We start from the raw sequence: 254589 nt of genomic DNA, 5'->3' as shown, positions 1-254589 counted from the left end.
CCAGCACAACAGGAAGCGAGACAAAGGCAGGAGACCTTATCTCAGCTGCCCAGCTTCCCTGGCTTGGCCTTTCCACCCATGAAAGCATTCCAACGGAGAGGAAGGGAGCCACGTTTGCAAGTCTCCTCCGCCCCCCCCCCTGTTCCTAAGTGAGACGTTGAGCAGGAGGCGCAGTGGCTAAAGAAGCCGCTTCTGAGCCTTCACTGGCGGCGATCCTTCCAATTTGGCTTTATTTTACGGTGCTCAATGCGCAACCCTTCCTTTGGAGGTCCCCCTAAGATCACCGGGATCTGCTCTAATTCAGATGTAACCGTGGCATTTTCAACTTATTTCATTTGTACTTTTTTTTTTTTTTTTGGCAACCCAAACAATTTCAGTGTGGATAAAAACCAGACCTATCTGGATTTTTTCTTTCCCTTCCTTCGCAGCCAAAGTAAATGTACCCTTGCATTCCGCTGCTGTTTGCTCTAAGGAGCCCTTACGTGATGGGAAAACTAGAAACTTGGTATCCTCATCACAAATTTATCGGGCTGCTGCGGGACGAGCAAACTATGAACAAAATGCCAATTTCCCTACAGCAAAGCTCTGTTTAAGTCTCCCACTTTCACTCCCTTCCTACTTTTTATTTACACCAGGTGGCAGCACTAAGTCAAAGCAGATGGAACCCCAAGCAGGGAGACCAGCAAGGAATTGTACAAACTCTTCAAAAGTTTGCAAAGCAGCCTAAAAGGAGGCCAGGGCAAAGCATATCTCAATTACCAGGAAATTTCACCAGGAACCTGCCCACTCCGTAGGGGCTTTATCCAGAGGTGGGTTGCTACCGGTTCGACCCGGATCAGGTGAACCGGTAGTGGCGGTGGCGGGAGGCTCCGCCCACCAGCCCTGATGCTTCTGCGCATGCAAGCGCGTGCACACAAGTGAATGGGTAGTAAAAAAAATAATGGAAACCCACCACTGGCTTTATCTTTCATTGTATCCATGATCTATAACAAGTCAGGATCTCTCTCTCCCCCCTCATCTATCATCTACCATATCTATCTGTCATCTTTCTCATTCTCATCTATCTATCTATCTATCTATCTATCTATCTATCTATCTATCTATCTATCTATCTATCTATCTATCTATCTATCATCTATCATCTATCCTATCATTATCTCATCTATTTAATTTTCTCATCTTTCTTGCTATATATCATCTCTATATTTCCTTGTCTGTCTGTCTCTCTGGGTGTCTCCCTGTCTGTCTGCCTATCATCTATCTAACCTATCATTGTCATCTATTTAACTTTCTCATCTTTCTTGCCATATATCATCTCATTTCTATATTTCTTTGTCTGTCTGTCTGTCTGTCTGTCTGTCTGTCTGTCTGTCTGTCTGTCTGTCTAGCTAGCTAGCTAGCTAGCTTATCTTTATTATCTATCTCCCTTTCTCTCTTTTAACATTTCTATTTCTTCTACCTAATGCTCATCTATATCCATCACATTTTCAGGCTTTAATGCCCTTGTGAAAATTCAGTAGTTCTTCATGGAGAAAAGGGGGGGGGGAAACCTCTCTACAAATAACTTTCGCAGCTCATCAACTACTAATTCTACAAGCTTAAAAAAAAATAGCCTAATCATCACATTTAATTCAGGAAGGGACCAGGATAAAACTTAGCTGGGTATCTAGGACAGGGCTGATAAACTAATCACACACAATTCCTGCCAGCATCTTTGCTGCACTTTATTCACAAGAAACAAACACACAAAAGCAAAATAATAAATACTGAAATTGAGCTGCAGATGATTCATGTTTAGTAGCTGTATTTTTCTTTTCCAGGAATAAAGATTTTTTACCTGATAAGAGAATATATGTGTGTGTGTGTGTGTGTGTGTGTGTTGTATTTGTGCTGATAAATAAATAAAGGGAGACTAGTATAGATCTATTTCAAGCTATTTAGCTCCCATCAGCTAGCCATACCCTTACTGGGATTCGAACCTGGGCTGTATTACATATTAGGCAGATGTATTAGCCACTAAGCCACAGGCTCTCCTCCTTATCAGCTGAGCCAGGGAAATAGGTATGTATTTTGTTATATTTGGGCATACCAGGGGTTGTAACACATATACATATACATATACATATACATATACATATACATATACATATACATATACATATACATATACATATAATGACATTTAGCACCTGGAAACTTTGGAAGAGAATATTGGAGTTTTGCTTATTCACTCAGGTATCAACTTTGATTATGGAACGGGAAGTTTCAGAAGTTAAGTGAGGTTAGTCCTAGGAAGATGTGAGATTTCTAAAACATTCCAGGGGTGCAGAGTGCAGGCTGAGACTGGGAAGTTGAAAAGAAATCTGAAACAGGTTAATTATCAACGACCTCCATAACGTACCAAGGAAACTGCCCAGGTACATCCTAAGGGTCACATCAGAGCTCAACTGAAAGGAGAGTTTACCCTTTGGACACAAATCTGGATCTTAACTTCTAGCACACTTACCCTAAGCCACTGGTGGTGAACCTTTTGGGTACTGAGTGCCAAAAAACAGAGCACATGGGTGCATGTGCTCATCTGACCCGCAACCCAGAAGAGGAGCTGCCCTGAACTTCCAGTTTCCGGCGCATGCATGGCTGCCTGTCAACTAGTCTTCCGGTTACTGGCATGTATGCACGCGCAACGATCAGCTGGCTGATGCTCATGCTCACACCAAGAAACGGAAGGCCAGCTCTTCCAGTTTCCTGCACTGCTACAGGCATGAAGGCCAGCTGACCGTCACACGAGTGCCAGAAACCCGGAAGAGGAATGGGCAAAGCTGCAGGTGCCAATCGACATGGTTCCACGCGGCACTTTGGGCATGCGTGTCATAGGTTCGCCATCCCAGCCCTAAGCAATGGATAGAATCAACAGATAGGCTTGCATGGAGGTGGTTAGTCCTTGCCAAACCGAGTGGCTGCAAAACCTAATCTAAAATGGAATTACGGCTGCCTGTGGATGGTGGTTGCATTCGTACAGCCCTGTTTCCGTTCACCTGAAGGAAATTCATCTTGGCTTGGCCTGGATTGCCAAATGAAGGCCAATTAGACCAAATAATGATATATGTATATTTTTAAATAGCCATAAAAACACCCCTCACCGAGAAAGCTTACTGGAACAGGACAGATTTGAGCCCGGCCTGAAAAGCTAGCTTCCTCAGATCTATTACAAATCTAGCAGCTACGTTTAGGGACCATGCTTCTTTGCATTGGTTTTCATTTGATTTTTGTCCTTTGGAAGCTTAGCGTCCGGTACAAGTCCAGCTTGTGGACTTTCCACCAATTGTTCCAATCCATAAAATGGGTGTTTTCAGTAACCAAGTTGAAAGCATCAAGGGAAGTTCCTCTTCTTTCAAATGCACGCAGCTAAGCAGCCCATTAGACCAGCTTCTAATTGCAGCCTGAAGGCTAACCTTGATTTGTCCCCGTCCCGTTCCCCCTCCCCACCAGGACAACTAGGCCAAGATTCCCCTAATCTCTGCTTTGATCAGGTATTAGGAGAGGAAGCTCCACTTTCTCCCTTCATCCTCACATAAAAGAGTTTTCCGGCTCCATGGAAGGACTGCTGGCACAGGCACTTCTTCCAAAGCTCCCTGCCTCGCTCATGCGTGAACACGCGCCATTTAATGCGCTTTTTTTCCGCTTCTTTCACACCAATGGCAGCCGCCCGGTGTTTATACTGGCTCTCGCAAAGCTTGCAGAATGGGACACAAAACCAACCTGCCTGGCTGGCTGAAGGCCTCCCCTTTTCAACAGCCTTAAGTTCTCAACAAAGGGCCGCTAAGCCAAGGGAGGCTTAGCCGCGAGAGACTCTCACGCCAGCACGGAAGGTGCAGAGACGGACATCAAAAGCCAAAAGAGGAAAAAAGAAAAAGAAAGAAAAAGAGGAAAGGCAGCGGGGTAACCTGAGAGTGGCTTTAGGCAGAAGCATAAAAGTTTTCACTAGGGGTCAGAGCCATGGCGCACCAAGTCATCGGACTCAGCAAAAGTTGGGGTTTGGCTATGCGGCAGGGAAATGGGGAAAAAAAAACCCAAAACCCATGGGAACTGAAACCAGGCAGAGGAGACAGGAGGAGTAGAATTTCCTCCTATTTTTCCAGTTTAGATGGACCTATAACAGATGGCCTGGGGGTGGATTTCAGCTTGGGCTTGGAAAGTCAAGCGAAGGACTTTGGCAAAGCACTCAGCTGCTGGAGCTGGGGAGGAATTGCATTGTCTTTGGAGCAGCCCTACCTCATGGTGGGCTGAACAAGGAAGCTCAAGAAACACAGGAAGAAACTCCTTCCATTGTGATGGACACACAAGGCAGCTTGACCTCATCCTGGGGCTCTCTAGAGATTTGTGCCTTGATGCCCATAGATGGCCATGTTGGAAATGATGGGGCTCGGAAGTCCAACCTAGCTGAGAAGGACTGTTGGAGAAAGGCTGATGTTGTCTAAAGGGTATCAGAGATACTTACTTCGCTTTGATTACTGCCTTGAGTAGGGGTTAAATTAGGAGACCTCTAAGGTCTCTTCTCAGCCCTGTGATTCCACATTCTAAGATAGGATGGGCAAGAAAGAACTTGTTCGGTGTTGACAGAGAGTCAAGGCTAAGCCAGCCTCCCTCAATCTGGCCTCTCTCCAAATGGGTTGATTTCATCCTTGAAAATCTTAGGACATGTTGCAGACACATAAAACGAGGCAAGGTTTCTTTCATCTAGTTCATCTGCCATTTTGGAATCAGTGGCCATAGCTACAGACATCCCTGCTAGGACTAAAAATCCACTCATCCACAGATGTACCACCTGAGATGCTTGAAAATTTGGCCCAAGAGGATGACAACTCTTTATTTTACCATGGTTGCCTCTGGAGAAGGTCAACCAGAGACGTCATCGTTTTCAAGAAGATTCTGTAAGGTAGATCACAGAAAGGACTACAAAAAAAATATGTTGGTTGGTCTCCCAGTCAGCAGGCTTCTTCAGATTATCTACAACTTTCCATCCTTGGTAGGGAATCCTGGCAAGGTTTGCTTCTGATATCTCCAGGTCCCTTTGGTTGTGGGTATGTGAGCTATACATAACAAAATGTCATACTGGATATCTTCTCTTGGTCCTTTTCAAGAAACTTTAGCATTTTGGTAGCCGTTTCAGAAGTTCTCAGGTTTCTTTCCCCCACCATCTGAGGAAGGATCCCCCAAAGCGCTTCCAGGTCCAAAATCCACATGATAGTTCTAGGCTTCAGCCAAAACAGAGACAAAGGCTGCTGTTTTTGGAGGCCAAGCCCATAGTAGTCATGTCCTGTGACTGTCCTAGATGCCAGATGCTTTGAGGAGAAGAAAACATAGGGCCAACAGAAGGAAAGAAGTTCTTCCTGTTATCACAATGCAAGGCTGAAGGGTCCAATCTGCTCATTTCTTGTGGTGCATATCTTCCATACCAACCCGGCCCCAGACGCCCACCACAAAGGATTCAATCTCGCACTCATTGGTCCCCCTGGCTATGCGGAAGTAGCCATGTTCACCCCACGCCTTGCCCCAGGAGTTGGCTGCAATCTGAAGACAGAGATAGAATAGGCTGTGAAAGGGGTTTCCAACAGAAGAGCATTGACATTTGTCCAACACTGGAGTTTCACATGTGTATACTTTTAAAAATGCTTACAACAACCCTCAAGCATAGGTCAATAGGGAACTATCTATCAATAGTGAGAGCCAGTTTGATAACTAATAATCTCTCTCCACACATCATCCCTAGTGAAGTGTGTAAACCAACGTCTGCATTTCCTGTGTCGGATGAGGAGAGCACATCTTTCTCCTTCTGTCCTGGCCACTTTCTACAGAGGCACAATTGAGAGCATTTTAACAAACTGCATCCCTGTTTGGTTTGATGGCTGCGGTGCCTCAGATAGAAAGTCCATCCAGAGAGTGGTAAGGACAGTGGAGAAGATTATAGGAAGCTTGTTTCCTGTTACTCAGGATACTGCTTATAAGCGCTATGTGCTTAGAGCTCAAAGCATTGGTAGAGACCCCCTCACACCCACTTCACGGTCTGTTTCTGTCACTCTCCTCTGGGAGGAGGTTTCAAAGTATTTCACAATATTTGTTTCTCTTGCCATGTACATGCATACATCCGGACTAGACTGTGTTGTTTCTCTGTGTCATATAAGATATGTGGGTATATGCATATTGATTGATCGAGTCATGTTTATGTAATGTATATTGGAGGTGGTGACCCTCTGAGAGCTGCATGCAAGGAAATTTCATTTTAATGTATGCCGATTAGTGTACATTCAAAGTGACAATAACGTTATTCTAAGTCTAGTGGTTAAGGAAGCAGGATAGAAAGCAGAGGCCTGTGAGTTCTAGGCCCACCTTAGCTATGGAGTTCAGTTGGGTGTCTTTGGGCCAGTCCCCCTCTTTCTTAGCTCAACTCACCTCCCAAGGTTGTTGTGTGGAAAGTCAGAAGAGAAAGATGTGTTGGATGGGTTTGCCGTCTTGAGTTATTTGTAAAAATAATAAAGGCAGGATATAAATGAAATTAATAAATAAATTTGTGTAGCCCTGTGTCTATGAACATGAATCTGGGCCACTCCAGGAGACAGGAAAGGACAGGGGAGCCTGACATGCTATGGTCCATGGGATCACACTGAGTTGGACATGCCTTACTGACTGAACAGAAACAAGAATTATGTTGAAGGCGCTGGACGACACCTCAACTGGGGGGGGGTCTTGAGTAAGAGGAGGAAGGAAGAAATGAATAATAGCATCCGTGTGATCACATCTTCATCACCTTGATTTGTAGGCCCTGGGACCAATGGTGACATTTCATGATGATGTCACTACACATCTGAATTGTTTGACAATACTGTAATTTGTTACAGGAATTGTTTTGTGGGAGCTTCCTTATAGAGATTTTTATCCTATATGATATGTATTATAGGTAGTCTTTGATTTACAACTGCAATGGAGCGGCCCATCATGTTTGCAAGCTATGATTGGGTCTGGTGACTGACCCAATTTTATGACCTTTTTTGCAGCGGTCATTAAGTAAACACTGTGGTCATTAAGCAAACCATGGGCTTGCTATGGGCTGGTTTTTGGCACAACTGTGGTAAAATGTTGTCACATGACCATGGGATACTACAAGCAGCTGTAAATGCAGGAGGGTTGCTGAGCACCCAAAATGCATTCATGTGGTTGTCTGTGGGGGGGCAGGCCCAGATGTTGGAACTTCAGAACTGGGTCATAAATAGCCACAGGGAGGTCCATAGTATCCTTGAACAGTCACTAAGTTGAGAATAAGGATATGTTCTGGTCACTAAAGGAATCCAGGTAGGATAATAGGCTAGAATTTTTCAGAAGTGTAGTAATTTCCAGATGTATGACCCTCAACTCCAGAACTCTTTGCATTGTCTGTGCTGGCTCAGGATTCTGGGAATTGAAGTCCACGTGGCTTAAAGTTACCAAGATTGAGAAACACTGATCTAGAGGGAAACCTCTGGCTGACCTGGTTAAGTGAACTTTGTTGAATCATGATATTGTGAACTTATTGACAGAAGGAATACATTTACTATCGTCCTTGTTGGTGGCACTCACCCAATATTTCCATTTTGACCCATCCGGCTTCCGTTCTTCTCCCCATCTGTGGTTTAAAAAAAAAGAGTTTGTTCAACATCTAACACATCTGTAGAGTTGCAAGATGAAGAAAACCAGAGGTGGGTTCCTACCAGTGTGGTACAGTTCAGCTGAATAGGTAGTAACTGTACCGGTTCTATCCTCGGCAGCGCCATCTTGATTTTCTGTTCTGCACATGCGCAGAACAATCCTCACTGAAAAAATGGATCCTCCCCCCTTTTTTATGTTGTGTGCATGTGCAGACTGTTTTAAGTGCACATGCGCACATGCGCTGAACACACTTTTTTGGGCACTGAACCGGTAGTAATGGCAGCAGGAACCCACCCCTGGAAAAGACAACCATGGGAAAAGAAGAAGCAGGCAATCTCTTCTTCTCAAGATGGATATTAGGATTTTTGAAAACTATACATGAAAATATGGAAAAGAAACTAGAATGAACACAGAATAGAAAAATTAAAAAGAAATGCAGACTCAGTGGGCAAGACTGACAACGTGCCATCATCACAGCTTCAAATTTTACCAGCTACACGGGTTTTCTTCAAGGCAATCTGTCCCAGAGGAGGTATTCAGCAGGTTCTGACCAGTTCTGAAGAACCGGTAGTGGAAATCTTGAGTAGTTCGGGGAAATAACACCAGCAAATACCACCTCTGGCTGGCCCCACCCCCATCTATTCTCTGCCTCCCGAGTCCCAGTTGATCAGGAGGAAATGGGGATTTTGCAGTGACCTTCCCCTGCCATGCCACCAAGCCACAGAACCAGTAGTAAAAAAAATTGAATCCCACCACTGATCTGTCCCTAATTTTGTCCTTCAGACCTTCCATCACCCCTGTAATAAAGTCCATACAACTTGCTGCCGATCATCAATTTTCTCCTCTTTCCTTCTACCTTCCCCAGAATGACTGACTTCTTCAGAGAGCTAGAACTTTTCCCATCATGTGTTCAAAGAAGGAAAATTTGAGCCTCAAGTGAGAATTCTGGAATAATTTATGATCATAGGCCCAACCATTTTACTGTGTCCCTTTAAAATGTAGTCATTTTCAGCAGTTCGGCTACATAGAAATTCTACTAATAAACACACAGGTAAAGGTGAAGGTTCCCCTCGCACATATGTGCTAGTCATTCCCGACTCTAGGGGGCAGTGCTCATCTCCATTTCAAAGCCGAAGAGCCAGCAATGTCCGAAGACGTCTCTGTGGTCATGTGGCCGGCATGACTCAATGCCAAAGGTGCACGGAATGCTGTTACCTTCCCATCAAAGGTGGTTCCTCTTTTTCTACTTGCATTTTTACATGCTTTCAAACTGCTAGGTTGGCAGAAGCTGGGACAAGTAAGGGGAGCTCATTCTGTTACATGGCACTAGGGATTCAAACCGCTGAACTGCCGACCTTTCTGATTGACAAGCTCAGGGTCTTAGCCACTGTTAAAACACAGGAAGTCTTTAGCTTAAGGTGGATGGTTAAGAATAGGAAAAATAAATACATAAATAAAATGATTGGTCGCTTAGCAACCATTCAAAGTTCTGACAGATCTACTCGAGGGGTACTTACAACCCCGATTTGAAGTTGCAATAGTCATCCCCCCCCCCCGCCCGAGTGATGTGATTGCATTTTGGGTGCCTAGTAACTAGCCTGCATTGATGGTTATTTTGCTGAAAACCGTTTTGCTGAAAATCAACATTCACTTCCAGCTTTCAGCCAAACTGTGCCCATAGCAAACTTTCACTTATGAGTGAAATGATGAATAATTTTAATGAGTAATTTGCTTAACAACAGTGTGATTCATTTCATGATTATCTCAAAAAGATTATAAAACCGGGTGAGTCACATGACTCGCCTGCTTTAGAACTGCCACGAGGTACAATCGTGACGGGCAGGCTCCATTACGGTTGTAACTCAAGGACCACCTGTACACCCAAAATAAATATGATTCCCACAGGTAGTCTCCTCCTCCACAATTCACCCTGACTTCTGGCTCTACAAGTGGTCTGTTGCAAACCAGAGTTGGTCAGGAACCTTTGGGGAAAATGCACAATGCAGACACACGCGACTTATTTCTTCTCTTCAGAAACGAAGAGAAGCCAAAGCGAAGACTTGGCACTCGATCGAGGGATTTCCCATTCCATTCCTGGCTGATAAGCTCAAAGAAGAGCCTGATTTTCCTTTAGCAATCAGCACAAGGCAATAAGGTCAAATGGAAAATACAGCACGGACTTTCTGGCTGAAAGCCACAGTTCTCCCTGTGCTTCAATTTTTCCTGCATTCCAACAAAAAGGAGAGGAGCATAGCAGCACGTTGATACTCTTGCTGAAATGAGTAACCGGAGCAATCCTGCAGCTCAGAAATCAGGATAAAATGAAGCACAGGGGCTGCCTGAAGCTAAGGTTTCCTCAGAGCACTGCATTTCATGCGTGACTGGGGAATTCTAGAAGTTGAAGTCCACCGTCTACAAGTGGCCAAGTTTGGGAAACACTGCCTTAAACTCGTCCAAGTAGCGTGGTGGTACAAGGGACTCAAGTTCTCCAGATTAGAACACAGAGTCATAGGGGGAGGGGGGAATCTCTTTTTATCGCTTTGCAGCTTTCCTGATCTGCCCCAATCCAGTTCAAATTCTCCCTCAAGTCGTGCCCAAATGGTTCAGAAGCTGAGATGCAAAGATTGCCTTTAAAAGGCAACTGTGGTGTGTGTGTGTGTGTGTGTGTGTGTGTGTGTGTGTGTGTAGGAGGCATCACTGGAGGAATCCAGCTGCCAAGACCGTAGGACTCTTGGCACAGATCCAGAAGGTTTAATCATCTGCATTTCACAGCACAAAAGATTCGAAAAATTTTCCACGACGCAGATAGAAACAGGCTAACTCTTTCATCTGTGCCCAACACCAAAAACAGCTAATACCAGCTTTGGGACCATCCTGCCTGCTTCATTTTCATGACCAAGTTTGATCTAGTTCTAGACAGAGAAATTCTCATTTGTGTGGGGTTTTTTCCCCCTAATGCTCCTTGAAGAGCAATTCCTATCAATTAATAATATTTATTCAGGAAATGACCAGCAAAATTTAAAAGAACAAAACAAACGAAATCAGAGTGAAGCAAATAAATATAATAAATTAGCAGCTAGCAAAGACCAATTATATCTTGCTTTCATTGAGGCAATAGAACATTTAGCTACTGCACATGTAATCCAATGGTTTTAGATCCTAAAGGAGAAAGTTCATCTCAAATTGATCTGGCCACCCAGGTTATTTATCTATTAAGGGTATAAAGTAGATTGACCTAATGTCTCTGTAAAAAGTACAATGTTGTAATACGTGTGAGTACTGCATCCAGTTTTGGTCACCACACTACAAAAAAGATGTTGAGACTCTGGAAAAAGTGCAGAGAAGAGCAACCAGGATGATTGGGGGACTGGAGACTAAAACATATGAAGAACGGTTGCAGGAACTGGGCATGGCTAGTCTAGGGAAGAGAAGGACCAGGGGAGACATGATAGCAGTCTTCCAATATTTGAGGGGCTGCCACAGAGAGGAGGGGGTCAAGCTATTTTCCAAGGCACCTGAAGGCCAGACAAGGAATAACGGATGGAAACTGACCAAGGAGAGATTCAACCTAGAAATGAGGAGGAACTTTCTGACAGTGAGAACAATCAACCAATGGAACAGAGATTGATTTCAAAAGTTGTGGGGGCTTTCAAGAAGATATTGGACTGCCATTTGTCAGAAATAATGTAAGGTCTCCTGCTTGAGTGGGGGGGGGGGGTTGGACTAGATGATCTATAAGGTCTCTTCCAACTCTGTTAATCTTTTATCTAATCTGGTATCTGTCTTAGACTTCACCTGTCTTGATGAAGTGCAGAGGGAAGAATGTTAAATCTAACTTTAAAGAATGTGATTCTCAGCTTAGGGAAGGTTAGATTTAGCAAATAAATTTCTGCTCCCAGGAGCTCCTGTTGATCATATGGAAGGAGCCTATTAACTTCAATCTGAAATCCCACATCATTTCTTCTTTAAATAAACCTAAATGAACCTAATGATTTTAAGAATGGTGGCGAAAAGCCCATATGAAGCCTTATGCGCTACCACCTATTTCCAGGATGAGGTAAAATTATATTAGAAGTAAAGGTAAAAGTAAAGTTTCCCCTCGCACATATGTGCTAGTCATTCCCGACTCTAGGGGGCAGTGCTCATCTCCGTTTCAAAGGCGAAGAGCAAGCGCTGTCCGAAGACGTCTGCGCTGTTACCTTCCCACCAAAGGTGGTTCCTCTTTTTCTACTTGCATTTTTTACATGTTTTCATTGCTAGGTTGACAGAAGCTGGGACAAGTAACGGGAGCTCACTCTGTTATGCGGTGCAAGGGATTCAAACCACTGAACTGTCAAACTTTCTGATCGACAAGCTCAGCGTCTTAGCCACTGAGCCACCACGTCCCTATGTTAGAACTACAAGGGGTCAAATCCACTGGCAAAAATTGCATTTTCATCCCTTGAAGAAACGTGCAAGCTTGGTGATAGCATTTGTTTCTTATAGGGACCAGCCAGATGCCTCTAGGGCCCTTACACATATTTTCTCAGTATTGATGCTCTGCAAATGGGATTTGGAGACTACTGTCCCTGAACCAGAGGTAGCTTTGAGTCTTCAAGAGTGTTACACCTTGACAATGCTGTCCATCATGAACTGGACCTGGTTATCTTCTCTCTTAGCTTCTTCCTGCAAGTTGGAAGAGTTGGCATGCTCTGAGAGTTATCAATTACCATATTTTTCGGAGTATAAGATGTGTCAAGGTTTTGAAGAGGCAAATTAAAAAAAGGTTTTTGCACTCTGCAAACCTCCCCAAAACGGCCCATTTTTCATGAAAACTGGCCCTTTTAAAAAAGTGGGGGGCATGAATAGCCTTTAGGAGGCTTGTAGAGTGCTCCTGGGGGCTGGGGGGGGGGGGAAATTGAGCAAAAAACCCGGCCCATTTGTCGCTCGTTTCTGCCCTCCCCAGCCCTTAGGAGCACTCTGGAAGCCTCCTAAAGGCTATGCACGGCCATTTTTGCAAAGGGGGGGGGGTGATTTCAGGAGGCATAAAATGCTGTATTCAGTGTATAAGATACACCCAGATTGTCAGCCTCTTTTTTGAGGGAAAAAGGTGTGTCTTATACTCCGAAAAATACGGTATATAGTGCCGCCTGATGGGATTCAAGAAGTAAGCCTTCTCCGCTGTAGGGCTTCCCCCTTGGAGTGATATCTACCTTGCTCTTCTTCAAATGAGCCCTTAAAACCTGCCTCTTTCCCCAAGCTTACACCACGCCAGTTTGGTGTAGTGGTTTAATTTAATTTAATTTAATTAGCACTTCTAGACCGCCCCCTCTCCCAAAAGGGACTCGGGGCGGTGTACAGTCCATATCAAAAACATCATACATAATAACAATTAAAAATTATTAAATGGATAAATACATAAATAAGAGGAGGATAAAATAGACAGAACTGTAATTGCTAAATAAATAATTTAAAATATACAAAGTTTAAAACCCCAGTGTCTTATAAAATTAAGTCCCCTAAAAAACCAGTAGGAAATATATATGCCAGGAGGTGAAGCTGATGGCCTAGAAACCAGGAGTTGGTGAGTTCTAGTCCCACCTTAAGTATGAAAGTTGCCTGGTTGACTTTGACCAATCACCAAGAAAGGTGGACTTTGGAGCACTCACCAAAATGATGGTGAGTTCTTAGGTACAAAAATTGGCTGGAAGACTTTGGCCTAATCACCAGGAGATGGTGAATTCTAGTTCCCTCTTACAGTAGTCCCCTTTTGGCCAATCTCCCTCTCTGAGCCCAACCTACCTCACAGTGGGAAAAAATAGGAGGAAGAAGGAATATTAGATATATTTGCTGCAAATTTTTTTAAAATTGATAAATAAATAAAGTAAAGTAAATGGCAGGTTTTTGCAGAGTGATTGTAATAATTTTGTGTTATTTTTATATTTTATATTTTCTGTATTCTATGGTTTTCCATTCATATTGTATGTTGCCTAGACTAAAGATGGAGTTGGGCAATCTATGAATTTAATAAATAAATAGTTAAGCTAATTAACTAACTGGTCTGTTTTTAAATCGTCCAAGCAAATAGTAATCATCATTCCATCTTGGGATAATACCTTTTAAAGATAAAATAATGCAAAGGTATTGCGAGAAAAGAACATAAATCTGGAGGGTAAAAATAAACCAAATATTTGAACACCAGTAGTGTAAACCTATCCAAAAAACTATTTAAAAAAAATCAATTTGAAATCACCTGTTACCAAACTGCTATCAGTAAATGGCGGGTGTGAATGGCTGCAGGACTCTGCCTGGCAATTGTGTGGGTGTCAGTAGCTGTTTAAAATGAACAGGTTGAGATAAATTCATCCCGGTGACCAGGAACACAGAAGAGCGAGGGAGAAATAGGTGGCTTTATTTTCAGCTGTCGTACAGAAGGGGCAATAGAGGAAGAAATCTCACAGGTTAATGGTGTGCAATGTGAGAGGAAGTCATTCATTTCGCCTGTCTGAAATCTTTTACTCAGCTGACTCTGAGTTTGGTTGCTGAGAAAAAGGGATGAAAACTTCACCCTGTGTTTTTACTCCATGCCGCTCATGATACACCTTGTATATGAATCAATATTGGCTATTTGCTTTTATTATGAATTGCTTATGTTACTATATAATTGTTACTGATTAAACCGATATTCACTGTTTGCTTCTGATATGATATACTGCTAGAAATCATTTATTGAGAATTAAACTTTGTTATTGGCTTCTGCTTATATTATTGTATAGTCAAAAACTAGTTGTTTTCTAGCCTAGCAAATTGTAACCTTAATTCTGGATGGCATTACTGCAAATGTTATTTCACTGCTGCATCTCGCTTGGCTTCAAAGCTAGGCACATTCTTGAAAACATAGAAGAAATTCTTACACAGGAATATCAGACCCCATAGATAAAGGAACCAAACTAGGGAGTTTACCTGACTTATAAATCCTTAAAGCACTCTGCCGAAAAAGAATTTGGCAAAGGGGGGCTTCCACTCCCTACCTAAGACTATAGGAATCCTCCATAGATAAGGTAGACAGAGACAGGAGCTTGAACAAAAGAATGCAGTAAAGATCACGTTGGTAACAAATCTTCGTCTCTGATTGGATAAACTTTGCTTCTATCTGCCTAAAATGTATATAATACTCTGAGCCCCTCTTGCAGGGGGTGGCTATTCCCTACATGCATTTCTTTGTAGTTTTGTCACCCAGCTTTTGCTATGGCCATAAATAAAAGCCAATATTTTTTGCAAGCCTCGTCTGGAGTCTCCACTCTCTTTGGTATTTCAATGGCTCTGGGAAACTGCTGGGACCTTACAATGACTTGATCCACTTCAATCTTCAGTTGACTTTTTTTCCTAAGTGGAAGGATCCCAAACTTGCTAACCTTTTCTTAACTGAAAATGTTCCAGTTGCTCTTTTCCAGTCACTTTCCATTGACACTTTAGTCCTTTTTTCAACCAGAATGGTACAGAGTAAGTTTTGCAGCTCTTTCTACGTGATTTACAGAGTTAGCCTATTGCCCCAACAATCTGGGTCCTCATTTTACCGACTTCAGAAAGATGGAAAGCTGAGTCAACCTTCAGCTGGTCAGAATCGAACTCCTGGCAATCAGCAGAGTCCGCCAGCAATACTGCATTCTAACCACTGTGCCCTCATGACTCTTTATAGGTGACACTAAGTATGTATGAGACAGAGTATGTGTGTTTGTGTGTATGCATATTCTTGTTAACACTATCACTTTGCAAAATTTCTACCTGCATTTGGAGTTGCGTTACCTTTTGTTTCCTCATCGAAAATGGGGTAGTATAAAGTTATAGATCACTTAGGACTGACACCTGGAAATTTAACAAATACTAAATAGTAAAGGGTTATAGTGTATTAAAAATACTGATAAGAGTGCAAACAGAGTTCTGGCTGGTTCTGAAAAACTGGATTGGGGTAGACAGAGAGCAAAATATACTGCTTCAGAACAGGAAAATAATGAATTTCTAACACATTTCAGGGGCCAATAAATAATGGGTAGGATGATGAATTTGAGCAAAATTCTGGACGCCACCAGATGTAAATAAAGCTACAGCCCTCCAGAGAAGGCCCATCATTTAATATATGCAGGTAGTACTCAACTTACAACGGTAATAGAGCCTGCCCAGGGGACTGACCTGATTTTGTGACTTTTTTGTCGTGGTCATTAAGCAAACACCATGGTTGTTAATGCTATGAGCCTAAAATCTTTACAGTAAACTTTATTCTCAGTTTTAACATGAATAATATCATCATGCTTAAATCTTTTTTCAGTTCCATCCCATTGTCATTATGAGGCATTTTTGCCGAAAACTGGAAATAAATGCTGGTTTTCAGCAAAAAAAAAGTCATAAATCAAGTCAAAAACTAACTGTAGCTTTGAGTTTTCCTGGCACTGTTATCTACTGCTTGGAACCGCAGTGCCAAAGCAAACAGAACTTTGACATTTCTCATTAGACAAAGTATTCACTCGCAAAGGGACACCTTGGATTTGAGTTTCTCGTTGATTTCCCTGATCTCACTCACCCAGTAATTTTGACAGAATGGGTTCCATGTCGTCGGTATTGTTCTGGCTTCCCGGCTGCTACAGGAGTATGCTGATAAATCCCACTTTGATACACAAAGAAGTCTTCATGCACTTCCATGATGGCTGCAGAGGAATGGAAAAGGAGGTAAATTATGGATTTAGGCTAGAAAAGGATCTGACATGAACACTCTATTCTTCACAACTCAAATGCCAATATTTCTGGGCTTATCCACACTACAAAAGTTAGGGAACTGGGCAGAAGTTTAGAGCTTATCGAATTCTCCAACCAGTTTCTATACTTCTTGCATCAAAGAGGACCAGGCATAGAGACATGACATATGGAAGACTTTGTTGCTTGCATAGAAGGTGGAAGCAGGAAGGACCTTGTTATGGTCAAGAAATTTGGCCTGTTGGTGGCAGTTGTCTCTTGCCTTCCCAATCAAGCTAGTCAAGCTTAATGATACTTGACCAGACATAACATTTTACATCCTTTGCTCATGCAGTTGTAGAAAGCCGAAGAGCAGAGTTTAGCTCTCTCAAGATGACCCACAAACAAGCTTCTAAAGATCAGTCATAACTGCACCTTAGGGTGTCTTCTACTCCAATTTCCAAGATGTCTGGTTTTCTCCAGTTCAACTCATAAGAACCCAACCTTAGAAAGTTAAGGACGCCCACTTAATGAGGTGGGACGGAGGGCAGGAGTAGGAGGGTCACAGGAATATTATGGACTGTTCTAACCAAAAAGCATTAAAATTGCATGCAAGGAACAGCTTCGGGCATCCAGCAGGTTTGAAAGTTTGTTTCCTCAGCTTGCTGATATTTAACCCTGAGAGGTTTTGGAAGCAGGGCTGGACTGTTTCCTGATTCATTATTGGCCCAGATGACTAAGGCTGAAAATTACTGTCCGGAGAGTGTGTTGCTCATTTTCCTTTTCCTGGTGACCTCTTGGGCAAATCCACACAGGTTTTTAACATTATGGAAAAGTTTTCTTATTACTTTCTTCCTGAAGTTTTTGTTCTTTTGGCTTCCTTGGTATTTCCTTCGTAGACAGCCCTGGTATTTTCCATTTCCCACTGAAACCAGTTAATTCAGTGGGGAAGGCACTGGATCATTTAATAGTCATAAAGGCTATGTTCACACAAGTTGCTAAACTGGATCAAGCTGACCAAGATGAAAGCTACTCACACTTGAATGAAACTGTTAGATTAACCTTGTCTGGTTAAATGTGGAGAGGGCAGCACCACCAGTTCCTGCCAGTTTTTGTAATAATTGTGCTGTGAAAGCTATAGTGGGAACTTTGCTGTGTTTCTGACCCTCCTCATGGCTTCCAGCAATGTTTGACTTTTCAGCCAAAATACTTTATTCCTTTGCATTGGAAAGAAAATTTACATTCCTGCAACCAGCTAGGTAAAGGTAAAGATGCTTTTCATGCATATATGCTAGTCATTCCTGATTCTAGGGGGTGAAGCTCATCTCCGTTTCAAAGCCAAAGAGCCAACACTGTCTGAAGACGTCTCCGTGGTCATGTGGCCGGCATGACTAAATGCCGAAGGCACATAGAACGCTATTACCTTCCCACCAAAGGTGGTTCCTATTTTTCTACTTGCATTTTTACATGCTTTTGAACTGCTAGGTTGGCAGAAGCTGGGACGACTAACGGGAGCTCATTCCATTATGTGGCGCTAGGGATTCGAACTGCCGAACTGCCGACCTTTCTGATCAACAAGCTCAGTGACTTAGCCACTGAAAAATTTGTCGTTGAATGAATTGCGAGAAGCAGCCTTGTATTTTAACTTGCTGTATGAACTAGATCCTCGTGTTAAGTCACTGCATGAATCATTTTCTTTGGTCACTGCATATTCTATGAACACAACTATTGTTCACAGTGCAACAACACTGCCTTTGTTCACTAAGGTTCAGGCTTCAACATGTTGTGGGAATCCAATGATAGTCAATTATCTGTGGCTAAGAATGGCTCCTTTTTTAAAAAAAACAACACCACACAGATTTGCTTTGGCTCCTTCGTTTATTTTATATGATGTTGTCTTTTTGGTTTTCTGTTATAGAACAATTCAAGGATATTTCCTTTTGCCTTCTGGAGAACAGAAAAGTGGATTGTTGCTTCCTAAACAGCTTAAGATTTGAGGGACCGTTGCGTAAATAGCTAGTTGCAAACTTCTCCATTATAAGCGAGCATAACTTCACCAAATTATAAGCAAATTAGAATGTCTGTATGGGAATAAATAGGTTAAATACAAAAAAAAATATGTTGCTGGAATTTGCTTTCTTAGATTCTTTCCATGCATAATTCTCACAGAGTTCTCTTTAGCAAGATTTATTGAGACGAAGTCAATAGGTTGTAAGAATTCCAGCCACTGAACTATTTCCAATTTAAGAGCATTACCTCCCTGTGAACATTAGGGCAGAGACTTTCTGGCCTTCTTCCTGGCAACTTTCCTACGTTCTCGTGAGGGAGATGGTCTGCTCACTGACGTTGGAGGAGCTTGCAATGGATTATTTACATAACGATCTCTTGATTCTTAGTAGTCTTGAAATAAATCATTTTTTTTAAAAAAACACAGGCATTGGATACTAAGAAAGGGGTAACTCAGCCACCACTTTCGAGTACAAATCATTTCTCTTTTGTGTGGCTTTCCACCCTGATGTGTATTTCAGAGAGCCCACCTCACCTTGCACAGGTCCATTTTCCATTAACTCCTTCATGATCTCCTTCTCCTACAAGCAAATGACAGGTGCTAAATCAACAGGTAATCAAAAGCAATTATTCATTTCTCATGGCTTCACTCTAGATGAGTAGCTTATGTTCTGATCAACTTAAGGGCCAAGTTTATCCTCGTAACATATTTTTCTGTCTTGGTGCTCCCCAGTGTCCATCATCACCAACCCCTATGGTTAGAGTCAGAGGATTGATGTGTGCTATAATACTGGCATTTAGGGAGTGCCTGGAGAATAGAATAGGATGGGATGGGATGGGATGGGATGGAATGGAATAGAATAGAATAGAATAGAATAGAATAGAATAGAATAGAATAGAATAGAATAGAATAGAATAGAATAGAATAGAATAGAATAGAATAGAATAGAATAGAATAGAATAGAATAGAATAGAATTCTTTATTAGCCAAGTGTGATTGGACACACAAGGAATTTGTCTTTGGTGCATATGCTCTCAGTGTACATAATGAAAAATAAAATACATTCATCAAGAATAAAAAGATACAACACTTAGTGATAGTCAAGGTTACCAACAAGCTATCAAATTGTTCTAGTAAACAAATAAAACAATGTAAATTGAAAGATACAAGCAACATGGTTATAGTTATAAGTGGGAAGAGATAGATACTAGGAAGGAAGAGAAGAATAATAGTAATACAGTCTTAATAAATTATTTGATTGTGTTGGGAATTAATTAAGCAGAGTGATGGCATTTGGGAAAAAAAACCTCTCCTTGTGGCTAGTTGTTCTGGTGTGCAGTGTCCTATAGTGTCGTTTTGAGGGGATAAGTTGAAACCATTTTTGTCCATGATGTGAGGGGTCTAGATATTTTCACAGCCCTCTTTAACTCATGCAGTATACAGGTCAAACTGTATACAGGTCAAACTGAAAATCAATATATAATCATGCTGATATTATTTAATAATGGAGACCACCAAGGACTCCCTTAACTTTCTTCACTTTTCTCCCAAGAATTTCAACACAAGTTTTCAGAGATGCAAGGTAGCCCATTGTCCTACCAAAATAGAGCCTGGTGCATCCAGTCTTGACATGCTGTACCAAAATGGGTGACCATATTCTCCCAGTCTTAGTGGAGTTAAGCCACTGACTACAGATAATCCTCAACATATGACCATAAGGAATGGTGGTGGTGCAGTGCTTAGAATGCAGTACTGAAGACTACTTCTGTTGACTACCACTGCCAGCAGTTCACAGTTCGACCCTGACATGGCTCATGTGACCTATCCATTTTGCTATCTTTTTTGAAGCAGTCATTAAGCAAACACCATGGTTGTAAAGCAACCATTGTGGTTGTTAAGTGACAATTGCAGTTGTTAAGTGAGTATTGCGTTTGTTAAGTGAATCAACTAGTCACTATGGGCCAGTTTTGCTAAAGACCAGAAATAAATGCTGTTGCTTTGGCAAAAGTTTTAATTAGAGATGCTGTTTTATTGTCCTATTAATTTTTTTCCCTTCCCCAATAGCAAATTGTTGCTGTAAAGCAGTTCACTTTTTTATTCTACCCTTTTATTGTAAATATTGGTCAAAGGCTATAATAAAGGAATTTGATTTGCTGACCACTGCTCTACTTAAACCGAATCGCAATGTCTGGTCTCATTTGCATATAATCCTGACCCCTCCTCACAAATTTTACCAGCATGCTAAGAAGAAGAAAAGGAAGAGCTTACATTTGAGGAGAGACGATATGCAGGTGTGGATTGGTAGATCTCATTGGAATCCGTTTGTGAGTTGGGGCAACGTGCTGTGGCTTGCCTCTTCCCCCTGCCAGTGGACCGGGTGTGCATCATGCAAGGTGGACTGGCGAGCGAGCTCTCCTTTTCCTGGCTGGTAAAGGGGTAGCATCCATCGGTCACCACCCTAGAAGACCCAAGGGAGAAAAGAGAACGGCATGGAGGTTGTCTTGGAACTCAGGACTCACATCCAGGCTCACTTCCAAAGATCAAACTGTTCACGAATTAGCTTAGCAGTGCTTGAAGATTGTGGTGATAAATAGCAACCTAGAGAAATGTGGCCCAGACTGTTGAGTAACACAAAGCCACTGAGCCATAGAATCATATGCTGTCACACCCTCCACCCTATGTTCTCTAAACATCTTTCTCCTGAACTTCTGCAGGAAACCAAGGGTTGTCATGCGGAATACAGAACAACAGAGTTGGAATGAACGTTGTAGGTCTTCTACTCCAACCCCCTGCCCAAGGTGTAAAAAGGCACTGGTGCCTTTTTACACCAGTGATGGCGAACCTTTTCGGCACTGAGTGCCTAAACCAGAATGTGCGTGCATGTGGGCGTGCCAGAGCACCCGAAACTGAAGACCAGCTGGCCAGTACATGCATGCCTGTTTTTTGGCCATTTTCGGGTGACTTTTTAGGCTGTTTTTGGACAGTTTTTCAAGCCAAAAATGGCCTAAAAACAGCCCCAAAATGCCCCTGAAAACAACCCCAAAACAGCTTGAAAAGGGTCTAAAAACGGTCGGAAAACAGCCTGGAAAAACAGTTCAAAAAGCAGCCTGTTTGGGGGGCATTTTTCAGGCCTTTTTCCAGTGCTCTGGTGCCTGCAAAGACCAGCTGGCGACAGTGCACATGCCCAGAGAGAGGGCTCTGCGTGCCACTTCTGGCACCGTGCCATAGGTTCACCATCATGGCCTTACACCATCCTGGATAAATGACTGCCCAATCTTTTTTGAAGACCTCCAGTGATGGAGCATCCAAAACTCTGGAGAGTTAAGCTTTCCATGGATTAATTGTTGTCACTGTCAGGAAAGTTCTCCTTAGTTCCAGTCATAGCCAAGTTGAATATCATAGTAGGTTGTACTCTTGGAAATGAATGTCCCTTTCACTATTCCCATGTTGCTGGCCTCTTGGGAAAATCCAAATTGCCCGAAGCTCATTTGCAGAAAAGGCCCATCGGCCACTCACCCCCTCCTGCGCAGGAACCACCAGGCCCCGTCCACGCGGCCTCCGTTGCAACCTTGTTGGTGGCGAGTGTTGCAAGATAGCAGGTTCTGGGGGGACAAGGCGGGTGTCATGTGTCCCATGGAGTGGATCGAGATCCGGTCAGAGGCCACCGCTGGAGAGAGAAAAGAAACTTGTGGTTAGAAACCTGTTGCGTTTCTTGCATCCAACTCTCCAGCTGCAGATCCAGAATCGAAGGACAGGAAAAGGGGAACTGAGGGCCAGTGAAGAGAGGGACAAAAAATATTGAATCGCTGCAATTGTTAAGTGAAGCACGGGCTCGTTATGTGAATCTGACGTTCTTCGTCGGGAGCCGGCTCTGAAGGTCATCAATGGAGATCCCCTGACCCCAGAATGCTGCAATTGTTGCAAATACATGCCAGTTGCCTACCATCCCAATTTTGATCATGTGACCGTGAGGTTATTGCAAGGGTCAAAGGTGCCAGGACCAGCTGTAAATCTCATTTTTCAGTGTCATTGGAACTTCAAATGGTCACTAAGTAAGTCAAGGACTATCTCATAAGTCTGTGTCTTTTAATGTACAAAGACAGAACTGGCAACCTTTTGAAGGCCAGTAACTCATGCCTTAAAGAGCTACATGCCACCAAGCAGGTGGGGGCAGTAGTGAGTTCCTACCGGTTCGGATCAGTTCAGCCGAACGGGTAGTGGTTTGGCAGCCTGGGTTGCTGGAAGCGGCAGTGACCCAGGCCTGCCACACCCCTGAACCGGTTCTCCATTCTGGGGTCATCTTGTTTTTTGCTTCTGCACATGTGCAGAACATTTTTATTGTATTGAGCATGCATGTGCGGTGCACATCAAGCACATGAGCAGCATGCCCACAAGCAAACCAGCAGTAGTGCCTGCTGTAACCCACCCCTGGGTGGGGGCCATATCACCTATGAAGTTGGAATAGGTTTGGAGGATGTATTTTTTTTTAAAGAAATGCTTTGAGAGTACCCAAAGGGCATAAGAAGCAGGCAACAGTTTGCACACCACAGGGGAGGACAACTTACCCTACTTACCCCAGACAGTCATTTGTCCAAATGGTATAAGGACTGCTGCCTTGGGTAAGGGTGGGCTAGAAGACCTCTAAGGTTCCTTCTAGTCCTAGGGTTCTATGATTCTATGCTCTGGCTGTCACATTTGCATCCAAGGATTGCTACCTGCTGTGGAAAAGGCCCATGATCCCGCACAGTTGCCTTGATCGAGAGGCTCATGGATCATCCCGGACCACTTATCGGCAGCGTTGAAATGGGGAGGGAGCACTTCATTGGTGGCCATGTTGATCTGCAGAAAACAGAGGAAAGCAGAAAGAGAATGAATCACTCAACTGTCAGGCCTCCAGCCATCTTTTCTTTTGGATCTTTGGCCTGCCACACTTTCTATTATTCTACTATGCATTTTCTATTGTGGGAAAATGGGAGGGGGGATTGTACGGAGTTACATACTATGTAGCCATAACAAAATTCTTTCTACAAAGCCAAGGTCATCCTTTGTCTCTGCACCTCTGCACCTCTCTGGAACTGGATGGGTGGAACTGCCAGCATGGCAGTGGAAGATTGGACCAAGTGATGGACTTTGTGGGTGTGGGGGCAAGATCTTGAACTTTCAACTGGGTGAGGAAAACCAGGAAGCTTTCAGATTCAGGTTTTCCCAGATGTGCCAACATGGCTCTCTTAATAAATTGGAACTTTGAGCAGTACTTTGCCTTGGATTCTGATTTACTTTTGGATGCTCTTTGGAACCCTGACAACAACAATTTTGCCAGGAGGCATGGGAAAAGAGTGATTGGGGGAGAAGGGCTACGAACATTCTGAGATCCCAACCAGATCCCCCAGAGCAGGAACTGCTATTGCATAAATCTTTCCGTAAAATGGTTGTTCTCCTGTATGGCAACTTGGAATGGAGACACTCAACCTTTGTCATGTTGGAAGAAATGTCCATCTGGGTTCAGTTCCAAGACACTGGAAACATGGAGGCTGCTTGGAAAGATGGTTTTAATGATGGACAGGATCACATGGCTTGAGGTCCTGGGGAAAGGGGGATCACATGCCTCAAAGATATTGAAGAAGAAGAAAAAGGACTGGCTTGCTGAGAGTCTCTGGGTTTTATGTCCTCTGTTGGGCCCCACCTTGGGGCCTTCCGCTCCAAGAAATGCACTATGATTGGCTTTCAGACCCCCATGGGGCCATGCAGGGGCAACTATGCTTTGAGTCCAACTTTGGTTGAGCCTTGCTGGGCGGTGATGCAATGAAAGAGCTTTGGGATTCCCATTATGGCTCTGCCTGTAGATCTTTGTTATGTAGAATAGACAGGCCTTAATGGCCCATTGACAAAGGTGGGGGGATGAGTTTCTTCCTCCCTTTTAGGGGCAAATATTCTGCCCTTTAATATTTCCTAAGATATTTCATTTTCTAGGAGAGAGGTGGGTGTTAACTTCCTAAGGTCGATAACAGGAAGAAGAGGAGTGGTACAAGGAGGGTGAAAAGTTTAAGATGAGCAGCCACAACAGTATGATTGGAGCTCCACTTTTGGGGATATGTTGTGAAAGACACATTTTTAAAAAAGAGGTTGAACTTACATTGCAGTGTCAAATCTACCATTTTTCTATTTTGAACCCGACCCCGCAGAGTATCTACTCCAATGTTTATCAACGTGCCAACTTTAAGCTGTGTGGACTTCAACTCCCAGAATTCCCCAACCGGCATGCCAGTTCAGGAATTCTTGGAGTTGAAGTTCGCACAGCTTAAAGTTGCCAAGGTTGAGAAATACCTATCTATTCGACCAACGGTATCCTTTTCTCTTTGTCCATTTCTCAAAGCAACAACAATTTTCAGAATAGATTTAGGATTTAGCAGGAACACGAGCAAGTTTTGCAATTCTTTTATTGGTGAAAATGCAGGCTGCAATAGGACAAGCGGTGGAGCCTACAGACATTTCCATGCCCCTGGGCAGCAGCAGGGGTGGCTGCAGATCCCCAAGGCTGTATCTTACAAAACATCTCAATGTTCAAAGCATTTTTCTCTTTCATGGGACAGATTCCAAAACATGATATTTTTGTTCCAGACCTTCTTGCCACTCCTGTTATTGATTCAAGAGATTACAACCAGCATTCCAAGTTTTGTAGAGATGCCAAAGCTGAAGGGTGTGTTTGTGTATGTATATCCGTGTGTGTTCCCTTCAATTTGTACAATGCAACAGTCTGGCCATTCTACTGTGTCAAATGCCAGAAGTCAACATAACGGAACAACACACGTCCTAGTCCTTGGATGTCACTGCTACAAATGTTGTGTTAAATATTTACTATATTCTGCTTAGATTTGACTTTTCCTCCAAGGATTTTGAAACACTGAAGACCTCTCTTGGTACAACTGAACCTGGATTTACTGGATGGACCCAGTTCCTTCAATTCCTACAAAAATCACAGCCATAAAGATGTGGCCCTCAAGTGCTGTGTGAATGAACCAATGTCTGTCTCCTCTCCTTCTTGTTTTATTCGGATAATTTCAAGATAGATCCTAATATTTCCACACAATTCACTTACCAAGATGATTTCACTAACCCAGTTTCTGGACTAACGTACTACACCGAATCTTTACAAACCAAAAGCAAAGCAAAGCCATGCTGCATTCATAGGTCTCATAGACCATATCAACCAATCTAAAAGACACAACATGGTAGACTAAGTTTGCAGCTTGGTCCTCATAACACAGAGGATCTAATTATGAATTACCGTCAAGAGCGTTTGCAACAAAGGTGGCATTCAGCCAGTACTGACAGGTTCTAGAGAACCGGTAGCAGAAATTTTGAGTAATTCGGAGAACCAGCAAATAGGCTGACCCTGCCCCCTCTGCCTCCCAGCTGATCTTCTTTTGTTGCCTGAACAGGAGAACGGAGCTGGAAAGGAAGTTAGTGAGGTGGGGAGGGAATGGGGATTTTGCAGTATCCTTCCCCTACCATGCCCACAAAGCCACACCGATAGAACCGTTAGTAAAAAATGTTGAATCCCACCACTGGTTTGCAGTGTTACTACTATTAGGAAACAACCCAGGAGCAAAACACAGCACACAGTGACTTAGACATTTAACAGTGGTTTATATACAACATATACAGAAATATACGTGATAACAAATGCCTGACAAGAAATCAGTCTTCTTCTTAACTCTACATGGAGAACTTAGCAATGGATAGCGGACACAAGGAGAGAGAGCCTTCTCCTGACTGCCTTATATAAACACTTCTTAAAGTGGTAAAGGCTTTTGTGGACCTTTTCATAGTCTTCAACTGGCTATACCAATGCTGATTCATCTTCATTGCATCAGCCTTACCTTACCTTTCATCAGCTTTACAGTTGCATCAGCTTTACAACTGATTTAGCTCTTCAATCTCAATACCTTTACAATTATGGTAACCCATTTTCTGGATTTGTGTAATGCCCGAAACCACAAACTAACCAAACAAACACCCATCTACTCTCCCTTCCAAAAGCCTTAACTAAAGTTTAAAAGAACCAATGGGTTGTGTGAATGAAACTACTAGCCCTTCAAAGAAGGTGTTGTGTAAACACACCATCCCAATCTACGTGAAGGTATAGCTGTAGGGATGAAACTAGAGGATGAAAACTGCACCCCAGGTGATGTTCCTGCCAGAAAAGCAAAATAAATCTAACAAATACGTGAGAAAACCACTTACATGAAGCTCATTCATATTCATGACAGATGTGGGAGGCTTGATAGTGCCAAGGCGATACCGAATGCCCTCCTCCAGTGTCATCCCCCAGAACTGGCTGTAGTTGGAAGCTCTCCAGCTAAAAAAAGACAGGAGACAATCTGCTAAAAAGACAAAGCTTGGCTCTGCCAAGGGAGAATGCTTAGAATGGGCCATAGTAATATTGTTAGGTTGCAACATCTGGATCCATTGTAGGATGAATTTAGTTTCCTCTTTTCAGAAAACATGAGCCTTAATTCCCAGTGATGGCTTCACAAATGCCCATAGTTTTTATTTTGAATTGATCCACAAAAGCATCTGGATGCGACCTAAATTCTTCCGTTCAGCCCATGCGCCATCAATTCAAAGAACAGAATTTTTGTTCTTACCCATAATCCCCTCTGTTGATGGCATCGATCATATCCCCATTGATAAGACAGACGTGGTTTTCACACTCCCATGCGCCATGCCCATTGCAAGTACTGTGGAGGAAAGACACAGAAAGGATAGTTAAGGACTCAAAAATCACAAAACCAAATCTGAGATCGGCAATTATAGGTAATCCTCAGTTTATGACCAAAATTGGGACCAGAATTTCCATTGCTCAGCAAGGCAGCTGTTACATCAGTCATACCTCATTTTATAATCTTTTCCGGCACATCTATAAGCAAATCACTGCTGCCATTAAATGAACCATCTGTGGTTAAGCAAAGGATGTGTCCTGACCTAGGTTTCCAAAAAGAAGGAAGCAGACTCCTTGTCCCAATAAAACCCCTTTTATTTAGCTTAAAGTGAATTCCTCTCCAGCAAAGTCCCGGCCAACAGTCTTTCATGAGATTTCACAACTACAGGCCTTTATCAGGCTTGGAGAGCTGCCAGGCCGATATCTTCCAAACTCCAAGCTGTAGCAACAATTACTTGGCAAGAAGCCAGGAACAGATGTTCACCCTAATGAATTGAACTAATTATCTCCTGCAAATTCCCCTCCCCTTTCGCTCCTCTTTATTCCCAAAGGGAGGGGCCATTCACTGTCCACCTGTGCCTTTACTCCCGAGTCGGCCCTTGTTCCTTAGCTGTTCCCTTCTCCTGGCAGCTCTGTGCATGCGCACACTGGGAACAGACTCCAGCTGTTCTTCTGCCCCACTAATGTCTGACTCCAAAAGCAGCTGATAACTGGCATACGGCTCTGGCTCCCTCTCTGCCTCTGACACAGAGCCCCCATCAGAGCCTTCCCCAGACTCCAGGACTGGCCCAAGTTCCTCCCCAACCTCCTCACTGTCTGAATCTGCTACCAGCTCCACTGGCCACTGGCAGGCCACAAAAGGATGATCATGTGATGCTGCAACCATCATAAATACAGATTGTCAAGCATCTGAATTTTGATAACATAACTGGGTGGAATGCTACGATGGTTGTAAGTGCAAGGATCAGTCGTAAATCACAATCAGATTACAGGATTAACCCATTCCCTGGCTTTGCACACACCATGTTGAGAAGGAGGGTGATTGGGGTGAAAACAGCTTTATCTAATAAACTCTTCAAGATTAAAACCAACCAAGCAAATCTAGCTTCTTGTGCCAAGCAGCTGAATGGGTTGGCACCAATCTTCTTAAGGGGGTTGAGTGAAACCAAGAGTTCTTTAAACACAGCACCTTTATGACACTCAGTTCCCAGCATTCCCCAGCCAGCATGCTGAGGAACATTGATTTAAACTAATAATACAAAGGTAACATCTCAGGGACCATGGGTGATCTGGCAAGTATCCAGAATGCCTCAACATTCCTAGACGTCACAGATTCCTGCACCATTTAGTGCACCATCTAGCAAAGATCAAATAACCTCCCGCTGTTTGTTTCCAGGAAACGGAACCAAGACGGATGAAGGGGGTGTGGGGAGCGCGGGGAAGGCTCAGCCAGAATTAATTGTTTCTGACCTTTGGTGGAGGAAACAAACTTTAACAATAAATGGATATTTTTAAAAAGCCCTTTCCTCTTGGATCTCAGCTCCACCACCTTTTCAAGGGCAGACGCAATAGACCTTGACTTGCTGTGCAAGAGGCAAAGTCCTAATTAAAAATTGCCCTTAAAAAAACTCATTTGTGTGTTTGTTTCTTGAGCGACTCTGTCCAAGGGCTCAGTTGGCAAACATACTGCAGAAAAACTCCTGGGTCTAGAACGGGAGGGCAAAGGTTGAACAGCAGGAGAAGTAAATGGAGTTTGAAAGGAAGGCTGCGTTCAGCTTCCAGTGGCTGCTGTTTCCCTTCAGGCCAATGGTCAGACATGCATAAGGACACACACAAGCCGCAACATTCCTCTTTTACTCCTGTCCATTTGATGTAAGTTACTAAAAAAGGAAAAACATGACATCAGTCCTTTCCTGCCCATCAATAATCTCTTGAGAGAAATGGAGACAGGGGCAGCTTCCCCCCCTTCCCACTTCTCCTTTACGTGTTGCCCATTCAAAGTCTCCTTCAAGTCAAGTACAGTTCCTGGTGACATCATGGATGGAGTGAGGTGCTTTTCTTGGCAGCTATGCAGAAAAGATCCGAGTGTGGCTTTATCTCAGGAAGTGTTTTGACTTCCAGCTTGCAGCCTTAACAATCCTTGAAAGGCTTCCATTCACCTCCTTCCTGGGTCTTTCAACCCACCTTGGGTTTTAGGGATCTACCAAACTCAACTAATTGGGCATCTACTAGACCTGTGATGGCTAACCCATGTCATGCGTGCCAGAGGTGGCACACAGAGCCCTCTCTGTGGACACACACACTGTGGCCAGGTGGTCTTTGTGGGTGCTAAAGCGCTTAAAAATGGCCCGAAAACAGCCAAAACCGGCCAAAAAACCAGGCCGTTTTTAGACTGTTTTGGGGGCATTTTCAGGGCCATTTTTGGGCCATTTTCAGGCTGTTTTTGACCTCCAGAATGGCCAAAAATAGCCTGAAAAACAGTTCAGAAAATGCCCTGAAAACAGATTGAAAAACTTCCTGAAAAATGGCCTGAAAATGCCCTGAGAGGCAGCCCAAAATGCTCCCAAAACAGCCGTGCACGCACCGGCCAGCTGATCTTCGGGTTTCTGGCACTCCGGTGCACACACATGCATGGGCATTCCAGTTTTGGCACTCGGTGCCGAAAAGGTTCGCCATCACTGCACTAGACCTTAGATAGCACAATGGGATCTAGTCGATTTCATAATTCTTTCATCAGATTCATCATGCCTAAGTTAAAATTACCACGGTTGGTGTTCCCATTTGATGCTTTGGTGTACTTTCTCCTAGTAGCTTCCTAGCAGGAGTAAACCCAATCGTTTCATTCTGTATTTATTTGTATCCCACCTTTATTCTTTTGATAAAGCGCCTACAAATATTCTCCTTTATTGGTGCAGAAATGAATGTTACAGAATAACGGCATGGAAATTCTGACGTGATATAAATATCATCCTCTACGCCTGCCTTCCTTTGAATGGCGCTGTCCAAATTTGGCTTAGCTGTCTGTCTGGGAAAGGGAGTCCTGGTCCAGCACATCTGGCAGGGCGCAGGTTGGGGGTGATAACTGTGCAGGCTGCATTTGGGGGATGGAGCTGCATTTAAGCAGCAACCTCGGCCGTGTGGAATACAACCCTCCCTTTCATAGAAGATTAAGAAACACCGATTAAGAACTTTTTGCCTCTTTGACGTGGAGCCCCAAGCAGTATTAGCTACTCTTGATGCAATGCTTGGCATTCTTGTTTGGTCCAAAAATCCACCACCACCCCTTTCCCCCCCCCTCCCTCTAAGCCTCCAGTGACAGAAAATGTTTCTCCTTTTATGGACTGGGTTAGCAAAAGCAGCTCCTACATTTCTGAGAGAGGGTGCTGAGAGAGGCCGGTTTCTGGAAGCATCCCAAAGTGGGCAGTCCTTTAAGGAAATGCCAGCTTGAAATCAGATTTTCCGAAGGGGCTTCCCAGGTCAAGTGAGGCCCAGCTTGGCTAGTTGGTAGCTACAATTCTGGCTTGCAGATCAGAACTCTCCTGATCTGACACCTGCTTCTAAGGGCAGACCCAGATTCAGCAGGGAAGAAATCCTCTCCCATCCTTTTGAAAGAATAATCCCACCTTTTCTGAAGCGATTGCTGACAAAATAAGATTGTTGTTTCAATTTCCTCCACTTTAGCCTGTGGCTGAATTCTCATAACTCTCTGAACTGGGGCAGTGAACAATCTAGCTGTGATCTCAGTTTCCGAAACCTAGTTGGTTTTCATGTGGATTTTTTTTAAAAAATACCGTATTTTTCGGAGTATAAAATGCACCAACATTCTGAAGAGGCAAATTAAAAAAAAGTTTTGCACTCTGCAGACCTCCCCAAAACGGCCCGTTTTTTGCTCATTTCTGCCCTCCCCAGCCCCCAGGAGCACTCCACAAGCCTCCTAAAGGCTATGCATGGCCATTTTGGTGAAGGAGGCAAAAAAATGCTGTATTCAGTGTATAAGATGCACCGAGGGGGGCGTTCCACCAGGTTCGCCTGGTGCGCCAATTGCGATCCCTTTTGGACCGGGAGGCCTTGCGCACAGTCACTCACGCGCTGGTGACATCTCGCCTGGACTACTGTAATGCTCTCTACATGGGGCTCCCCTTGAGGTGCACCCGGAGACTGCAGTTGGTCCAGAATGCAGCCGCGCGGGTAATTATGGGGAGATCGAGGTTCTCCCATATAACACCTCTCCTGCGCGAGCTGCACTGGCTTCCTGTGGCCTACCGGGTGCGCTTCAAGGTGTTAGTCACCAACTTCAAAGCGCTCCATGGCACAGGGCCTAGTTATCCGCGGGATCGTGTCCTGGCCCATACATCCCTGCGACCCATTCGCTCACACAGAGAGGGACTCCTCCGGGTGCCGTCCTCCAGAGAGTGTCAGGGGGCGGTGCCCAGGAGTAGGGCCTTCTCTGTGGTGGGCCCTACCCTTTGGAATGACCTCCCCCCAGACATTAGGACAACAACCGACCTCCGCTCCTTCCATATGAAACTGAAGACCTACCTGTTTCGACTAGCCGGCCTGGCATAACTCTACAGCTTCTCCACCCCTTGGTCATTTTTTAACTGTTAATTTTAGTTTTTAAATTTTTAATGTTATTGGGGTTTTAACTTTTTCTAAGCACTGTAATTTATTTATTTATTTTTACCTCCTGTATATGATACTGTTTTGATTGTTGCTTTTGTACGTCGCCCCGAGTCCCTGTGGGGAGAGGGGGCGACTAACAAGTTCAAATAAATAAATATTAAATAAATAATAAATACCGAGATTTTCAGCCTCTTTTTTGAGGGAAACGGTGCATCTTATACTCCCAAAAATATGGTAGTTTTTATTGAACAGTTTTCTTCCATTTTTGTAACACAATTGTCATCTTTGCAACATTTCCACATCGATATACATCCATTGTACCTCCATTTTCCCCTCTATATCCATACCTGTATACATATACGTAATTCTTTTATACATATGAATCTACAAGTGTACTAATTTATATACGATACATCTTACATTTTGTATCATGTCTATTTACGGTATACAGCTTTGTAACCATTTTCTAACTTCTTCATCTTTCTTCCCTTGATGCTTTCCTAATCTTTACATCTATCCTCTAACCATTTGTACCATATACAGTCCAAACCAAGTTGTATTCAGATTCTTCTTTATCTTTTATTTCTTTTGTAAGTCTATCCATTTCGGCGCACTCTTAACACTTTTCTTATCCACATTTTCCTCTGGTGGTATATTTTTGTTTTTTTCCAATTTTGTGCATAAATGATTCTAGCTGCAGTTATGACACATAATATTCAATATTGAAATTTTTCTCATAATTCCCTGTAATTATCAGGGAAAATAAAAAATAGTTCTGGTTTTAATTCACTTGGATCTTTTTTTTTAAATGCAGCTGATTGGTGGTGCGAATCCTAGGCTGCTCCTTGATTTAGGACACAGCATCTTGGCTAAACCCAGAAATGGGTTCCTCAAAGAAACTGTATGGAGCAGTTTGTATGAAGGCAGTCAGTGGGAATGAGAGGGACGGCTGCTGAAACTTTGGTTTCAATACTGACATGCTCAGTTCTGTTCTGTGTAGTCAGGAGCCCCAGGCACTTGGGAACACACATAATTCAAATTCCTCTCCATTCCAAAGTTTCTCCCCTTTGCTCCCAACCATAAACAGGCCCACAAGCCCTACTTGGAAGAACGCCTCAACCTAGGCCTTTAAGGCAGTCCTTAGCCTCTTGGCCTTCATTCCTTTTATAGGACCTGTAAGCTCATTTCGGCGGGGTGGGAGTGGGGAGGCACAGGAAACCAGGGTGGGGTGAGAGATGGAGAAAAGGAAGAATGAAAAGAATGGAAGAAGAGATTAATACAATACAATACAATAGTAGAGTTGGAAGGGACCTTGGAGGTCTTCTAGTCCAACCCCCTGCCTAGGCAGGAAACCCTATACCGTTTCAGACAGATGGCTATCCAACATCTTCTTAAAGACTTCCAGTGTTGGGGCATTCACAACTTCTGTTCCACTGATAATATCCACTGTAATAGATGTGCCTTGCCTTCATTTTGTCTTTTTTTACTGTGTTTCCCCCAAAATAAGACAGAGTTTTATTTTCTTTCGACCCCCAAAATAAGCGCTTGGCCTTATTTTTGGGGAGGTCTTATTATTTTTGAGGTGCAGGAGGCGGCGAGTGTGGTCACCTCATGGCTGCTGCTGTGTTGTAATATTTTCAGGGAGGGCTTATTTTAGCACATGCGCTCAAAAGCCCGATTGGGCTTATTATCTGGGGAGGTCTTATTTTCAGGGAAACAGGGTAATACCATGGAACTACAACACCCAGAGACCCCAGCATCCAGCATCACATAACTCCAAGGCATGATAGGAGGTGAAGAACGGGAACATTTCAATTAAGGGTGTCTAACCTTGGCAACTTTAAGACATGTGGACTTCAGCTCCCAGAATTCTATACTGGCTGGGGAATTCTGGGAGTTGAAGTCCACAAATTGTTTTGACCTAGGCTTTCTGACCCTTTTTTTTGTGAAAAACAGACCATTTTTGGGAGGTCTGCAGAGTGCAAAAACTTTTTTTAAAAATTTGCCTCTTCAAAATCTTGGGGCGTCTTATACTTTGAAAAATATGGTCGTCCTTGACTTAGTAATATTTGTTTAACAACCATCCAAAGTTACAATAGCACTGGAAAAAGTGACTTATAACCAGTCCTCAGGCTTACAACCATCACAGCATCCCTGCAATCACTGATCAAAATTCAGCACTTGGCAACCAGTGTGTATTCACAACAGGGGCAGCATCCTGTCTGACACAGCAAAACGGAGAGAAGGAACAGACTGAGCTCCCAAAACCCAAGACTTACCAGAGGTTGCAATTATCACGGTAAGTTGCTCCAGCATGGAACTTGACACCATTGCGAATGCAGCCTGGGGGGGGGGGAAAAGATGCCAGAACAAAGAGAGTTATTCTTCAGAGCTCTATATTTTGTAAGATGGCTCAGCATTTAGACCAGGACTGCCCAACCTTGGCAACTTGAAGACTAATGGACTTCAACTCCCAGAATCCCCCAACAAGCCATGCTGGCTAGGGAATTCTGTGGGTTGAGGTCCACAAGTCTTAAAGTGCTGGAGACTCTGATTCAGATTAATTTTTTGAAGAGGCAGCAAAGTCCTTGTTCTGTTATTAGTCAAAACCATGGCTTTGTGCCAAGAGGGAAAGCCCGTGGCATCACATACATCATGTAATGGCACAAATGGCATGAATTGTGTTGTTGACATCAGCTGCAAGGCAAATTGCACCATCTGGATGACTATTGCAATAGCATCACAATGTGAGTGAGGCCGCCAGAGTTTGTCCTGAATGCCTGTGATACAATGGCTTGCAGAAAACTTGGCTTATGGGGTGATCTTTCATTCAGGGGAACTAGTGGTTGGAGACTTTCCCCTTTGGCAGGCAATCTCTCCCCTCCTACATCTGGAATGCAGCTTTCCTTAGAACAGTATCCACGCAGGGGGTGGTAGCCTTTGGGCTATCACTTCCAGGATCCCCAATCACAGGCCCTGGACATTCCAGAGGTTGAAATTCTACACATCTGGATTGGGAAATCCAGGTTGGGAAAGCCTGCGAAAGAGGTGAAAGGTGAAATGAAGCAACATCAAAACCATTAGAATTACAACCATTCAGCTTGAATTTTTAAGAATACGCTACAGGAGAGAGAGAAGAGAGAATGTTGTGGCCCGCCAGAGGCCAGTGGAACTGGCAGCAAATTCAGAGAGTGAGGAGTTTGGGGAGGAACCTGGGCCAGTCCTGGAGTCTGGGGAAGGCTCTGATGAGGGCTCTGTGTCGGAGGCAGAGAGGGGGCCAGAGCCGTCCGACAGTTATCAGCTGCCTTCAGAGTCAGACATCAGTGAGGCAGACAAACAGCTGGAGCCAGTGTGTGCATGCACAGAGTTGCCAGACGAAGGGAACAGCTAAAGAACAGGGGTCGACTTGGGAGTAAGGCCACAAGTGGATGATGAATGGCCCCTCCCAGAGGGAATAAAAGAGGAGTGAAAGGGGAGTGGAGTTTGCAGGAGACAATTAGTTCGCTTCATTGGCTCGTGACTCTCAGAGGCTCCTTGCCAAGTTTTGCAGATATCGCCCTGGCAGCTCTCCAAGCCAGATAAGGTCTGTGATTGTAAATCCTCCTTTAAAAGACTGCTGGATGTGAATGAGAAGAATTCACAGTGAATTAATAAAAGGGGTTTTTGTCTTGGGAAGCCTCGGTCTGAACAGAGAAGAAGGAAGAGAGGAAAATTGAGGTTGATAAGATTGAGCTCCAGTTGCTCTTTTGAGGAGTGCAAAAAGAAAGGTGCAATTATTTTTACTGCACTACCATATTTTTTGGACTATAAGACACACCGGAGTATAAGACATAGCATGATTTTGAGGAGGTAAACTTTAAAAAAAAAGGTTTTGCATTCTGCAGGCCTCCCAAACCTCTGCACACCTCATTTTTTGCACACACAAAAAAGGGCATGCAGAGTTTTGGGAGGCTTGCAGAGTGCTCCTGGGGGCTGGGGGAGCAAAAAATGGCTTGTTTTTGCCTTCCCCCAGCTCCCAGGAGCACTTTGCAAGCATCCCAAATCCTTTGCACGTGCATTTTTGCAAAGGGGGCAGGGTTTCGATAGGCCAAAAATGCTGTATTCAGTTTATAAGACGCACCCAGATTTTCACCCTCTGTTTGGGGGGGGGGAAAAGGTGTGTCTTATACTTTGAAAAATACGGTATTTATTTTATTAATCAAATTTATATGGCCGCCCTCTCATGGAAAGTGATTCTAGGCAGTGTACAACATTATTATGCTTTGCTTGTGCATTTTTTTTCAATAAATCAGATGCTACAAACCCAGTAACATCATCCCTGGAAATATTTTGTTGTTCTATTTGCAGGCAGTTAAAGCATCGTTACGTTTTGACACTTGCAAGAGAACACAACGCATTCACAACTATGCACCCTGGAGTGGTTCTCTCCCACTCTCTTCTTCATCTAAACAATTACTTATAGTTTCAGGACTCCACTCCCTTATAAATATACATGGATCAGAAAAAATGCCTGGCTTCTAACCTATCCAAAGGGGGCGGGGGGTGAAAGCTTGTAAAAGTTAAACTGTATTTAAAACCCCACCATTATTCAACAGGGTTGGGTGGAAATGGATCCAAAGAGGTCAAAGTTTGATTTTATCCAAGTCTTCAACCCAGAACACATTTTGAAGGCAAACCTTCAGATCCTGAAAATGTAAAGGGTTGTACTGAGGCCTCAGCTGCATGGAACAGGGCATCGTTCAATCAGAAAATGTTCAAATCCAATTTGATTTTTAAATTCCCTGGCTTAACTTTTGGAAAATATTTCTCTACAGCTCTCAGAAGAGGCAGTGATGGACCAGACAGGCATTTTCTCACCTGCAGGATTTCCTTGCCTAATAACTTATTACAGTTTGCATAATCAGTCACATGTTTAGATTGGGTTACACTTTGTTATCCACCTACTGACCCAAAGACCTGGGTTAGACAGATGTTGTTTGATGGTGTTAAAGGGAACAGTGATAGGCTGTTCTAAGTAAAGTTAGGGGCTGTCAGACTCTTAAACACAACCACAATCACTCCACGCACACCAGTTATGTGTGCGTGGCTTGGTGGGCGTGCCATGGCATGGCTTGGTGGGCGTGGCCTGGTGGGCGTGGCGGGGGAAGGTTACTGCAAAATCCCCATTTCCTCCTGATCACCTGGGACTTGGGAGGCAGAGAATAGATGGGGGCAGGGCCAGTCCAGTGATGTGGTTTTACGATCTTTCTTACCACAGTTGTGAAGCGAATCACGACAGTTGTTAAATTAGTAACACGGTTAGTAAATGAATCTGGTTCTCCCCCGTTGACTTTGCTTGTGGGAAGTTTGCAAAAGGTGATCAGGTGATCCTGGGACACAGCAACCACAGGGGTGAAATTCAGCAGGTTCTGAGCGGTTCTGGAGAACCGGAAGTGGAAATTTTGAGTAGTTCAGAGAAACGGCAAGTACCACCTCTGGCTGGCCCCAGGAGTGGGGAGGAAATGGGGATTTTGCAGTATCCTTCCCCTATCGTGCCCACCAAGCCACGCCCACTGAACCAGTAGTAAAAAAAATTGAATTTCACCACTGAGCAACCGTCATAAATACATGCCAGTTGCCAAGCATCCAAATTTTTAACGCATGACCAAGGGGATGCTGCAACAGTTATAAGTGTAAAAATGGTCATAAGTCATTTTTCCCAGTGCCATTGTAATTTTGAATGGTCACTTAATGAAAGATTGGAAAGTGAGGATGTCCTGTATAGAATTCAGCTTTTTTCCTCCTACCTCTTCCTCCTTTTTTGAATCCCAACACCATAAAAACATCTCAGAAGGAGACTTAAAGCAGCATTTGGGTTAACAGCCTGGATTTAGAGCAGGGGTGGGCAACCTTAAGCCCTCAAAAAGCCATTTGGACCCATTTCCCACAGAAAAGAAAACTCCGGGAACCACAAAAACCTTCCCGTGCCTGACTGTTTCTTGAGCGGCCACCAAACTAGCGTATGTAGTTGAATTAAACGTTCTGTTTTCTCCTGAAACTTTTCTTTTCTTGGATCTGTCCATGGTTGGCCTACCAGGGGTTGAAAAGCTCAATAAATTGTGTGCCGGCAGGTATCACATATTGGCGGTTGTGATGCATATTTTGAGCGACAGGGAGCCGCAGCAGAGGGACGAAAGACCCACATGCAGCTCCTGGGCCACGGGTTGCTGACCCCTAGGTGAGAGAAATGGCAGATTGCTGAGAGCAGGGGTGTCCAAACTTGGGAACTTTAAGACTTGTGGACTTCAACTCTGGCTGGGGAATTCTGGGAGTTGAAGTCCACAAGTCTTAAAGTTCCCAAGTTTGGACACCCCTGGCTGAGAGCATCACTTCTAGCCTCTCCATCAGGAATCCAGTAGAAAGAGAGCTATTGTACCAAAGCAAAAAAATAAATAAATCAGATTTTCCTTATTGGGGGCCAAGGAAAGAGATGAGGTTGCTGCAGAAGTGACTTGTATCCATGGTGGGACTGATTGTAGTTGTTTGAAAGGCTGTTTCATAAACCCAGGAATGACTTCTGAAATGTGGGTGGGTGGAAACCCTTTTGGATTTAGCAAGCAACAATACAACTATACATCCACACTGCTCAATTTTTGAACCTATTTATAAAGGCTTATAAATCCTAACACTTTTTAAACAAAAACGAGTGACTAGTTTGCAATATTATATATCAATTAAATAATAGTTGTGATGCTCCTCCCCTCCACAACATGTCAGTTTCTCTCATTGTCTTTTAACGGATGTATGATTTATTTTTAATCCTGAGTGAGCCACCAGCGTTGTTCACAGGTCTGTGGCCTTAAAAATTGAAATAATAAATGAATACAAAGCTATGTTACTGTATTACTATTGCAGAAAAGAACACTATGAATCCTTAAAAAAAGAAAAGCAAAGTAAAAAAGGCAAAAAGAAAAAATATATAAAACAAAACTTCTTTTAAAAAGTACATTCACATACAGAGGGGAGGGGGGGGGCAAAAAATATATTGAATTGCAAATGTGGAATTCTTTCCAAGTTTCTTCTTGGTAGACACTACCAAGAAGAAAACCCCACTCCCACCAATGCTGAAAGGGCAAATCTGTAATATATAAACAGACAGCAAATCTCACTCCCTTCTAGCACTGATGATATTACCTAGTTGGGTAATGAAACGTCTGCAAGCACACAGTCAAGCTCAGAGGATACCATTGGCACCACAGTTCAACCCAGAGCTACAAATGCTGCATTCTCTTTTATTGAATTGCAAATATAAACTGGGGGGGGGGGGGGAATTAGCAGTCCAGGATGAAACTGGTGGTAAGAGACGGTGGAAGACTGCAAGATTCACAGACCTTCTTCTCCGTTCTGATCAGCCCTGCACTCACCATTAGAATAAGGATGTGCTTAGGGTACCAAGGGAAAGGGAAACCATTGAGTTCCCCCTCCCCACGCCACCGTTATGCCTTTAATTCTTCCACTGTTTTGAGCCCTGAATGAATTTTTGCACCTTGCCACTTAACCCGTGGAAGGGCCAAGGGGAATTGTTCAAAAATGTTAGCAAACAGATTCTCTGCCCGGTTGCTGGGTGGGCGTGGCCATGGTGAGTGTGGTCTAGTTGGCCTCCTGCACCATGGCGGCGGGGGGGTCATTTTCACCCTCCCTGTGCTCCAGAGGCTTTTCTCAAGCATCCGGGAGGGTGAAAAGGGCCTCTTCTGGGCTCCGGTAGCCATTTCCGGCCTTCTGGAAGTTCCGTGAGGCCCGTTTTTCACCCTCCTTGAGTTTCCGCATGGGCCCTGTCCTTACCTGGCATCCAAAACCTGCCGCGTGGAGATTTCTGGGAAGGGAGGAGCGTGGTGGGCAGGGCCAGCCAGAGGTAGGATTTGCAGGTTTACCAAACTGGATAGGTTCTTAGCTAGAGGATCGCCCGAACCCGTGCAAACCTGTCGCAGCCCACCCCTGAAACCATTGTTGGGCTGGGCTTAGGGTATCCATCCGTTGGCCTTAATCCAGCCCTTATTCCTATTCAGCAGGAAATCTCTGCCGTACTTTCAAATCAGGTGCAACTTCAGATCCACTGCTTACCTTTCTGCACTGGATAAGGTGGTTCGATGCCCAAGCAGTATTCCCAAAAATCAGGACAACAATCGGATATGGTTCGGTTGCAGAAGAGGTCACAGTAGCAAAGGGTATCGAAGTAGGAGACAGTGCAGGCATCATCTCTCCCGTGGCAACAAGCATCCTGCCGGCCACAGTACGAGCCTTCCGCATCCCGTATCCCCTGTTCGTGCAATCCAGGTGCCAGTTCCCTCCGCGTGCGATGCACCCGAGCAGGAAGGGTCTCACCCATCAACAGTAAGGTGCACAGAAGAATCCAGCTTTTCATGGTGCCTTCTGAGTTACTGAATCCCAGATGTTCTGGAGAGAGGAGACAAATAAATCTGGAATCACGTAGCACAACTTCCACCTAGCCCAGTCTGCTAAGAACAGAGCCCTTGGAAAGATATGAATTGCCCACAGGTGAACTGGAAAGCACTGGGAGAGGCTTTGATTCTTTTGCAAGGATGTTTCCTAAACTGGGTCATTGGGAAGCAGAGGGAGAATATTCTCCTAATGAATTTTGCTCACTATAATCACATACCACCTGAGGTAAATCCTTCAAGATAGACCAGACCAGGAATTCGGTATCACACAGGCCAATTATTTTTGTTGTAAAGCTGTAGGAGCAGAACCTTTCTGTCTGAATATGTTTCCCCTTCCCTCCCTTTATTTTTGTGAGAAGTAGGGAAGGTCTTGCGTGAGATGCTTCCTCAGGTTACATTCCTCTTCAAACTCAAGTTTCTTTTATCACCACAATGACTTGGTAGTGATTTTTCCTCCTGTCCCTCAAGGCCATTTCTTCTTTCTCCTACCCCCCATTTTTGCCTTGATCAGAAATTCCAGGACAATAGGGGAACCAACTACGTGGAAGGTAGGACTAACCCATCCCTTGTGCTATTACAGCCATCAAAACTACATGAAGGCATCCCTGTCAGGTGCAAGCAACCAGATCCATATATGGGGGGGGGGGGTGTGTGTTCAAGTTTATTGTAAAAGGTAAGGGTTCCCCTTGCACATATGTGCTCATTCTCGACTCTAGGAGGCGGTGCTCATCTCCATTTCAGAGCCACCACTGTCTCCAAGGTCATATGGCCAGTATGACTAAACACCCAAGGGACACGGAATGCTGTTACCTTCCCACCAAGGTGGTTCCTATTTTTCTACTTGCATTTTTACATGCTTTCAAACTGCTAGGTTGACAGAAGCTGGGACAAGTAATGGGAGCTCACTCTGTTATGCAGTGCTAGGGATTCAAACCACCAAACTGCCGACCTTTCTGGTCGACAAGCTTAGCGTCTTAGCCACTCAGCCACTGCATCCCATGTTTATTGTACTCTACCTGTAATACGAGAATCTCCCCAGGCTTGGGAATTAACAGATAAGGACCCATGGAACTTAGGGAGTGTCAATCCTTAGTCTCTTGCTGCTGTGCAACAACTCAAGGCTAACTCCTCACTTGATCCCTCCTCCTTGCCTGGCTGGGAGTTTCCCAACAGTCCAGGAGTTGAGGTCAAGAATATGTTCTTTGCTTCTAACCAAAGATTCTACATGTCCCCCTTGGAGTCTATTGTCCCGCCCTTTCTAACATCCTTAGCATGGGTACGTTTTGGGTGAGCGTTTTACCTATAAAATGCCAAATCTGGCTTGAATCATTTCTGTTACATCGTCATGTCCATTGCTGGCCCCACCATGTCCCTTGAGCTCAGGCTTCCTAACCAGCTCTCAGAAGGAGAGATTACATTCAGGACATTGTCCTGCTTCCACAGTCATCCAGAATGGAAAAAAAAGCAAGCAAAAAGTTTGAACTCTTGACCTGAAAGAGCTCACTTGAACTAGGAGGGGAGGGAACAACCATCCCACATGAGCCTGTTTTGGTGGAGACTCAGAAGCTGGTATGTCACAGCCAGTTAATTCCATGACTCTTCGCTTCCTTCCTCTTCTCACTTTAGCCTCACCCACAAGTTGTGAAGTAGATTTGACTAAGGACCATCACATGCCCTACAAGAAATAGCCCATTATCCTTTCTGAGGGACATGACTGCACAACCTTGCCTTCAACACACCTACTGTCTATAGCCATGATGGCGAACCTGTGGCACGCAGAGTCATTTGTTAGGGCACACGAGGTGTTGCCCTGTCAGTTCTGGCACGCCAGCTGACTTTGGTCATCTCTTGAGGCCGTTTTTCACACTCCGGAGCCTTCAGGGAAGCCTTCTGAAGGCCCTAGAGGGCAAAAAACAGCCCTACGGACAAACCAGAAGTCACCATTCCCAAACTTCCAGGTTCCCTGCAGTTCAGTTTTTCACCCTCCGGAGGCTTCAGGGAAGCTCCTGGAGCCTCTGGAGGGTCTCCGGGGTGGCTGTTTCAGGGGAGGCTTTCTAGGAGCCTGGGGAGGGTGAAAAAACCACAGCAAAAGTGTGTGTGGGGGGGGTTGGCGCTGGTCACGCACACATGCGTGCGGGGGGCGTGCATAGCATTATGGGTGTGTCATGCCCATGCATGACCCCCCCTGCGTTCCCCCCGCTTTTGGCACGGGAGCCAGAAAAGGTTAGCCATCACTGGTCTATAGCAAAAGAGCACATCGCCAGTAGCCACAGACACATCTCTCCGTGCTGCACTTCACAAGTGCCATTTGTCCACTTTGGCTGGTCCAAAGCTCAGCCAGGCAGTCATTCTGCAGTGGATTATTTCAGGGTAAGCTTAAAGTCAGGGATGGGGTGAGGTTTGGGGATTGGGGATTGGTTCAGGGGTGAAATGCTACCGGTTTGCACCAGTTCGTGCAAACCGCTAGGGACGATTGTTGTTAGTTCCGCGAACCAGTAGTAAAAAAAAAAAACTTCCAACGATCGTGCATCTCAGTTATGAGTCACGCTTTCCCCCCACTTTTTAAAGCATTTTTTTTTCCTGTCTGTTTGTCCAAACTGGCAGGAAAAAAAATGCTTTAAAAAAATGAAAAAAAGCTTCGAACAATCGCACAGATCAGCTGTGAGCCGCACGATCCTCGGAAGCTTTTATTTCACTTTTTAAAGCATGTTTTTCCTCCCTATTCGCCCAAATCGACAGGAAAAAAATGCTTTAAAAAGTGGGCGGGGGGGAAGGTGCCCACAATCGTATGGCACAGCTAAACTCCCCCCCACACACACTTCTTAAAGCATTTTTTACTACCAGTTCCGGCAAATAGGTAGTAAAAAATGCTTTAAAAATTAAAAAAAGTTGACCATGCCCACCCAGTCACATGGCCACACCCACCAAGCCACGCCCACCAAGCCATACCCAGAGAACCGGTGGCAAATTCTTTTACATTTCACCACTGGATTGGATGCTCTGCTTCTATTGCCCCACAGTGCTGACAGGCCCCAACTCTGATCCTTTGCTAAGTGGGGATGAAAAGAATCCTAGGATACTAGGATGACTTCTTCAACTATGTCAGGACTGAGATTGAAGGGAGCCTAGCAACTCATTTATCTGGTCTATGTACAAAGATGGTCTGGTTCACAAATGTTGTGTGAAATAAAGCCAGGGACGTCTCACAATACATTGAGCCCGAGATTACCCAATCCTATTTTCCCTTGGTCTTACGAGTTGTGGGAACCCAGCCAATGTATGCACACATACAGATTAACAGAGTTGGAAGGGACCTTATAGGTCATCTAGTCCAACCCCCCACTCAAGCAGGAGACCCTACACCATTTCTAACAAATGGCAGTCCAGTCTCTTCTTGAAAGCTTCCAGTGATGAAGCTCCAACAACTTCCAAAGGCAACTTCTTTTCCATTTGGTTGATTGTTCTCACTATCAGAAAGTTCCTCCTTATTTCTAGGTTGAATCTCTCCTTGGTCAGTTTCCATCCGTTATTCCTTGTCCAGCCTTCAGGTGCTCAAGCAGGAGACCCTACACCATTTCTGACAAATGGCAGTCCAGTCGCTTCTTGAATTGGACTGCCATGTGAATGGCTTTCCCTTTCTCTTCCCAGGGAACTGGACACTTACACCTATTTGGTTTATTCCCTGGATCGTTTTTCTCTTGTGCATATGAACTAATCAAAAAGCAAAAAACGACAAACCTAGAATGCCCAAATTAACCTGCTTGGGGGAAAGGTGTTCCTACAGAAGAAAATCTGGGCTATATCCCCTATCCCCTGTTTTGTTAGCCATGGACCCGGTAGCCACCTTCTCCACCCCTTTGCAAGGGAATCCTCTCCTGCCCTTCCCACTCCCCCAAACCTTCCCCTCGTAAGGAATGAAGACCTCCTGGATGATCTCAGCTGGCAGCAATGCAGTAGGGCCACCATTCCCAAAAGCAGAGGCAGCAGCGGTGGCCACCAACTCCGGAGGAAGAAGCCGAAAGTCAAAAGCCAAGGAAGGAATTTCCTCTGCCTTTCCTGTCCACCGTTCCCTTGGACTTCCGGGATGCAGAGGCCATCCCAGCAAGCTTCAGGTTTCATGTTGATTAACTTTGCTCCCTGACCTCTTTCAACAAAGTCCAAAGCAACCAAAGGTTTGTTTTATGTGCCTTATCTGCCCCGACCAGCAGTGTGAACTGTGGGCTTCAGAGATACGTTCAAGCTCAGAAGGGATTCGTTTCTTGCTTTTGTTTCATTTCAGAAGCATTTTGACAGGGGCAGCAGGAACATGCAATGATCCCAGAAGACCAGATTGCTCTACTAGAGATCTACTGATCCACCAGGTCCTTCTGAGGGGAGGTCTCTAATAGCAGAAGGTTTATAGAGTTATTAAAAGCTGCACTGGTGACCGTCTAGTCCAGTGATAGCTAACCTTTTTGTCATCACATGCCAAATTGCGTGCTAGGGGTGTCATGCTTGTACACATGTCCACACCCATAATGCAATGTGTGTGCAACACACACATCCCCCATGCATACGCATCCGCCACCCACCCACCCACCCACCACAGTCCATTTTGGGCTTAGCAGGCCTCCCTGAAGCCTCCCGGGACCAAAAACAGGGTGCAGGGAGTGGCAGCCCTTGCATTCTCCTCTTACACTGTGCATGTGTGTGCCTCCCCCATGCATGCACACGTACCTTCCACATGTGCCCCCCCCCCACACATGCATGGCAGAGACCCGAAAATCAGCGGGCCCGGGGGAGGCGCACGCACATGCGTGGTGGAGCTGTGGGGCAACAGCCCGCGTGCCTGCTGAGAGGGCTCCACGTGTCACCTGCGATACGCGTGCCATAGGCTCCCCATCACGGATCTAGTCAAAAGGTCTGTTGCTGCCCCATCCAGCTGCACCGGATGAAGGAAATCTATGCCTGGCCAGGCACTCAAATGCAAACATCAGCTGCATGTTTTAAACTGAATCCATGTCAATCTGCCTAAGTGCTCAGAGTCCACCTCTGCTTGAATGCTTAACTAATATGGATTTAAAAAAACAAAACAATTCTGAAATTTTAGAATAGCACTGGAAAAATTGTTTACAAAATGGGGAAATGCCCTTCTAAAATGCTTTGCATGCCACTTCTGTCACCTTGGGAGAAAGGTAAGCGTTTTCTTTCCAAAATGATTTTCCTAGCCTTTTTTTAGACCTTGATGAGATTCCTCTGGCAGAAAAAGGGATAAAAATCAAGGACCTCATCATTGAGGGCTGATGAGCAGAATGATCAATCAATCCATTCTTTCGTTTCAGGACTCCGGAGTCTTAAAAGAAATCCATGGAGTATTTTTATTCAATAAAGGAGAATATTTTGTAGCTCAAGGTTGAAATGAGGGGGTCCTTGGTGCTCTCGGAGCTGGATTGTTTTCTTCCAGGTGTTTCATGACCCAAGCCAGGTAACAACACTCACTGGTGATATTACCTAGTTTGGTAATGAAACATCTGCAAAAAAACAACCACAATCCAGCTCAGAGAGCACTAAGTACCCCTCATTTCAGAAATGCCTTTTTCCACTATTGTACTGGCAAGTAGCATTGCATTCTTTCTTGCCTGTTCTGCATTTTAATCACCTGCTGTGCCCATTTAAGCCAGTTCCGCTTGATCAAACACCAGGGTTGCGTTCACACACTGCCCTTCACCTGCTTTCAGAATTAACCCATTTTCTGGAAGGAGAATCACCCAGTGCACTATTCCTGAAATGATCCAAATTGCTTGAGTTCAGACAAGGCGCTCAGCTATCTCAACCCCCCCCCCCCCAACTGTTCACATTCACTCAGCTTGGCATATAGCAGAAAGAGCAAAGGCAGGGTTTCTTTCCTAAGCAGGGGGTTGGACTAGAAGACCTTCAAGGTCCCTTCTAGGGGAAGTAAAGAAGGGAACGGAGAGGAGGAAATAAGAATGGAGAGAAGGAGAGAAGAAGGGAGGGAAGAAAGGAAGGAAGTAGAAGTAGGGTTGTAAAATAAGATAGGTGTATGGGATGGTAGATAAGCAATCTCGATTGTATTTTTAACTTTAGGGAGAGGAAAAAACTGTTATAAATGTCAAAGGATAACACATATTATCAATAATAGTTATGAGACTGTATATTTATGAGTGTATGTATGAGAAATAAAAATGAAAAACTTTTTTTTTTTAAAAAAAGGTCCCTTCCAACTCTGTTATTCTATTTTGAGGTGGTTTTGTGTGTATGTGTGTGTGTTGCAGTTAGGCATGATTGACTCCAGCCACAAGACCACACCTTCAAAGCTCCAGAAGGAGCAGAGATTTCGGCTTTGAGGGTCCAAACCGGAAAACTTTGCCATGGAAAATCAGGAGTTTTCTTTATTTTGTTAAAAGGCACCAGCGCTCTCTGCTCACTTCATCTGATGCCTCTGTGAGGGGCAGCTCCTCAAAGTTTGTGCCTTTTAATAAAAATTTGCCTGCGGGGGTAGGGGTGGGGGTAGGGGGCGGAACGGTGCTATTAGACATCCTCAGATGCTAAGACACTGAGCTTGTCGATCAGAAAGGTCGGCAGTTCGGCGGTTCGAATCCCTACTACAGGTCTTCTGCGTGAGCAGGGAGTTGGACTAGATGACCTCCAAGGTCCCTTCCAACTCTGTTACTGTTTCTTGCCAGGTGAATTAACACCGCTCTCCTTGCCACGGAGTTCTCCTTTCAGATTCGGAAGTGGATAGGAAGATGCAGACCCAAAGAACGACTTAGCATCTCCTGAAGGGGATGACCTTTTCCCCTTTCGAAGCGGGGAGCATCAGCGGACCCAACCCTGTTCTAGCCACTGCCCAAATCTCGGCCGCCCTGCTTTCCGCTTCCTCCCGGCTCCTGAGACTGCATTCCCCATCATCCCCGCCCTCTCCCGGTGCCCTAACCTGCCTGTAAGCATCAGAGGAAGGAAGCGAGGTGGAGAAGGCGAAAGAAAAGAAAGTGAAGTGGGAAAAGGGAGGGAGAGAGAATTTTGCCCCACCAAAACTCTCGTACCTGGCGCGCCTCTGCGCAAACGGAGCGGTCGGTCTCTCCGCCTCTGCCTGAGCGCAAAGTCAGGCGTTGCAGGCGCACGTCCCTCTCTCCCTGGCTGTCCTGGCCCTCACCCTTATATGGAGTCGGGGACTCCCAGCCCACCTCCCCTCCCTTGGGCCCTCCCTTCCTGCCCACTCCGCAGCCACGAGAGAGCCAGGCAGGTAGGGCTGGCTGGCTGATGGGTAGACGGACTGGACTCGCTCCTGAGACCCGGTGGAAGACTTCGAGGCTCAGTCGGAGCGCGCCTCGGTGCCAACTTCGCCCGCTGGCCTCGAAGCAGCCGCCCTCCAACTTCGCCTTCCCCTTGAAACCGCTGCAGCTGCGATAAGCTACCGAGGATACGGTCAAAAAAGTCAGGATGGCGACCGCAGCGGGGTTTTTTTTTCAACGCATCGCATATCTTGTGGACATCCGACAATAGGAAGGAGCATCGCTTGAGCCTCCGCAATGGGTCGTCGTAGACCACTAGGCGCATCCAAAGCACCCGAGGGCAGGACGAGAAAGAATGGTTGGAAATTAATCAAAGAGAGAAGCGACCTGGAATTAAGGAGAAACTTCCTAACAGTGAGGACAATTAACCAGTGGAACAGCTGGCCTCTAGAAATCGTGGGCGCTTCTGGGTGCTTTAAAAAAAAAGAATCTAGACAGTCACTTGTCTGAAATGGTATAGAATTCTCCTGTTTGAGCAGAGGGCTGGACTAGAAGACCTCCAAAGTTCCTTCCAGCTCTATTCTATTCTATTCTATTCTATTCTATTCTATTCTATTCTATTCTATTCTATTCTATTCTATTCTATTCTATTCTATTCTATTCTATTCCATTCCATTCCATTCTATTCTATTCTATTCTATTCTGCATTCCCATTCTACATTCCTATTCTATTCTATTCTATTCTATTCTATTCTATTCTATTCTATTCTATTCTATTCTATTCTATTCTATTCTACATTCCCATTCTATATTCCCATTCTATTCTATTCTATTCCATTCTTTCCCTGTTCTATTCTATTCTATTCTATTCTATTCTTCTTTGGAGACCCACCTCACTGCACTGATAATGAGCCCCCTCCTGGCTCATTATGGGCCAAACTGGCTTACCTTCCCAAGTCGGGTGATCGTGGAAGGAGAGTGGGGTGGGAGGGAGAGGCAAGGAACCCCCTCCAGGAGCATAATGCTCCATGGGTCTGTGGGATAGGGTTCAGGAACCCCTGTGGGTTAAGAACATAATAATGCATTTGCTTGCCATACCAGGCTTGACTATGGCTAAGGAATAGAAGACTCCTCCTCCCTATTTTCTTCACAACAACAACCCTGTGAGGTGGCTTGGACTGAGAATGACTGGCCCAAAATCACCTAGCTGACTTTATGCCTAAGGAAGGACTAGAACTCACCATCTCCTGGCGATTGGCCCAAAGACACCCAGTCAGTTTTCATAACTAAGGTGTGTGTGACGGTCGGGAGGGGGGCGGTGGCAGGGGATGGTTTTGTGCAAGGAGCAGGCATGTGAGCTCACACGCACAGCTCTATTTGCACAAGTGGAGACCACCACTTGTGCGGTCCAGTTCCGAACAGCCATGGCCCAGTAGTTGGCCGTACTCCAGCAATTGGGGATCCCTGGACTAGACAAACAGGAATATAGCCTATATACTGGTCAACTCCTAATGACTCTGGACAGCTCACAATAATCAAAATAAAGAAAGGTATTTATTTAAGAAAATGTGCATGGCCACCCAACTCACACTCCGTGACTCCAGGCACTTCAACAGTAATAAATTGCAACAAAACCAGTAGAAAATTACAAGGGCAATGAAGCAAAAGGTCTCTCTCTCTCTCTCTCTCTCTCTCTCTCTCTCTCTCTCTCTCTCTCTCTCTCTCTCTCTCTCTCTCTCTCTCTCTCTCTCTCTCTCTCTCTCTCTCTCTCTCTCCCCCTCCCTCCCTCCCTCCCTCCCTCTCTCTCTCTCTCTCTCTCTCTCTCTTTCTTTCTCTCTCTCTCTCTCTCTCCCTCTCTCTCCCTCCCTCCCTCCCCTCTCTCTCTCCCCCACCAAGTCAGCCTGGGTGAAGAGCCAGGTCTTCAAGGTACTTGTAAATAATGGCAAGGAGAGTGGGGAAACCTTGTTCCAGAGCTCTGTCACCACACTATAAAAAAGATGTTGAGATGCTAGAAAAAGTGCAGAGGAGAGCAATCAGGATGATTAGGGGACTGGAGACTAAAACATATGAAGAACTGTTGCAGGAACTGGGCATGGCTAGTCTAGGGAAGAGAAGGACCAGGGAAGACATGATAGCAGTCTTCCAATATTGGAGGGACTGCCACAGAGAGGAGGGGGTCAAGTTATTTTTCAAGGCACCTGAAGGCCAGATAATGGATGGAAACTGAACAAGGAGAGATTCAACCTGGAAATAAGGAGACATTTTCTAACAGTGAGAACAATCAACCGATGGAACAGTTTGCTGCCAGAAGTTGTGGAAGCTTCATCACTTGAAACTTTCAAGAAGAGATTGGACTGTCATCTGTCAAAAATGGTGTAAGGTCTCTTGCTTGAGTGGTGGGTTGGACTAGATGACCTATAAGATCCCTTCCAACTCTGTTAATCTGTTTGGAACTGATATTCTTCATGCTGGGCAGAACCAGGCATGGCTTGTCTAGTGAAGAGAAAGACCAGGGGAGACAACCTGGAAATAAGGAGGAACTTTCTGACAGTGAGAACAATCAACCCCTGGAACAGAAGTTGCCCTTGGAGGTTGTGGGAGCTCCATCACTTGAGACTTTCAAGAAGAGATTGGACTGCCATTTGTCAGAAATGGTGTAAGGTCTTTCTGCTTGAGCTGGGGGGTTGGACTAGATGACCTAGAGGGCCCTTCCAACTCTGTTAATCTGTAGGTCAGAGTGCAAGGGCTGCTGCAGAGAAGGCGTCCTTCTGGGCTTTGGAGGAACAATAGGGTGTAAGGAATACAGGAAGCCAGAGTGTTCTGTGGGAAACAGGCCATCCTGCAAGGAAAACCGGGCTCCATGTTGTGTAGGGCAGTGGTCTCCAATCCCCAGCTTGTGGACTGGTACCAGTCTGTCACCCATTGGGAACCAGGCTGTGCAAGCAGCGGGTGAGTGCGTGAAGCTTCATTTGGGTAGGCTGCGCATGTGAAATTATCCCCTTCCCCCTACCAAAATTGTGCTGTTCCCCCTTGCTGCCATCACCTCTGCTGGTCCATGGAGCCAGAAAGGTTGGAGATCACTGCAGTAGGGCTTTCTAAGTACAGGTAGTCCTCGACTTACAACAGTTCATTTAGTGACCATTCAAAATTACAACGGCGCTGAAAAAGATGTGTTTGCGACCGTTTTTCACACTTACGACTATCCCCAGCATCCCCATGGTTATGTGATCAAAATTCAGCCGCTTGGCAACTGACTCATACTTATGACCGTTGAAGTGTTCCGGGGTCACGCGATCCCCTTTTGCGATCTTCTGACAAGCAAAATCTGTGGAGATGCTAAATTCACTTAACAACCGTGTTACTAGCTTCATGACGGCAGTAATTCACTTAAGAACGGTGGGGGGAAAAGTGGGGAAATGGGACAAAACTCACTTGGCAACTGACATTTTGAGCTTAATTGTGGTCGTAACTCGAGGACTAGCTGTAATGAATGGCACCCAGAAGAAAGCTGTGGTGTTTCAGGGGCATCCTGGGGCAAGCCCATAACTGCCTTTGGTGCTGCATTCCACACGATGGACCAGCTGAGCAAATGAAATATTTCCTGGGCAGGGTTGAGGCTACAATGAGTGGTAAACAGGGAGCAAAGGAAACACCTATTTGCTCCTGGCAGACCGAACTCTCACTTCCACCCAGCGAATTCTTTCCACGGGCATTTTTGCTTCATTCAACAAACTTTCCCTTTTGTTAAGAGACCACACAGAGCTCCTCCTACCCATTTCTGCCAACGTTTCCACCTCTTGAAACTTTCCCCCTTCTTTCAATCCATTCTCCCTTCCTGCAAAGTGGTGAATTCAGTAACTCGATTAAATAGATTAAGGGATGAGTTTCTCTTCTCCACCTGGTAAGTAACTCTTTAGATCCAGCCTTAAATGTTTGCGAGAAGAGCTCTTCCCCTAGAGAGGAAGATATGTTTTAAGGTAGGGTGGTAAGGGGATTAGGAAGCAGACAGACATTCGTTCCTGGAGATGTAACAGATGAATAGACATTAGTTGCACGAGTCAAATACAACCTCCACGTTTTTTTCCTGCTTCATTGAATGGACCAAGTGGATTCTCAGGTGGAAAAGTGGAAAAGAAATGCAGGTGGGGTGAGGTTTGTAGGACAGTGTTCTCAAATTTAGCAATTTTAAGCTGCAACTCCCTTTCTGAGAATTCTGGTTGACTGGCTGTACAACTTAAAATTGCCAAGGTTGAGAAACACTGTAATAGGGTAATACAATGTACAGTGAAAGAAGACTCATCTTTACTTAGCGCACAAGCACACACACACACACACACACACACACACTCACACACCAGTGGTGGAATTCAAATTTTTTTACTACCGGTTCTGTGGCCGTGGCTTGGTGGGCGTGGCATGGCTTGGTAGGTGTGGCTTGGTGGGCACGGCAGGAGAAGGGTACTGCAAAATCCCCATTCCCTCCCGATCAGCTGGGACTCGGGAGGCAGAGAATAGATGAGGGCGGGGCCAGCCAGAGGTGGCATTTGCCGATTCTCCAAACTACTCAAAGTTTCTGCTACCATTTCTCCAAAATTGGTCAGAACCTGCTGAATACACACCTCTGAACAGAGGGGAGGGAGGGAGGGAGGGAGGGAGGGGGAGGGAGAGAGAGGGAGGGAGGGGGAGGGAGAGAGAGGGAGGGAGGGAGGGAGGGAGAGAGAGAGAGAGAGAGAGAGAGAGAGAGAGAGAGAGAGAGAGAGAGAGAGAGAGAGAGAGACTCTAATTTCATAGGAAGGAACAGGCTGAATTGAAGTTATCCCTCACCTGTTGGGGGGGGGGGACACTGATAATCCAATTCTGCTCAAACTTCCATTGCCAACTTACTGTCCTCCCTCCCCAGCAGAATTCAGAAGCAATATCTGTGCTTCAAGGCCAGATTTCTGAGTAGAGCTATTTTAGCAAAGGATACTTTCGAAGGAAGGATTCCCTAGCCTGGTAGCCACACCCTCATTTTGCTGAAAAGCGCCAGACCGCGTGCCATCCCAGACGACACTCTGTGCCAAGCCGGAATGACACAATGCCTGGCGGTGTGAATGCGAGTGCAAGCCTTGCGCACGGAGAACGGGCATTTGTGTGATTTAAAATTAAAATCTCCAGGCAGGCTGCCAACGGTGACCTCAGGAAGCTGAAGGGAAGTCAGGCAGGCTGGTGGTTGCAGGTTCAGGCTGGTTGGGAGAGGAAAAGAAAGGGTGGATTTAGCTAGATTCAGAACTGGCCAGAGCTTGGCCTTTTATTATTATTATTTAATCCAAAGTTTAGATAGCAGAGGAACACTTTTCTGAATGCCAAAGGAAAACATGCTTCGTCTGGAATGGGTGATTTGGGGCAACCTGTACAGGCAAGTTCAAAGCCCAGAAAACCTTATCCTAAGTCTCCAGGAATCTCTTTTCTGGAACTATTTCTTCCTGAAAAGAGAGAAGCCAAACTACAATAAAGATTTGTGGAGGCAGCCGATAAACCTGAATTTAAAATGTTGTTTTAAAGCTCTTTTGAATTGTGCAAGAATTGAACACTCTTGGATAAAATGTCTGTCATGCCCACAAGCAATGTGGAGATTATGAGATGGCATTCGGAGCGTGATCTGGCTGCCGTTTTGCAGTAGAATATTAATACTTGTTTTCTTCTTCCTGATTCATGAAGTATCTCTCATTTGAGAGGGCGGTTGAGTAAGGCTGTCCGACCAATGCACATTGTTGTTGTTAGTTGTGAAGTTGTGTCCGACCCATCGCGACCCCATGGACAACATTCCTCCAGGACATCCTGTCCTCTACCATCCTCTGGAGTCCATTGAAGTTCAATCTGACTGCTTTGGTGACTCCATCTAGCCACCTCATTCTCTGCCGTCCTCTTCTTCTTTTGCCCTCCATCGTTCCCAGCATGAGGCTCTTCTCCAGGGAGTCCTTCCTTCTCATTAGGTGGCCAAAGTACTTGAGTTTCCTCTTCAGGATCTGGCCTTCTAAAGAGCAGTCAGGGTTGATCTCCTCTAGGAATGACCGGTTGGATTGCCTTGCAGTCCAAGGGACTCACAGGAGTCTTCTCCAGCACCAGACTTCAAAGGCCTCCTTAGTCTTTCTTATGGTCCAAGAGAAACTTTTATCCTCAGTTTTTTAGATAAATGGCCAGCAGCAGCAATACTAATGGGTGGGAATTTGGGTCCAAATGATCATCAATTCAATATTTTTTTGTGAAGTGAATATCTTAGAGGAGCCCTTGCATACAAGATAATTTAAGGATTCAAAATATAACTGGGCAGTTTTGCTGGCCGAGGGATTCTGAGAGTTGAAGTCCACAGGTCTTCACCCCTGAGATAGATGACTGCTCGCTTGGGGCTATATCTACTGAATGACTCTGTGGAAAGAGGCCACCTGCAGAATGAACTTTTGGGGGGACAGGAAGGAAATCCAAAATTGGTCATTGGATTGGATCGTGCAATCTTCTGAAAGCCCTGCAGTGGCTGGAGATAGATTTGGGATTAGGAAATGACCCATCCACCCCTTGAGATTAACTCTCATACCTCCTTGGAAATATGCAAGAGTGGAAACACTATACCCTTCTATTCTTAATAATAATTCTAAGATGCACATTAAAGGGAGTGGTGTTAATGCAATAGAACTTATTAACTGGATGGGAGCCACAGAAACCATAGAAATTCATGCGCACTTAATGCCATGTCTACAGGATACAGAATAACAGGAAGGGAACTTGGAACTTGGAGGAACTTGGAAGGGAACTAGCCCTGCTTGAGCTAGTAGTAGTCATGTAAATACTAGAGTAGTCCCCTCTCTAGTATTTCTCATTGTACAGGGGGGTTGAGAAAGACACTGGCTTGGCTACTGTTGCCTATCAATGACCACTTTAGCATTTGGATCAAGAATTTTCTGATTCCTTGGTTGGTTTCAATGGCATTTACTTCTGGTTTTCAGCAAAAATGCAGTGGTGGGTTCCTACCAGTTCGGACCAGTTTGGCCAAACTGGTAGTGGTTTGGCAGCCTGGGTCGCTGAACCAGCAGTGACCCAGGCCTGCCACACCCCCAAACCAGTCCTCCGGGTGGTGCCATAGGCGTCTCCATCTTGCTTTTCACTTCTGCGCATGTGCAGAACAATTTTTATCGCCCTGTGCATGCGTGTCAAGTGCCTGCCAGAACCCATCCCTGCCAAAACGGCATACGGCAAACAATGGGTTCAACTTTACAAGCATGGTGTTTGCTTAATGGCCTCCACAGAAAAATATTTTAAAATTGGGTTGGTCACATGGGTGATCTGCTTTACAACTGTCATGACTTATGACTGTAATGGGCAGTCTCTACTATGGTCATAAGTCGAGTATGTCCTACTGTTCATCTGCCCGCCTCACTCTTTGTCCAGGGTTGCCCTATCTTGACAGTTTTAAGATTTGTGGACTATAACTCCCAGAATGCCTAGCATGGCTGGCTGGGGAATTCTCGGAATTGAAGTCCACGAGTCTTAAAGTTGCCAAGGTTAGACACTCCTGTTCTAGTCTCTTTGGAAGATAACAGCGGTTTCCTCTGCGTGGCCTAGAATGGACCTGCCAATGCCCCGTTGCACAATTAACAATGTGAAGTTCCTATTTCAGCAATGTTCTCATTGCACAAGAGCACAACTGTCACTTTTGCATTACGAAGGAGAAATTAAGGAGAACTGAAAGCTAGCTTTCGTAAAGAGCTGGGGGAACCGTCTTCTAAGAAAAGGGCAAAGGAAGCCATGCCTTCTGAGTAAATCGTGACTGCCCAGCCTTACCCGTGCAGACGAGTCTGAGAAAATGCAAAACAGCCTCCCTGAGTCAACCCTTGAGGTCAGGTCCAAACAAATGCTACTGAAGCAGGACCTGCCTGTCCTCTTCTGCTTCCGTAGCATCACTTCCCTTCGTCTCTCCCTCTCTTGCCAGATAAAGAAAGAAAATGCAGAACACAAAAGTCAGAAGTGGCTGAAAAAATGCCAGTCAGGTGAACCTTTGACATTTTCCACTGACTGAGTGTGCTGAATTTGCTTACAGAACTAACCCACTTTCTGGGTTCCCCAATACGTGGGATGGTAAAATAATCAGTCACACTGGCTCCATGCCCTGAGGCCACAATTACCCAAAACGGATGAAAATGGATGTTGTTTAAAATTCACTCTAAACTATAATGTAAAAGAACAATGTTTATAAGATGATGTATCATTTGTATTAAGCACTGGATAAGTTATCTAGAATGTACAAAGGAATTTCAAATGAATGTTGGAAATATAAATGCAAAGAAGGGACCTTTGATCCTTTATGATGGACATGTGATAAAGCAAAGAAATATTGGAGTAGAATCAGGGGTGGGTTCCTGCCAATTCTAAAATCTACAGTGCCGTTTGTTCCAGCTCTCACCCACCCACCCACCCACCCACACATCATCAAGATGAAGAGCGAGAGGAGGAATTCTGGGAGTTGAAGTCCACAAGTCTTAAAGCTGTCAAGTTTTTTTTTTAAAGGGTCCCACTCGGTCACATGGCCAGCAAGCCACTCCCACCTGGTCACATGGCCAGCAAGCCATTCCCACCCGGTCACATGGCCGACAAGCCACTCCCACCCAGTCACATGGCCGACAAGCCACTCCCACAAAGCAGGCCACACCTACAGAAGAGGTTTTAAAAAGTTTTGAAACCCACCACTGAGTAGAATTCATATTTTAACACAGAAAATTCTTACAGCGAAAATAAAGATGAAACCAGAAACTTTTCTTCTGGGTTTAATGGTAATAAGACTTGGGTGGTGGAGGGTGGTGGTGGAACTGGAACTTTGATCTTATACATGTTGACAGCAGCAAGAATACCATATGCAAACAAATGTAAGGACATTTCGATTCCCACCATGGATGAAAGGCTACAGAAGTTGATGGAGTTGTCAGAGATGGCTAAATTCATCATTTGATCAAAGAAAAGAATCTAAGTACTTTCGTTTCTACTTGGAAACCACTTCTGGACTTCGTGCTTGAAAAAAAATGAAACTTTGACTTTGGGTTTTACTGATTAGATAGATTTGTTGTTATAGAAATGGTTAGTTTATATTATTATGGAAAAGTTTGATATTAATGCTTTATTCTACTGCGACAGAGAGAGACGGAAGTCAGAACTTTCTATTTCTTTTCCCCTTCCCCTTCCCACTGTGTCCTACTATTTGCTTTTCTATTTTTGTATTTTATTCTATAATCTAAGAAAATGTTATTTTAAAAAATGTAAAAAGGAAGAAAATGGATGTGGTGACATTGCAAGCCACGCCCAGCCCAATGTACTTGCATGGGATATCACAGTTTGCCCTCATTGTACACTTGGTCCACGTCTACCGTTTGTCGTCCAACGCATCTTTCTCTTGGGCTTCTGCAGGAAACCAAGGATCGTCATACAGAATAACCAAGTGGAAGGGACATTCAAAGTCTTGAGTCCAACCCTCTGCCCAAGCAGAAAATCCTATGCAATTCTGGACAAATGGCTGTCCAATCTCTTCTTGAAAACCTCCAGTGATGGAGCACTCACGACTTCTGAAAGTAAATCATTCTACTGATTAATTGTTCTCACCATCCTTGGTTCTAGGTGGGATCCCTTTTTAATGGTCTTCTCTACCCATTACCTCTTGCCCTGGGGTGTTTTAGAGAACTGGTTGAATCCCTCTTTTTTGGGACAGCCCCTTAGATATTGGAAGACTGCTATCACCATCACTCTATCATCATTCTCATCGCTAGTCTAAATAGTCCCAGTTCTTTGTATGTTTTAACCTCTAGACCAGGGATGGCTAACCTTTTCGTTGCCGTGTGCCGAAAGCACGCAGGTGCCTGCACCCATAATGCAATGTGCACGCGATAGCCCCACCCCCCTGCACATGCACATGTCACCCCCTCCCCACACTTCCCATGTACATGTACGTGCGCCCCCCCCTGCACTCCCCGCACAACACCCCCCCTCGCACCTCATTTTGGGCCTAGTAGGCCTCCCTGCAGCTTCCTGGGACCAAAAATGGGCCGCAGGGGGCACCACACCCCTCCCCCATGCTTCCCCACCCCTGCACATGGACACGTGACCCCCCCCCCACCCCCTGCACATGCAACCCAAAAACCAGCTGGCCAATGGGAGGCGCCTGCACATGCAGGGTGGAGCTGAGCTGGGGCAACAGCTCACTTTCCCACAAAGAGGGCTCTGCGCGCCATAAGTTCGCCATCATGGCTGTGGACACTTAATCATTTTTGTTGCTTAGTGCAAGATTGTGTGAATATATTCTCTATAGCTCCCAAGGGCAGAACTAGGTGACGTCATCAATGTTACAAGGAAACAACCAAGCTTAGAAAGCTCCCAGGATCCCACAGAAGGTATCCAATATTCCCATTGACAAGTTAGGCTTCCGTCCCTTGGCCGAGAGAGATTCTCCTTGGATCTGCACATTGCAAAGGGTGGCTGGTTGCGCACATGAATTGTGAAGGGCACCAGCTCTCGTTTTTGACTGTCATTTTAACGGACCGTCAGTATGGATCGCTTCCAAGCGCTATTCGCCTTCATCTTTGTGTTTCTGTTTATTTAACCAGCTACACTCTTTGCTGGAGCCCCGTCTGTCTTTCACGCTACGGGGAGGATGCTTAGCAAAACATTTTGAGAGCGCCTAAACGAAAGCTTCTAAAGCAGCAGAAAACTGGCTTAGTTGCTTTCTCAGCAAGATGGCATGGGTGGTAGGTACCCTCCTTATTTTCTTTTCTTGCCAGGCAAAATACACTCCCCCCCCCTCTTCATTGTTTCAGACCCCGGCTCAATTTGCATCAGACCAGAAGGCAGTATCCATTGTATGGTTTCCCCCCTTCCAGCCCAAAACTATTTATTAATTGCTTGATATTTTTATTTTATACTTATTTTCTTCCATTAAAAAAAATCCAGACCTGCCATGATTCCAAAAGAATTTACCTACTGGGTAGTTTAAAAAGATAATCAGGCATTCTGTCACTGATGCACAAACTTGCTTTTGAAATATTTAAAAAATTATTTAGCATAAAATAGAGGTCTAATGCAGTGCACCTTCAGCATTGAGTCATGCCGGCCACATGACCCCGGAGACATCTTCAGACAGTGCTGGCTCTTTGGCTTTGAAACGGAGATGAGCATTGCCCCCTAGAGTCAGGAACAACTAGCACATATGTGCGAGGGGAACCTTTAACTTTAATGCAGGATATCCGATCTGTGCACTCCTAGCTAACTAAGCTTCCTCTGCTCTACCTGACTTATTTGTTTAGAAGATATTTTTAAAAGAAAAAAAAGGTATTAAAACTTCAGCTTCTAGCTCTGTTTTTATTTACACAGATGTTCTCCAGATGCCCCATGGACGTCTTAGGAAATGAAACAGCTGGATGGTGGGAGGCTAGAGCTTTTCTGGGGAGGGAATCACTTGTCCTCAAAGGATGAGGACAAAATGGGGGAGGAGAAACATCATGAGATGTTGCTAGATGGAGAGCATCTACACCAGCTTGGCTTCTTGCCTTCTGCAGGTGTCCCGTTTTACTAATCTTGTAGAAATAGAGGAGTCCTCGACCTACCTCAATGTTTTTAGTGACCATTCAAAGTTAAACAGTATTGGTAAAAATGACTTATGACTGTTTTTCACACTTCCAACCATTACAGCATTCCCTGTGGTCACATGGTCAAAATTAAAAGGCCTGGCAATTGGCATGTATTTATGACAGTTGTAATGTTCTGGGGTCATGTGATTACTTTTTGTGACAAGCACAGTCAATGGGGAAGCCAGGTTCACTTAACACAGTGATTCACTTAATAACTGTGCCAAGAAAGGTCGTAAAAGCAGTGCAAAACTCACTTAACAACTGTCTTGCTTAGCAGTGCGAAATTTGGACTCAGTTGTGGTCATAAGTCGAGGACTACCTGTAGAAGATTCCTCTCCAAGTGGTCCATTTTCAAAAAACTCCAATAGGTTGTTCTTCACATCTGCTTACAAGCAATTACTTCTTCCTATAATAGAATAAAGGGAAGTGGTGGCTCAGTGGCTAAGACTATGAGCTTGTCGATCAGTAAGGTCGGCAGTTTGGCGGTTTGAATCCCTAGTGCCGTATAACGGTGTGAGCTCTGGTTACTTGTCCCAGCTTCTGCCAACCTAGGAGTTTGAAAGCATGTAAAAAATGCAAGTAGAAAAATAGGAACCACCTTTGGTGGGAAGGTAACAGCATTCCTTGCATCTTCAGCATTTAGTCATGCCAGCCACATGACCACAGAGACATCTTCCGGCAGTGCTGGCTCTTCAGCTTTGAAATGGATATGAGCACCGCCCCCTAGAGTCAGAAACAACTAGCACATATGTGCGAGGGGAACCTTTACCTTCTTTATAATAGAATAATTCCTCTCCTTCCACCCACTTCCCCCAGCTTTGAAATAATTTCAGCCATTGTTTCCTGAAAACAGGAAAGTTATACAGAAGACCGTTCTTTTAACCCAGAAAGTGCCGATCCAAGTGGGGAATCTCCCTGAGCTTAACTGTTTTTCAGGACCAATTGGAAATCTCTGACAATGGACCAATTGGGGTGCAAGACCTGGACTGGGTTTCAATCTTTGCTTTTGCTATCAAAGAACTCTTGATCTTAATTTCCAACGGAGAATTCCAGGAGAGTTAAATATTCACCAGATTGACTTGTTAGAGAGGGGAAAAAATTATGTACAGAATGCTAGGAAATATGACTCATGGGTAAGTGCCTCTTAGACATGCTTATCTGCAAGACCACAGAGGATGGGGTGGGGTGAAGAAACGGAGATATCAAAGAAGGTCCTTGGTTTCTTTCTCCCATGTTCTCTATGCCATGTCTGTGCCATGTGAATAATTAACCTCTGTAACTCAGTCATAATGTTTAGCTATTATTCCTTCCAAACCTTCTCAAGGCGTCTTTCTAGTTGCTTGAAGAATGACAAGTCCAATCAAAAAATCGCCTTCCTGGCGTTCAGCATTACTTCGATACCTCATCATTTCCTCCATATTTACTCGATTGAAGAAGCACTTTTTACATTCATTTTTGACCTATGAACCCATGGTAGCAGTGCTGAGCCCAGAGTTCCTGGAAAGCTTGAATAGTCAGCCACAAATTCACGTGAGCCATCTCAAACTATTTAGAAAGACAATGCAGGACAATCCTGCCTTCCTGTCACGCATATGTGAGCATCAAATATGGGTCAAAAGGGAGGGGTGTGATCTTTGAAATCTGAGCACATGTTGAAATTTGACAAAGTTCAGAGGAATCTCTAAATGGGGTTCCCCATTTTTGGACACCTTCTAGGTGCAGTGATTTCAAGGCCTAGGGCTGTGATGGCGAATCTATGGCACATGTGCCCAAAGTGGCATGTGGAGCCATGTCGCCTGGCATCGCCTGTCCATCTTCCAGGGGTTCTGGCGCGCATGTGCATGCAACAATCAGCTGGCCTTCATGCATGCAGCAGTGCCAGAAACGGAAAGAGCTGGTCTTCCATTTTCCTGAGTAAGAATGCACGCCAGCCAGCTGATTGTCACATGCACATGCACACCAGAAACCCGGAAGACTCGCTGGCTGGTGTGCATGCACACGCCAGAAACCGGTTGAAGCCCAGATGAGTGAGCACGCTCCCTTTTCGGCACTGAGGATGCAAATTGGGACTGCTTTGATATAAAGGTTTTGCCGTGCAGTCGTGTCCAATTCTCGGGTATGGTGCTCATCCCCATTTCTTTAGCTGAGGAGCCAGGGTTGTCCAAAGGCATTTTCCTTGGTCATCTGGGCAGCGTGACTGTACTCCAAAGGATGGAACACCGTAGTCTTCCCACCGAAGTGGTACCTATTTATCCACTCACATTTTCATGTTTTCAAACTGTTAAGATGGACAGGAGCTGGGGTGAGGACAGGAGCTCACCCCATTATGTGATGCTCAGGTCTTGAACCCAGGCTATCAGTTTTCCAGCTGACAAGCTCAGTGTCTTAAACTGCTTTGATACTGTGTTTCCCTAAAACAAGACCAGGTTTTATATTAAATTTTGCTCCAAAAGATAAATTAGGTCTTATTTTTCCAGTTAGGTCTTATTTTTGAGGAAATATGGTACTAAATGCATCTCTCTGGCTGACAATCGTAACTGGGGCTTAAATGGGTAGACCTTATATTATGAGCATCCTGAAAAATCATGCTAGGGCTTATTTTCCAGTTGGGTCTTATTTTCAGGGAAACGCGGTATATATACTACTAAAACATTTGTGTTTGTTTGTAATCTTCAATTAGGTGAAATGGTGTGTCATAGTGCAAACATTTTTGAATCAATGTATCTCAAAGGGGCTAATTTAAAGAAGGCGTTCAAAATCCAGCTTCTGTGGAATTGAAATTTGGCAACGTTGTGGCCGTTACAGTGCTGCCGCAGTCAACCACAGTAACATGATCATCATTTCCAACCCTACTTGCCAGTTTCCTACAAGGAAAGTCAGTGGGGAAGCCAGCAGGAAGTCAGAAGATACTCCTACTCTCATTGCTTTTTTGCCCATCTCTAAAATAAGGAAAGGTTTAGGTAAGGTAAGGAAATATCACTGAAATGCAATGGGTCATGGGTTATCTAGTTGCTTACAAATCTGCAGAAGTCATGTAGAACCGTAAGCCAATCAGCATTTGCCATTCCTAGTCAAAACTGGTGCAGAAATAAGTGCTCAGCTGTTATCTAGGAACTGATATTTTCTCCTTCCTTCTCAGTGTAACACAGAAAGCCTTCTAAATTAATAATAATAATAAAACGGTCAATTGCTAGTATTTCTTCTTGGCATGCTGGGGGCAATACTCCTTATCTTGGTATGATGATTGTCCCTTCTGTAAGCATGCCTGGAGCCCAGGAATGGGGAAGTGAGAGGCCCAGCATCTCCTTCCATAGCTTTGGTCTAGTGAGAGACCCAGAGAGAGCAGTTTGGTCTGGCGGTTAAGTCGCTAAACTGGAAAACAGGAGACTATGAGTTCAAGTCCTGCCTTAGCCATGAAAGCCAGTTGGGTTACTCTTCACTTTCTCTCAGCCCAACTCACCACAGCTTACAGGGTTGTTGTTGCGGGGTAAATCAGAGAAGAAAGGTATATTGGATGTGTTCATCACCTTGTAAAAATAAAGGTTGAATACAAATGTATGTATGTATGTATGTATGTATGTATGTATGTATGTATGTATGTATGTATGTCCACGTGTGTGTGTATGTTCCAGCATAACTCTGAAATGCCTCGAGCAATTTCAACCAAACTTGGTATACAGATGGCTTACTCTCTGGAAACAAATACTGTGGGGGTTAGACACCCTTAAAACCCTCAGTGTGTCTGTTCTGTTAAGATACAGCCTGTTGTGCCTTAAAATGGCTGCTACTGTACTGCCTTAAAATGGCTTCTACTGTACTGCCTTAAAATGACTTCTACTGTGCAGCACAGTGGAGTTTCCATGGTAATGGCTTCACAGTACTCCACAAGATGGGCTCCCTCCGGTAAGGGGGAAAATCCAACATTAGAAATTTGGTCTGAACTCCGAGTTAGCAGCTAGTAAATAAATAAATATGCATTTCAAGCAGCAATATGTTCTAGTTCCTACAGTTGAATTTCCTTTCCAGTACAGTTCCTACTGTTGGTTTCCCTCCTTTGATGATGTCCAGCACAGGGACCCCATGTCAGGAAAAGACTTACAGTACTCAAAACATGATGTGATCAACGCCGGGCTCACTCTAAAGCTTGTTGGTTCTATAACAGTGTTTCGCAACCTTGGCCTCTGTGCTAGCTGGGGAATTCTGGGAGTTGAAGTCCACACATCTTAAAGTGGCCAAGATTAAGAAACACTGATCTATACTAAGAAATCCACCAGCAAGTATGGCAATTGCTGAGAACTTTAGGAGTGGAAGCACACAGATCTGGAGACTGAACAGATTGGGAAAAGATACTCTAAAACAATGGGCTTGGTACTTGAGCGAAGTCTGATGGATTTTTGAAGACTATAACTTTATTTCTGTTTTTACATACCAAATCCAGAGCAACTTAAAACAATGTACTAAAATGCTGCACAATTTTACACAGCTTGGTAACACCAAACAATACACAAGAACTATATCAGTAGTATCTACAATTGTTTGTTTTTGTTGTTAGTTGCAAACTCGTGTCCGATCCATCCCGACCCCATGGACAACATTCCTCCAGGCCTTCCTGTCCTCTACCATCCTCTGGAGTCCTGCTGCTTCGGTGACTCCATCCAGCCACTTCATTCTCTGCCGTCCCCTTCTTCTTCTTCTTTTGCCCTCAATCTTTCCCAGGTATAATTATGCAGTAATAATAAATGTCATCCAAGTAAAAATGGCAAGCTGTCATTCCTTAAGGATCTTCTTTCTGGAAGAGTCTGGTCTAAAAGCTTCTAAAGGATCATCATGGAGGAGACCAGTCTGATTCATCTCTAGATTTGGGTACCAACTGAAATACTCAGACCATTTTAGGTGGGGTGATTCCACTTGGAGCCAGTCATCCTACAAGGATCTGTTATGCCAGGTAGAGCTGGCTTTATCAATCAAAATCATTTGAATTTCATCTTAGACATTTACTGGTAGCAAGTGCAAGTTCTGCAGGAGAGGTATAGACCGCTTAGAGAGAGCTGCAAAAGCACTATGAAGAGGCATATAAGTCTAAGTGTTATTGCTATAGTGTGCTCATAATGACGAATCATAAAGAATCTATATTGGCATCAGGTGGCAAATGTGAGACTAGGCCAAAAATACTCAGATGATGCACAAATATGAACAGGGGTCAGACATGGCTATATTTTGTCTCCGCTGTTGCTTAATATCTACTCTAATTTTCAACGAAGCACTGGAAAATGTTGATGCTGGTCTCAAAGTAAACAGTGTTCAGATCAACAATGTAAGATATGCTGATGATACAGTTCTGCTTGCCAGTAAGCATGAAGACCTTCAGCTCCTCATCAATGGAGTCTCAGAAATATTTGAAAAATACGGCTTGAAGCTTAACACCTCAAAAACAAAGATCATGGTTGTCAGCAAACAACCCATTAATTTACCACTGATAAATTTGGAAGGAATAGCACTAGAAAAATTTGAAAGGATCACGTACCTCAGTTTTAATTTACATGAAAGCTAGGACATGATCAGTAAAGTAAAGACAAGGATAAGGAAAGCTCGAACAGCATTCTTCAAAATGAAAAGGCTCTTCTACAGTCACGACATAAGCCTAAGACTGAAAATCAAGCTTGTCAGATATTACGTCTTTTCTATCCTGTTCTACGGAGTAGAGAATTGGTCTTTGACAGAAAACCACTTGAAGAAACTAGAAGCATTTGAAATGTGGATTTACAGGCGGACGTTACATATAAGCTGGGTTGACAAAATCACAAATGAAGAGGTGATAAGATGCCTGGGAAAGCAAAGGGAAATCGTCAAAGCCATTAAAAAGCGAAAGTTAGAATATTTTGGACATGTGACGTGACACCTGGAAAAATACGTATGTCATCCTTCACTTAATCCTCCAGGGAAAGATTGAAGGTCCAGGCAGATGAAGAACATCATGGCTTCAAAACCTAAGGGACTGGTTTGGATAAAACTCAGAAAGCACATTTTCATGCGGCTGTTGACAAAAATAGGATTGCCAACATGATCGCCAACATCCGAAGAAGAAGGAGAAGCTGATAATGATTAATAAGTGGGCCACCATTTTGAACCAACTCAGAATGCAAGTACTGCAGTCTTCAAAAGCAGACCCATGGAGAGTCCCCTGCTATAGTCTAACAGCTTGGGGACAAGGGCATCAGCCAGTGTAACCTGGTGTCCTTTTCCCCTATATTGCAAGTCAGTCCTCAGAGTCTGAAACACCCTTGTCCTAAACAGTTGAACCTTGGATGGGAAGAACTTCTGAATGTTGGACTGGATTGAGAAAAAAGAGAATGACCAGAGAGACTTTATCTCGCTTGCATGACAACGGCTGAGGCTAATTCCAGGAAGAAATGTCCTGACTGAAAGAGGGGAGTTTTGCTTTTCCCCTGAGGTCCATGAGAAACACACGAGGTAAAGGACTTCCCATCCGCTCTCTGTTACCATCAAAAGTATGTGGGCTGCGGATGTCTCCAAGTGGTTGGACCTTCCTGAGAGACAAGCCAACACCCTGTCTCCTTCCCAGGCAGTGGGATTGCTACTTCTACATTTTCCCCTTTTTCCTGTGAAGAAAAAGGAACCTTGTGGATTAGAGTTCAATCAAAACAGTATAAACATGACTTACTGGTGATGACCTTTTTTAAGGACGAGGTCCCTGGAAAGCTTGCAAGGACACTAAAGCAACAGCAGCAGGGATATCTAATTAAATTCCTTTGTTGATTTCTGCGGTTCCTTTGACAAAGACGATTCTTCCAATGCCATTTTTAGGACTGGCTTTATATAACTGACGTCCAAGAGGAAGAAGTAATCATAACTATCCAACACTCACATAGATTGAGTGATAAAATGGGAAAAAAAACAGTTCTGGGCCAAACATGTGCCCAGAATTGAACCCTAGTCTAAGTTTTTCAGAGGTGTGCAGTGAAAGATTATATTTGAACTAACAAATGGTTGTCTGAGCTCTTATTGCTATCACACACTTTGCACCACTATATTGTTAGGAAGGCACACACCACCACCAGAACACAATTTCTCATTGTCCGACTCTGCTACCAGCTTCGCTGGCTGCTGGTGGGACACAACACTTGACAACTTTAAAATGTGCGGACATCAACTCCTAGAATACCTTAGCCAAGATACTGGGAATTCTGGGAATTAAAAGTCCACACATCTCAAAGTTGTCAAGGCTGAGAAATGTTGGCCTTCTGGAAACTCAGGTGATCTCTAGATGTTCTTCAAATGAACCAGGAAATAGTGATTGAGCAATCTCATTCCAGGTATCAGAGCCTTCTTCTTAATGTGGCTGCTGATCCAATGATATTCTTGGAGTGTGCTCAGGTTGTAAATCCTCACGCAACTTTTGACATAGTTCCCCCTGGCAGAAGAATGAAAATGCAAACAATTTCCACAGAGGTTAACAAAGGTGCTCCTTTGAAAATTCAGAAATATGTCTGTTAAAGACCCACTCTGATCTATCAGCCGTCAAGTGCTGGCCTGGGCATGCTAAATAAAACCCTTGCTTTATGCTTGTCCATTAATAATCTTTATTCTTTGAGGGAAACATTATTATTGTTATTATTGTTCAAAATCTCAGCACTGGGGGCACATTTGGACAGATGTGTGAGTGGCTCTCTATGAGGGAGATGGGCAGTTTCTAAATCTGATAAATAAAGAAACATACATAAATCATCCCAGAGCAAACCATGGCATTTGCTTAATGACCACAGAGGTCACTTTACAACTGTTGCATTCGCTTAATGACCGCTGCAAATAAGTTCATAAAATCAGGTCGGTCACATGACCAATCCAATTTATAATGATCATGCGTTAAAACCATGATGGGCAAACTCCATTACTATCTGCAATGAGGAAGAGAACATAAGTAAATTGCAATGAGAAATGCCCCCCCAAAAAAATGCCCACACAGATGCATTCTGGACAGGTTGCAGCTTCTGTATATATGTGCTAGATGTTCCTGACTCTAGGGGGCAGTACTCATCTCTGTTTCAAAGCCGAAGAGCCAGCGCTCTCCAAAGACGTCTCCGTGGTCATGTGGCCGGCATGACTAAACGCCAAAGGCGCACAGAATGCTGTTTCCTTCCCATCAAAAGTGGTTCCTATTTTTCTACTTGTATTTTTACGTGCTTTCAAACTGCTAGGTTGGCAGAAGCTGGGACAAGTAACAGGAGCTCACTTTGTTACGCGGCGCTAGGGATTTGAACCGCCGAACTGCCAACCTTTCTGATCAACAAGCTCAGCGTCTTAGCCACTGAGCCACCCTTCAGAGTCCTCTTCAAATTAGAGGTTCTTGGTGCTATCTGAGCTCGGCTGTTTTCTTCCAGACATTTCATTGTCCATACTAGGTAACATCATCAGTGCTAGTAAGGAGTGGGGTTTGTGAATTAAAGTACAGCACCGAAACGTCCTCATTTCAACCTTGAGCTACAATTATTGTCTTTTATCAGCTCTTCAAACTACATGAGTTTTGTGTCAAACTGAATAGAACAAATGGTTTCCCCCTCCATGGCATCTATCAACCAAAGATGGACCCGGTGACTGCCCCACACCCTCCTCCCAGATCATTCATGTTCCCAACGACATCCCCAAATAGTTCAGGCATTCAGAGACTGAAACTCTGAACTCTGTCAAACAACTGCCTGTTCTTTGCCTGGCTAACCAGAAGAAACTCACGTCTGCCCAGAGTGGTCACACAAAACCTACATTGTCCTGATGCATCGTTTTCTTGAGATGCTTCTAAAGTCAGAGCCTGTGGAATGAGTGGGTGAATGTGACAAATATGACTATTGGGAAGGGGGGAGAAAAGAGATGTGCGAGAGCGTTGGCACAGGGATGGAGTAATGGCATGTGAGAATGACCTTGGGAAACAAGGGGAGGGGAGGCTGCCTAGGGAACAATTACACAAGAGAGACAAGAGCCCCCAGTGGCTAAAAGGCCAGAGGGATAAATTCAGGAAGGATCTTCCCTAAAGGTAAGGTAAAGGTAAAGGTTCCCCTCCCACATATGTGCTAGTTGTTTCTGACTCTAGGGGGCGCTGCTCATCTCCGTTTCAAAGCCAAAGAGCCAGTGCTGTCTGAAGACGTCTCCGTGGTCATGTGGCCGGCATGACTCAACACCAAAGGCGCATAGAATATAGTTACCTTCCCACCAAAGGTGGTTCCTATTTTTCTACTTGCATTTTTTATGTGCTTTCAAACTGCTAGGTTGGCAGAAGCTGGGACAAGTAACGGGAGCTCACTCTGTTACGCGGCACTAGGGATTTGTACTGCTGAACTGCTGAACTTCTGATTCGCAAGCTCAGCATCTTAGCCTCTGAGCCACCGCGTCCCTAAAGGATCAAGCAATTAAAGGTGCTGGTGGGAGTTTGTACCTTCAGACTTGCAGGGTCTTGTTAATGCAGCCTTACAATAAAGTAGGATTAGCTCATCTAGTGTTGTTTCCTGTTCGATTTACCCAGTAGAGCTGGCATCAATCTTGCAAGTCTAAAAGTGCAAACCTCCCACTGCCACTTTTAACCTTCTGATCCATTGAGGCAGGTCCTGCCAAGAGTGTCTTTCTCTGACTCTTAAGCCACTGGAGGTCCTCCGTTTTTTGTCTGATTGTTTTGTCTGATTGTGAATAAGAGTAAAAAGTAAGCATAATAGGTTTGGTATAGTGGTGAAGTCACCAGCCTAGAAATCAGGAGACTGGGAATTCTAGTCTTGATTTAAGCAAGAAGCCAACTGGGTGACATTGGGCCAGTCCCTCTCTTTCAGCCCTTGGAAGAAGAAAACAGGGGGAATCCACTACCAAAATCTTGCCAAGAAAACTTCAGGGACTGGTAATCACCAGGAGTCAACATTGACTCAAAGGAATTAAACAATAAAATTACATAAATATAAACTTAATATAACAATAATATAAATATTATACTGCATTCAGTTTTGGTCACCATGATGTAAAAAAAGATGTGGAGACTTTAGAAAAAGTGCAGAGAAGAGCAACAAAGATGATTAGGGGACTGGAGGCTAAAACATAGGAAGAACGGTTGCAGGAACTGGGAATAGCTAGTTTGATGAAAAGAAGGACTGGGGGAGACATGAAAGCAGTCTTCCAATATCTCGGGGGCTGCCACAAAGAAGAGGGAGTCAAGCTATTCTCCAAAGCACCTGAAGGGAGGACAAGAAGCAATGGGTGGAAACTAATCAAGGAGAGAAGTAACTTAGAACTAAGGAGAAATTTCCTGACATAGAACAATTAACCATTGGAACAACCTGTCTCCAGAAGTTGTGAATGGTCCAACACTGGAAGTTTTTAAGAAGATGTTGGATAACCATTTGTCTGAAATGGTATAAGGTTTCCTGTTTAGGGAGAGGGTTGGACTAGAAGACCTCCAAGATCCCTTCCAACTCTGTTATTCTATTCTAAATAATAGTGACAATCACTAAGATTAGGTTTTATAATCTGTTATAGATGGGACAAATACTATAGAATGAATGGAGAGAAGCACAAATTTGGACAATGGAAGGATACATAAGAGGCAGCAATACTTGTCATCCAAAATATCTCCAAGAAATATGATTGTAGCTTTCAGTGATTTATTCAGCCATCTATGAAATTGTTCTTATCTGCTTTTTTCCTCCATTGATTTTTAATCTTTTGTTCATGCTGGACCATTCATTGCCTTTTATCTAAACTGTAGGTCATTGCACAATTCTTTGCTCCCAATTAACATCTGTAGAACTTCCATTTTCCCTTTCATGTTTGGTTTGGTTTCACTTTCGCTTTGGAACTTTTACTTGTTCCTTTAAGCAGGGCCAATCCTTTGATAAGTTGTCTTACCTTATTAACGTTATGTCTATTAGTTTTTTTTTAATTATTTCTGTTAGAAACATCCCAATGCTGAATGAGCTTTCATTGACACAGAGTATGAAGGTGCTGTTTCAACTAAATGTTGCCTTTTGAAAAAGCACATTTGGGACAAACATAACCTGAATGACTGAGAATCTCCATAGACAGGGCAGAGTATCGATAATCCTCAACTTCCAACCATTGTAGAAAAAAGGGAGGAAGCCACACTTCGAATATTGTATCCAGTTCTGATCACCATGATGCAGAAAAAAAGCTGAGACCCTAGAAAGAGTGGAGAGAAGTCTGGAGGCTAAATTGTACAATAGACAGTTAAGGGAATGAAGTGCAGTATGTCTAATCTAAAAGAGAGAGAAGGTACACAATAGCTGTCTTGTAATACTTGAGAGGCTGTCACAGAGAGGATGGGAGGTCAACCTATTCTGCAAAGCACTTTAGGGCAGGACAAGAAGAAATGGGCGGAACATCATTAAGGAGAGATCCTAACCGGAACTATGGAGAAATTTCCTGACAGTGAGAGCAATTAATGAATGGACAGGTTACTCTCTAAAATTGTGGGTGCTCCTTCACTCCATCCTCCATTTGTCCAGGATAGTACATGGCAGTCATGGGATTCAGCCAGTTCGCACCTATTCGGGAGAAACGGTTGTTAACTTTCTAAGCAGTTTGGAGAACCGGTTGTTGGAAGAAGTCTCCTTTTGTTTTTTCCCCACTTTCCAGGGCTAATCCTGTAAGGAGGGCAGGAAGGAAACATTCTGCTGTTGTTTCTAGCCTGATCTTTATTGCCCTGCTTACAGAAACTGCCTCTCCAGTTAACCCTTACTACATTGTAACAGCTAAGGCAAAACGCCCAGTGACCTGTGTGATGTTGAGTGGTCTGTGCCCACCCAGTCACATGACCACCGAGTCACACTTACCCAGCTGGTCATTAGGGCAGAGAACCCATTGTTACATTATTTGAATCCCCCCACTGGTACACCCTGGGCAGGGGCTTGGACTAGAAGACTTCCAAGGTTCTTTCCAGTCCTATGATTACAATGCTTATGGCCATTATCTTGACTTCTTTGACTCCCCGTGGACACCCGCAAGGAATTCAGCTCAAATCGATGTTGCAGTACTCAGTCCCATCTTGAGGAAGACATTGAATCAGGCATTGATATAAACAGCTCATGCTCTGTATTTATAGATTGTAATTTGCTTTGCCTGTACATAACATATTCATTATGTTATGATGTGTGATGTGGTGGTCTCTTCATTAGAATGGATGAATGTGACTTTAAAAATATTGCCAGTATTTTGGAATGTGATAAATGGATCCTATGCTATAAACCACACTGACTGATGCAGAGAGGGCATATTAGATGGAAAGCACAGCTATCAAATGTTTGTGTCTGTAAGTCAGTAGAATTTTAGCAAGCCCCATGGTACTTGCAGGTTGCTTTCTTGTCAATTCCACTCTGACTATTTTTAATACAGAGATGTTTTCGGTACAAATTCCTGGAAGACCTTTGTTCTTGCATTTCCTATATTTGCCAGTAAAATCGAAGTAAAAATGCATTACAAGTACATTCTTCATTTTAGTGATGTTTATGTCTTTATTATTCTTTTATAATTCCACTTGTATTTTATCCTGCTTTTCTTATAGGAATGTAAAGAAGAGAGACATATCTCCCCCCCCCTCCCATGTTTTACTGGACAATTTCTTGAGCCAGCAGTGTCCAGCAGCAGCAGCAAAAAAAGCTAATACAATCCTGGCTTGTATAAACAGAGATATAGAATCAAGATCACATGAAGTATTAGTACTGCTTTATAAAAACCCTAGTAAGACCATACCTGGAATACTGCAACCAATTTTGGTCACCATAATACAAAAAAGATGTTGAGACTTTGAGAAGCTCAGAGAAGAGCAGCTAAGATGAGCAACTAAGGCCTGGAGCAGAGTTGAGATTCAACCGGTTCTAGCCTATTCACTAGAACTGGTAGTTAATTTTCTAAGCAGTTTAGATAACTGGTTGTTAGAAGAAATCTGCTTTTGTTTTTTTCCCCACTTTACAGAGTTAATCTTGTAAGGAAGGCAGAAAAGAAACATTCTGGTCTTGTTTCTGGTTTGAGTTGGCCCTGCCCATCCAGTCACATGACTACCAAGCCACACCTAAGCCACACCCATAGAATAGGTAGTAAAAAAAACGGAATTCAACCACTGGTCCTGGAGACTAAAACTTATGAAGAATGGTTGCAGGATTTGGGTTTGGCTAGTCTAGAGAAAAGAAGAATTAAGGGTGACACGATAGCGGTAGTCCAGGATTTGAGGGGCTGCCACAAAGAAAAGAGGGGGGTCAACTTATTTTCCAAAGCATCAGAAAGTAAGACAAGTAGTTTCCAGTGTTTGGAAACTAAACAAAGAGAGAAGCAACCTCGAATTAAGGAGGAACTTCCTAAAAGTGAGGACAATTAACCAGTGGAACAGCTTGCCTGAAGAAATCACGGAAACTCCACCATTGGAGGTTTTTAAAGAAGAGACTAGACCTGTGAAGGTGAACACAGAGCCATATTTGCCAGCACGGCACCCCTCAGCTCTGGTGCGCAGGTGCGCAGGTGCGCACCGGCCAGCTGATTTTCAGCCTTCCGTATGGCCATTTTCATCCTCCCCAGGCTTCAGGAAAGCCTCCGGAGCCTGGGGAGGATGAAAAACAGACCCAACGGGCCAACAGTCTGTTCTTCCGGTTGGGCCATTGGGCTGTTTTTCACCCTCCCCAGGCTTCACAAAAGTCTCTGGAGCCTGGGGAGGGCAAAAACTCCCCCCGCGTGGGGGGTTCGCACGTGCACATGCGCAGGTGGGGAAGGTTGCAGGCACATGTGCAAGTGGGTGGGCACGTGTGCACGCACAATAGCATGTGCATACACAATTTTGGCACACCTTTGGAAAAAAGTTAGCCATCACTGGACTAGAGAGTCACTTATTTGAAATGGTCTAGGTTCTCCTAGAAGACCTCCAAGGTCCCTTCCACCTCTATTCTATTCTACGTGAGACAAAGTGATGAACCCAAAGTAAGTTCCATAGACTAGAAGGGCTGAGAAACTGGTTTCTCTGGTCCAAATACAGGTAGACCTTGACTTAGCGACCCTTCAAAGTTCTGATGGACCCAGAAAAGCTATTTATGACAAGTATTTTTAGTTCTTACAGTGCCCCCACACCCCCAGGTCACGATTGCATTTTGGGTGCTTGGAAAATAAAATAAAACAAAACAATAAAATAAAATAAAATAATAAAATAAAATAATAAAATAAAATAATAAAATGATAAGATAAGATAAGATAAGATAAGATGATAAAATAAAATAAAATTTGTGCTAATCAGCTCTCACCCATTATTTGGGCTTTTGTTGCTGTAGTTGAGCTAAGGGGAAGTCTGTTCTTTTGCTGATAAACTGTTTTATCCCCAATAATCCCCTCTCATTATTTCACCATTCCAGCAGGACTGTCAATAGTTTTATTGCAAATTCTATACCCTTAAAACGTTCCAGAATTAGTAACAGTCATAACCCAAATCCTACCATTTGGTAATCACCGCTTCACCCACCCACAATTTCTGCTCCTGGTTCAGGCGGACCGATCCGAATCGTCTGAATACCACCTCTGACCTTTATGATGCCAACAATATAAACAGTAATTTATATCCTTCCACCAATGGCTTGGGGTTACTATGAAGGTACTATAAGCCCTCAATGAGGAAAGGAACTGAGCTTCTCACAAGGTTAAATGTCTTTTCATACCAATAGGAAATGCACTTCATTTCACCTAGAAAAAGAATGCTCCCATTTGTTTGTTAGAAATCCCTAAATCCAGGAATCTCAAATTGGGATGCCTGAGGTCACGCTTTAGGGAAGAAGAGAAGACATGATAAAGTGTGTGTGTGTGTGTGTGTGTGTGTGTCTGTCTGTCTGTCTGTCTGTCTGTCTGTCTGTCTCTCTCTCTCTCTCTCCCCCTCTCTCTCTGTCTCTCTGTGTCTGTCTCTGTCTGTCTCTCTCTCTCTTCCCCCCTCTCTCTGTCTCTCTCTTTCTCTGTGCTGTCTCTCTGTGTGTCTCTGTCTGACTGACTGTCTCTCTCTCTCCCCTCTCTGTCTCTCTGTCTCTCTGTCTCTGTCTCTGTCTCTCTGTCTCTGTCTCTCTCTGTCTCTCTCTCTCTCTCTCTGTCTGTCTCTGTCTGTGTGTGTGGGGGGGTGTCTTTGACCCATCATGTGTTTAAGAATAGTTTAGAAATGCAATGGCTCCGCTTAGGGGCAAGGAAAAGGAATAACCAGAGGCTTTTTCATTGTTTTATTCATGTTTGCTAAACTAAAGGGAGCCTTTTATTGGCAGGATTCACATAGCAGCTAAGAGAGTGGAGAGGAGAGATGCTCTTAGGAAAACCCAGTGGGAAAACAAATAGTTTATGCATGCCATAGACTGGCATTTTTCAAACTTAGCAACTTTCTGATCTTTAGACTTCACCTCCCAGGATTCCTCAGCCAGTATGGGAGGAGTTTGCTACCTGGGTATTTTGACCAGGGCGGGAAGATGCTCTAGACAGAAGACCATCCCTTGTTAAAGGGTTTTAGGTACTAACCAGCACCTTAAATTACACTGGCAAATGATGTAGCATCCACAATATTGGTAGCCTGCTAAAGTGATTCTCATCCACTAATATGCTAGCCATTCCCCCTCCCCTTTTGTGTGTGTGCACCAGCTGAAGTTTCAAATTAGTCTTCAGGGGCAGCCCCATGTAAAAACCTCTTTGCAGTAGTGCAATAATGTCAAGAAGGAATGAGGGAAGGAGTTACTCTTGATAAAAACCTCCCATTTCCATATATTCAGTTATACTCTGATCCATTTGTACAATGTAAACATAAACCAAATACTGTATTATGTCCAGTTTGGATCTTTGTCAACCAACCCTCTATTTATGTTTGGCTGCTGGGCAGTTTGATCTTCTTGTCAGATCATTGGGAGTAGGAGAAAGGAAGAGAAGATGAGGAGGAAGGGAGGGAGGAGGGGGAGTAGTAGGAAGAGGAGGAGGGGGGAGGAGGAAGAAGAGGAGGAGGAGGAAGAAGAAGAAAAAGAAGGAGACGAAGATGAGAAGGAAGAAAAAGAAAAAGGAGGAGAGGAAGGAGGAGGAGGAGGAAGAAAAAGAAAAAAGAAGGAAGAGAAGATGAGGAGGATGAGAGGAGGAGGAGGAAGAAGAGGAAGAAGAGGAGGAGGAGAAAAAAGAAAAAGGAGGAGGAGAAAGAAGAAAAATGAGAAGAAAATGAGGGTGAGGAAGAAAAAGAAAAGAAGGAGAAGAAGAGGAGGAAGAAGAAGAAAAAGAAAAAGAAGGAAGAGGAGGAGGAGAATACTTTTTGTTCTACTGTTTAACCATAGTGCCTTTCCTTCCCAGACCACTTTCTCAGCTTTGTAACAGCAAGTCAGAGGACACTTGTTCTTCTCCAGCCTTTCACCTCACTCTAGAAAAATCAAAGAACCCTCCTTTTCCAGATATTCATTTCTCCCAACAAAGGTCCCATAGAATCTCCCATGAGCAAAGAAGTAATGAGAGACACACGCAGTCATCTACTGAAAATTTTAATGAAACAAATAAGTTAATAAGTTAATAAAGTGAGGTAACTATGCATTGTCTCAGAAACAAAATTTATTAGGAAAACTACCCCGAGGCCCACCTTATTGTCTTTGGCTGGTCAAAGCCATCCCCTGCTCCCTTCCTCCCCCTCTTGCCCATCACCATGCAGCCCCTCCCCTATTTCTGGAGATGATCATCCTGGATGAAGACTTGGTGTGCTCTCCAAGGAGAGTTTGTTCAGTGCATTGAGAGGAAGAAGTCATAGTTTGATGGGGGAGAAGCTGAGAACAGCTCTCGCCATTTCTTCAAGACACATGCATGGACATGCAAAGTGAAGATGCTGTTGGGCAAGTGGGGGACTTTGGACATGCAGCCTAAAGGAGGTGTGGAATGAAAGCTGGGCGTGTTCAATGGGACAACTCAACCACAATGGTGTTGGTGGAGTGAGCTCTGAGAAGATGGGAAAGTCTTCCAGATTTAATTCTGTTCTCTCCCGGCAAGTTAGAATTCTCCCACCAGATGCCCTCCAGATGTGTTCAATCACCATTCCTATAATGCCCAGCTAGCTGCCATGCGAGCTATAGCTCAATACAATTGGAAAGCCAGTATCTATGCAGCAATCATAAAAGTGAGAATGACAAATGAAGACATTCCATAGAAAAACAGGACTTCTGTTGGTTCTCTTGTTTCAAGTTAACAAGACAACCCACCAAGGAGCAGATTTTGGTAGCTAAGCAGAGATCCAAGCAAAAGGACTAGAAGGAAGGGGCTGTTTGGACTTAGAACTTGTTCTGGGATGGGTCTATGGTTCAAAGAAATCTGAGTGAATGACCATCGGGAAGAAAACTATAACCACAATCTGTACCAGGAGCAAGAGAAGAGACTCAACAAAGAAGCCACAGACAATCCTGGCTGATGATCTGCTCATACATTACATTGTATTCAACATAAACCTAAAACCTAAGAGTTTTTCAAATGATGGGCTCCTAAACACTGCATATCCAAGATGATCTGCTTGTGTTATTGCTCTTTCCCAAGGAAAGCACACTCAAGACCAAAGTCCACTATGAAAGCTGCAGAAGTTAAAACTCATGCAGGTGGGCAAGGAGGAAGGTGACATCTGAAGGGCAGCATCAGAGAGGCAGGTGAAATAATTGGAACAGTGGTGCTTAGTATCCTAAAACACTGTTCCTCAACCTTAGCCGCTTTAAGATGTCTGGACTTCAACTCCCAGAATTCATCTGGGGAATTCTGGGAGTTGAAGTCCCGACATCTTAAATTGGCTAAGATTTGAGGAACATTGTCATAGAAAGACTGCAAAGGGAGAATGCGTCCAGAAAAACCCTGGATGGAAATAGTAATCCAAGGATCTTCTACTAGTAATAGGAAGTATGTGCTCACAGCTGGTAGGAAATGTGAGTTTAAAGCAGAGGTCTTCAAACTTGGCAACTTTAAGGTTTGTGGACTTCAACTCCCAGAAATCCACAAGTCTTAAAGTTGCCAAGTTTGGGGATCCCCAGTCTAAAGCAATGATCCCCCAACTTGTGGACCCCAGATATGTTAAATTTCAAAAGCCCAAGCAGCATCTTCCAACCCAACTGGAGGACCTCAACTTGGGGAGGGCTACTCAAAAGCTACACCAGAGCACTGATAATTCTACAAGTGTATAGTACCTGAGCCAAGCTCTACCTTAATTCACTGCTGTTGAATGAATGGGAAACTCACACACACATATACAAATACACACACACACACAATTCCCTGGGAGAGAGCAATACTCAACTCTCCCTCCAGAGACAGCAAGCTGATGAAATTCCCCCTGAGAACACCAGGACCCATTCTACTCTTGGCTACCTGAATTGGGTTTCCTTCAAGGGTGCACATAGAGACCCCCTACCCCAAATCCCTGATTACTTCCTAGGCAGAGAAGGCACCTTAACCACTGCTAAAGATTGGTTTCAGGTTGCATATTCAAGATAATTGCATATAGCGGTGCCCATCTCCTCCTAAACATGTTTCCATTAAGTGGCAAGATCCACTGTGTGCTCATGAACCGGGGGTGGGGAGGGGAGGAGGGCATAAAGTGATGCCTGCTACCTGGTGGGATGGGGAGCTAAAAGAGAAGTAGAAAGGTGCTTCAAAGGCTGCCAAGAGTAGGGTTAGGCATTGCCAGTCATTAATTGCTTCTAAATGCAAAGACAAGAAACCACATTCAGTCAAGTTGCAATGTCCCTTGTCGAGCACAGCTGAAGGAAAGAGTAACCTAGCTTTTGCATAGCTGAAAAAAAAAGCATCGCCAACCTGGTTTGCCCAGTAAAAGTCAAAGTCTAGAGTCGGTGGCTCTCGTTTCATGGCTGTCACCATTTGCATGGTTTTCCTTGATGGGTTGGCCATCACAATGACTTGAGAGTCCAAAGTGGCCATTTCATCTTGACTGCTCTTTGTCAAAAGAGAATGGAATTCCTCGGTAGCCTGGAGGCACCTGAAAACTCTGGAGTTAACTGGGAACCATGGCAGATGTCTACAGGAGGCCGAGAGGCCCAGAGGCAGATTCCTCTGCCCATTGCTTCAGGCTAACAAGGCTTGCTTCCCAAGAGAGAAAGCTGCTGACTTGAGTTTTACATTCTATCACGACCACTGTGGAAAGCCCAGAAACCCTGGAAAAGTTACGACTGACAGCTGATGGGTTCTGGGACCCACCCTGCTGTTTTGGAGACCTAATCATTTGTCTACATTTGCTCTAAATGCTCTGGTGGCTTTGCCCCCCATTGGAAGACTTCAAGTAAAGTTGAGGTGAACGTTCTGGTGCAAAGGCAGACGAATCTGATGAGGAAACACCAACAGGGTGAGGCTGGAGAAGATTTCGGCTCAGTTGAGCACGGTCCATAAGAGTAGTCAGGAATTATCTCTCAAGCCCTCCTCCGAAGGGAAGGCTCCCTCCCAGCCTCTCCTCCCTGCATGTAGCTGGTGTGTGGCTGTTACATGGCTAGTCTGAAGAGGCCATCTTAGTCAATGTTGGTGCTAGCCGATCGGGAGATGTTCAAGGTCTGAGCAGAGACAGAGATGTCTTCATGGTCCACGGGACTATGATAGTCAGAGGTGATGTCCTGTTCCCCACTGCGAACTGGTATAGCGGTCAAGCTAATGGAGTTGATTGAACCCTTCCGTAGGCACTGGGAGTAAACACCTAGCAACAAGTCCAGCTTGTGCTCGATAGACTCAACCTGGAGAGAGAGAGAGGGAGAGAAAGGGAGGAAGAAATGGCGGGAGGGGGGAGGGAGGGAAGGGGAGGGAGGGAGAGGGAGTGGGGAGAGAGAGGAAGAGGGGGAGAGAGAGGGAGAGAAAGAGGGAGGGAGAGAGGGATGGAGAGGGAGAGAGGGGGGAGGAGGGGAGAGGAAGAGAGAGCGAGGGGGGAGAAGGGGAGATGGAGAGAAGAGGAGTGGGAGGGGGAGAGGGAGAGAGAGAAAGAAACAGAGTGAGAGAAAGAGTGAGAGAGATGAAAAATTCCCCAAGCTCTAAAACATGGATCTAAGTTATGAGGCTGGACATTTATTCTTCAGAATCAGCATCTATAAAACGAAGGTAAAACGAAGGTAATTCAGGTGTATAAACTAGAGGGAGTGGGGGATGTCCAAGAATTTAACAAGCCAATGGTGAAAATGGGGCAAAGCTTCAGCATTCATATAGTCTGAGATTTTCTAGATTTAGGTCAGAAAGTCTTTAATTTTGTTTTCAACTGTGCAAATCCCATTCTTCCATTTTCACTACAGGCCGAGTGCCATATTCCAGGAAAAATACCCAGTTTTTCCAAAAGCATCATCAAAATTGGGCTGTAACCTGGGTTTGGCAACCACAAGGTAGACCCGGAACTATGGGGCAGTCATTAAGCAAGTCACCATGGGACCGGATGGAATTTTATGACTGTTTCAACAATGGTTGCAAAGTGAGTCGCTCTGGTCATTAAGCAGTCCATGTGGTCATTAAGAGAAAACATAGCACATTCAACAGGCTGCCAGAAAACAGCAAAAAAGTTGCTAATTGCATGCTTGGCAGAATCAAAAGTCCTGTGAATGCAGGGGACAGCACAACATTTATGGTGATCAGAACTGCTTTCCAGACCAGGGGTCTCCAACCTTGGCAACTTTAAGGCTTGTGGACTTCAACTCCCAGAATTCATCAGCTAGTCCAAACCCCCACTCAAGCAGGAGACCCTACACCATTTCTGACAAATGGCAGTCCAGTCTCTTCTTGAAAGTCTCAAGTGATGAAGCTCCCACAACTTCCAAAGGCAACTTCTGTTCCATTGGTTGATTGTTCTCACTGTCAGAAAGTTCATCCTTGTTTCTAGGTTGAATCTCTTCTTGTTCAGTTTCCATCCGTTATTCCTTGACTGGCCTTCAGGTCCTTTGGGAAATAGCTTGACCCCCTCCTCTCTGTGGCAGCCCCTCAAATATTGGAACACTGCTATCATGTCTTCCCTGGTCCTTCTCTTCACTAGATTAGTCAGGCCCAGTTCCTGCAACCGTTCATTGTATGTTTTCGCCTCCAGTCCCCTGATCATCCTGGTTGCTCTTCTCTGTAATGTTTCTAGAGTCTCAACATATTTTTTATAGTATGGGGACCAAAACTGGATGCAGTACTCTAGGTGTGGTCTTACTAAGGCTTTATAGAGTGGTATTAGTACCTCCCTTGATCTTGATTGTATCCCTCTGTTAATGCAATTTAGAATTGCATTGGCTTTTTCGGCTGCTGGCTCATATTTAGCTGGTTGTCCACTAAGACTCCAAGATCCCTCTCACAGTCAGGCCTAACAGGCCTAACCAGGTTATTACAGAAGCTGCCTATGCATAGCACATTAAGCTTGGTTACTTTTGAACTTAAATATGATTTTGGGCTTTTCAGGTGTGGTGTAAACTCAGATTCAGGTGGTGTATGGATCAATCTGTTGGACAAACCCATAAAATGAATTAATTCAGCAATCAGGTTGAGCATATTAGATTCATGCGGCCTCTTCATTCCTAAGAAGAGGTTGGCCAGGATCAATTCCTGGCTTGTGAACCAAAGATGATCTAAGAAGATGATCTCCAGTGGAAGCCACAGCAACATCACCTATGATATGAAATCATGATGCACACAATGCAAATTACCCCATTCATGCCATCTGCATGAAAATGTCATCACGCACTTGATGTCACTTGGGGCTTCCTCCACAGATGCTCATGATGATGCTTTAAGGGGCTGAACCAGAATTGGAGAAGTCCAAGTCCATCCTTAGCTATGGAATCTCCCTGAGGAATAAATCACCCACTTTCAGCCCAACTCATTTTAAAGGGAAAAATGAAGGAATGCATGTTGGGAATACCATCAAGAGATCTTAGACAAAAGGGAGGATGGGAATCTAATTATCAGAGAGATGAAAGAAGATCCAAGCAGTGGCCTGATCACATCATGTATGAGGAGCCCACCTCCCTCTACCCATTTTCCTCCCAGGCCCAGCCTTACCTGCTTTTCCACCTTTAGCACTCGGCCCATCATGCTGAGTTCATCCACCAGGTCGGCCTCCAATGGTGCTTTTTCCCCTTTCTCCCGTGTCTTCTTATCCATGGTGATACCTCCCCGGCCCACAATGTGATCCACGCTGGAAAGAGTGAAGCGAGAGATGTTGGGGAGATGACATCAGTGAAACAAAATGAGTCACTTGGGGAATTAGATCAAGGCAAGAACATTAGATCCACCTCTGAGAATTCCACCTGAAAGGGCTTTTTCTGTCTAAAAGGGATCCTGTCACTTTCTAATACCACTTGATTATGCTTTGATGAGGCCACACTTAGAATCCTGCATTCAGTTTTGGTCGCCACAATGTAAAGAGAATGCGGAGACTCTAGAAAGAGTGCAAAGAAGAGCAACAAAGAGGATTAGAGGACTGGAGGATAAAACATAGGAAGAACGGTTGCAGGAACTGGGCATGTCTAGTTTAATGAAAAGAAGGACTAGGGGAGACATGATAGCTGTCTTCCAATATCTCAGGCGCTGCCACAAAGAAGAGGGAGTCAAGCTATTTTCCAAAGCACATGAGGGTAGAACAAGAAGCAATGGTGGAAACTAATCAAGGAGAGAAGCAACTTAGAACTAAAGAGAAATTTCGTGACAGTGAGAACAACTAATCAGTGGAACAACTCGCCTCCAGAAGTTGTAAATGCTCCAACACTGGACATTTTTAAGAAGATGTTGGATATCCATTTGTCTGAAGTGGTGTAGGTTTCCTGCCTATACTTCAGAACTGTATACCCCTCAACATCTCTGCATAAAAATAATTGCAACAGTTGTCCCAAAACCTAAGTCTTTAATAGCAGAAGGTAGGGAAGGACCAACTGCTTTTGCTTCCCTGCCCAAGAGGCTGTGTAGATGTTGACCGTCTTTTTACATTTGTCACCGGGACTCTTCCATTCTCTCACAGTATCTTGCCTGCAGCTGCATCATAAGCCAATGAAAGAAACTCAAGTCTTCTAAGACTCGAATTCCAACTCTGGCCAAATCTGTAGTTGTTTCTGACCCTGCTCTCCAGTTGTAGTCTTGCTACCAGCCCCATCACTAGTTTTGGCTTTCCAAGTTGCTGGGAAAATAACCCTGATCACCACTGAGCCCCAATATTTCTCCTCACCGTGTCTGGAGACTTTTGATTCTGCCAAGCATGTCCAGGTGGCCAGCTGAGTATTGTTCAATCACATCCTTAACATCATATGGTCTCAGGGTCTCCTTGAACTTTCTTTTGGCTACCAGGAATTTAAGAATTCTGCAAGAAAACATGCTTATTTTAAAGTTAAAATGCAAGGCACAAAAACCTGAAGGAGAGATCTAGGTAACCTTTTACTGGTCTGGGTGACCATGCATGGCATACTCCCATTTAGTAAGTGTTTTTCAGAACTGCTGGTGGGGCGGGAACTCCTTAACTACAGATGCCAAAAATGCAACCTGAAAGCAGGAGATGCTGTGGCCCAATCTTCTTCAACCCAGTGTCCCCAATGTTAATCAGATTTAAGCCTGTAGAACAAATAGGATAAAGATAAAGGTTCGCCTCACACATATGTGCTAGTTGTTCCCGACTCTAGGGGGTGGTGCTAATCTCTGTTTCAAAGCCGAAGAGCCAGCACTGTCTGAAGATTTCTCCGTGGTCATGTGGCTGGTATGACTCAATGCCGGAGTTGCATGGAACGCTGTTACCTTCCCACCAAAGGTGGTGCCTATTTTTCTATTTGCATTTTTTACATGATTTCAAACTGCTAGGTTGGCAGAAGCTGGGACAGGTAACGGGGGCTCACTCAGTTACGCGGCGCTAGAGATTCAAACCCCCGAACTGTCGACCTTTCTCATCGACAAGCTCAGTGTCTTAGCCACTGAGCCACCACTTTCCTATATAGAACAAGTAGACTTTCATATTTAGGGGTTTCAGGTCAACCACTTCAACTGAAGTTCAACAAAGACCACAGCAAATTCTAAAATGTTAACTACATGACTCAGTTATAATCACCCAACCACTCTGCTCTCCGTTTTAAAGGCCCAGAAGGCAAAAATCGCATCAGTGTCAAAGAGGATAGAATTGTTGAGCCTACCAAAGACTTTCCTACTTGAACAAAATCAAGCACAGTTTTTAAGATCTATTTTGGGGCTGGCCTGAATACAGTGGCAGTGGCAGTCAGAGCTGCTACTCCATCTATCCTAAGAATAATTCAAGTCTTTAGTTATTGGTGGAGCATTCTCCCAACGGAACCTGATAGACTACCAAAAATGCCTTGAAGGACAGGTGAGCACACACTTTAACCCATCTCATGGATCAATCAACCAAGAGCAAAAGACAGGTCATGAAATTTTTCATCACAGCTTCTAGTTGTGAATTTCACTTTTCTCACTGGTAAGGTACAACTGGAATCTTTCCCTTGGTTTCAGGGATTTCTCCAGGGGAGTCTGCCTAAAGCATATATTCAGCCATGAGACACTTCCCCTTCTTCCTTTCAAGCCAACTCTAGTTGGCTTTAATTTCAATTTCTTTCAACTCAATTTCTCTTGAGAGCAACATCTAGGCTACCAAAAAGTCTATTCTATTTGGCTGTGCAATTCCAAATGCTGAGACTTTGATTTGAGATTTCTCCGGAAGCCACCTTGGCCCGTGGACCCAAACCTGGAGTTCTTAGCTTTGATTCCAGCTTTACAGCACTCACCTGACTGCTCGGATCAAGGTCTTTACAGTAGGCATGATGTCTTCAAAAGTCAAGTCACATTGATGGGTCTTCTCCTCGTTACCTTCCTCTGTAGGACCATCAGCTGTGGATAGAAACAGGACTTGGTGGGAGGACTAGTCCAGAGGTGTATTCCTACTGGTACGGTACGGTTTGGCCAAATAGGTAGTAACTCCGGCGGACACATGGCCATACCAGTTCTATCCTCAGTGCCGCCATCTTTATTTTCTGTTCTGCATATGCGCAGAACAATCTTCATTGAAAACATGTATTTTCCCCCCTTTTTAAATGGTGTGCGCATGCCAGCCCCAGAGATGTCCCAGAGATGGGCCGTTGTTTGCAAAAACGGAGGTGTTTTTGCCTTCCCCCAGCCTTCAGAAGCACTCTGCAGTTTCAGCAGGGCTGGGGGAAGGGAAAAATGCCCCCATTTTGCAAAAAATGGGTCATTTTTCACAAAAACGGGGGCATTTTTCTCTTCCCCCAGCCCTGCTGAAGACTGCAGAGTGTTCCTGGGGGCTGGGGAGGAGAAAAACTTTTTTTTTACTGGGTAATTTGCAGGCGCTCCCTTAACTCTGGAGAGGCTGCCCCCCCCCCCCCCCAGTGAAAACTTTTCACCAGCATTTCGGTGGGCGTCGCTTGGTGAGGGGTGTCATGTGACTGGGTGTGCGTGAGTGACATTGAGTTGGTCACGCCCATTCAGTCACATGCCCTTCCATCTAGCCACGCCCACCAAACCGGTAGTAAAAAAATTTGAAACCCACCTCTATAGTAGTCTCTAGGTCAAGGTTTCCCAACTTTAATCATTTCAAGATATGTGGACTCCAACTCCCAAATTTCTTCAGCCACTACTTTGGCTTTGAAATTCTGAGACTTGGATTCCACACACCTTAAAAGTTGCTGAGGTTGGAACGCACTGCCCTAGGGGAAGCGTGTGGAATATAAACACGAGAAACTATTTAATAAAATATACCAGAGTAAAATCACCACCTTTCGAACATTTCAAAAATACGAGAAGAGGTGGAACAAACACAAATACCATATTTTTCAGAGTATAAGACGCATCTTTTTCCCTCAAAAAAGAGGTTGAAAATCTGGGTGCATCTTATACACTGAATACAGCATTTTTAGCCTCCTGAAACACCGCCCTCTTTGCAAAAATGGCCGTGCATAGCCTTTAGGAGGATTCCAGAGTGCTCCTGGGAGCTGGGGAGGGCAGAAATGAGTGGAAAACAGGCCGTTTTTTGCTTGTTTTTCCCCCTCCAGCCCCCAGAAGCACTCAACAAGCCTCCTAAAAGCTATGCATGCCCCCCCTTTTTTTTTTACAAAAAAAGGGGCCTGTTTTCGCAAAAAAAACAGGCTGTTTTGGGGAGGCCTGCAGAGTGCAAAAACTTTTTTTTTATTTGCCTCTTCAAAATCTTGGTGCGTCTTATGCTCTGGAAAATATGGTAATTCTTAGCAAGCTTGCTTGATTTCCTCTTAAGATCAACAACTACTGCGAATTAAAATCGTATGAAAATTTCCCAACCTCCGGCTTCCAAACTTTACCATCCACAGGTGTCCGGGGTTTCAGCCTCAGTGAGGCCCGGAATTTTGTCCTGTCATTGAAGCTCCAGCTCTTCTGTACTTTGCTGGGGCTGATGCCTTCATTGACGTTCTCTGTGCTGGGGGAGCGGTGGAGTGGGGGCACCAGGTGCTGCTTCCCCCTGCTGCCTTGCTTCTGAGAATTGCTCACTCGGATGCGGTCTTTGAGTCCCATTTTATTGCTGGAAAGGGTTCAGAGTGGCAGTTAACTGGGGGACATATGAATTGGGGAGGATGAAAAGCCACTAGGGGCCCTAGACTCAAATCTGCTGCACTCCTTTTCTTACCCTTTGAACAGGTTACAGTTTTGACAGGTTCATGTGAGCCCAGCAGGCTCATTGGCCCTGAAATCCTATACCATTTAGATAGTCCTCAACTTACAACTGTAACTGATCCCAGAATTGAATTATAAGCCATACTGGTTGTTAAAAGGATCACTACATGACTGGGCCTGATTTTATGACTTTCCGAGGCTGTTGTTAAGTGAATCATGACTGCTATTATATGAGCACCATAGGCACTAATACTAATAGCAATAGCTCTTAGACTTATATACCGCTTCATAGTGCTTTTACAGCCCTCTCTAAGTGGTTTGCAGAGTCAGCATATCGCCCCCAACATTCTGGGTCCTCTTTTTACTGACCTTGGAAGGATGGAAGGCTGAGACAACCTTGAGTCATTCAGAATCGAACTTCTGGAGGGAACAATTGGTTAGCCTGTAGTACTGCATTCTAACCACTAAGTGGTCTATTGTTTACAATGGGCATTTTTTTTTTTGCTGGAAATTTGAAGTATATGCCAGTTTCCAGCAAAAAAACATCATAAATCACAGTCATATGACTGTGGGATCCTGCAAATGGCCATAAATGAGGATGCCAAGTGTCCAAAATGCAATCATATGACTGCAGGGTGGGGGGGTTCTTATTGGGATTTTACATCCAGGTTGTAAGTAGCTCCAAGGGGCTCCTGTCATAACTTTGAATGGTCGTAATTTGAGGTCTTTATGTAGAAACCCCTGAACATGGATGAGAATCAGAAGGAAAGTTTGGTCCCACTTGGAATAAACTAGCTAAGTATTTTAGCAGATCAGCATTCAAACTTGAAATAATACTTTATTCAATGAGAACTTCTACCCTGCAAGATATTTTTTTTCTGAACACACAGTAATGCTGTAGTATGTGTACATCTGCCGCCTTACGCCTGCTTCTGTTTCACTGTGCAGTGACATTCTGCCTTGGACTCCTTGGAGGATTTGAGAGGATAGGGAAAGCAACTTCTGTATCTCCCTGAGATGCTGCTTCAAAGCCAACCAGCTGGGAAAGGAAAGCAGCTGCAAAAAAACCTACACTTGAAGTGACTGCTCTGAAAACATCTTGCTTGAACCTGATTGGTCCTGGTGGGGGGTGGGGTTCAGCAATGGCAGGCAGTTAAAGGAGGGAAATGTTGAACTCAGGGATTTTGGCGCATGATTCTCAGTTCTGGCTATGCATTTTACAGCTGTCCACTTGACTTCTATTAAAAATATACTTTTCTCGAAAAAAGGAGCTAAGGATCATTTTTACTTAGATATTTACCGTATTTTTCAGAGTATAAGATGCACTTTTTCCCCCAAAAAAGAGGGTGAAAATCTGGGTGCATCTTATACACTGAATACAGCATTTTTAACCTCCTGAAACCCTGCCCCCTTTGAAAAATGGCCGTGCATAGCCATTAGGAGGCTTCCAGAGGCCTCCTGGGGGCTGGGGAGGGCAAAACTGAGTGAAAAATGGGCCTCCTCAAGCCTCCTAAAGGCTATGCATGCCTTTTTTTTGACAAAAAAATGGGCCGTTTTGGGGAGGTCTACAGAGTGCAAAAACTTTTTAAAATTTGCCTCTTCAAAATCTTGGTGCGTCTTATACTCCGGTGAGTCTTACACTCGAAAAATATGGTAAGTGTGGCAGGTTTGAGAGTGTGTCAACCTGATCCTCTTGTAGGAACCTTGGTTTTGTTTTTCTGGAGAGGTGCCCAATGATTTCCCCTTCCAATTGAGGGGCCAGGGGCTGTCAAATAACATATATCTCTCCCACTACCACCAACTTGTCTTTGCAGGTAGAAAACAAGCACATAAGGAAGGTAAGGCTTTCCCCGTAGCACTAGTTTTCTGTAAAAGATTAAATAAAAAGTCTCAATAAAAGATTTAAAAATATATATATTTTTTAAAAGTCTCAATGCAAATCCACACCAAGCTCTTTGCAGCAGCCACCTCGTTGTAGAATTTATGACTTTGGGGCCGTGTGCTCACTATCCATTGGTAGGGACTATACAGGTTGGGTCACAAGTCAAGCAGCTGATTTCAGTTAGAGAAAGGATGGAGGAAAAGGTTCCCAAACTATCTCATGCCACAACCCCATTCATAGTCCAGAGCCCTTTCCAAAAAGTACTTACAATTCAGATTGAAAGGAAACAAGCAAACAAATCAAACATGAAGCGTTAGAACAGTTAAAAGATGAAGAGAGACTGAAAGACACAACAAGACCAGGGATGCCTGCAGAGGAGATGTTTGGAAGCTCAGCGAGCTCAAGACAAGATAAGCTGGCTGAGAGTTTTATTTCAGGTCATGTTTTGGCCAATAAACCAAGAACATCTTCCTTGATAGCAAGGGAAGGCCTGCAGCCCAAGCAAAGGTGGCTGTGGAAGGAAGAAGCCATTTTTCCCCCCAGATAACACTTCTCCTCCCTTCCTAACAAGATATTTGACCCAACAGAAGAGAATACAGTGTAACTCTGGGTTGAACTGTGGAGTCCTCAATGCTCTCTCAGCTTGGTTGTTTTCTTGCAGATGTTTCATTACCTGGATAGGCAACCTCATCAGTGCTAGCTTTCTTTTGCCAGAAGAGACTGGGTTTTGCTCTCTATTTATATACAAGTAAGGTGGCTCAGTAGCTAAGACGCTGAGCTTGTTGATCAGAAAAGTCAGCAATTCGGCGGTTAGAACCCCTAGCATTGCATAACGGAGTGAGCTCCAATTACTTGTCCCAGCTTCTGCCAACCTAGCAGTTCGAAAGCATGTAAAAATGCAAGTAGAAAAATAGGAACCACCTTTGGTGGGAAGGTAACAACGTTCCATGCACCTTCAGCGTTTAGTTATGCCGGCCACATGACCACAGAGACATCTTCGGACAGCGCTGGCTCTTTGGCTTTGAAACAGAGATGAACACCGCCCCCTAGAGTTAGGAATGACTAGCACATAGGTGCGAGGGGAAGCTTTACTTTAACCTATATACAAGTGACTTGCTCTGTCCAGAGTTGATGGGAGCGTTCTTGGTGGTTCCTCCTAGGTTATGATCTTATTTAATTGGCTAATGAAATGTCTGTAAGAAAACAACCAAGCTCAGAGGGCACCGAGGATCCTATGCATGTCCCAATTTGCCTATTTGTTCAAAGTACCAGGAGGATTCAAATGGAAATGGGTCTGTGGGGGACAAGAGCTAAATATATATATATATATATCAAGATGGCAGCTACAACCATGGGATTGACGCCCTGTGTCCCTTTTAAACGCACATCACTTGCAACTATTAGGTAAATAAATATTTAGCTTCACACAAGTGCAAAGGAGGATTGTGGGTGGTGATGAAAAATGTCAAGATCACAGCCACATGTACTGACAAACAGAGTCTGAAATGTGAATTCTGAAATGTGTTGCATGTGAAATGAGTGTAAAAAAAAAGGAGGGGCTTTAATCACAGCGTTGTGGATGTATCCTTCCAGAGGAATCTAACCATCGTTAACTCTAATCAAAATTAACATATCTTTCAGTGGCCAACTTTAGCTAACTCAACTGAGGTAGTTTGCATTCTCAAAAACCATCAAAACATTTGCTCCAGCAGAACGTTCAGCTTCAGGTCATTGCTTAACTAACCAAACAACTTGGGTTCTTACCACACAACCCTAAGTCACTGGAAAAACTAACCAAGTTAAGCCTAAACAATTGTAGCATGTTTAGTAGCCACAGCCAAACAGATGAAATAGGACAGCTTTATGATAGGCCATCTCAGACAGGATCTGTTTTGATGTGGGATCCAGAACCAAAATGCCAAACACGGGAAAAGGCCAAATCGCTTCTTCTCCTTTTCAAGGATGTTTGGCCCCTCAGTTCTGCTCAAGGAAGCCAACAGAACCAAAGAGAGAACTCCATGGATCCAAATGGCATTTGGCCTAACACTGTGGTGGCGAACCTATGGCATGCATGCCAGAGATGGCACTCAGAGCCCTCTGCGTGGCCATGCGTGCCATCACCAGCTGCTCTTATGGTTTCCGGTGCGCAAATGTGCATCAGCCAGTTGGTCTTCATGGGTGCTGGAGCTCCAGAAAATGGCCTGAAAACAGCCTGGGAAATGGCCAAAAATGCCCCCAAAACAGGCTGCTTTGGGGGACGTTTTCCAGGGCATTTTGGGGGGGGCATGTTTTGGGTCAAAACTGGCCTGAAAATAGCCTGGAAAAAGGCCAAAAAACAGGCGTGTGTCCACTGGCCAGCTGATCTTTAGGTTTCTTGTGCCCTGGTGTGCACGAAGACCAGCTGTCCGGTGTGCATGCGCATGCCGGAAACCCGAAGGCTAGTTCCCCAGCGTGCACATGTGCACCAGCCAGCTGGTCTTTGGGTTTCCAGCGTTCTGGCGCATGCAGATATGTGCATTCTGGTTTCAGCACTTGATGTCGAAAAGGTTCGCCATCACTGACCTAACAGAGGCAGCAATGGTTTGGCCAAAAATTTGACTTCAATGGGGCAGCTTCTTTTTCCCCCACCCAAGCAGAAAATGTTATTTCTGACCTCACTGTTAAAATTTCTTTGCTAACCATTTTCCAGGTGCCTAAGCTGAACATGAATTACAATCCCTCCCTCGCAACCATTGTCTCTATCCCCCTCAGCTTCAAGCATGCATTGTAAGGCACTTTGGGCTCGTGTCTTGATCAGGGGCATCCACCAGCGGTGATCATGAAAGGTGGCCACAATAGTAAAATCAAAGTTCTGGGTGGGCCATTGCACCTAGAAAACAGACAACAGTCACTGTCATTAACCACCAGGCTGTGCCTTCTTCTTCTTTTTCTTAAGTTGGACAACTCTGCTCCCAGCTGGCAAATGGAAGGTTACAAAAACAAAATCTGGTGACTATCCTCTCCCTCGTTCTGCTTGTTTTTGCTCACCATCATTCCTTTTGGCTGAGAGGGAAGGCACAGCTTTAAAATGCTGATTGGCCACCAAACGGGGAGAGTCAAAAATCTACAGTGGTGGGTTGGTGCAAAGGGATGACACAGTAAAATAGTGTCTTTGTGTGGATGTGTCAGGAATGGGGAAATCCCAGCATGTGAGAAGAAGGAAGGATAGAATTTTATCATCTGTTTAAAAAAAAAAAAACCTCTTCCCTCTAGCTCCAGGAAATTGGCATAATCAGAAGCCTCTGATTTTGTGGACATGAAAAGTTGTGCCATGTCAACTTAGCCCCAATGTAGAATTGTCTGTGACCCCAAGAAGACAAAACAGTCCTTGCTGGATTGAAGAGGCATCCAAAGAAATAGGAAAGGTTGCCTCACCCATGCCTAGCATAAAGAAATCACCACATTATGGATCTCAAGACCACCTATAGCCGAAAGCATAAAGAAATGCTTCCAGATTTATAGGAACTGCAAAGACCAGGAAATTAATTCCTCTTTTCAGCAAGGGTCTGAGATTGGTGGAATGAAAGCAAGGTAAAATTGGCATGCAGAAATGCCAGTTGCCAAACTTGCTTCAGAGAGACAGTTCGGTGTAGCAGTGAAGCATCAAGAAACTAGGAGATCAGGCATAAAGGTGACCTTGAGTCAGACCCACTGTCCATCCTAAGAAAGGATCAAATGGCAACCATCTTGCCAAGAAAATTGCAGGGACTTGTCCGGGCAGCCGGCAAGAGTCAATCTTGGCTCAAAGATACCACCCATATCATAGAAAAACCTTGGTTATCTATCTTAGAGCCATTAATGGACATAATTCTCACTGCACAGCTGGCTAAGCAAGGAATCACAAGTGACTTTTTCTCCAGAAAGCTTGTTCAACAAAATATCCTGTTTGCAATGGGATTTTAAGCTGCAGGTATGACTTGAATTTAGGGAAATAGTTGATATTTCAGAAGTCCCATCCCGTTCCCAAGTAACATCTAAGCAACATTTTCTGACCAATCCTCCATCAAGCACCAGGTTGTTATTGGATACCTTTCATGCATTGTTTCCCCAAGGTGGCTTCATCCAGCTGTGTTGGACTACAGTGGCCCACAAGCAGTAGTTAAGGGATGTAGTACAAGAGATTTGGAGGATGGCAACTTTGGGGAAAATGCCTTAGTATCTCAAAAAGAGAAAATGACAAGAAGAACTGAATTGCTACACTTGCTTTACAGAGGTGACTCTATACCAGATCAAGAGCCGAGGGATTGAATCTTGGGAATTATTTTCCTCATTCCCAAGAAATATTTTTGTCATGTTGCAGCAGCTTTCATAATTCCAGAAGACACATTCCTGCATTCTAAAGCTAGCTTGAGCTGCCACATATCTAGATTGCTTTTGCTACATTATCCCTGTCAACATCTGAGATCTCTACCTGAAGCAAGCTGTGAAGGAATAAGGTAGCCACAACAGCATTGGTCTCTGGTCACAGCCATGGCCCAGCAGGTGCCAAAAAGAGGAGTGAAAACTATTTTTTAAATGAATCATGGGCTGATAGTTTGTCATCTAACTTGCAAGGATGTCTTTGCACAATGACTGGAAGCATTGTGAAAGGGTCACTCTGGGAGGCACCATCAGTGAAAGCAGAGCACTGATCATTGACCTGCTAATTTCTCACCATCTTGCAAGAAGGCGCCATTGAGATCAATCACATTTCCCATGGAGGAAAACTGGCAGCTCTTTTTGGCCTTTCTTGAGAAACTTCAAAGCAACTCTGCATTCCCAGGGGAGTTGCCTTTTTCCAGTAAGGGCAGAGGGCCCTGGTTTTTCCACCGTGAACTGGAGATTGTTCCAATAGCCAGTTTTCAATCTCCAGAATTCCCCGTTCCTTTAGTCTTTCCCCCATGCAGCTCAATTAAGAAAACTGGAATAACTTCAGGGCCAGCCCTAGGGTAAAATTCCCAACAAGGTCAGATTCCTTCTTCAGCTGAATATAGTTTGGGTGTGACTTCTTCCATGACAATCACTAAGTCTTAATGTCATGGATAGAAGAAAAAAGGGCATGGAATTGTACATAATCAAGATTCTTTCAGTATCTTCTATGGCATGGTTCAATCTGACAAGCCAATGGACTATGTCTAACTCTTTCCAGGACTGCTAAGTTATCTAGCCAAAGTGTTCATGGATTACATCCATGTCTCAAATCGAAATCGGCCCATTTGTAAGAAGTGGAATCACGCAGCTAATGGAATGACTACATCTGGAAGGATGAGGGAGATGTTCCTGTCTTCATGCATTCATGTTTCCAGGTGGCTACCACTGGCCCTAAGAGTTATTCCAGACCCAGAATATAATCAGGCAGCTACAAGAAGGTAAATCTCCAGCACAGCTTTATACTTTTTTTTTTGAAAGTAGAACCCGAGGATACCAATCTTTCTGATTTGAGATTGGGGGGGTATGAAAAATCAGAGAGGAACAAAACAAAAAAACCTGAAGTGGCCCACTAGATTACTATCTTGGCCTGAAATGATTAATGACATTCCATATTAGACTGAACCTTCCACCATCAGGTACCATTTTCCTTAGGTTCACCCTCCAAGACTCCAGGAACATAAAACCTTTTTTGAACCATCTCAGAGTTGGTTGCTTTGGGAACCTGGACAAATTCTCCTGCCCTACATTTTAAACATCCTAAGAAATCCATAGCATGTTGAAGTGTTTTGATTTCTTTTCATTAATCTATCTATTCTCTTAGGGTCATCAGAGGTCAGCATAATGTGGCTTGGATGGTTGGGGCAAGGATGGAGAAGAGAAAAGAAGCAGAAGGTTTTAGAAGAAAGGAAGGATTCAGAAGGTAGCAACAGGGGTCCCTGGGTTCTTGATCTCCCATCCCAAGGTGGCCCATGTTGAATCCAAGTGCATTTGTTTTGATTCCTGCTCGAAAGCTGCACTGGAGACATACCATTATTTTTTTTTCAGGAGAGCAAACATATCTCCACCCCAGAAGGGCATCATAACAAATGGGAAGAAAGGACATCCCCATGCACTTCTCCATTGCACATGATTAAAAAGGGAAGGGTTTGAATCAATGGGACAACCATAATGCAAATAGAGTATGAAGATCAAGACAAGTCCCCAAACATCTCCTGGACAGCAGATCCAAAGCCTCGGTACCTCTGTTTCCAGCCGGTGGGAATCCGAAAGAAATTCCTTTTACTACTAAAGATCTGGCTAGAGAGAGGAGAAGGAAAACAAAAACAAAACAAAACAAGAACAAAAAGAAGAGGGGGGAGAGAAGACAAGAAGGAAAAAGAAAGGAAGAGAGGGGAAAAGGTTAGTAAGGGGAAGGGCAGAGAGGAAAGCCATGCTGAGGCCAACAGGACTTCATGAATGTTGTGAGAGCACCATCCACAGAACACCTCACTCAAGACATTTCCAATCCCATCATTGATATGGACAACTCACTTGGCCTCTATGAAACAAGCCAGCATCACCAGAGCTTGCTGGAGGAAGGCTTGGTTTAAAAAATGATCAGCCTAGTTCAGATCTGGAAATGGGCATATTGGCCAAGAAGGTCAGAGGTCACATTACTCATGCTCTTCTTGTCTATTGATAGCTCTTCCCAATACCTCCATTAAAGGGTCCTCCTCTTGGTTGCGAGGAAACCCAAAGTGGAATAGAGCTTGCTGTTCTCACTGTCAATCCCAATTGCTTCTCTTACCGCTTACAACCAGTCCTCAACTCAGAGACCTGGCTGCTTTTTAATATGAGTTTAACAGGTCTTCCGTACAAGCAATAGGCAAATAAGATGCCTCTCTGTTGCTTCACTGGGTAACCTTTCCCTAGACCTGTCATCTTTTCTTTATGCTTCTTTTGAACATAAGTTCATTGCTCTTCTGGAAGACTGCTCAGTAGCCTTAGGACCACAGTTGATAGGTGTTGGGAGAACTATGCTAGAGAGCATCTCTCATTTCTACTTTCTTGTGTGACTTCCACACCACCACTGATGGGCAGATACTATTCAGGTTGCTCTTAAGTTTCTGAGTCATGTATAAGAGGCGATTCTATTTTGAAAGCCAGTTGCCCAAATCAAAATAGACCTGGAAGACTCTTCCCATGGAGAGAAGAGTCAACCTAAAGTGTTCATCTGACTGCACCCACAGAATGCTTGGTGAAATATATCAGCTTGTGCCCGTAGCAAAGCTTGTGAAGGCATTATGGGGGAAATATTGTTTCAACACTGGAACAGCCAAAGATGATTTAACACTAATGTCCTGGGCTAGGGACAGGATGAAGACATGGGGGGGACATGTCTATGGAGATTCGCAATCATCCAGTTCGTGATTGTCCCAAAGGTGCTTTTCCTAAAGGCAACTGGACTTGATTTTTTTTTTCAATTCAGTTCCAAAATCATTAGATTATATGAATTATATTGTTTCTTTCAAATATAATTATAAATCAGAAAAAAATAAATAATGTTTAAACCTTATGAGGGCTTAAGACAACCTTTCACCCTTAAAACCCCTATTCCTTCACCAAAAAACAATGTCATGGACACTTTTTCCTACTTGGAGAAGTGAAGAGAGAAAACACTACCCTTCCTCATGTCCCTGATTCAGATGTTTGGTCCTTCCACTTCTGGTGACACCACAACATGAATTAGAAATACCACTTGAGGCCCTAAGGAATTACTGTAAAAAGTGGACCCTGTTTTCCTGGGAAATTGACCTCCCTTGTCTCTAAGCATCAATGCAGCAAACAATTATCTTGGTCCCCCTTGCGCTATTTCCATTTTCAGTGCTGTTTCTCCTTTCACCCCCCCCCCCAACACGTTATTCCCCCTACCTCAGCAGGAAATGAGATCTTATAGGACAACCTACCGTCCTGCTGCCTCCCTCTCTCTGAGGAGGGAATAAAAGCAGAGACCACCATTTTAAAGGGAAGGGTTACCTTAGACGCAAACACTTGGGTGACGGAGCTTCTTCTTCTATCCAGCTTCCGGAAATGAATAGGGAATGGAGAAGTGATGAGAAGATGGACAGAGAAATAGGAATCAAGGGAGGCAGAGAAGAGGAGAGAGAGAAAAGATGATGAAATGAGGTGGACTGCAAAGGAGACTTGGAAGGTGGAAACCGTCCAGACCCAGCCATACTGACCCTCTTTCTGGAAAGAAACTGGTGCTGAAAACGTTTTGCCACAAGTCCTGCTAGAAAATGAGATTCTGGGTTAGCCATGATGTTGTTGTGTGTTGGGTTAACCTTTTTGGCGACGGCACCTAAATTTTTCCCTTGAAAATGCAACTATGAAAATGATCCCAGGGTGGGGGGGTGTAACGATGGCCTCCGGCCACAAGAGAGAGAGAGATAAAGAATTGTGCATGGTTGTGCCTTTCTTTCAAGGGCCAAGGAGGAACCCAAAGGAAGCCAACTCAACTCGTACCACACGTAGAAACAAACAAAGGAGTAGAACCAGGAGGGAGCAGCAGCACAAGACAGAGTCCACACACCAGAGGAAAAAAAAAGAGAGAGAGAGAGAGAGAAGGGCATGAGACACACCAGGGGCACGAAAACGTGCAAGGAGGTGGCATCTACCCTACCTTTCTCCTGTGCAAAAAGAAGGAGTGGAGGCTTTCAGGCCAGAGGTGAAGGAGTGATACGACGGTGGAGCTCCATCAGGACATTTCCTCACCTCAGAGATCCTAAGCCCTCCGTTGCGAGCTCGGTGCAAGTTTTCAAACATAGGGAGCAGTTCTCTAGGGTTGAGTTCAAATAAAAACATGGAGAAATTAAAAGCTTTCAAATGAGAGAGAAAGGGGGGGGGACAAGCAAGCAGGCAAAAAAAGTAGACTAAGGAAAGTCTTGAAAATAGAAGGGGGTTAAGAGAGGGGGGGGGCAGGAAGGAGAAGCAATGAAAAGCTTAGCAGAAATTTAACAAAATTAAAACAAACACATTTGTGGACCACTGCCCATAAATTCTTTATGGAGACACTTGTTTTTCTTCATAGGAGAAAAGAATAGGAATCACCTAGTTCAGGGGTGTCCAAACTTGGGAACTTTAAGACTTGTGGACTTCAACTCCAGCCTGGCTGGGGAATTCTGGGAGTTGAAGTCCACAAGTCTTAAAGTTCCCAAGTTTGGACACCCCTGACCTAGTTGTTTTGTTTCCTTGATTGACTTATCTGGGTAGACAAAATTGATTGGTATTGCTTATAGAATCAGGGTGCCTGGCCTTTGTTCACACATGCTTTTAATCTAACTCCAAATCGAACTTAGAAATTAATCAATTTCTTAGTTTGTGGAATGTGTGGAACTATAAATCAGCCAAATGGCTTACATTCATAAAATGCACACTAAGCCACAAAAGTGAATGATCACACTGTCTAAGCCTAGCAAATGAAACCAAATTTGTAAGTAATTCGGTTAAGTGTATTGTAGGAACATTAATTGATGAGCATGAGCTCCAATTTGGGGAGGGCAGGTGAAGAGGTTGTCATTAATTATCATCAGAGATGGCATTTAGCTGGTTCGGACCCATTCTGGCTTACCGGTAGCGGAAATTTTGAGTAGATTGGAGAACTGGAAAATATCACCCCTGGTTGGCCCCGCTGCTCCCGTCCCCACCGCTACCACCACTCCCTGTCCTATAGTCCCTTGTTTTTTTAGCTCAGCTGATTTGTGCTACAGAGCGGATTGCCGCACCTCAGCTAAGCTAAAAAACAGCTCAGCTCAGCAGCGCTGACACCGAGAGAGATCTTTGAGTGCCGCGCTCTCATAGAACCGGTAGGAAAAGATTAGGAATCCCACCACTGATTATCATAATTTTGTTCTGAGTGTAATCCAAGCTGCAAACCAGACATTCCTCAGATCTGTAGAATGTTTGATTCAGAACTATCTCAGGCAACAGTACCAATCAATGAATCTTACCATTAATTGAGCTATTCAAGTCTTCAATGCTAAACAATGCCCCATTTCATACTGTTGGGCTGTTCATCATTGATAGAGTTCAGTAATAAACATTATTGAATTCAGGATGGCTACGAAACGTATTCCATACATGTCTCCCAAGGGCAGGCAAGCATACAAGAAATATACATGGCAACTGAAATTGGTCCAAAAGGTTTGCAAAAGGAAGAAGCAAGAAAAAAGGGATGAAAAGCTAGTGCTGGCCAGACTTCCATATTGGACTTTGATTTGAAAAATAACAGCAATTTGACATGGAACCAATCACATAGAACAGGGGTGTCCAAACTTAAAGCTCCCAGGTTTGGACACCCCTGACATAGAAGAACTGTCGATTCTTCCTGATTGGATGTCTTCAAGTAAAAGATGGAGTGCTGGACTGTTCTACCAAGTCAAGATTGTGGGCTCCTTGATACTCTCCAAACTTGGTTGCTTTCTTGCATGTGTTTTATTATTCAACTAGCTAACATCATCAGTGCTAGAAGGGACTGGGGTTTGTTCTGTCTTTATAGACATGCGACTTGCCCTGTTGGTGGGAATATTCTTGGTGGTTCCTTGACCTGGCTGTGGTTTCTTGTTTGACTATTTTTGGAGCTGGTATTTTCTTGATTGTTGGGATATTGTTCACTTCTCCATTGTTGGTCTAGTGTTAATCTTGGTGTTAATATCTGCTTATCTGTGTGTATCTTCTTATCTGTGTGTTGATTGCTGGCAAGGGTTTGTTTTTGTTCTTTTGTTTCCTTTGTAGCTTTTTTATTGTCTTTTTTAAGTGGTTTATCTCAATGAGCCTGTTGATGGTTGATCTGTCTTAAGTGCCAGGTTTTCAGAAATTCTCTAGCAATTTTGGACTTCGCTTGGTTTCGGATGCAGTTTCCCACTTGAAATTATGGTGAAGTCTGTCCATGTGTTGTGTAATTAATCATCATGTATTCATCATGTCTTCTGCCTGCTAGTTGGTGTTTGTCGATGCACTCTGTTAGTCTTCTGCCTATTTGTCCTCTATGTCAGAGAGCACCACGGACTCTACAGTTCAGTGTTGAGCTACAAACATTCTCTTCTGTTAATACAAATCTAGATTCACTATACTCAATAGCAACAAGAGGGCTAATAAGATCTCCTCCACGCTAGAGCCAAGCGGAATCTGAACTTAGGAGTCAGAGTCAAAGAGTACTGGATAGCCAATAGGGCTTGAATATAAGGGTATGGCAAAAAAATGATCTAGGAATCACAACTGGTGGGTAGTGGTCTTTACTTATAAAGTATGTGCTGTTGGTGCTAAGTTGCTAGTATTGACTTTCATATCATTGCTTTTAAAGTCTAAAATTATCTGCATCCACAGGCCAAGTAATTTGAAGCAAATGCTAGGAGGGTCTTCCTCTTTCACCATGATGTTTCTCTACAGAGGACACAAAGAACCTCCAACTCATAAGATTTGGACCAGTGAAACTGGGGTGAAGACCATAGTTCATCATTAAAACATCACTACTCCAGATCAGTGGTTTATCCGTGAAGAAAGAAAATAGGTCTCCATACCATGGCCAGATGCTGTTGGACTATCCTATATTGGGGGGGGCGGGGGGGAGAAAGAAAGAAAGGTGGGGTGCAATTTCATGACCAAACCACTGAATAGGGGAAGATGGGATTTCTATATTATTACTATCAGTCTTCTCATCGTTCCTATCACCCATCTCCTCCCACTTATGACTGCATGACTGTAACTTTGTTGCTTGTATCCTTACGATTTATATTGATTGTTTCCTGATGGTTTATTTGTACCCTGTGACTATCATGAAGTGTTGGACCTTGTGATTCTTGACAAATGTATCTTGTCTTTTTATGTACACTGAGAGCACATGACCAAAGACAAATTCCTTGTGTGTCCAATCACATTTGGCCAATAAAGAATTCTATTCTATTCTATTCTATTCTATTCTATTCTTCTCCCTGATGTTTGGCAAATGTTAATCTTTGGAAGCTTCCACCGAGGCAATACTAACCATCATAAAGAGGGCAGGTTTTGCATAATTTATTCTTTCTCCTTAGTGCAGAAACAGTAGCCTTCCAGGAAAAAATATATATTAACTTTTCTAATGAATTTGGTCAAAACCACCAACATTTGCATTCAGCACTGAATGAGCCTGAGATTCAAAACACTTCACGATGCAGCTTCCAAGCCAGGGTCCTGCACATTCAGACAAACGTCCTTGAGGCAAAGATGTTTGGCATTGTATTTTTTTAAAATGTCTTCCCTCACCTAAAAAATGTCAGATATTTTGAAAGATGGAAAAAAGTGAACTGACAGCACAGGCCTCCTGAATCCTGATTCTTCTATTAAACCATCTTTCCACATAAGGAGAAGGTGTAGCCAGTGGTAATAAAACTACTGTGAATCTTCTCTCCCCTTATTACACTGGTTAATGCAATTTGTAATTCACCAAGCCACACATGGTAGTAGTGTGGCATGGATGTGTATGGAAGTAAACCTTCTTGGTCTCCTTGTTTATTAAAAAGATCCACGGGAAGAGCCGTGTGCCAAAAGTAGCTGATCATGAGCTATAGAAACCTGTCATTTTTGGTCCTTGTTATCACATATCTTCTCACTTACTTTCCCCCCTTCCATCTTTCTTCCTATCTCCTTCTCCTGGTCTTGGAGGAGGATCTAATGTCAAGATGTCTATCGTGCCTGCATGATTCAAGTTCCACCACTTTTTACATGCAGATGCCAACTTGACATTTTGATTTCTCCCCAGGTGAACACTCACACCCTCCAAATACAGGTTTCCCCTTATTATATAAGGGACACAACCACGAGTTTAAGCAATTGTGGTTTCCAGTTCTAGTAGGAATGAGCTGGTTAAGTGGAGTTGAAGTCCCACCTCTGGGGAAGGACATGATGTAGTGTTCTTTTGGTGAGATTATCTTGCACATAATGTTCTCAAAGTCAATTAGTGCTATCTGTCTTGGAGGTGCTGAGCAAACTCCACACTTAAACACAACTGCCAAGACAGGGGTCTGGGCTGTATTACATGTATTACCTAGGGTGGGCCGATAGGGTGGGCTGTATTACATGCATTACCTAGGGTGGGCCGATAGACAGAAAAGAGAAGCAGTATGCTCCCTCACATATTTGGGCATACCAGGGGTTGTGACACAATACATACCTATTTCCCTGGCTTAGCTGATAAAGGAGGAGAACCTGTGACTTAGTGGCTAACACAACTGCCTAATATGTAATACAGCCCAGGTTCAATTCCCAGTAAGGGTATGGCTGGCTGATGAGAGCTAAATAGCTTGAAATAGATCTATACTAGTCTCCCTTTGTTTATTTATCAGCACAAATGCAACACAAATGTAACAAGGCAACATTAAAAAATGGCTTTCTGCCTGGATGGGCCCTAGGGTGGGCCGACAGACAGAAAAGAGAAGCAGTATGCTTCCTCCCATATTTGGGCATACCAGGGGTTGTGACACAATACACACACACACACAAACACACATGCATTATGTTTCATTGTGATGCTGCATCTGTCACTTTACAGATGTTAGCACTCCCCACAGATGCCTCTCAATGCTTCTCAATGAAATTCCTGAGGATGCCCACTCAGCGCCTCTGCTAGTTGCTTTTGGATGTACAATCCACAGCTTTCCCCTTCAAATAATCATTTTTTATCGTTGTTTTGTGCTGCTTCTGCCTGTTTGGTCTTTAGTTTTGATTTGATTTTTGAAGATAGTTGTTTCGATTCCACGGAATTTGTTTCCTTTGTATTTTCATTTTGTTCTATATTAAAGACAACTGAGAACCTTCTTCTGTACTAAATATTGGAAAAGTGGGAGATGCATTTAGAAAAATAAGACACAGAGATCCTTGTGGGCTGCCACAGGCTTCTGCTTAAAACTATGAAAACGTGGTCAAAGTGAGTCTTGCAAGAGGTCAGCTTTTCGATTGAACAAATTATGCTTAACAATAACATTCTACCCTGCATGTATATGCATGTGATCCCATGCATGTCTACATGTATGCAAAGGTCCAGAATCACGCCCCCATTAATAGCTCAAATCCTATCCTCATACCTCTCCATTAGTCTCCATTGCAGCTTACACCACCTACAAGATCCTGGAGCCCAGTTTGAGTGGAGGAAACATCACATGTTATGAAAGATGTGGATGGAATTATGATGCCTTATGAAGAGGGCGTGGAATCTGAACATTCAAAACCCAGCAAACAGGTTCAAAGGAAGGGATCTTCTAAGCATCCGCCTTACTGGTTAGTCCTTTCACCATGGCCAGTCCTGTTCTGCACTGATGCATAATCAATTGACCACCTTCTCCTGATGGATGGGATTTAAACATGGGATTGGATAACTGATTTATCAATGGAGCTCCATGTAAAGCAATGGCCACTTGCAAGGGAGTGCAAGGCCCAATGAAAGGCACTTCTCTATCTGGTAAGCAGGAAACAACATCTCCCTGCCATCAAAAGGTAGTTAGAAAGAAGATCAATGGGATTAAAGAAGCTAAAGGATACATTCATCCAATTTCCACAATTCTGTAACCTAATCCTGCTTTACTTTCTAAAAATTTAATTAATTAGACTCTGAGAGAATCTAGCATTCTTGATTGTGAGCAGATGCTAAGGTTGCCTGATGCTCACCTTGAACCAACACAAGAATATCAGTCACCAAATATCCACTATCTACCATGGGATAGATGCCAGGCCTCCAAGGCCACCATACAATCCCCATTAATTTCTCTGCCCTGTTCTCCTATAAAGTGACTCATATATTTCCCTGGAAATGTGGCAGCAACCAGAGTAGACAAAAGAGACATACTTTTAACCCCAACCCTACCAATTACTCATACAAGTTTGACTCACTCTGATCTATTTTCCCCACTGCGGTCCACCTCGTTGCAACTTCCATCAACTTGCTCTTTCTATTTCCTTGGTCATGATTTCCAAGGAACACCTACCCCCAGCTCTAACTGCCATCCCCCCAAACCCCCAATGTAACTTCACACATACCTAAAAGATGGAAGCATGCTGTCGTAGTAACACCAGGTAGCAGTCAGGTAGGATCGGTTGATGTCTGTGGAGTAGAGGCGCCAAGCAGCCTAAATCAAGAAGGAAGAACAGGAGAAGATAGAGAGAGGTCAGAGCTAGACCAACTTAAGAGGGCTTCCTCTAATGTCTCCACCCAGCCTTAACAAAGCAGGTCAGTGGTAGGATTCAATTTTTTTTACTACCAGTTCTGTGGGCATGGCTTGGTGGGCGTGGTGTGGCTTGGTGGGCATGGCTTGGTGTCAGGGAAAGGATACTGCAAAATTTCCATTCCCTCCCCATTCCTGGGGGAAGGATACTGAAAAATCCCCATTTCCTCCAGATCAACTGGGACTTGGGAGGCAGAGAATAGATGGGGTGGAGCCAGTCAGAGGTGATATTTACTGGTTCTCTGAACAACTCAAAATTTCCACTACCAGTTCTCCAGAACTGGTCAGAACCTGCTGAATGCCACCTCTGAAGCAGGTAAGTAGGTTGCCTTGGATCGTGGACCCCAATCCCAGTCCTTGCGTTCCTGGTTTGATACATTTCCTTGGTGAAAGATCAACAAGGGAAGGCTCAGATGCGCCAAGGAACAAGGTTGTATGCGAGACAATTGTATAGTCAGAACGTGAATGAAGAGATTAAAAAGAATTTAATTAAAAGATTAAAAGCTTCAAATAAAAGCATAATGGCCTCAACTAGCTAAACCCTAACCCTGTCTATAAAATGCAAGCAGTATTTTCCCCAGTGAGCTCCTTCTTGTCATCATCAGTCATCCTTAAACACATCATAAGGGGAGTCTTACCAAGAAGTCAAATAAGTAAAGATGACAAAAATACAACTCGTAACTATGACAAATCTCAAAAGATGCAATAGCTTAAAGCAACGGCAGAATCCAGCTTCATGTCCCTTAGTAAATAGTACTTTAAAAAATCAGCATGAAATATTGCTATTGTTCTCTTTGCTGGTTTTTCTGTCGGTGTAGAGAAGTTAGGAGCAGGAAGAGAGTTGGAGGAAATAGTGAATTGGCACCAAAAGAAACAGAAATGATACAGTGATCATCATATAGACCTAGTGAAGACAGGGCTATCTTCACAAACCAGGATCCTGGTGCCTGGTGCTTTTTTCTCCCATTCTTCTAATCAGCATCCTCCTTATGGTGAATTAACCAGGTTGATCTTCTTCCTAATCTCGTCACTGTAAAACTTAGGCTATGACTTTGGTTAGAAGTGCTCATGAAATCATAGTTAAGAGGGAACGTGGTATCCATTGGCTAGGTTGATTGTCAGTAAGTATGTGAAACCAAATTAAATACTAGGAAGGGAAAGGGAATAAATATTATTGTGACACGTCTTGTAGTGGAGGGTAGAAATATCCACCAGATTGGGTATTTCTAAATCAAAAATCCACAGACTATAGTACACAGGTCAAAAGTGAAGACAAACTTTTTTCCCTTGAGTTTGACAAAATCTACATGACCTTGTTAATTATGGTGTTTTCTGAATTGGACTCAAACAAAACCCCTATTAAGTAGGGGTTATCACAGAGATGGGTGAAGTTGCTGCATCTCCTGAAGCTTTGCCCTACAACTCCCATCTTCCCAACCAACAAGACCAGAAAATCCTGCTTCATTTCATCAACATCACAACACTAGGCGGTCTTCATTTCACACCTCTTGGAGGACACGGGTCAAGACAAAAGCCATGGAGATGATTGGACCTGGGGTGTTCCACATATATAAACTCTATTAAGTTTCTTGGGGGGAGGGAAGCTGAGAGACAGATGTGATAACTAAGACATGTTTAGAAGCTGGAGAACTAAAGGAATCTGTGTCCACAGGTGACATGCCAAGCCATTTGTCAGGGAAGCCTCCTGAAGGTTCCTGAAGGCTCTGGAGGACGAAAAACGGCCCTAAGGACAAACCGGAAGTGACTCTGGTTTGCTCGTAGCAGGGGTGGGTTCCTGCCAGTTCTAACCTCTTCTATTGAAGAGGTTCCACAAATCTACCAAGCCGTTTAGAACCGGTTCCAGCTCCCTCCCCCCGCCCATCCGCATCACACTTGCCCCGCCCTCCGCTCACTGATTGGCTGTCTAAACCTTAAAGTCTTAAAGCTGTCAAGTTTGAACATTCCTGGGTTTTTTTTCTAAAGGGTTAGGGGTGCAAGGGTCTTGAAATTTGACAGCTTTAAGACTTGCACACTTCAATGCCAGAGTTTCTGAGCCAACATTTTGGTCGCTAAGCAAGAGCGTTGTTAGGTGAGTTTCACCACATTTTACAAGTTGGCCATGCCCACCCAGTCACATGACTGCCAAGCCATTCCCACCCAGTCACATGGCTGGCAAGCCACTCCCACCTGGTCACATGGCAGGCAAGCCATTCCCACAAAGCAGGCCACACCTACACCTAAATTGAAACCCACCATTGGCTCATAGGGTCGTTTTTTGCCCTCCTGAGCCTTCAGGGAAGCTCCTGAAGCCTCTGGATGGCCTCTGGGGAGGGGAGGCTGTTTTCGCCCTCCCCAGGCTCCTATAAAGCCTCTGGAGCCTGGAGAGGGTGAAAAAAGCATGCCAAAAAGGGGGGGGGAGCACTGGTCATGCACGCATACATGTTGGGGTTGTGCACATTGCATTATGGGTGTGGCACACCCGTGCAAGACCCCCCTGCACTCCTCCCGCTTTTGGCACAAGAGCCAAAAAAAGGTTCGCCATCACTGATCTAGGTCAATGTGAATAGAAACCCCTAATGGAGAACCATATCTATGTCTCTTCTTAGAAACATACCCTCTGCTTTGATTTTTGGGGCTTGTAAGTAGCAAGAGAGGAATTTGGAAGTATTCTGAGTGACAGAAGCAGATCACAGACTTTTTTGAGTCAAGGGGCAACATATTAGTGTCCTTTCCATGCCTTTGTTCCAGTTCTCTGTATGTTTATTTATGTGCTTATGCCACTTTTATACCACCAACTTGACACAACCGATCTCATTTCACAAAGCTATACAAAATCATAAAAACGTTATAAAAATTAATCTATTCTAGCCTGCACCAAATGGACATCTTCCTTCCTTTCCATAGTTCTGAAGAACAGCTCAGCTATTAACTGCCCTCTAAAAGGAGAGGGTACTGTTGTGTATCCAAGACCTAAGTTGGTCTTGGATTCTCTCTCTCTCTCTCTCTCTCTCTCTCTCTCTCTCTCTCTCTCTCTCTCTCTCTCTCTCTCTCTCTCTCTCTCTCTCTCTCTCCCTCCCTCCCTCCCTCCCTCCCTCCCTCCCTCCCTCTCTCTCATTGCAGCCATTCTAAATATGGAGCTGCTTCTGCTGAGTTTTTTCTGGCTGATTGAGGGAAGGTGGGGGGAACTCCATTAGAGATTAATTATCAAAGAGAAAGAGCAGGCAGGCCTATCCTGACCCTTCATCTGCTCTGGAAAAGAGGGCTGTGTGAATTGGCCAGCGGTATCAGATGGGCAGAGGACAGCATCCTCACTCAGGAAAGAGGAGGTCAGAGCTGTGTCCCTAAGATAGTTTTGTGTGCCAAAACAACTGCGTGCATCCCTTTTGTCTTGCCCACCATCCATTTCCAACTGTTGTTGGAGGCCTCTCAGCCCAGGAGTTGAATGGCAGGGCAAGTCTGCCAGAAGGAGACCTTTTGTTGCATGGATCCTCTGGACCACGGAGATAACGTGGTTTCAGAAGTTCCACCTTTCTGACCACAATAGTAAAGGAACCAATCCAGACAGGAGAATGATAGGGCAGAATATTGCCGGATCAGAAGTAATTCTTCAATATAGAGTGCAAAGCCAATGAAAGAGAAGCCAGAAAAGAAGATTTGGGTTTGAACTTGTGGCCGGGGAAGGGGCTGGAAAGGAGGTCATGGCTTAGGATGGGGCTGAGTGCTATATCTACTCCTGAACTGCACAAAGCATAACTCAAAGATGGAAGAATAAGTAAATACTCATGGATTGTGAAGGTGGCAGTGCTAATAGGCAATTTGACTTGCTTGACTAAGCCCCAAATCTCAACCAACAAATGCTCTGTCTTACACATTGGCAAAAAAATCAGAACACAAAATACAAACTGGGTGGATATGACCTCATCGATAACCCCCCACTCTTCCAAGGACCTTGAGGTACTCATCTCAAATGATCTAAGTGCCAGAGCCCACTGTAACAGCAAGGCATTAAGAGTTGTTAACCTATTCTTGCATAGCTTCTTCTCTGGTAATATTGAACTGCAAACAAGGGCATACAAAACCTTTGCTAGACCAATTCTCAACTACAACTCATCTGTCTGGAACCCGCACTGCATATCGGACATTAATACAATTGAGCAAGTCCAGAGGTATTTCATGAGAAGAGTCCTCCACTCCTCTGCTCGCAACAGAATCCCTTATGCCACCAGGCTTGAAATTTTGGGCTTAGACAACTTAGAACTTCGCCATCTTCGATCTGTAGTACATAAAATTATCTGCTACAAAGTCCTACCTGTCAATGTCAATTCAGCTTCAACTACAACAACACACGAGCACACTATAGACACAAAGTTATGGTAAACCGCTCCAAACTCGATTGCAAAAAATACGACTTCAGCAACAGAGTGGTTGACGCCTGGAATGCTCTACCTGACTCTGTGGTTTTTTCCCCAAACCCCCAAAACTTTAACCTTAGGTTGTCTACTGTTGACCCCACCCCATTCCTAAGAAGTCTTTAAGGGGCATGCATAAGCGCAGCAGCGTGCCTACCGTCCCTGTCCTAATATTCCCTTGTATTCATATTCATTTCATATATTCACAATCAAGTCTGTACTTATATCTGTTATCTAATTCATGCTTCACAAAATAAATAAATAAAGTAAATAAATAAATAAGGAGTGAACAACGGTTACTTTTAGAGAAGACTAGAAAGCCTTTATGGATTTTTTTTCTGCTGAAAATGGAGGAAAAAAGAAATTGGAGACTTTGGGATGTATTGATGAAAATGTTTGTTTGTGGGAAAAAGAGAACCACGATGTGCAATTGGTAACTGATGCAAAAAAGATTCTTTAGTTATCTTCCTTTTTCTTTTGTTATTGTCACTTGTTCTTTTGTTTTTTCTAACTTTCTTTTTTTTCTACTTTCTTCTTTATGTTTCCACAGCTTTCTAAATCTTATGTAAAATGTTCTCTTTATTAAAAAAAATGTTTTAAAAAAGAAGAAGCAAACTGCTAACTCAGGGTCTCAGCTACTTTTGGAGGAAGGCAGGGGGTCAGGATGACTTCCAAGGAAATTTTACAAATTTACTTGCTCAGCAGTAGAAGAGGATGCTTTGCAATTATTCTTCCAAATGCTGAAGAGGTTGTCAAAGAAAACAAAACAGTATTTTTTTTTAATTTGTGATGGTCATGTGATATATCTTTGATGATTTTTAAAAAATTTTTGCAGATTTTGCAAATGTCATCACTAAGCAAATAATTGAACGCGCTTCAGCATTAGGCTTATTAGACTTCTTTACAGGACCAAACCATAAGTTTAAAAATAAAGAACTGATTATCTATTTAATTTTAGCAGCAGCCCAAACAATAATGATGCAACATTGGAAAAGTCTACATAACGATTGAATTGTGGATTAGCAATGCCTCTCCAATTGCCACATTAGGAAAAAAAATATCAGATAAAGTAATGAGATTTCAGAGAAAGAAAATAGGTGGACAAAGGTCTGTTGGATATGTTGCCACCTTGAGTTATTTATAAAACTAATAAAAGTGGGATAGAAATAAATAAATAAATAAAACCCCACAGTTTTATTGGATTTTATGGTTTACATTAATAGCAATAGATTATGCCTTGGTGTACTCTTTATTTATGATAAAGGTAAAGGTAAAGGTTCCCCTAGCTAGTCATTCCTGACTCTAGGGGGCGGTGCTCATCTCCTTTTCAAAACCAAAGAGCCAGTGCTGTCCAAAGACATCTCCATGGTCATATGGCCGGCATGACTAAATGCCAAAGGCGCATGGAACACGGTTACCTTCCCACCAAAGGTGGTCCCTGCTGCTGAAGGTGTTCTCACTGGAAGGCTAAAAGCAGGATCTTTACTTAAGGTGGATAAAGGTGTTTGTGCAAGTGGGAAGAAATGGTAGAGCTTTCCCATGGCAATATGCAGAGGGGGTGGGGAATGGCTTTGAAGAACAGAAGAAAAGGTTGCCACCAAAGTAACAATCAAATTGAAACCAGGCCAAGAAATTAACGTGAGAAAACATCTGAGGCAAGCCCCCCCCCCCTTAATTTACATTGAAGGAGGTGGACAAGCACCAGGGGTAGCTTCCGAAAGTCACTACTGCTGGTTTGCTAGTGGGCACACCGCACGTGCGCACTTGATTTGCGCTGTACACCCATGCACAATACAATAAAAAATGTTCTGCATAGCCTTCTTTTTTACTCTCATCTACCTTGTAGGCAGGGGTGAAAATCAGCAGGTTCTGGAGAAGCGGTAGTGGAAATTTTGAGCAGTTCGGAGAACCGGCAAATACCATCCCTGGCTGGCCCCACCCCCATCTATTCTCTGCGTCCCGAGTCCCAGCTGATCGGGAGGAAATGGGGATTTGGCAGTAACCTTCCCCTGCCATGCCCACCAAGCCACGTCTACAGAACAGGTAGTAAAAAAAATTGAATTTTACCATTGCTTGTAGGGTTAACATGTGGGCAGTGGATCCTTCCCCAGGTCTGCCAGCAAAGAGGATAACTTATGTTTTACAGATGTGACTGGGTCTCCATCTCCTCCTGTAGTCCTATCCCAAGTACGAGATTCATGAATGAAAGAGCTATAAGAAAGTGTAAATCTGACCTATCAATCAAACCTAAACCTTTCAGTACAGGTAATAGATAGAGCCACATGCCTCTAGCATGTGCCAGCTGCCAACTGAACTGCTAAGAGAAGAAAGGAGCTTTGTCAATTCTCTTCTTCTGAAGAAAGCAAATTTTCATTCAAAGAAAGAGAATTGTGGCAGTGTACCTCATAAGTCGCACCAAAGAATGGAGGCCTTTGAACTCTGGTGCTGGAGAAGACTCCTGTGAGTCCCTTGGACTGCAAGGTGATCAAATTAGTCAGTCCTAGAGGAGATCCACCCTGACTGCTCTTTAGAAGTCCAGATCCTGAAGAGGAAACTCAAATACTTTGGCCACCTAATGAGAAGGAAGGACTCCCTGGAGAAGAGCCTCATGCTGGGAACGATGGAGGGCAGAAGAAGAAGGGGACGACAAAGAATGAGGTGGCTGGATGGAGTCACCAAAGCAGTCAGCGTGAACTTCAATGGACTCCAGAGGATGGTAGAGGACAGGAAGGCCTGGAGGAATGATGTCCATGGGGTTGCAATGGGTCAAACAGGATATCGCAACTAACAACAACTTCATAAGTCCAGGAAAGTAGGAAAATGAAATAAGGATAATTGAGTAAAACCTTATGGATATCTGCTATGCAATGTTTCTCAACCTGGACAACTTGAAGACATGTAGACTTCAGGCCCCAGAATTCCCCAGCCAGCCATGGTGTTTGGAGAATTCTGGGAACTGAAGTCCACACATCTTACAAGTTGCCAGGTTGAAAAACAATGTGCTAGAGAGCGCGAGAAAGGCCAACCACGCATTCAGACATTCATGTGTAGGCACATCATTATAGATGCAATACTTTGAAGAGGCTGTGCTTTTCCTAAATATACATGAGTTTGTTAATATAATCTGATAGTTATGGAATGGAGCTACAAAGCACAAACTTGCAATTGCTTGAGGAAAGAAACGTATTCAAACATTCCTTGGCTTCTAGCATTAAACACATTCTTTAAACATGGGAGGAAGGAGGAAAAAAGAGAGGGTGGGGAATCCAGAATCTTCCTTTCTTACTCACCTGGATCAAGTTTGCTGCAGGTGTTCTTCTCTTCTCGAAATGTTTTTGTCGATGTTGCTCTTGGACTTTGAGAGCAAACCCTGAGCCTAGAATTCCCTGTGTGAAAAAGACAAGCAACAACGGACCTTTCAAAACAGCAGTTAAGTTCGAACTAAAAAGAAGCTCTAAGAAATTGGGGAATTTGTACTATTTGTTGAGAGGTCAAATGTCTAAGCCAAAGGGATTCCCAATGCTTCAGCATCTTCTTGGGGGCTTAAAGACCTTCCAGATAGCCGGCTCATAAGGACAACCACTGCACAACTATGAAATTCTTCTCCTCCTCGTTTTTTTGAGGGGAAAAAAAGACCAAAACTACAGAGCAGCTAGCTAGCTAGACGGGAGACAGCCACTTTGGTACAGTGGTGAAGGCACCAGGCTAGAAACTGGGAGACTGTGAATTCTAGTCCCACTTTAGACACAAAGCCAGTTGGGTGTCCTTAAACCAGTAGCTTTCTCTCTCCATTAGAAAAGGGGGAAAGGGCAAACCATTTAAAAAAAACTTGCCAAGAAAATTGCAGAGATTTGTCCAAGTAATCTACAAGAATTGGACATTATTGAGAAAGCTAACTTGGGCTGATTTTTTAAAAAGCTAAGATGGCTCCAACTTGGTTACTCCTTGAGTGAGAGAGTTACCCCAAGACTATGGAGTACATTAGAAAGTTTAAAAAATATCCCAGAAGGAGATGAATGACAAACCATTAAACACATGCATTCGTGTAGTCACAGGGAATCAAATTCAAGGAGCCTTTTTTTCCTTTTCTCTAAGCGGCTCGGGGTTGTGTGATTCAGATCACAGCTTATTTTTTATCCCCAAACAACCTTATGAATTGAGTATAACAGAGACAAGGGGTGAAATTCAGCAGGTTCTAACAGGTTCTGGAGAACCAGTAGCGGAAATTTTGAGTAGTTCGGAGAACCAGCAAATACCACCTCTGGCTGGCCCCAGAGTGGGGAGGGAATGGAGATTTTGCAGTATCCTTCGAAATGTCAAACTGCCCACCTTTCTGATCGACAAGCTCAGTGACTTAGCCACTGAGCCCCTCATATGCTGATTAGTGTACATTAAAACACTTATACTAAAATGACTGTAATTGTTATTTTACAGTTACAGTTAAATAGTTATTTTAAGTCTAAGTTCTAAGTCTCCCTAGGGAGTCGAATGTTCTTCCTTCCTTCTCATGGGGACTCACCGCAGGAAGGGCAAAGAAGGAGATTCCCAGCAAGGCGAAGCAGGCTGTCAGCACCCGTCCCAGCCATGTTTTCGGAACCTTGTCCCCATAGCCGATAGTAGTGAGTGTGATCTGAAATCACAGAAGCAGATAATTTGTATAGGAATCTTCTGGGGGCTTCATTACAGCAGGCGAGGTAGCTAAATTTTGTGTTGCTGTTATGAAAGCAAGATATAATTGGTTAAAGACATATCCATCTTTGTTTTGAACATTTCTTTTGGTCCAGTACATCTTAACTAATAACTCATAAGGATAAGGTAAAGGTAAAGGTTCCCCTTGCACATATGTGCTAGTTATTCCCGACTTTAGGGGGCGCTGCTCATCTCCATTTCAAAGCTGAAGAGCCAGCGCTGTCCGAAGACGTCTCCGTGGTCATGTGGCCGGCATGACTAAATGCCAAAGGTGCACAGAACGCTGTTACCTTCCCACCAAAGGTGGTTCCTATTTTTTCTACTTGCATTTTTATGAGCTTTTGAACTGCTAGGTTGGCAGAAGCTGGGACAAGTAACCTGGAGCTCACTCGGTTACGCGGCGCTAGGGATTCGAACCGCTGAACTGCCGACCTTTCTGATTGACAAGCTCAGTGTCTAAGTCACTGAGCCACCATGTCCCACCTCTACCTCTACCTTTACTGTTCCTGATTCCTGTCCCAATTTATTTATCTGAATTAAAAATGTACCTGCATGGCACAGGGTTCTTGATAGGAAAAAAAGAAAAATATCTTACAAAGGAGATAACTCTCTTCCTGTTAGAGCAGGGGTCCCCAAACTTGGCAACTTTAAGACTTGTGGACTCCCAGAATTCTCCAGCCAGCATAGCTGCCAAGTTTGCTAAAGTTGCCAAGTTTGAAGACCTCTGTGTTAGAGAATGACAATGCTAACTGCCTGTTGGGTTGCAGCCTTTCCATTTACCGTATTTTTCAGAGTATAAGACACACCTTTTCCCCCCTAAAAGCGGGTGAAAATTTGGGTGCGTCTTGTACACTGAATGTAGCCCCACCCACCGGCCCCAACCCTTTGGACTTTGCCTCCCAGCAATTTACCTCCTTGCAGCAAACCGAGAAAATGGAGCTTGTGGAGGCTGCAATAGGCTATAACAATCTCTGCAGCCTGAAACAGCTGATAATCGGGAGGTACTTAAAGTGAAAGTGAAATTTGCTGTTTGCTCCACGAGGCAAAATGCTGGGAGGCACATGCAGATTTTTTTTTCTTGTGCTAATCTGTCTGTTTGCTGTTTGCTGCAAGGAGGTAAGTCAATAACTGTAAATGCCTATAGAATGTTCAAATTTTTAGACTTATTTTTTAAAGACTGCTTTATTATTGTTCTAGACAACTTAACAAAATGAAAAAGCTTTTTAAAATAAAAGTTTGATCTGAAGAGGCCCAGTGCTATTGTATCTTCTTTTAAATAGCAGAGAATAACATATACTTCCAGAAAGCACATCAGTTTTAACAGCATCTGTACAAGTACAGTCTGAAATGTAACACTACAGTGTATATTGTCTGTGTTGTTTGCTGTTTTGAAGCAGATTCCCCCCCCCTCCTTGTTTTCCTCTCCAAAAGCTAGGTGTGTCTTATACTTCGGAGCATCTTATCCGCCGAAAAATACGGTACACGGTTTGTCTCCCAGTCAAGCTGTCTATCTCATTTCCATATCTTGAAGATCAGCCATCCGCAGCTTGATCTTCTCCTGATGTGTTGGGACATCAACTCAGCATTGGAGGCATCTCCAGGAGTTCCAGTTCCAACACAACCAGAGGTCTCAAATTGGGACACAGATATCCAATTCATACCGGACATCTTGATGGCCCCAAATCAATCCTGTGTCAATCCTCATGTTTTTGATGGCTTCCTACTATTCATTCCCATGTCAGTTCATTCTTAGGTTTTCAGTTCTTCCTCTTGCTAAGCTAAGATTTTGTTTAAAGAGGGGAGGCGCACTTACCGTACCCCACCACAGGGAGTCTGCATAGGTGAGAAAATCATCATTGGCATCTTTTTCCACCAGGTAAACCAGGAAAGAGGAAAAGATAAGGACAAGGAACCCAATGTACCATGCTGTGATCAGCTCCTGCCAGAGTCCACCAGAGAAAAGGAGATTTCAGCAACAGAAACCAAGAGAGAGGACAGAAACCTGCCTATGGCTCATCGCCATTGTCCCTGAACTCAAAACCCATTGTATAGCTCTCCTTCCTCCCATGTCACCCACACAGCAGCACCCTTGTAAGGCAGCTTGATCTACAGGCAGTCCTCGACTTACAACAGTTTATTTAGTGACCATTCAAACAGCACTGAAAAAAAGGGACTCATGACCTTTTTTCACAGTTACACCCTCTGTAGCAGCCCCATGATTGTGTGATCAAAATTTGGATGCTCGGCAACTGGTTCATACTTATGATGGTTGCAATGTCCCAAGGTCATGTGATCCCCTTTTGCGACCTTTTCAGAGGTAGGATTCAGCAGGTTCTGACCAGTTTTGGAGAACCGGTAGCATAAATTTTGAAAAGTTCAGAGAACCGGCAAATACCACCTCTGGTTGGCCCCACCCCCATCTAATCTCTGCCTCCCGAGTCCCAGCTGATCGAGAAGAAATGGAGACTTTGCAGTATCCTTCCCCTGGAGTGGGGAGGGAATGGGGATTTTGCAGTATCCTTCCCCCAGGAGTGGGGAGGGAATGGAGATTTTGCAGTATCCTTCCCCCAGGAGTGGGGAGGGAATGGGGATTTTGCAGTATCTTTCCCCTGGAGTTGGGAGGGAATGGGGATTTTACAGTATCCTTCCCCTGAAGGTCATAAAATGGGGCAAAATCTACTTAATACATCTCTCACTTAACAACAGAAATTTGGAGCTCTCTTGTGGGTCATAAGTCAAGGACTACCTGTACCAAGCTGTAAATGCACTCAAGCTTTTCTAGTCCTGTTCACCAATTTCTCCACTCCACCACCCTGGCCTATTGGAAAAACTAAGGAAATACCAAAGGCTTCACCAAAGTTCAGTTTGCATACCTGAAAGGTAAGGGAACAAAGGAGCTAATAAACCCCATTTCACCTCTATTTTCCTACACTGAGTTCATGCATTTGCAGGTAGATAAGATGCCAGGAGAAGTGACAGGGTTATTGGACAGCTAGGTGGAGTTGGGAATTGGACATGAATGCCAACTGATTGACCCTGTCTCCTTTCATCCCTCATACTAATAAAATGATTGATGATACAGGGTTAAATAAAAATGCCACAAGGGTCACTTTATTTATTTGTTTTAAAAGGAGCATCGGCCTGAATCATGGAACATTCTTGTATTATTACAGACACACACACACACACGCACACACACACACACCTGGTGATTCCCTGGGGCATTTGAGTATTGCAAGCTTTCCCTAGGGAGCTCTAATGTTGCTTGCTCTACTTTCATCTGTCCGTTTCTAATTGACTCCACTTTGTAGAGACTGTCACACTTATGGAGAGGCCCTATCAGACCTGCACAACACTTGCACAATCCCTGCTCAGTACAGGTTTTCTAGTTGAGCTTTCTCAAGGTGATGCAATAACTGCATGTCCATCTTTTCGGGGTCCCAGACAGTGGTGGGATTCAGCCGGTTCGCACCTATTTGGAAGGACTGGTTGTTAACTGTCTAAGCAGTTTGGAGAATCGGTTGTTGGAAGAAATCTCCTTTTGTTTTTTCCCACTTTACAGGGCTAATCCTGTAAGGAAGGCAGGAAGGAAACATTCTGGTGTTGTTTCTAGCCTGATCTTTATTGCCCTGCTTACAGAAACTGCCTCTCCGGTTCACCCTTATTACATTGCAACAGCTAAGGTGAAGTGCTCATCGACGTGAATGACATTGAGTTGTCCACACCCACACAGTCACATGACCACCAAGCCCCGCCTACCCAACTGGTCATTAGGGCAGAGAACTGGTTGTTAAATTATTTGAATCCCACCACTGGTCCTAGAGAACCACTGGATGTTTTCTACCACACACCTAGAAATGCACAGCCCAGGCATGGGGATGTCTAGTTCTGACAAAGGAACACCAAATACAAGCTGGGCGGATATGGCCTCGTAGACGATCCTCACGCTGTCAAGGACCTGGGAGTACTCATCTCAAACGATCTAAGTGCCAGAGCTCCCTGTAACAGCATTGCCAAAAAGGCATTAAGAGTTGTCAACCTAATCTTGCAAAGCTTCTTCTCCAGTAATATTGTACTGCAAACTAGGGTATATAAAACCTTTGCTAGACCAATTCTTGAATACAGCTCGTCTGCCTGGAATCCACACTGTATATCGGGTATTAATACAATTGAGAGAGTCCAGAGGTATTTCGCAATAAGAGTCCTCCACTCCTCTGCTCACAATAGAATCCCTTATGCCACCAGGCTTGAAATTGTGGGCTTGGACAACCTATAACTATGCCACCTATGGTCTGACCTAAGCGTAGTACACAAAATTATCTACCACAATGTCCTACTTATCAATGACTACTTCAGCTTCAACTGCAATAATACATGAGTATACAATAGATACAAACTCAAAGTAAACTGCTCCAAACTCAATTGCAAAAAACGTAACTTCAGCAACAGAGTGGTCAATGCCTGGAAAGCTCTACCTGACTCTGTTGTTACATCCTCAAACCCGCATAACTTAAACCTAAGACTGTCCACTGTTGACCTCACCCCATTCCTAAGAGGTCTGTAAGGGGCCTGAATAAGCACATCAGAGTGCCTAACATCCCTTCCTACTGTCTTCATTTATTAGTACCCATTTACTGTGTTCATATTTATGTTTATACTTACACCTGTTACCTTTTACATGTTTGACAAACTAACTAACTAACTAAAATAAAATAAATAAATATGCACGCAGAGATTGAAGTCTTTTTTCTCCTGCTCTTTCGTAGTGGATTTTTTTTTCTATTTTACTCCTGCTGGCTGACTGGTGGCAACTGGCCTGTGTTTCCAAAATGGTTCTCTTGTGTAGTCCCCATCTTCTGCTTTGCCAACTCCAACCATCATCTGCCAACCTAACTGGAGATTATCAATGAGAAGGGAGCCCAAAGAGGAACACAGTCATTCAAAAGACAGACAGTCCCATGCGCAAGAGATCCATGGGTTGCATGCAACAATAACTTTTAAAACCAACTCATGAAGCCATTGTTTCTTTCTTTATAGCCTAATAAGGGCTGGAATTGCTAACTGGGAAACACTGAGTGTCAAATGAACAAAAAAAATGGAGTATGGGAAGTATCTTGTCAGATGAGGATGGCGATAACACTTTTTTTTTAAAGCATTCTGGAAAAGAGCATAATAGGTTGGCCTAAATATGAGCATGAAGAGTCCTGCTGGAAAAAAGAAAGTCTCTGTGTCATTTTGCTGTAGAACTTGCTGCTTCCTGATCTCAGTGTGGAATCATGGGGAATGCTTTGCACTGGTGGCCCTCCAGAGCTCTATGGAACTACATTTCCCAGCAGCCCTTGGCCAGTGTAGCCAACAGTATCTCTGGAAACTCTGGAAAGCTATTGGTCCTCCAGTCTTCTCTGCTTTTACACAATAACTTCTGGGATGAAGCAGATATAGGGAGAATCCCGTTGTGTTCAGTCCTTTCAATTCCCTGCCATTCCCTCTCCCAAAATGGAAATAGAATAAGAAGCAAGTGTCTTTATTTCCATCTCTGAGAGCAGATTCCTGTGCCTTGCTTGGGCTGGTAGGCCTCCATGGACTCACCTTGCTATGGGCATAGACCACTGAGCCAAGAAGCTTCCAAGTACCGCCACGGCGGTCCATGCGCACCATGCGTAAGATCTGCAGGAAGCGCATGCTGCGTAGGGCCGAGGTAGCAAAGATGTTCCCCTGGGTACCAGCTGCAATGACGGCCAGAGAAGCAATAAAGACGATGAAATCTGAAGCACAGGAAGAGAAAGGAAAGAGAGGGCGACTTACAATCTGTGGTCTAAGCCGTAGCTTGATGGGTGCATTGCCCAGACATCAGTTCCTCGGGTGCAAAGCAAAGAAACCAACCTTTAAACAAGAGCTAAAGTCACCATTCGATCAAGCAAACCCTTACACTTGTTGTCTTCTATGGGAGTTGTCCTCTATAAAGATGGTGCCTCTGAGTTATAAAAACAGATGAAAAACATGGTGTTCTCCACAATACGAGGTTGCTCCTCTGTGCCATTTGGGTGTTTCTGAAATCCCTAGGGAACCTTAAAATATAGATTAGCTTGGTGGACCTAAGTATCAGGCAAGGATTCAAAATCAATAGTCAAAAACAACGGTGGTCTGAAATAGCGTTAGGGGATCTACAGAACCATGGCTAGTCAGAAGGAAAATGGCAGCTGGGAGATGAAAGGCACCGTCCCTATAATCGTATCACAGAGTAGAGGTATCTGAGATGACATCAAGGTTTTTGCACAACAAAAACATTCAATCTTCTAAAACCTCTTTGGAGTTAAAGGCTGGGTAGAAATAGGCTTGAGAATTATGCACATAACTATCAGAAGGACAAACCCAGGCTTGAGAAGGAGATAATTCACTTGATCTTGGGGGGGACAGGTGTGTTTCTGGCATCCAGGCTTTTCTGATGACCACAGCCGGTTCGGACCAATTTGGGCAAACCAGTAGCGCCGATGATCAGTTGGTCCCCCTCACCCACACCGACCTATCCTGTCCTTTATTTCCTGCTCTCTAGCTCATTCCCATCATGCAACACAGCTGATTCCCCCTTGCTGTTCTACTTACTGTTGCTGGCTTGGAAAATAAGCAGCTGAGCTTCTAAATCCTCCATTTTCAGTGCTGTGTGCAAGCGCTTTAGGCGCGTGCAAAGCACATGCTCACCGAACCGGTTGTTAAACCCGCAACATCTCACCACTGACCACAGCAATAGGGAGAAGGTGTCTTCCCATCCTGGCCCCAAAATATCCTGCTCCCAGCCCATTCCACCTATTTTCTCTGATTTAAAGAGAACATGGAATCAATTCTTCTTCAAGCACCACTTCCTGGAGGATTCATGGATAAGCTATGTCAGTGTTTTAGAGACAATACAGAAGTGGTTTCCCTCAACTTCTTTGTCTAACCTTTAGACTTGATATTCCCTGGTCCTGTCCCAGCCAAGTCCCAAATCGATCCAAACCCATTTAGTTCCTATGGGGACCAAGTTGGCCAAATGCTACTTTGAGTCTGCTGCTCAAATGGAAAAAGTGGTCAGATGCCTGTTTCAGCTTATACAAACTCCATGATCTGCATAGTTCAGATGACTTTGAGTGAAGCAGATTCAAGTGATAATAGCTTACATATCTGCAGGGCACAGAAGAAACTCTGCAAGGATGGACTTTCCAGGTGTTGCTGAATTTAAACACAAGCAGCTGTTTCAAATAATTGGAAATAACTGGAGTTGAAATGTTACATACTTTGAAGTCATCAGCCTAGAAGTACCTTACATACCTGGAAGTCATCATGCTAAGTGTCTATAGTAAGCATTGAGCTGTAGTTTTTATTTAGGTAAAGGTAAAGGTTCCCCTTGCACATATGCGCTAGTCGTTCCTGACTCTAGGGGGCTGTGCTCATCTCTGTTTCGAAGCCGGAGCCAGCACTGTCTGAAGACATCTCCAAGGTCATATGGCCAGCATGACTAAACACCCAAGGGGCATGGAATGCTGTTACCTTCCCACCAAGGCGGTTCCTATTTTTCTACTTGCATTTTTAAATGCTTTCCAACTGATAGGTTGGCAGAAGCTGGGACAAGTAATGGGAGCTCACTCCATTATGTGGTGCTAAGGATTTGAACTGCTGAACTGCCGACCTTTCTGATCAACAAGCTCAGTGTCTTAGCTACTGAGCCACCGCGTCCCCTAGTTTTTATTTAAGGGTTGTGTTTATCAATATGTGGTTCGATGCATTGAGTGCATCCAGAAAACAAGACAACCCCATGTGTTGTGTGAATGTAACCAATATGAGTCAACAACTACAAATGACAGTTGCACAGCTGTCTGGAGTACAAAATAATGGGACTTTTCCCATTCTCATTCCTCCTCTTCCCCCCAATAATGATGGGGCATATCAAGAATCCTTCTGACATGCCTCTTTGTTTCCATCAGATGCTTACCAATGACACAAAAGGGTTTGCGGGCAAATCGGAAACGGCCTTGCCATCCTCGATAGCGACAGCAGCAGCCCGCCGACCAGACACGGACAATGTATTCCACTCCAAAAACAACAATCATGACAAATTCCTACAAGGAGAAAAGAAAGGCAGAAAAAAACCAATGTGAGATATATATATTTTTTGCATGGAGGGTGAGCAGAAAGAGTGGTCACAATCGCCCCAATTTACTTGAAGCACTTTAAAACAAGAAATGTGTAGCCAGAACAGCAGGTCCAACAGCGTTTTTCAACCTTGGCCACTTTCAGATGTGTGAACTTCAACTCCCAGAATTCCCCAGCCGGCATACAAATAACATCCCAGAATTCCCCAGCCGGCATACAAACGACACCACTAGGAACACTAATACTTATTGCAAAGAAGACCCTGGGGAACTACTCGTATACTTTTCCAGGAAAAATCCATGGAATCACCAAGGGTCAAGCTGGACTTGAGGAAATTATGTCTACCTTGTTTTAGAATCTAATTGTTTGCCACCCAATTAACTGGGATTAGAACTCCCAATCCTTACAGCCATTGCTTAAACCAGGGGTGTCCAAACTTGGGAACTTTAAGACTTGTGGACTTCAACTCCCAGAATTCCCCAGCCAGCTGGCTGGGGAATTCTGGGAGTTGAAGTCCACAAGTCTTAAAGTTCCCAAGTTTGGACACCCCTGGCTTAAACCCTCACCATTAATGAGAGGATGAGCTACTGCAGTGGTACGCAACCTTAAACACTCAAAGAGCCATTCGGATTCGTTTCCCACAGAAAAGAAAAGAGCGGGAGCCACGAAACCTACCAGGGGTCCAAAAGCTCAATAAATCACGAGCTGGAAGGTGTCACACATTGGTGGTTGTGATACATATTTTGAGCGACAGGGAGCCGCAGCAGAGGGATGAAAGAGCCACATGTGGCTCCAGAGCCGCGGATTGCCTACTCCTGAGCTATTGTAATGGTGTGTGGGAGTGGCCTTGGGAGACAGGGAAGAGCTACAGTTGGGTGAATTGTTAAATAAGAGGCTACCTAGTCCTCAGAGGGAATGTGGATGTAGCAAACCTCTCAGGAGGGGGTCTCCCTAGTTTCTTGGGCTGTAAAGTCAAAGAGGGAGGGTTGTACTTTCAGACCAGCAAGATTCTGTTAAACCAGGGGTCCCCAAACTTGGCAACTTTAAGACTTGTGGACTTCAACTCCCAGAATTCTCCAGCCAGCTTACATGACACTTACATGAATTCTGGTTAAGCAAATATGCTTCCATTCAGTAACTGTTCCCCCTAATAGAGAGCTCGTCTAAACAAGCCTTGTTTCAAAGTCATGGGCAATTAGAGGAATTAATTCTTTAAAGTTGCATAGGGCCACGTCAAGTTATTTAAACCATCTGAATTACCGCAAGGAAAATCTGGAGTGCCTAACATTGCCAAAATGGCAAGATATTCAATGAAAACATCTTTTGAGTTCACTAATTGGTTCAAATGTGTTAGCACATTTAAAACTTCTGGATGGGGCTGTTTCTAAATTGCCCAGAATCACTTCTAAACAGTTATATAAATTAAATTAGATAGATAGATAGATAGATAGATAGATAGATAGATAGATAGATAGATAGATAGATAGATAGATAGATAGACAGACAGACAGACAGACAGACAGACAGACAGACAGACAGACAGACAGACAGACAGACAGACAGACACACACACACACACACACAGAGAGAGACAATTGTAGATGATAGATAGATAGATATGGATGTGTAGGTAGATAGGCAGGCAGGCAGGCAGGCAGGCAGGCAGGCAGGCAGGCAAACAGACAGACAGACAGACAGACAGACAGACATGGATGGATGGATGGATAGATAGATAGATAGATAGATAGATAGATAGATAGATAGATAGATAGATAGATAGATAGATAGATAGATAGATAGATAGATAGATAGATAGGCAGGCAGGCAGGCAGGCAGGCAGGCAAGCAGGCAGGCAGGCAGGCAGGCAGGCAGGCAGGCAGGCAGGCAGGCAGGCAGGCAGGCAGGCAGGCAGGCAGACAGACAGACAGACAGACAGACATACAAATATAGACAGACAGACATACAAATGTAGACAGACAGATGATAAATAGATAGATGATAGATAGATAGATAGATAGATAGATAGATAGATAGATAGATAGATAGATAGATAGATATAAATAGATAAGAGACATACATACATACAGACAGACAGACAGATAGATTGATAGACAGACAGATTCCAAATTGGCAATATATTTTAATTAAAAAATTAAAATATTGCTAAGGAATTATTTGCAAGAATTTTGGAATAAAGAACAGGACTGCTCCATATTAACAAATCAGTGGCAAATATTCTTATAGACTATTTGGAATGTTTTTTATCATAAGGTGAAACTAATTCAAACAAAAAAAATGTTTTTCACATTACCCTTATGAGAGCTTTTTAAAGGCCTGGTTATCGACCTGAGATAGTCCAGGCAGAAAGCACCAGAACAAATCCTAGTCCTATCTTTATTGTAGAGTTATAATAACAGAATCGAAGTATTTCTCTCATCCTTTCTTTTTACTCTCTGGAAAAATAGAGAGAGGCCCTTCTGAAATGTTTCCCATCAGGGGTGGGATTCAACATTTTTTACTACCAGTTCTGTGGGCATGGCTTGGTGGGCATGGCAGGGGAAGGATACTGCAAAATCTCCATTCCCTCCCCACTCCAGGGGAAGGTTACTGCAAAATCCCCATTCCCTCCCCCCTCCAGGGGAAGGTTACTGCAAAATCTCCATTCCCTCCCCACTCCAGGGGAAGGTTACTGCAAAATCCCTTTTTCCTCTCCACTTCAGGGGAAGGTTACTGCAAAATCCCCATTTCCTCCCCACTCCAGGGGAAGGTTACTGCAAAGTCTCCATTTCCTCTCGATCAGCTGGGACTCGGGAAGAGATGGGGGCAGGGCCAGTCAGTGGTGGTATTTGCCAGTTCTCCAAACTACCCAAAATTTCTGCTACCGGTTCTCCACAACTGGTCAGAACCTCCTGAATACCACCTCTGTTTCCCACACCCTCACCTCTTCTGTGGATGATATATATTTTGCATGCCAGTTGTCCAGTTTGTGACTCTTTCTTCCATCTCCCAAGGTTATTGCCCCATATCATTACACAACTCCCTTATTATTGAAAAGTGTAAATGGCTGACAGGAGACTTACTCATATGAGATGGGCCTGTCCCAACATTGCCCTGTTTCAATTCAAAATCCATCCGTGAGTTCAGCTGGTCAAAAAATATCAATACCTTCAAAGATGTGAATGTACTTTTGAATTACTAACGAAAGACTTATGGATGCATTACTATAGGGAGACTTGAGCATTTAATTGAACAGTGGGGGGTTGAGGGCAGGAGTGGGGCTTACTGTTCAATGTCGTAATGACAGTGTGAGTCCAAATTTAATATCCAGGATGGTTAATACAGGCTTGTTTTTTGTTGACAAAATGACTCTTTATTGATGTAGCACAAAGACGAATCAATATTGTTCAGTGTGCTGAAGGTTTAAGCATGCCTTGAAAAATTAGGCAGAATAATTTCCCATATGTAACCAATGTGATGATTTTGCTGTTTCCCTTTTAACTTTTCTCCCTCGTCCTGCCACATCTGTCTGCCATTCTCTTCTTTCTTTTCCTTTTGAAAACATTTTTCTAGATTTTTAAGGTAGCAAACAAACTAAAAAGATAAAGAGGAAAGATATTCTACCTTTGGATATCAAAGGCTGGGGGAATTAACCACAAGGAAAACATGTGAATTTCACAACCCATTTAACAGATTTAACAGAGTTGGAAGGGACCTTATAGGTCATCTAGTCCAATACCCCCCCCCCCCGCTCAAGCAGGAGACCCTACTCCATTTCTGACAAATGGCAGTCCAATCTCTTCTTGAAAGTCTCAAGTGATGAAGCTCCCACAACTTCTGAAGGCAACTTCTGTTCCATTGGTTGATTGTTCTCACTGTCAGAAAGCTCCTCCTTATTTCCAGGTTGAATCTCTCCTTGGTCAGTTTCCATCCATTATTTTTGTCTGGCCTTCAGGTGCTTTGGAGAATAGCTTGACCCCCTCCTCTCTGTGGCAGCCCCTCAAATATTGGAAGAGTGCTATCATGTCTCCCTTGGTCTTCCTCTTCCCTAGACTAGCCATGCCCAGTTCCTGTAACCATTCTTCATATGTTTTAGTCTCCAGTCCCCTAATCAACCTGGTTGCTCTTCTCTGTAATGTTTCTAGAGTCTCAACTTTTTTTTATAGTGTGGTGACCAAACCTGGATGCAGTACTTTAGGTACTAGGTACAAATGCAGTACATTTGCCCATTTCCAAAGAAATTCAGCAATATGAATTTCCGCTGACTTGGAAAAACTTGTCACGGAGAAAGATCAGATAAAATTCTACTTCTGTTCTTCTTATCAAGGAACTCTCTCCTCTCTCTTCTTCTCTTTTATAGTTGCCACCGTGGTGTTAATGACCCAGCATTTTGACCAGACCGCATAGAGGCCACAATCAGAAACGAGGACTCCAAAAGGGCAGGATGGCATAGGGAGCTGTTTGCTAAATATAAATGTGCTCTTGCGACTCATTGATCTTCCCCACACAAAGGCTGGACCTCAGCAAAGACATCTTTGGAGCAAAGGGTGGCATTTCATGCTGCTGCTGCAAATTTACTTTTGAGCAGACATTTTGGGGACACGTCAGGAGAAAACGTGGCATGCAAAGGCCTCCATGGATGCAACGTTCCCTGGGGAACAATTTGCTCTCCTGATGGGGCCTTTTCAAATGTTACCTGGGGCTAATACCAACTGTGACTTGCCCTCCCTTGAATCCCCTGGAAGTTGTGAATGCTCACTCGGGTAAACTGCTCAAGGTAAATGGGAGGCTACAAAGGATGGATAGCTCAGGTCCAATGAGACACAAAGTGACCATTTAAGGTCTGGAAGAGACCATTGGAGAGAAGGGGGGAACAGTGTGGTGGCTCGCCAGTGGCCAGTGGAGCTGGCAGCAGATTCGGACAGTGAAGAGGTTGGGGAGGAACATGGGTCAGTCCTGGAGTCTGGGGAAGGCTCTCATGAGGGCTCTGTGTTGGAGGCAGAGAGGGGGCCAGAGCCATATGCCAGTTATCAGCTGCCTTCAGAGTCAGACATCAGTGAGGCAGAAGAACAGCTGGCGCCTGTTCCCAGTGTGTGCATGTGCAGAGTTGCCAGATGAAGGGAACAGCTAAAGAACAGGGGTCGACTTGGGTGTAAGGCCACAGGTGGATGATGAACGGCCCCTCCAAGAGGAGGTAAAAGAGGAGCAAAAGGGAAGTGGAATTGCAGGAGACAATTAGTTCGCTTAATTCATTTGTGACTCTGGGAGACTCCTTGCCAAGTTTTGCAGATATCGACCTGGCAGCTCTCCAAGCCAGGTAAGGTCTGTGACTGTAAATCCTCTCTTGAAAGACTTTGCTGGATGTGAAGGAGCAGAATTCACAGTCAATTAATAAAAAGGGGTTTTGGTCAGTAGAAGAAGTCTATACTTCCTGCTCTTGGGAAGCCTCAGTCAGAACAAACAGAAGAAGACAAGAGAGTTGAAGGAGAATCCATAACAACTGAGAGTTCAACTGTCTTGTTCCAGAGTTCTCCTTCTTATCTGGTTAGTCAATACAGTCCAGGTTTAAGGATGATGGGAGATGGATTCTAAATCAAGGATCAATCAATCTATCCTTTTGAAGACAGCATTAAATTGATGCACTCAATCCAGAAACCAATTTTGCAATTTTCCATCCTCTCAGGCTCGTCTGGCATCCTTTTTTATGTCTTTCCAGGATCAAGAGTTTCTCTTCTCTTCTGTGTTTCCAGTTATTCCTCAGTTCTTTGTCACAGGTTAACGCAAAGATCTGAGGCTATTATATACTATTTCTGTATATGCATAATCTGATTATTTTGAGTAACGGATGCTTCCTATTATTTTTCATTCTTAATGGAGACCTCTTCCTAGTCATACCTGAAGCTGCTGCGCATTAAGGTAGGATTCCTTGCATTCAACGTAAAGGCTCTTCCAGAGGACTTTGGCTTTTCTCCTGGATGGTGGACAAATGGGCACAAATGTCCATCATTCCTGCTCCAATGGGAAATGCGAGAACCTGGCCCTGCAGACTTGCCCCCCAACTGGTCTCGCTGCATCCCTCCTTGCATGAATCAGAAAAAGGGCCTGTTTTCCTGCAGTGTCAGCTATGGCCTCCTTGTCACCTCCCTCTCTATTTTTGTACAAACAGGTACCTATTTTGCTTACTACGGGAAAGTCACACGGACCTTCTTAATTTAGTTTTCATCTCAGTTAGAAGAAAACCAGCGTCAGCTATTTCTGAGAGTTTGGGGGAAAGTTGCTTAAAAGGAGATATCTTTCTTTCTGAGATTTTCCTTCCTTCCTTTTCTTCCAACTGTCACTTGTTCTTTTCCCCCTGTGCAGATGAAAACGAGCAGGTTGTGCTGATGACTGAAACATCCAAATAATTTGTCTTTCTTTTTCAGCTGAGATTTTCCTTCCTTCCTTCTTTCCTTCCTTCCTTCCTTTTCTTCCAACTGTCACTTGTTCTTTTCCCCCTGTGCAGATGAAAACGAGCAGGTTGTGCTGATGACTGAAACATCCAAATAATTTGTCTTTCTTTTTCAGCTGAGATTTTCCTTCCTTCCTTCTTTCCTTCCTTCCTTCCTTTTCTTCCAACTGTCACTTGTTCTTTTCCCCCTGTGCAGATGAAAACGAGCAGGTTGTGCTGATGGCTGAAACATCCAAATAATTTGTCTTTCTTTTTCAGCCAATCTCTTCTATGAAATGGGACTTTCCTTCTTCCCTTCCCGCTGGAACCATGAGCTCTGGCGTCAGAACCCGACAGAAGGCAGGGAATGGGACCACGTGTGCAGGAGGGAGGCTGAGGCTAGAGGAGCCTCCCGCACCTCCCTCCTGCTCATGTGGTTCCATTCCCCGAGGCTCCTCAGCACCTTTTCCCTTTTCCCTTTTTTTTCTTTTCATGATGAGAGCGGTGAGGCTCTGCCTCCCCTGCCTCCCCTGACCGCACGTCCCTGCTTGTCTCCTCTCTGGCCTCTTCACTTTCTAATCCTATCAGGTCCATCTGGTGTCCTTCCTCTCCCTGCTTGGCAGGGCCTCCTCCTTAAAACCTTCTCCCAGTTCCTTGTCCCTTAATTGCAGACCGAGCTTCCTCCCACCCCTTCATCCATCACTCTGTTTTCCTGGCGCCTCCCTGCCAATTATGTTCACTTATCCAGCTTCATCATCCAAAGCTCTCGGAGGAATTCTCTTTCCCCAATCAGTACCACCTCATTGCCCTTGCTGCCTTTGCCTTGCAGGGCCTTTGAAATTGCCATTTCTGCAGGAGCTTCTTAAATCCCTCTGCAAACAAGCCCAGACGCAAACTCTCGCTGTCTTTAATTTGTGGTAAGTCAGTTGGAACAAGTGCCGTTAAATTGCTGCTTTGTGACAAAAAGTGCCATTCATCCCTACAATACTAGATAAATAAATCAATAATTAGCAGATCTAATAAACATTTGCATTCCTCTCCTTCTGCCACAAAGTATGCTTTTCTTCTGCTTGAGTGTCTCTTTTGGAAGGTAGCTGAGGTTTTGGGGCTGCAACATGTCTACGGTGAGATTGAGGATGGAGTTTTCCTTTTTTTTTTTTTGGCCTTGCCAAATCAGTCTCTCCCCTCTTAACTTGCGCCCACACATAGCTATTAATCCCAGCCTTAACCTTTCATTAGTGCCAATGGGAGATTTCCTTTTTGGGAAATCTAATAGCAGGAGGGGCTGCACTGGAGCGGGAAAGGGTTACCTCGTCCTTCTGAAATGCTTTACAGGTAGTCCTTGACTTACGACCATCCGTTCAGTGAGCATTTGAAGTTATGACGGCATTGGGGGGGGGGGAAATGACTTGTGACCAGTCCTCAGAGTTGCAATCATCTCTACATGATCAAAATTCACACCCTAGGCAACTGACATGTATTTACAACAGCTGCAGCATCGGGGGTGGGGGGGAGAGAAGGGGGTGTCACATGATCACCCTTTGCAACCTTCCCTGCAGGGCATTCAGCCAGCAAAGTCACTGGTGAAAGATAGTTTCTTTTAACCAGTGTGTGATTCAGTTAATGAGCACAGAAAGTAAGGTTATAAAATGGAGTGTAACTCAATGACATCACTCCACAATAGAAATTCCAATTGTGATTGTATATCAAGAACTATATGTTGCTGTTGTTAGTTGTGAAGTCGTGTCAGACCCATTGTGACTCCATGGATAACGTTCCTCCAGGCCTTCCTGTCCTCTACCATCCCCTGGAGTCCATTGAAGCTCACGCCTACTGCTTCAGTGACTCCATCCAGCCTCCTCATTCTCTGTTGTCCCCTTCTTCTTTTGCCCTCCATCTTTCCCAGCATTAGGCTCTTCTCCAGGGAGTCCTTCCTTCTCATCAGGTGGCCAAAATATTTGAATTTCATGAACTATCTGTAGTGCCCTCTTTATGTCTGTATTTTTATATATTAGCCACTAGAAGGCAGTACTGGTTCAACTTGGTCTGAACACAGAAGCTAAGCTGTGCCTCTGACTTGGATGGGAGACCACGATGAAATCCCAGCATTGGAAGCAAAACTGGGGATTCTTGAAAACTAAGTTAACAAAAGCATTTCAGGAGGAGATTTTATCTCTTCCATAAAATGCTGTTTCCAAGAAAGCTGCACAGATCTGTCCCTAAAGTTACCAGAAGTCAAACTTAGCATCCGACTTTAACAGCAGACTAGGCGTCCTGCAGACTAAACTCTTTAAGTTAATGCTGTGTCTCAGGCAGCCTTTTAGAGGCCAAGGAGAAGGGCAATAGAAGAACTGAGTTCATCCAATGTTCTCAAGGCGTTCCAATGAGTAACTTTCCAGGATATCTTTCTTTCAAGGCCAACGAAGACTTTTGGCTGGAATTTCTATGAGTTTGCTGGAATCTCTTATCATCACCCACCCAACTGGATTGTCCCAGCTCGAGAAGATCTGCTTTCATTTCTTAAAGATTGGTTCTCACAATGGAGCCTCCCAGAGGTGGTATTCAGCCAGTTCTGACCGGTTCTGGCAAACTGGTAGAGGAAATTTTGAGTAGTTTGGAGAGTTGGCAAATACCACCTAGCCGGTATATCCACCCACATCTATTTGCTGCCTCCCGAGTCCCAACTGATTGGCTGGGTCTTCTTTTGTTGCCCTGCACAGGAGAATGGAGCTGGAAAGCAGGTTAGTGGGGTGTGGAGGGGATGGGGATTTTGCAGTATCCTTTCCCTCCCATGCCCATCAATTCATGCCCATCAAGCCACACGATGCCCACAGAACTGGTAGTAAAAAAAATTGAATCCCACTACTGGAGCCTCCTCTCAGTCCAGGATGGCCCAAGATCCATCAGGAAAGTGGTGCTTCCACTGGAGAAGGAAAGAAGCTCTTGTATGCATTCATTCAGAGAGGCAGTGCAGAACAGCTTAAGCAACTCCTGCAGGGCTGCCCCTCCTATTCAGCCAGGGGGCTCTCCACCTCTGTGGCTATTCCTGCTTTAGCTCCCAGAGTGGACAAACCTTGCCCAGCTGGATATGGTAAAAAAAAAGTCATGACAGCACCTTGACAGTGTGAAGTTCCATTCATGTTTATGGATATCACAGGGGTAGTTGCTTTAAAAAAAATTAACTTGTGTTTAAAATGGTTAAAATAATGCTGTGCAAAATGAATAAAAAGTCTACCCTTAACAGTAACGATGTACTGCAGAAATACTCTTTGGAATAATGGTGTAATGGTATTTATTTATTATTTGTTTGTTTGTTTGTTTGTTTATCAGCAAGTACAAGGAAACAAGTATGAAAACATACAAATAAATGGATATAAATAAACCAAACATAGCCATAAACACATAAAAAGAGGACATATCAATGGGAGAGTAGGACAGGGATGGTAGGCACGCTGGTGCGCTTATGCACGCCCCCTTAGGGACCTCTTAAGAAACATGGTCCCCGGTAGATAGTTTAAGGTCAAAGGTATGTGGGGTTAGAGGAACTAACAACAGGATTAGGTAGGGTCTTCCACACATTTACTATTCTATTGCTGAAATCACTTTTCCTGCAATCAAGATTGGAACAGATTACATTTAGTGTGTATCTATTGATAGTCCTTGTGTTGTGTTGTGTTGTTGTGGTTGAAGTAAAAGTAGTCATTAACAGGTAGGATGTTATGGCAGATTATCTTGTGCACTAAACTCAGGTCAGAACATAGATGGCATAGTTCAAGGTTATCTAGGCCTAAAATTTCAAGCCTGGTGGTATAAGGAATTTTATGACGAGCAGAGTTGAGGACTCTTCTCTAATGTTTTAATGTCCGAGATGCAGTGTGGGTTCCAGGCAGGTGAGCAGCATTCAAGGGTAGGTCTGGCAAAGTTTTTGTATGCCCTAGTTAGCAGCATAGCATTACTAGAGAGAATACGCGGGAAAGATCTTGGGAGAAGGGAGGGGGAACTAGAGAATTGCCAGATAAGAATGGGGGAGCTGCAAAATGGGCAGAAAAAGAAATACAGAAAATAAGCTTGCTAATTTCTCTGGCTGTAAAAGAGAGGGCAGGAGATTTCTACATTCAGACTTGCAAGATTCTGTTAATGTAGCTTTACAATAACGTTGAATTAGCTCATCGTGTCTGTTTCTTGTCTGGTTTACCTGAGAAGGATGACAGGTTAATTGAAACTGAATGATTTGGAACGGAGTCTCAACTCTCCAGAGATTCAATTTTTGTCCTAGCCCTGCTGGCCTTTTATACGGCATTAAAAAACCTGCTTTTCCCTCAGGCATTCAGGCTAGGATGCTAAATGCACCCATCTTGGAAGAGGCTATGATATGGCTTGACAAGCAGATGGTACGTCTGGGCTTTTTAAATTTTTAATGGTTGTTTTTGTTGACCGTTTTTATCGTGGTGTTAGCTCAACAGAGCCACTCCAGCAAAATGAATAAATACTACATATTAAGACACATAAATATTAGAAGTTTATATTAATATACAGTATAAGCATTTCATATATATAATGAAAGGCAAAACACCCTCTCAGCAAACCAGTACTAAACTGGTTAGGAACCCACCACTGACGCAGAGTCCTCGTCCGAGCCTTCCCCAGACTCCAGGACTGGCCCATGTTCCTCCCCAACCTCTTCCCTGTCCAACTCTGCTGCCAGCTCTGCAGGCCACTGGCAGGCCACAACAGGGCTATAAAAGCACTATGAAGCAGTATATTAGTCTATTGCTATTGAGCGAACCAGGAAAATTAAACCAATTTAGTGACCAAACTTTCCTGGGTGATGTGATTCTAGCTTGAGTGTATTTGTGGGAAGGGTGCTTACAACAACTGCAAAGACCATGTGTCAGTGTCCCAAATAGCATCTAAAGGTAAATCAGAGTCCGAGGCAAAGGATTCCTCAAAGTTCCAATTTATTAAGAGAGCCATGTTGGCACATCTGGGAAAACCCGAATCTGAAAGTTTCCCGGTTTTCCCCATCCAGTTGAAAGTTCAAGATCTTGCCCCCACACCCACAAGTCCATCTTCCACTGCCATGCTGGCAGTTCCACCCATCCAATTCCAATCAGGTGCAGAGGTGCAAAGACAAAGGATGACCTTGGCTTTCTAGAAAGAATTTTGTTATGGCTACATAGCATCTAACTCCGTACAATCCCCCCTCCAATTTTCCCACAATAGAAAATGCATAGCAGAATAATAGAAAGTGTGGCAGGCCAAAGATCGAAAAGAAAATATGACTGCAGGCCTGACACCATGCTGTCTTGGAATCCTAGCAAATATTCTTCACCAACCTACCCTACCTCACCCCCCTCTTGTAGCAATTAAAAACAAAGACTGAAAGAACTTCTCTCCCCCTACTTACCTACAGAGAAGTTGGGTTCACAATACATTGAACCGTAAAGCTGAGTTACTAAAGCAAAATGCATGTGAGTCCCTTCCCATGCAATGCCCAAAGAACCACCATTCAACCAATAGGCTGAGACAATGTCTGGATTCTCAGAACATCATGTGTAACCTCAAATGACTCAGTCTGGCTTTAACCAAACAACATTAGGAGAAAATCCCAGAAGGTTGCTGAAGAATCTTCAAATGCCCATAACTTCTTCAAATAGCATCTTCAAATCCTCATAACTTTAACCTTAAACTGTCTACTATTGACCCCATTCCTAAGAGGTCTGTAAGGGGCGTGCATCATGCCTACCATCCTTGTCCTACTGTCCCCATTTATTTGTCCCCATTTCATTCATACTCATGTTTATTCTAATACCTGTTGTCTTGTAAATGATTGACAAATCAAATAAATAAATTAAAAGAAGAAAGAAGAAGGAGATCTCCCTTACCAGGATGAAGAGATACTCGTTGGCAAATGTATGATGCTCAGGAATAGTTGAAAACACAGATAAAATCAGACAGCTGAAGACCAGGATAAATCTGCAAGAAGAAAAAGGAGGAGAACATGGGTTAGTCCAAGCCAGAATCCACAAGAGTTATTGTGTCATGTGGACACAGGGCTTTCTGGTATCACAACTTGTCTGAGAATCATATCTTGGAGGGAGTTAGGCCAGTGTTCCCACTCAAATTGCGCCAAAAAATGTGATTCTGCCCTCAAGGTTTCTCATGATCCTCTGGGGGATCCCAACTCATAATTGGAAAAGACAAAAACAAAACTCCAAATGATGTAAAGAGGTTAGCGAAATGTTCTGAAAACAACAGAATGAAACCTGAGAGAGACAAATGCAGACTTCTTCACGGTGAGAAAGAAGTTAAACCCACAGTTATAGTTGGACACTAGTTATGCACAAATAGAATCTTTGTTACCTCGAGGGTTGAATATGAATCACCAATGTAATCCGGCTACAAACAAATATGTCCATTTTAGACTGTAGTAATAAAAATATGATTTCCAAATTATAAGCTACATTAGCTGTATTTTATTTGGCATCTGCTGCCTCCCATCTTGAGTACTTGACACTTGACAATTCTGGACACTGGATTTTTTGAAAGATACTGAAAAGCTGGAACAGACATAGAAGATCATGAGCTATGGAACTGGGCATGGTTTGCATTAATGCTAGGACTGAAGCAGCGGTGGGATTCAAAAATGTTAGCAACTAACACACAACGTTCCAAGGGAAGTACATATTAAATTTCTTAGAAAGCCTACAAGAGATGAGGTCTTAGGAGCTCAGAGAGGGGACCATTAAAATATAAAGACAAAGAAATAGCCATTCTTAAACAAATTTCGAAGAAAGTAAGAGATAAGAGGAAGAAATATTCCTCTTTATCAAAGAAATTATATGATAAAGGAGTTTGGTTTAGATAGTTATTGCCAGAAGGAATGTTGATCTTTTGGGAGGGCAATAGAATTAGAATCAACACAGTTGTGGAGGCAGAGGCCTTCATTAAAAAACACATTGCCTTTCTAGATGGAACAGGGGACAGTACACAAGATATGGAGGGAGGGGCCGTGGCTCTGCCAGAGGACAGGGGGGGGGAGGAAGCAACATCGAGAACACTCAGGTCACAAAAATACGTTTGAAATATTATTGCAATTGTTGTTATAATGTAATTGTTGGAAGTGACATATAAGATGATTGAATATATTGTTGATATAATGTAAAACAAAAAGCTGCCAATGTTTATCTTTTAATTTTTGATCTTTATTTTTTTTTCTGTAAAAGTTGTGAGATTTGGGGGGATTTCTACCTTTCGCATGATGTAGCTGTCAAAATTTTGTATACCTACCTACCCCTTCCTATAAATATTTGTAAAAACCAATAAAATTCTTTTTTAAAAAAAAGTTAGCAACCAGTTCTCAGCCCGGTTGCTGGATGAGTGTGACCATGATGGGCATGGCCTACTCAGCCTCCTGCACCACAGGGGGGTCTTTTCTGCCTTCCCCATGCTCTGGGGGCTTTTCCTGAGCCTCCTGGAGGGCGAAATGGCCTTCCCTGGGCTCCAGAGGTCAGAAATGGGCCCGTTTCTGGACATCTGGGCGTTTTTTGCCCTCCCAGAGACTCCTCCCGGGCCCTGTTCTTCTGGGACGGGAGAGGCAGTATGGGAGAGGCCAGCCAGTTCTTGCAACAACCAGTTTAGCAAACTGGATGCAAAACTGACATCCAGTTCGCCCGAACCAGGGTGAACCGGCTGAATCCTACCCCTGGACTGAAAGGATTTTCCATGGATAAATCACCTCAATGATAATTATTATGATTAGCTTCAACCTCTTTTCTATCATACAAGAGCACAGAATTTGGAATGCCAATCCTAAAGTTCCAGGAAGGAAGACCTAATTAAATGCGGGGGGGGATGTAAGACCTCTTTGATAAGGGAACCATTTCCCCAGACATGTGACAGACTTACCTTTATTGAATGGATTCAGACAGAGGATGGATACCATCTTTGTGGGATGCTTGGTTTGGGATTCCTGCACTGAACAGGTGGTTGGACTCAATGGACTCTTACGATAGTATCATTCCGTGATTCTCTCTTGTATAAGAGGGAAGGAAAGTTGGGTTAAAAGGGGTTAGGTTCCCCGCACAAGCGTGCTAGTTGTTCCCAACTCTAGGGGGCAGTGCTCATCTCCCTTTCTAAACCAAAGAGCCAGCGCTGTCCGAATATGTCTCTGTGGCCATATGGCCAGCATGACTAAATGCCAAAGGTGCACAGAATGCTGTTTCCTTCTCTCCAAAGGTGGTCCCTATTTTTCTACTTGCATTTTTTACCTGCTTTTGAACTGCTAGGTTGGCAGAAGCTGGGAAAAGTACAGGGAGCTCGCTCCATTACGTGGTGCTAGGGATTTGAATCGCTGAACTGCTGAACTGATTGACATGCTCAGCATCTTAGTTGCTTAGCCATTAGCTGAGCCCAAACCTTAACAGGTGAAGTCCTCTTCCTAAGTCAGAATCTGGAAACTTGGTGAAGTGCAAATAAATGTGTGCCAATGTGGTGAGGTGATGAAGGTTTTGAGACCCCAGTTCTAATCCTCCCTTAGCTCCAAAAGCTTCCTGGGGGAATTTGGGCCAGTCCTTCTTCTCAGTCTCAGCAGCAGGGGAGTGTAGTAGGGAAGGAGTTACATTAGGACCAGGAAGACACTGAGAATTTGAATCTTAGGATCCAAGAATCCAAAGGAACCTTCAGGCCATTTTGTCCACTACCCTGCCCAATACAGTAATCTAAATTAAAGCATTCCTGATAATATTTATTTGTTTGTTTGTTTGTTTGTCAAACATGTACATGATAACAAGTATAGGTATGAACATAAACACGAACAAAGGAAGTGAGTACAGATAAATGGGGGCAGTAAGACAGGGATATTAGGCAAGCTGAGGGGCTTGTGCATGCCCCCTTTACGGACCTCTTAGGAATGGGGTGAGGTCCATGGTAGATAGTTTAAGGTTAAAGTTTTGGAGGTTTGAGGATGTAACAACAGAGTCGGGTAGAGCATTCCAGGTGTTGACCACTCTGTTGCTGAAGTCGTATTTTCTGCAATCGAGTTTGAACCGCTTTACCTTGAGTTTGTATCTATTGTTTGCCCCTGTATTATTGCGGTTGAAGCTGAAGAAGTGAGCTTTGCTGAATACCACCTTTGCTAGGATACACCCAGAAATGAGGACCCCCCCCCACTTCCTTTGGTAACTGGTTCCATTATCAAACTGACCTCTTAGGACATTTTTTCCTACCATTTTCTAATCCCTTCTCCCTTGAATATCCAACACCTTCCAAGCTTTGGGGAATGAGGCAGCAGCAATGCAAACCATGATAAAAGAAAAACAGGGCATTGAATTTTAGTTTGTCATATATCTGCCATACATTCTCTTCCTCCATCTTCCCTGAGTCTTTACGCCACCCGAGTTCGGGTCAGCGATCCAGGCAGCATCCCGAAGGTCAGAGAAGCTGGTAAAGTATTTTAAGGGAGATTCAGGTTAATGTCAGGGTTCCAAATAGCATTCAAAAGTAAATCAGAGTCCAAAGCAAAGTATTGCTCAAAGTTCTAATTTATTAAGAGACCCATGTTGGGAGGACTTCCGGTTCTGGCGGCTGACGGCAACGGGCAAGTCCTTTGCCCGCTCCGGCTCCCTGGTGGGCTTCCCCACTCCTTGGGGGGCACAGGACGCCCCGGAGAGGCATCCTGCCGGAGGAGCGGCTTGGCGGGGGATCCCTGCATCAGCGGCGGCTGGTGGGGGGCCCCCGCTTCACTCTAGGCATTGGGGAGCAGTATAGGAGGGCGCGCAGCGTCTTCGCAACAGGCTGACTGGAGAATGAAAAAATAGAAGGAAGCAGCGGCGGTGTGGTGAGGCGCTTCCCCCCTTCATTCCCTTTCTTGACTTGAAGGATTTTTCAGCTCTTTAAAACTTTTACTTTCGGATTGCTTTGGAGGCGCGGCTGGAGGGAGGGGGATTTCCCCCCCCCCTTGGACAAGTGGCTTGGAACAATTTGCTCTCAGCCCCGGGGGAAGGAGGAGGGGGGAGAGCCAACCAATGCAGCCTCACCCTTGCTAAAGTGACTTTTCATTGAATCTAACTCCATAACTTATTGATGATCTGAGGACTTTGGGAACTTTTGAAACTCTGTTATGCCTCTGAGCCCAAAGCTGGCAGGGCAAGATGGCACACTTCCGTTGTCTTCATGAATTGTGAAACCTGACTCCACCTTTAAAATTCAGGCTTCCGGTCTTTGTCTCCATGCCACCCAGAAGAATCTCTTGTGGATTGTTACTCTTTGAACTCTCTGGGGGGAAAATTTTTCTCTATTGCCAGACTGACTAGAGAAACTCTCTTCTGCTTGGATCTTCTGCCTCCTGGACTCATCTGGCTGCTCTGCTTCTTCAGTTGTCCATTCTCCATACTGACTGAACTCTTTACTTTATAAACTATGTCTCCTAAAAGACCACCCCCTGGAAAACCTGGCTTTGCTACCTCTGCCCCGACATCTGCAACATCCAGTCCTGCCACACAATCAAAGATTACAGAACTGATGCAACCTAAGAGTACAGAGATGGATTTGCAACAAATGCTTCAGCAACTTATACAGGGCCAGGAGGAAATTAAGAAACAATTAAAGGAAATGAAAGAAGAAATTAAAGAGAACCAAGTCCAAATCTATAAGAACTCACAGAGACTGGACCTTGTGGAGGGTGGAGTGGCGGAGGTGGGGGGGGTAGAAGCTGTGCAGAAGGGAAACAAAGAACTTGATACCCAGCAAATGAAAACAGAATTTGAGAGAATGTCCTTTTATCTTAGATTTCAAAATGTCATAGAAGCAGATGGGGAAAATATAAGGGACATTATGACAAACATTTTGGCTGAATACATACACAAAGAAAAACAACAGATGGAATGGGAGATAGATCTGGTTTATAGAGTGAACTCAGCTTATGCCAGAACACACAATGTACCCAGGGAGGTCCATATTAAATTTCTTAGAAAAAGCACAAGAGACGAAATTCTGGGTGTACAAAGGGGGCAGGCACTGACATACCACGATAGGGAAATAACCATCTTGAAGCAGATCCCCAAGAAAATTAGGGAAAAAAGGAAAAATTATTCGCAATTGGCGAATAAATTATACCAGAAGGGGGTGTGGTTTAGATGGTTGATGCCTGAAGGTATGCTGATATTCTGGGAGGAGACAAGAATTAGAATTAGTACACCCATAGAGGCACAGGCCTTTATGGAAAAAAACAAAACACACCTAGAAAAAACAGAAGATCCTACAACGGATATGCAGGACACGGGAGGGGCCGGAGCTCTGCCAGCGGGGGGAGAAGGGGCAATACCAAGAAAGCTCAGATCACAAAAATGAATAAGAAAATCACATTGTTATAAACTGACCGAAAGTAGTAATGGAATTATATGTGGATTATACACTACAATGTATAAACTGATTGAAAATACCAATAGAACTAATATGCTGATTATATATGATTATGTATTAATGTTTTATACTCAGATGTATAATATGAGTTTGGAGGGAGGGGGCGCCTGCCACACTTTGCAACTGCCAAAATTTGTATACCTTTCCATTTACCTTTTCCCTTATAAATGTTAAAAAAACCAATAAAATTTCTTTATTAAAAAAAAAAGAGACCCATGTTGGCACATTTGGGAAAACCCGAATCTGAAAGTTTCCTGGTTTTCCCACCCAGTTGAAAGTTCAAGATCCTGCCCCCACAACCACAAGTCCATCACATGGTCCAATCTCCCACTGCCATGCTGGCAGTTCAACCCATCCAGTTCCAGTCAGGTGCAGAGGTGCAAAGACAAAGGATGGCCTTGGCTTTCTAAAAAGAATGTTGTTATGGCTACATCACATCTAACTCTGTACCATCCCCCCCTCCCATTTTCCCACAATAGAAAATGCATAGCAGAATAATAGAAAGTGTGACAGACCAAATATCCAACAGAAAAGATGGCTGCAGGCCTGACAATATCAAGGGGCTGGATCAACTCTGAATGTGGGGCTGTCCTCTCCAATGCTTGCTCTATCCTCCGGTGACAAGCACTATGGCACATCCAGACCTGTTTTAGCTTGAAGGAGACCTTGACTTATGTGGATCAATGTCCATCTGTTCAGATGGAAATGAATATCATTGCCCATTAACCATTCATTTGGAAGGAGCATCATTGTTGACAAAAAGGAACAGCTCCAGAAACAACATGGTTTCCCCCCCGCCCCCCCCCCCCCGGTTATCTCCTCTAATCTTGTGGTTTGCGTCTTTCTTCTGTCTTCTGGGTACAAACAATTTGGATATGAGCAGCCACTTAATCCATCAGCAAAAAAAAAGTCCACGTCTACCAAACTGCAGATGTACACTTTGTTGATAGATGGCAGCATGGGACAATCAATGGAGTTGGAGAAACTTCCAAATCTGATCCTTCTGGGCAATGGCTGATCTTTGATCATAACAATAACTTTGAGAGTCCTGGACCCAAAATATTCTGAGCTTAAAATGATTATTTATGAGTGTCAGGAGCTTAAGAAAGAAAATAAAACATTCTGGGCTCTAGGCTTTTCCCCATGTTTCATTTCCTGTATTTATCTCCCAAACATACATCTTTAACAGATTAACAGAGATGGAAGGGACCTTATAGGTCATCTAGTCCAACCCCCCCCCCCACTCAATCAGGAGATCCTACACCATTTCTGACAAATGGCAGTCCAATCTCTTCTTGAAAGCTTCCAGTGATGAAGCCCCCACAACTTCCAAAGGCAAGCTGTTAGTCTATTCATTTCTGCACATTCTAATATTTTCACTAGAAAAGGGTCACAAAATCCTGTTGGGAGGGAGGGATCTTTATTCAGCAGGGAAAAATATGTCCTTTACTTTCCCTATCAGAAAGCAGCCAATCTTTTGGTATGTGAGGAAATGCAGAGGTGTCAGAAGGAGCATTGCCTGGGAGAAATTATGGTCTCCCTGGGAATAATCTCTCTGTTCAAATAACAGATTAACAGAGGTGGAAGGGACCTTATAGGTCATCTAGTCCAATCCCCCCGCTAGAGCAGGAGACCCCACACCATTTCTGACAAATGGCAGTCCACTCTCCTCCTCTGAAGGCAACTTCCATTCCATGGGTTAATTGTTCTCACTGTCAGAAAGTTCCTCCTTATTTTTGGTTGAATCTCTCCTTGGTCAGTTTCCATCCATTATTCCTTGTCTGGCCTTCAGGGGCTTTGGAAAATAGCTTAACGCACTCCTCTCTGTTTGCAGCCCCTCAAATATTGGAACACTGTTCTCATGTCTCCCCTGGTCCTTCTCTCCCTAGACTAGCCAGGCCCAGTTCCTGCAACTGTTCTTCATATTCCATCTGTGATGGAATCTTCTTAAATTTCTCCTACTTGAAGCTAACTCACTCAAAATACAACTCTTGTTTCATTTGGGCACACTGGTACTAAATGGGAAATCTCCCTCTGAGGTGTGGAATAAGGGGAGGAAGAGTTATGATTTTGGGATGCTCCCCACAAACACATATAGAAATACATCTATATTAAACAAAGGAAGCTACTGCCCTGAGTCACACCCAGAAGCAAAAGGTTCTACTCTAGGTCAGTCCTTTAGGAGTTCACTTTTTATCTGCTGCATTCTATTTTATTTTGTTTTTAATCTGATCAGCAAAGAATTTCAAAATTGGAGGGTCTGACTCTTAGCCCATCACTAAGGACACTAGGCAAGGGATGTGGTGACTCAGTGGCTAAGATGCTAAGCTTGTTGATCAGAAAGGTTGGCAGTTCAGTGGTTCGAATCCCTAGCGCAGCGTAACGGAGTGAGCTCCCGTTACTCGTCCCAGCTTCTGCCAACCTAGCAGTTCAAAAGCATGTAAAAATGCAAGTAGAAAAATAGGGACCATCTTTGGTGGGCAGGTAACAGCGTTCCATGCACCTTCGGCATTGAGTCATGCCAGCCACATGACCATAGAGACTTCTTCGGACAGCACTGGCTCTTGGACTTTGAAATGGAGATGAGCACCGCCCCCTAGAGTCAGGAATGACTAGCACATATGTGCGAGGGGAACCTTTACCTCTACCTAAAGATATCAGGACAGGCCCACCTTTCATTCTGCAAAGGTATGAATGCACATGGGAGAAGAAATACTCATGCCTAATGGCAAATAGAGATGCATACATTTCATATATGCTTCAATCTTCTAAAATGTGTTTAATAGCATTATCATCATCAATGTCATCTCGTATTTTTGCCTAGAACACAAGCAGGTGTTCATCAAGAATGGTGATATTACTCCATAAGGAGGAATTGGGGACCACCAGGAAGAGATGCCATACAAAGGAAGCTTGGAAGAAGTCCTTTTGTTGCAAGAAGTTTGGCTTTTTCTCCTTTTCTTTTCAACTATGCTTAGTTCAGTTTAGGTGCTTACATGTTGCTGTTGTTTTGCATCAGAATAGGAGAAAATAAACCACTCTTTCTGGCAAAGACAGAGGGGCATCTTGAGGACTCAATAATGAATATTTAAAGAATATTTGCAGACCTGGTCCTACAGATTGCAAACCTCATTCTTTCCAGCCATACAAACACACCACACTTTGTTTTTACCCTTGTGGTCGGCTCCAGAATTGAACACGGGGCTTCGGATGAGGACCTTTGTGGCTCTTTGAGTGTTTAAGGTTGCCGGCCCCGGACTAGGCTGAGAGAGAGGAGCTCCATGACTGAACTTGGTCTAAATCAGTGTTCCACAAACTTGGCAACTTTAAGATGTGTGGACTTCAACTCCCAGGATTCCTCCACCTGGGAAAGTTGGGAGTTTCAGTCCACCCATCTTAAAGTTGCCAAGTTTGAAAAACAGAGTTAGATGAAGGACAAGGTTGAGGAAAGCAGGAGGAAGCCCATACCGGAGCTGTGAAATGTATTTTATCAGGCAAACACTGATGACCAGAAGGGCAGGGCAGTGAAAAGGAAACACACAATGTAGAATCAAAACAAGTTCACTAATATAAGATGTTGCAAGGACTACTATGAAAGACATTTTTTGAAAAGTAAAAACAATACAAATGTGCAAAAACAGAAAGTAAGGAAAAGTGATAAATAAGAAAGTAATGAAAGAAAAATAGAAAAAAGATATGGAGTGACTTCCAGTCTTTATTCACATAAAATGCATTTATATTTTATGCTGTCTTTCTAAGTTTACATCATGTCTTCCTTCTTTCCATATTCTACCCTTTCCAATCAACAAACTCATAAATCGCAAGTTCATTTTTTTTCCATGTTCAGAAAAAAAACATCACAAAGTGTTTCCAGTCATTAACAAATGTAGTTATTATCTTTTTCCTAATCAACAAGTCGAATTTTCCATCTCTGCACTTTTGTCATTTTCCCCAACCATTCCTCCATTGTGAGTAAAGATGGGGCAATGACCGTTAGCTATTTAAAATCAAAAATCCACAAACTTCTGGAAAGAGGTTCATTAACAATTGCATTTTCAGTCTGCTTGTAAGAAATGGTCCCTAGGCAAATTCCATGGAAAGAGTACATACAATCAAATCCAACCCCAGACAGCATAGAAAATAATTTAGAAACATTTTCTCCAAAAGCCTAGAATGTAAATTGTAAAGTCTCTTAGGCAAGATAATCCATCAGCGAGAGGGGGCATAAAAAGAAAATCAAGATGGTGTCCATTGACGTATAAGTTTAAAAAATGGAGTTTCTAGGTTTGCTTTAGCTCCAGCCAGCCTTTAAACAATGGAATATTACTTTTATTAATGTGTTAAACCATGATTAGTATTATAACAGGCTTGTTAGACTTCCTTAAAGAGAAAAGCAGTAAAGTGGAACTCCCATTTTCAAGAGAAATATATTTCAGATGCTAATAGAGGGAAAATTAGTATATTTGGGATGCATTTTGGTTTGGTGATGGATGGAAAGAAGATAGATGTAGAAAGTAAAGAAGGAGACTTTTATGGAGATTGTCAGTCCTGGAAGCCATCTTTTGCATTGGGCCTTCAGATGTGCCATATTCAATGCTGTGGGAAAATGGGAGGGGGATTATAAGGAGTATGGGAGATAAGTATATAGTCTAAATAACATTCCTTTCTCAGAGAGTCAAGGACATCTGGCCCTGCACCTTGAGGGGTGTGACTGGGAGGCATCTCCAGTTGGGATGGTGCCTGATTGGGCCATGTGATGGACATGTGGGTGATGGGCAGGGACTTGGACTTTCACTTGGGTGGGGAAAACATGGAAGCTTTCAGATTCAGGTTTTCCCAGATGTGCCAATATGACATCTCTAATAAAATGGAACTTTGAGGAAACTCCAGCCTCGGGAGTCTTCTTTCGTTAGGGTGTTACTTGGAACCCTGACAGAGACCTTCAAAGTTATCTTCACCAGTCGAATGAGCAAAATGTAGCTCTCCAATCAGGATGAACTCCACAAAGTTTCCTGATTGTCAAGCATCTAGATTTAGATCCAGATTATTATTATTCAGGGCCCGACACACGAGGGAGGTCACACCTTGGACCTTGTTTTTGTCTCTGGCCAGTGGTTGAGTGATCTGGGAGGAGTGAATTTAACCATCACTCCTCTGTCATGGTCAGATCACTCACTCCTCCGACTTGACTTCCCTGGTGCTACCCCCCGCTGCGGGGAGGCGGAACCAGAAAGCACTAGATGGTTCCGCCCCAGGCGCCTGATGGAACCAGATAGGTTCCAAACGGAGCTTGGGCCACCTCCTGCAGCCCTGACCCGCCCTCGGGTAGAGGACTTGGTGGCCGTGTGGAACAATGCGACTACCGGGGCCTTGAACCGGGTGGCGCCTTTGCGGCCTCTCCGGCGGCAATGATCCACCCTGGCTCCTTGGTTCACCGAGGAGCTAAGGGCGATGAAGCACCGCAAGAGATGCCTAGAGAGTCGTTGGAGATCCTCCCGATCCGAATTTGACCGAGCACAAGTACGAGCCCACTTAAGAATGTACCTTGTGGCATTGAGAACGGCCAAACATCAATATTGTGCCGCTCTCATTGCATCCGCAGAGAACTGCCCTGCCGCCCTGTTCCGGGTGTCCCGCTCCCTTCTGTTTCAGAGGCCGCGGAAGGCCCCTTTACAGGGCAGGGCAGAGGAATTTGAGAAATATCTGCAGGATAAAGTCGCTCAAATCCGGAAGGATTGGGTCCCCTTCAGTGGTCCAGTCGAGACGCCAGTGGCGAGTCTTGAGAAACCTTTCTGGGAGGAGTTTGACTTGGTTGTCATCGAAGGTTTGGACAGATTGCGTGGACGACTGCGACCTACCACATGTTTACTGGACCCGTGTCCCTCCTGGCTTGTACTGGCATCCTGGGAGGTCACACGCGACTGGCTCCTGGGCCTAGTGAATGCTTCGTTGGGTGAGGGGTCTCTTCCGGCCACCTTGAAAGAGGCGGTGGTGAGACCCTTGCTCAAGAAGCCTTCCCTGGACCCTACGGAGCTGGCCAATTATCGTCCTGTCTCCAACCTTCCCTTTCTGGCGAAGGTTGTAGAGAGTGTGGTGGCTTCTCAGTTCCCACGACATCTGGAGGAGAATGATTATCTAGACCCGCGCCAGTCCGCCTTTCGCCCCGGGCACAGCACAGAGACGGCCTTGGTCGCGTTGGTTGATGATCTCTGGAGGGCCAGAGATAGGGGTTGTTCCTCTATCCTGGTCCTATTAGACCTCTCGGCGGCTTTTGATACCATCGACCATGGTATCCTGTTGCACCGACTGGAGGGGCTGGGGGTCCAGGGCACCGTTTTGCGGTGGTTCGGCTCCTACCTTTCTGGCCGGATGCAACGTGTGTTGGCAGGGGAGCAGAGGTCGACCCTAAGCCCCCTTACTTGTGGGGTGCCACAGGGGTCGGTCCTCTCGCCACTCCTGTTCAACACATACATGAAGCCGCTGGGCGAGATCATCCGTGGTTTCGGGGTGGGATATCATCTGTACGCTGATGATACTCAGCTGTACATTTCCACCCTGAACCACCCCAACGAGGCCGTCGAAATGATGTCCCGGTGTGTGGAAGCCATACGGGTCTGGATGGATGACAACCGACTCAAGCTCAACCCTTCCAAGACGGAGTGGCTGTGGGTTCCGGCCCCCCGGTTCAACCAGTTAATTCCATCTCTAGCCATTGGGGGCATTCAACTCGCCCCCGTGGAGCGGGCGCGCAATTTGGGCGTCCTCCTGGATGCCAGGCTGTCCATGGATGACCATGTGACAGCCGTGGCCAGGGGGGCGCTCCACCAGGTTCGCCTGGTGCGCCAATTGCGCCCCCTATTGGACCAGGACGCCCTACGCACAGTCACCCATGCGCTGGTGACGTCTCGCCTGGACTACTGCAACGCTCTCTACATGGGGCTTCCCTTGAAATGCACTCGGAGACTGCAGTTGGTCCAGAATGCGGCCGCGCGGGTGATTATGGGGAGTACTAGGTACTCCCATGTGACACCTCTCCTGCGCGAGCTGCACTGGCTTCCTGTGGTCTATCGGGTGCATTTCAAGGTCTTGATTATGATCTTTAAAGTGCTCCATGGCTCAGGACCTAGTTACCTGCGGGATCGTATTCTGCCCCATACATCCCTGCGACCCATCCGCTCGCACAGAGAGGGACTTCTTCAGGTGCCGTCCACCAGACAGTGTCGAGGGGCGGCGCCTAGGAGCAGAGCCTTCTCTGTGGCGGGCCCAGCCCTGTGGAATGACCTCCCTCCGGATATTAGGACCACCACTGACCTCCGCTCCTTCCGTATAAAGCTCAAGACCCACCTATTCCAAATAGCTGGCCTGGCTCAACCATAACTGCATAACGCTCCTGACGGGTTTTTTTTTTTTTTAATTTGGTAATTTTATTTAATGGGATTTTAAATTGTGTTTTTAATTGTCTTCACTTATTAGTCTACCTCCTCCATGCACATGTAGATGCACATGTAGATGTCTTTGTTTTTTATGTATGTATGTTGTCTCTATCTGTATTTTATTTGTTTTGATTGTACGCCGCCCCGAGTCCTTCGGGAGAGGGTTGCGGCTAATCAAATAAAATTATTATTATTATTATTATTATTATTATTATTATTATTATTATTATTATTATTATTATTATTATTATTATTATTATTATTATTAGATTTAGATTTGCAGGACCTAAAGAAACATGACTAGCCTCAAAAGCTGGAAGGGAAGTTGAACTTGACAGGTACTGGGATAAGAGACCATCAGGACATCCCCAGAAGGATCAAATAGACTGAGAAGACCTCCCCCCTTTGCCCCCTCCCAACATTCAGAAGAAAATAAGGCATATGGCTTTCATAGCCTGCTAAGAAATCTACATGGATGTAGTTATCATCATATTCAGAGAAAAACAGAGATAGCCTTGAAGAAGATGCAGTATTTAGCATATCTGGAACTTAGCCTAGAAAATGAGAATGAGGAAGAAACTCAAGATTATCTACCTTGACTCACTTTAATTTAAGAGGGAGGGGAATGCTTTCAAGAGTCTTCTATTACAGTTTAATAACACAGGGGTGTTCAGTTAAATGGTTGACAAGTACTATTTTCTGGCCAAGCCCTTAGGCTCTGGTTTGATTCATTTTATCATTTTAGAGCAATGTTTCTCAACTTTGGCAACTTCAAGATGTGTGGACTTCAACTCCCAGAATTCTCCAGCCAGCATGTTTGGCTGGGGAAATTTAGGACTTGAGGTCCACCCCTCTTAAAGTCATCAAAGTTAAGAGACACTGTTAAAAGACCCCAATATCTTTACGTTTGAGACTTCCTGGCTCAATGTGTTTGGTACCCCATGTAGTATCACCAGTTGCAGAATCCACCATTCCAAACATTGGGTGATTAAAACTTAAATTATAATTACGTGCAACCCCAAGGAAGTTTTAGTTCCCCTTCTCTGTCTGAATATGCACAGACACTGGGATTTATTTACTTAATTACAAGTTATTAAACTAAAATTCCTAAAAACCCATCCCAAATACAGTAAAAAAGAAAACACCCTAGTATGATTAATAGTGAATAATGATAAGCAAAATAAAAAGGGGGAAAGTGTGTAGGCATACCAACAGTAGATCAAGTAATTAAATAATAAATGAAAATTACAGATTAGGGGAAAAATTCAATTCTTGTAAAATATGAAATCACAAAGGAAGCCAGAGATTAGTTTATCTATTATATCAGGGGGGAAACTATTCTCATAGATTAGATCCAAACAGGAGTTGGAATTCCGTGAAAATGTAGGAAAGGAGCAAGCAGAGGCGGAGGGGGTGGAGTTAAAGGCATTATCAGTTTAGAGTCCTTGCATTGCCACAAGGGACCCAAATCCAGTCCCCCCCACCCTTGATTTCTGTTGACCGTTAAGGGGAACCAATTTAGTGCTGATGGTATGTTCCAGCATAACTGGAGCACCTCAAGCAATTTCAACCAAACTTGGTACACAGATGACTTACTCTCTGGAAACAAATATTGTGGGGGTAAGACATCCCTAACACCCTCAGGGTGTATGTTTTGTTAAGATGCAGCCTGTTGTGCCTTTCAATGGCTTCCACTGTACTGCTGTAAAATGGCTTTTACTGTACAGTGCAGTGGAGTTGCCATGGTCTTCACAGTACTCCACGAGGAGGCTCCCTCTGGTAAGGGGGAAAATCCAACATTAGAAATTATTACGTTTGGCCTGGACATTTTCGCCCTATAAATAAATACCTGGGCAACGCCGGGCTATCAGCTAGTTCTTAATAAATCTTAAATGCTGCAACCTTATAAATAATCCTGAGTCTTTTTTTTTTACAGACATGTACACAAAAGCTAAGTTTAATTTTGGCTTAATCATTTCATTTTCTGCTTCAGCATGTGGAGAGAATCAACCTTATTTGGTTGGTGTATTTGCGAAGTATTGAGCAAATCCAGAAGGAAGGGACCAAATGAAGCGTGGATGCAAACTTTGAGGAGCTTGGGGAACACCTGCAACATTTTTTTTCAGATAATGAACCTTTTCACCATTTCTAACCTTCCATATGGATTTCTCTTCTCACCTAAGATATGCTTTTTATGGCTCACTTGCTGAGATTTCCAGCCTTTTTGCTCCAACTGCTTAGGTTAGTTATTGTTGGTTTTATCTCTTAGTTACAGTTAACTGCTTTGACTTTCTTTTTAAAGCATTTAATAATTTTAAAGAATAACAAAAACAACATTCAACTCGGACCTAAAAGCTTTTGGGTTTCAAGTCATAATTGAAATGTTAATGAAATATTTGAGTGTTTCAAGTTATGGAAAATTTCAGGAGGACCTAGGTCTGTCTTCCTTCCTCCTTCCCTTCCTCCCTCTCCCCCTCCCTTTCTTTCTTTCTTCCTTCCTTCCTTCTTCCTTCTTTCCTTTCTTTCTTTTCTTTCTCCTTCCTTCCTTCCTCCTTCTATCATTTCTTTCATTTCTTTCTCCTTCCTTCCTTTCTTTTTTTCTTCCTTTCTCCCTCCCTCTGTTCGTATAAATAAAACCAGACAGAAACGTTCATTGTGTTGGAAATGCTAAAGAAATGGGAGTCAGATCCTTTGGCGCCTTTGGAAGACATCTTGCACCAAGTTGGAAACTGAAGCGCAGCCCAAAAGGTGCTGAAAGAAAGGATTTGAAACTCATTTCATGCTGAGTTGAAAAAGGCAATGCCTGAAATTCAAACCCACCGGATTTCAATTCTGCCGATACTGGTTGTTTCTAAAAGCTGAGAAAACCTGCAGTCAAGCTAAATATATCAGTGTCTTTGCATTTCTTTTGACAAAGGAAAAAAGGGGGATCCCGATGCAGTCAGGAGAAATCACCACAGTGGGATGCTTCAACAGAAAATGCAAAAGCTTCCAACAAGCTTTAAGAGAGACGGGAAGAGAGAAAGAGACAGAGATTAGAAAATTGCAATGTTTTGTCTATTAATAATTTTATCAAAGCTCACAAATACAAGACATTTGTAAACTTTAACGATAAAGGATTAATGCGAAGTATGAAGAATTTAGAAAGAAAAGAAAAGACCAAGGGAAAAGTACAGAGAAAAAGAAAATAAGAAAAAAAAACAATAGAGAAAAAAGATATTTTAAAAAAATAAATTAACAACCTGGGTAATTTAACACCTTCTCTAGTATGTTAATTTAAAATAATCTCTTCTTCCCATTACTCATCTCTTATCAACCAATGCAATTGTAAAAACATATCACTCAGCCCTAACCAGAAAAACCCTTTTAGGAATAAAAGAAAAAAACAGGATATATATTTTAACCTCAATCAAATGAATCCATTTCGTATTCCAACTTATTGCTTTCCCTAAGAAATAAAGCAATAAAAATCCCTCCCGCTACATTGTTATTTATAAACAAATCTTTACAGCCTCTTCATTCCATGCTGGTTTTTTAAAAAGGCCCATTAATAGCTACCAGAAACCACAACCCCATCTCACATATATATTAAATCCAGAATGGCAATGCTTTTAAGGCCAAGCAAATTGGAAGGTTGAGCATCAATTAATTGAAAAGGGCTTGGTCCCGTTACTGGTTTCCCACTCACTCCTGCCAAATGCTTGTGCTCCAAAGGGTCTGAATTGGCTATGCCAAATTCCAGGGTGGAGATCCTAACTTACCCATTCTACTGCCTTATTTCAAGGGCCAAACTCTGGCTGCAGAAGCTCCGGCTGCAAAATGGCCTCTCGGCTCCAGAAAAGCCTTTTGGTGATGGCACCCAATATTTTGGGGCTTCCTGCTCAACAACTTTGCTATTTTTTTGCATACAGTGCAACCCCCCCCCCCCCCAGACCATGGGTTGGCTCCCAATAGCACCAAAGGTAGCTTGAATTGCCTGGCCTATGGCTTTTTATTTAAGATTGCAATTGCTGTCATCCTTCTCCGTCTCCGATGTCTTTTCAATGCTGCCCATCGTATTCTTCCAGCAACTCATAGCTCTTAATGGCACAGAGATATTTATAACTGCCTTCTATGAGAACACTTATTTGCAATTAAAATCACTGTCTTTACTGTTCTATCTGCCATTTTTATTTTGTCCTTTATGATAGATGCTTTTTTTTCCTCCTCCAGCTTATGCATTTTAGTATCTTAAGCCATCAACCTTTCCGTAGCCATCTCGTAAAAGGCAAAATAGAAAGGCTATATATAAAAACAAAGGCTTGGATTGAGATAGGAGCCAACTCATAGTTGTGGGCTGCTGCCAACATTGTGGGGTTGTGGCAGTCCAAGTCACTTGGATATTTCCCCCTCTTATGCTACATACTAGAAAATGGCATTATTCGATTCCGTACACTGAACGCCTCCATCAACCTCTTGCAGCAATTAATCATAAAGGTGCACAGTTCCATGCCTGCTGTCTGAATAGAGCCTTTTGCTCAAAAAAAAAAAAGGAACTGTAACATCCCAAACTGGACTAATTTGAAGTGTCAAAGAAAAGCGCTGTGAAAGTGCTCGCTCGCTTTATTACCCAGGTGCCCTTAAAACAAAAAAGAATCTTTGGCACAATTAGCAGAGAAAGAAATAAAAGGGAAAACAAAGATTGCTGAAGACAAAGAAATGAGATGTGTGCAAAAATATATTTTCCTCCTGATTCAGCAATTCTAAATATGGAACATGGAAAGATTAGGCCACAAGCTTGCATAACGGCTTACAAAGACCATCCGTCTCCCAGGTCAGCATCCCGCCTTAGAGACTTAGCAGCAATAACATATATGCATACACTTTTACTGACAATATGGGGCAAAACAAAATGCTGAAGACTTTGACCACTCTGGAGGACATTGGTTGTCCTTCCTAGCTTAAGACAAGGAGAAACAGCCCAGAACTCTTACCAAGGAGAAATCCACCACTTCTGACTTTTGCCCACACTGGCCATGTTTTCTAAGAGTTATCAACCAAACCTAATGGAGATTCCTCCATCCTTACCAAAGGATGTGATGACCTGATAATTCTTGCTAGAGATGATGATCCAACTTGATCAACATAGGCATGGTTTGTAGAAACCCTTTCCTTGCCCCATTTGTTGCTACAGCTCAAACTCAACTGTGATGTTGATTGATCAACCATTGGCCACAGGAAGCTTTGTTACCCCCAAAAAAGCTGATCATCTCATTTAGCCCAATGTTATTGCTCTGTTGAACTGTAGCTCTTTGTCAACAAGCTGAAATCTTCAACCAAACTTCAGATAGGAAGACGATGCAGAGAGTGGTGAGGACGGTAGAAAAGATTGTTGGCAGTTCACTCCCTTTTATCCAGGACATAGCATATATGCATTGCTTGAGCAGGATCTGTGGGATTGTCTGGCAGCTCACATCCTCTTCACAACCTGTTTTCCTTGCTACCTTCTGGGAGGGGGCTTCGTGGTATCCGAAGCAGACTATCCAGATTCAGCCACTTTTATTCCATACAGTATCAACCTTGTGTACTCTCCTGCTTCCTCTTTCCACTATGTATTTCAAATGGGCAGTGACTAATATTTACATGTATTTATATTTTGGAGTGTTGGTATCTACATATGCATGTATATAGCATATATGTGTGTGTGTATTATGTATGTGTACACTTTTGAGAGCAGGCAATAGAATTTCATTTTTAATATGTGCCAGCGTGCCCACAGAAAAAAATGACAATAAAGTTTATCTTATTTTTATCTTAACTTCCTTTTGTCTTACCTTCTTGACAGTTGTTTTGGTTTGTAATTCTCAAAAGCCATTGGTAGTCCAGGAAAACATCAGAAATGGGAGGTTTTCCATTGGAAAGATACTTGGTTGTTTCTTCTTGTCTTAAGCTAGGAAGTAGAATCTACCCTGCTTGAAGATTACATGGAGTTCCTGATCACCAAAAGATTGAGGAAGTGCCTTTATCTGTCCTAAGTGAAAGCAAAGGATAATTGAACTCAGGAGATCAAACTTGAAGCCTGGGAGTTCTTCAGCCTGCTTTTCTTCTGGAAAAGCCATAGAAAGTTCTTCGCCAACACATCATCAGAAAATTCTTTATTTCAAGCTTCAGTTCTGGTCAATGGCTGAGAAAAAGAGGAAGCAGTTGCCTGGAGATTTAGTCTTTCGGTATTTACTCTATTTGTGTGATAACTATATTGAGGTTCCAGAGGCAAAGGGAGTGTACCATTGAAGGTTACTGGCTGGGGAGAAACTGAAGGATGGAGCTTTGGGGCTTTCAAGGTTTGTGGCACTATTTGGCATGTGGAAGGGGCAGGAGTTGTCAACTTGAATTCTAAACATGTTTAACTTGTGAATGAAAAACAAATGCAGATCTGCAAAGATGGCTACCACAAAGAAGAATGGGTCAACCTATTGTCCAAATCACCAGAAAGCAACACAAGAAGCAACAGATGGAAACTAATCAAGGAGAGAAACAACCTAGAATGAAGGAGAAATTTCCTAACAGTGAAAACAATTAATCAGTGGAACGACTTTCCTCCAGAAGTTGTGGGTGCTCCAACACTGGAAGCTTTTTGGGAAGAGATTGGATAACCATTTGTCTGAAATGGTCTAGGGCAGGGGTTCTCAACCTTCCCAATGCCGGGACCCTTTAATACAGTTCCTCATGTTGTGGTGACCCCCAACCATAAAATTGGTGTCTCGGTTCCTAAGACAATCAAAAATTGTGTTTTCCTATGGTCTTAGATGACCCCTGTGAAAAGGTCATTTGACCCCCAAAGGGGTCCCAACCCACAGGTTGAGAACCACTGGTCTAGGGTTTCCTGTTTGAGCAGGGAGTTGGACTAGAAGACCCCCAAAGTCCCTTCCAACTCAGTTATTCTGTTGTTCAGTGATATGATGAATGTTTAATCCAGTGCTTCTCAACCTCGACAACTTTAAGATGGACGGACTTCAAATCCCAGAATTCCCTAGCCATCATCTTAAAGTTAGGAGATATAAGTTTATTCAAAGCAAAGTTATTTATGGATATTACATCAACCAAGCATTTTATCACTCTCTTGCCAGCGTTTAGAAATCTACCAGAATATATCAAGAAGAGGCAAACAGCTAGTTCGATTCTTATTAGGGTAAAGGAAGTTCATCAATTTTATATACAAAATGATTTTTTAAATGAGTTACATGAGCTTCTCTGGGAAATCTTGAAAAAACAGAGGAACAAGATTTCAGCTTTAAACTTGATGAATCTCAACAGAGCTCTTTCTGGCAGGGAATTCTTCTTAAATCCATTTCAGTGAATCATCAATAGATAATAGTAATAATTCACCAATGGCATTCTACTTCATTAAAATTTCATTATATTAAATGAGTACGTTTTCTAGATTGGGTTGGCAATCTAGGGTGTAAACAAATAGCATATATTTTCATTTTAGTGGCAATATACAATAGCCTTTTTTTTTGTTTTAATAATTTGTTTTATATTTTGAAGAAATCATACAAAACAGCCTTTGTAAAGCAGTCGCCCAGCAGGATTAGTGTATATATTTTCTACAATAGAAAAAAAAACTGCATAAAAATTTATTCAGTTTCTAATCTAAGAAGCCAGATGGCCCCTGGATGAAATGTATTCTAAACGATGGAAAATTATATTGGCAGGAAACTAAACCTCAGCAATAAAAACATTTGAAAACCCCCCATAATGAAAAATAGAGTTAATTACATCTGGATACCATTTATTGCACATATTTAAAAGGTTTTCCTTAATAGATGGTCCCCATCGGCACAGATGTGATTTTTGACCAATTTATATAATGTTGATTATTAATCTGTATTCTCAATTATAGATACACTAAATCCCCAGTTATAAGCATTTGTTTATTTATTCTTTTCGTTTTCCCCCTTTTTTGTTAGCTCTTCTTTTTGTTTCTGGTTCATTTTTGCTGTGTGTGTGTGTGTGTGTGTGTGTGTGTTTTCTTCCTAGCAAGTGCAGGATCTATTTTTGGTCTTGAAGGGGTTGGGTTTTGGAGGGGTTGGATCAATCAAATGTTAATCCATTCATTACAACAGGAATTTGATAGTTGTTCAACAGCATGATAGGCAGTATATAAACCTGGCTTGGAATGGACTGCCTAAGAGATAGAGAGGGGGGAGAGGGAGAAGAAAGAAAGAAAGAAAGAAAGAAAGAAAGAAAGAAAGAAAGAAAGAAAGAAAGAAAGAAAGAAAGAAAGAAAGAAAGAAAGAAAGAAAGAAAGCCAGCTAAGAAATGGGTTTCAGTCCTGGCAGACATATAAAAGATTATTCAAACTCTATATTTTCTACTGATTGACAGCTTAGATCTCTGTAACTACTGCAGTGCATTCTACACGGGACTGTCCTTGAAGACTATTCAGAAACTTCAACTGGCCCAGAATACACCAGTATTGCCCATCACGAAAGATTCGCATTATGTTCCTGTGACAGCTGCATTTTTTTCCTAGAATATTAACTGGAGTTGAAGGGCACACTAAATGCTGAACTAATAGCATGGCCGAGGTTGTAAAACAACCCAAGGTTAATACGATTAAGTGATCAAGATTAAGTGATTAAGTGCTGTGGGGCGCAGTGCTTAGAATGCAGTATTCCAGGCAAACTTCACCCACAGCCAGGAGTTCGATCCTGACCGGCTCAAGGTTGACTCAGCCTTCCATCCTTCTGAGGTGGGTAAAATGAGGACCCAGAGAGGGCTGTAAAAGCACCGTGAAGCGCTATGTAAGCCTAAGTGCTATTGCTATTGCTATTAAAATGTTGTGAAGTGTAGCAAGTGGGTTGCAATTAATCCATGTTAAGGCTGTTATGTGAATGTAGCCACCGAGGGGCAAAGTGTTCCCTAAAAAATACCTGGGTATCTTTAAGTTGCTGAAGATAAATGAGAGGCAGGCAGAAAGAGGGGCCCTAGAACCGTGATGGCGAATCTGTGGCACGTGTGCCCAAAGTGGCATGCCAAACCATGTCACCCAGCATGCACAGCCTTGCCTGCTTGTCTTCCGGGTTTCTGGCCTGCATGCATGCGTGACAATCAGCTGTCCTTCTCGCCTGCGGCAGTGATGAAAACTGGTGGGCGCATGCGCACTGGCCAGCTGATAGTCAGGTGTGCATGCGTGCCAGAACACAGAACTTTGTCCTTTCCAAAGCATGATCACTTTGCATGTGCAGCAGTGCACAAAACCGACCTGCGCATGCATGACGGCCAACTGTTCATCGGGTGTACATGCGCGCTATAATCTGGAACTTCAGCTTTTCCAGAACGTGGCCCCAATGAGCACACGCATGAAATTTCTGCACAACCTTTTTGGCACTCAGTGCCAAAAAGGTTCACCATCCCTGCCCTAGAAGCTCGGGAGGGAGGGAGGGAGGGAGGGAGGGAGGGAGGGGGCTTCCAGATGAGAGAATGAATTTCTCTCTCTTTTTTACCCTTGCTTACAACTGAATCAGAAGTAACAGGAGTCGTGGGGACATAAAACCAACCAAGCCAAGTAAGACTATGAGGAAGAATACTTCCTCAAATTGCAATGCCTTGGCTTTTGAGATCTCATTGCTGCCTGGTGGATCATGTAAGATCATTTCCTTCACCATCTGCAGAATTCCTTCTCTGGTTCTAAGCATAATGCCAGCTCTTTCCGCCTTACTGTCTCCAGGAGATTCTCAGAGGGGCATCCAAACTTCCTGGACTGACTTTCCCCATCAGATTGATTGATTGATCGACCATTCAGGTCAGCTGGTTCTTAGCAACAACCACATAAATAGGTTTTCTCCATAGGCATCTATCCCTAACTTAGCCTTTCAGGTCTTCCAATGGTGCATTCATTACCACTGTAGCCGAATCTATCTCATAATAATACATAGATTGAGTCACAGAATAGTTTGAAATTATCACTATCATTCAGACCCAGCACAGCCAATGGTGGTTCAGGAGTGACATCCCAATACTGCTGAAGGATGTCAGGTTAGAAGGAGGCCCTCTAAATTAAGCACCTTTTCATACATATGATGACCAAAGTGGGCATCCATGTCCTGTGTCTGTGCATTTGACTTCTTTTTCTTCAACGAAGAACTTTGCATATCTCTGTCACATTCCACGGTTTAATTTTCAGCTATTTATCTACCCTGTCAAAATCACTTAGGGTTATGGTTTTGTGTGCAGAAGGCATACCTCCTAAAAGCTAAAAATAAGCCAAAGAAGGAAGCTATCAGAAGAACCAGCATCCTTCCACCTTGGGGAATGTTCCACATCATGGTTCTCCCAGTCTTCTCCAATTTGGAAGAAGTACAACTTCACTTACCCTCCGCCAGCAGGGCTGTGATATGACTCTGGGCGATGGGAGTTGAGATTTGAGATTTCGATGAGATGCCAGGTTGGAAAATACCAATGCAGAGAAATCTATTTCTTTCTAACTTTAAGGAATAGCTCCGTGCTACCATATGGAGGAGAGAGGCAGTGGAGGCGGTGGGATAGCAATAGTCAACCTGTCTCAGTCCTCCTCTTAGACCTATCTGCATGCCTAGACCAAGATCTAATTCCCAGCAGTAAACAACAATGACATCATCTGAAACCAAAGGATAAAGAAGTAAATTAGAAAGAGCTAACACAGTTTTTCCACAGTTTTTGAATACCGAGTGAGCAAAAGTTGCCTTTTATGGCTGCCCTTTTTTCCCCCCACGGGGGCTCCTTGCATTGTCAGGAACTTCACATTCCTCCAAACCACATCAAAGAAAAGATATCCATGTGAAGTGTCAGGTGCCACTTAAGGTCAAGGTAACACCTCCCTTGAGTCAATCTCAACTCCTGGGGACTCTATGAGCCTGTCCATTTGTGTGTTTTGGAGAATGCATGTTAAAGATGATACTCTGGTTTTGTTACCATCTTCTAAATATAAAGAGCAAAGCCATCCAGTCAATAAGAAAAGCAAAATATCAAGAGTTTTCCAGCTAGTTCATGATTCCTACTATTTTGCTTGCACAGCAAACAAGCTTCTCTGATTTAGGTCAAAAACTCAATTGAGCTCCAACTTTAAGAGCCTTCTTCAAGCATTCAGTTTCAGTCAAGGTCTTCAATTCTTGATGGCTAAAATTGGTAGAAGGTTTGCATGTTGGCTGCTCTTCCACTATGGTGGCCTGAAGACCCATGCTTGTACAAGTAGAAAAGAGACCAGCAAGTCACTGAGGCCTTCTTCTCCTACTTGTTCTGTCAGCAGAACACGCTAAGAATTTGGATGAAAAGGAATTCTGGATCAAAGATGGATGGATATGCCTTTAAGAAATCAACAATCCCTCCACAGAATTTAGCTCCCATCATTCTCAACCACGTCCACGTTGGTGGACTGAGGTGGTGTTACATCTTGCACTGAGTTAGTCTTCACAACCAGCCATAAGGCTCTTCCTCAGACCTTGTTTGTCACAAGAAGGCTTTTACTAACTATTTTTGAAGGACATCTCAAGATCTCACCTCTACATCATCCTGGTGCCCTAAAAAGAAGTCTTTGATCTAGACTGGAAATGGTATTTTTCTTCTTCTTTAGGACCAAAACTTTCTGTGAGGATACTTTGGAGGCTCAAGGATGAATGTGGGATGATACCATCAGAGACGCTGATCTGCTTAACTCCCTCTGATCCAGGGATTCTGCTGTGGAAATGGCCTTTCCCCATCCAATTGTTGGACACTGTGTCTCTCTGCCCCTGTTGGCTTTGGCTGCAAGAGAAACTGGACAGCAAGTCTTTTCCCCTTTACATTGGAATATTGAATGGTTAGGAGATCGATAGACCTGCCAGCCAAGAGCTTTGCTCTTTGGTATCCAGATACATCAGGACATTCTCTGAGTGAGTGTGTTCTGGGTTGGGGGTGAGCTAGCAATGCAGGGAAAGTGTGTGAGATACACCCACACACACCAGCATGGAATGGTTGGTGGTGGGGAAAAGCAGCTTTTAATCTAGAAAAGCAAGGAGACTATGATGATACAGGATCCTCTGATTATATTTCAGCTCAGCTCTTCCTTTCATATGGTTAAATGACTAAATCAATAAAGATTCCATTCTAACCAAATTAAGCACAGTGGGTAATCACTAAATGAAATCTTCTGGCTCACACATGTAATACTTGTGATTGTTAAATCTTATTGAAAGAATATCAATAGATGAGTCATTGGATGCTTCTTATCTGAGAAATATCTTCAAAGGGAGTTGACTCCCTTTGACCTTACACGAGTCTTGCAAACAATGAAAAGTAGCTGGAGTTGAGGAATGAGCAGAATGCAGAGCCTTTAACTGCTCACCTGGGTCAAGAGTTGTGGTAGTGGGGGAGATGAGGGTTTTTGAAAAACTACAGAATCTGTTCGCCCAAAGGCAAGACCCGGGTCAAGAAGGGGTTGAGTTGGTTGGCTCATCCTTCCCCCTCCCTTCCTGTCTTGTCTCTAGCATTCATTAGGACAGTTTGCGCTGGTGGAGAAGGAGGGATAGTAATTGCACCACCTCATCGCTATGGGAAGAGCTGCTTGGCTGAAACTCCTGGACAGCTTAATGCTCCCTTTAGAAATGCAGAAGGACTTGCTGGCCTCCTGAATTATTAACGAGCACCCTACCCATCTTCCCATTCAGCATTTCTGATCTTAACCCTTTTGAAACAAGAACTCAAAGGCAGGAAGGGGATGCGAGGAGAGGTGAAACATCCAGAGACAGAGACCTCAGGTAGGTGGAGAGCAGCTGCGGGGGGGGGGAGTGGACCTGGAGACAGAAGATGATGGAAAGATGATTTACTGGCTCTCAAGAATCTCAGCACGTCAACTCTGGGGGGGGGGGAATGGGATTGGAAAAAAGATGCTTAGAGAATGAAACCATGATTATGGAAAGCTAAACCAAGGCCTGACCATACGTCTTCCTTAACCAAGTCAGCTGCACTCTACCTGTTAATTTTGAATAGGGTTACCTTTGTGACCTGGTCTGTCAGCCATTCCCTTTGATTAATTTATGGCCCACTGTATTGTATGAATCCAGAATATGGGCTTTTGATCTATCCTGTGGCCACAGCCTTTAAAAAAACATCTAATTTCTTGTGGAAAAGCACACACAAATGTGCTTTTCTCAGTCATCCAGGTCATGGTTGTCCCAAAAGTGTTTTCTTCAAAAGGCAACTGGACTTACTTGTTTTTCCTTGAAGATGTTTCACCTTACCCAAGAAGCTTCTTCAGTTCATGCCTCTCAATCCTTCCCAATCTGATCTCCCAACTGCACTGCACTGACACTATAAGTCCCAGAATTCCATGTTAACCATGTTAAGCTGCAGACTGTGGGAGACAGTCACTGTAAAACGGACTTTAAAAGCAATAGTATGAAGAGGATGCACAAGTTCCCCTGACTCTTGCTTTTTCTACTTCCTATTTACATTCCAGTCTCACTTTCTCAGTGCAGGTCACTACTACCAGTTTGCCCAAACCAGTCCGAACCGGCTGAATACCACTACTACATCTATCTATCTATCATCTATGAAACGTTAAGATATTGTGGACTTTAGCATTGTATGAATCGGTGAATTCTGGTAGTTGAAGTCCCCAACATCTTAAAGCTGCTGAGTCTGAGAAACACTAACCTAGCCCACTACCCCAATGATGGTGAACCTATAATATGCGCATCAAGGGTGACACACCACAAAGTTCTGGTGATTCACCAATACCCGACAACAACTAATCTGGAAAGCATGCCCTATTCTTGCCCATTTTCGGAAGCGGATGTGTGTGTTCCATGGGGTGTGCTCTCACTTAGGCCCTCCAGAAGTCACATGAGAGGAGCATGCTCTTGTGCGGCCCTCAAACCTTACTGAAAATAAGTGTGTTAGTTTATTTCATTTTTGTGATCGTTTGATATTTCTTTATATAATATATAAGACCACGCGTGATTAGACTGGATTGGGTTTATTTTTAAATAAATGAATATGTAAATAATTGTTTTTCTTTTGTTTGAGGGTGGGGCGGTGACATGCAATCAGAGTTAAGTTAAGCTTTTCCCTAATTTTTGTCATGCCAGGTACATAAGGCTCACCACCTCTGAACTATACAATGCCTCATCCCCCTCAACCCATCGGAAAACATGATTCAGCTCTTTAACTGCCTTCTTTTTGGTATCTAGCATACAGTCTTTCCGTCCTTCCATCGGCCTTCCTTCCCAAGATATGCTTTGCATATCCCCGGCCATCTGAAATGTCCTCCTCCAAAGTCATTCTGCTATTCCGTGCTGCCCATAATGTGCATTCTCCTGACCCAGATATAGCACTCTAGGTATTGACTAATGAGGAAGAAAATAGAATTTTCTCCTCTCCGAAACTAGGGAGGTGATGGGCAGTCAAAGAAGCAAAACAAAGCAAGCAGTTCTGATGGCTTAAAATAAAAAGCAGAAAGCTTCCCAGAGAATTGCTATTTTATGTGCTCTGATTAGCTTTGCTTAACCCAGCATTAACAGCAGGCAAGCTAAGAATTACAGCTCCAGCAGATCCTGGGTTAACGAAAGCCACTCTGAAGTTGGGAGAGCTTAAGAAGAATTTGGATCTTCACAGATGCATGGAATTGATCTGGGGACAAAAAGCAAGCAAGGATGCCAATAACGCAGTGCTTTGCCGATGAGTTTCCATCAAGGTGGACACCAGTGAGAGCAGAAGCATTGTAAGAGTTGGAAGGGAGCTAAGAGCTCTTTTAGGTCACTGCACGATGTTGAACTCAATGGTTTTCCATCTCAGCCTACAAAACTCTTTGTCCCTGTCCCTCCCGCTAAGTGGACAAGCCAACATGGATGGCAAGAGCAGCTTTCAGAAAGGAAGGCTTAGCACACCCAAGATTTGAGCACCATCCACTCTTAGACATCACAAAAGCAGGTAAAGGTTTCCTTGTCCAGTTGTGTCTAACTCTAGGGAATGGTGCTCATCTCTGTTTCTTGGCCAAGGGAGCCAGCGTTATCTGAAGACCTTTTCCACAGTCATGTGATTAGCAAGGCTATACACCAGGGCACATGGAGCACTGTTATCTTCCCACCGAAGTGATATCTATTTACTTGCATTTGCATGTTTTTTTTTGATGTCATGCCTGCAAGCCATCTTTTCTTTTTGGACTTCAGGCCTGCCACACTTTCTACTGTGGGAAAATGGGAGGGGGGATTATATGGAGTTGGGTGATACATAGCCATAATAACATTCTTTTTAGAAAGTCAAGGTCATCTTTGTCTCTGCATCTGGCCGGAACTGGATGGGTGGAATCTGGAATCTGTCTTCATGGCAGTGGAAGATTGGACCATGTGATGGACTTGTGGTTGTTGGGCCAGGATCTTGAACTTTCAACTGGGTGGGAAAACCTGGAAGCTTTCAGATTCGGGCTTTCCCAGATGTGTCAACCTGACATCTCTAATAAAGTAGAACTTTGAGGAAACACAAGTCTTGGAGTTTTATTTCATTGGGGCTGTTTTTTGGAACCCTGACATTAACCCACATCTGAAATTCAAACTGCTAGGTGGACAAAATCTCAGGCAAGTAACAGGAGCTCACTCCAACATGTGGTGCTCAGGTCTCAAACACAAGCTGTCAGCTTTCCATCTGACAAGCTCAGTGTCTTTAACCACTGAGCCATCACACCTCTTTATCACAAAAGCATCTTAAGTAAAAAATCTTGCATCGTTTAGAGATTTTTAAAAAAATACCCACTCACCCAGGCATACCAAAGCAAAGTCTGGGTGAGACTACCATTTATAGTTAACAGAAGAAAGAACAAGGCTTTCATGTAAACCTTTAATCAGATCCGCTCTAAGCCCCATGTCGTCAACACACCAAGTGGAAATGATCAAAACTGAAAACTTAGGCAATTCTAAAGGGGAAGGAGAGACAGCAACAAAGCAGTTACCACTCCGCAACCAAAGAATTAGGCAGCTCTGACTGGCTCCTAAAGATAGCCAAACACAAAAAAAATCCACTCACTACCCGTAAATCTTTTGATTCATGTGAACAGGTCCCATGCGATACAAGGCGCCTGCTGCAATGTTTCCCACTGTTCCTTTAGGGAAGGGCTGGCTCGGGTGCTTAGCTCCTCAACCACAGCAAGCTAAGAGCCTAGCCCTTATGGCTACAGAAATATGGCGGGCATGCCAGCCTGCTTCCGTCTTCCTGCCTCTCAGCCCAGAAGTGAAAGGAAGCCATTCACTGCGCTGAGAACCACTGAATGTTATGCATGCATCCCTTCTGCGGGCAGGCCAATATCTAGGCTAGGAGATCTCCATATATGGCAAGGGAATGTCATTGCATGACACAACCAAGCTCTGAAACCTATTCCGTAGCAAAACTGGGAGTCTTTATTTTCTCTGCAAACACAAGATACCCAGTACTGCCTTCTTTTATAGAGTCTGGAGACGGTGATCTAGAAGGGGCTGTTACAAGTTTAACCTCTGTTTGTAGCTGGGAGCGAAGCAAGTAGCTCAGTCTGTGCCTTCTCCAACTATCTCAATATTGTTAGAGGATCGAACTGTAATAATGATTTCACTCTAATTTTGTAAATGTATTTGTTGATTTATTTCTTTAAAACATTGCTGTAGCTGTCCATCTTAAACCAAACGCCGGGCAGCTCCTGGCTTTAATAGTGTACATCAGGGGTGTCCAAACTTGGGAACTTTAAGACTTGTGGACTTCAACTCCCAGAATTCCCCAGCCAAGCTGGCTGGGGAATTCTAGGAGTTGAAGTCCACAAGTCTTAAAGTTCCCAAGTTTGGACACCCCTGATGTACATGGTATTTCAGTTGATAGGCATCTTGCATTTTCATTCAGGTAGTCATTAATACAGATTACGCAAAAGGCTATTTGTATGAATTGTGCTATGGCGCAACCTTGAACACAGGATTCCTCTTGAGATTACGGCATTTCCAGACCGAGGTGCCTCTGAACATGGACAGAATAACTTCCTTATGCTGTCTGACCTGATGAGTCCTCTGCTGCAACATTAGAAGCAGTAAAACAGAAATGGTATGCAACTACAGCAGAGCCTGAGGACAAAATGCTTAAATAAGACATCCTCATTTTCCCATCTCCACTGTATGCAGGGTTCAGCATCCAGGAGGGGGGAAAGGGAGGGAGGGAGGGAGACTCCACAACTTTTATGTTGTTACTTGTTGTGCACAGTTCTTGTTATGCATTAAGAATGCTTTAGCCCAACACTTTGGCACTTTCTCCAATATTTGGGGCACTAATTCCCTAATAATAAGACACTACAGCGGACACGCAGGACACGGGAGGGGCCAGAGCTCTGCCAGTGGAGGGAGATGGGGCAATAGCAAGAAGACTCAGATCACAAAAATAAACAAGAAAATCATATTATTATAAACTGACCGAAAGTGATAATGGAATTATATCTGGATTTTATATTGTAATGTCTAATCTGATTGAATTTAGTAACAGAACTAATATGCTGATTGTAATCAATTATTTACCAATGCATTATATATAAATGTATACTATGAGTATGGAGAGAGGGGCGCCTGTCACACTTTGCAACTGCCATAATTTGTATACCTGTCCATTTACCCTTTTCCCTATAAATGTTGAAAAACCAATAAAAAATTTTGGAAAAAAAAAAGAATTATTGATTGCTTGATTCTCTACCTTGGTCTTAGCATAAGGTAAAGGTAAAGATTCCCCTCACACATATCTGCTAGACGTTCCCGACTCTAGGGGGCGGTATTCATCTCCGTTTCAAAGCTGAAGAGCCAGTGCTGCCCAAAGACGTCTCCGTGGTCATGTGGCCGGCATGACTAAATGCCGAAGGCGCATAGAACGCTGTTCTCTTCCCACCGAAGGTGGTTCTATTTTTTCTACTTGTATTTTATGTGCTTTCAAACTGCTAGGTTGGCAGACGCTGGGACAAGTAACAGGAGTTCACCCCATTATGTGGCGCTTGGGATTTGAACCGCCAAACTGCTGGCTTTCTGATCAACAAGCTCACCATCTTAGCCACTAAGCCACTGCGTCCCCACTGAGCCACCATGTCCCCATGGTCTTAGCATACTTAGATGCTCTCTGAGCACAGCTCTGGACAGACCAAACAAGGTGCTATTTGTGTTAGGGCAACAACCGTTCCTGAGTAGAGAAAGTCAAACTGCGAAGTGGGGCTGGTTTCCCAACCACGGGAGGAAGGGGCGTCCCCCTTCCTCCTGCTCTCCAGGCATTTAGTCCCTGGAGCTTCTGGACTGGCATCAGCAAGTGCCTTTGAGGATGTGGGGAGATTCTCTGCCCCCTGAAATTGTGCTGCTGATGTGTTCTCAAAGGCTGAGTAGAGAGTTGTCCCATCATTTATGGCGAGCTGAGTCTGGATACAGCTGGCTTCTGTTCGCGGACTGTGAAAAATGCCGGATGGCTGCTTTACTGTGCTTAGTAGTTAGGAAAACTTCAACTGATTCACATGAGCTGAACTGAGTTGAGCTAGTCAGATAATAATTCCGAATGACTACTTCAATCTGAGCAGATGTGATCTGAGACCTTGGCAAATGACATCCAGGGAAGTCCACAAAATGCAGTAAAATGCTAAGAAAATCAGCCAAGTTTCTAGCAGCAATTCAACTATCTAGAATCGTAGACTTTAGTTCATTTGGCACCACACTTCTAACTAATTTGGCTATCAGCATAATTTTTTTCTGCAGATTAAGCATTTCCTTCATTTTAAGAACTCCAAAAAGTAAGATCAGGCTTTATCCCTGGTGACTCACACAGGCATTCCCCCCAAAAAAAGACACTGGTGCTCCAGCGCTCCTCTTCGAACAGCTTAAAGGCTACTCCTGCTTCCACCCAACTTATTGGAAAGATGGAAGTGACATTTGAAGGGGGTATCAATGGCACCATAGACTCAGCCATGAAGATGGCAGAACACCAATAATACAGATGTTCAGAGAACCCCATCAACTCGAGTGCAGCAGCTTATCTCTACATTGGGACCCAGAAAACGATCACTATTAATTCACTACAAAAAGTCTCTCCTGAATTATCTTCAGCTTGTGATCCTGAGAACTTCAATCACCTCTCATTGGATAGGACTAGATTCAGACCAGATAAAAGGAAACTCCCATCTTTTTTCTAGTCCCTTCATCTCCTTCCATCCCTACCTTCCCCCGTCTCAAGATCAGCACTTCAGCTGGTCCCTAGATTGGCATTTCTCAACCTTAGGAACTCTAACAGAGGTGGTATTCTGCTAGTTCACCCTGGTTAGGGCGAACCGGTAGTGGCGATGGCGGGAGGTTCAACCACCCACCCAGACATCATCAAACATGCTCTGCACATACCCAGAAGCGCCACCCATGCACATTCCCAGTTCCGAACCAGTAGCGAAGATTACAGCATTTCATGCCTGAACTCTAAGATGTATAGACTTCAACTCCCAGAATTTCCCAGCCAGGCATGCTAGCTGGGGGATTCTGGGAGCTGAAGTCCACATATCTTAAGCATTGCTATGGTTGAGAAACACTGCCCCAGACCACGAGCCTCTATGCAGACTATTCATTCATTTTTTTTCAAAACAGCTGCTCCTGATCCTATAAAATCTTGAAAAGAGACAGATTTCCACTCAGGATAAAAAAAAACCAATGTCTCCTTCAAGGTACACAAATTCTAGGAATAACTGGAGATACCCAGGTGAGTAGGTTCTTTGGCATTTCTAGGAAATCCATTTATTCTACTTTTCTTCCAAGATATGTTTTCCCTTCTTAACTTTCCATTCTCTTGAAGCTCTGAGATTCCAACCAGTTACCCATCCATGGGCTAACCATGGCAATCGAAGTTAAATGTCTGAGATCAGCCAAGGTCAGCTACATGGAGAAATAAACAGGCATGATTATGCAATTTATACTAGTAGTCGAAGTGTTAGAAAGTCAGACTCAAGTGACATTTAGAATGCATCCTGAGGGAGAGTAATTCTCTTACACTTTTCCTTCCCTGTTTCAAATACGAGAGAGAATCTGCTTCATCAAGTATTTCCAAGAAGCAACAAATGTTGGAAACAATCTCACAGATTAAATTGGGCATGTTTGCACTGAATGGGCAGCACCTTCTTCACACAAGACCTTTCATCTGCTTTAACCTCTTTTCTGACTTCGTGCAATCCACTGAACCATCCATTAAGCAAAGTATTTTATCTCGCCCATTTGATTGTGCCGTTGTGTGGTACATTTTTAATCCCTGTATATTTTTAAACCCCTGACCTAATAAACATTATGGTTAAGTAAACGGGCTGGCTTCACACCACACATTAAGGCTCAGTAAACAAGCAAGCTAATGTCAAAATTAACTAGATAGCCTGTGCCCCTTGGAGGTCATCATTTCAGAGAGGTTTCCTTACCTAAACAGACAAACAAAATGACCACAAAACTGACCGCAAAAAAAATCAGTGGGAGCCAGAGCGACTTCTGACTTCCTTTTGGCTTCCCCATTGAGTTTTTTTGCTGGAAGTTGGCAGTATTAATCGGAAATCCTTCCTTCCTTCCTTCCTTCCTTCCCTCCCTCCCTCCCTCCTTCCTTCATCTTCTTTTCTCTTTTCCCTCCATCCTCCCTCCCTTCTTCTTTTCTCTTTTTCCCTTCTTCCCTCCTTTCCACCCTCCCTCACATTCCTCCCAGCTGTAAACTGGGAAAGTTATGTGTGGGCGCACAAGAGGTGCCATGCAGGCCAGGAAGACTGTGTGGGTGTGCGTAAGAGATGATGGGAGGGCACTTGGGTGAGTGGTATGAGTTGGGAAGGGTCCCGGGGTATGTGGGTGGCGCTGTGCAGCTGGGGTAGCACAGAGAGATGCCCAGGTCAAAAAGGTTGCGTGGGGGTCATGGTGGTGTGTAAGAGATGCCTCATGGCTTGCGAAAGCCATGGGGGCAGCATGGGTTGGGAATGGTGCCTGGAGGGTTTTGGGAATGCATTAGCCGTGCAGGTCAGATAGATAGAAGATAGATATTCTTTACTGGTCAAGTGTGATTGGACACACAAGGAATTTGTCTTTGGTGCATAGACTCTCAGTGTACATAAAAAGACAAGATACCTTCGTCAAGAATCATAAGGTACAACACTTAATGATAGTCATAGGGTACAAATAAGCAATCAGGAAACAATCGATATCAATATAAATCGTAAGGATACAAGCAACAACGTTATAGTCCTGCAGTCATAAGTGGGAGGAGATGGGTGATAGGAACGATGAGAAGACTAATAATAATAGTAATGCAGCCTTAGTGAATAATTTGACAGTAATGAGGGAATTATTTGTTTAGCAGAGTGATGGCGTTCGGGGAAAAACTGTTCTTGTGTCTAGTTGTCTTGGTGTGCAGTGCTCTCTAGCATCGTTTTGAGTGTAGGAGTTGAAACAATTTATGTCCAGGATGCGAGGGGTCTGTCAGAGATGGCATTTGGGAGGCAGTATTGTACATGTGCATAAGAGTGCCCAAGCGGTGCCAAACAAACCAAAGAAGGGTAGCTGGGGCTGCATTGGTGTGCAAGAGGTGCTGTACTATGCAGGTTGGGGAAGGCACACGGGGGCCATAGCACAGGTCAAGGAGGGTGCATGGGAGAAACTATCCCCCCCTCTTAACATTTTCAGGAACAATGCTATTATTCCCGCTAAGGAGAAACGTCCCCTTTTAGAATAAGATTGGAGAATTCAGTGACAAGTTGCAACGTGACATTTTGTCTCAAACGATAACCAAGACATCTGAGGGCCACCTAGAGAAGAGTCAAAAGAACCTTCCCAACTCTAGACCTCTTCATTTGCCCTGCATTTTGTCAAGAGTCAACCTAAAGGAAAAATTCACAAGGCCTTCCTCAAATGAAAAAAATACAGGAACCGGCACCAGAGATCATCTGAGTGAGAGATGCCAACATTACTCGTTTCATTTTTGTTTATTATTTTGTAGCACAAACCACCCTTCTCCTAACCTCACAACCCTCCCCTGCCAAAACAAGTTTGAACTAGTTCTCTTAGCTCAGATCCAGAAAGCACTGAATTGGTATTTCAAGGGAAATGTTATCCTTGCAGTTCCAAGAACGGAGCTGTTAGACAGAGACATTGTTTGCAAAAGTTTTGCAGCTAAACGATGGAACAGCAGAAATTTGGAGAACCAGTGAGCTACCAAGGCGCACCTTTCTTTGAGTGTTTCCAAGAACTATAAGCCAGGGATGTCCAAACTTGGGAATTTTAAGACTTGTGGATTTCAATTCTGGGAGCTGAAGTCCACAAGTCTTAAAGTTCCCAAGTTTGGACACCCCTGCTATAAGCAATTCCCAAGAGGGCCGTTTTGGTATCCGAGGTGACTTCTTTTTGATATGCTTGAGCTCAAGTTGGGTCCTGTTTTTCTGCTTTTGCTTTAGACTTTCCAAATGGGATTAGCATCCCAAGTAAAGGATCATCCAAAGCGTGGTATTTGGGGGGGAGGGTGCATGGCATGGAGGGGGGGGAACCCTGTTAACTCGATCATTTGATAGGCATTAGTGTCTAAAATAATAGCTGACTTTTCTATGGTTCGTCACACAGTCAGACAGATGTTTAGATTGGGTTTGGCATTTTTGCCCACCAATCAAGTTCTTCCCAAGGATCTAGGATAGGCAGGTGTCCTTCTTTGATGATATAAACCAATTTCATTGTATTTAAGTACAATGACAATAAAGATTATACTTATACTTATATTAAAGGTATTGTCGCAGGATGTAAGCTGTTCCAAGTAAAGTTGCCTGCTGGAATTGACTGATGGGGATTTTATCAGTGCTGATAGTGTTCAAGTGGTGCTCCAGTTGTTTTGGGATTGCACCCTGGACACCTATTACTATAAATACTATCTCTGCTTGGTGTTGTTGTTTTTTTGACACAGTCCTTATTTATCTATTTGCAGCTATTTGTATTTTGCTATCTTCTCTGGGTTATTTTCTCTTCTCTTCTGTTATCCTCTGACACTGCCACATCCACAATTCAGAGTTTTTTTTTTTGTCTTATTGACAATTATTAAGTCTGGGGTCTTAGGTGGAAAGTGCTTATCTGAATTCTAAAGTTCCAGAACACTTTAGCTTCTTCATTTTCTACAACTTTGTCTATTTTATGACCCTAGCAGTTGTTGTTGTTGTTGTTTTTTTTGCAGGCATAAGGTATTTCTTGCTGCTCTTCCAGTGCACCATTGTTGCTACTTTGTCATTCCATTGCTTGTAGTCAGTCTGTGTGATCTTCTTACAGCAGCTTACCTGGTGGTCCAATGTTTCTTTGGCTTCTTTGCAAAAGTTATTGATTGCGGTCTTATTGGTAATACCAGTTCCACTGACTTTACACCTTTGCCAGAGGTGGGCTGCTGGGGTTTCGCAGGGGTTCAGGAGAACCTCTAGCTAAGAGGTTCTTCTGCCTCTTACCCCCCCCCCTACTGACTTTGTTACCATCTGCAGCACCTTAACCCCACTGGATTTTTATATCAATTTACCTGAGGTCAGAACTGCTCCGCCTGCAGGAGGCCCCTCTCTCGCAGGCTTGGCCCTTGGCTCTTTCAAGGGCCCGCCTCGAGGACGGGTTCGTGGACCCCGAGAGGTGCAGGAACCGGAAGCTAAGGGGATTTTTAGTAAAATGTTTTTTATCTTTTTTAGGGGGTTCCAGGGTGGGGGGGAGGGCTAATCAGACCGGGAGGAGAGCCAGTGCCGGACAGACAGGTGAGTCCAGGAAGGACGGGGATGCGGTGGAGGGGGGGAATATAAAGGTCACTAAAGCAGAGGGTTGTCCTATTACAACGGTCGCGGGGAGGAGGGGATGCGAGGACAGGATAAGATCCAAAGGTCGGTTGGGAGACCGCGGCTGCTGGTTACGCCCGGTCGCTTGTACCAACCCCTGCAGTCTAGGTGGACAGGAACTACAGAGCCAGGGCCTGCGGCTGATGCTTTGCAATGCAAGGTCTGTCACCAACAAGGCCCCCCTCATTAATGAGTTGATCTCAGAGGGGGAGCTAGACCTTGCAGGGATAACGGAGACCTGGCTGGGCCACGAGGGTGGTTTACCCCTCGTGGAAATGTGCCCACCGGGTTTCCGTGCATTCCATCAGCCTCGGGCCCTGGGTAAGGGTGGTGGGGTGGCGGTGGTTATGCGGGAATGTTTAGAGCCGAGGGAGTTCACTGTCCCTCAGATACCCGGGTGTGAGTCCCTTGGTGTGAACTGGGGCCCAGGGAGGCAGTGGGGCTTGCTGATTGTATACTTGGCTCCTCGCTATGCATCAGCAGCCCTGCCCGAGCTCCTCGAGCTAATCTCAGCGATGGCAGTTGAGACTCCCAGACTTTTGGTCATGGGGGACTTCAACTTGCCGTCAACGGGAGCGGCTTCCGAGGTGGCTCGGGAGTTCATGGCTTCCATGACAGCCATGGACCTGACCCAATTAGTGCAGGGCCCCACTCACAAAGGGGGCCACACACTGGATCTCATTTTTGTATCTGAACAGTGGACGAGTGATCTGGGAATAGGGGATTTAGTTATCACGCCCCTGTCATGGTCAGACCACTCATCCCTCCGGCTGGACTTCCCTGGCGCTATCCCCCACCGCGAGGAGGCGGAACCAGACTTTATAAACTGGTACCGCCCCAGGCACCTGATGGAATCTGATAGATTCCAGACGGAGCTTGGGCCAATACCTGTAGCCTTGTCCCGCTCCCGCTCCGAGGATCTAGTGACTGCCTGGAATAGGGCGACGACTGGGGCCTTGGACCGGGTTGCACCTTTGCGACCTCTCCTGCGGCATCGACCCACCCGGGCTCCTTGGTTTACTGAGGAGCTTAGGGTGATGAAGCGCCACAGGAGACGTCTAGAGAGCAGGTGGAGGTCCTCACGCTCCGAATCTGACCGAACACAGGTAAGAGCCTATTTGCGGACTTACCTTGTGGCAATAAGAGCGGCCAAACGTAGACACTGTGCTGCTCTTATTGCGTCTGCGGATAACCGCCCTGCCGCCCTGTTTAGGGTGACCCGCTCCCTCTTATCGCAGGGGGCGCGGGAGACACCCTTACAGGGTAGAGCAGAGGAGTTTGGGGAATATCTTCAGGACAAAATCAATCAGATCCGGAGCGGGTGGACCTCCGTCAGTGGACCAGACGAGCCGCCAACAGCGAGTCTTGAGAGACCATTCTGGGAGGAGTTTGACTCTGTTGCCCCCGAGGATTTGGACAGGTTGCGTGGACGGCTGCGACCCACCACATGTTTAATGGACCCGTGCCCCTCCTGGCTGGTACTGGCAGCCTTCTCTGTGATGGGCCCAACCCTCTGGAATGACCTCCCCCCAGACATTCGAACTACCACCGACCTCCGTTCCTTCCGGCAAAAGTTAAAGACTCACCTATTTCAATCAGCTGGCCTGGCACTTTCTTAGTTTTACCTCCCGGGGATTTATTCTATTTTAATTGGGTTTGGGGTTTTAATTGTGATGTTTTTAGGATTAGAATATATTTATTTCTTAGTACAGCCTATCTCCCCCTCCAAATGTATCTTAAATGTATTTTTATTATTATGACCGATTTTATTGTATTGACTGTACACCGCCCCGAGTCCCTTTCTGGGAGAGGGGCGGTCTAAAAATCTAAGAAATAAATAAAATAAAATAAAGATTCTGTGCAGCTTGGAAAACCTCCAAATCCCTCTCCTGGCTGGCCCTGCCCACCCCACCCCTCCCCTCTCAGGAGTCCCCACATGGCCCATTTTGGATGCAGGGAAGTGCAGTGCGTGTGCGGAGGCTCAGGAAGGGTGAAAAATGGGCCTACCAGAAGTTGAGGAAGACCGGAAATGGGCTCATTACCAGGCTACAGAGGGCCCCCAGAGCTTGTGGAGGCCATTTTCGCCCTCCCAAAAGGAGGAAAGCCTCCAGGGCCCGGGGAGGGCAAAAATGCACACACCCATGGTGCAGGAGGCCAACTAGGCCATGCCCATCATGGCCACACCCACCCAGCTACCAGGCAGAGAACCCCTTGCTAAATTCATTCATGCTCCATTCACTTGTTAGTTTCATATCAACCATAGTTCTTAGTTGAAGGATCTGGGGGTCCTAGTAGACCACAGATTCAACATAAACCAGCAGTGCGCTGCATCTCCCAGAGGAGCCAATGTAGACTTGGATAACAGAGGCATAATGTTGAGATCGAGGGAAGTGATTGTTTTTCATCTATCTTGCAGTAGCCAGTTCCCACCTGGACTAATGTGTCCAATTTGGGTCACCAAGAAAGTTGCTGAAGAACTGGAATGAGTGCAGAGAAAAAAAGCAGAAGCTCAAAGGATGGCTTCTCTCTAACAAAGAGTTAAAAAAAACCCTGAGAGGTGGCACAGAGGTTAGAGTGCAGTACTGCAGGCTACTTCTGCTGCCTGCCGGCTGCCTTCGATTTGAATCTCACCAGGTTCAAGGTTGACTCAGCCTTCCATCCTTCCAAGGTGGGTAAAATGAGGATCCAGATTGTTGGGGGCAAGAGGCTGACTCTGAAAACCGGCTAAAGAGGGCTGTAAAAGCACTGTGAAGCGGTATATAAGTCTAAGTGCTTTTGCTATTGCTATGTAGCAAAAGCAATAGCACTTAGACCAGTGTTTCTCAAACTTGGTGACTTTAAGTCCTGTGGACTTCAACTCCCAGAATTCCCCAGCCAGCTATGCTGGCTGGGGGATTCTGGGAGTTGAAGTCCACAGGACTTAAAGTCACCAAGTTTGAGAAACACTGACTTAGACTTATATACTGCTTCAAGGTGCTTTACAACTCTCTCTAAGCGGTTTACAGACTCAGCATCTTGCCCCCACCTGACAACCTGGGTCCTTCTTTGATAGTGGCAAAATCTTTTACAAATGATTACAGATACGTTCTGTGATCCCTCATCAAAGTTGGCTGCTTTGTCATTCTCTTTTGCAACAGGGCCTAAGAATACTAATGTGGTTTATTTACGTAGCTTTGTAACAAAACTTTATAACTTTCTCTCAACAGAATATGTAACGTAAAGTTTAGACAGCAAGCATGCTGGCTCTCTTTTTAATGTAATTATAGCATAGCATCTAACCATTGAGACATTGATTGTTTTATTATTTACATCAATAATATTGTCATCTAGTTAACACTGAGCCAAAAAGGATATTATTATTTACTATATTAGGCTTGAGTTCCCTTTATTTCCACTTTATGGTATTAACTCAAAGAATTCAAGGCAATTTCTTGTATTTTATTTTATTTTTGAAATGTATATACCATAATCTGCATCTACTTCCAGCAATGTAGTTTCATGGATTTTTTTTTTAAAAAAGCTCTTTGCTCTTTTTTATCCATATAAATACATGATGGAGATAGACAGAAATAAAAAGGTAAAGGTTCCCCTTGTTCATATGTGCTAGTTGTTCCTGACTCTAGGGAGCGGTGCTCATCTCCGTTTCAAAGCCAAAGAGCCAGCGCTGTCCGAAGGCTTATGTGTGGTCATGCGCCTGGCATGACTAAATGCTGAAGGCGCACGGAACGCTGTTACCTTCCCACCAAAAGTGGTTCCTATTTTTCTACTTGCATTTTTAAGATGCTTTCGAACTGCTAGATTGGCAGAAGCAGGGACAAGTAACGGGAGCTCACTCTGTTAAGCAGCGCTAGGGATTCGAACCACCGAACTGCCGACCTTTCTGATCAACAAGTTTAGCGTCTTAGCCACTGAGCCACTGCATCCCCTTTTAGACAGAAATATACCCATTTAATAACTAAAAAAAACCTAGAACTATGGAATAAACTTGCAAAGCAGCTTGGCATGGGAATTCTCTCTCATGATGTATTGTCTGCAGGTGAAAAACAGAAGCAAATGCACTGCACATCAAAGCAACAGAAATTCACCAAACATTTCCAGTAAATCAGCTAACAGGGAAGAAAGAAAAATAGATACCCAAATATGACTATCCAGAAACAAGCCATCAGACCATAAGCAAAGATAAATAAATCACCCGAGGAATAATTGTCAAGGAGATTGCAAAACATAGGAACATACTAGGAAAAAAGTCCGAGGAAAAAAAAAGCTGTCTCAATCAATCAACCATCAAACTGATAATCCATGTTTTGGTACATTTGTATCGCTGAATTGGCCCTACTCAAGAAAAAGGACATTTTATTTTGTTCAAGCTCCTCTTTTCCCCCAACAACTTTTTTTAAATTAAAAAAACTTGCTACCCAATGAGAAAAAAGGCCCCAAACTTTAGCTTCAAAAATGTAGATGATGTCAGAAATGACAGTCTTACTTAAAATATGTTTATGGCTTACTGTGTTGGGTGAATCTAAAGCTTTCTGAAGCAAAGAAGTAAAGTTAAGAACTGTTGTAAGATTGGTAACATTTTTTAAAGCTCTGGTTTTGGGGAAAAAAGTCCAATTTTTAAAAATCTATTTCAGGATCTCTCAGAAACAAAACTAAAATGTTCCCCCAAAAGTGAAGATATAAGGCATTTAAAAAGTTCCTGCTTACATAAAACAAATAAGAATGTCCAAATTACACAGAGGTAGTGTATCATGTAGAAGAAAATCACTCTAATGGGCTCTAATGTCAACTAGAAACATATGAAAAATATAAAAAGCAGGTTTTTTGTTAAGTTTTTTTCTACCTCTACTTTTCAACTGGATACGCGGCTTAGTTTAGAAGAACATCTTACGGCCGTGACCAGGGAGGCCTTTTACCAAGTACGCCTGGTATGCCAGTTGCGCCCAGCTGCTCCAGAATACAGCCGCACGGGTTGTCATGGGGGTACCTATGTGCTCCCATGTTATACCCCTTTTAGGCAGCCTGCACTGGTTGCCGGTTGTTTTCCGGGTGCGATTCAAGGTGTTAATTATGACCTTTAAAGCGCTCCATGGCTTAGGCCCAGGGTACCTGCGAGACCACCTACTGCCACCGGTAGCCTCCCACCGTCCAGTACAATCCCACAGAGTTGGCCTCCTCAGGGTACCGTCGGCCAGGCAGTGTCGGCTAGCGACCCCCAGGGGCAGAGCCTTCTCTGTGGGAGCGCCTTCCCTCTGGAATGAGCTGCCCATGGAGCTTCGCATAATTCCCGACCTCCGGTTCTTCTGGCATACCCTAAAAAGTTGGCTTTTTCAGCAAGCCGGCCTGGCCTGCATAGAATAAAATAAATTATTAATTTTAAATTTTAATTTATTCCTAAATTTGATGTAAATTGTCAATTGAAGGTTATTGGATTTCTTATTTAATCTTTTTTAACTTTTGTCATATGTGTTTTTATGGGAGAAGGGCGGCATATAAGTCCAATAGAGCCAAACCAAAACCAAACCAAGTTCTATTACGGGATCACGGTGTTAAAGGGGCTCAGTGGCTAAAATGCTGGCTTGTCGATCAGAAAGATTAGCAGTTCCATGGTTCGAATCCCTAGTGCCATGTAACAGAGTGAGCTCCCTTTACTTGTCCCAGCAGTTCAAAAGGACATAAAAATGCAAGTAGAAAAATAAGGACCACCTTTGGTGGGAAGGTAACAGCATTCCGTGCACCTTCAGCATTGAGTCATGCCGGCCACATGATGTCTTCGGACAGCGCTGGCTCTTCAGCTTTGAAACGGAGATGAGCACTGCCCCCTAGAGTCAGAACGGGTGGCACATGTGCGAGGGAAACCTTTACCTTTTATTACAGGATCGCTATCAAAAATTCTCTCCAAGACCTGATGAATTGGGTAAAAAAAAAAAAAAAAACCTCTACAAATATCCTAAACCAGAAATTAAAGTTCCTTTTATTCCACATCTCGGGATGAATTTGTTTCCAAAAAGGTACATTAACAATTCTTAGAGAAAACTTACATTATACTGGAGCCCCGTAGATTTTCAAGCAGGAAGATCTCTCAAAGACCTTCTTCATAAGGAGTTCCATAAAGAAAAATGGAGAAATAGGCTGAACTTCCTTGGAAGGTATCTTCAATCATTTCTCTGTCATAGCAATTACACAGGGACCATTAGGGTAATGTCCGGCTGTGCCTCTGAATGTGGAAGTGTCAAAGGACAAACCAGCCCATCTGCTGGACATGCCTAAAAATCCAATGCAATGGACACTGAATGGCTAATAGAATGTAGGACTTCCTTAGAAGTCTTCAGATATCTACCACAAGACCATAGGCCAGAGCTATTTCTATTAGGGATTACAAAAGAAAAATATAGCAAAGGTGGGTTATATTTAATGTTGCATATTTTAACGGCAGCAAGACTGGTCTTCACACAAAACTGGAAAGACAAAGAGATTCCCCTGGAACAAGAAATAATAAAGAAGAAACTGACATGTGCAGAAATGGACAGGCTGACTCTAGAGCTCAAAGACAAGGGAGAGACGGAATATCATGAAATCTGGGACAAATTGTACCGAGGGTTAGAATCGAGAGGAAAAGGTCGGGACAGAAAAACACGGATAAGTTAAGAACTGGGAAATATGATATTAATATTGTACGATAGGTAGGAATTGGATATGTATATGTACTGATAGTAACTACATAATGAAAAGGATTAATGGATAGGTAATTCGACTGACTACACATGCCTATGTAATGGAAACAAACTGTTATTGCTCTAAGATTAAAAAAAAACTCTATGGAAATGACTATGCCAAAAATGTCACACTATGTCCGACGTTTTTAATGTTTACCTAAAAAAACCTTTATTTAAAAAAAAGACAAGAAGACAGAGCTCACCCAACTGCCCAGCCCTTAGTTGTAACGCGTGTTACTTCCGCGTCCCTTCCTCCAGGCCACCCCCATTATTCCTCAAATCAAAGCCCCAGAAGAGGGATGGCTTTGCCAGCATTTGGACTTTTGTTATCTGGCCCAAACCCAACCCACATTCACCCTTGACATTCCCAAGTGAAGGGCGTAGGGACTTCTTGGCTGCCTCTAAGTCAACACTCAACTCCTGTGGGAGCTGGGAGGGCTGCTTGCCTCTTGTATAAACAATGTGTCTTATAAATCCACGCATGTCCTGGATATAAATACCCCCACTGGTGGAGCAGCATTTGTTTTCGTGGGTAACCATGGCAAGGGCTGCGAGCGGTTGTTTTTCCTTGCCTGTCTTTTACACTCCAGGCCTGACTCTCTCAGCACTGCGAATGCCAACGCAAAGCTGCAGATTTGCAATCCCCTCAGGAGGCTGGCTCTAGGCCCAACTCCAGCTTTGCTATCTTGCAATCCAACAGGCCAAATTTTATAATACTCTGTTAACTTTGGAGTAATTAGATCCAAACATTAATCCAGTGCTACAGAACTGCCCCGGGAATGACCTTCTGCAATCATTATATTCCTTAATTTCTTGTATCTGGAAGAAGGATCATATCTACAGATGGAAACCCCCGACTGTTAAGTGGATGAAAAGCACTGCAAATCTGGAGAGGGAAAAAATAACAAGATACAAGTCATCTATTATGTCCAAGTGATTATGATATTAAGTTTTTATTAAATTAAGCAGAAAGTTCATGTCCGTTTCACTCAGCCAGAAAAACAGTCCAACGGGATGTTCTGCTTTCTTGTAAGCTGTGGGAAGGCAAGTTAATTTTCCCATGGTGCTATAGATATTTTCCCCGTTGCCTTCTGGCCTACCAGCTCCACCTTTTTTTTAAAAAAAAAAGAAGCTTCTAAAAAAAGTCCATCCTCTTTGTTTATAAGAACATCTTTGGGCTACTCAACAATGGATTTTTAAAGATGTGAAATTGCTAAATAGTTAATGCCCAGTTTTGTCCAGAAGAAAAGAGAGTTTCCCATTTCCTATAACAAACAAAAGCCCTAAACCCAGAGTTTAAAACCCCACAATCACTATTGTCAAGTAACAGACCATGTCCATACAAATAAGCCAACTTCTGGGTTCAAAAGGATGGTCTGAATCAGATAACACATCTGGTGATGACCATTGAAGCCCAATGACCAAATCCTACTTCTGTCTAGCTAGATTTCATGCACAAACTCAGCTCTAAGATAGAGCATCTGGGAAGAATAGAAAGAGAGTAGAACATAGGGCTAGAAGGGATCCCAGAGGTCTTCTAGTCCAACCCCTTGCTTAAGGCAGGAGCCCTCATACCATCCTGGTCAAATTGTCATCCAGTCTACTCTTGAAAACCTACAGCAATGGAGCACCCACAATTCCGAGAGGCAAACGATTCCGTTGATTAATGGTTCTCACTGCCGGGAAATTTCTCCTTACTTCTAAGTTGGATCTCTCCTTAACAAACTCCCACCCATTATTTCTTTCCCTTCCCGCTTGAGCTTTGGACAAGCGGCAGGAAACTAGCATCCTTATCCATCCTCCCATTAAAAGCTGGCAGCTACATTTTGTACCTTTGTGATCTTTTCAGTGGCAGCCACCATCCTAAAGGACTACTAGCCCTGCCATAAGAAATGGATGGATGGATGGATGATTATGTGCCATCAAGTCATGTCTAATTCTTAGCAACTCAATAGATTTTCCCCATCATCTCGTCCTAGCCTGCTCTTTTCTTCCCAATAATGCACTTTGCCAGCCACCATTGCCAGTCGTTCACTTTGCTGTTGGTTGTCCTTTTACTCTCTTTCTATCTCTCTTTCTCGGCATTATATTTTTTTCTCATAGACTCCTAAAGTGGGAAGGGACCTTGGAGGTGTTCTAGTCTGACCCCCTGCTCAAGGCAAGAGACTTTATACCATTCCAGGCAAATGGCTGTCCAATCTCTTTTTGAAGACCTCCAGTGATGGAGCACCCACAATTTTGTTCCACTGATTAATTATTCTGTCAGGAAATTTCTCCCTAGTTCTAGGTTGCTTCTCTCCTTGATCCATTTCCATCTGTTGCTTCTTATCCTGCCCCCAGGTACTTCGGAAAACAGATTGACTCCTTCCTAATACAAAGAAGAGGGGGTTCCACCTATTGTCCAAAGCTTCTGAAGGCAGAACAAGAAGCAACAGATGAATAGAATAACAGAGTTGGAAGAGGCCTTGGAGGTCTTCTAGTCCAACCCCCTGCTTAGACAGAAAACCTTATACCATTTCAGACAAATGTTTGTCTAATCTCTTCTTCAAAGATCCAGTGTTGGAGCATTTACAACTTCTGGAGGAAAGTTATTCCACGGATGCATTGTTCTGTCAGGATATTCCTCCTTAGTTCTAGGTTGCCTCTCTCCATGATTAGTTCCCACCCATTGCTTCTTGTCCTGCCCTCAGGTGCCTTTTGGAGAATAGTTTGACTCTCTTTTCTTTGTGGCAGCCCCTGAGATATCAGAACACTACTGTCATGTCACCCCTAGTCACCTTTTCCAGAGTCCTTCACATAATGTGTCTGAAACCATAAGGAAAGAGACTTTGGAAAATAAAAGCAAGATAAAGGCTTCAAGTCTTAATCCACAGTCAATCGTTATGGTTGTCCAGTTTTAAAATGAGCAACTTGCTTTAAATTACATATTTGGAGGGCATCTGGCATGTCTGGCTAATTTAATCAGCTTGTATAAGTATACTGTCCATCTCAAGCAATGACTCTGAGCAATAAATAATATTAAAATAAAATTAAGGAAAATTACAATCACAAGTGCAAAAAAAAAACCACCATGGATAATGCAAGACAGGTGAAACAGCAGCTATTTAACCAGAGCTGAAATACTCAATTGCACTTATCAAGATGGAGGGAGCAAAAAAGACCCTCATTTCATCTCTGCTGACTACTTTGCTCTTTTCTCTAAATCCTAAAAGATGTTCAGATATTGTTTTTCTTCAGGGAGGGAGGGAGGAAAGGAAAGGAAAGGAAAGGAAAGGAAAGAAGGAAAGGAAAGGAAAGGAAAGGAAAGGAAAGGAAAGGAAAGGAAAGGAAAGGAAAGAAGGAAAGGAAAGGATGGAGCAGATGGAAATAAGGAAGGAAGACAGGGAGGAGGGAAGGAGCTGGATGATAGGAAGGAAGGAAGGAAGGAAGGAAAGAAAGAAAGAAAGGATGGAGCAGGAGGAAAAGCTAGAAACGGCATCACTCTGCACATGGTGAACTGTAGCCATCCCATGGGTCTTGGGGATTCTGAGACAGGAAAGGTAAAGAGGGTATTAATGCATTTTATGTATATAGTAGATAAATTACCCTAGCCTTCCCTGGTTGAGCTACACCTGCATCTCCCATCCATCCATCCATCATCTGGCAACATCCCCTGACAGGACCTAGCTCGAAAGGGCCAGCAAAACTCAATAAAACTCTCCAGGGTGACTGCAAACCAATGTAAATATTTCATGGCGAGCCTTCTGCGTGACTTTCTGCCGTCCCCCACCCCATCCATCAAAGAGCCAGCCCCTTCAAACAAGGAGAATTATACCAGGGTTGAGGGCACTTAGTGAAGTTTTTGTAACATTCAGGTCAAAAGCCTTTGGGGAAACTTGCCCTTTCTCAAAATAAGAAGTGAAAATTCATCTACTCTGCAGGTAATCCGTTGTGTGTGTATGTGTCTGTGCGAGAGGGGGGGGGGGAGGGAGAGAGAAAGAACCTATAACTTCAGGAGGCCAAAAGTTCCATTGCTTAATAGTTCTCCCAATCAGGAAATTCCTCTTTAAAAAGGTAAAGGTTTCCCTCGCACATATGCGCTAGTTGTTCCTGACTCTAGGGGGCAGTGCCAATCTCCGTTTCAAAGCCAAAGAGCCAGCACTGTCCGAAGATGTCTCTGTGGTCATGTGACCGGCATAATTAAATGCCAAACGTGCACGGAACACTGTTATCTTCCCACCAAAGACGGATCCTGTTTTTCCATTTGCATTTTTTACGTGGTTTTGAACTGCTAGGTTGGCAGAAGCTGGGACAAGTAACGGGAGCTCACTCCGTTACATGGCGCTAGGGATTCAAACTGCTGAACGATCTTTCTGATCGACAAGCTCAGTGTCTTAGCCACTGAGCCATCGCGTCATCAATTTCCTCTTTAGTTCACTGCTAATCTTCCTTCCTATCAACCTAAATATGCATGTGTACACACACACACACACACACACACACACAGAGGGAGGGAGAGAGAGAGAGAGAGATCCAGGCACACAGAGAAAGGGTGGTACATACCACCCCATCCACTAGAAATATCAGAAAATGACTGCTCATTTTCCCTCCAATGATGAGCCTCCATCTCCCAAAAAAAGAAAAGCGAATCCTGTCCCTCCCACTGAAGTCAGTCTGGACACGTTTAGGAGAATTGAAATCCAGCACAGCCAGAAGGTGTGATGATTGGGAGAACACAAATATACCAACTCTCCAAAGTGAAGTTGGGAGGGGCAAGCAAACCTGTGTTTGAAGTATCCCATCCTTCTCTTCCATCAAGTGACGGAGCTGTCTCTTTAAAGGAGGAGCAAAGCAAAGATGACATTCTTTGGCCCTTGGCAACCTAGGTTGTTGGCCAGCAGAGGAAGAGCAATGATTAGACAAAATAGGGAAATGTTTGCACTGTGATTAATGCTCTGTAATTGATACCCTCTCCCTTCCTCTGGTATACGTTTATGGATGCATTTCCAATAGACCAACCTTGACAACTTGAAGAGGTATAGATGTTCAAGTCCCAGAATTTCCCAGCCTCTCTGGGAATTCTGAGAATTGAACTCCACGCATCTTCAAGTGGCTACGGGGAAAAGAAAACTTTTGTAGACACTCAACACAAGGGCAGGATTCATCTGCTTTTTGGGTCTGAGATTTCTTTTCCACTAGTTACATAACTTTCAATGCCGGGCCAAGAGATGGGGAGTATAGTTGACCTGAAGGGCAGAAAAGAAGGTGACAACCGGCTTATTTCCAATTAATCAACATGTACATGGGGGTTGGGTTTATGCAACAGTTCAACCCTGGTTGTGTCTGGGCTTTTGTATCTGAGAGCAGGGGTGAAATGCTGATGGTTCGGTCTGGTCCACTTCACCCAAACCGGTAGTAAAAAAAAATGCTTTTAAAAAGTTTTTTTTAAAATTCCAACAATCAGCTGTGTGACAATCAGCTATGCCACCCAATTGCTGGAACTTTTTTTTTTACTTTTTTAAAGCATTTTTACTACCTATTCGCCCAAACCAGTAAAAGAAAAACGCTTTTTAAAAGTTTTTTAAAAGTTCTGATGATCAGCTGTGCGACAATCAGCTCTGCCGGATTGTCTGCGAGGTTCCTGCTTGTTGCAGGGGCCATTTTGTGTGCTTTTACGCTGTGTGTGAGTCAGTTGTGCAGCTTTTGTGTTATTTTTGTGTAAAGTGTGATAGTTGGTTTTTGAGGTCTCTATGAGTCACAGAGAGCTCAGTTTGTTGCAGGGGTCATTTTGTGTGAAGTCCAGCTGTTTTTACATTGTGTGTGAGTGCAGCCACATTACCACCAAGCCACACCCACAGAACCAGTAGGGGAATTTTTTTTAATTTCACCACTGTTTGAGAGTCTTAATTCTGGACCAGTTTTCTTGGAAGTGGTTTGCCCTCTTCTTCCTAGAGCTGAAAGAGAGTGACTGGCTCAAAGTCACCTAATTTGCTTCATGTGTAAACCAACTCAAGATCTCCTGGCTTCAAGTCCTGCGTCATTACAATCTTCACAGCTGGTGACCACAAGTTCCTGCAATTTTTCTAGCAAGATTTCGGAAGTGGTTTGCCATTTCCTCCTTCCTTGGGCTGTGAGATAGAGGGACTGAACCAAACTGGCTTTGTGGACAAGACAGGACTGGAACTCCCAGTCTCCTGATTTCTAGCCTGGTGACTTAACCACTACACTAATTGTTGCGTTCGCATAATACACTATGCCAAAACAAAGATATTGTGGCTTAATGTCGAAGATGCTTTTTCAAAAGGCAACTGGACTTTCTTTGTTTTTGCTTGAAGATGTTTCACTTCTCATCCAAGAATCTTCTACTTGAATGGTGAAGAATGGAAGGATCCACCATTCAGTCAGAACGGAAAAAGCTTCTTAGATGAGAAGTGAAATGTCTTCAAGTAAAAAGAAAGTCCAACCATGACCTGGATGATTGAGAATCTCCATAGACATTATAGCTTAATGTGATAACCTGGTCCACACAACATACAATACAGTGCAACACAGTAGCCTGATTCCCACAATACATGAACTTCAATCCTAGTTTAGCCTAGTTTATTTATTATGGAGTACAGGCCTGTCTCCTCCTTATCCAAATTTACAAAGTACATTAGAATGGCATTGGGTAATTTGTGAGTCACTGACTTCACTATGAACAGTCAGGCAAATGGGCTTATTCTTTAAGCGATGGGGTAATAATAATAATAATAATAATAATAATAATAATAATAATAATAATAATAATAATAATAATAATAAATATTTATTTCTTAGCCGCACCCTCTCCCGAAGGACTTGGGGCGGCATACAATGAAACATATGAAATAAATATGTGGACAAAACAAACATATAACAGAGACATATACCGAGACACACACACAGGGAGGAGGTCGGCTGATAAATAAAACAATTAAAATACAGTATTTAAAAACCCCTAGATAATTAAATATAATTAAAATACCCAGTTAAAAACCCGTCAGGAGCGATATGGTTAGATCAAAGTTGAGCCAGGCCAGCTGCTTGGAATAGGTGGGTCTTAAGCTTAATATGAAAGGAGCGGAGGTCAGAGGTATTCCTAATATCAAGAGGGAGGTCATTCCACAGGGCTGGGCCCGCCACAGAGAAGGCTCTACTCCTAGGCGCCGCCCCCCGACACTGTCTAGTGGACGGCACCTGGAGGAGGCCCTCTCTGTGCGAGCGAATTGGTCGCAGGGATGTATGGGGCAGAATACGATCCCGCAAGTAACTAGGTCCTGAGCCATGGAGCGCTTTAAAGATTGTTATCAAAACCTTGAAACGCACCCGATAGACCACAGGAAGCCAGTGCAGCTCGCGCAGGAACGGTGTCACATGGGAGTACCTAGTACTCCCCATAATTACCCGCGCGGCTGCGTTCTGGACCAACTGTAGCCTCCGAGTGCATTTCAAGGGAAGCCCCATGTAGAGAGCGTTACAGTAGTCCAAGCGAGACGTCACCAGCGCATCAGTGACTGTGCGTAAGGCGTCCCGGTCCAGTAGGGGGCGCAATTGGTGCACCAGGCGAACCTGGTGGAACGCCCCCCTTGCCACGGCTGTCACATGGTCATCCATGGACAGCCGGGCATCCAGGAGGACGCCCAAATTGCACGCCCGCTCCACGGGGGCAAGTTGAATGCCCCCGATGGCCAATGATGGAATTAATTGGCTGAACCGGGGAGCTGGTACCCACAGCCACTCCGTCTTGGAGGGGTTGAGCTTGAGTCGGTTGTCATCCATCCAGATCCGTACGGCTTCCACACACCGGGACATCACTTCGATGGCCTCGTTGGGGTGGTTCGGGGTGGAAAAGTACAGCTGAGTATCATCAGCGTACAGATGGTATCCCACCCCGAAACCACGAATGATCTCACCCAGAGGCTTCATATATGTGTTGAACAGGAGTGGCGAGAGGACCGACCCCTGTGGCACCCCACAAGTAAGGGGGCGTAGGGTCGACCTCTCTTCTCCTGCCAACACACGCTGCGTCCGGTCAGAAAGGTAGGAGCCGAACCACCGCAAAACGGTGCCCCGGACCCCCAACCCCTCCAGCCGGCACAGCAGGATACCATGGTCGATGGTATCAAAAGCCGCCGAGAGGTCTAATAGGACCAGGATAGAGGAACAACCTCTATCTCTGGCCCTCCAGAGATCATCCACCAACGCGACCAAGGCCGTCTCCGTGCTGTGACCAGGGCGGAAGCCGGACTGGCGCGGGTCTAGATAATCATTCTCCTCCAGATGTCGTGGGAACTGAGAAGCCACCACACTCTCTACAACCTTCGCCAAAAAGGGAAGGTTGGAGACAGGACGATAATTGGCCAGCTCCAAAGGGTCCAGGGAAGGCTTCTTGAGCAAGGGTCTCACCACCGCCTCTTTCAAGGCGGCCGGGAGAGACCCCTCGCTCAGCGAAGCATTCACTAGGCCCAGGAGCCAGTCTCGTGTAACCTCCCAGGATGCCAGTACAAGCCAGGAGGGGCACGGGTCCAATAAACATGTGGTGGGTTGCAGTCGTCCATGCAATCTGTCCAAATCCTCGATGGCAACCAAGTCAAACTCCTCCCAGATCGATTCCTCAAGACTCGCCATGGACGTCTCCATTGGATCACTGACAGGAACCCAATCTCTCCGGATTTGAGCGATTTTATCCTGCAGATATTTACCAAATTCCTCTGCCCTGCCCTGTAGGGGGGCCTCCCGTGGCCTCTGAAACAAGAGGGAGCGGGACACCCGAAACAGGGCGGCAGGGCGGTTCTCCGCGGATGCAATGAGAGTGGCACAATATTGGCGTTTGGCCATTCTCAATGCCACAAGGTACGTCCTTAAATGGGCTCGTGCCTGTGTTCGATCAAATTCGGAGCGAGAGGATCTCCAACGACTCTCGAGACGTCTCTTGCGGCATTTCATCACCCTTAGCTCCTCGGTAAACCAAGGGGCTAGTGTGGATCGTTGCCGCCGGAGAGGCCGCAAAGGCGCCACCCGGTTCAAGGCCCCGGTAGTTGCATTATTCCACGCAACTACCAGGTCCTCTACCCGGGGGCGGGTCAAGGTTACAGGAGGTGGCCCACGCTCCGTCTGGAACCTATCAGGTTTCATCAGGCGCCTGGGGCGGAACCATCTGGAACTATCCGGTTCCGCCTCCCCGCAGCGGGAAGTAGCACCAGGGAAGTCAAGACGAAGGAGTGAGTGATCTGACCATGACAGGGGAGTGATGGTTAAGTCCCCTCCTCCCAGATCACTCAGCCACTGGCCAGAGACAAAAACAAGGTCCAGAGTGTGTCCTCCCTCGTGTGTTGGGCCCTGAATCATTTGAGTCAGGTCCATGGCTGTCATGGAAGCCATGAACTCCCAAACCCCCTCTGATGCTTTTCCCATCGATGGCAGGTTAAAATCCCCCATCACTAAAAGTTTGGGGGTCTCAACCGCCACCGATGCGATCAGCTCGAGGAGTTCAGGCAGGGCCGCTGATGTATAGCGAGGAGCCAGGTATACTATCAGCAGGCCCAACTGTCTCCCAGGCCCCCATTTCACAACAAGGGATTCACATCCGGACGTCTGTGGCACAGTAGACTCCCTCGGCTCTAAATCCTCCCGAATAATTGCTGCCACCCCGCCGCCCCTTCCCTGGGCCCGGGGCTGGTGAAATGCTCGGTAGCCTGGTGGGCACATTTCCACGAGGGGAAGACCTCCCTCGTGGCCCAACCAGGTCTCCGTTATTCCCGCGAGGTCCGGCTCCCCCTCTAAAATTAGATCGTGAATGAGGGGGGCCTTGTTAACAGTGGACCTCGCATTGCATAACAACAGCCTCAGGCCTTGGGTCTGTAACTCTTGACCACCTAGAACGCGGGGGTTGGTACAAGCGACCGGGTGTAACCAGCAACCACGGTCTCCCAACCGACTGTAAGTTCTTAAACTGTCCTCGTATCTGCCCCTCCCTGCGACCGTTGGAATTAAAGAGCCCTGTATAGGAATGATGTCCTCCCCCTCCTCCTCCCTTCCGCCCCTTCTGCTCGCGACCACACCTGGGGGCCCGGCTCTCACATCGCTCCTGATCTGACCCACCCGCCCCACAACCCCTGAGACCCCACCCCTACAAATTTTTAAAAAACAACTGACTAAAAACCCCCTGAGTCTCCGCTTCCTCCACCTCTCGGGATTAATAAATCCGTCATCAAGGTGGGCCCTCGAAAGGGCGGAGGGCCACACCTGCGAGAGGGGGGACTCTCGCAGTAGGATCAGGTCTGACCTTAAATACATAAAGTGTTAAAAGAGTTCGTCGTCGGGGCTTAGGGTCTGTGCTGAAGATGTCATAATCCAGTAAAAATTTGAAGAGCATGGTTGCAGCAAAACAGAATAGTCCAGTCATGGTGTGCAAACTCAAACAATAATTCACTGTAACTCCACCAACTGAAACAAGGTATAAATCAAGAGGAGCCTCTTAGACACTTCTGGGAAAGAAATGGCAAACTGCAGAAGCAAGGACCATGGTGGAATGAAGAGTCAGTGAATAGATCAGGTTGTTGAGATTCCTCTCTGGGAAAGGAGAGGACTTGAGATCAGTCATAATGAGCCAAACAGTTTCTTCTCATGAAAAGAGATGTGTCCAGTCTGTTCAGAGCTCTTGAAAGAGAAAGTAATGTTCAAACCACAGACAGCAGCTATATGGATACAGTATTGGCATACTTCCCCTTATAATCACTTTCAGAAATTGCTTGTTAACTGCTTTTCACCTACTAAAGGCAATGGTTCCCTTCGCACATATGTGCTAGTTGTTCCCAACTCTAGGGGTCGGTGCTCATCTCTGTTCACAGGGAGGGACTCCTCCGGGTGCCGTCCACCAAGCAATGCCAACGGGCGGCACCCAGGAGTAGGGCCTTCTCTGTGATGGGCCCAACCCTCTGGAATGACCTCCCCCCCCCGATATTAGAACCACTACTGACCCTCCGCTCCTTCCGTAAGAAACTCAAGACCCACCTGTTCCAATTAGCTGGCCTAGCCCATCTATAGTTCTATTTTTTTTTTTTTAGAATAATTTTTTATTGTTTTTGTCTTTTTATCACATATTACACTCTTTATATCAACAGTTTGTACAATGTTACATCGTCGTATCTATGTATGTTTTCCTCTCTTTACCATATATTACAATCCTTATGTCATTTTATCTATACATTTTTATGATATTTAACATATTTACCTATTTTTATATACAGTTCTATGTTTATTTATGTATATTGTTTTCGGCTTAAATGTTTTTCTTATTATCCAACCATTCATACCACTTATTCCAAATTTCGTAGTATTCCGATTCTTCCTTGTCCTGTAATTTTTGAGTTAGTTTGTCCATCTCTGCGCACTCCAAAGTTTTTTTTATCACTAATTCATCTGGCGGTGTATTGTTTTGCTTCCAGCATTGGGCGAAGGCAATTCTAGCTATAGTTAATATATGTGTTAGTAAATATTTAATTTTTTTTGTATAGTTCCCTTTAATTATTCCTAATAAAAAGGTTTCAGGTTTATACTTTACTTGTTCCCCCGTAATTTCTTGTACCCACTTCCAGATTCTTTTCCAGTATTTTTGCGATTCCGGGCATGTCCACCACATGTGGTAGTAGGTCCCTTCTTCTTTTTTACATTTCCAGCATATCGATTTCAGTGTTGGGTACATTTTTGCTAATCTTGTTGGTGGTAGGTGCCAACGATAAAACATTTTATATATATTATCTTTCAGTGTCGCTGATCTCGTTAATTTATATTCCAAATTTTTTCCCAATCCGCTAGATCTATGTTATAACCAAAATTTTTGGCCCATGCTATCATACATCCTTTAACTATTTCTTCTTCTAAGTTTATTTCTAACAAATATTTATACATTTTCGTTATAAATTTGTTTTCTGGGCCAGTTAAGATTTTGTCTATTTGTTGCAATTCCGTATATATTCCATATTCTTTTATATCTTTTTTATATCTTGATTGTATTTGGAGGTATGGCCACCAATCTATATTGATATTATTCTCTTTTAGTTCTTGGTTCGTTTTCAAATTCCCCTGGTTATCTAATATTTCACTATATCTAACCATTTTTGATAAATCTAGCGTATTGGGGTGTATCATGGCTTCCATGGTGGAAAGCCATGCCGGTATTTTCATATAGTGTTTTGCTTTAATTTTATTCCAGACTTGAATTAATGCTTCTCTAATGTAATGTCTATGGAAATATTTTTGCTTCTTTTTACTCTCTTCCCATAAGAAAAAGTGCCATCCTGTTTGTAGGTCGTGGCCTTCTATTGCTAATATTCTTTTGTTTTTTAGATTTATCCAATCTTTAATCCAAATTAGTGCTGCTGCATTGTAGTAGAGTTCCCAGTCAGGTAGTCCCATACCACCTCTGCTTCTATCGTCCTGTAATGCTTTCAGTTTTATCCTAGCTTTTTTCCCTTGCCAGATGAATTTTAGTATTATTTTATTCAATTCAGTAAAAAAAGTTTTCTCTAGTTTTATGGGAATCGTTTGAAATAGATATAGGACTCTTGGTAGTATGTTCATTTTTATAGTTGCTATTTTCCCTAATAGCGATAGTTGTAGTTTCCCCCATAATTCTAGGTCTTTTTTTATTTGTTGCACTAATTTTGTGTAATTATTTTCTTTTATGGTTGAGCACTTTGCAGTTAGCCATATTCCTAAATATTTGACTTTCTTTACTACCTGGAGTCCTATTGTTTTTTCTAATTCTTTGTTCTGTTTTTCCTTCAAATTTTTGGTTATTATTTTAGTCTTTTCTCTATTAATTTTTAGTCCTGCCACATCTCCATATTTTTCTAGTTCTTGCATTAACCTGTTCCCTGTTTCTAATGGATCTTCTATGATAAATACTAGGTCATCCGCAAAGGCCTGTATTTTGTATTCTTCCTTTTTAGTTTTGGTTCCTCTTATTTCCTGGTTTTTTCTAATTCGTATCAGAAGGCTTTCTAGCGTCAGAATAAAAAGCAGAGGTGATAGTGGGCAGCCTTGTCTCACTCCTTTCGTTATTTCAAAAGACTCTGTCTTCTCCCCATTCAATAGTATGCTTGCCTTTTGGGTGGAGTATATTGTTTCTATTAATTTTTCAAATTTATTTCCTAGATTCATATTTTTAATTTGTTGTTTCATGTATTGCCAATTTAAATTATCGAATGCCTTCTGTGCATCCAGGAATACAAGTGCCACTTGTTTCTCTGTATGCACCTCATAGTACTCCAAGATATTAGCAATTATTCTGGTATTATTTCTAATTTGTCTTGTTGGGAGAAATCCATTTTGATCTGGGTGTATGTAATCATTTAGTAATCTTTTTAGTCTCTCCGCTAAATAGTTCTATTCTTATCCTCCTGGCAGTTATTTTTAATTATTTTTAATTTTGGGGTAGATTTTAGGGGTTGATTTTAACATTGTTCTTAATTTTATTTTACTGTACAGTTTGTATATTGCCTCCTCTATCTATATGTATGTATGGTGTTTTTTACTCTGACTGTACACCGCCCTGAGTCCCTTTGGGGAGAGGGAGTGGTTTATAAATCTAAATAAAGTTAAAGTTAAAGTGTTACAAAGCCGAAGACCCAGAGCTGTCCAAAGACGTCTCTGTGGTCATGTGGCCGACATGGCTAAACACCGAAGGCGCACAGAACACTGCTACCTTCCCACCAAAGGTGGTCCCTATTTTTCTCCTTGCATTTTTTACGTGCTTTCGAACTGGTAGTTGGCAGAAGCTGGGACAAGTAATGGGAGCTCACTCTGTTATGCAGCGCTAGGGATTCGAACCACCGAACTGCCGATCTTTCTGATCGACAAGCTCAGCGTCTTAGCCACCGAGCCACTGCGTCCCACCTGTCACCTATTAGGAATCTTCATATCATCAGGTTTTATACCACCAGGTGAATTTTCTTCGATCCTTACTGAAAGAAGTTTTAAATCCAAATTAAGGGTATGTTTTTTAAAAAAAAAATCTTCTTGGGAAAAAAAGAAAAAAGAAAAGCAGAAAACTTTATTTTCTGAAAGGCATAAGCCCAGAGACTCCCCAAATTGTGGGTCCTGGCATCCCAGAATTATTTGAACTGTCCCCAAGGCACTTTGGTGCACAGTGAAAGAACCTCTAGTGAAGGGGTGTCCAAAACTGGCAACTTTAAGACTTGTGGACTTCAGCTTCTAGAATTCCAGCCATGCATGTTCACAAGTCTTAAAATTGCCAAGTTTGGAGATTCCTGCCTAGTGGCATCTTGGAAAAAAATACTGAGATATTAAGGGCATTGTGACACAAGAAATTTTGGAAATCTCTGGCACAACCTTGTTTAGCTCTCCTGGATCAACAAGGGTTTCCTCCTACAATGAGAGCCACTTAAGGAGGCATTCCTGGCCAAGACTATAGACTCCCCAGCTTTTCATACCTCAGGGACCACTAAATTCATAATTTTAAATCTTGTGGACCACTAATATGAATTAGGGATGGGATGGGGTCCTTCAGGCACTTAGCCTAGCTGCCTGAAGGGGAGAGAAGTGCCCGCGGTCAACCCTAATCTTGCTGTCCATTGCAGCTAGGAATCTCAAATACTACCAAGAATGAATGTTTGTCTTGTAGCCAGCCCGGGCGCCAGATTGCCCCCCTGCAAACTCTGTCTTTTGAGGAGCTCGGCTGAGAGGGAGGGATGGAAGGGCTGGAGCTACTAAACAGGTAGCCAAGCTAAGTGCCTGAAGGACCCCATCCCTTAAGCGAGCGGGAGTAATTGCTTCGGTGGGCTGTATCCGGCCCAGGGGCCGTAGTTTGAGGATGCCTGATTTAGTGCAATATAAAAAATGCAAAAATGCTAATTTTTCTGCAGACCACCAAAATTTTCTCGTGGACCACCAGTGATCTCCATGGACCATCAGTTGGTGATGGCTGCTATAGACATATTGAAAGGAAGGTAGGAAAACATAAACATTGATGATGCAGGTAAGAGTCAGAAAGCTTAAGGTCAAAGATTTTCCTCTCCTCCATCCCTATTAGCTGACTGGAGCAAATAGGGATCATATTCCGATAGTTTGGAGGAGGAAAGATTGCAGGAAGCTGCATAGTTTATGCTTCACCATTTTTTTGTTCTACTTCTGTCCAGTTATAATCTCTTCTCAGGATCTTTCTCCACACTCCTTTTGGGAGATGTTTGACCTTCCAATCAGCTTGAAATGCTAGCAGGAATGATTGGAGAAACTCGGGCTGAAGTCTTATCAGGCACTAAGATAACATTGGTGAAGGTAAAACAACACTTCTCCTTCTTTAGTCATCGTCCCCAACCTGGCACCCTTCAGATGCCAGGTCACCCAGCTCCCAGCCCATAGACAAAGAACTGTGCTGCTGTGCCGAAAAAGAGAATCTTAGCCCAGCATATTTTGAAGGACACCAACTGTGGGAAGATTGCCTTAGCATAGCACTGCCTAGGTAGCCATGCTGAGATACCGTGCTGAGCTCCAGGGAGAAAGTCCAAGGAGAACAAGCAAACGAAATGAAAGCAATTCTGACCTCAGGGGAAAGAACAGGAAAGAATTAACTGGATCTCTATATTCAATCTCAAGTTTCGCAGATGCGGTGGCTCAGTGGCTAAGACACTGAGCTTGTCAATCAGAAAGGTCAGCAGTTCAGCGGTTCGAATTGCTGGTACCGCCCAACGGAGTGAGCTCCCGTTACTTGTCCCAGCTTCTGCCAACCTAGCAGTTCGAAAGCCTGGTAAAAATGCAAGTAGAAAATTAGGAACCACCTTTGATGGGAAGGTAACAGTTTTCCATGTGCCTTCAGCATTTAGTCATGCCTTCAGACAGCGCTGGCTTTTCTGCTTTGAACACACCGGCCCCTAGAATCAGGCAAATATACTGAGATATTAAGGGCATTGCAACACAAGAAATTTTGGAAATCTCTGGCACAACCTTGTTTACCTCCTCTTGCCTCCTCTTCTATGTTTTTATGTTTGCATGTTTGTAGTCCATTTTATCTATTTCATTTGACTGTACACCGCCCCGAGTCCCTTTGGGGAGAGGGGGCGGTATAAAAATCGAAATAAAGGTAAATAAAGGTAAAGGTACCTCTCCTGGACCAACAAGGGTTTCCTCCTACAATGAGAGCCACTTAAGGAGGCTTTCCTAGCCAAGACTATATACCAGGGCTCACCAACCTTTCGGACCTCAGGGACCATTGGGCTCTAGAGATTGTCCTCGAGCCCCGGGGAGGGTGAAAATGGCCTTCCCAGACTCCAGAGGCCCTCTGGAGGCTGGAAACAAACTTCCAGTAGACCCTCCCAAAGCCTCTGCATGCGCTTGCACTTACCTGCATCCCAAACAGGTCGTGTGGAAATTTCTGGGAGGGGTGGGGTGGGCAGGGCCAGGATTTGGGATTTGGGGATTCTCTGAACTGTGCAGAATCTTAGCTAGAGGTTCTCCCGAACCCCTGCAAACCCCCAGCAGCCCATCTCCTTGACATTCTGAAGAGATTTCATGTTCACTTTTCTAAGTTTCTAGTGTTCATAGCTAGGAGGATGCAATTTAAAGTGGACAAAAAACACCTCCTGGTGTATCCAAACAAGCAATCAGCCTACCTTCAGCATCTTCTGTTATTTACTACTTCCCCACTGAAACCCCACGAGCACATAACAAGGCAGCAGAAGCCAACAAACTTCACAATTTAGTCAACAATTGTAGAATTCCGTTTTTCAGGCCACCCCGTTTTAAGTGCAGCACAACTCAGATCGACGTGGATGTCGCCAGCAACACACATTCTTGCTAGAGCCCAGCTGCGCACAATCCTACAATCTTCAGTATCACGATTCACAAGTGGGATGTGAACCCGGTGCTCTTTGCAAGATCGCCAACCAAGCGAGCCTCTTGCTTTATGCATCCAAGTGGCACTTGACATCTTGGTGAAGTGGCTTCCCTGCCATCCCAAGCCCTTTCGAAAGAGCGGACGCCACGGGGCTCCACCCTGAGCCACCTGCGTGCAAAGCATGCATTCTAGCACACAGCAACAACCTCTGCTTTCTCCATCCCCCTGTTGCCTACACCATCCCCCCTCTCTCTGCTCATCCACTGCCTTTTATTAAGTTGCAAGAGTGGGACAATTACATCCCAACACATTTCCCTGGCATGCAGGAGAACGAGAGTTTTCGTAACTATTTCCAAAGAGGTTCTGAGCCCCATTTGTCATAGTTCTAGCAGCCCAGCTGCCAGGTGGCTCTTTATAATTAAGCATCCTGCTATTATCGTAACGTACACCAACCCAGCACAGGGAGGCTCTGCGTCTCCCCAACTTTCTCTATCCTCACTCACCAGCACACACACACACACACACACACACACACACAGAGTTTCACTGCTGGGGGAAGGTGGGGGAGACGTTCCCTTCTGATGGCGCTTCCTGCTGACAACGCAGCTTTTTATTTTAGCTTCTCGAGAATGGGGATGCAGACACCCAAGAGTTTGACTACCTCCCTCTGCACTGTTTGAATCTGGAGCTGGGCACAACCTCTAGATCACAGGCCTCCGCGCTGATGCCATCCTCAGAACATCATGCTGGGCACCCGCTGCTTTCCGCCGCTATATTGAAGCAAGAGGAAGCCTGAAATTCTCCCTTTGGTCTAGCAGAATATTATAATAACCAGGGTAAACCAAGGCAAGCATGCTTTGAGAAAAAGGCAACGACTCAGAAGACAGAGGTCACAGCTGAGAGCCCCCCCCTCCCCCATCCTCTCCTGAAACCACACTCCAGTGTTAAACCAAGGCTGTAGAAGACGGCGTAGAATGCAGGAGCTGATAGGGAGGAAAACAATGACAGCTCAGTCCTGGAAATGTGTGAGAAAGAGACTCAAAATAACCCCACCTTGGTTTTCTTTGGTATAAAGGTTCCCCTCATACATACCTGCTAGTCATTCCTGACTCTAGGGGGCGGTGCTCATCTCCATTTCAAAGTTGAAGAGCCATCGCTGTCTCTGTGGTCATGTGGCCAGCATAACTAAAAATCGAAGGCGTATGGAACACTGTTACTGTCCCACCAGAGGTGGATTCCTACCAGTTCGGCCGAACTGGTGGGTCAGCCTGGGTCACTGAACCGGCAGTGACCCAGGCTGGCCACGCCCCCGAACTGGTTCCCTGGTTGCCACCATCACCACAGCCATCTTTGTTTAGAGTTCTGCGGATGCAGAACTCTAAACAATTTCCCTTGAACTGCATCCATAGCGCACACGCAAAGAGCGCCTACGAGCAAACTGGCAGTAATGCCAGCTAGAACCCACCCCTGCTTCCCACCAAAAGTGGTCCCTATTTTTCTACTTTCATTGTTTACATGCTTTCGAACTGCTAGGCTGGCAGAAGCTGGGACAGGTAATGGGAGCTCACTCCGTTGCGCGGCACTAGGGATTTGAACCGCTGAACTGCCGACCTTCTGATTGACAAGCTGAGCGTCTTCGCCACTGAGCCACCGCATCCCTCTAACACTTCTTTGGCATAAGAGGGGCAAAGAGAAACATTGGCAGCCTATCAAGTTTCTGTTATTATACCCTACAAGATAAAGTAGCATTGTGATATCTTGACCTAGCCTGCCCAAATGCTGCTAGCCGCTGACCCAATCGCCATTCTAGAGTTGTGTTCATGTATCACAGAAAGCCATAATGAGGCATGTTTGCTTTTGGCTACAATTAAGCACTGTGATTTGTCACTGCCGTCAACCCTTTAACTATAAATCTTACTTCAGAGAAACATAGCTTAGTTCAAGGCAGTGCATGATTGAGAAAGCTGTCCAGAAACAGAGTCCACCAAAGCCACGCAGGCCCAGGTTCCTAGAAATGGGCCAGAACCAACGTTCCAAATTTTGGAGAAACAGACAAGCGGGGTGACCCAATTCCTGCTGAGGATTAAAATGAGCCCTTTTCCCACTGATCTTTTTGTAGAGCAATGAAAGATCCAGGTGCTTAAAACTTAAGCGATTTTTAAGTGGCTGCTGTTCTGCAAACATTAACAAAAGGATTATGAAAAGATAGGAAAAACAGATAGTAAGTAGTTGGAAACCACAGCCATGCCTTCTTCCTCCTACACGGCAGCTTCAGTTTTCCTGAAAGGATGAGGGAAGGATAGTTTTATCTCCAAGACTGCTGAGTGCATCCTAACACATATATAAGAGTTGACATCAGGTTAAAGGGGTATCCATAACAATTGACCATTTCAGCTCACAAAGCAACATGCAACTCTGAGAGACCTCTTCAAGAATCCCCTTCGTCTGAAAGGAGGTGCCACTTTCCCGTTACAGCAGATGACACAGCTCTGTTTTCAACATGTATGAAGGATTACTACCGCTATAACATCTGCAAAGGACCCTGGGAAGAAGCAAGCAGGGCAATTGCTTGATGCAACCAAAGGAAATAGGCTGGACTCGTTTGTTGATTTCATTCAGGGTGCCTCTCTCAGCACACAGGGCTCAGCGGCTAAGGCGCTGCACTTGTTGATCAGAAAGCTCGGCAGTTCGGCAGTTCGAATCCCTAGTGCTACATAATGGAGTGAGCTCCCGTTACTTGTCCCAGTTTCTGCCAGCCTAGCAGTTCAAAAACATGTAAAAATGCAAGTAGAAAAATAGGAACCACCTTTGGCAGGAAGGTAACAGTGTTCCGTGCTTCTTCGGTGTTTAGTCATGCCAGCCACATGACCATGGAGATGATTTCGGACAGCGCTGGCTCTTCGGCTTTGTAATGGAGATTTGCACCACCCCCTAGAATCGGGAACGACTAGTACATATGTGCGAAGAGAATCTTTACCTTTACCTCTCAGCATATTCACAACTTTCATCAGTGGAACGACAAAGCTCTTTTTTATCAAAACCACAGCAGAGAGACAGTCAACAGAACCGGTAGTAAAAAAAATGGGGATTTTACAGTATCCTTTCCCTGGAGTGGGGAAGGAATGAAGATTTTGCAGTAACCTTTCCTTGGACAGGGGAGGCAATGGGGATTTTGCAGTATCCTTTCCCTGCCATGCCAATCAAGCCACGCTCACAGAACCAGTATAAAAAAAATTGAATTTCACCACTGCTCTAAATAGGTATGAATCACACACCAATAACACGGAAAACAGATCTTCAGGCTGAGGAGGGAAGAAGGGACACATTCCCCATCTAAAAAAGAGCCCATAATTTCCTTCTTCTCATATGGCTTGTCTTAATGAAATTTTCTGGTGGAAAAGGAGAAAATGGGCTGAGGTGCTTGGTTTCTTTTCTTGCAACCATCTCCCACTTCCAAGCAATTAAGGGCTAAACTTGGGGGACACTTAGGAAAAAAAGACAACCATCCCAACAAGCAAAAATGGGAATGGATGAAGAGAGTCTTTGAATGGGGTGCAATTATTGAAGAGATCAGGCACGATAAAAACTAGAAAACAGGTGAGTCCGTTAGACGAGGCAGCAAACTTTGTGTTCGCTTTGCATTCATTCTCTTCCAGGTTAAGAGCTGTTATAAGGAGATTCCCCACCTTCCCCCCCCCAGCCAGATTCTGGGGCTTGGAAACATTCATAGAGACCCCACATACATTTTAATAAAACGCAGGCATCCCCTTCTACCAGCTTGGACTGCACAAAAATAATAAGAGAAGAAATAGCACGAGTTGTTCTTCTCCAGCAAAATGTTGCAATTGGAAGTCCCGTTCCCCTCTTACAGCGTCTTTCCTCAAGTTTGTATGTCTTTCAGAAAGTTGGAGTCCTCCCAAGGGCTGTCAATATCTCAGCCGGCCTAGGAATATTTTAGCTACAAAAGGAGCAGCACTCAGAGGACAACTGTGTAGGTAGTTTACACAAGAGTTATTAATATAGTACCCTCCGTGTACTGTCCTGTGTAAACAAAGTTTGGGGAAAGAGAATTGCTCTCCTCCAGGAGATCCTTTGCACCAGAAGCAGAAAATAACCCATGTAAAGGGAGGGCTTTGTTTCCAGTGCAGGGAGATGATTCCCAGGGGAGGAAATTTGGCCTAGAGCAGTGATGGCTAACCTTTTTGTCGTTGCATGCCAAAAGTGTGTGTGCGTGCCCACATCCATAATGCAATGTGCATGTGACCCAGCCTGCACCCCCCCTGCGCATGCATGTGTGACCCCCACCCCCGGGCAAGCGCACACATACACCGCACCCCATTTTGAGCCTAGCTAGCCTCCCTAAAGCCTCCTGGGATAAAAAATGGGCCACGGGAGGGACGGGACCTTTCCGCCACACTCTCCCAAAAACCCTGCACATTTGCACCGACCACCCACTCTGTGCATGCACAAATCTCTCATATGCCCCCTGCCCCCTGCGCATGCGCGGCAGAGACACAAAAATCAGCTGGCTGGCGGGAGGCGCATGCACATGCATGGTGGAACTGATCTGGAGCGCACAGCTCACATGCCTGCCAAGAGGGATCCGTGTGTCACCTGTGGCACGCATGCCATAGGTTCGCCATCAATGGCCTAGAGGCAAAAAGCACCAGGCTAGAAACTAGGAGATGGTAAGTTCTAGTCCTATCTTAGACATGAAAGCCAGCTGAGTAACTTTTTGCCATTTACCAGGAGATGATGAGTTCTAGTTTCACCTTACAAAACCAGCTGGGTGATCCTGGGGCAGTCACTTTCTCCCAGCCAATGGACCTCAAAGGGCTGTTGTTGTTGTGGGAGGAGAAAGGAGTATTAAATATGTTTGCCACATTGAGTTATTTATGAAAACAATAAAGACAGGATAAAAGTAAATACATAAATAAAAATAAAGTCCACATGGCTAGAGCAGCCTGCCAATGTTACAGCCATGTGGAAACGGGGGACCACCATCAGTTGGGGAAAGAAACCATCCTATCAACATATCTAAATAGACACCAGGTTGGAAAAATGCCCAAGGTTACAAGAAGAGAAGGAGCTCCTTCACCCATCCTATTTAGTAATGCAAAGGTCTAATACTCAGAGGATTTATCAATGGAGATTCTCAGTCATCCAGGCCAAGGTTGTCCCAAAGGTGCTTTTTCAAGAGGCAACTGGACTTTCTGGTTTTTCTTTGAAGACATTTAACTTCTCATCCAAGAAGCTTCTTCAAGCAACTTGGGTGAGAATCAAAACATTTTCAAAGAAAAACCAGAAAGTCCAGTTGCCTCTTGAAAAAGCACCTTTGGGACACTCAGGATTTGCAGGCAAATGAAGAATTTACTTCCAATAATCATGGGAGGACCGTTTCTATCAGAGTGCAGTTCAAGATAAGAACTGCTTGTATTTCAGAAAATGTAGTTCTATCAATACTAAACTGAACAGAGATTGTTTTTTTATTCTCCTAAGAAAAAGTGCACCTAGAATGCCACACAGGAGAGAAAAGATGTGTATAATATTTCTTGCAAAAGCAATTTCTGTTTTGCATGGATTTTATTTCTTCCTCATTTTTTGTTCACCCTGAGATTATTATTTTTTTTTCAGCTGTAAGATCATTCAAACATGTTCCCAGTCAACTTAGCGCAGAAATATTTTTATAACACGAGGGCAGAAATATTTTTATAACATAAAATGAGTGCAGAAATATTTTTGTAACATAAAAAGAAAACAAATGAAGGGTTTATAGGGTAGTTATTAAATTATTGAGCTGAGGTGGCACAGTGGTTAGAGGGCAGCACTGCAGGTTACTTAGCTGGCTGCTGGCTGCCGTTCGGCAGTTCAAATCTCGTCAGGCTCAAGGTTGACTCAGCCTTCCAAACCTTCCGAGGTCGGTAAAATGAGGACCCAGATTGTTGGGGGCAAGAGGCTGACTCTGTAAAAACTGCTTAGAGAGGGCTGTAAAACACTATAAAGCGGTATATAAGTCTAAGTGCTATTGCTATTGCTACAATCCTTCATTTCATGACCAATTGAAGTTACAACAACACTGAAAAAAGTGACTTGCAGAAGCCCCTTGCACCTATGACGGTCACAGCATCCCCATGGTTATGTAATCAAAATTCAGGTGCTTAGCAACCGGCATCTATTTACGACAATTGTAGCATCCCGTGGTCATGTGATCACCATTCGCGACATTCCGAGTTCGGTTTCCAATAAGCAAACTCAATGGGGGAAGCCAAATTTGGTAATAGCAGCATGGTTCATTTAACAACTGGAGTGATTCGCTTAACAACCCTGGCATCCAAGGTCGAACAACCTCCTTGCTCAGTCACAGAAATTCTGGCTCCCAAGTTGTGGTCCTAAGTTGAGGACTGCCTCTTTTGCAAGTCAATGATAAGGCTGAACTAGGATCCTCGTTGCTCAAATGCCACAGTAGAAATAATTCAGCCTAGAAAAAGCTGCAACCAGGAGCAAATTCAGTAGGAGTATCTGTCATTTCTGCTTCTCTTTGCATTAAAGCAGGGGTGTCCAAACTTGGCAACTTTAAGACTTGTGGACTTCAACTCCCAGAATTCCCCAGCTGGGAGTTGAAGTCCACAAGTCTTAAAGTTGCCAAGTTTGGACACCCCTGCATTAAAGGGAATTCGTGGGCCAGGGATTCAAACCCAAGGATATAGGACAGAGAGCAAACAGTTTTTCCAGCTCATTGCCTCGATCCATGTTTTTCACCGTAACAGCTGCCTTTAGACAAAGAAAAATAAGGTAAGGGGCAATCTTTGGCCTGAGGCCTGGATAAACGAGGAAAAATCCAATTCATATAATTGGTTTGATTTGGAAAATCAGTCAGTGATTCAGATTGATTTTTGGAATCAATCTGGGCCTATTTCAATTTAATACTGGGTTGATTTGTAATAAGGCCAGTTCTGCACAGGTGGAGGCAGCTTCAAATCATCCAATTTGAATCAGCTTTCTGATTCCGTTCAGAGATCTGGCTAATTCTCTTCTACGCTGTCACTTCCCTTCCCGGAACTGAAGCCCAATTGATTCTGTCTACCGTATCGCATTATCTATCTACGCTGCAGGAAGCCCAAGGACTTTCCTGTAGAAAATAAAGGCCAGAATCAGCACAGGGGGACAGTCTCTCCTTGGGTTAGGGCCACAACTCCCAAAAGTCTAACATGGACAAAAAAGAAAGATTCACCATTTTGAGAGCTATAATCTTAACACAGTTTAAAGGCACTGGAACAATAACCTAAAAATTGACCAAACCTAAAGGTAAAGGTTCCCCTCGCACATATGTGCTAGTCGTTCCCGACTCTAGGGGGCACTGTTACCTTCCCACCAAATGTGGTTCCTATTTTTCTACTTGCATTTTTACATGCTTTCGAACTGCTAGGTTGGCAGAAGCTGGGACAAGAAACGGGAGCTCACTCGATTATGTGGCACTAGGGGATTTGAACCGCTGAACTGCCGACCTTTCTGATTGGCAAGCTCAGTGTTTTAGCTACTGAGCCACCATGTACCTCGTGGTACAAAATAGCAAAATAACCCTAAATGGTATAAAATAGCAAAATAACAAAGTTTGTTTAAGAATGCGGTAACATTTCACTAGTCATCATCAAGGCACGGCTTGTCCTTGGGTTGGAAAAGGTTTAGCCATGGTGGGTAAGCACTTCCCAGGCTGCTCAGAGCTGTGTTTCATACTTCAGGACAAGAAGTAATGGGTGGAAGATCCATTCTTTAATCCATCCATCAAAGAGATCCAACTTAGAGTTAAGGAGAAATTTCCTGACAGTGAGAAACATTAACCAGTGGAACAGCTGGCCTCCAGAAGTTGTGGGAGCTTTAATACTGGAAGTTTTTAAGAAGAGGTTGGACAGACATTTGTCTGGAACAGTACTGGGTCTCCTGCTTAACCAGAGGGTTGAATGAGAAGACCTCCAAGATTCCTTCCAACCCTATTATTCTATGTTCAGATGCTAAACATCGATGTAGCTGTTAATTATGTACCTGCCCTAGTTGAGTATGCTGTGTGAACACAACCTAGCAATTGTGGGCTTTAAAATCATCCCTCTTCTTCAGTGTACATCAAACATAAGATGAGAACTAAGAATCTGAAAGGTTGCAATCAACAAATCGTTTTCCAGACCACACAGACTGCCTTAGATAGCAAACGCTTTGGAAATTTGGGCGGAAGGGGAACCCAGATTATCTTGATTTCCTCACCTACGAAACCCAGTGAAACCAGTAAAAAGTGTGCTGCCTATGCCAACATCTAACCATAGAAAGCACAGCAGGACAGCTAGAACGTGACCGGGATTTAAATGGAAAACAAAACTGATCGGGAATCCAACCGGTGTCCAGGCACCAGATGTGCCTAATAAGAAAAGACCCGTCCCAATTTGCTCATGGTATTGACTCTTGTGCATTTCTACATTAGTTTCCTTCACCTTTCACCAGATGGAGAGAAAAGAGAAAGAAGACCTCCCGGCAGGGGAACAATTAACACTTGCTTTTTGATTTATAGCCTTCCTGCTTTCTTCAAAGCTTGCAGCAATTCAAATGCTTATAGAAATTGAGCTAACTAATTAGGTGGAAAAGAGATTCCAATTGGCACAGCAGATTTGGTCTCCGACCCCTTCAAGTTTAGGTGGCCTACATAGGCCTCCTCCCCACCCCAAGGCCAGAGGGATTCAGAGGTCACCAGTAGTCAGCCCACTCTGTCCCTTTGTCAGGTTAACCTTTCTGTTGAACTCAAGAAAAAGATGCCATATCTGACTAGTAAGTCAGATCATTATTGCTTGTGGGAGCTTTGTAGAACAACAGTACTCACTGCTTGCTCATTCCTCATTTAGAATAGAATAGAATAACAGAGATGGAAGGGACATTGGAGGTCTTCTAGTCCAACCCCCTACTTAGGCAGGAAATCCTAGACCACTTCAGACAAATGGTTAACCAACATCTTCTTTAAAATGTCCACTATTGGAACATTCACAACTTCTGGAGGCACGTTGTTCCACTGGTTAATAGTTCTCACTGTCAGAAAATTTCTCCTCAGTTCTAAGTTGCTTCTCTCCTTGATGAGTTTCTTGTCCTATTCTCAGGTGCTTTGGAGAATAGCTTGAATCCCTCTTCTTTGTGGCAGCCCCTGAGATATTGGAATACTGCTATCATGTCTCCCCTAGTCGTTCTGTAGGAAGTTATCACCCAGCCCTCTCCCAGAAAAATGAAATATCCTAGGAAATATTGAAAAGGCAGAATATTATATTTTCCTGGATGTGAAAGAGGGAGAAACACATTTTAAACACAAAGTAAATTCCTGCAGCTTCCGGCCCATCCCCACTTTGTCAATGGGCCATTAAGAAGGCCAAGCTAGTCCACTTTACATAATAAAGAGTTCTCCCCATCAGCTCCAGAGTGATGGGATTAAGGCAGGATAATATTGCCTTTTACTCAACTGACCACATGGCACCTGAGAACTCAACCAAACCCGGATTCAAAACTCAGCCTAGAGGATTGTCCTTGCACGGGCCCATGGGAGTCTGGCAACCAATCAGAATACATTTCTTACACAGGAACAGGAAACAGATAGGTGGGGCAGAATAGATTATAAAAAGCCCTGCAAGCCCTTCTTCACCCTCTTCTCTTCCTTCTCTTCTTCTCCACCAACCCTGAAGCATGTGATCACCTTTTCTGCCCAGGACTCAAGTGATATGGTCCTGTCCACCTTTAAAACCATCTTTCCAAGCAGCCTCCATGTCTCCAGTGTCTTTTTCCCCACTTGGAGCCGAACCCAGAAGGATATTTCTTTCAACACTTCTTTTCATTAAACTAGACATACCAGTTCCTGCAATATGTTTTATTCTCCAGTCCCCTAATCATCTTTGTGGCTCTTCTCTGCACTCTTTCTAGAGTCTCCACATCTTTTTTATATGGTGGCAACCAAAACTGGATGCAGTATTCCAAGTATGGCCTTACCAAGGCCTTAAAAAGTGGTATTAACACTTCACATGATCTTGATTCTATCCCTCTGTTGATGCAGCCCAAAACTGTGTTATTTATTTACTTGTTGGATCTACACAGCCATCCATTCTCCAATCCATGACTCTGGGTGGCTTACAGTATTTAAAAAACAACATAGGAAACATAAAACCTATCTCAATAGGTAGCAGCCACATCACAGGCTCTAAATAACAAGCCCACTCTCAGGTCCATGGATTGAGAGCTTCTGAAAAGCCAACAAGGTTGGCATCAACCTGTCTTTTGAGAGGAACAGTGTCCACAAGGAACGGTGCAGTAGCAGAAACCCAAGGTTAGAACCAGAGTTCTAGTGACTGTCTATGGAGATTCTCAATCTTCCAGTTCATTTTTGAGCCAAACATGCTTTTTCCAGAAGTCAACTGGAGTTTCTTGGGGTTTTCCCCCCAGTTTTTTAGAACTGAAAAGCTTCTTGGAGAAGTGAAATGTTTTCCAAAAAAAAAAAAAAAAAAACCCGCAAAGAAAGTCCAGTTGACTTTTTGGGGAAAAAAAGCACTTAACAACGGCAGCAAGAAAATGGGGCAAACTCACTCAATAAATGTTTCACTTAGCAATAGAAATTTTGGGTTCAATTGTGGTCATAAGTTGAGGACTACCTGTAAAGCAAATCAAATATCTTTATTACAGTCTTTAATCAGCCTTTACAGTAGAAAAAGAGAAATAGTTTAATGCAACAAATTGTTACTGGGAGGGGGGAAAAAACCAATAACACAACCTATAATTAAATGTTTGACATGATTGTGTGACTTGATGTAGATATTTGGCCACCAGGTATCCAAGTGTAATGTTAGGTAAAGGTAAAGGCTCCCCTCACACATATGTGCTAGTCATTCCTGACTCTAGGGGGCGGTGCTCATCTCCATTTCAAAGCCGAAGAGCCAGCGCTGTCTGAAGACGTTTCCGTGGTCATGTGGCCAGCATGACTAAATGCCCAAGGCGCACGGAATGCTGTTACCTTCCCACCAAAGGTGGCTCCTATTTTTCTACTTGCATTTTTTACGTGCTTTCAAACTGCTACGTTGGCAGAAGCTGGGACAAGTCACAGGACTTCACCCTGTTATGCGGCACTAGGGATTCGAACCGCCAAACTGCTGACCTTTCTGATTGACAAGCTCAGCGTCTTAGCCACTGAGCCACCACATCCCTAAACTACTGGTACTTTATGCAAATCATAAAATGCAATTACATTCAGAACAGAACACTATACCCCCTTCTTAAAAGCCAGGAGAAATTCAGAAGCCCAGTGGTTATTTATCTGCTGTGATGCTTGATGTATTGAGTTTATAAATATGCTAACGCAATGCTTCTCAGTCTTTTTCCTTCTTCGCCCCAAATCACTTATCAGAAAGTCCATTTCATACCACTTTGAGCCAGTTTAAAAGTCTCTGTTGTGATTGGATAATCTGTTTATGTGTGATTATCTAAAGAAAAAACACTTTTACCCAATTTCCGTAATTTGCCAGCTGTGGAAAACAGTACGCTAAAATCTTTTTTTAAAAAAAAATCAGAACAAATGAGGAATATATAGAAAAAGCAATTCTGAGAACAGAATTTTAATATAATAACGTTTTGGTTTGAGAAGCAGACATATTAAAAATAGGAAAAATGATGAAAGGTGACGTTTGACCTTTCAAAACACATTTGTTACATTTTAAAAAAATAAAACACTGTTTTACAAATTATCCGATGTTATTTGCGTTAAGGAGGGGGAGGAAGGAAAATGCACGTAAGAACTAAAACATTTGAAACTTGACTCATGCTGTAATTTTTGTATAGCTGGTTGCAATGGCTTTTAATTCTATTTTAATATAGTTTCCTGCTCAGACTCCCTTGTGAACCTCACGTATGGCTTAATCAGCCGTACAAACCGATGGAATAAACAAATGAACATATTTGCCTGATGAGGCCCAGGGTGGCAGTGTTAAAACTTAACAGAATAAAAGACTGGTAAAGGGACCTTAGAGGTCTTCTAGTCCAACCCCTGCTCAGGCAGGAAACCCTATACCATTTCAGACAAATGGCTGTCCAATCTCTTCTTAACAACCTCCAGTGATGGAGCATTCACAACTTCTAAAAACAAGCCACCGATTAATTGTTATAACTGTTGGGAAAAAAATTTCCTTAGTTCTGGGTTGGTTCTCTCCTTCATTACTTTTCATCCATTGCTTCTTGTCCTGCCTTCAGGTGCTTTGAAGAATAGCTTGACCCCCTCTTCTTTGTGACAGTGCTGACATTGGAGCACTGCTATCATGTCAAGTCCTTTTTTTTTCACTATACAATTTCTGCAACCGTTCTTCCAATTTTCAGCCTCCAGTCCACTAATCATTTTTGTTGCTCTTCACTGCACCGTCGAGTCTCAACATCTTTTTTGATATTGTGGTGACAAAAACTGGGTGAATTTGAGACAGAAACTTGCTGTCATTTTGATCAGTCACTCAATCACTCAACCTACTTTACAGCGTGGTCAATAAGACATTGGAGGAGAGAATACTGCCCACTTGGATCTTCTGGAAAGTTCAGGGCATCAAACTAACTAAAAGGCAGGTGATAAAACAATATAAAGAGTTGGCTATGTGTAATACAGGTCCCGGCAGTTCTCCACTAAACACCATTTGTTTAACAACCACTTGAAGTTACAATGACACTGAAAAGAGTGGTTTCTGATGGGTTCTCACCCTTACGAGCATCACAGCATTCCCACAATCCCATGATCAAGATTCAGATCCTTGGCAATGTGTGTATGACGGTTGCAGTTTCCAGGGTCATATGGTTATTATTTTACAACCTTCTCAGCAGCTTCCACAAGCAAAGTCAACGGGGGAAGCTGGATTCGCCTAGGGAGCGTGTGATTCACTTAACAACTACATTGATCTGTGCCCAAAAGGTCATACGATCGGGCACAACTTAACAACCGCCTTGCTTGGCAACAACATTCTGCTCCCAATTGCAGTCACACGTCAAGGAAATCCAAATTCTAAAATGCAACAGGACATTTCTCAAAGGATGCAGAGATGCTTTTCTCAACTGGAGGTCCTTCATATGAGTTGGAGCACAGCTCCCAACAAACCAAGGGGCATGAGGGCAATCATGGGTGCTTCCCTCTAACTCTTCCAGAGGGGAGCAAATTGAAGAAGATGGATAGCACCTATTTTGAGTGCTTGAAATGATCAGGGGACAAAGAAAAGAAAAAGACAGTCCGAATAACAATGGGAAGAAACAGAAAATAGGCTGGCTAAAGCCGATAAGGAGAAGTAAATAGTAACCGGAATAACCCAAAAAGTAACAGAGTCAGGATGCGAAGCTGTTCTGGATAATCATGGATCATTGGGAATGAGCTACGGAAGTTCTTTTCTATCTTGGTTGTGAACACCATACCATGCATTCATTTTTCATTCCGTTTACACGCAGAAGAAATAAGTGCATCACATTCTCATTAGGAACAAGTCAGGGTTAATCTTGGTTAAAGGTAAAGGTTCCCCTCGCACATACATGCTAGTCATTCCCGACTCTAGGGGGCAGTGCTCATCTCCGTTTCAAAACTGAAGAACCAGCACTGTCCAAAGACGTCCCCGTGGTCATGTGGTTGGCATGACTCAATGCCGAAGGATCACGGAAAGCTGTTACCTTCCCATCAAAGGTGGTTCCTATTTTTCTACTTGCATTTTTACATGCTTTCGAACTGCTAGGTTGGCAGAAGCTGGGACAAGTAACGGGAGCTCACTCCGTTACGCGGTGCTAGGGATTCAAACTGCTGAACTGTCAACCTTTCTGATCGACGAGCTCAGCCACTGAGCCACCACGTTAGTAATCTTGGTTACCTAATTACTAATCACTGTATTGCCACAGGAACTATTTCTCTTTCCAGATCCTGGAACACTACAAGGAGCATTAGTTAATAAAAAGTGCGTTGGGCATTATTGTTTTATCTGGATATAAAGATACTGGAGGATTAACTGCATCTGAAACAAAAATCAGTCCTGAGCCCATGAAACATCTACCAATGAGAAGAGTGCAGTAACAACATTTAGGAGAGTTCTGCTTTAGCAACTCTTCACAGTTACAGCAGTGATGAAAAAGTAACTTTGCAACCAATCCCTTTACAGCTTTTGCAAGTCTATCAGGCAAAAGAAAGTTGAACTGAGACCATGAAAACAATCATGGTTTCATTTAGTGATCATTTGTTTAATGACTGAATTGCCAGTCTCAATTGTGGTCACTAAAGAAGAACATCTTCAGGTTGCCAAAGTTGAAAACCACTGTTTTAAAGTTGGCAATGGAAAAAATAATAACAAATGTCATAAAAGATCACAGGGGAATAAATTCCTGCTCCTCTAAAACTAAGAAATGTACAGTAGTCCTTGAGTTACATCAGGTTTTCTAGTGACCATTCAAATTTACAATGCAACTGAAAAATATGAAGCATTTGACCACTTTTCACAGTTGCAGCATCCCCATGATCATGTGATCAAAATTCAAATGCTTGGCAGCTGGTTCATATTTATGACCGTCGCTCTCTCCTGAGGTCTCGCGATCCCCTTTTGTGACCTTCTGACAAGCAAAGTCAATGGGGAAGCCAGATTCATTTAACAACCAGCTTGCTAACTTAGCAACTGCCGTGATTCACTTAACAACTGTGGCAAGAAAGGTTGCAAAATGGGGCCAAACTCACTTAACAACAGAAACTTTGGGCTCAATTGTGGTCATAAATGGAAGACTACCTGTATTTCTGGAGGTCCTGAAGAGCCAGAGGTTCCAGTTGCCCATCTGCTGGTCACCTTCTAATGAAACAGTGTTTGAGCTGCAGGTCCCAAACAGCTCTTGTTTGGCTACCAAACTGGGCAAGAACAAGACAGCAAGAACAAGAAAGTCTAGAGCTGTGTCCTCCACCTGTGGTGTTAAGATGCGTGGACTTCAACTCCCAGAGTTCCCCAGCCAGCACAGATCTTAAAGTTACCACGGTTGAGAAACACTGGCCTACAAGATGCTATTCTGGGAGAAAGACAGAACCTTCCAAGGTGTAGAGAGAATGTCCTCATCTTCTTCATACTGAGTTTATTAAGTGGGGACCTTGTTGAATAATTGGACATCTGTCTCTCCAGATTTCCTGCCACTTGCATTATCATTTATGAGCTGAGCTACTAAGAGACTCATCTTCTATCTCCTGGTGGTTTGTGTTTGTAGGAAAGACTGCAGAAAAGAGCAAGGAGGATTATTAGGGAGCTAGAGGTTAAAACACATGAAGAATGGTTGCAGGCATTGGGTCGATCTAGTCTAGTGAATATAGAATATAGGGACAAGGTGGCTCAATGGCTAAGAAAGTGAGATTGCCAATCAGAAAGGAAATGACAGCAGTTCGGTGGTTCAAATCCCTAGTGCCACGTAACAGAGTGAGCTCCCCTTACTTGTCCCAGCTTCTGCCAAGCTAGCAGTTCGAAAGCATGTAAAAAATGCAAGTAGAAAAATAGGAACCACCTTTGGTGGGAAGGTAACAGTGTTCCGTGCGCCTTCGGCATTTAGTCATGCCAGCCACATGACCACGGAGACATCTTCAGACAGCGCTGGCTCTTCGGCTTTGAAATGGAGATGAGCACCGCCCCCTAGAGTCAGGAATGACTAGCACATATGTGCACGGGGAAGCTTTACTTTTACCTTTAGTCTAGTGAAAAGAAGGATGAGGGGTGACATGATAGCAGTGTTCCAATATTTGAGGGGTCAACATATTTTCCAAAGCACCAGAAGGCAAGACAATGGATGGAAGGTAAGCAAGGGGGAAAACAACCTAGAACTAAGGAATAATTTCCTAACGGTGAGAACAATTAACCAGTGGAACAGCTTGAGTTCAGAAGTTGTGGGTGCTCCGTCACTGGAAGTTTTTAAGAAGAGACTAGACAACTATTTGTCTGGAATGGTATAGGCTGTCCTGCTTGAGCAGGGAGTTGGAGTAGAGGATCTCCAAGGCCCCTTCCAACTTTGTTATTCTGTTTACTCTCCATTCCGTTCCATAGCTTCTCACAGAAGTAGTGGAAGAAACGCAGGGTACAACCAAAGAGAGGTGTAGGCTTCAGGATTTGCACAACATGCTAAAATTGTTTGTGTGCATCTGTGTGTGTGTGTGTGTGTGTATATATATATACACATCTGTGTGCAAACCCTATTTCTTTGGGGGAAAGGCTTATGAGAGGGAAGGGCTGCCCCCATCCATCTGCTCTTTTTCTCCCTTTAGGCCAAGCAAGGCATTTCTATACAACGTGCTATAGGATACTGGGCTGCTTAGAACTAGTTAAAACACAACAGATAAAAGTTCAATAAGCTAATCAAATTAATAAATGATATTTAATAACAGCAATCCTAGCAAATCAAGATGCAGAAGCCCAATTAAATGCCTGCTTTAAATGCCCAGACCTTGATTATGGTAGATGGCCTAAGAACTCTCACCTCGTGTGCTTCAGAATGGGAAACCCTTAGCCCGAGTTGATCAAACTGTAATTGATACCTTCACAAAACATGCTTTGTAAAATAGACCCCACTATATTACGGCTGGGATGCGGTGGCTCAGTGGCTAAGACGCTGATATTGTCGATCAGAAAGGTCGGCAGTTCAGGGGTTCGAATCTCTATTGCCGCGTAATGGAGTGAGCTCCCGTTTCTTGTCCCAGCTTCTGCCAACCTAGCAGTTCAAAAGCACGTAAAAAAATAGAAGTAAAAAAATAGGAACCACCTTTGGTGGGAAGGTAACTGCATTCTGTGCACCTTCAGCATTTAGTCATGCTGGCCACATGACCACAGAGACATCTTCAGGCAGCGTTAGCTCTTTGGCTTTGAAACAGAGATGAGCACCATCCCCTAGAGTCGGGAATGACTAGCACATATTTGCGAGGGGAAGCTTTACCTTTATTTATATTATGGCTAGGGTGACAAAGATATGGTGAACCGCGAATTGAGTAAGAGTTGTTTGACTAAAGAGGGTCTTGGAACCAGCCACACCGCCATCCTGGCTCCAAGTTAATGAAGGTTATAGCTGAGAAGCATCACTGGGCACTTAGAGTTCTTTCTTGCAATTTAACCAAACTGGTCTCAGGATAACTTTTAAAAGCTTGTTCAGGGGTCCTGAAGAGCTACCTCTGAGCAAGTTGCTTACCTGTGTAGGCTGAAAAAAATGCCATTTTCTGTAGACTTCATCTTGCATTGCAAGGAATCACTCCATCACCATGCCTCACCTTCCTTAACAGAGCTGGCCTTCCCAAAATCAATAAAATGAGTCAAACTATTTCTGAACTGCCTACAAAAATTAGGGCGTCCATATTTCGGGGGGGGGGAAGCAGGAAGAATGCAAACAATTGTTCCTCAAGTTAGCACCCATCATGATGAGCTTCTATATTGGTATGTGAGAAAGACCCCGAGAAGCAGGGAGAAGAGATGCTGCCTAGGAAACAAACAGATAAGAGACAGCATAGTCTGCAGCTGCAAAATGGGCAGAGAAACAGACTCAGAAAGGAACCTCCTTAGCTTCTCAGGATATAGAGGAGACAGAGGGGGATTTGCACTTTCAGATTTGCAAGATTGACATCAGCCTTCCCAGTTATACCAGACAGGAAAAAGACCAGATGAGCTACCCCTACTTTATTGTAAAAGCTACATTAACAGAATCTTGCAAGTCTGAAAGTATAAATCGCCCGCCATTGCGCTTTCAGTCTGAGAAGTTAAGGAGGGTCGCGGTGGTGGGATTCAAATATTTTTTACTACCGGTTCTGTGGCTGTGGCATGGTGGGCATGGCAGGGGAAGGATACTGTAAAATTTCCATTCCCTCCCAATCAGCTGGGACTCAGAAGGCAGAGAATAGATGGGGGCGGGGTTAGCCAGAGGTGGTATTTACCGGTTTTCCGAACTACTCAAAATTTCCACTACTGGTTCTCCAGAACTGGTCAGAACCTGCTGAATACCACCTCTGGAGGATCCCTTCTGAGTCTCTTTCTTTGTAATGTAGATGAGGGTTGTATCCTCTCTTATCTGATCATTTCCTAGGCAGCCTCTCTTCATCCTCTTTCTGTGTCTCAAGGTCTTTCTCACACACCACTACACCTCTATAAGCATGATGAGATGAGGGTTGGGAACTGCATGTTACATGTCTCATTATGCAAAAGCTGCCATTATGCAAGTGTGTCATTGCACGATTACGTTATGAAATGTGTGATGGCATCAGATCATAGTTTCTGCTCGATGCATCTGACCAGCCCTTAAGAGGTTTAATTCTAAAGCGTAGTTATTGTATGTTCCACATCGCATCTTTAATCTGGTTACTGAATTGTTCCTTTTTCTGGTTTGCACAGTCAGAAGCCAGTTCAAAGGGCTGCGTTCCATATTACATGTGGACTCAAACAACTAGAATAAAAACTTATCAAGTTCATCAAGTTAATGTGTATGCAACTTGAACCGCTGAATAAAGAATTTGAGATTCCAGACACTAGGAAAAGATATTAACATCAGGGCCAAAATATTCAGTTGATCCTGGATTAGATCATATTTAACCCAAAACAATATTTTAGATTCCTTGGACCCCACTGAGTTTATATAGCAAAGGCTTATGTAAATCTTCAAGAGATAAAGTTAGATTAATGCTTCATTTAAAGATATGTTTGCTCAGTCCTATAGTTACTCAATTCTGGGAGAAACATGTATTATCTCAACTTTCAAACTTGATGTAGTATTCTCAAAGGTTTGAGTTCTTTTGAATTACATTCCTGATGCTTGGAAATTGATATCAGGACAGAGAAAGCAAATTCTCAGTGCCCTATTTTGTACTAAAAGATTTATTCTTCGTTGTTTGAAAAGTAAAACATATGGCCCCCAACTATCAGTTGTCTGCAGAAAGTGTGTGATTAGCAACTTAGGAACAAATCACTTTTCATTGAATGATGAATAGAATAGACTAGAATGGAGAAGAATAGAATAGAATAGAATAGAATAAAATAGAATAGAATAGAATAGAATAGAATAGAATAGAATAGAATAGAATAGAATAGAATAGAATAGAATAGAATAGAATAGAATAGAATAGAATAGAATAGAATAGAATAGAATACACCTTGGAGGTCTTCTAGTCCAGCCCCCTGCTCAAGCAGGAGAACCTATACAATCTCAGACAAATGACTGTCTAGACTCTTTTTTAAAAAAAACATCCAGAGATTTCTAGAGGCCAGCTGTTCCACTGGTTAATTGTCCTTACTGTTAGGAAGTTTTTCCTTTATTCTAGGTTGCTTCTTTCTCTTAATTAGTTTCCATCCATTGTTTCTTGTCCTGTCCTCTGGTGCTTTGGAGAATAATTTGACCTCCTCTTCTTTGTGGCAGCCTCTCAAATACTAAAATACTGCTATCATGTCACCCCTAATTCTTCTTTTCTTTAGACTAGCCAAACCAAATCCTGCAGCCGTAATTGAAATTCTTATGTTCAATTTGTATATATATACTTGTATAGGTCCTGTTTTTCCCTTCCTTCCTTCCCTCCCTTCTTCCTTCCTTCCTTCCTTCCAAACTTCTTCCTCCCCTCCTTTTCTCTTCCTCCTCTAACTCACTCTACCAGCCATCAAATCTTAAATTTATTAGTGTATCTTAAATTCAACTTCTGGAGAATGCACTAGAAAATGAATGAGGTTACTAACTGAAGGGGAGCTGATTTAATTTTAGAGAAGGTTGGAAGGAATCATAATGGGAAATGAACTTTATCCCCATCGTCAATTCAGTATAATTTTGGATTAGTACTTGTTTAAAACTTTGAAATCAGTTGGGTGCAGCTATCTATTTTTTTTAGGAGTGATTTTGAAGAAAAGACTTGGAGGAGGGAATCTACCAGCCACTGTTATATGTTCATTTTTTTTACACTTGTTCATATTTACTGCAAATTAATTAACTATAACTGAAGAGTTAGTAACGGAGTCAAAATTAACTAAATTCTAATTTGATCAAGGTTATTTTGGATGGGTCATTAGAGGTTAATCTCCTTGAAATTTAAATAAATCCTGTAATTATGTCTAAATTTAAATTGACTGCTGTAAATGAGCCTATGCAGATTTGCATCTACTAGCGTGGGTGCACTTCAGATAAATATTTTTTTTATTATGAAGCTAAAGCATATCTCTGGAAATATCTGAGCTGGAGATTAAATAGGAAAGCATCTGGGATGCTACGGGAACCAAAAGGCTGTAGCAAAATGTAAGACCAAATCCCTCTTTAAAGGTACTTTTTAAAAGTGCAAACTCAACACTGTGGGAGGGTCTGAGTAGCTTTTTTTCAACACCTTCCATCTCCTGAAACTTGTTGGGAAGTTCTTTGGGGAGAAAGTTGGAATATCTTGTTCAACCAAGTTAATTTGGTCACTGAATTCATCAGTCCGGGTACCTAATGCTAACCCAGCCTATGAAGTTCATACCACAGGTTAAGCCACAAAGAGAGAAGCAAACCGGTCAAAAACGATCAGCTTAGCCTGTTGACTAAAAACAGGATGTGGGTTTGTTACGGAGCCGGTGAGAAGCACGGCGCAGCTGCAAACCGAGTCACTCTCTGGAACTTACACAACTCTTAAAGCACAGGGCATCTTCCCAATTCAACTTCTCTCCGTTAAAAGCCACGAGAGCTTTAGAGTTATAGAGAACAAATCTTTGTGCCAATGATTTCTTGATCCTTTAATCAGCAAGGAGGGAAGCTTCTTGGCGCCACATTTTCCAGGGTTGACCGTGTCCCCCTTGATGATGATTCCAGCACTCAGCAGTGATTTGTGAGCTCCGAAACCAGGATGTCAAACTGGGGTCTCCATCCCCAGGATGACAATCTACTGTAGCTCTGATTATAGGATACAAGCATAGTTTCTTGCTGGAATTGACTTGTCACTTGGGCAGCTAGCTAGACAGAGTAGGAAAATCGTGGTAGCTTGCATGTAGGAAGCACTTCAGGATGGGGTGAAACATCATTTATTTATCATTTTTATTTATTTATAAATTTTATTTGCTGCCCATCTCGCATCTAACAACTCTGGTGGAACACCATAGAAGATTATGCAAGCAACGCTAGAAACCAGGGACACCTAGGCAAGGATGGGCACAGGTAAGCATCTATAAAGGTCTTGAATGGGGGGGGGGGAGAGAGAGAGACATAGTTTGCTAAAGAAGAAATCAATCTTTCCATGCACTGCGATTCATCTTGCTTCAACAATGGACAAGCAAGCCTATTGACTCCTGCTTTGGGCGGGGGACTGGACTAGAAGACCTCGAAGGTCCCTCTCAGGCTGATGATTCTAGTGCTTCTTGTAAGTCAGAGAAAAACAAAACAAGACAAGTGGGGAGAGGAAAAGGGAAGGGATATTTACTCTTTCCTTTACAGGGACCAGAGTGGATTGGCTGAAATCTGCTTTTGAATGTTATAAAAGTCCAAGCTGAAGATGGGAGAGGGTGGGAGAGACCTTGCTAATAAACCTTCTCCAGTCTGGCTAAGCATTCTGAAGCGGTGGGAGCAGCACACCTGTTGAGCCATCCTTTGGGAGGAGGCTGCGTTCCAAGGATCCTTAAATTTAGCAATCGCTTCCCGTTTGGAAGCGGTGCAGTTTAGCATCTTCTAAAAGTGCTTGGTGACAGCCTCAAAGGCAGCACTCTCATACCCAGGCATGCTGGCAAAACTTTGCTCTGACTTATTTACCCGACAGGTGTGGATGGATGCTTGGCTCAGCTAATCTAATCTGTATGGTCCTATCAAGAGCAAACGGCAAGCACTTTTCAATGGTCTTGGGAGAATTATTGCATAACCTTTTCTGCACCCAACTCCAGCTCTTCAGACCGATGGAGCACTGTCCTAAAACAGTTCATTTGATGTACTTATCCAACATTGAACCAAGGAATGAAATAGGCATAAAGTTTTTGCTGTTATGTTTCTTTTTAAAAAATTTCTTAAATTACCACCGTTCTCCGCCCTCCAAAAAAAAAAGTGTTCCTCTCCCAAGGTTTAAACTATACGGTGGTGGCAGAATCTGACTTTGCATCTTCATTTGCGTGGGTACGAGTTACAAAGAGGAAAGACAAAAATAGCGACTGTGTTCTTGCAAGGCACTTACCTGGCCCCTTTCGCAATCTAAGGAACAACGTCCACACAAGCTAAATTTGGCTAGTGTGAACCTTGGTTAATTTCTTTAAGGTTTAGCAAGGGCAACGGACTCAACAAATTTGGCTGGTTCGTTGCTCTTATATCGGGCTTAGAAAATGGGTCAATTCGGTAAGCGGGTTCCCTGCCTTGTGTGAACAAAACCACCTTCTCCTTAACCACAGCCCTCTTAATAAGACCAAAAGAGTCCAATGACTCGGACGTACGGCGGGGCGAGGGGAAGCATTGCGGACAACCCAGGAGAGATCCCAGGGACCGACTGGGATCCCCCTGAAACAAAGTTCTTGGACCAGGAGAAGGCAAGACAGGCCAGGAGGACTCACATGAAAGCGTGGTAGATGAACGCCCAGCCTCGGGGTCTTTCCAGCACGTTGTAGAGGCAGTTCTGAAGGCGACGGTAGCGCTTCTGCGACGCGGATCGAGCTCCGGAGCCCCCTCGTGGGACCGGTAAAGGAGTCCCGAGGAGTCCCAGGCGCCTGGGGCTGCTGGATCCGGCGGCGGGGGCGGCGGCGGGGGTCGCCTCGCTCTTCTCGGTCTGCACGGCGGTCAGGGCTACGAATTCCACGCGCGGGGCTTCTCCGCCGCCGCCGCTGCCACCGCTGCCGTGGACCGCGGACAGAGGCAGCCCGGAGCGGTCCCCGCCGGGAGCCCCGGCCATCGCGCTGGGCAGGAAAGGGCGAGTGCGCTCACGGCATGGAGAGGGCTGAGTCCCGCGGCGGCTCAGCCCGGCATGAGCGGCTCCGCTGCGATGCTGCCCGCTGGCGCCAGCCCTCCGGAGCCCTCCTTCCCTAAGCAGGGAGGATGGAGAGGGAGCCTCGCTCGCCGGGGCTCGGCAGGCGGACGGCGCCTGGGACTTCGCCGCGGGATGCGCCCTGGGCGCACACGGGGAACTCTTGCCGAGCAGCCGGGCGTCCTCCTCCCTTTCCCCCGCCGGTTCTTTAAGCCATTCGGGGGAAAAGCGTGGGGAGGAGAAGGGGGGTGAGAGAGGCAAGTTGGAGGGACGCGGATCTCTCTCCCTCCCCGCTTCCTCGGCTTGGATGCTGCTTCTCCGCCTACGCCCAAGTTTAGAAGAGTTGCCGGCTTCGCGCGGCGCTGCGCTTTGGAGAGCTGGGCAGTGCCAGGAGCGCGGCCGGAGAAAACAGAGGCGGCAACAGCAGCAATTTCTGCCGCCGCCGCGGGCTCTTTCTCCTCCTCTTCCCTCGGCCCCCCTCCATCCTGCTGGCTTTCCCACCTGCCTTTTGCTTCCCCGGCTCACATGGCATCCTTGGCCCCCCTCCCACCCCCACCGTCACCCCACAACCCCCGCCTCGCCGGCTCGTCTTTCCGACGACGCTGAAGGGGCCGGGCGCCCAGCAGCCAGCCACGCCTGCCGCCGCCGCTGCCTTCCTTCGCCTTCGCCTTCGCCTTCTCCTCCTCCCGAGACGCGGCTGGAAGAAAGCGCGACTTTCAATTTTCTTTCTTTCTTTCTTTCTTTCTTTCTTTCTTTCTTTCTTTCTTTCTTTCTTTCTTTCTTTCTTTCTTTCTTTCTTTCTTTCTTTCTTTTTCTTTTTCTTTTTCTTTTTCTTCTTCTTCTTCTTCTCCTCCTCCTCCTCCTCCTCCTCCTCCTCCTCCTCCTCCTTCTCACGAAGAACAACAAGAGGAAGAACAAGAATGGGAAAGTTCCTCCAAACGAGCCATCGGTCCCCAAGTTTTTGCTCCCTGCTGGGGGCTTTTATTTATTTTTTATTAAACAGGTTTTTTAAAAAAAAAGACAAAAAGAAAAATTATTTTTTGCAATTTTAATTTAATTTTATTTATTTAGTTTTTCAAACATGTACAAGATAACAGTTATAAGTATGAACATGGACATGAACACAGGAAATGAGTGCAAATAAATGGGGACAGTAGAACAGGGACGTTATGCACACCCCCTTTTCTTCTTTCATTCAGCCGGTCCTGCGCCCACCTTCGTAGTTGCCCACTCATCATAGCCAATGCACCACAGCCCATTCTCCGTTGGCCAACTCGCCTTGGGCGACTCGGCGTGGGCCCATTCGCCAGGGAACCAAAGTTACATTAATCTCAAAGAAATGGTGGAATAGAATAATTAAAGAAAAGATGCCAAAGGAGGGATAAAATGAAATGTGGCTGACCAAAAATAAAATATTTTAATTATTTTAAATAGAATAGAATAGAATAGAATAGAATAGAATAGAATAGAATAGAATAGAATAGAATAGAATAGAATAGAATAGAATAGAATAGAATAGAATAGAATAGAATAGAATAGAATAGAATAGAATAGAATAACAGAGTTGGAAGGAACCTTGCAGGTCTTCTCGTCCAATTCCCTGCCTAGAAGAATACCATTTCAGACATCTTCTTAAAGACTTCCAGTGTTAGAGCATTCACAACTTCTGGAGGCAACTTCTGTTCCACTGATTAATTGTTCTAACTGTCAGGAAATTTCTCCTCAGTTCTAAGTTGCTTCACTCCTTGATTTGTTTCCATCCATTGCTTCTTGTTCTACCCTCAGGTGCCTTGGAGAATAATTTGACACCCTCTTCTTTGTGGCAACCCCTGAGATATTGGAAGACTGCTATCATGTCTCCCCTAGTCCTTCTTTCTCTTAAGCTAAACATACCCAGTTCCTGCAACCGTTCTTCCTATGTTTCAGCCTCCAGTCCCCTAATCCTCTTTGTTGCCCTTCTCTGCACTCTTTCTAGAGTCTCCACATCTTTTTTACATTGTGGCAACAAAACTGAATGCAGGATTCCAAGTGTGGAATAATTGAGCCCTGATGGTTTTCCTGCTGGATCTTTCTCATCACAATTGCCTCTTTCAGGTTGAACAGGGCCCTAACCTCCATGTCTACGGCTATGTTGGCTATGGCAAATTGTCCCGTTCCACCTGAAGCAGGCCTCTTTCCTGCAATTCCAAAGTTTGGCTCAGCCCGATGGGTCTCTTGGTTCTTAACCTCTGAGATGGGTTTCCAGGGTTTCAGCTTTCCATTGGAATATGGTCCTTCCAATCTTTTGGTAAGGGCAGTAAAGACAGATGCTCATGGGACTGGATTGTATGCAAGGAAATGTCTTTGATTAAAGGCAGTGGATTTAATTGCTTCCTCCTTGGTCATGATTAATTACAATTAGCTGGCAAGTTTGGAATGAGGATGAAGGCTGTTGAAGGAGAGATCTGCTGGTTTGTGTACCCATTGGATGAGGGAAACCAAGGCACAAAACGAAGTGAACAAAATGGGACTAAGATTAAGTGTAAACCAATAAGAGCAGGTAGAACAACCAACTTTAGAATTGCATTGCATGCATTGGCAACTTTCAGTCTCAAAAGACTGTGGTATCATGCTCTGGAAAGAGGTAATGTTGGAGTGTCCTCTCCAGAGCATGAGGCTTGGGTTGATTAATATGGAGGATGGACTGTTACCCAGCAGCAGATCCACACTCTCCACATCGCTGAAATAGTCCAATAGGAACAGCGGAGCCCATATGATTGGTTCCAGCTGCATCACAGGAGTTACCAGAACATGGTTGTACACAGTCACGAACTGCTTCCGGGACTCCGGCTCCAGATTTTGCCTCCTGAACTCTTTTCCAATAGTGGATAGAGCCACAAGGCAGGGGAGGTTTGTAATCAGAGTTTCCCTTCTCCTAGAAGATGGTTCTGCCACTTCATCTGCCGTTGGGGCGTAGAGCCCTCTTCCCCCTTCAAAACTGTTGACATCTTTTCCTGTAACCCTGGAAAGGGGCCCTTACAAGGTGCTACCAGCTGGGCCAGCTGGGCCAAGGTTTTTAAGGAGGAGTTACTCCTCCATCACTCACCCTTTGTCCTGGCTTGTGACAGGCAGAGCCTGGCTTTCCAAACGTTGGGCTCAGGATGGCGGGTTTAACCTTAGAATTAACAGCATAGATAAGGATGTGGTGGAGAGATTCTGCCCCTTAGTAATAGCCATCAGCTGTAAAGGAAAAAGCAGTCAAGAAATATGCCACAGACCAGCAATCAATCACACCACTGCAAAGGCCTTGGAGAAGGTATTCAAATGTTGGGATGTGTTTGTAGGTACAAAGATCAGAATTGTGTAGGCCATGGTGCCCTCTGTGGCATTCTAGAATGGAATGGAATGGAATGGAATGGAATGGAAGAGAAGAGAGTAGAGTAGAGTAGAGTAGAGTAGAGTAGAGTAGAGTAGAGTAGAGTAGAGTAGAATAGAATAGAATAGAATAGAAAATGGAATGGAATAGAATAGAATAGAATAGAATAGAATAGAATAGAATAGAATAGAATAGAATAGAATAGAATAGAATAGAATAGAGAATGGAATGGAATGGAATGGAATAGAATAGAATAGAATTCAGAATGGAGTGGAGTGGAGTGGAAGGGACGGGAAGAGATGATATAAAGTGGATGGAATGGAATGGAATGGAATGGAATGGAATGGAATAGAATAGAATAGAATAGAATAGAATAGAATAGAATAGAATAGAATAGAATAGAATAGAATAGAATAGAATAGAATAGAATAGAATAGAATAGAATAGAATAGAATTCAGAATGGAGTGGAGTGAAGTGGAGTGGAAGGGACGGGAAGAGAAGAGAAGATATAAAGTGGAATGGAATGGAATGAATGGAATGGAATGGAGTGGAGTGGAGTAGAGTAGAGTAGAGTAGAGTAGAGTAGAGTAGAGTAGAGTAGAGTAGAGTAGAGTAGAGTAGAGTAGAGTAGAGTAGAGTAGAGTAGAAAAAGCACCTTTGAGACAACCATGACTTGGTTGAATCTCCACAGACTTTTAACCAATCTTAGAATTAACAGCAAAGATGAGAAAGTGATGGAGACCATCTGCCTCTTAGGATCAACCATCCATTGTAGGAGAAGAGACAGTCAAAAAATATGCTGCAGATCAGCAATTGATCACACAGTTGCAAAGGAAAAGGTACGCAAACGTTGTGGTATTCAAATGTTGGAAAACATATTCAAATGTTAGAAATTTTTGTATTCATTTATTTATTTATTTTGTCACGTTTGTGTAGTGTATATTGGAGGTGGTGACCCTTTGAGAACTTTATGCAAAGAAATTTCATTTTAATGTATGCCAATTAGTGTACATTCAAAGTGGCAATAAAGTTATTGTTCTATTCCAGTGATGGCTAACTTTTTCCAGACCGAGTGCCCAAAGCGTGCGTGCGTGCCCGAACCCCCAAAATGCAATACACATGCACTCCTCCCCTGCATGTGCCCTGCACCCTGCGCACCCCATGGATGTACAGCAGAGACCCAAAGACCAGCTGGCCAGTGGGAGGAGTGCACTCATGCGCAGTGGAACTGAACTAGGGCAATGGCTCGCATGCCATCAGAAAGGGTGCCGCATGCCACCTCTGACACGCGTGCCATCATGGTTCTCTGCTATGCTGCGCTATGCTATTCATTGTGAATTAGATGCCACCTTGGGAGAGATCCTTTTGAGTTCCATATGGAGATAGGAAGATAGACCCGAATGCCAACTTAGCAGAAAACCTGCCACTTTGTTCATTGGCTGGCAACAAGTGTACTGATATTAAAAGACAAAGTCATTTTTTCCAGGAGCAAAACCATTCAGTTTTACAGCATTGTATGTACAAATCAGAGGCACAACAGCTCAGCTGAGCTTGTCAGTCAGAAAGCTGACTGCCTGAGTTTGAGACTTGATCGCCGTATGACAGAATGGGCTCCCATTCCTTGCTCCAGCTGCTTTCCACCTGGAAGTCCAAAAGCATGCAAGTGTGAGCAAATAAAGAGGTACTATCTACTTCAGTGGGAACATTGCAGCATGTCATGCGCCTCAGTGTATAGTCTGGCTGGCCACAGAAATGTCTTCAGACAACACAGGTAAGAAACGGAGCTAAACCCCAACCCCTAGAATCAGACAAACCTGCATGGGGGAAAACTTTCCCTTTACCAGGCCCAAGTCAGACAGCTGTGAAAAGCAAAGGTTTTGAGAAGATTTGCAAAGTTGGCAACTCTGCCCACATTGTGGTTTTGTGAAAGCCTTGCCAACACTTTGAAGTACGACTGAGTGCTCAGTTTAATGGATCCTCTTAATAGAATCCTAACTACAAGCTGATTAATTGGGAGGAGCCTTCTTTAATTGGACCGGAAAACAAATGGAAAATGGAATTGGTGGTGAATAGAGACGGCATCCAGAGGAGTTTCTTGCTCTTCACGTAGGAGTGAGCAAGCAGTATTTTTCCCCTGCTTCAAAATGATCCTCCACCATCCATCACTCTGCTGGCTGGATGCGGAAGAGAGAGAGAGAGAGAGAGAGAGAGAAAGGAGTGCCCTGCCTACTATTTCCCCCACAAGAGACCTGTGTGATGGGACGAGTTGAGAAAGAGTGACTGGCCACCCAGCTGGCTTTTATGCTTAAAGCAAGACTAGAACTCACCATCTCCTGATTTCTAGATCAGCATTGACATTCAAACTGGCTGCCTTTATTTATTTATTTGCTTCATTTCTATTCTTTTTTTTTTCTTATTGTGAAAGATTCCAACATGGCTTTCATTAAAATAATAACATGTAACTGCACCAGGGCCAGAGGTGGTATTCAGCAGGTTCTGACCAGTTCTGAAGAACCGGCAGCGGAAATTTTGAGTAGTTCGGAAAACTGGTAAATACCACCTCTGACTGGCTCTGCCTCCATCTATTCTCTGCCTCCTGAGTCCCAGCTGATTGGGAGGGAATGGGGATTTTACAGTATCCTTCCCTTCCCCTGGAGTGGGGTGGAAATTAGGTTTTTACAGTATCCTTCCCCTGCCATGCCCACCAAGCCACACCCACAGAACCGGTAGTAAAAAAAATTGAATCCCACCACTGACCAGGGCATATTCCAACCCTTGCAAAAAAAGAAAAAAGAAAGGATTACTTTCACATTGCACTTAGAATGAAAGGACTGTAAATGACTCTTTAGATTAGTGGGTTAGTTTTTCAAACTTGGCAACTTTAAGATGTGTGGACTTCAACTCCCAGAATTCCCCAGCCAGCATGAATTCTGGGAGTTGAAGTCCACACATCTTAAAGTTGCCAGGTTTGGGGGGAAAAACCCACAGCTTTAGATTATCAAGTCTGATCAGGGGTGGGCTACTGGGGGTTCGCATGGGTTTGGGCGATCCTCTAACTAGAATTCTGCCTGGTTCGCTGAACCCCCAAATGCAACCCCTCGCTGGACCCACTCACCCTGGCCACCCCTCCCAGGTGTCTCCACGCGGCCCGTTCATCATGCCAAGTAAGTGCAGAGCCTGCATCGAGGCTTTGAAGGGGGGAACGGGCCTACCGGAGGTTCCAGAAGTCCAGAAACACGCCTGTCTGGAGGGCCCCTAGAACCCGGGGGAAGCAGTTTTTGACCTCCCAGAAGCTCTGGAGCTTGGGGAGGGCAAAAAACGCCCTCCCCCCGCCATGTTGCAGGAGGCTGACTAAACCACGCCCACCATAGCCACGCCCACCCAGCAACCGGGCAGCGAACCCGTTGCTGAAACTTTTGAAGCCCACCCCTGAGTCTGATCCCTGCTTAGCACAGAACTCTCGGTTTCAGGTCTCCAGCCAATGTTTTGCTGATCTTCCTTGAAGGTGTCCAATAAAAGGAAGGCCATTGGAATATAAACTAAGAGCAAACCCCACTTCTTCCTAGCATTGATGATGTTACCGAAACTGGATAATGAAATGTCTGCACAAAAGCAACCAAGCTCTGACAGCACCAAGAACCCCAATCTGTCCCTAATTTGGGTCTTCCAATGGTGCCCCCATCATCTCTATACTTGGGTCCATTCACTTTGCAGAGAGCTTCATTCTCCTCTTGTCCTTCCTTCCACCTTTCCCAGCACTAGGGCCTTTAGCAGAGAACTAGGTCAAGAGTTGGCAATCTTAAACACCCAAAGAGTCACAAAGGTCCTAACCAGAAGCCCCCCCCCTTCAATTCTTGAGCCCCGTTCAATTCCCCCACTATAGAGTCTCCTCCTAGTGTGGCATCCCTTTTTTCTCTGCCAGTTGGAAGTCTGGTTCCCCCATCATAGAGTCTCCTCCTAGTGTGGCATCCCTTTTTTCTCTGCCAGTTGGAAGTCCGGTTCCCCCATCATAGAGTCTCCTCCTAGTGTGGCATCCTTTTTCCTCTGCCATCTGGAAGCCGGCTTCCCCCATCATAGAGTCCCCTCCTAGCACTGCATCCTTTTTCCTTTACCTGTGCTAACTGAAAGCCCTATCAATTGTGGAGCCGACCGGCAACAGGGAGCCGCAGAAGAGGGATGAAAGAGCCACATGTGGCTCCAGAGCCGTGAATTGCTGACCCCTGAACTAGCATCATATAAAATTATTTCCCCTGCTTGGTGCATTTCTCACTTTATTTCCCATGCTGTTATTCCCCCTCGGCAGCCTGCAATGTTCTAAAAATGCAATTGAAACATTTGAAAGAACTGCACCTTAAAAGAGCAGCTAAAATACACCAGATATGCAAGCAATAAATTGGCAGGGGGGGAAAAAAGGTACATTTAAAAAGCTTGCAGCTTTCGTGTTAATTGCCCTTAAATGCTGCGATGTGCTCTGAGGAAGAAGCATTTTTAAGAATTACAATAAACAGTAATAGAAGTTGGCTTTATGACCCTTCCCAGTGGGTTTTCACTGCTTTCATTTTGCCTCTCTTTCAGAGTGCTGGAAACAGGAGATCTATGTTCCCGTCACCTTTTCCCTAAAGGAGCTGATCTAAAGATCCGGCAATTTAAGGATCAGTCTCTTGAGAGATACAGTGAGCTCTGCACAGAATGAACTGGGTTAGCTGGTTCATTAGATGCAAACCTTGCCTCGTGTGAGCTACTGAACCCTTCCTGGCTGAGGGACCCTTTTTCAAATAGTGAGAATCTTCTTCGTCTTCTATATATATAAAAATGGCTCTGTGTAGGTGTGTATGTTCCAGCATAACTCTGGAACGCCTTGAGCAATTTCAACCAAACTTGGTACACAGATGACTTACTCTCTGGAAAAAAATACTGTGGGGTAAGCACCCCTAACACTCCTCGGTGTGTGTCTGTGTGTCTCTGTGTGTGTATGCATGTGCGTGTTCCAATATAACTCTGGAACGCCTGGGCCGCTGAAATGAAAAGGAATGAATTATATCTATAGTGTCAATTCACAGTACTTTTGACAGTGGTAGTGTGCATTTTGGATTCAAGTTCTGTTAAGATACAGCCTGTTATGCCTTAAAATGGCGTCTACTGTACCGCACAGTGGAGTTGCCATGGTAACGGCTTCACAGTACTCCACAAGGGGGCTCCCTCTGGTAAGGGGGATTGGTTCTTAAAAACAGCACCATAGGCCCTCAGCTTCAAGCAAAGAGTGCAAGTTGTCAGGGGAGGTGCCTGCACCCTGTAAATAAAATTACTTTGATTTGACACCATAGATATAATTTATTCCTTTTCCTGTCTAATACAAGATTAGGATAAATAAACACCCGGGCAACACCGGTTTATCAGCTAGTTTAAAAAATAAATGGAATGCAACTTCATTTAGACTCACACAATCATTTGGCTCCAGGCTAGGGTCCCTGCCACATCTTGTGGCAGCGTGTTCCAGAAGGTAATTTTTAGATACTATGGGAAATTATAATTTAGTAATTCCTTGGGGCTGCTATTAATTTACATAATTAGATAACCAAGAGACAAAAAAAACCCCTCTTCTCTGTGCATGTACGGTGCAGAATTAGTGAACCATACACACACATACACATACAAATACATGCATACATGTATCCTCAGTTGTGGTCATAAGTCAAGGACTATCTATAATTATATATATTAACAGCCTAGATCCTAGAACAACTAAATAGACTAAATGTGAGGTGAAAAGATCCAATCTCACGCCATGCAATATTATTATAAATCACTGCCCCATAAATTTTAGTCTTTGTGCACTTGTGCTGCCCTTCTACATCAGGGGTGTCAAACTAGCGGCCTGCGGGCTGAATGCATCACACATTGGCCACGCCCACCACAACCCCATGAAGGGGCAAAACATCACGAAATGTCACATGACGGCAACGTGATGCCATGAGTTTGACACCTGTTCAAAGAAGAGCAACTAAGATGATCAAAGGCCTGGAGACTAAACCACATGAAAAACAGCTGCAGGTTTTGGCTAGTCTACAGAAAAGAAGAATATGGGGTGACATGATAGCAGTATTCCAGTATTTGAGGGGTTGCCACAAAGAAAAGGGGGGGGGTGTCAATTATTCTCCAAAGCACCAAAAGACAGGACAAGAAACAATGGTTGGAAATTAATCAAAGAGAGAGGCAACCTGGAATTAAGGAAAAACTTCCTAACAGTGAAGACAATTAACCAGTGGAACAGCTTGCCACCAGAACGCTGTGTGGATGCTCCATCACTGGAGATTTTAAAGAAGAGTTTGGACAGTCACTTATCTGAAATTACATAGATCCGTGTTGGCTAACCTATGGCATGTGTGCCACAGGTGGCACGCAGAGCCATTTGTTAGGGCACACGAGGCGTTGCCCTGTCAGCTCCAGCGCGCATAGTGCACTGGCCAGCTGACTTCAGCCTTCACTTTTGGCTGTTTTTTGCCTTTTGGACGTTAAGTAAGAACAACCTGAACCAGGGTAATAGAAAGCACAGGGGGCTTTCACACAACATTTGAAGCTTTGAGATTGAACTTTGCTTAGTCATGCTTTCTTTTATACTAGTTGATAACCTGGCATTGCTCGGATATTTATTTATAGGGGGGAAATGTCTGAATCAAATGTAATTTCTAATGTTGGATTTTCCCTTTTACAAGAGGGAGCCTCCTTTTGGAGTACTGTGAAGCCATTACCATGGCGCTGTACAGTAGAAGCCATTTTAAGGCACAACAGCCTGTATCTTAACAGAACACACAACCTGAGGGGCTTTAGAGGTGTCTTTCCCCCACAATGTTTTTCTCCAGAGAATAAGTCACCTGTGTACCAAGTTTGGTTGAAATTTCTCAAGGCATTCCAGAGTTATGCTGGAATACACACACACATACAACCACACACTTTTATATATGTAGATTTTTTGGGGTGACCTGGGGCATTTGTTTATTTCATATTTTTTAAAAACATCCCGATGATGTACAGCAAATTAAAAGTACCAAGAAAGTAGTTTTACCACTTGCCATTTTTAAAATTGTTTAATCTCTACCTCGGATAAACATTGCTTTTGTGTTATCATCTAACTGGGGTAGTTTGCCTTTATTTAAAGAGGCCTTTTCTATTTTGTATCCTGTACATTCTCTGGTTTGCTATATAGTTCTGAATAAAATTTTAAACAATCAACAATTTATATATTTCATCCCTGTCACTTCTGTTGGCCTCTTTCCAAGTCTCTAGCATCTTTCCTCCAAATAAGATAGAACTCATTGCATTTTGCAGAGGTTGTAAAAGTTCATCCTCAAAGCATTTATAATAAAAAGCTGATAATCCATCTGGTCCAGGCACCAGATACACACACACACACACACACATACACACACACACATCTTCAGAAACTTCACTCATGGTGATAGGCCCATTCATAATCTGTCCCTCTTTTTCTTTTGTAATCTTTTGTAAATTTTGTTTCTTTGGATATTCATCAATTATCTCTAAAGAGATGTCATTGCTTAATACAAATTGGAATAATATTGATAAAATGCTTTTGGCATGGCCAGATTGTCCATTAGTACAGTATCTATCCATTGTAATTGCAATATCATTTTATTTTCTTTTTGTAATTTATGTCAACCATTGCTCTGGTTTGTTTGCTAATGCAAAGGTTTTTTTGCTCTGCTTAGTTCATTTTCATTTCGCTTTCTCTTGTGGTTAACATACTAGGTAACTGTCATTGTAAAAACTTATTTTGCTGACAAATACTTATCTATACATTTCTTTTATTCCTCTATTTGCTTTATATTATCAGGATAATTAGAACTGCAGAAAAAACAGTTACCACCAACCTGCCTTCCATTGAGGACCTGTACACTCCATGAGTCAAAAAGATGGCCGTGAAAATATCTACAGACCCCTCGCATCCTGGACATAAATTGTTTCAACTCCTACCCTCAAAACAACGCTATAGAGCATTACACACCAAGACTAGACACAAGAAAAGTTTTTCCCCGAACGCCATCACTCTGCTAAACAAAGAATTCCCTCAACACTATTTACTAAGGCTGCATTACTATTACTATTAGTCTTCTCATCGTTCCTATCACCCATCTCCTCCCACTTATGACTGCAGGACTGTAACTTTGTTGCTTGTAACCTTACGATTTCTATTCTATTCTATCTCATCCAAAACAGCTTGTGTTTTCTCTTGCCCCCTTTTTAAACTCACCATTATGTGATATAGAATAAACTGTGATAAAAGCTTTACTTGTACCACAAGCCATTCTTAAACCAGTGTCTTTGTTTAAATCATTTTCAAAAAAATATATTTTCTTTTTACAATCCTCCATGATTTCTTATTTTTCTAACAATCCTTTATTTAGTCTCCATCTAAAAGGATTAGATTTCATTTTATAAGCCAAAACTGACAGGATTATGATCTGGAAAAGTCTTTGGTAATATCTCTAGAAACCCTAGTAGCCAAATTCTTTGAAATTTGTATCGTATCTATTCTTGAAAAGGATCTATGCCTTTCAGAAAAGTAGATGTACTGTTTTGAATTGCCATTTTTCTCTCTCCTTGTGTCTATGAGCCCAAAATAGCACTTTGTAGTTATCTTTCATTTTGTAAAATTCACCAAAGTCTGCACTCTTTAGTGGTAACAGTAAACATTCTCACAAAGATCCAGCTTGTTTGTCTATTCTAAATCCAATTTATTCAAAAACAGTTTCACCCCAAAAAATTTTTCAAAAAAACCCTGTCTTTTTTATCCATTTTAAACTTTCTTACACTCTCTTTGTTAAGATTTTTGCCAAAAGTTTTTCAATCTTTAAAACCAGTTCTTTTCTTTTTAATCCATAAATAATGGGGACTCACTAAGGTGAATTCTCTTATCCTCCTACTCAAAAAATCTCTCTTTACTTGAAAACTAATCGCATCCAAAACAATTGAAGAAAGTGAAGTTTCCATGAAACTTATGTTCATATAGGCTGCATCAAGACCGTGAGCTTCATTGAAATCCCTGAAATTTCAATCATTCAGCTCATGAGTTCACCACAAAAATCTCCATTTGTGCTGTCTACATACCTGGACCAGCTGTGCAGAGTGCAGGTGGATAATCTCACAATCTTTCCTTTATCCAAAGAATCTGCACCAACCAGAATTCACCATCTGATTGCCAATCTATAATGTCCCTGCTGTCAACTTGTAAAGGTTTCCATGACTATTATCAAGTTGACATTGGAGGGAGGATTCCATGCATACCTTCGGCCAGAATCGGATCTCATATTTCTACAACCTCGTTGGTGGATATGATTTATGACACAGACTGAGGGAGGGGAGAGTTAGGGGTAAAGTGCAAAGACTATTAACCGGAAATCAGTTTCAGCTCCACAGAAGAACATGCCAAAATGTTGATCCTAATATGACTGGATTTCTTTTGAACTTTGTCTCGAGGCTTGTAAATCAATTAGGTCATATTTTGGAAACTTCACACCTGCTCCTTCAGGGATGTCTAGATTGCCAAAGATCCTCACCTGGAAGCCCCTCAAATAGGCTTGTTTGGACAACTTTGCAAACTGCCAAGAATTGGGTATTTTTGCACAAAATTTCAAGGTCAAAAAGTTCCGTACTACCATACTATGATTTAGCAGTAGTTTCTGCAATTGCCACATCAGTCATCAAGCTCTAGACCTGTTGCAGCTTCTGGATTATCCCGAAAGACTGCCCCATGTGATCTATGTTATTGTAATCCAGTTGAATGATGATCGGAGAAGAAGTGACCATTGCCAATGGAACCTGGTGCAGGTAGGTCATCAATAATAGACATGCCATCTGAAGCTGGGCAAGGGCCCCGTGACCCATTTTGGGATCAATCTGCTACTAATACAGCAAGTCCAAGAGGACTTCCAGATCTCCTTCAAGTCCTACTCCAATCAGATCACAAACTGATGTTCTTAGATCTTTATTAGTAAAACGCAGTTTGGTGGAATTTCCTATTGGGTTTCTTCTCTATACTAACCCTTAACTACAGACGTACTATTTTGGCTATGGTATTACAGACATGAGGCCATAATGATCTCTGCAGCAAAAAGACATGCAATGTTTTCATGGTTGGGTCTAAAAATTGATGTATGGAGCAATAAAGCAAGAAATATATTGATCTCTATCAAATCCACATCATGCAGGTCACTTTTTGTTTCTTCTTCTCTTCCCTGAACTTCAATCTTTCTTCTCTAATTTTTACATTGTTCCATTGAATGATGGCGCTAATAATTTCTTTAGAAAATAATAATTTCCCAATCTCTAGGGGAGTAGGTGAATTTCCGTAATTTCCAGCTGCTGGCCGTAGTCCAGGTACGGTTCTGGATCTATTGCTTCCAAAAAGTGCAGAAGACTGTTAAGTAATTAAGCTCCCCGTTAGAAGAGCGAGTATGCAGAGAAGCGAAAGAGAGTGATATGGAATAACACGCACAAACCAGCATAAAGAGACACTGAATAGTATAAAAATATAGTAGTTTACTATATAGAAATATAGAGGTATTCAGAGTCTGGTTAACAGTCCAAATCATACACGGTTCAGTAATTCAGTTATCAATATTCTCAGTTTAACACACAAAGTAGCTAACAGTAGCAAACCACAATACCTCAAAATACACCTGATCAGCTTCTAACAAAACAGAGATCTAAGAGCCATTCTGGCTCACTCTTATAGCTGCATGAGGCAACAAACCAATTACACCTCTTAAGCATTTAAAGTAACAGTAAAGTAATCATAGCTTATATACATTGCCAAGCCAAGCCTACGGTTACATCCCTAACAAAGACCATTTGAATTTGTTCTTGCCATATAAATTATTGCACGACGTAGATTGTACCTGATCATCAATTGCATTGGCAGCTTCATCAGGTTCCTCCTCGTCCATTACAAAATTTTCATCACAATCTGATTCCACTTCACTCAGATCACTCTCTGCTTCTCCATAACATTTTAGAACAAGTTTCTTCGAAGTTTGGCTCACAAAATAGGGGTGTTCCAAACATTTTGGATGACTTTTGCAATCACTATGACCACAGGGCTGCGGTTATGGGCTAATGGCATTTCACTCCAAATCAATGAATGATTTCAAAGATTTCGTCGAGGATGTTAAGACGTGGATTAGAATATTGCTCAAAACCAATTAGTTTGATTAATTTTCGGGTGAGGTTATCGTGCAAACTCAGATTGTACCTATTATTGTGCAAACCCAAAATTAAGATAGCATGATTTTGAAACTCAAGTTAAGTCTGTTTGCTTGTATGCAGCCCCTAAATCATAATCAACCCTGGAGGCAGGATTTACAGTACACAGTAGACTGCACTGGTTTGTATATTGCCTAAATATCATTTTGGCACCCTCTCGATGTATTGAGAATGCCCTGGGAATTGTTAGAGCTGCAATCCTAGCACACTGGGGGACGGAGCACTACATTCCAACTAAATTAAGACAATAAATTGCAATTACATTGTGGTTTCTTGTCCTCCCATTTTGGAGAGCTCTCCAGCTGGGCTTTTGGCATGCTGAATAACTTGACCATTTGCAGACTAGTCTGACATTGGTAATCAGTTTAATGCAGCTCTCCCTGAGGCTGAGAAAGAACTAGTTGGTTAGGTTGATGCAGGATTAAGGTGGCTGCATCCACATGAGATGCTATGGCTAAACAAATCAATCATACGGGGAATCCTCGACAGTAGTTCTTCCTTACTGTTATTCATTTAGCCACTATTTGAAGTTACAACATACTGAAAAAAGTGATTTGCGACCAGTTCTCACGCTTATGACTGTTGCAGCATGGTCATGTGATCAAAATTTGGGTGCTTGGCAATTGGCATGTGTTTATGACCGTTGCAGAGACCCAAGGGGTTCTCTATTTGCAACCTTTCCAGCTGTTTTTCACAAAATCAATGGAGAAAAGAGGGTTCACTTAATGGTCATATGATTCACTTAACAACTGTGGCAAAAAATAGTCACAAATTTGGGCATGACATACTAAACAATCATATTTTAGCAACTGAAATTTATCATATATCATATATCAGTCAATCTTCTATCTATCTATCTATCTATCTATCTATCTATCTATCTATCTATCTATCTATCTATCTATCTATCATCTACCATATTTTTCAGACTATAAGATACACCAGTGTATAAGACGCATCAAGATTTCGAAGAATTAACTAAGAAAAAAAGTTTTTGTCCTCCCCGGTCCCCAGAAGCACTCTGCAGGCTTCAGCAGGGCTGGGGAAAGGCAAAAATGCCCCCATTTTTCAGCCAAACGGGGGCATTTTCCCCTTCCCCTAGCCCTGCTGAAGCCTGTAGAGTGCTTCTGGGGGGTGGGAGAAGGCACAAACACCTCAATTTTCATGAAAAACAACCCAATTTTTGCCAGTTTTTCACAAAAATGGGATGCGGGGCCAGGGCTTTGGGAGGCCAAAAATGGCCGTATTAGATGTATAAGATGCATCAACATTTCCACTCTCTTTTAGGGAGGAGAAAGGTGCATTTTATACGTCCAAAAATATGGTATCTATCTATCTATCTATCTATCTATCTATCTATCTATCTATCTATCTATCTATCTATCTATCTATCATCTGTCTATCATCTTTCTTATTGGCCACCCATCTTACCACAGGATAATTCTGTTCCCAACTGTGGTTATAAATTGAGGACTACCTATTTTTTTGTTTGATGCAATATCCTTGTTCACACATTATGCCGGAGTCCATCTATGTATAACCAGTTGGGTCATATACCTAGTTTCTGCATCTGCCCCACACGATAGCCTTCCCTTTATTTGTGGCTTGCTATTTGGTGGCTGTAGCCCCATTGGCTAATTTGGAATAAGGGTGTTGCACAAGCAACAGGAAGTAACCAACCCAGATTATCTCAGTAAACCTGGGTTGGATGGACCCAGGCAGGGTCTGAGTTCCCAGATCACATTGAACTACTCAGCATCCATGCACATCCCAGGTTGCCCGACTGTGTTGCACAACCTCAGCCATTACGTTGCCTTGGCACTGGCAAATCTTGATTTGCTCTCTTCTGCTTCTGTGGAAGAACCACTTTGCTCCATGAGGACTGAGCCCGAGGTAGGTGTGGTGGAAGGGGGGGAGTGAATCATCTCTGAGAATGGCTTAAGCTTCCTCCGATGCACTCAAGAGAGTAGCTTCCTCCAAACCACAGGAGAGAGCATGAGAATTGAAGGCCCATGCGCTCGTGAATTATTCAGCAAGACTCTGGCAGGGTACCCAGCCTGAGAAGCACCATTGTACTCAGAAGGTTGTCAGAAACACCAGCCATAAAAGCATCACTAAGTAATAGATCTACCACTTATTTTGACCTCCCTGCAAGCTGCAGAGATGGGGGCAAACATGGACAAGATCCAATCGCTATGGAGTCAGGGGGAAATAGCAATAGCCCTTAGACTTATATACCACTTCACAGTGCTTTACAGCCCTCTCTAAGTGGTTTACAGAGTCAGCCTATGGCCCCCAACAATCTGCGTCCCCATTTTGACCCACCTCAGAAGGATGGAAGCCTGAGTCAGCCTTGAGCCTGGTGAGATTCGAACTGCCAAATTGCAGGCAGCTGGCAGGCAGCAGAATTAGCCTGCAGTACTGCACTCTAACCACTGCGGACCAAGGAAGGAAGGAAGGAAGGAAGGAAGGAAGGAAGGAAGGAAGGAAGGAAGGAAGGAAGGAAGGAAGGAAGGAAGGAAGGAAGGAAGGAAGGAAGGAAGGAAGGAAGGAAGGGCAATAGATTTATATACCGCTTCATAGTGCTATACAGCCCTCTCTTAGCGGTTTACAGAGTCAGCCTCTTTAGTGGTGGGTTGCCAAATTTTTTGGTTCGCTCTTGTACAGAAGCGTCTCGGTGGGTGGGCGGAGCCTTCTGCCACCACTACTACTGGTTCGTCCAATCCGGGCTGAACTGGGAGCAACCCACCTCTGAGCCTCTTGCCCCCAGCAATCCGGGTCTTCATTTTACCAACCTGAGAAGAATTGGAAGGCTGAGTCAACCTTGAGCCAGTGAGATTTGAACTGCTGAACTACTGCTATCAGTCAACTGAAGTAGCCTGCGGTGCTGATTCTAACCACTGCACCACCTCAGTAATGCACAGTTCTAAGGCACAGTTTGCTTAACTGCTCCTGAGATGTCTGTAGGATCTGGTCAGTGACGGTACAATCAAAGCTCTACCTGTTTTCATGTGCATCAGATCATACAATCATGGTTACCATCGATGGCTTTGTCCATACACTGGATTTCACTGCCATTTCTGAGTCTTAGTCGATTTCAGTTGTCAGAGAACCCTGAATTTCCAGTTCACCTCCCTTGCCAAGAGAGGTTAGCTTTATTTTAGGGGCTGCCTTCCTTTCCTAGATCCTTACAGACAGTTTGGAGCAGTGCTTCTCAACCTTCACAATTTTAAGACAGGTGACTTCAACTCCCAGAATTCCCCAGCCGGCCATGAGAATTCTGGTAGATGAAGTTCATACATCTCAAAGTAGCCAAGGTTAGAACATAAAACATAGTATCATCGAGCTGGAGGGAACCTCAGAGCTGTCTTCTAAACCAATCCCCTGCTCAAGAAAGGAGACCTAGTCTACTCTTGAGACCTCTAGCAATGGAGAACCTATAACTCTTGGAGGCAAGCTATTTCATTGATTGTTTTCACTGTCAGGAAACTTCTCCATAACTCTAGCTGAATCTCTCACCAGCTTCCAACCATTATTTCTTGTGTTGCCCTAAGATACTTTGGAGAATAAGTTGATCCCCTCAACTCTATGAGACCTCTCAAGTCCAGACTATCACGTCTCTCCTAATTCTTATTTTTCATAGGCTAGACATACTTTGCAGCCTCAACTGTTCTTCCTATGATTTAGCTTCCAGCCTCTTTGTTGCTCTTCTCTGCAGACTTTCTAGGGTCTCAGCATCTTTTTAGCATCATGGTGATCAAAACTGAATGCAATATTCCAAGTGTGGCTGTCAAGCCTAGAACCATCTTTTTTTTTACCTTTTGGTTTTCAGGCCTGCCACATTTTCTATTGTGGGAAAATGGGAGGGGGGATTATATGTAGTTGGGTGATGTGTAGTCATAATAACATTCTTTCTCAGAAAGTCAAGGTTACCTTGTCCCTGCACCTGTGGATGGGAGGAATCTTCCTTCATGGCAATGCTCGATTGGACCATGTGATAGACTTGTGGGTCGTTGGGGCAGGGTCTTGAACTTTCAACTGGGTGGGGATAACCTGGAAGCTTTCAGATTCAGGTTTTTTCCAGATGTGCCAATAGGACACCTCTAATAAAATGGAACTTTGAGGAACCTCAAGCCTCAGAGTCTTCTTTCGTTGGGGGTGTTACTTGGAACCCTGACATTAACCCAAATTTCTACTAAAAACTCTAACAGCTAACCCAAACTTTGGGGTGCTGTCTGGAGTCCTGAGCCCCAGCGCTGACCCGAGCCCAGGCAGCACGAAAACTCAGGGAAGATGGAGGAAGAGAAGGACAGTGGCCTCACTAGAGCACTACAGATCTGCACTATCACTTCTCATGATATTGAAGCTATCCCTCTGTTGATGCAGCCTAGAACAGCATTGGCTTTTTTGGCAGTTGCAGCACATTGCTGACTCATACTCAAACAGGGATCCACCAGGACATCTAGATCCCTCTCACAGGCACTACGCTTAAGTCAAGTTTATTCTAGAGCTGTGCATTTGGTTTTTCCTGCTCAAATGCGGAACCTTGCATTTCTCATCACTGAACTGCATCTAGGGCCCAGTGCTCAAATCTATCAAGATCCTTCTGTATCTTAAGTCTGTTTCCAAAGTGTTAGCTTGTTTAGGTTAAGAAGCACTGCTTTGATGACCCCTTCAACGAATACCTCTCTATAAAACCCTAGTAAGACCACCCCTAGAGTTCTGCATTCAGTTTTGGTCACCACACTATAAAATAGATGTTGAGACTCTAGAAAAAGTGCAGAGAAGAGCAACCAGGATGATGAGGGGACTGGAGACTAAAACATATGAAGAATGGTTACAGGAACTGGGCCTGGCTAGTCTAGGGAAGAGGAAGACCAAGGGAGACATGATAGCACTCTTCCAATATTTGAAGGGCTGCCACAGAGAAGGAAGGGTCAAGGTATTTTCCAAAGCACCTGAAGGCCAGACAAGAATTAATGGATGGAAATTGACCGAGAAGATATTGAACCTAGAAATAAGGAGGAACTTTCTGACAGTGAGAACAATCAACCGATGGAACAGAAGTTGCCTTCAGAAGTTTTGGGAGCTTAATCACTGGAAGCTTTCAAAAAGAGATTGGACTGCCATTTGTCAGAAATGGTGTAGGGTCTCCTGCTTGAGGGGGGGTTTGGATCAGATGACCTATAAGGTCCCTTCCAACTCTGTTAATCTGTCTGTTAAAAACTGCATATTTCCCCCACACCAATCTCATTTCATATGCCCATCAGACTGTGGCATCAAAATTGGCAGTAGCATCCTGGATCACCCAGTGCAAAATAACCAAAATGTTACTTTTTTGCTCTATCACTACCCCAAACATTGCAGGAAACAGACAAGAGAATGAACCATACCTCCTAACATCCTCTCCTTATCAAAAATCCCCCTTCTGAGTCCTGGTGTTTTTTAAAGCACAATTTCTTTCCTGGCTGCTTTCCCCCCCAACTTTTTCATCTCTTTCCAACTACAGGCTGCGGAGAAAGAGATGGAAGTTCTACCAGATGGCCAAAGCAAACTTATTTGGTTTTGACAGCATGTTGAGTCCCACATTTAACCTTCAGGTTACCTACAGCCTGGGGGTTTTGAATTACCCTCCTCCATCTCCTCTCTGGGATCAGCAACTGAATCCATCCGGGTCTGCTGATGTCTACTGACCGGACGTATCCTTGTTGTCAGCTAAAAGAATGAAATAAATAATGGGGATGATAGGGGAGGAACCAGGAGTTGTTCGGATGTACTTGCCAGCAGACAGTGTAAGAGAGAAGACTCGGCGCCTCTATTTCTGGGATTGGCCTTGTGCACAGCAACTTGCTGATGGGGGGGGGGGTGTCTCTTGGTGGAAACGGCGTAACCTGACTACTAAAAATAGGAAGTCTCCCAGATCGGATTCTGCAAGCGGTGACTTTTCTGATAACAGAGAGGATGCAAAATAAAACCCCACACGCATTGACTAGACCAGTGATGGCTAACCTTTTTATTGAAGCGTCCGAAAGTGTGCACGGCCCATAATGCAAAGCGTGCGTGACCCCCGTGCACCACTCCCCCCTCATGCATGTGTGTGCAACCCCCCCCAGGACTCCCCCATCCCCCACGCATGTGCCCCACCCCCACACGTACCCATTTTGGCTTCCTGGTTTGTGCAGGAGGCTTTCCAGGCCCAAAATAGGACATGTCCCCCCCCTGTGCCCCGTTTTCAGCCTGGAAGGCCTCCTGCAGCAACCGGGAAGTCAAAACAGGGCTTGGGGGTCATGTGAGGCCCCAAAATGCAATGCAAATTCCCCCCATGCATGCGCCCTGCCCCCCACGCATGCACAGCAGTGACCCAAAAAATAGCTGGCTAGAGGGAGGCATGCGCACATGCGCAGTGGAGCTGAGCTGGGCAATGGCTCACGTGCCCGCAGAGTGGGCTCTGTGTGCCACCCCTGGCATGCGTGCCATAGGTTCGCCATCAAGGGACTAATCAGGCTGGTTTGAGGGGTGAGGTTTGATCTGGGAAGATCTGGTTATGCAGAGTAAACAGAGAGCTCTGCTCCTCCAATTGTCTGCTGGTCGAGGCAGATTCATTCAGAAGTCACTGTACACAATCCTCTCTTTAGGAGAGGGGGTCTGGGGCCCCCAGCAGCCAGTGGAGCTGGCAGCAGAGTCAGACAGTGAGGAGGTCGGGGAGGAACGTGGGCCAGTCCTGGGAGCTGAGGAAAGCTCAGATGAGGGCTCTTCATCGGAGGCAGAGAGGGAGCTAGACAGCAGTCAGGCAGAGGAACAGCTGGAGCCTGTTCCCAGTGTGCGCATGCACAGAGCTGCCAGGAGACAAGAACAACTACGAAAGCAGGGTTGACTCAAGAGTAAAGCCACACTTTGGAGGTGATTGGACCCTCCCATAGGAAACAAAAGAGGAATGAATGGGGAATGGGCTTTTGCAGGAAACAATTTGTTCATTGGGTCCGAAAAGTTCTATTTGTAATTATAAGAGACTCTGTGCCAAGTTTTGCCTTGCCCTGTATTTGGAAACTAGTTATCTGGCAGGGCTCCAAACGAGAAAAGGTCCGTGTGGATAAACTTTCCTCTGAAAGACTGTTTGCTAAGCATTGCTGACTGTGAATGAAAGGAATTCACAGTCGTGTAAATAAAAGAGGTTTTGTTGGGACTAAGTCTTTGCTTCTTGCTTTCTAAGGAAGCCTGGGTCAGAACAAGGGGTCTCAAGCACTGCAACCTCAAGACCTGTGTATTGCAACTCCCATGGCTGGCTGGGGAATTCTGGGAGTTGCAGTCCACAGGTCTTAAAGTTGCTAAGGTTGGAGATGCTGCTTTAGAAGAGTAGAGGCAGTGAAGGCTTTTCTTTGGTGACAGATACTCCCACCCACACCCACACCCACACCAAAAAAAGTCACCGCTCCCTCATGAGCTGTGACAGCTGTTCTATCTTGGTGGCTCTTTTGAACCTAGAAACTTCCTTGGATCAACTTCATAACCAAGAATGTCTTTGGTTTCTTTTTGCCTTGGTCCAAAGCCAGGGAGTCTGAATCAATATGGCAGCAACCAATCCATCACATCTGACATGGGTTTTGGGAAGCCAGCCGGCATGCTGTTTTCTCCCCGGCAGTTGCTGTCACCATGATTTTGGTTAGTCGGGGGAAGCTCAGCGCTCTCCTCTTGCTTCGTCTTCCAGAGCCTTTAGAAATGTTTTCCAAAGGTGGAGCTATTGATATTCTTTCAGTTTAGTTGTTTGATTGATGTTTTGTTACCCAACTAAGTAATATAATCAGTGATGTTACCTGGTTGAGTAATGAAACATCTGCAAGCAGAACAACAGAGTTTGAAGGAATCTTGGAGGTCTTCTAGTCCAGCAGTCACCAACTGGTGATCCGGGGACCACTGGTGGTCTGCGAGAAAATTTTGGTGGTCCACAGAAAAATTATTTGCATTTTTTATATTGCACTAAATCAGGGGTCCTCAAACTACGCCCCCTGGGATGGACATGTGCAATGAATGCTTGTGTTGCTGCAGAGAGTTTTCCCCTTTGGGGTCTTTTTGTGCGGGTTGGAGGAGGGCAGAAATTCTGACTTGGGGTCTGCTTCGGCCTCCTGGTGTGGGGTTTGGGGGAAGGCTGGAGGGAAGTGATGCTGGTGGCAAAGAGCCGGAGGGCCTCGTTCCAGTGGGACTGCATCATGGCCTGGAACTGGCTGACCATCTCAGCCCACTGAGCCTCCAGGCACCAATACCTGGCCTTGAATTCCTGCAGGTCTTCCCTTTGCTTGGAAACCCTACGCTCATAGTCCTCAGTGAGGTGCTTCTGCTGAGCCTCCTTCTCGGTTAGATCCAATTTGAACTGAGCTGTTTTGCCAACTCTTTCTCATGGTGGCTGCTTAGCTCCAACAACGGCTTCCTGTTGGGGCCCTAAGGAGCCTGGGCAGGGAGGCAAGGAGTGGCTGGGAGGGGAGGGGCGAGTAGAGGCTGTCGAGGTGTCCCTCGATGTGAGTGACATCAAGTTGGCCACACCCACCCAGTCACATGACCACCTGGCCATGTCCACCCAGCCGGCCATTAGGCAGATCATATTAGTGGACTGCAGGATTTAAAATTATGAATTTAGTGGTCCCTGAAGTCTGAAAGCAGGGGTGAAATGCTACCAGTTGGGGCCTGGTTCACCTGAACCAGTAGTAAAAAATACTAAAAAAACGTTTTTTTTAAAGTTCCAACGATTGCATGTCACACAGCTGATCTTCAGAACTTTTTTTTTTTACTTTCTAAGCATTTTTTACTACAGGTTCTTTAGAAACGCGGGGGTGGGGATCCGTTTTTGCTCCCAGCAGGCTTCCCTTGAGTCTGCTAAACCAAAAAGGAGGGATAGGGGTGCTGAGAAAGAAAGAAAGAAAGAAAGAAAGAAAGAAAGAAAGAAAGAAAGAAAGAAAGAAAGAAAGAAAGAAAGAAAGAAAGAAAGAAAGAGGGAGGGAGGGAGGGAGGGAGGGGAAAAGGAGAAGAAGGAAGGACTATAAACCTGGCACTAGACGCAGCTTCAGAGGATAATCCAGGGCTGGAAGGGATCTGGAGGCCATCTAGTCCAACCTTGCTCCAGCAGGACATTGTTAAAGTGAGTTTCTGTCTTTTGATCCCCCAGTTACATGACTACATAGCCACGCCCACCCAGTCACATGACACCCCCACCAAGCCACGCCCACAGAACCAGTACTAAAAAAAAATAGATTTCACCACTGTCTGAAAGGTTGGTGACCCCTGTTCTAGACCAACCCTCTGCTCAAGCAATTTGAACAAATGGCTGTTCAATCTCTTCTTAAAAATCTCCAGTGATGAAGCACTACAACAGGGGTGCCCAAACTTGGGAACTTTAAGACTTGTGGATTTTAACTCCCAGAATTCCCCAGCTGCTGGAGAATTCTGGGAATTGAAATCCACAAGTCTTAAAGTTCCCAAGTTTGGACACCCCTGACCTACAACTTCAAACAATCAGTGTCAGCAACAAGCAGGCAATCAAGCTCAGTGAGCACCAGGAAGTCCACAGCTCAACCCTGAGCTACAGATATTCTCTTCTCCTGGAGATTTTCCAAGATCTATGCTAATCAGAACAAGGAGTTCTGAGAGCTTAGAGCCCATAATCCTTCGGGGAATCAGGCTGTTCCTGGCAAGTACCTCAAGAGAACATTGGAGTCCTCTTATAAGACTCAGGACACAAAACCAAATGGCCAATGAAGGATTAGCTTCTTCCACACGGGAAACAAAGCAGATTCAGGTTCCTAGCATTGGAGAGACCTAGTTAGTCCTCCTGTCTGTGTGGTGCAATGAGAGTGTAGTAGATTTAAGACAGATCTGAAATCTGCCTTGGGATTTTTTCAAAAAGGTTCTTGTTAGATAGGGCAATGAGAAGGCAGACTCAGGTTTAACGCAACAACAGCTCTTTATTACAACAGTCAAGTCTGAACAATCCAGCAGCAGCTAGGTCTGACAGCTCTCCTTTTATAGGGAGCTGTCAGACCTCTCAACCAATCAGATTAAACCTCTGTTGCCGCCTAAACAGAGGACTGGAGTGGAAACCACAGTAGCCTGTGTTAATATCTAACACCCCTCCCCTCTTGGTCGGGATGTTCCAATTGGTTACATAGTCCTTCAGGTAGGCGGGTCTTTGTTTTGCCCTACCAGACCTGCGCAGTTCATTTGGAACCAGCTCTTCAGGCAGGTCGGACGGACCTGTCTCCTCTCCAGCTCCGCTCTGTGGAACCTGCTGGAACTTACCCAGGCCGCGGCTGGAGTTCCTTGGGTTTGCTCACATGGAGCTCGCTGTGGGCCTGCAACAAACTCAGATAAGTCTTGGCCCACGATGGGGACTCGGTTCCCTTGGTAGTTGCGCAGCATGATGTCTGGCGTGCGAAGCTGCTGTTTTTTCAGGCTCGGAATGGCTTGCTTCAGGGTCGACCAGGAGATGATCATGAAGGACAATCCAGTGTCTACTTCAAGCTCACAGGGAGCGTCCTCAATGAGGACTGTGACTTTCAGCTTTTTTGGCCGCCTTGTGTGGACTTGCCCTATCGTGGTTTGATAGGTTACTCTTGGTTCTCTCTCTGGGTACTCTCTCTGGGCTCTCTCTCTGGTTTCTCTCTCTGGTATTTCCGCCAGGCCCCTGGGTTGGGCCTCTGTTGGCGGTTTGACTTTGGCTGCCAAGTGGTGGCAGGGTCTTCCCTCCGGCACACTTTTGTGATGTGCCCTTTTTTGTCGCAATGCTGACAGGTTGCGTCCCGGAATCGGCAAGTAGACCAGGCATGGTCTCCTCCGCAGCTTGCGCAGGGCAGCAAACACGAGTTGAATTTTTGCACCGGCTTTGTGCGGCTACTGCGCATGTGGTAGCTGTCATCGTCTTCGCTGTTTCTTGGTCTGTGGCCTCGTGGCGAACATGCGCCTGTTTCTGTGCGGTTTGGGGCGCGTTCTGCTGGCGCTGCAAGGCTTCCGTGGACTTGTCGGCCGACTCAGACGCCCTGGCTTCGTCGAGTGCGATCTGCAGAGACATGTTTGATTTTGCTAGCAGCCGTCTCTGCAGGTTGATGTCTCGCACTCCGCAGATCAGGTGGTCTAGGATTTGGTCATCCAGGTCACGGAAGTCACAGTATGTCGCTGCCTTTCTCAGGGCTGCTACATACTGATTGATGGATTCTCCTTCCTTCTGATTTCGCACGTTGAGTTTGTGGCAGCGAACGTGCCTCGAAGGCTTGAGCACGTAATGTGTTTTTAAAGTCTGTTGCAATGCTGCCCATGTAACCGCTTGGATCGGAGTTGACTCCGATAGGTATTTTGCCGTTTCGAAGATCTCTCGGCCTCAGTAGCCTAGGAAGAGGTTTTTCTTGCAGGAGTCTGGAACTCCCATGAAGTCGTTTGCCTCGAGGAAGCATTCGAACCTCAGCATGTAGGATTCCCAGTGTTCGGCCACTGGGTCGTACGGAGTTGGCGGGGCGTGCATAGCCATTTTTGTTTAGCGGATTTGAATTTGCCGCTCAAAATGGTTGCTTGATGCCGTGCCAATGCTCCGGGCTGGATTCACTTGCTGGATTGACTCGTTGTTCGTTCTTTGCCTTATCTGCCTCTCAATGCCACCTTCGTCGCCAATGTTAGATAGAGTAATGAGAAGGCAGACTCAGGTTTAACACAACAACAGTTCTTTATTACAACAGTCAAGTCTGTACAATCCAGCAGCAGCTAGGTCTGACAGCTCTCCTTTTATAGGGAGCTGTCAGACCTCTCAACCAATCAGATTAAACCTCTGTTGCCGCCTAAACAGAGGACTGGAGTGGAAACCACAGTAGCCTGTGTTAATATCTAACAGTTCTTCTCCTTCCAAAGTGGCTTGAGGTATTGTCAGGGGGTTCAAGAATTTAGGAGTGTTCGTTTCTTGGAGGGCTGCTTTGCACTGACAAAGGATTGGAATGAAACATCTCCTCCAAGCTGCTTCGCAAAACAACCTCATCTACTTGTTCCTAAGAGCAAAGCAGCTACCTTGGTTGGCTGAATTTTACCTGCTTTCAGCCAGCTACTTGCAAGATCCTTTCGGTCAAGGAGGATGCTGAGCTCATTCAGAAAATTCCAAGCAACCTTGCAGTGACCAACTGGTGATGGCTTTCACATTTCCATTGAACAATGTTTCTGAGCTTCCTTTAGAGGTGAGAGAAAACAGGGATAGCTAGGATGCCTTCGTTGTTTAGGACTTATCTTTCAATATGTTTGAGCTTTCCCTGACTACAGTACCCATAATTCTCAGTTTGCAGCGCCATGAAAGAGCATTTTTGCTCTCTAGTTAACAGAAGAAAATGTGATGGTTTCAACTTTCAGCCAAGTAAAGAGCATCTAGTACCTCGTGTCTTCTCTTGGGATTTGATTGGAAATCAGGAAGCCAGAGAAATGCTAAACCATTAAAGCATGGGTCCTCAAACTATGGCTCGTGGGCCGCATACAGCCTGCCAAAGCCATAAATCCGGCCCACGCAGGCCCATGAGGCTGCCCTGCCCACATCACCCCATCCACCCTTCAGCTGAGCGCAGGACTTACTGTACTTTTGGGAGCCCCGCAGGCTGGAACTGAAAGGTAAGGCCAACAATTTTGCCTGCAGAGACCAAAAATGAGCCATTTTGGCCTGGTTTTGGCCTGCCCAGATGTTCTGGAGGTGGGGGGTGAAAACCCAGACACCTCAGGAGGCCAAAAAATGAGTGAAAATGGCCCGTTTTTCACCTCCTCCGCCTCCAGAAGATGTGGAGAGAGAGAGAGAGAGAGACAGACAGACAGACAGACAGACAGACAGACAGACAGACAGACAGACAGACAGACACAGAGAGAGGGGGGTGAGAAAGAGAGAGGGTGGGGGAGAGAGAAAGAGAGGGAAAGAGAAAAGAGAGAGAGGGAGAGAGAGAGAGAAAGAGAGAGAGAAAGAGAGAGAGAAAGAGAGAATGATTTCTCAAGCTCCTTGGGGCTGAGAAGAATTGCTGCAAAACTGAGTTTCCTGAAGTGGACTGCTAGACTCCTAAACAACTGAAAAGATGATCTAGTAAAAAGAAAAGGCACCCAAAAGCGCAACGTGCAAACAAAAGCAAATAAAACACCCCCAGGAGCTAAACAAATTAAAGTTTAATTTGTGTGCATTGTTCAATGGACTGTTAAATTGGCTACGCCCCTTAGTCACATGACCTAGCCACGCCTCCCCAGTCACATGACTACATTGCCATGCCCACCCAGCTGATCTGGCCCACCAACGGAGTCTGTCTGTCTGTCTCTCTCTCTCTCTCTCTCTCTCTCCCCCTCCCTCCCTCCCTCCCTCTTTCTCTCTCATACACAGACACATTTATGCCTAACTCCTCCCATGGGAATATCTCTTGAATTTTTCTCCTCCCTTGAAATAAATGTTGAAAGTTAGTTCTCTTTTCAGCCAACTGAATGTGACAAAAATGCAAGGGAAAGTCTTTGCTCAGCATGCAGAAAATTGGATTTCACTTTCTCAGGCTAATGCCAGGAATGACAACGTCTGAATTTAAACCTGAAAGATTGGACTCTCCAGCCAGAGTCTGGCTGAAGAGGTTGGACAGCAATTACTAAGTTTTGCTAAGTTGGCTAGACGATGGGGCTCCTGAGATTTCTACATGGACTGGCCATCCAAGAGTTCAGACAGCCACCACTAATTGCAGGAATTCCAAATACTTGCAAATCCATGGATGAGAGTCTACTTCAAATGCACAAACCATTAAAAAATGTGTGGCTGCCCTTCTATCTTGGCATCCTCCAGGTGTGTAAGCCTGTAATTCTTCACATTCCTGGTAATTCAGGAGATTGTAGCTCAACACATCTGGAAGAGTCATTCACTCAGTCATTCAATTTCTATAGCCACTGAACACAACCAGTCGACCTGGAGGTTTACAGTTCTAAAGTTCAAAAACAATCCAAACAATTTAAAGGACATTAAAACAATTAAAACATTCACAAAATGAATAAGTACAAAGACAAGCCATAATGAATAATCCACTAATAGTAAAGCCATGTAACAGGGCCCTTCACACACTCCTAGCCCAGGTACATAGCCAAGTTTTTAAAAGCTTTGCAAAAACCCAACAGGATTAATCCCATACTAACCTCTAAGGGGAAGAATCATCCAGAAGGCAAGGGCTGCAGCAGAAAAAGCCCTTCTTCCAGTTGGGGTTTGGCTGACGGGATCTTCAGCAGTGGTGGGTGTGGCTTGGTGGGCGTGGCAGGGGAAGGATACTGCAAAATCCCCATTTCCTCCCGATCAGCTGGGACTTGGGAGGCATAGATGGGGATGGGGCCAGTCAGAAGTGGAATTACTCAAAATTTCTGCTACCGGTTCTCCAGAACTGGTCAGAACCTGCTGAATACCACCTCTGATCTGCAGCATGCCCAATCTGTTGAATCTGGTTGGATGGTAGAAACGCTTGGAAAAAGATGGTCCCCACAGGTAACCTAGACTAATATTCCACCCCTGAGCAACTCTCCCCAACCTGGTGCCCTCTAGACTTCAGGATGGCACATTGTGGTGCAATTCTTATGCAAGAGCAAGTAGAGAAGGGGAGCACTAGGGGGGGAAAAGACTCATTACTGCTTACTCAATTAAGCTGACTTTCCCCTCTCTTCCTCTCTATCTTGGTGGACCCTGACATATTATGCATTTATGTACAGCTCTATTTAGCTTTGATGGGGAAATACTGCATAGTGATATCTGCTCAGTGGCTTACCTTCCCTGACAGCTGCCCCCTTGTAACAAGCACCTGAGGGCAGGACAAGAAGCAACGGGTAGAAGCTTGTTAAAGAGGAATCCAACCAGGAACTATGGAGAAATTTCTTGACAGTGAGAACAATGAATGAACAGAACGACTTTCCTCTCAAAGTTGTGGGTACTCCATCACTGGATTAAGACTCTTGATTTGGTGGCTGCCTTGATATATGAACAAGGCGTAGGTGAGCAGAACGGGATTTCTGAGAGTCTTCTGAATTCTATGGGGGCTTCCAGGTGCACCAGAGCCCACAGGGAAGGCAGATCAAAAATCGCACACTAAAAATGAAGATTCACCTTGGGCAGCTCTTTAATGTCCTCAGCAATAAGGCCGTAATCAGGGGTTGTAGGACTAAACAAACTTTAATTCACCTAGGGACATGGGGCATTGAGAGAATCATCCCCTGGCATTCCCCTTGACAGATTTCTGGCGCAGAGTCTTCAAGAATCCACTTTGAGTTTTCTATTAAGCTGTCTTTCCCAAAGAGAAGCCCTTCAAATGCATCAACTTTATTTTTTTTCCCACCAGCAAATTCAGTTAATGGAGTCATGATGCAAGATATCTGCAGGCCACTGAAGTGAAGTAAGCTGATCTTGTAGGTACTATAGGGAGGGCTGTGGGCAAGCTGTAGTAAAAGTCAAGATAGTGGCTGCAATGATGAAAGCTCTGCCTATTTTTAGGTGCAATGTGCATAAATTAAGATGGAGCTTCAGTCATACCTTCATAACCATCGTCTTGACTTGCTTGATCCTATACTACAGGTACCCGTAGTGTACAATAAAGAAAAATGTAGAATCCTTGAGTTTTCAGATGCATAAAAAGAAATCCAAAATCTAGTTGGAGTGGACTATGTGCTCCCAAAACTGACCTTTAACATTTTGGACTTGGTGAGAATATGGAAACTGTGATGGATGAGTTTCCCTTTGTTCTGCCTTTGTGCAGCGAAGTAGCCTTAAGTTCGTGTTCCTGGTGCTCTCTGAGCTTGGTTGTTTTCTTGTAGACGTGTCACTATCCAATTAAATAGCAGATAAAGGTACCCAAAGAGCAACAGATAAAGGTAAAAGGTAACTGAGTCCCTATGGGTTTTATTCCATTGATCATCATAGGATTTAGGGGGTGAGGCTCAACTCTCTTTCTTTAAGCCATTGAGCCAGTGCTGTCTGAAGATGTTTCCATGGTCATGTGGTCAGCATCACATCACAGCATAAAGTGTGCAGGGAAACACAGAATACTGTTATCTTCCCACCGAAGTGGTACCTATTTATGTACTTACATTTGCATGTCTTCAAACTGCTAGGTTGGCAGGAGTTGTGACAAGTGATGGGAGCTTATTCCACCACATGGCAGTAGGACTCAAATGGCCAGAGTATAGACCTTCTCCGGCATGTTTTAAGCCACTGAGCCTTTCTGAGCTACAAATATTCTCCTTTAAATTCAGGTTCCTCTTCCATTTAAATAATTATAAATCATTATTTAATAATTTACATTTCCTGCAATCAATTGCACGGGCATTAAATGCTTGCCTTTTCTGGAGAACACACAATAACAGGGCCACACCCCAGAGGGACGCGGTGGCTCGGAGGGACGTGGTGGCTCAGTGGCTAAGATGCTGAGCTTGTCAATCAGAAAGGTCGACAGTTCGGCAGTTCGAATTCATAGCACCACGTAACAGAGTAAGCTCCTGTTACTTATCCCAGCTTCTGCCAGCCTAGCAGTTTGAAAGCACATAAAAATGCAAGTAGAAAAATAGGAACCACCTTTGGTAAGAAGGTAACAGCGTTCCGTGCACCTTCAGCATTTAACCACAGGACCATGGAGACGTCTTTGGGCAGCACTAGGTCTTCAGCTTTGGAACTGAGATGAGCACCACCCCCTAGAGTCGGGAATGACTAGCACATATGTGCAAGGGGAACCTTTAGCTTGACTTACCCCAGAGTATTTGACACTGCTAATTCACAAAATTTGCTCAAGGTTGCCCTTGATTTCTGAATCTGCCCTCTGACCTGGTTACTTAAGCCACAGAGAAGAAAAGCAATGCCAAGAAAACAGGGTCGATATAATAATATTTGCATTTGTTAACATCATATGTACCTAAATGCACGCTGAAAGCAAAAACATTAAGCCTTAATGACCAACTTCTGAATGATTAAGATGTTTAGTCTCTCAGTGTTTTTGAGCTAAAGAAGACTTCCAGTTTTTATTTCTCTTCCCTCTCCAGTCTGCTCTTCTATATTCTCTGCCCTTGGAGGCAAAGGGCCTCTAGCATATTAATTGCTCCAGAAAGCAAAGACCTAGGAGGAAAGTCTTGCTTCAGGTTGATGAGCCGCTCAAGTTCTCCCAAATTTATCTTAATTTACAAACCAAGAAATGACTTCTCGAGGATCCTGATACCAGGGTTGGGCCTGCCTTAATTTCATTAGCTGGTAGGTTTGGCATTGATTCTCCAAGATCTGTCCTTGGAAACTTTATCCTAATTCAGAGTACTGAATGTAATTGAAGAGACCTTAGCGAGGGCAATGCCTAGAGAATATGTTATGAAGCAGGAAAGAGGAAATAAGCCTTATATCCATGTGACTTTCAGTCAGACAAGTGATCAGCAAACACATTTGGGAGGAAGGCCGTTATATTGACGATAAGGGCAATGTCTAGAGGTGGTATTCAGCAGGTTCTGACCAGTTCTGGAGAACCGATAGCAGAAATTTTGGGTAGTTCGAAGAACTGGTAAATACCACCTCTGACTGGCCCCACCCCCATCTAGTCTCAGGCTCCCGAGTCCCACCTCATCAAGAGGGAATGGGGATTTTGCAGTATGCTTTCCGTGGAGTGGGGAGGGAATGGAGATTTTACAGTATCCTTCCCCTGGAGTGGGGAGGGAATGGAGATTTTGCAGTATCCTTCCCGTGGAGTGGGAAGGGAATGGGGATTTTACAGTATCTTTCCCCTGGAGTGGGGAGGGAATGGAGATTTTGCAGTATCCTTCCCCCAGTGTGGAGGGAATGGAGATTTTGCAGTATCCTTCCCCTGGAGTGGGGAGGGAATGGGGATTTTACAGTATCTTTCCCCTGAAGTGGGAAGGGAATGGGGATTTTACAGTATTTTTCCCCTGGAGTGGGGAGGGAATGGAGATTTTGCAGTATCCTTCCCCCAGAGTGTGGATGGAATTGAGATTTTGCAGTATCCTTCCCCTGGAGTGGGGAGGGAATGGAGATTTTTCAGTATCCTTCCCCTGGAGTGTGGAGGGAATGGAGACTTTTCAGTATCTTTCTCCTGGAGTGGGGAGAGTTTACAGTATCCTTCCCCCGGAGTGCGGAGGGAATTGAGATTTTACAGTATCCTTCCTGTGGAGTGGAGAGGGAATGGGGATTTTGCAGTATCCCTCCCCTGGAGTAGAGAGGGAATGTGGATTTTATATTATCCTTCCCCTGCAGTGGGGAGGGAATGGAAATTTTGCAGTATCCTTCCCCTGCTACGCTCACCAAGCCATGCCCACCAAGCCATGCCATGCCCATTAGCCACAGAACCAATAGTAAAACATTTGGAATCCCATCACTGGAAATGTCCATGTGTAGGAAATTAAAAAGATCAACATTGTAAATACCAGTGGAAAACAATTACCTCTCAGGGACTTGCCTATTCACAAAAAAAAAACAAAAAAAAACCGATCCATTCTTCAGAAGATAAACTGCTGAAGTTGCTCCCCATCCACACCTGAATCCAGGAGATGCTTTTGATCAACTTGCTTCCTCTATTTGGGGGGCGGGGTGTTGCTAGACCAGAATACTAGTCTACATGGTTGTTTGAGCCTTCTCCTTTTGACCTGATGGTTTAAACAATAAGCGAACATAATGGCAAGAAAAAACAGAGCTGATGTTTTAATATCTGCATGTATTGTCATCTTACATGCATGCTTGCCAACATGCCTTCAACCCAAACATCTATGGGTGATTCCAAAATGGTAGGATGAAGGCCATGATTGTGACTGTGAGTGTGACTATTCAAACATCCCCTTTTTTCTCCCATGAATTATTTCGTCCACTCTTTCTGCTGACAAAAACTGCCTATAGGCCCATGATGGATCCTGAGATGTTCTTCTCAATATGCTGATACTTAAGGTTGCAACTGTTCTTTGCAGAAATCCACTTTCCTATTTCTTGATTGGACTTAAGAGTTGGCAGGTACTCAAAGCAACACCTTGGCCATCAGGACTATGTTAGTTGTGCACAAGATGCACTGACCCCCAAAATAACCAAACACACTTTAGCTTAGTTTGTTGTGCAAATCCTAACTAAAAAGTTGAGAAATGGTTCCAGAGGTCCTCCAGAAAACAGCACTGGGTAGACATGGTTCTGTTAACAGAATGTATCTTGAAAACCCAGTGATTGCTTTCTTCTGATATAAAATCCTAGGGATGGCTCAGTGGCTAAGATGCTGAGCTTGTCGATCAGAAAGGTTAGCAGTTTGGCTGTTCAAATCCCTAGCGCCACGTAACGGAGTGAGCTTCCGTTACTTGTCCCAGCTTAGCCGTTCTACAGGATGTAAAAATGAAAACCACCTTTGGTGGGAAGGGAACAGTGTTCCGTGCGCCTCTGGCGTTTAGTCATGCCGGCCACATGACCACGGAAACATCTTTGGACAGCGCTGGCTCTTTGGCTTAGAAACAGAGATGAGCACCACCTCCTAGAGTCCAGAACAACTAGCACATATGTGCGAGGGGAACCTTTACCTAATATAAAATTAAGTAGATTGGAGCTTCATCTTGAAGTACAAGACACCTTCAGACAACACTTTTAGCTTAGCTATCAAATTAATGTATCTTCCATATTTGTGCAATATATCAGATTATTAGAAGGAAATATTTCTAGCTCATGGTTAAATTGTGGGGTCCTTGGTGCTGTCTGAGTGTGATTGTTTTCTTGAAGATGTTTCATTAACCAAATAGGCAATATCTTCAAGGGCACTGATGATGTTACCTAGCTGGGTGATGAAACATCTGCAAGAAAACAATCAAGCTCAGAGAGCACCAATGATCCCACATATCAAATCATCAAAAATCCTAAGAACTGATTCAACCCAACTTGTTATTGTGTCTTCAGGACTCTTGAACAAGTCCAAGTCTTCTTTCTAAGATTATGGTTGGGAGAGAGGGATTGACCCAAAGGCCCCTAATCTGCTCCTGACTAAGATGTAGGAGAACAGGTAGAGCTGGAGGATGGAGTTAAGCATGTCATCAGTTTAGAATCATTGCATTCCCACAGGAGCTTCAAGTCCAACCTCTCCTGAATTCCATTGACCCTTATCTGGTGCCAATTTAATGTTGAACTTTAGTTGACGAAATTCTTCTGTGCTGTAACTTTACAAATGATCCCGATTCTTTGCACTTGACCAAGGCAGGACTACAGCTCAAGTCTTCTGGCCTGCAGTTTAATTCTTTAATCACTAAAGGCAACACTCTAAGGCACAGAAAAGCAAATCAGAACTAAAATAGCCCCATGCCACATATTTTGCAAATGCACCTGCGAGGTCATGCACTTAACTATATTGTACAAACACAACCTCTACTCTATTGATTTACTAGATTATATTCTCTCTTCAGGAGCTCTCTATATAATCCTTTTCTAAAAACAGCATGATGAGATCAGAGTGGATTCGAACCATGGTCTCCTGGACCTCATTCAGCTCCTTAACCAGTAGGTCACACTGCCCCCCCCCCATCCTTAGTGGAACTTCTAACTCTCCTGTCCCCTTGTGAGTTGTGGTGCATCAAAACAGATCTTTAGCTCCATGATGGCAAACCTATGGCACAAGTGCCAGAGGCAGCACATAGAGCCCTCTCTGCTTGCACTCGCAGCATTGCCCCAGGTCAGACCTCTGTGGTGTTTCTTTCGTGAGCTTCTGTTTCCCTGCAAATGATGAAGCAGAAGCTCATGAAAGAAAAAGATCTTACCTCTTGCTCCACTGCAGGTGTTGGGATGCTCCACCTCCTGCCATCCAGTTGGTTTTGGGGTCTCTGCTGCGCATGTGCACATGCGACTGAGTAGCCCTTTATTCATGAAGAGGTCCATTCCTCCTTGGGACCTTATCTGCTGAGCTTGAACTTTCATTCATCCTGAATACCTTAAACAAGTCGTATGCAACATGATGTTACTGACGGGTGATGTCATTTTGTTCTCCAAGGATTCACATGCATTCACCTGTCCTCTTAAGCTGGATATGTTTCCATTTTGGACTTGTTTCTCTCTCCACATTTCCCTTAGGTTTCCCTTCGGCTAGGAATTGGAAGCAGAACAGAAACTTCAGAATGCCTAAGACTGGGATGTCCAACTTTGACAACTTTAAGTCCTGTGGACTTCCAACTCCAGAATTCCTCGGCCAGACATGCTGGAAACTGAAACTGAATTCTGGAAACTGAAGTTCACAAGTCTTAAAGTTGCCAAGGTTGGACGTCCCTGCTCTAGGACCTCTCTAGCTCCAAATATAAATGCCTAAAAGTGGCCATCCTTCAGGATCATCTCAGTCCAAGAATTGGATTCCTTCTGTCATGAAGATTTCTCTAGTGGTATCTCAAATTATGGCGAACAGGCTGGCTTTGTGGGTACTGGTTGGCTAAGTCTAGCTTATGAATACAAAATAGGGCAGTGATGGTTAACCTTTTCGATGCCGAGTGCCCAAAGCACATGCACACATGAATGCACACGTGCCCCAATCCCCAAAATGCAATGCGAGTGCCCCACACACATGCACCCTGCACATGCAATGCGCCCCCCTGCACATGGACTCCAGCCCTCTGCACCCTGTTTTGGCTTCCAGGCTGGTGCAGGAGGCTTTCCATGCCCCAAACAGGGTACGGGGAGGGGGCTCACATGGCACTCTGTACCCAGTTTTGGCTTCCAGGTTGGTGCAGGCGACAGAAATGGAATAGAAAGGTAGGGTGCACAGGGGGGGGGGGGGAACCTGCAGAGATTGGGGAAGGCATAAGTGGCAGAAATGGAGGGAAAAGGTAGGGTGCTCTAGGGGGGGACCTGTGCATGTGCGACGGAGCTGGGCTGGGGCGTGCCCACAGAGAGGGCATCACGTGGAGCTGGAGCTGGGCTGACGTGCCCACAGAGAGGGCATCACGTTTGCCATCACGGAAATAAGGCCTTCAGTGAGGTACAGAAATCAAAAGCTAAGCCTGCAAGGGACTATGGGAGGAGGGCATGAAAGATACGACTTCTTCCTCTCGTCCCTCATGCCTCCAAGTTCAGCAACAAAGCAAGGAGAAGTTCCAAGGGCAAAAACGTTGAGTTTGTGGAGAGGCAGCTTGCCAACCTAATACCCATATGGGAAAAGATGTGACTCTGATCCACCAAGCTAAATTCCACAGGGAGGTGGGGGAGATCGGTGCGTGATTCCTTTTGGAAATAGGTCATTTAGTTAGCAGAGTGGCAACGTCATCATGCAAAGGGTGCCCTCTGCTGAAAGAAAGGAGGAAGATATCAGGATTCACCCAAAAGTGGGTGACCAAGAAGCCAGCTTTTCACCAGCCAGCTAGTTCCATGGTCTTCTGGTAGGTGAATGGTCTTCTGATAATTTTCTCGCCATCTGAGAAGGCAACATGTTTTAAAGGAGGGCAATTTGAGGCTTCAGAACTGAAGACATGGCCAACTCACTTTCTTGGGCCTCTTCCTGGCCATGACTGCTGAAAATTGCCAGTCCAGCTTCTTAGAGACATGATCCCTAATATTATGGTTTCACCACTGTTAAAGACACAATTCAAACTTTCTTCCCAAACCCAAAGGGAAAACTCTAAACTATTAACCCCCACCAATATTTATGATGTGATCCTGTTCACATTGCATCAATAGTTCTCTTGCTCTCACCCAAAATGTTATGTACAGTTCATAGAATTATAGAAGAGTTGGAAGAGGTTTTAAAGATCATCGAATCAAATTTCTGCTCAATCAATTAGACCCTCTCTAAGAGAGGATTGTCCAGTCTCCATTTGAAGACCTCCAGATATAGAAATGTGTGCTTTGCGTGACAGTTTATTCCGCTGGCTGATAGCTTGTAGAGTCAGGAAATTTCTCCAAATGTTTAGTCTGCATCTTTTTCATGAAACTGTAACGGATTGGTTCCCAGAGAACAACCAACTTCTATTTGGCAACTCTTCAGATATTTGAAGATTGCTATCATATCTCTCAAGTTAGACATATCCAGAACCTTTATCTGTTCCTATTAAATCTTGATTTCTAGAGTCATCATCTTTTTTTAAGTCTTTATTTTTATTTATCATACATATTCACAAATATACACTCTCATAGCTATTATTAAAAATATGTGTTATCTTTTGACATTTACAATTCATTTCTCCTCTTAAAATTAAAAATATAATCGAGATTGTTTTCCTGCCATCCCAGATATCCATCTTGTTTTACAACCCTACTTCTTCTTCCCTCTCCTTTTCTCCTTCCCTCCCTTCTTCTCTTCTTCTTAATTTTCTTCTCTCCTCACCTCTTTTCCCTTTTCTTCTTCCCCTTCCTTTCCCCCACTCCTTCCCTCTTCTTCCCGTTCCTGCCCTCTCTCTTACTCTTACTTCCCCTCCATTTCCTCCTCTCCTCTTCCCTTTCCTCGTTCCCTCTCCTTTCCTCTCTTCTCCTCTTCTCTTCCTACTTTCCCTCTGCTCCTCTCTACGTTCCCTCTTTCCATTGTTGTGTTTACATATTTCCTCTTCATAGATTCATCTTCATCAGGGCTGTGTCCTCTGAACTTTGCTCAGCCTCCTTTTTGAATTGTGTTGTCCAGAACTGGACACAGGACTCCCAGGGAGGCCTGACCAGGGCAGAGTAGAAAAGACATCTATTTCCTGTACTCTATTATCAGTCCTCCAATGTTTTCTCACTCCATTTGTTTTAATTTGTTTCACGTCCACTCTTCCTTCTCACCAGCCAAGTCCTGGCCAGTTTTGTATCTGGATCTCTTACCCACAGCACAGTCTGTCATTTTTTATTTTAGAAAGAGGAAAGGGGCCATTCACGATCCAGTGACCTTAGGATCGGTTATCATGGTGTAAGGGTCAAGCTCTGTTTATAGTTCTGGTTTCTTGGGGGTGGGGGGGCTGCTCTTTTTAAATGCTAGGCCACGGAGAAGGGAGAATGATGATCACCCTTCAAAGCTTCAGGCTCACCTCAGGAGAAAATATCATCACTTCATCGCTTGTCTTACTTGCTCATCGTAATTTTTCTCCTAACTTGGCGGCCCTTCTCCTCTTTTGGGAAAAAAAAGTGAAAATGAAAGAATGAAGTGTCTTTCCTATCTGCAAATTGTGTTGATAAGAGAATTGGCAACTGTGTCTATGTGAAATCTTATGGAGCCCAACTACTCAGAGCTAGAGTGGAGGAAGTAGTCCACAGGAATTGTTGAAAGGGAAATGGTCCATAAATGGAATTGTTCATATTCATGGGAAAGTCCACAGGTTGGTTCAGATGAACTCTCAAGTTCATGCAGCATTCTAAGCCAAAAAATACTTAATCTTGGTTTTTTTAAAAATAAATCACACTTCTCTGAGTTTGCAGTGTAGAGTGCAACTAAATTCATACAACACGGTAAGCTGCTCTTCTTCTTCTTCTTCTTCT

The 254589-nt window shown here is 44.1% G+C and overlaps 2 protein-coding genes across 4 annotated transcripts; both read right to left on the bottom strand.

Annotated features, from left to right (window-relative positions):
- Positions 1 to 1709: 1709 nt before the first annotated feature.
- Positions 1710 to 47344, bottom strand: TINAGL1 (tubulointerstitial nephritis antigen like 1). Of its 2 annotated transcripts, none has more exons than XM_081962613.1 (12): positions 47221 to 47344; positions 39840 to 40172; positions 34019 to 34082; positions 27043 to 27135; positions 26639 to 26753; positions 23110 to 23233; positions 21911 to 22061; positions 20663 to 20852; positions 18929 to 18974; positions 16238 to 16361; positions 7612 to 7657; positions 1710 to 5571 (listed from the first exon to the last, which is right to left on the bottom strand). In XM_081962613.1, the coding sequence occupies exons 2-12, from the start codon at positions 40138 to 40140 to the stop codon at positions 5428 to 5430; spliced, it is 1398 nt and encodes a 465-aa protein (XP_081818739.1). In that variant the 5' UTR covers positions 40141 to 40172; positions 47221 to 47344; the 3' UTR covers positions 1710 to 5427. The 2 variants fall into 2 exon arrangements, with proteins under 2 accessions (XP_081818739.1, XP_081818740.1); XM_081962614.1 differs by lacking the exon at positions 47221 to 47344 and adding an exon at positions 44100 to 44267.
- Positions 47345 to 76854: 29510 nt separating this feature from the next.
- KCNQ4 (potassium voltage-gated channel subfamily Q member 4) lies at positions 76855 to 215467 on the bottom strand. 2 transcript variants are annotated; one of them, XM_081962804.1, is made up of 14 exons: positions 215129 to 215467; positions 132251 to 132341; positions 119781 to 119907; positions 117404 to 117579; positions 113628 to 113753; positions 111645 to 111755; positions 110416 to 110511; positions 102532 to 102620; positions 96149 to 96304; positions 85346 to 85563; positions 83783 to 83885; positions 82228 to 82359; positions 81069 to 81204; positions 76855 to 78790 (listed from the first exon to the last, which is right to left on the bottom strand). In XM_081962804.1, exons 1-14 carry the CDS (start codon positions 215461 to 215463, stop codon positions 78572 to 78574), a joined length of 2115 nt encoding a protein of 704 aa, XP_081818930.1. In that variant the 5' UTR covers positions 215464 to 215467; the 3' UTR covers positions 76855 to 78571. The 2 variants fall into 2 exon arrangements, with proteins under 2 accessions (XP_081818930.1, XP_081818931.1); XM_081962805.1 differs by lacking the exon at positions 113628 to 113753.
- Between the last annotated feature and the right edge of the window lie 39122 nt (positions 215468 to 254589).

The sequence above is a fragment of the Natrix helvetica genome (genome assembly GCF_964273705.1).
Source record: "Natrix helvetica genome assembly, chromosome: 9".
Classification (NCBI taxonomy): Eukaryota; Metazoa; Chordata; class Lepidosauria; order Squamata; family Natricidae; genus Natrix; species Natrix helvetica.
This window is presented reverse-complemented; position numbering and strand designations above follow the sequence as displayed.

Bases quoted from the DNA above. Each gene is read 5' to 3' on its own strand.
- KCNQ4 (XM_081962804.1), bottom strand. From the start codon at position 215,463: ATGGCCGGGGCTCCCGGCGGGGACCGCTCCGGGCTGCCTCTGTCCGCG. The intron at 119,908-132,250 runs GTAAGGGAGATC...TTCTCCTTGTAG, and splicing joins ACGAGTATCTCTTCATCCTG to GAATTTGTCATGATTGTTGT. The intron at 102,621-110,415 runs GTGAGTAAGAAA...TTCTTGATTTAG, and splicing joins CTGCAGCAAACTTGATCCAG to GCTGCTTGGCGCCTCTACTC.
- TINAGL1 (XM_081962613.1), bottom strand. From the start codon at position 40,140: ATGAAAAGCTGGATTCTTCTGTGCACCTTACTGTTGATGGGTGAGACC. The intron at 27,136-34,018 runs GTAAGTCTTGGG...TTTCCTCCACAG, and splicing joins CGTGATAATTGCAACCTCTG to TACTTGCAATGGGCATGGCG. The intron at 16,362-18,928 runs GTGAGGTGGGCT...ATTCCTCTGCAG, and splicing joins GGAAAATGGACCTGTGCAAG to CCATCATGGAAGTGCATGAA.